Consider the following 232,892-nt stretch of genomic DNA (forward strand, 5'->3'; position numbering starts at 1 on the left):
AGCACCCCCTGGGAAAGCCAGGACAGCTGCCACAGACATGGGGGTCTGCCTTTGAAGAGGGAGAGGATGGGGACCTTTTTATTCCTGAGAGTGATAATAATGATTCTTCCACTTGAGGAGAGCTACCAGCCTGGGTTCCACAGCATGACCCCTCTTCCCTTCAATCTCATCACATGGCAGCTTCTCCTCTCCATCTCTTTTTCTGCTGTTGAAGGGACCTTTCACTCTCGTGGGAGTCAAAGACCACTCAAAACAACTCAGGCTTTCAAGCCAACCCCCAAAACTCTTCACCCTTCTTCTCCTCAGGTAGAGAGGCCTCACTGGAAGGAAGCAGCTGAGTCCTCTGTGACTGGGGGCACCACAGAACTCTCAAGGCAGACCAAGAAAAGACATCTGTGTATTCCAGCTCCTTCCTTCCACTGGTGTTTCCCTGGTCAGGCTGATGCAGTCATGACCTCCCTCTCCTTAGTTATAAACTCTCCTCCTGATATTTCCTTTCACACATTGGTATCCTGCTCTTCCATGGAAACATCTGCAGAGGAAACCATACAGCATGGCCTACCCATTTCTTTTCTACTACATGTCAAGGGGACTAGAAGATACAAGTTAAAATACTGCCCAAACTGTGCTGTAAGATCCCTAATGTGGTCTCAGGCCCAGAGCAAACAGTCTGAAACAAGGCAGGGAGCTCACACTGCAACATAGAAAAAGCAGGGGGAATCTGCTGTTCAAAACCAACATCCAGGCAACTCAACAATTCAAAACTCAATATCCACTGCCTTTTGAGGGCTCTCAGCTGGCTGGAGACAAGGCCCTCATGGGTTTTGATCAGCATCCACTAAGGTGGGAGCTGAGGTGGGAAAGCTCCTGTCACATTTGTTCTACTATAGTCCTAAACCTGAGTTATTTCTTCTGTGCAGCTGCCTACTAAAGAGGATTTGCCTGGAGACTGCTTGTCTGTGCTTTTTCAGGAAGAAGCAAGGAAACCCTTGTGAGCCCATGCTGCAAGAAAAACTACTTCATGGGAAGTGTAGAGGTGAGCTTGAATGGACACAGAATAGCAAGATACAAAAAAAGGGAATTTCCTGTGTGATTATTTCCTTTTTCTCCTCCTTCCTTCTCTTTTCAGGCCTCTATCAAATAAAACTCAGTTTAAAATACTTTCTCCTCTTGTGCTGAAAGGCAAATTAATTGGTCCTTATGAGAGTGAAAGGATTACATAAAACAGAATTAACAATTTGTGGCTATGGAACTGCTACACATGTGCCATAGGTATGAGCATCATGGAATATCCTGAGTTGGTAGGAAGCCACAAGGATCATTGAGTAGCTGGATGCACGGTATTTGTACAGGTGACAGGTACAAGAAAAGCCCTGAGAAGACTGGACACGAGGCTCCATCTGGAGCTGAAGAGAGAGGCTGACTTCTGAAAGACTGTTGGGAATAGCTCCTGGAAAACAGGCTCTCCCTCTAGAGCCTTCCGTTCAGACCGAGATCCCATGGAACATCCCTCCCCATCTCCTTGCTGGTTAACCACCCCCACAGCATCTCTGCCTCATTTTTGGAGTTTTCTCCATCAAATGAGGGACCTCCTAAAAAAGTTAATAAGCTCTCTTAATTAAAGGTTGTGTGCAACACCCAAACATCCTACACGGGCACACGCAGAGCTCCCAGGCCCGCCCGTGTGCCCAGGGCAGCCTGCGGGGCCCGGGCGGTGTCTGGGCTGTCCCCGCCGGAGCCGGGCGGGCGCGGGCGCTGTCCGCGGTGCTGAGCGCCCCGCGGGGCACCGGGGCCGCAGGGACGCGTCTGCTGCTCGGGAGAAGCTGGGGGACAGGGAGAAAAACGGCCAGCCACCGACAAGGAAAAACAAAATTGAAAATCCAAACTGGAATTTGACGTTGGAAGATGAGTTTGACGTATGTCTTTCTCCACTCCCTACCAGTTCAGGGGTACCGTCATCCTCCAATCTCATTGAGCTCTTTACAGCGGCTTTTAGCTGAAGTTATCATCTCTCTTTCATACACAGCTCTTCGTCTATCTAACAAAGTCCATCTAAAGAACTTTTCCCATCTGAAAATGTATTTTTTCTCCACAAAGTTCTTTTCCTATCTGTCGTCCTGAGAATTTTCTCCTGTTGAGATACTAGCTTTTAGAGACACATCACAACATACCAAACCACCAGCAGGAACATTCTGTTTCGTATCCTAAAGGTTCTCATTTGGATATTCCAAAACCAGCTTCCCTGAATGCCTCCTGGCTGAGCCACTCTCAGGTGTGTGGTCACCAGCACAGACTCAAAACTGACTGTTTTTCTAATTTTGGCTCCTAAATGGTTTGGAGTCATTTTCATTTGGAAAGGAAGGAGTCCTCAAAGTTTGTGGGGCTGACAGTAATTTTATGCGACCAAAGATAACTACAGAAAAATGGTTAAGAGCATGGACTGAACCTGCTTTAAAGATGTGAATTGTTCTGTGATATAGCTCTGGCCTCTGAGTCAGACTTTTCCCCTGAACCTCTGCTCCTGCCATGGCAGCAGCACCTCCTGCCACATTCAGACAGGAAAAAAACAAAAGCTAGGACAGATGGGTCACTCAGCTTCACGTGTGAGTGGAAGACAGAAGATGCAAAGTCTCCTTGTCCCTGCAGAAGATGTCTCCACCCTGACCCCTGCAGACCTTTGGCTGAAAGAATCACCAACACCCAGCTTGACACAGAGCAGACTTGAGCAGCCTGCAAGAACGGACCCACGTTGTTATCACAGAGCCACAAGAAAGGGTGACATGCCTCCACTGGGCTTGAAAGAAAATTCCTGGTATGTTTGTCATATTTCTAGCAGTTTGGGATAAGAAGAAATGCTATAAAGGTTAACCAGAGGCCGAGTTCAGGTCCCAGATAACCTGAAGCCAAAGTGCCAACAAGTGGAAAAGCCCCAGACAGGTTTTGCAGACAGACGCTGACACCAGGGGCTGCCTCAACTCACAGTAACCCCCAGCACAGGACACAACACTCTGAAATGCCAAAGCAGCTTATTTTAGGTGGCTGTAAGTCAGGAACCCTCAGCCAAAATAAACCCCTAGGCTTGCCTCAATGCATCTTTTTAAAGAAAAGAATTTATATAAATACTCTTTTGTGAAAGAAAAATATGGTTGTGAGTCTGTGCAATATTTCATGAGGTTTTTTTTATTATTATTATCTTCACTTTGGAGCACAGGAAGTAAAACGTTAGCCTGAATAACAGTCCTACCTACATTTTGCTGTTCTTATCACCTGTGACAGGAATCTCCATGTGATACCCGGAAGCCAGGCTACAACTAGGAGCTACCTGAAGAAAAATGAAAATGGCAATTATTTAATGAAAGTAAGATTTTAGCTCTTTAAAGATATAATAAGTACCTAACAAAATTAAGTAATAAGGGTCCTCTATACCCACTCTTTAAATATTTGTTTACAACATTTACAGAGTGGTTACACCTTGTTTACTCAGTGCTTGTGTTCTCTGCTCACTCAATACTGTGAGAATAAAGATTTGGTTAAAGGCTAGGTAAACTGCCAGCACTCTGGCATGTCTGGATTCTCAAGAATCCATTGCTACGGAAATAAAAAGGAAATTAAACCACTGGAAAAATTAAAAAAGTATGTTAGGTTTCTATGGAGCCTGATTAAATTTGGGGGCAAAGTTTAACTTGCCACTTAATTCACGTCATTTGGAGGTAAGGGTTAATTGACAATTACTTCACATCATTATGCAGTGACTGTGGCAGGGCACTGAAGGCCCCTGTGCTGCTGCCCAGTGCTCAGCAGCACCCCAGGCCCTCTCTAAAATGCCCCATGCACGGAAATCCTCTCTTTAAGAGGCAGTGTGGGCACCACTGCTCTTCAGACAGCTCTGGCCACAGGAACATTAAACACCTTTCTGCAGTTTCTCAGTCCTCTGATACAATTTTTAAAGTAGTGTCAGTTCAATGGAAGTAAAATTCAGCCACTTGGGCTGTCAGACTCTTTCAAGTAGTGCCACGAGCCAGTGCTATTACACTGCAGCCATTTGTGATGTATTGCAATGCAGTATGTATAGAAATGAACCTCATCCTCTGAGATGGTCCCTCTCACAAATTCAACATGGCTTGCAATCTATCAAGCATGCCTGCAACAGCCTGAAGAACAGTCATCATTAAAAAAAAAATTTAAAAAGCAGGGTTAAATTGTTTTTTCTGCAGTTTTTCTCTTATTCGAGTCTAGACCACTATAGTGGATTGTAACAGTACTTTTCCACGAGCTCTGGGATCTGGACATTTTGGCTGTAGTGGACATAAACTCTCTGATGATGATCTGGTATTATAATACTTCCAGTCAGTCAAATGAACCCTGAGGTGAACTAGAAACCCTTTCACTATTCATCTATGCTTTATTAGCAGTAAGTAAAACCAGCAATCAGGCAGCAAGCACATTCAGAGTAAAAGCTGCTGGTTTGGACTTAAAAGTCATAACTTCACAAGCAGTTTTACAGCAAGACACTTATAGTCAAGTATCACATTACTAGTAAATGAGCTCTTATTCATAAAAGAAATTTCCTTTTTTGAAAAAACTAAATGTTCTCACCTTGTACTTCAATTAAAACAAAAATTTTAATCCTGGTCAACTTAAACTCATAACTGTAGTGGCAATTATACCCATACAGAAATCTTTTATTTCTAACAAGTCAACAAAAATCTGGCTGACCATTCTGAAGGCCACAGTTTACACCAGAAGTGCTGAGGAGAGCCACATGTAGCCCATGATAACAGAAGAGCACCTTTACCAGGGTTTATGTTGCAACTGAGTATTGCAAAAATTACAAATTGTGCTTGTAGAGCATCCTAAGCATGGGCATAACACAGCCCCACTGCAAGTTCTGCTGGCGTGCTGCTGCACTTTGAGGTCAGAGCTGCCTGTAAGAAGATGGAACACCTCTCTGTCAGTTTCCTGGTTCATCTTTGTGGGTTTTTTTAAAACCCAAATCCTTCTATTTCATTTCTGAAATGTCCCCAATACCATCCAGCCTCCCTTTCCCTTCCTACCCCATCAACAGGCAGGATTCCCAAAACATCCACTCCTGGCCCTGCCAGCAGGTCCCTCTGTTACCAAAATGTGCTTTTTCCTCTCTTCAGGGCCCATGGTCTGGGAAACAGTGTTAAACAGGAATCCTCCTTCTACCAGAGAAGTGCTGCAAGGAGGAAGGCTAACCACCAACTTGAGGCAAGCACATCTTTAGCTGGAATATTACTCCACATTCAAATTTTCCTCTGCTCCAAAGCAGACGCTGGGGGTATTTTTTCCCTGCGAGCAGCATTTCTCTGGAGTAACTCCATGAATTTGATGCCGGAGGCTGAGCTCCATCTGCATAGTTTGCTCCCACTGTTCAAACAGGGCTGGGGAAACACAGTCCAGTACAGCTGGGCAGCAGGACAGCTGTAACACAGGAGCCCATGTCACTCAGGTCTGCCAGGCTGTTAGCAAATCCCTCACAGCACTGGACAAACTCCCACTGGTGTCCCAGGGAATTTGGACTGTGCCTATGGCAGGCTCTCAGCCCCAAAATAACGTACTTTGTCCCAGCCTCAAGAAAAGCTGCCCAGGAGGACAAAGTGGAAGGGAACTCCTGGGGGTCGAGAGATTTACATCAGTCCTGGCAATTCATCAGGGCTGTGCAGCATTTGAGGAGCCCCTCATGAGCAGCAAGACAAGCAGACTGTGATGAGTTACAGATGTGATGGCAAGAGCAGAAACGCGGAGCTCTTCACTTCAGTTGTGCTAAACCCAAGACCCTTTGACTACTCATCTATTCCTTATTGACAGTAAGTAAAATCAGTAATTAGATAGTAAGCCCAGGAACAGTCATAAGTGCAGAGTTTTAGGTGTGGGGGAGCAGAGGAAAGAACTGAGGAGTCGCTGTTAAGCACTGACAGAATATAAGGTTTCTTTGCCGTCTCTACTCTGTATTTGCAGAACAAATAAAAACTCCCAAAATAACCTGTGTCCAATACCTCTGTGGACTTTGTGCTTACACAGGTTTTAAACCACCTGCAGGTTTCAAAGTGCCCACAACCACATTGTGTACCCTTCAGTGTGCAAGAACAATGCAAAACTGTGAGAACCATGCAACACTGAAGACTGCATGGTAGTGAACAATGCAGAGAGTTACTCTGTCCATCCACTTTGTAAGTATTTCCCCATAGAATTCAGACAAAATGTTTTTGTCATACCCCCAAGTACAAAGTACTACATCTGGAAACCAGGAGCACAGATGTTGGTGATAGCAGATGGCAGAGGCTGCCTCAGAAAGCAGCAGATGGAATTTCAAATCACTATGGATAACTGAGTCAGCACAAGCACTTGGCATGCCAAAATGCCAGGGTAAAAATGGCAGGCAGGGTTTGTGGACACAAACACCAAGAGGTTGAGAAGCAATCTGAGCACCATTTTTTTGGCTAACAGCTGGTGCTGGGTCACAAGAAACAAGAACAACAAAGGTGCAGAAGAAAATGTTTCCAACTCCTGAATCCAATGTATACAACATCAAGCTTCAAGTGCCCGTTTTCTGCAGCTCATCTAAGAACTGAAGAGATTAGTGGACAGCAGGAGACTGTCTGGGACTTCTCAGCCTTGTTGATAAGGATGCAGCAATCCACAGGCCAAAGATGAAGTTCAAAACCCAGTGTGAAAATGCAATTGAAATTTTCGGTAATGACTACAATCAAATATTAGAACAGGTTTTCCCAGTACACAATGAATTGCCAGTATCTTTAGGACAAGCTTAGGGCACTGACTTTCAGGGGGGAACATTCAGATATAGCTTTCAGAGTAAGTTTTCCAGATAAGCAATAGAGAGGGGGGCAGGGAAGGGAATTGTTGCAGGTGGACAGTTCTGAAGCAAGAAGGGCACCCACAAAGGCACCAGTCTGTGAGTGTAATTCACATGCCACACATGGGGCACACTCAGGTTTGCCTTGATGCATGGGGGCAGTGACTAAATTAGAATTCTCACACTTCAGCCCTTCTCTTTCGAGAGGGGGCAATTTTCCCTTTGCTTGAGATGCAAGCAAGCCTTGGGAGTCTCCTGAAGTACGCAGGAGCTTTTACAGAGGTTTCTCAATGACAAAAGGTTATTGACACAGACTAGACGGGGCAGTCCTCTGTCTTGGCCAGATTTCTCCCACAGTTTGCACTACTCCATTCTCCAAGCAGTGGGGTGACATGGATTGTCCTCTCATCTACTTGCCAGTGACAAAAACAGCCCAGCATTTTGCAGCACAGCCTAGGCAACTCGTTCCTGCTGGTTAATTAAACCATTTAGCCAAGGGTCAATGGGATAACACTAACAAACGTATAGGATTCCTTAATGTACACACAAACCACCAGCTTAGGCTCTAGCAGCTGCTTCGCACAGTTTTTGTCAAGACTCACTTTTTCCAGCGTGATGACTCAACCCTTTCCTAGGGGGAAAATCAGTAAGATTTGGCAGGCTAAACACTCCCTTGGCTGGGCAGTCTTGCCTATAGGATGTGGAAGTCGCTGAGATGAAGCAGAACAGACCACAGCACTGCTACTGCAGCAGAACGTGACTGCTATGTTTTACACCCAGATTCAAGTGGTATGTGCTGGACAAATAAAATGCTATTTTACTGCTGAAAATGGCAACTGCAGGTACTTCATGTATTGATGAACTAAAAACATTAATATGTAATAAGCAATATTAAATAAGCAGGAATTAACAATTTTTTTTCTCTCATAGGACCAATTATTCTGTCTCTGTACAGGCACTTTGAATACTCTGATTTCAAAAACATTAGTTATTCCACCACAGAAGGAAGGAGAAGATAAGTGCACCTGACAGAATAATGACAATAATATAGAATACCATGTGCCTAATGCCTCACAGCCTATGACAACACTGAGATCACCTTGCACAGCACGGAGAAGGCAGAGTTGTAGCAAATATACCAGAAGAGGATTCTTATTTTCACTAACAATACAACTGCAATAGAGCAAAACCATCTTTCTTTAGCTCCTCTGAATGTTTACCATTATGTAAGCTCTATATAGAACATACAGAGTACTCTGGCACAACTTGCCTAAGCACAGCTATTTTGTTGTTTCACTATCTGACCCTGCAAAGCTGAGCTTGGTATTCTAGACACATTAGGGTAGTACCCAAAATAACTCAGAAGCTTTGATGGTGTGACAAGTAGGAGTTAAGGTAAGAGAGTTTCAGGTGACAAGCAGATGGTTTGTGTTGCCCAGCTGCATTATCAGTTCTCTAAGTTCATAGGGAAGGAATTAGATCTGGAAAAGGGACTACACAAGGCTCATGATTACTTCCATGGGATTACACTGCCTCTAAATTCCACAGAAGTTTCCACTGCAGGTGTTACAAGGTCCTGGAGATTGGAATTTCTCCAGCAATACTTAACTGAGGCTAGAGTTTGTCTGAGCTCTAGAGGAGATTAGAAGCAAACACAGTTTTTAAGAGCATTTACTATTTATCCTAGAGCAGAAGCAGCAAGTGCCACACAACCCTAGCTTGTACTTAGCTTTGAGCTGCTCAGCTCCCACTGATCATTGGTTAATGGTAGCATCAGCATTCAGGACAGTGTGAATGCAAAGGCTTTCAGCCTCTAAATAACCTGAAGAACAATTGCCGAGTTTGTTTCTCACCCCCCTGGGCTGTGAGTTGAAGTTTGCAGCAGCATATAAGATGGAGTGTGTCACAGAACAGACTGGCAGGCTCTAGTTCAGACCAGACCCTACCTAACTGGTCTAGGTCTGTGTTTCACCATGCCTTAAAGTTGAGACCAGGTGACACTCAGAGAGGGAAAAAGTGGTTCTCTAGAGGCAGTCTCTATAATGAAAGTGAAAGATTAATCATGTCTCACTTAACTGACTAATATTCAATAGGTTGAGACAGCTATAAAAAAATGTACCTTGAACAACATCTAAAGCAAGCTGTACTGTGTATCCCACAGTACTACTCACCTCCCAAGTGCACCTGCACACCCATTGGACAATAAGCTCTACAGATATTTTGTCAGCATTATTTAGATACAAAAACAGCTTGAGGCAAGGGTTGTTTAGCATAAGTTTATTTGCACAAGAATTTCAGCATCATTAAGGTCCAAACCCCAATTTCCAAGGATGACAAGTGAATACCACCGTGCAGAACAGTAGACAAATTTACTGTGACCAATCTCACACTTGGGCTCATCACAAATCCAAATATTTCTAGTTCCCTGTTTTGCCAGCTAAAAGAAAGAGGAGAGAGGGAAAGGAGAGAGAAAGAAAGAAAACAAAAACAAACCCAACAATAAAAAACAAACACCAACAACTCACTTCTTCCAAAGAGATGAGAGACAGGTTTTCCAAGAGATGACTTCTTATAATAGTAAAAAATTATAAGAAACATAGGAAAAAAGGCCATCTAAATTTCAATGGGAAGTGCAGTTTTATTCAGAGAGACAAGCCCAATCCAGACATTTAAGTGAGATCAACCAGAGTGCTTCAACTATTCCCCCCCAAAGTCTCTACTACAGACCAACATCCCACTGTATCTAGCTTCTCTGAAAATAAAGAACATTTATGAAATACACTTAACTGTACTCAAGAAACAATTGAGTAAGACTTTGATGTGAGGGCTAGAAGTTCTATTATTCATTTGGCTCTCCCAATGCCCAAATCAGACCAAGCTGCTGGTGGCTGTGGTCAGCTTACTTCTTATTCCTGTGCCTAACAGTTACAGAATCCTGACAGCTGAGTGAGAGGACTAGGAAACAAGTACCATCAGTACACTGACAGTTTAGAAATGAGGCAATTTGTCCAGGTTCTCTTCTAAGAGGCCTTTTTCCCAACTACTCATATAGTGACAAGCAGAGATCACTACCAACATCAGTGGTTATTCTAGGAATCAGGAATCCACAAAGCCTAGGCACATACCAAATGCTTAACCCCAGAATTCAAGTCCAAAATATGGATCTTTAAGTTTCAATAAAAAGCTTTAGGTATTTGGACTAGATTTCAACACTACCTACTGCTTTGTAAAGGAGGTGATTAATGTGAATGAGGATCTTTTGAAAAATGGTTGCTCAGGAGCAAGCAGTAGTCTTAAAGCCCCAGCTTGGTGATTGACTGACTGAGCTGAGGACAAACACAGCAATAATCAAATCTTGAGCAGAGTAAGCACGAACTATGCTTTAGCTCACAACTTATCACAATGACCATGGATCCACACAGGGGTTTTACCAAAGTGACTAAAACAGTCTTCTATCAGGTCTCCTTGGTAGCATCTCTATCAAATTTAGAAGTCCATCTTACAGTGAGGAAGTCACAACAATAAACTGCAAGTCTAGGGGAACTTGGCAGTAAATATTGTCAGTAGGTGCTTAACCTCAGACCGGCTTTGTCCAGCAGTGACTACAAGCCACATGAAGAACACAGTTATTTTACACCACAGCCAGTTAGTAGAAGCTAGATCCTGAGGAATGATGCACTGAGTGTTACTGCAGCTTTGTTTTAACGCCGCTGCCCAGAGGGAATGTGTCAGGTAAGAGTCTGAAGTACAGTAGTCTCTCTCTAACCTCCACATGAGGCGCAAGAGGTTAGAACAGGTTTGCAGAGGCATTATTAGAGCCGAGGGGTGACTGGATCAGGCAGGCATCCTAGACTTGGCCTAGGGTCATCACTTTTACCTAGTGCTCCTTCTCAAATTATCCCTTGTTATAGGGGTCACCACAAACCTGAACCCAAACCAGCTAACCCACAGCAATTTAAGCCACTGCCACCCGCACCATCAAGCTGCCAGAACAACCCAGAAGAGAAAAGCTTGCAGCACAGTGATAAAAAGCTACCAAGTACACCAGCTTTACTTGCCAAGCCAGGGTTATTTCAAAGGCAATGGGACAAGCAAAGCCCCAGCAATCCCTGGTACTCCAGGGTTGATGCAGCAGGCGGTGTGCAGCTTCAGGATACAATTTAACCATTCGAGAGTTCAGTATCTACCAGCCAGGTTACAAAGCATCAGTATTTCCCACGTGCCAGAGCATCTTAACCAGACAGGGAACACAAGAATCCTGCAAAGCTCAGACCCAGGCACTCAGCTGTTCACAGAGCAGCAATTCAATGTGCAGCTTCCTCAGAGGCCTCAGCATCAAGTTACTTATGGCAGGAAACCTAACTTCTCTACAGCTCTATCTCACTAGGAATCCAACTCAGCCTTTTTTCCATCTCTAGCATTTCCTTTTCCAGGAGATGCACCTGGCCTGATGTTCAGCAGCCAAGGCATTAAAGACTAGTAACAGGTCTGTGTTTCCAGCTTGCGAGGACTCCTCTCAAGCATCTCCCCTGTTCTTCCACGTGAGTCAATGCACAAAAACAGTTCCTAAAGATCAGCCATGACATCACAGATACCCGAGTCTAAGCCTCTCTAGGCGATGGCTCACTTCTGCAATGCATATAGCATGGGTTGGCTTCAAACACATCTATGCAAGAGATGACAGCAATTACAAACTCTCATGTCTTCTTTCTAGTGACACTCTATACTAGGCCAAGCATTGCTTTGCATGCAGGAGTTATTCTTGCCTAGGACTGCATTCCTGCAGTGAGCTTGCACTAAGTTTAACACACACGACAACACTGGCATCACATTAGTCTTTAAAAAGTCAAAGTTTTGGATGACAGATGTCTTGTCTGTAAACCGCACCAAGTCCAAACCACAGTTAATGAAAAAGGCCAGGTTTGCTTTCAAGTTTAGCTCCTTTGGCTGACTAATCAGGAAGCCTTTAATGAAAAAACCCCACAATATAATCCACCAAATTATTTGTCTTTTTGCTACCGAAGTTACTGTCAAAACTGTTCAGGAAATTAAGCTAAAGCCTGCTTGGCTACATACAGTCCACTTTGTAGATTGCATCTCTCCCTGCCTTTCTAAGCTAAATGAAGTCTGAACAGAGAAGTAGCCTCACTGCTCTGTTGAGAATGTCTTTATGAAGCAGTTATGAAAACTGGAAAGAACTTGTTGGTCTTATCAGGAGCAGGCAATTTTTACTGTCATTTCAGCACAGCACTACTGCTGTTTTCCACCTTGAATAACAACCAAACATTGGTGTTCCACCTGCTTTCTGCTTTGCCTTCTAAGCCTTAATCATTTGTTGGATCAGGCACTTTGGTCTTACAAGTTTGCAGAAACAGTAATAAATAGTTATAGAAGTAATAAAAAAGATTCAGTGAACAAGCATTCTTGAACATTGCACCAGCACATAATAAATAGCTCTAAGATTTGCCTTTCTAGTCTACATCTCTGGTTAAACAAAAGGAACCCAAGATCATTGCTATATGTATTTTACTATTTTAATTCAGTGAAAATCATCTGGTTAATAACACCACTATATAAATAAATGAGGAATTTCTAACCTTCCTTATAAAGCCCAGGAGTCTCAAAGCAGCAAGTTCAGCACTCACCATTCAGGAAGATCAGCCCCCTGTACCTCCAGGGGAGTGCATACTCTTCCACAGAGACTATTCTGAACTCAGGCCCAGGCTTTTAACACATACAGCTTTTGTGGAGAGCCCTGCTTAGGGCTTGTACACCTCTTCAAGTGAGGGTTAAGAGCTGTAAAAAGGAAGAATTTCACTCTAACCACTCAAAATGTGATCTCATGCAGTGACCAGGTGATAACAATTACCCAGCAAGCTCAACCCTTCAGTGGTGACAGAAAGGCAAACCTCAGGACCTGCCTGAAGTTGTACAATAAGAAATTCATTTTAGGAGGCACTTTCAGGAGTTGTACAGAAAGTGCACATAATCCTGCAATTTGCAATGGCTTGGGATTTTTGTTGAGGGTTTTTGTTGGTTTTGCTGTGGACCTGTGAGGAAGAAAATCTGGTCAAACCCCAAAGTAAGAGATGTGCTACTTCCCAACTGTGCCAAAATTGTTTTGAAAGACAGTCAGAAAGGCTTTAGCTCGATGCTGGACTCAAGAATATTTTTCCAAGTTAAGTGTTCAATCTGTGGCTCCAATTCTATTTAAAGCTTCGATTCCTCATTTCAAGGGCTTTTCACATTACCAAGTTTTAGACTGTGTTTTGGTGTATTTTTAGAAATGCCACCTTCCAAGTTTTTGTAGTCAAGAAAAATTTAACCAGCTTATGCTTTATGAATAGACTCACTATCTTCAGCTTCCAAGAAATTAATCTTGATCTCAAAGCAGGACCACATATCCATAGGCACTACAGGAAACAACATTTATGTCCTCTACAAGATAGACAGTATCCATACTGTTACCAGCTCTACACAGACACAAAGTCAAAGTGACCCAAGCATAACATGAGCCCAGTCTTGGCATAATTAGTTCAAGAGAAATTTGGCCAGAACTTGGTCTGAGGAAGAGTAATGAGGTTAGGGAATAGAAAGCAGAGTTTTGCTGCTACTCCAGGAGCAGCTTCTGCTTAAGGCATTTTACAGTCAATTAACCAACCCAATTTACTGAATACTGCACTTAGATCACATGCTAACAGCCACTTCCAGAGCTAGTACAAAGTTCCTTAACTGGTCCTCTTAACATCTGGCTGCTGGTTCTCTTCTCCCAATGAAGAGGTAATAAGGCTTTTTGGCATTTTAGAGATACACTAAAGGGTTCATAGCAGGTCACCTGGCTGCATAATCCCACTGCACACCAGGAAATGGACAGTCTGATACAGTCACGTTTCCATTAGAGAACATCCAACTGACAGTCATTACTTGTCTGTATTTACACTCAGCCTGGTGGCTTTCCTCCCTGGAGCACTCGAGGGAAGCGATCAGTTGCAAGGCAACCAAGTGGGGTAGGACTGGCTGTACAGCACAGGGGCACTTGCAAGGTAGTAGTTGCTGAAATTTGCGTCACTGACGTAAGGTGCTGGCTGGTAGTAACAGGTCACATTGGTGGCATTAGGGATGACGTTCTGTTCTGCCAGCACCTTGAGTGCCAGCAGAGAAATCAGATTGAGGGTCTGCCTTCGCTCATGTCCCATGAGGCAGACGGTGCTCTCGTTCACCACCCTGCGCAGAATCATGAGGTAGTCGTACTTGCTCCTCTCTTCTTTGGAGAAGTGGTTCTGGAGGTAGGTCTCCAGCTTGCGCTGCTGATCCAGGATGTCCGGGAAGTCTATGAAGAATCGGGAGCACATGTAGCGCTCCAAAGTTTTGATCTCGTCCTTATCCATGGGCCTGAAGTCTCGTACTAAGAGGTTACTGTATTTCAGTAGCCCACCACCTCGGATCTCTTCAGGATTTTTGGTAGCTATCAGCTTGTTCTGGAGGTGATCAAGAGCTGCTTCAAAGTCTCCATACATGCTCTCTCCAATCACAGTTGGATGGAAGTGCTCCGACATGGGGGTTTTTGAGTAGTCATAGTAAAAGAGCAGGGAGTCCAGAATGATCTGGAACGAGTCCACACTGAACTCAAACTGCCGTCGTATGCAGTCTACAAACTTAAGCTCCACGTTTTTGCCATGCTTGTTGGAAAGCGAGATCAAGCTCCAGCGGTCAGTCTCCGTGTATACTTTGACCAGCTTCTGAATGTAGGCTTCCTTCAGAGTTACGGGACTGATTTTCAGCTTGCTTACTCCTTCCGGAAGGAAATTCAAGAGGGATCGCAGGACCACATCTCGAACTAACTGAAACTCTGCCTCACTGAGCAGAGAAACTTGGAAAATGAGATCCAGGTCTTTGCATCCCAGCCCATTATCCTTGACCAGGACGTGACCGGCTGCAGAACCATTCAGACGGACATCGTGGACCACAATGCCCGCCTCACTCAGCCGGCTCCGGACCGTCTGAACGATGTCCTTCAGAGTTATCTTCAGCGTCGGGAAGTTCCCCCGCCCGTGGATCGGAACCACCTCTGTAAGAACCTCATGCAGACGGCTGACCTGCTCCCAGTTCAGCACACTGCAGGACATGGAGTCTGCTCTGCTGCTTCCTTTGCCTGCCATCTTAGGGCTTCTCTTCTCCAAAGAAACTGTACAGAGGTAGAATATGAAAAGAAAAAGTCAAATCAGAGCTTCTGTTTGTGCTTCCTAGATCTATTCCCAGGCTCTATTCTTCTGTCCATTCACAGAGACACAAACTAGAAAGAAACAACTCTATGTATTAATGATTATCAGCAATCCTTTCACCTGAAATGAGACAGCTTTTCTATTGGTGCAGGCAAAAAAAAAATTAGCTGTCATTGTTCTTTTATTTGGTGAGGTAGAGTTACTCCAGGAAAGTACTTGTGTCAAACAGAAATTACCAAAGATGACACAAGGTTTATCTAAGGCTAAAGTCATCAGCAGCACCAGCTGAATTGAGATGAGCTGCGAAGCACTTCTGAAAGTTAGGCTTTGAAGTGGTTTCATGATGCATATAAAGCTCAAGCTGCTGTTTCCAGCTAACACAACCATAGAAGACCCTCAGGTGTTAGTTTCAGGGCTTAGACATCCAGTCCACTGGTAGCTCTTAAATTATACCAGAGATACAAGATTTCTTTATTTTCATAGAACTCTTTCCTTTCTGAGTGATCCAGCATCTATCTCTCACAGGATATAAAGGCCAAGTACATCTTGCTCCTACAAAACGCTGCAGCTCTTCAACATCCTGGACAGAATTTCAGCTGCAAAGTCAGGTAACAGCATCCAGTGGGCACTACAGTCTTCGTAAGCAACTCTTTACCCTTCTTCAGAGACACTGCCTAACCAGACCACCTTTCTGGAAATATTCATATTTCCCCAAGTTCTGCTCATTTGTGAAAGGCAAACAAGCTTGTAAGATCTGGGATAAAGTCAGATGATGTGCATCAAGTTCATATTACTCTTTTACACCCAGAATCTCACTAACCTTGGTCACAGCCTTGTCTGAACATTTTAAGCACAAGAGAATGATCTGATTAGCTGTGACAAGACTTCTTAAGTCACTTGTCTTTTGTAGCATGCAGATACTTACAGATGTTCTACAGCCATGCAGTTCAAGCTGATGTTAATACCCTTTTCTTTTTTTAAGTGTTCCAGGTTTCTGTGTAGCCAGGTGCTTCCTGACAGCTACAGACTGATTGAGGCCTCACCTTCTTCTGCCCCAAGTACTCCTGAAGACTGCAGCTGCCAAGGTCAGACTAGTCAGACTTAAGCAAATTAACTCTTGCCTACCAAGAATGAAAAAACAAACCCTATAGTTTCCTAGCGTGCAACAGCACAGTGCATGGAACATTTTAAAGCAAATTTCAAAGAACAGTTTTTGTCATCTCAGACCTCTCCTTTTCCAGCTTTTCATTTTTGAGCAACTTATTTGACCTGTCACCTCTTCGGATGAAGAGAGGCAAATCCTAGAGCAAGTACACAGTGAGGTTAAAATGCTTCTGGGGAAGTAGCTTCTGTCCTTGAGCATGAGCTGCTTCATTACAAACTGTGTTGCCATGGATCACATCAGTGCCAGCAGGCACAAAACAAACCTGTGATTTGCAAGATGATTAATCTAGGACAAATCAAGAAGTTCTTCAAGCTCGGTCCTTAATGCTCCAACACAGCATAAACACAAAAGCATCGAGCCTGCCAGCAGTTGCTCTCAGGCAGTTCAAGCACATGAAAGTATATTCCCTTTGTAAACTCACTGTATTTCTATTGAATCCTTCAGATCACTAAAGAAAACAAGACTTCTAACTAAAGCTGCAAGTACTTTCAGCTACTACCTCTGAAACTATTCCCTCTCCTCCTTCCCATTTGTAGCCCTCTCTTGCAGCCAAGACAACACACACAGCTCGCTCACCCAGTGACCAGAAAGGACTTGGACCAGTGCTTCCCACCCCACCACACACACTTGGTTCTGCTTGGTGACCCTCACCTAGGAGAATAATGCACACTGCTGCCCTTGGGGGGGAGGAAGATGAAGTATTTCATTTCCAGTTCAGTGGAGAGTTTACTTCTCAGGCTGTCAACCTCCAAAGCCTCCCACCCCCAAATCACCTGCGTTTGCTTACTCGGCAAGGTTTATGTTAAGGGCAACAGATTCCTAGCGACTCCCGTGCATTTGGGATGCTAACAGCTCACATGCCTCTTGTTCCACTGCCAGCCATTCCCTTCACAAGATCTGTCACCTGAAGATGCTCACTCCTTGGGAAGAAAACCACTACGGAGGCAGAAGCCACTACCTATCTTGAATATTGAGTGTAACGAGAATTGAATACAACACTCAAATCAGAGGCAAAAAAAAAAAAAAAAAAAAAAAAAAAAAAAAAAAAAAAAAAAAAAGCGAGGACTACACATCTTGACCTTGGTCACGACGAGGTGCGCTACCCCGCAGGAGCAACTTTCTCCTATAAGGCACATAATTCGCTATAACACCCAAAAAACTCCACGGGCCTGTCCCCGCGCAGCCCGGCGGCGCTGAGGGCGGGAGGTCCGGCTGCCTTGGCGGGACGCTCATGCCCTCAGCGGGCGCCCCGCCGCCCCGAGCACCCACAGCCGTGAGAGAAGCGCTGCTGCCAGGAGAGCCCGCCCGCCCCGCCCCGGAGAGGGGAGAGGAGCCCCGGCCCCGCCGCTCACCTCAGCCCCGCCGCTCACCCCGAGCAACCGCGCCAGCCCCGCTGCTGTCCGCGGCCGCCCTTTATGGCCCTCGGCGGCCGCCCCGCCCCGGCCCGCCCCGCCCGGCCCTCCCGCCCAGCGGGGGCGGCTCTGGCCGCCGCTGCGGGCCGGGCGCGCTGCCCGCGGAGCCCCGCGGCGCTCGGGGCGGGGGCGCCGCCAGCGCCCGGGAGCCCTCGCCCGCCTCGGGGGCTCGCCCAGAGAACTCCACACACAGAGCCCAGCGGCCGCTTCCCGCTCCCCCCTCCCACATAAATGCCGACTTTTCAAAGGGCCCCTCAGTTCACTGGGGGGCTGGAGCCAAAGGAAGAGCAAACGAAACTCCAAAGAAGAGCAACGAAGCTGGTGATGGATCTGGAGCACAAGTCCCATGATGAGCTGAAGGAGCTGGCGTTGTTTAGTTTGGACAAAAGGAGGCTCAGGGGAGACCTTTACCGCTCTCTACGATTGCCTGAAAGGAGGATGTAGCCGGATGGTGATCGGTCTCCTCTCCCAGGCAACAAGCGACAGGAGACGACACAGTCTTAAGCTGTGACAGGTTCAGGTTGGACATTAGGAAGAAATTCTTCACTGAAAGGAAGATTAGACATTGGAATGGACTGCCCAGGGAGGTGATGGAGTCACCATCTCTGGAGGTGTTTAAAGGAAGGCTGGATGTGGCACTCCGTGCCATTATCTAGTTGACATGGTGGTGTTTGGTCATAGGTTGGACTCGATGATCTCAAAGGTCTTCTCCAACCTAATTGGTTCTGTGGTTCTGTGAGTCTGTGGGCTACGATGAAGAGCTGACTGAAGTACAACAGGGCTTTTCCAAAGGCATCTTGTCCCAGACAGAGCAGCTGTCAGCAGAGATCCCAGACGTCCAGCTCTGCCAAAGAGTTCTCCATGGTGCTCAGCTGGAAACAGCCAAACAGGCTCTCATCCAGAACCTACAAGGACGGGCTCACAAGGGTGTTACAGCAGTGCTGAAACAGCGTGCTACTGGAAACTGTGGCTGATGGGCCGTGGGAGGCTCTGCACACACGGACAAGGATGATGGAATCACTGGACAGGAATCAACTGGGAGATGCAGTGTCATAAAAATCAGCTGGTGGTTAATTGTGCAGGATGTGAGATCCTGCGTTCTGGGGGCAAAAGTTAAAATTTCTGCTGAGAACACGTTTCATCAAATACAGGGGTATCTGCCTTTTGTTAGGGTAATCAGGACTCAGTAGAAGGTGGGGGAAATCGACACAACCTAGGACAGGCCAGCTGACATAATCCTAGTAGAAGTTTAAAAAGTACTTACTAAAGAAAGTACAAAGCACTGGAAAAAAAAAATCACCACTACATCTGTTACACTGTTTGGCCATACACAGTCAAGAAAGATGAACTGAAACCTGCACAAATATGGAGAAGAGCTGGCCTTGAATGAGGAAACTGGAAAGCTCCTTTTTGCCTAGCAAACACAACAGATCTTCCTAGTTTCACCAGCAAAGCCAAAGATGAGCAGGAATGGGGATGGGTTAGATAATTATTTATTTTACTCCAATATTGCCCCACTGGTATAAATAACAGAAATAAAATTACCTATTTAAATTATAGGATAACATTGACACAAGAATCAGATTTGAGGGAAGTTACCAACTTGTTGTCCAATGAGATAATCATGATTTCAGAGCCTTGCAGGAGGGAAGGGAATAAAACTAGGTCTAACACAAATCTAGAACAGAAAATACGTAATATGATTGCCTGTGGTGGTATGGAGCTGGACATGAGGATCCAGATCTCTCTCAACACTTTTTCCCTATGTTTCTAAAATTAGAAAGAGAAATAGGGAACTCACAGAGAAGTAGTAGCACAAATGAGAGAAGCATAACCACTTGTAAGGATTTTTTTCACTTGGAGATTAAAATAGTGAATGATCTCACCTCTTAAGAATATTTCTTCAGCAAGATTTCTGCCTCAAATAATATTGCCTTTTGACAATAACTGATGATTTTAGGCAGTATATTTTCTGTTGCCACATGGGAAGCAATTGAAGTACTTATTAAGAAATATTTTCTATTGGGAATATTTATTAGATACCAATATAGACAAAGATCAGCTGCAGCACATTCTGCTATTACAGATATTAAAGTATTAATCAAAGGTTCATACTTTACATTATTTTGTTTCACAAAAACATTTGTAAACACAAAGAGGTATCTCAACTCTATTTTAGGCTGTTTTCTTTATCCTGACTTGCAGACCTTGAGTATTTGTCAGGGGAACAGTACAGTACAGTACAGTACTCTCTGCAGTGAACTTAGACCTCCTGACAATAAACTTGTTCTTTTTAATTGCTTTGCAGGGGTGCCACACAAAGGATCCTTGGGATGGGATTTGGAAATGCCATTAAAGCTGGCTGGACCAGGCTCCCAAGTAAATTGCAGGAATAATGAGGAATGCATCTTTGAGTAATGAACGGGCCCATTTACCCCCGAAGAGGAGAAGCTGTCTTCTGCTACCCATCCACCCATGTCTGTGCAGTGGATTATGGTGACATGAGGATAGACAACATGGAAATATACACCCCACTGCTGAGACAAGAGATTAAAAAATGTGAGGCACTGCTCAGGTGTTGTGGCTGCTAACATGGCTGATACAGGCCTAGACACAGCTCCAGGGTACAATGTTAATGTCTAGCAGTTACTTAGGACTTTCCTGCTGCCAGCTCTAAGTCTAGGGAGAAGTAATGGGTGACCCCAATTTTTGCAAGACATACTTTCTCCAAGAGTGACTGGGATACAGATAAAATCCTGCCACAAAACAGTGAGTGCTGGCAGCCACCGTGCCCCTCTGCTCTTGGACAATTGTCATCTCCCCCTTCTCCCACAGCTGCTCCATCCCTCATCTCTGCCTGTTGCTCCGTGTTTCCTCCCAGCTTCCTCCCTCCTCCCCTCTCCTGGGGTGTACCCTTCTTCGGGATACACAGCACTGGACAGTTTCAAAGGGTTTTCAGACAGAGGATGGGGAATGAAGAAGGATCAGCTGGCTCCAGGGAAGGCAGTGTAACAGGGAAAAGAGTCTGTGAGCTGCCAAAAGAGCAGCAAATATGGAGTTATATTAAAACAGTGCAAGTTGTTCATTTTTATCCAGTAAATAGGGCAGCAAATCTGGCAGAAGAAACTCAGTTAAAAGCCTGTAAGTCAGCTCAGTGACCTGGCACTGTCAGATTAGTTTCCTTATGTGATGCATTGCTGAATGTAATGTGTCATCATAAATCTTGGTTGCTACAGCTGTTAGAGCCATAAAATGAAGCAGAGTTATTAATACCCAGTAGTAGTAGCTGTCAGGCTCCATTCTGTAATTGAGCATCAGATCTGCAGTTGGAAAACTCTTCTTCTTTGTCTGACATGTGGAGTAACTGCGTGTCTGCAGATGCTGAGAGGGTGGAGACAGGTAGGAACATCCCACCCACGCAGGGCTATGACGAAATTCTCCTGCAGACTATCAAGAGTGAACCTCTTTCTCTGTTTTTCTTTCTAGCTGCCTCTGCAAGTCTGAGGTTTCCTGCTAGGAGATAAAGCAGTTCTTCCTCCTGATACATGGATAAAGGTACACACGTGAATACAGACACACAGAGTGTAGTTATGCAGGGAACAGCAACCTTTCAAAAAGAGTAAGTTAAATTTGCTGCTAGAAGCACTGACTGCTGGAAAGTCCCTGCTCTAAGGGATGGGATACTACCAAGGACATCCCAACTCCCACAGAGTTCTGAGCTCAGCAAAATACCCTTTCTTCAAGAGGCAAAAAATGGTGCCAGGCCCCTTCACCAGCTGGACCTGTGCAAAGTAAGTTCCTGCTGCATTTAGATGTGAGGAAGACACCGAAATCCAGAGCTGCTGTCTCTCACGTACAGCTTTTCGAAAACATCCCCACTACTTTGCTGTGTGCTACCCCTGGCAACCCGAGCTGTGGGCTGCAGACTCTTCTCACATATCCTCTGATGTACAGGCCCCAAACTACCCAAAAGCCTGAAGGAACATAGCCACTATGCTGTGTGATGAAAGATGCAGAGAAATTCTTCTAGGAGGGAAGAGGGTGTTATGCCTCTGCCCAGGCCCCGGTGCTTTTGCTCCCACAGCAGGAAAATCGGTTTTCCCAGTCTGGTTGTGCTGTGAGGATCCAGAGGGGGCAGCCCAGAGAAGCCTGGCATTTTCCTTTCCCTTAGGAAGCAGCAGGGCAGCCACACGCAGAGATGGAATGCACTTGCTGGAGCCAGTGGGCAGCAGCCCATCATCTGACTGGCTTTTTCTTTGCACCTGAGCTCACCCCAACTGCTTAATTAGTCACACGGTTTCCTGGAACCTGGGGGAGAGAGAACACCACAATTTTCGGTGGTAGAGGAGAAGATGATGGGGGGAGACAGAGGTGGGGGGAGAAAAATCAGAAAAATCAGGGGTTTGCAAATCAGGCTGAAAAAAAAATTACTCTAATTTTGGAGTCACGAGTAAATTCAGGACACATTGCCTCAGGCTGCAGGTGGCAAATGCAGCAAAGGGGGGCTGCAGAGAAACGGTGAGGTTTAGAGAGTGCAGTTTCAGTTGTGTGAAGCCATTAGGTACCAAGCTGTCTGTGGGCTGTGCCCCAAGGACTTTGTACTTACCCCCACTACAGCTTTTCAGTTTGAAATCATGTCTTTTTCACATTCCCTCAATATCCACAGCTTTGGAAAGCAATGTGGACGACTGTAATGATAACTCTACCACTAGAACAACCTCTTGGGATCCTGCATCAAGCCCTGTGTGGTTTTAGTTGCAGACAGTACTGTTTGCCCCTGCATATTCACAGATTTGAAGGTTAACAGAGATTATTAACCACCCCTTGATATTCACATAATATCTGGATAATATAATCCTGCTGTAAAACTCATAGCCCCTTCAGTAACTTGCAGCTGTCTGCAGACTTTTTTCAGATCACTCAAGAAATGAATAATCTGGTTTTTCCCAGTGGTAGTTTGCTACAAATGTTATCTGCTTTCACAAGTAAAGGTCCATACATAGTTCAATCTGGTTTTAATTTCTACCTGTCTTTCTTTTCAGTATGCTTTTTTCCCCCCTCCTGTTACTGGAAAGTTGTCTGCATTTTTAAATGCTTTTTCAGTAAACATTTCATTTCTAATTGGTGGCAGTGGCAACTGGAAGAGTACATTTTGCGCATTTATGTATCTTAAAATAATCTAAATGAGAGCTGTCAGAGACTCCCCATACCCAGATACACAGGTATACCCTCTGGGTCACGTTTATCTGATTTAGAACTGATGCATCCAAAGAGGGGATCTGCCTTTCCCCGGAGCAGCTTGCCAGCTGGACTGTTGCACAATCACACAGGCACCAGGGCAAGCAAGGGAGGCGAGGCAGGGTGGCAGCAAACTTTAAGCAGTGGCCTTGCATCCTTGGGGCCCATCTCAGCTACAAAGAGTGGTCTCAGTCTGCTCAGTGGGCCACCAGCAGCACATGGAAGTTGCACAGCTCTGGAAGCTGCTGTCCCGCTGCCCATCTCCCAGCAAGACTGGCAGCTGGTGCATGCTGTCTGCTGGCACTGGTGAGGAAGTGTCTCGTGCTGCATCCTCAGCAGCATCTCTGTGGTGGCCCATCCCTCCTGCAGCACGAGAGCTGCTCCGCGGTGCCCCAGCTCCATCCGCCTCTCCTGCGGGAAAGGGATAACAATCTCCCTGCTTTCAGCCTCGCCTTATCAGGTCTGAGGTGACTGCCGGTCTCACCTCCTCCGTGGCTAGTCAGCATCCTGCAAGGACCCCAGAGGCCCTCGCAGATGTTTTTCCAGTAGTTTTGCCTACAGCTGTCTTGCACGGAGCTGCACTAGAACAATTCCTCCAGTGATGGTAATTAGGGCCTTTAGGCTCTTCTATCCCATATGGTGGAGCAAGCATAAGGTTCTGTGTCCCAGCCATGGAGAGAGCCTTAGCACAGGTCTTTATCATGAAATTTGGCATTTTGCCATGAAAAAAAAAGTGTAGGGGGGGAGGAGAGGGGACCAAGAGGATGGAGCCAGGCTCTTCTCACTGGTGCCAGCCATCAGGACATGGGCAGAAACTGATGCACAGAAAGTTCCTCCTGAACACGAGGAAGAACTTTGCTGTGAGGATGACCATGCACTGGAACAAGTTGTCCAGAGAGGTTGTGGAGTAAGAAAACAGCTGGCAAACAAACTTTCTAACACGATTTAAAGTATTAGAAAGCAGGGATTCTTTATTATGAGCGTGCTGGCCACCCAGAAGATATCTTCTCTAATTTAGGTGTGTCCCGAGTAAAATTCCATCACGACCATACATATTCATTGCAGTGTACTTCCTAGCTAATACAGAAACATCATTTTTCCTAGAACTAATATGCATGCATCCACCTCCTACTGGAAGTCCTTTATAGTCCTAGAGGGTCATCTAAAGGGGTTTCTGGTGGTCATACTGAGTGCCCCTGAGAGGAATGCTAATGTCTTCACGACCAATTTCATGGGTGAAGGTGTGGTGTTAATGTCTTTGAAATGGGTATTAATGTCTCTGCGAACTTTGGGCAGCAGATTTGTTGCAGAGCCCAGACAAGCTCCTGAAATGAACAAGTGGGTCCGCAAGTTCAAGCCTGAATTTCTAAACATTTGGGATAAAATAGTAGGTTTAAGGGGGAATTTTGTGGTAGGCTCGGGAAGGTTGTACCTTCTGAGTACCTTAGCAATGGGGAAAGGAAGAGGGCACCGTGCACCCAGGAGTTAAGGATAAAAGGACGCTGCACTCTCCAAAACCTCGAGAAAGAAAATCTCTGCAGGCATGTGCCCCAATGGACTCTCTCCCTTCATTCGAACAAAGTGGCAGGACTCCTCTGTCTCCTATGTGGACATAAGCCTCTGGCGTTTGTGGATTTTCCTCACACCCCCAGTGTTGCAGATGACCTCGGCTTGAACTTCTCTTACGGCATGCGCTGCTGCTTCCTGTTACATGGCTTTGCCACAAAGCCGCTATATTCCTCATTATCTGTTTATCCACTGGTTGCAGCTACATTTAGCATGCTGTGTGTCTACTTTTATACTCTTTTATCTATTTTGCTAGTGAGTATTTAAGCTCTATTTAGCAGCTTCAAGGGGAGCTGAACATTTCTATTCTCCGTGTTGTCTGTCAGGAGTCTCCCTCACAGGAGGTACTCCAGAACCGTCTGGACACAATCCTGTACCATGTGCTCTTGGACGACCCACCTTGTTCCACTGTGGTCCCTTCCAACCCGACCGATCCAGTGATATTTGTTTTCTGAGCATTTGTAAGGAGACAGAGGGGTGGGGGAAAACCCGACGAGTTAGGACAGACACCCGTGGCCGCAGCGCGGGCAGAGGCGCACGGCGGCGTGCCCGTCCCTGCGGAAATCCCTCCTTCCCCGCTGCCCAGGGAAGCGGAAGGCGCGGCCGTGCCGGGGCGGCGCTTCCCTCCCGCCCGCAGCCATGGCGGCTCCCGGCGGGATGGTGCCGGTGCTGCCGGGGCTCTACGTGGGCGGCGCGGAGTCCTGCTCGTTCCCGGCGGCGCTGGCGGCGGCGGGGGTGGTGGCGGTGCTGACGGTGGACGCGGAGGAGCCGCCGGCCGTGCCGGGGCTGCGGGCCATGCACGTCCGGGCGCTGGACGAGCCCGGCGCGGACCTGCTGAGCCGCCTGGACGAGTGCGCGGCGTTCCTGGGCGCGGCCCGGGCGGGCGGCGGCGCCGCGCTCGTCCGCTGGTGAGCCCGGGGCCGCGGAGGGGCCCGGCGCTCCCCGCGGCGGCGCTGCCGCTGACGGGCCGTCCTTGCCTTGCAGCCACGCCGGGGTGAGCCGCAGCGTGGCCGTGGTCGCCGCCTACCTGATGAAGACGCAGGGGCTGGGCTGGGAGGAGGCGCTGGCCGCCGTGAGGGCCGCCAAGGCGGACGCGCAGTGAGTGCCCGGCCGCGCCCCGCGCCGCGCCCTCAGCGCGGCCGCCCCCTCAGCCGCTGTCCTGTCGCTCCCGCCGCAGGGTGAACCCGGGCTTCCAGCGGCAGCTGAAGCTCTACGAGGCGATGGGCTGCGCCGTGGACACCAGCAGCGTCCTCTACAAGCGGTACCGGCTGGAGATGCTCAGCGAGAGGTTCTCCGGTGAGGGCAGGGAGCATGGCGGGTGCGCGGAGCGAGGCGCGGGGCAGTCTCCCGAGGAGGGGACGGGCTGTCCCGGAATGGACAGAAGGCCCTGGCAGAGGGGGTTGACTTCGAGTGTGGCCCTCAAAGCAGCCGACCTGCACTTGGCCAGGGCAAACATTCACGTTATACCGGCCTTAGAGAATCCCAGCTCATCAGTGGGGGATAAAACGTGCCTTTGAGTGATGCCTGGGAATCCAGATCTGTAAGGCGCTGTGCTCTTTAGCAAAGTGCAAAAAATGGTAAAGGTATGGTTAAAATGGTAGCAATTTGATACTTTCCGTGATTTTTACATCCCTGGCAAAGCAAACGGCATCCTCAGAAAATATGTCAATATGATGAAAAAAATGACATGCAAAACTAGAGATAAAGTTGAAATTCAGGTAATGAAGTAAATCTGCGTACTTTAATTCGCAAAAGATACGTGTGCATTGGTGTAATTTTGTAATAAAATAACAATCTGTAGCTTTTCTTGCAAGATCTCAGTGTTGCATACTCAACGTGACAGTGTTGTTGCCCTTTATGTGTCATTGTCCTTAGCAGTTCCCATTTGCAGGCTGACTTTCTGTGTTTTGGGCCTTAAAACATTGGCACAACTGCTCAGAAACCTCCTCTGCCTTTACTTTCCGTGGAAGTAGGAACATAAAGCAAAAATATCATTATTTTACCATGGTTGAAGCCATAGTCTGGATCCCAGTTCCTTGCATTAAGCAAATCCCAGTCTTAGGCATGGCGGGATGAGGCTCTTTTGTTTTTAGCTCAATCTGTTGGAGCTGGTGAGAGAACAAATGAAAGGAAAGGAGGTGGCTCCTGCAGGCTGGGGCAGAGGCGCAGTCCTGTCTCATTCCCAGGAATGCAGCGTGGCTGAGCTGATCCGATTCACAACATGGTCCTGACCCCTCTGCAGAACCTCAAGACTTGCCCCGAGAAGTCTTTGCAGTTGATCCTACCACTGTATGTCAGACTGTGAGCACAGAGGTTCTCTACAGATGCAGGAAATGCAGGTACTTCATAGATACAAAAAAGATGTATTTTTACATATTTATAAAATACTTTCTATTTCTCCTTAAAACATCATTGTGAAGTCCACTCAAGAGAATAATATCCAGTATAAATCAATGGGCGTGTTGTTGTCAGGTCAGGGATGAGCTGTTGCCTAAATTTCCACACTGTGTTTGCAAAAAAAAAAAAAAAAAAGTGCAAAATACAAAACTTTTCTTCCCTGGAGTGGTGCTTGTGAACCTTCTAGACTAATCAAAAAATGCAGAATTTGTACTCCTCTTTATTTAGAGTCAGGAGACCCATATCCCTATTTTCTGTTGTCTGTAGATTTGCCCAGTTAAACCCCCCCTCGTTTTCCTTCTTTTTTCCCATGTCCCGGGGAGCAGACGCGCTCTGTTCCGCAGCTCCAGCGTTCTGTCCCACACGGAAGGAACGGGACCGACAGCCTTTGCCCACAAGAGGGTAACAGAGTCTGCCCGGCTTTCTGGGAACGGCCAGGAGAAGTGCACCTCCTACTTCATCGAGCCCGTGCAGTGGATGGAGCCAGCATTGCTTGGAGTCATGGAAGGACAGGTGAAGCTTTATTTAAAAGCTCTGCATTTTTGGTTTGGTTATTTTTTTGCAAAGGAACTGTGTTTCTTCCCTGAAAGGAAAACCCCCATGCAGTGTGCTCCCAGCCTTTCTGGCATGAATTTTGCAGCTGCTTAAATGTGAAATAGTCTTTCACAAGGAAAGGAGGTGGTGCTCTGCTTGAGCTGACACCACCAGCCAAGATGTTGGACAGGGCTTATCTGCTGTTTGTTTTTATTATGGGACTTCAGAAGCCTGTTGTGGTCTCAGGCTGACCGAGTCTTTTGGGCCCTGGTAAAACTGTCTTGGAATCCCAGCAGCTGCATTTTCACACCCTCCCTTCTGCCAGCACAGCTGCCTGCTACACTCCAGGCCTGAAGAGCCCTTCCAGTTTAGCTTTTTGTCCCGTTTTTAACTAGATCCACATGAACACGTCTTAGACTGAGTTCTGGGTTTTTCTTGCAGCTTCTGTGCCCCAAATGCACGTCGAAGCTGGGCTCGTTCAGCTGGAGGGGGGACCAGTGCTCCTGTGGCCGCTGGGTGACGCCGGCCTTCCAGATCCACAAAAGCCGAGTGGATGAGGTGAGGACACTGCCAGCTGGGAAATCCCAAACTGCCAAAACCTGAACTCATCGCTTTACTTGATGGATTTCCTAACATCTACTGAGAACTGCTAGACCATGGTTGTCAGGAAATGAGCTTATGACTTCCACCCCTTTGTGAGGTGGTGGAATTACCTGAACATCTTCAGCTTGCTGTATCTCTTAATATATTCTATGAAATATCAGAATGCTTTCTTCGAAGAGGTGTTACAGAGCAGTCAAATCTACAGAATGGGCCAGATGTGATGTTTTTAGTGTATTCTTCATTTATGTGTTGCTGTTTACAGAAGGTCTCGGCTCCTTATTCAGAAGGAGTTGCTGGGGCTGGCAGTGCTGCTCAGCTTCTGACCCAAAGTGCCAAGTGCCCTAAAATGGTACAATTACAGTTGTTTGGCATGCATGGCAGCAGAGGGCAAACTTAGTTACACTTTTGTTGTATTGAAAGTAATCCTAAAAATACCTGCCCTAAGAGCATTTACTACTTTGTAACCTTTTCATGTAATGTGTAAGGAGATTGTACTAGCTGTAATGGAAGGGGGGGGGACTGAAGTAAAGAGTCTATGCCAAATTGCTGCTTACAGTTTTAAAGAAATCCCTAATGTGATGAGGTAATTTTTTTAAAGCAAGCTGTGACCTTTTGTGATGGGCTGCTGTGTTACACCACTGTGGCATAATTTGGTTTGACATAAGAAAATAGGACAGATAAAACCTAATTTAAATCAATTTTATTTTCATTGACTTGAACAATTTTTTTAAATTTATTTTTTTACACAATTTCCAGCAACATACATTATGAAATATACAAGATAAAGTAGTAGGTGGTGGGGTTCTGCCCATGTTGTAATTCCTCCCACAGCTGTGGAAGGAAGACTTGCAGGACACAGTGAACATCAGAATCTCAACACTGAAAACAGACACAAAACAAAAAGGACAAAAATATATATGAAACTTTGAACTGGTCACACTTCAGGGCCAGGTACAGCACAATAAATATTAGAACTGCATTATCTTAGACATCTTCTGTAAAGTTTATAACATCCTCTATTTAAAGAGATAAGAACATCTGGTTTCTAGCATGAAATGCTACATTGTACAGTGGTGAAGGGTACAAACGATGAGCCCAGCAAGGGCTTGGATGGTGACTACTCATTCACACATGCTCATTGATAAAATAAGCAGCATACACCAAAAGTTTAGTGAGCTGTAAACTTAAGCGTTCACTACCAGAATATCAGCTGGAGGAGCAGTTTCTTTTCGGGAGAACCAGAAATAGTCAATCCCTTTAAGCTTCAGCTGGGCTCTCCCCTGACAAACAGTGGGTTGATACCATAATGGAAGTGGCAGCATTTGGTCCGTAGCACAAGATCCCTTTGCATCACTACTATTCAAAGCTGGCGCCGGTGGAAATACTTCAGTGCAGAATTAACGCTCACGTAGGCACGGTGTCACCAACAAGAGGTGCTGTCTCAGGACTAACAAAGCAGTAGATGGCAGCTGGAACCCAGCTGGGCACAGGATGCCACCTGTCACATCAAGAGGGAAAGACTGGAGAGGATGCCAGCATCCCTCTCTCTTGCACTCTGGAGCAATGGGATGAGTGCTGGTCTCAGGGAGTTTGACAGAAAGAAAGGCTGCCTCTGCTCATTCCTCATCTCAGTCTAGTTCTACCAATAAAAAAGCCCAAGAGACAGCAGTTTCAGCTGCTTGACAGTGCTTCCAGAGCACAGAGCATAACACCAGAGCCACTGGTTTCTCTTGCATCGTAATCAACAAGGCAGGAGTGAATACCTTTTGTACTCGCCAACCTTCCCCCATTCATCCCCTGCCCCCAGCTGGACATCATACATTCCTCTTCCACAAGAACTGGGGACCTTCTGTGCCACACCCAACAGGCCACATGAGCACAGGTGGAGGAAGAAGGCTGAGCACGTGCTCTCCTTTCCTTGGCATAACCTGGGCATTGCACTGGGGGCAACTGTACTGGCAGAGCACCACCAAGGAAGGACCACACTGTGGTCAGCATGTGTGGCATCACTGTACCTTGCCAACCGTGCCCTGCAGCACATGGCAGCAGCCACAAGTGTCACAAAGTAAAGCAGCTGAGTGTCAGGAAACTTTACAGGATGAATGGGAGCCAAGAAGGTAAAATTCTGCTGGAAGCTGAGCACCTATGGCTTTGATTTTAGCTGATGCTGAGTCCAACAGTCCTATCTGTATTAAGTAGGAAGATAAAACTGTATTTCTCCAGTGTACAAAATTATACCAGTCACTTGTATATGCTCATCTTCTGAGACGACCAGAACTACCACATTTCAATACCTAAAGACTCAGCTGAGAGACTCAGAAATGGCAAAGTAGTGAAGAATTTTTGGTTGTATCAACATGTCATCAGAATATGGTCAAAAATTCTGTTTGCGACCAGGGAGTTCTACGTCTGATAGTCACTTAGCAAAGTGCCAGGGGTCAATGCCCTTCCCACTGCCAGCTCGCAATGTACCGCATGACTGCATGAAGACCTACACCTCCTCTGCCAGTGCAGCTCCACTGGTTACACCCCGAGGTGAAAGACTCCTTACCAGGAGAGCTGGGAGAGGAAAGGTAAAATCTTTCCCACCCTAGAAGTGTACAACAGCATTTCCTCACTCAGCCAGGCCCATTCACACATCACTCACCACTTCAGACACACAAAGCAATGCCAAATACAAACTAAGAGGAATGTTTTTTGTAAAGACACTCTCTGAGTATGAACAGGGGAAACATACGGTTATTTATCAACTCAAGTACTGTTGCATCATTCTTGTAAGGTAGGGAAGCAGAGGAGCTGAGATGAGGAACTGAGAGGACAAACTGGAGTGGTCACAGAGGTGGAGTCTAGTCTTCCAGACTGCGAAATGCATTCTGCATATCCTCAAACAGCTGAGCATAGTCCGCCTTGATTTTTGCTTCACCATCTTTGACGGGGTCCTGAAAGAACACAGCAAGGAAATGGATGCATCAGGAAAAGCCCATGGGACTTCAGCCAGCCCTTGTTTGCCACTGCTGTAACCTCTTGACCTCGGGATTAACACTTGCCAACTGCAGAGCAGGCGCTGTAGCTCTGTCTTTGCATCCTGTCTGTCTCACCAACAGCCACAGGGTTTAATCTCATTCTCTTCCCACATTAGTGAGCAGGCAGAATGGGTACTGGAAAGAGATTGTTTTTTCATGAGCAGTGGTTACTGCAGTGAAAAGCAACTGATTTGGAAAGCAATCAAAAATACTGAGGGTCTTGGTTAATGCTGTGTGATTTAAGAGCTGCAGTGATTAATACCAGTGCTATCCTGACACCAAATGCAGGGAGAGAGTTACTCTGCCATTACTTAGAAGTTGTTTGGTTCAAATTAAAATGCATTGTGTAATCAGAAAAATCTCAAAAATATATTGGTACAGCTTCATTTTCTCAGAATACTTTTCATGAAAGAAAGGCAAAAAATGCAACTATCAGCTTTGCTCTGAGGCTGCAAGGTTTTCTCTGCAAGAAGCATTAACTGTCAGGCTGTGAAATCTGTTTAAGTGCTAAGATCCTCTGGGTCAGTGCAACTCCTGGTAAACACAGAGGCCTTACATGTGTGGATGCACTGCTTCTTACAGTGTCTTTCCAAAGTACCCAAACTGCAGAATGCAGGGCATCTGAACCCTAACATCTGTCAGACTTATCTGGGGAATACCATTTTGCTTTCATAACTATTAGAGGTCCAGCTCCACGTAACATATATTCACTCTCTGGATTCCCTTTTTCAGCCATGCTGTCCTCTGCTCTGCTGTACTGCAGGTGCCTGCTGGTGGGCCAGGGTTTGTAGGGAGTGTTTTAATTATGCTAGCTCTACATAACCAGCTCTCAAGGAAGCTCATGTCCCCAAGGGCATCTTGTTATGTTCTTGATGCTTTGAGAATATGTACCAGGAACCCACTTACTGCAGGAACAAGCCAGTATCCTGCTGTAACAGAATGCATTGACATGGCAGAACATTTCATTCTAAACATATTTAATCCAATGCTACTTGTTCTCCGAAGATTTGCATGACTGACTTACATGAGTTTTAACACAGGAAGCATTATATTTCCTAGAGGATATCAGTCAGTATCACAAGTTCCTACTGTCCTACCAGTAACTGCTAAACCAGCGTGCTCTGGGTGAGTTTTAGTAAAGCTGTACCCTAAAATAACAGCTGCTGAAGTTACCCAGAACACGTGCTCCAATCCACTTGTTTTGTCTTAAGCCTATGCTAAAGTCACTCCTCCCTTTCTCTCCCCACTTCCAGCAGTCTCTTTTATATTAGAGACAGGTATAAGCAGCCTGAAGTTTAAATCAAGGAAAAACTGAATGATAGAAATGTTAACTGAGCTATTTTATATAGAAGTTAAGGAAAGAAACGCTCCTTTAATAATATATGACATGTCCCATGTTTGACTTCAGGCTGCTTTGCTCTGATAATAGTCTCCTTAGAACATGTTAGAACATGTTATAATGATTTTACAGAATTTCATCACAAAACCCCCAAAGCAAACAGAAAAATGCTTGTACTGTTACCATGACTATATGTAACACAAAAGAGACTGCTGAAGGTGGGGTTGCCAAGGCTGTGCAGTCAGCATCACCTGACTAGATTTCTGCACCGACCCTTCCTGTGCTCACAAACCAATTCTTTACTGTCTTCAAAATGATAGCAAAGAATCTCTGTTGACAGACCTTTATCAAAGGTCTTTGGTCAACACCACTAAGTCAGTCTTCCAGAGGCCCTGGAAGCTCACAGGAAGCAGGACAACCCACTTCCTTACACACATACCTTGAACTTCATGGAGGTAAGTCTGTAGAGGATTTCGCTCATGTTCTCTCGGATGATGGACCACGTGATCTTATTGTCACTCTGAGCTGTGGTTTCAACAGCACGGCGTGCCATGTCATAAAATGCAATCATGTTGGAAAGCATTCCCACTGTTTTATAGAAAGGGCAGAACCTGATGGAATAGAAGATGACCTATCAGGCATCTTGGAACAGTTAACAGCATTCTCCACTGACAGAAAGAGTGCCAGCCTGATTTACTCCAGGGATTTTTAATGTGTACTGCCAAAGGAGAGGGGCTGCCTTAAAGAGGTCCCACATTTTTAAATAGTGAGATTGCAGACCAAGACAATCATCCTGAAGCTGATTGAAGTTGAGGTTTCTGAAGCAGTACCCAAATATTCAGGCAAAACAGGAACAAACAGGAACCACTGCTCTAGAAGTCTCACATTTCAATCTGTGCCAATGCTAACAAGTAAAGGAAAACAAATGAGCAGCCAACAGAATTCCTCCTTCCTGTTTTGTTCATCAAAGGAGCAGGCTTCCTCCTAACAGCCTGAGATGACAGCTCTGCAAGTTTCTTTGCTCACAGGAAAGGGAGTTACTCTATGACAAGAGCATTTCATACAGTTCCATTTTAATGGGTAGGTGAGTGCCATAAAAGGTACCTTATTATTTATGTGCTACTTCCTGGGCTTCCTATAGCACACACACATACCTGCCCAAGTAACCTGATCAAAGGCACACACTGTTACAAAATGAGGGATGTCTACATTTTTAGTGATGAAATACTTGAGACTTCCTCATCTACCTGGGCTGGGGAGAGATGAAGTACAAAAAGGCCCTTTGTCAGGCTGTTAAAACACAAGGATAGCATGGAAAGAAGAAAAGCAGAGTTCACTAAGGAGAAATAGAGAGTAAGGTTGCTTTTGATGGATCAGACTTACTCAAGAATTATGCAATAGTAACTGAAAGCAGATTCCTGCAGTCAGTCCCCTGTGTACTGATGGAATAAACAGGAAGACTTTGAATGTTGTCTGTGAAAATGAAGCAGTTCTGTCCTCCTCCTCAGACATGCTACTGCAGAAACACTGGCTAACAGAACAATAGAGGAGGACCTGGGAACCCTGAAGGGTTCTGCTTTCAGAAGGGGTCTGCATGCCTTGGGTAAGACAATGTGAATGCATTGATTTAGGTAGTCCAATGTTGAATGGGCTACCTAAGCACGGTTCTTCCACTTCTTTTGGGACAGTAACATTAACTTCTGCACTGGTCAGCTTCCATGTAAAATAACTGTATCAATCCAGACTGCTCAGAACTAAGAGGGCAGAGGCCAGTCAGATCTCACCTGTCATAGGGCGTGTAACCATTCTGCTGCAAGAAGTCATCTTTTATCAGCTTGGCAACCTCCAAGGTAATTTTATCTGTTTCTGCCAAGGAAGCCTGAAAAAGTAAGGTAAACAGTTAGTTGAGTACTCAAGTCCATGAAGACAGTATGTCCTGGCCAAGAACAGCTGTCTTTCAATACCTGTCTTCTTCCTACCCTCCTAAGATAGCACCAAGCAGAACTCTGTCTTTTGGGTATTTCTCACTCCCTGCTACAGAACAGCCAATTTAACTGCTTGCCAGATTAAGTTGGGCCAAACAGTAAGTCAGTCTGCTTTAGGTCTATCTGATGATAAAGGGAACTTCCTTCCCACTGTTTAGGACCATGGAAAAGCCAACAGACACTGAAAACACACATGGCTTTTGCTACAAGATACATTGAAATGCCATCTTCCTACATAAAGAGAAATTAATTTTTACCTTCCTCGATCCTTATGGAAGAAAGACTAGATCTCAGCATGCTAGATCAAGAGGCAAGCTAAAGGATTTGGTACTAATCTGCACTGTTACCAGTGTCCTTTTCCCACCTGGCATTCAAGAAAAGAAAAGGAGAAAAGGAGTTGATGAGAATGTCTGTCATACTCCACAGGACAGCCACAACCCTGCTGCACACTGCTGCTCTTGGCACCACAGGTTGCTCTTCTCCACCTTCATCACCCTTTTGCCAAAGGGGCCTGATCGAGCTTTAAGTAGCCCAACTTGCTTTCTAGACAGGAGACTTGCTTTCTTTCATGAGGAGAATTCATGAGACAGAATTCAGAGCTAAAAAGAAAAACATACACTGACTGTACTTCCACAGTTCCCCCTTTCTAAAGGTTTGTTGCAGTTGTTAGCCAAGCCTAGACAGAAAGGAACTGTCAAAGATAACAACTGTGAGGAAAAAAATCACTAGTCCCAGTACTTCTATCATGGAAAACAATGTCTAGTCACAAGTATTGCCTCATCAATATCCCTTCCACACCAAGGAGCCAATCCTACCCTGCTTCACAAGCCAGTCTTTTAGAAGACAGTTTTGTAAATAGAGAACTGCAGAAAGTCCTATGACCCCATTTCCTTTTCTTCAAAGACACATCAAGGGAAGAGAGCTCTACTAGGCAAGATTTGATGAAAGGTCTCCTCTTGGCTGGACTAGAACAATAGTGAAAGACAGAGCACCGTGAGCAAACTTCCTTCAAGTAACTGTATTTAATACACGCTACTACACACTACTACAGCTCTGTAAATCACAATAGCTCATCTGAACATCAAGGAATTAAACTACTGTCAAGTATGTGCCAGGAACCTGCCAATTATCATATTTACAATGCTAAGCTGAAACAGAGTTTTCACTGGGTCCTTTCTGAGAGCTTTCAATGGAAATTTTCCTGTCCAAGTTTAGCTTTCTCTTAAAAACATTGAAGTGAAAAAAGGAAATTAAAGAATGCCTGCAAAACGGAGCCATATGTCACAGGTTTCCAAAGAAAAACCAGATAATCACAATGTTTTTGAAAAGCACACTTCACTTTGTTTCTACAGGCCAACTTATAAATGCCAGCACCTCTATCCTGCAGCTGGCAACATGGTTTCTAATAAACTGTAACCCTTCAGATGACTTCAACAGTAAAGATGGGTTTGCATAATTTCTCTACCAAGAGTGCTTCCAATGGAACAGTACCTTAAGTTGCAGCAAAGGGCATTTCAGCAATACTGGAACACTGAAGCAAATGAACATTAAAGCAAGCAGTAGATGTCCTGCAATCTCATTTACATGAGATAAGTAGCACCAAGCCAAGGTTCAGTAAATCTGAACAATTGTTTGTCATTAGAAGTCAAACAAGATGTAGGAAAGTTGGAATAAAACACAGTTTGAGGTGAGAGTCTGACATCTCCCAGTGATCTTCTGTGTGCAACGCAGTGTCCATCAGGTCTGCTCTAAGACATGGTCAAAAGCCTGCATTAATCATAAGGAACGGGCATGGCTCAATGACACCACATGTGGTCACTCACCTTCCCCACAAGCTGCACAATCTCTGCAAGGTCCTCTTCCTCCTGTAGGATCTCTTTGGCCTTTGTCCTGAGAGGGACAAACTCTGTGAAATGCTTGTCGTAGTACTCATCCAGGGCTCGCGTGTACTTGCTGTAGCTGATCAGCCAGTTCACAGATGGGAAGTGCTTGCGCTGTGCCAGCTTCTTATCCAGGCCCCAGAAAACCTGCCAGAAGCCAGAAAGGTCAATCAGCTCTCCAAATCAAAAGTGAACTAGAATAATTGACAGAGAGCAAGTCAAGCAAGTGGGAGTTAATGCAGCATGGCAAAGGTTTCACAAATGGAAGCCTGTTAACTATAATGGGAGCCTGTTAACTATAGCAGTGACATTCAAATAACACTTCCCAAAAAATGATGCAACTTTTAAGCAGAGTTCAGATTTATTCAGCTTGAGACTGCTCATGAGGGAGCAGTCAGCCATAGCAATGTCAATATTGGAGTCCAAGTAAAGTGGAGACTGAATAGATGTAACAGCTTTTCCAAAAACCACGAACAGTTGCAAGACACTCCCAGTCAGCTTTCTCTGAGGAGTTTTTTGTGGTTTCAATGCACCTATTTTAAGAGTGGTCTGCTTTCCATCTCAGCTGGAACAGATACATTTGCAGTGCAGCTCAATGGGCAGCATGTAGAAAGCACACAGATATCCCTGAGCAGGCAGCGTTGGAAGGAATCGCTGCCTTCACTCCCTCTTCCAAAGGGATCTCAGACACATCAGTTTGAGACCATCTGACAAGGTCACCTTTTACAGTGTTGGAACATTTTCCAAAACACCCTACACTGTCTGTGTCAAAGCTCTATCACCACAGCCACTGGCACAAATGTGCTGAAGTACAACCATCTGGAGTCTAACAAAGTGGACAGAAGAGCTGCAGTTTTGTGGGACGTACCTGAACAATGCCCAGGGTAGCAGATGTGACAGGATCAGAGAAGTCACCACCTGGGGGAGAGACACTGAGCAGGAAGAGATAGAGAAAAGTTATCAGAGTTGCTTTCACAGCTCAAACTGAAGTACTGAACATATGACTGACTGCACAGCTCAGTGCAGAGAAACCAGAAAAGTTAACATGATTTCAAGTTAATAACAGATTGCAATATGTTTGCAGAAAGTGCTCGATGCATACCCACACAGGGGTAATATCAAGCATACCATAAAATAGTTAAATCACTGCCTAACAGTATTAAGGTGTAATTTCAGTCGCATTAGTTAGCTCCAGGTAGTAACTCCAGCTTGGATCATCAAACCTGTCTCAACTGGAACAGATTCAGCAAGAGCGTTGATACAACACCATAAATTGACAGTGCAGTGATTTTACAGGAAACAATGTCCCAATTTGAAATTATTTTTGATATTCACCTATGCAGTAACTACTTCATTTGTACTTGACACTCCAATATACACCTTCCCAGAGAGAAAAAAAGTCTTCCATTTTCAAGAGCAGAAAGCCTTTAATACACATGTTGTGCACAGCAGAGCCAGGCAGAGCAAAAAATCAGCTCTGGGTGTTCTTGCAGATGCCAGAGGCCTTCCTGAAAACACAGGGAATCCACTTTGTCCAGGGTATGATACACAAACCGGTGTCACCTAGGAGAATCCCTGTGGACAACATGCTTTTCACAGCACATCACAGCTTGAGATGTGCTGCTCCGTGGAATTCTACTTTCTTTGAGCATGAGAGTCCTGATTCATTATGCCCCCAAGTGCACACACTGCTGCTCTAACTGCCCCTTCTTCTTTCCTGCTCTAAGCACTGTTTGACATACTTTTCAGAGAGCTCTAATGACATTCTTCCCTGAGCCACTTGATCCGATTGCTGTGCCTGTGATTCCACATTTCACAGAGCTACTTGTCCACGCACAAATTCTGTCCACTTCTGCCCCCACGCACAATTTAGCAGCAGTTCTGGGTGAACAGAGGCTAAGTATCTACCTACTCATTCCCAGATTTTTAAGTTCTGCAGTGCACAGAGCAATGACACCTTTTTGTCTGAAAAAAAAGGTCCTGTGTCATACAAAAACAGCGAGGGAGAATGCAGCCAGTGCAGAGGCAAAGCAGTGCAACACTCACGCTCCAACAATGCTGACGCTGCCTTCCCTCTCAGGATTTCCCAGACACTTCACTCTCCCGGCTCGCTCGTAGAAGGAGGCCAGGCGGGCACCGAGGTAGGCTGGATAACCGCTGTCTGCAAACACCAACACGCAGACACTCCGTCAAAGGCTCACAGCTTGAAGGGCTGCGTTTACAAGACTGCACTGGGGAGAGGCTACTCACCAGCTGGCATTTCAGCCAGTCGCCCTGAGATTTCCCTGAGGGCCTCAGCCCATCGGGAAGTAGAGTCTGCCATCATACTGACATGGTAGCCCATATCCCGGAAATACTCAGACAGGGTGATTCCTGCAACAAAGACAAGAGCCTGCTGCAGGATACAGCTCAGAAAGGAATTCTATGCTTATATGTTGTCAGAAAGATACAAATAAACCCAATTATTTGAGTTTACATTTTGATGGAAACAGACAATGGAAGTTACTCTTTCTTCCTGCTTATGTTCCCACTGTCTTTTTTTTTTTTGCTGTTGGTGTTTATTTCTTCTCACTCTCCTCATTTTTGTTTATGAGCCACTCAGACTCATCTTACATTCACATGTATTTCTTTGAAGAGACACTGCAATGTCACTGATGCTACTCTTTCCCTCACTGAAACCGTGAACAAAGACTCGTTTTACTGTAAAATGTCTCCTTCCCTTTCAACCACCAGAATACAAGAGTGAGAAAAGGTTGTGTTTTATCTGAGTTATCTGACAACTGTTCATAAAAAAGAACTTTAAAAAAGCCTTTAAGAGGCTGCAAAGGAAAGATTAGCCTGCCAACTTGGAGAATACTATTCCTGGCCTTTAAGTGGCTGTACTTGTCAGCAAAAAGCTAATCAAAACCTGAAGTTTACAGAACTAACACATGCAGAAAACCTACACAAGTCCTGGCACAGTAAGTTCATCTTACAAACAAAATTTGCTCAATATTCAGACATGAGAATTATATGCAAGCAAGTCAGAATCAATTAAGATCCTAAGAGGTGGTGCAGACAAGATTTGAAGGGGTTTACTTCCGAAACTAGACAGGCTTCTTGATATGGCCATCTCAGGAACTGAAAATACTAGAGCGTGACAGCTTACTTTATACACATAATTTTCTCTATTCTCTTGTAAATCTTACCAGTATAGATGGAGGCTTCTCTGGCAGCCACAGGCATGTTGGAAGTATTTGCTACCAGAGCTGTTCTCTTCATGATGCTTTCTACCTTGCCATCAACTTCCATTGTTAACTAAAATGCAAGAAAAGAAAAACACCTGAACTATAACAGTAGCAAGTTTTTGTTAATTTTTCGCTGCTTGGGTTTTTTTACTGTTTTACTTGCCTTGTATCAGGATATTCTCCTCACAGCTATTATACCAAGAGCAGAGATGAGATTCAAAATTTTAGGATATGTTGGTTTGTCTTTCAGACTGCACACAGCTTAACTTTTTAATGTACATGCTTCAGCCTCACCTTATCTTCTGCAACTGCCAATCCCTGTTGATCCCATTCAAATAAGTAATGACAAACCCACTGCACAAGGAAGCGCACTGTCCTCTCTCAGATTTACAGGCTGAAAGAGCTAAAAATTCTTAGCCTGCTGTCATAAGTCCAATAGGAATCAGAGAGCTTTTTTCCCCCATCTACAAGAAGCCAAGTTAGTATTTGACAACTGGACATAAAACCACATTTTTAACCTCAGTGAAGCTTTACAAGCACCTGAACAGCAGAATGCACACCCTGACATTTGTGTAGAATTCTGTTTATGAATACCCTGGGATTTATCTTCTTCAAGGCCATCTCAGCTTGACTTTCCCATCTTGTCACCAACACACCCAAGCCTTCTACCTCTTATTTCTGACAGTGAAGTTTCCACCTGACAGTTCATACTATCTGACCTGCCACAACAACTTCACTAAAACACAGTAACAGGTACAAGGATCGGTAAATATGTGGCTTGGTTGTTGTTTTGTTGGGTTTTTTTTTTTTTAATTATCAAGGTATTTTCTACTTCATTCAGAAGGTATTCCAAAGGTTAACATGTCAAACTAACATTTGGTGACTGTATCATCACCCTGCAACTTGTAAATGGATGCTGCATTTTCTATGCATGGTAAAGTCAGAGACATGACCAGTGACAGATAAAATGCTTACAACTGTGCTAAGTTCTTCTCTGACATTCATTCTGGCTTCATTTTAAACAACTTAGAAGGTACATCCATAAACTAGTCCGGATGTTTATTGAGGGGTCACTGAAATAGTTCTTGAACAAACCAAAAGGGATTTTTGCTAGAGCTTCAAGGCGGCCAAGATGATTTTTTCAAGTCACTCTACCAACATGATATTTTACTCGGTTACAATACCAGTAGGATAGCAAATCTTCCCAGGAAGGTTTACTCTCCATGAAATCTCCATACTAACCTCAGGGAAATCTCTCAGTACTTCAGACATTTCATTTCCTCGTTCTCCACAGCCTACATAAATGATGACATCACTGTTGGAGTACTTAGATAGAGACTGTGAGATCACAGTCTTTCCACAACCAAATGCCCCAGGAATCGCTGTTGTACCCCCTTGTACACACCTGAGTAAAGAAAAAGGACTCTGATTTGCAAGGAACTAAAAAACAGCTCTTTCCCATCTTATAATATATTTTCCACTAGAACTCCCTCATCAAAAGCAGAATGACAGGAGTCACATTCAATGTTCTGGGTGAGAAATACAGAGGCATTTCACTAAATCAAGAAATCGAGGGATTAAACCATCCTTTTCTCCTGTCCTTGAAGTATGTGACTTATGCTGACACAACAGCATGAGTTTTGGGCTTGAAACACAGCAGTTTTCACAGCTGGAAGCACTGAAGGGATACAAATGCTAAGAAAAGAACAACTGTACTGAGCTGTGCATTACAGAATAAGCTGCACAATAATTTAGGACCAAAATAACTGAATTCAGTGTCTTAAAACTTAGCTGCTTAAATGAGCAGTTTGTGTTACAGTTAAGTGCAACAGTTTTCCTAAGTGGTTTCAAAATCATTGGAAACTACACATCCTCAAGACCATGGAGAAACATCCTACTCATGCATTCAAATGAAGATAGCAAGCTTGAAAGTTCTAGCCTTTCTGCCAATGTGACATAGTTAACTTTATGCATGTCCAGTCTTTTCTAAATTAATGCACTGGAACAGTTTTGTTTAACTTCCTTTATCCACCAGTGGGTTCACCTGCCAAATAAATATGAGAAGTTCAGCTAAATATTTTTTTAAGATTATGTTGTGGCACATGGTGAAAGCTTACCCTTAAAAAAATCTAAGACTCTAGGGCCTCCTGCCTCTGCTTCCCCCTATGAGAGAGATTTCTTACACAGTAGAAAAGAAAAGGAAGTACTTACGGGAAGAGGGCATCCAGGACTCGTTGGCCAGTTAATAAAGGATGGTTGGCTGGTAACTTCTCAGTAACAGGACGGACTTGACGTACAGGCCACACCTGCACCATAGTGAACTTCTCCTTCACACCTTCAAACTCCAGCTCTAACACAACATCCTAACACAGAGCACCAGACATGTGAGGTAAGCAAACAGCTGCACGCTGCACCAGTACACAAATTCCCATTTTAACTACTCTGCACAGGCCTTTGGTAACACCACAGAGCTCTCAGAACCTCAACATGCAACCATCACCTCCCAAGGGAAGGCTCTTTCCCATATTTACAAGGCCACTAGGGGAAAACAGTGCAAGATGCAGCATACATTAAAACATGCTTTTGAAGAGCAACTGAATTATACATATTCATAAGATACTGTAGATCCCCACAGAGGTCATCAAACATGGCATAGTAAAGTGCCACTGGGAAGCCATATACATAGAAAGTAGCTGCACAAAATAATAATGCAACCCCTGCAGGCAGGGTAGCAGAAGTGATCATTAACTCAGGCACCTTGTTGCATGAAACATTTTAGCTGGCTTCATGCAGAACAGAAAGGTACATCATCCTTATAAAAGAGACATGGAATATACCACAACTGCTGTTTGGGAGACTTACTGAAGTGTCATAGTTTCCTGGAGGAGCAATGTATGTAACTGTGCCCCTATTCCGTGGGGGCAGCATGATTTTGTGCTTGATCAGGGAGTTTTCATTCACCACACCATAAATATCTCCACCAGTGATGTGGCTGCCAACCTAAAATCACAACAGGTCTATTAGTCATAACTTTTAAAACAGAACCTCGACAAACTACAAAAAATACTACAGCTATTAAGTCTAGCACTGTGATTACCCCTTTTAAAAATTCCTTGTTATAGCACAGTAGCTCATCTACATAACTCATTACTCCAACAGCATTGCTAGAAACACTACCTGTGCTCAAGTGCCTTTCAAGGCTCAGACAGGAGCAATTACTGACAGACAAAAGGAATTTTCCTAGTTTCTTTTCCACCTCTCAACCTAATGTGCTAAGAAGAGAAAGGATAGCATATGCTAACCTGCAGGACTGGGAAAAAGATGCTGCAAAGGGCTAAAGCCATGACATTTTCCAGCTCTAAGACTACCTTCACCATTTGCAAAATGTGTGCTGCAGTCATTCTTTTTTGCTCAGGTAACACCTGCTCTTGCTAATGCTTACTGCAATTCCAGAGTTTCTCTGTGGTTTGGTAAATACATTAAAACTCTGTAAATTTCTCATATGCAGCAGCAACACACCATAAGTCATATCAAGTAAGTTTTGGTGATCCCCATGCAGTCTCATACATCACTACCACCTCCTAGCACTCGTTCTTGCAAACTTCAATAAATGCAGCATTAACCACAGGTCCCACACTGCTCCAGGCCTAAACTTTGGGGGTGGAGGAGCAAAAGGGGAACACAGAATTGTCAGAACCTACCCGCAGATTTTTGGAAGGTGTGAAGTCCCATTTGATGTCTCGGCTCAAAGCTGACACATTGACACCTCTAGGGATGTAGATACTTTTGGTCAGAGTGCTGATGTCCGAGAGAGGTCTCTGGATACCATCAAAAATAGCTCCCATAATGCCAGGCCCCAGTTCCACTGACAGGGGCTTCCCAGTGCGGAGCACAGGATCTCCTACAGAGACACCGGCTAAAGATCTGCTGAGGAAAAGTTCATCCAGAACACGGGAAACAAACCAGGCAGAATTCATCAGCTTCCTAACATCATACTCTCAACCCCCTTTTCTGACTTTAAGGTAATACTATTCTTATGTTACACATCACCACCTGAGAAGCATGTAGACTGAATTCTGAATTTGATCAAATAGCAAAGTTCACCATCCTCTAGAGAGGCAAAGTAGTGACAAATATCCTGCTTTATGATCATTTGTTCAAGTCAACTGATGTTGGCAACTACTGTCAACTAATATGGCTGAGTTCACTGGAGTGCCAGGCAGTGGATGACAAAACATCACACATTTCTAACTTCTTCAAACCTAGAAAACAGATTAGGCTGTTTAAGTCAGATAATGTTATGAAATACAGATTTTTTCACTTCAGAATTAGTTTAGAGAGCACACATGTTTTGATCTTGAGCCCTGCCCAGCTTTTTTCAACAGCAGCCTAATTTTAAAAGGAGTTTGCCTAAGACCAGCACTGCTGCCCTCCCATCTTGTATCAAGTTGTCAGGTCTATGCACCACCTAGGCTCCAAAGATGCACAGTGGACTTTTCTCTGCAAAGTGCCAGTACTCAGGCAGAAAGGCCTGCCAGAAGACAAAATAAACCTCCAAAGCTTATATAAAACTCAAGAGATTAAATACAAGTTGACTTCAGAGAGGCCAAAGACTGATTTTCCACTCAACAGAAAAATAAAAGTAAACTATACTCAAACTTGTTCCGTGTACTGATGGAAAGCTACTCGATATTGTAACAATGATGCCATCTAAAATGATAAATTATTAGGCAGAGACAGGACCTAGTCCTCAGTTTACCAGCAAGCTTTGGGACCAAGGTTTGGGAGCCAGCACAGCCTTTTTCCTAGACTCTACAGATACACACAGCCCCCTTAGGAGGCTAGCTTCAACTTTTAGGACTTCTTTTCTGACACTGTCTTTTATATATATATATATATATATATATGTAATAAAATATATATTTCAAGTTGCCTAGGTTTTAGAATATATGCTGCATCTTAGCTGGACCAAGATGGTGGAAGCCCACTGCAGAAGAAAAGTGTGATCTATTATTCTTGGCAAAATACTCTGTCCAGAAGAAGGCATTCTGCCCACCTTACATTTCTTATTTAAGCATTACACAAGCACAGTTATCAAAAGCAAAGAAAAAGATGCCACAAATATTGCTTAGTTTTGCCATTTATGATTGACACTTGTCAACTGCCTTAACAAAGAAGCCTCAAAATGCACTTGAATTCTAAGGTACACTTTGATTTCCAGTTTAAAAAGTCTCCTTGTTCCTTATGTGGCTACATAAGGTAATATTCACCTCAAACCCATCAACATTTACAAAACACAGAACAGACGTCCTGCCCGAACCCAAAGCATGGAGGGCTTCTTTCCATCCCCTTCACCCTGTTCTCCAGGACTCTGGACAGTGTGGCTGGCAGCAGAGGGGGCAGTGCAAAGGATACATGTTTCTTCATACACCTGGACGGTGGCCAGATCCCCCTCCAGGCGGATAATCTCCCCCACCAGCTCACTGTGTCCCACTCGCACCAGCTCGTACATGGCAGCGCCCGCCATGTTGCAGGCCGTGACCACTGCAAAAGACACACGGGAGTTATTTCCTGCAGGAATTCAACCATCACAGGCCAGGGAGAACTGCACAGCACAAGCCTGGTGTTCACCCATATCAGACACACGCTCCTGACTTGGCAAAAGGATGGCAAAACTCCTGGTATTTCTAGTTTAAAAGTCAAAAGAATAAGTCCTCCTCTAGTTTTCACTCTGCTCTTTATCCAGAGTAAGAGGACACTATGAGAATGGAGTAATTCACAGGACAATTCAGGCTGTAATTTCTCTTATCTTTCTTGACAGATTGCAAACGTTGAGGGTGTGAGATGCTGTAAACTTCGACAAACAAGTTCTGTAGGCACTTCTCCCTTGCACTGAGCTGGGCCACATTCTCAGCTGACTAAATTAAAATACATAAGAAAATGGCAAAACTTGCCCAATGCCTGGGAGTTACATAAACCTGTGATTGGGGGCCAGCATTTTCCAGTCACTTAAACTTCTGTTTACCTTGACAGCATCCGGATGCTGCCACAAACATGGACAGATCAAGCCAAGGCACCTGCTAAATACCCTTGCATCCAAAGTGATGCCTAGAAAGCTTTTAAGAAAATGCTATTTTTGCTTTATTTTGTAAAAATAGGGCACTTAAATTAACTTTCAACAGATGAAGACTGTTGTGCAGCATGCTTTGGGCCTGAAACTTCCTGCTGCTTTGAGTTAAGACTTCAGCAGGTCATATATGGAGTACTGGCTGCTTTAGAACAAAATTTATTATGTCTTGTATGTTATGATCACAGTAATGGACACAGGATTCACATATTTACACAAAAATACATTTTCCACTTCTTGGGAAAGACAGCTGTGCCAGTTTAAAATTGTTTCTAAGTACCATTTCTGCAGTTACAGAATTTGCAGTTAAAAAACTTACGCCTATTTAGGTAGGGAACTTCTTATTCATCAAATACGTTGCATTACAAAAAAAACCTTGCTAATCTTCTGTTCTCACATTCCCATTCAGCTCTTGAAGAGAATGCAGGAGGAAGCAGAAAAGCCAGTAGAGTCTGCATGTATTCAAAAGCTCTTGCTATCAGAGCCTAAACTATTCCAGCTGATAAAGATGAAGGACGAATCCTCCTCCTCCTCCCAGCTGTACAATCATCACATTCTATCACCTTCCCTGACTCTTGTGGCTCCTTGCTGAGCTCCCCCAGCCCTTGGTGCAGTAAACAGAACAGCTTGACACTGACAGGGACTGAGGATCTCAGAAAGCACAGGGGTAAACCTCCAGTGAGAACAGACTATATATTTCATACCCTTTTAGAGAGCTTAGCACACTGAGCCCTGCAGATTTCCAACCAAGGGGCTTTATCTCATACAGAAAGCTTACCTTTTGTAATTATTATTGTTGTTTTTATTCAGCTGCCTGCTTCTGCTCATTACATTTTTTAAAAAGGTTAATTAATAGCAACATCCTGTTGGCAGTTTTTTTAATAGTTTATCAGACAGTCAGTAATCCTTCTTGAAGTCCCTCATCCAAAGAAAAAAGATGAAAACCACCACCCAGAGCTCTTTTATACTTCTCTGCTTTCAAGTGAAGATTAACAAGATCCTAGATAAAACAAAATTTATGACCTCCTTTACAAAATAATACCTACCAGGTCCTGAAACTCCATAAACATAGCCAACAAAAGCCTCTCTCTCCTCATCACGGATTTTGGGGAGTTTGGAGAAGTCCATTTTGCCTGTTCAACTGAACAAAAGAAAAAAAAAAAGAGTTAGTCCTGAAGAATACACATATGTAGTAAGTTCCTCCTCCTCCTTCTGCTCTCTTCTTATTTCCAGTTAAAAAGAATTCTGGACTCATACCCTGAAGCACCTTAACCACTATGACTTTAAAACTGTAAAAAGTGAAAAACTGACTTAAACAGAAGATCTGAGATTCCTTATTGCACAAACACAGAGGTAGAACATCACTCCATAATATGCTCCACAGAATGCTTCTGAATGAAAAAGATGCAGTGTAACAATGCCCTAACACTGTTGCACTGTTTTTTAAACTTGGTAATAGGATATTTAAACAACAGAAAATCTCTTTTGTATTCCACATATCCTTGCCCTCCTTCAAAATATGGAGTTTTCCACGATTCTGAGTGAACAAGAGAATATTCTGGGTCTGCTTTACTGCCACCAGTCTCTAAAATGCAATGCTACAAATATTAATTGTGCAAATTCAATTTTTGCTATCTCAAGGTGCTGAATCACAGTATTTAGAGGAAGAAACACAGATTTTCAGAAGCACCAGCACACAAACACATGAGTCCTTTCTATGTGTGTCTCACAGCTACACATCACACAGTCTTTGCTATCAGTGAAACCCACAGAGCATTACAGAAGAATTGTGCTGAATAATGGCCAAAACCCCCAGTCTGCAACAGTTAAACAACAGGCTGTCATCTCTTGCCAGCAGCTGTTTAGTGAATCTAAACAACTGGCACTGGAAAAGCAGTTTTATCAGCAGACTTCCTCCATGCATGTTTGTCCTGTGGCCGGCAGTAGTGCTGTCCTTCTCCTGGTGCTTTGCTTTGCGAGCCCTTATCATGCTGTGTGTTACCTTGGAAACAGATGGGTGTTAGAGAACCGCGAGTCCACACTCTCCCCACTCCTCCTGCACAGACACACCGAGGACACAGCACTGGTGAGCCCCAGCACAGAGCGCTCCTGTGCTCATCAACAGCAAGGCCCCTGGACTGTGACATGAACCGGGAGGCATCTGCTGACACCCACACCCAGTCTTTGAGAAGAGCCTGATCTAACCCAGCATCTTCCACAAGGCAGCAAATACAAAGGCATACTTGGCCTTAAAAACCTGCCCCGTGTACAATAAGCAAGACAACAGCTCCATTGCCACCCTTTCCAGCACAATTAAAGGATACAGTCTTGCCTGTTCTTTGGGAGCAGTAGCTGACTTCTGCTATTCTTGGAATCCTACAGCTGTTTTCCAGCTTTTTAATACAACAATACAAGTCCTCTGCCCCTCAGCCTCTTTACTGATCTAAGGAAGTTTTAAATTGGCGGCACTGCTCTGAAGAAAAAAATCTCCCATGATTCCCAATCCCTGTTCATCCTGAAGGAATAGCTTCTTCCAGGCTCCATGTCTCTGTGGCCTGTACTGTCTATCATGGCTGCCACTGATTTATTCCACAGCAGCCACCACTACAGTGAATCACAGCTCAGTCACCACCAGCTCGGAGCAGACCGACTAATGGGTCTTGAGCCCAAAGGCTAAGGCATGTATCCATTAGATCCCTCTACCCTCCACAGCCATAGGTTACCTTTCACACTTCAAGGTGTTTAGACCCAGGAGACAACTATAATTTCACTGCTTTTTTCTCATTGTCTCCTCCAACAAATGGCAGAGGGGAGGTCCTTGCAAAGCAGTCTGCAGTTCCTGAGCAGCTGGTATGAGCTGGTTCTGATCTGACTAAGACAACTATCTCATCTTTTTTGCTTTTAACAACTAAAACTCGAGCAACCACAATTGCTGTTCATACCAAAAGAAGCAGCTGATCTTAGAAATTGAAATTAAACATTTACTTCAATATACTGGACAGAACAACATCCAATGTCCTACTACCAACATCTTCTCTAAAAGCTCCATAGAGAGTTAAACCACATTCTCATAACTGAATAAGTGACACAGCTTGGCAATTAGATAATATCTATATGAAAGAGTCAAATTACAAACGCAAGGAAGTGCAAGAACACTGGGCTAGTTTCAATTTAAATTAACTTTTCTTTATCATACAAACCTGCTTGAAGAGACTGCTTATCTTTTAGGGAGGCAAGTAAGAACCTCAGAACAGCCATTCTGCACTTAAATGGCAACATCCTGACAGCCAGTGCCTGCCTTTCTTGTTCCTGTGGCTGCTCTGTTCCCCTTTCTTCCTACAGCCACCTTTCCAAATTACTGGCCAAGCCAAGTAAAAGAGCAGGGGATTCCTTCACTAGACCACCTAGCAACACACTAATAAACCCTGTATTTACCACCATCTCTAGCATCTGCACCAATAGCTTTTAAACACATACCTGTTAACTATTTCAAGTGTAAAAGGTGTGAATTCTTTCTCACCTTTGTTTCACCTCCACTATACCCCCAAAGTACAGTCCACACAAGCCCAGTGCCCATCCAGCCAGGCTGACCTCTTTTTTAAGGGCCTACACATCTCTTAACACTGAATACAAATTAGGGAAAGAAAGAAAGAAAAATAGCTGTTATTTATCTCTGCATCATTTTCTTGTGCTTCTCTACCAGCACTACAGATTTTCAATTTATATGGAAAAGTCCTTGGGGGCCAAAATGCTGCCTTACCTTCCTACCTGTTAGATGATTTCATTGCCAGTACTGAAGAAAAAAGAAATTCCCTAAAGCATGCATGCACCCCAGAAGCCATGGCAGCTGACCATTTTACAAATCCATAGAGCCCCTGAGGCCTTTGAATGGCCTCCTGCCAACACGGGGTATTAGACACTACATGCAATTCCTTCCTACAGAAGTCCACTAGCACACCTACATAGGATATTGGCTTAATTTCAATTCCCTTATGAGTAAAGATGCATCTTGTATCCGTTACGATTTATATCTTCTTTATCTAAAACAGCTCACCAATTGATTTCAAACATGCTCCTAAGCTCTAGCAGTCATATTGTGATTAGTAGTGCCAGAAATCAAAGTATTACTTGCAGCAGAACCTTCTCTGACTAAAAGGTGATTTATTACACTGATTTTAAAGTCCTAATTAAACAAGAGCCCATAACCTCAGCTTCTATCGTGGCTTCTCCCCAGCACAGCAATCTGGTTACACAGTAGCCCCAAAAATGTTACATTTCCAACATTTCTCAGTGTTGGAAAAACCCATTTTCCTTCACCATTCCTGGGTTTTGCATCTAACATTTGATCAGATGCAGAATTTACACGATGAACTCCCTTAACACAAAGATCTTTTTGAAATTCAGACTCCAGTGAGATTTTTAGAAGGAGCCCTCTCGCAGCAAGGAGGAAAATCTACGTCAATTTTGTCACATAAACACAGATCCTTACCTTATTTTGCAGAAGCAGGGAGTACCAAAAACCCACAGGCCCAATTCAAAAGCTAGAATTCAGCAGTGGAACATCACCGCTTGCGAAATAATCGTCCTTCTAGTGCCCCTCCACAGAGGGATGAGAAAGCCTGCTGCAGAGGGGAAAGAGATTTCTGACACACAGCAGAGGCACAACCACCTGACTTGATGAGTCATCAGTCTCTCCCTCTCTCTCCCACCAGCACCGAGGAATGCCGCAATAGCAATTCCAGCCACCTCGAGCCCAGCTGAACTCCCATCTGTGCCCTCCCTACTGCACAGGACCCAGCAGAGGAAATTTAAAGGCTTCGGCGTTGGCGTTAAGGGCCTCCTACAAAGCCGGGAATTCCAATGTCCCGAGTGGTGCATACAAGTACTGAAAAATCTTTGCAGGAGGTGCGTGTTTCCTGCTGGAATCCGTTCACCTGCCAGCCCTCCGGTGTAACACAGCCGTGTCAGCGTGTGCCGTGCTCTGGAAGAGCTCAACAGAACAAGTGTTTAACAACAGACTGCACGGGGAGGCACTGAACCCACCGCAACACTGATTGCTTGAGCGTGTTGAACAATATTGATTGCCTCCAGGAGTCTTGTGGGGCTTCCTCCTGCTCAGAAGCCCTTCCCCTGGCCAGCAGAGGCACCAATGCGATTGCACAGCATCCAGCACCTCCACAGAGCAGAGAGCCGTGCCACCCCGAGTGCCAGCTGCTGGAACGTGTTCTGAGATCGACAGCACTGCCCCGTGTGCTGAACAGAACACGAGCAGCTGTGCGATCCCACCCTAAGAACTCGCACCAAGCTGAAGAGTCCCCTGCAGTCTTCACAACTTCTCGAGTCTATCTTCGCAAGTTCTAGGATTACCAACACTTCAAACGTTGTATCAGTAATTTTGAAGCAGCAGCAGCGTTACATCAGTAAGTCACTGGTGCTATGATTCATTCTGCTGGAATAACTTTGAACTTGAAGGTCATAGATTTTAGTACATCTGAAACAAACTAATGTGTTTTGATTTCCAAGGGTAGAAAAATGGGAGTCAGAATATAAGCCCTTACATATGGTATCCAGGAAAGCTTAATAGGCATGAACAGTAAAATGTAGCCAAAGGAAATCTTCCAAAGAAAATCATACCTCCTCCTCTTCTTCTTAGGAAAAACCTGGACCTTACAGGATAGTAAAGATCACCACCCACACTGGACAATCAGCTTAGTGTCACACTGGAGTGATGCTTCAGATTCAAGACATTTACTGTGTTCACCTGAGCAGACTCTGGCACAGTTCATAAATCCCAGTGTCCAGCTGCCTGAAGATCTGTTGCAAGGGCCTCATAAACAACAGGATAATCACTGCTACAGATTTCCTGTAACAAGAACAGTTTATACTTCCCCTTCTAACAGATGATACCTTTAAGAGGAAGTACTAAAAAAAAATACAGTGCCTAAATTACTAGACAAATGCAGAAGTTTGGCACCATTTTTATATCTAGAACTTGGAATATTGTCCCACAAAAACCAACACACTAGAACTCCAGCAGAGGTCACTGGGGAAGGAAGCCCAATAGTATTCTCCGGAAACCTGCTCCTTCCTACTATGCAGCTATGATTTTACTACAACACAGCAGGGAAAATTACTCTAGATTTCTCAGCCACTAAACAACTGAATCACTGAGGTTGGAAGGCACCTCTGGCAATCATCTACTCCCAACACCCTGCTCCACACAAGCTGATGTAGGCTGCTCAGGGCCACAGCCAGATACATTTTGATTACCTCCAAGGCTGAAGACACCACAATGCTCTGGGCTACCTGTTCCAGTGTTCAGACACCCTTGCAGTAGAAGTGTTTTCCTATGTTTAAAGGGAATTCCTTGTATTTCAGTTTGTCCCCATTGCATCATGTTACTTCAGCAGGCAGCACAGAGAAGAGTCTGGCTCCATCCTCTTTGTTCCCACTCATCAGGGAGAGAAGGTTTATGTACTTTACAGTAAGATTCTTAGAGCCTCCTCTTCCTGAAGCTACGTAATCCCAGCTCTCTCATCTGCTTTTCCTACCTCCAAATACTTAACAGTCTTTGTGGCCCTTTTCTGGATGCACACCATTAAGCCACATCTTTCTTCTACTGGAGAACTCAGAACCAGACACAGCACTCTAGATGTGGTTTCCATCAAGTTTAACCAAGGTGAAAAACCACCTTCCTGAACCTGCTGGTGGGATTCTTCCAAATGCAGCCCAGGGTGGTGCTGGCTGCCTCTGCCACAAGGGCACATTGCCAGCTGATGTTCAGCTTGGGGACCTCCAGTTCTTTTCAGCGCTCAGTCAGTGCTCAGCCTGCAGCAGGGTATGTGGTTATTGTGCCTCAGGTGCAGGACTTGGCATTTCCCTTTGTTGAACTTCATGGGATTCCTGTCAGCCAATTTTTCCAGTCTGTCTAATGAAACCAGGCAGGGGTCACATCCTGTGCTTAACACAACCTTGTGGCTCAGCCCTCTCATGACACAGACATTGTGAAGCAAACAGCACCAACCCTCCTGCCATAAGCTCTGAGCCAGAAAGATTATTTCTCAACTCAACAATATGGACATTTTTCCATTTAGTTTTTCATACAATTTCAGTCGTCACATGGCGCTTTGAGGCCACCTCTGCTCTAGGTAAATCCGGAACCTGCTGAAGTGATGCTCAGCTACATACCATGGACCCATGTGCAACCCTACAGGACCAGTTATCTTTCACATAACTTGTCCCTTTCCTCTCACAAGAGGCTTGCTTTGCTCAGCACATGTACATGTAAATCCATGTGTATTCAAGGAAGAGACAGGAAAGAGAATTATGCTGCCACTGTCATCGCAGCACACGATGGCTACAAAGCGAGACCATGCACCACTGAATTCATTAAGTCTCCTACAAGCTCCCACTGTCCTCTTCCTAAAAACAGACGGGGGCTTACCTGTGAGCACGCCAATACATACAAGTCTGATACGTCAAACAAACATCACGCCTTGCATCCAAGCTGAAGACATAACAATATATTTATATTTGATACATCTATACAAAAAGTATATACTCCTCAAGCAAGGGTGTGAAGTCTGTTCATCCAAGATGTACCACCATCACAAGCTGTTACTCAAGCACCCAAGCTTTTTTTCAGCAGCTTGGGAAATTCTTTCAGTTCACCCAGAACAATACTAGAACAAAGCTGTTTGAACATGACCAAGAAGTCAGCAACAAAAATAAAACTAGACAGAAAGGCTGGCAAGGTGTTCATTGCATAACTGCTTTGACCCACTGAATATCTGATCAGCTCAGTAGATAAGCGGCCTTCAAACATCAAACACAGCTATTATGCTAGATCCAGAATTGACAAAGATCCCAGCTAAACCCATTAAAATATTTCTGTTACTAGAGAAAACCACATTGCTCATGTGAAAAAATGTTCAACTGACTCATATGCTACAGTTTTCCATAACAGGGTTTTCTATACCAATTCTTTCCTCTCAGCTGAGGCTTCTCCAGAGGAGGAAACTGATGAGCCTCTCCTTAGTTCTTACTTGCTGCACAGCTTCACAATTTTATTACTGTGAAAAAATTTGACATTCCTTTCAGCCTGCTACACATTCTGCCCTTTCTTTGGCTTTCACACAAAAGAAAGATCTAATGAAACTGAAATCCAACCAATAACACAGAACACTAATACAAAATTCATTTCTGTGTTCTACAGTGACCTTCTTTTCTTATCCTGATCCTGTCATCTAGCTGCTAGGGATGAAAAGTTCTGCAGCCATCTGCTCAGTGCAGTGCTCAGTCATTTGCTCTAGATGAATAGTTTTCATTAACCTCACTAACATTACTGCCAGACTAACACCCACCCTACCTTTTATTAAGTAAAAGTCACTTGATTTTCAGGTGTATTTGGCACTGTTACTTGAAATACTTTTTGTTGCTCTAACCTTTAAGATGACAAACATTAAAATGAAATGAATACACAGCTGTAAGCAACCATACCAGCAAACTTTACTACAGTTCAGCAGAGTCACTAGGTAAGAGCTGAATGAAGATCTTACCTCAACAGACAAAACGTGTACAATGTGACAGAACAAGTGTTGCTTGATTTTTAAGTCAGGCTCAGTTTTACATGCAGAATCACATGAGTTGTTTAGGCTTATTAAAACACATTCTCCCCTCTTTAAGTCATCTCACTACTGCCTAACACCTTCTCCCCAGGTGTAACAGCTAAAAATGACTGAGCATGAGTTTGGAATAAAAATTCCATTGTTACACTCAAGTTTCAGATCACCTTTAAAGTTAGGATATTATGGAATCTTCGGTTTATTATGCAAGGTATTTCACAGCTAGTTTGAAGAGCTGAACCAGGAGTGAGCCTGCATGAAAGTCTTTGAGAAAGATCTGACATCTCTAGCAGACAGAAGTACTATTTTATGGCACCTTTGGTATAATGAAACACCCGGTTGGAACCATAGCACACCTGTTGATACTGGATTCCAGTAAAAGGAAATTGAGGTTAACTTTTCCTGTAATGGAAAACTGCATCTTTGTGTTTTAAAACAAGTTGAGCTACATTTGGAAATCTTACGTTCAATTATCTGAAGTATTTACAGCTTCTTTAGAACAGCCAGAGGCCTTCCAACACATTAAATTTTAACATTGTTTAAACTATATATTGTGGTGGTTGTCTGAATATCTACTAGCTCATGCAAATTTATCTCATGATAACAAAACCCTCAAAATTTCAAGGATCTATGGGCAATTCACGTAATGGAATTGCCTATTTAGACATCTTTATCAACATAGTCTGCAGTTAGTCTGAAAAACCATCTTAGGGTTTTTTCTGAAGGGCTGCTTTTTAAAGTCTTACTTTCAGAGTGGAAATAATGATACAGTGTAACAAGAACAAGTACCAAATGTTTGTCCAGCTAACTGAAATTCTTGGAAAATGCAGTTTCTTTGCTTGGATATTAAAAAAACTGTCAAGTCATTCTTCAGGCTCTTACACAAAACTTGCATACTTGAAAGCTTTTGTCCAGTTATAATAAGTTATTCCCATAAAGGCACAGCTTTCTCTCTCTATGAAGTCCGTGGCTTTTCCCATATCCTTTCTATACCTCCTCACACACAATCATCCCAACCACAGCAGGACTGCTCTTCATGCTTAGGGCACAGAACACAGACCAGCATCACAGACATCCAAACCTCCTCTCTTACAGGAACCACCACAAACCACTTCAGGAAGCAAGCACAGCTTACAGCAGCCTTAAGATGGGACACAGCATCTTCACAGACACATTCTGGCTTTTTCAGGGGATGCTGTCTGGCAGTGTGCTGCTGGCACACTGGTCAGCTCAAACTGACTACAGCACCAACATGTCAATTTGGCTACCAGAATCCTTACAATGAGAGCACTTTCAATTCATTAGGAAGGACAAAGATAAGGCTTTTATATTACAGAGACCCTCTAAGACACCACTTCTCTCACACATTTGTATCTGCAATGGGTCTATTTTCAGCAGGCTTTTTAGTTCATTTACCTGTTCAGCACAATGAGTCTCGGTTAACTGTGGCAGCTTCCCATACTAGTTTTGGTCCTTGCTGATTACTTTTGATTTGAACATAACAGACTCCCCAAAATGTTGTAAACTATGACAAAATTAAAAGAGGGGTCACTGTCAGAAATTATTTGAACACAGTGAGCAGTGACACTAAATTTTACCATTACACAAACTCACAGGAGCAGTGAAGCTGTTGAAGCAAGCAAATAAATTCAGCAGCTAAAACTGGTCTTCATCTGCCATTTGGTTAAGTGATAATAACAAGGTCTGTTAGGCTTTCAGGATCTATCCATATACATCTTACTTGTTTTCAAAGAGAGTGTATCATCTCAGTAAAGCCAGGCCTTGGGAGACAAGGTTTGTTAGGACAGCCATATAATGTATGGCTGTCTAAATAAAGATGTTTCTGAGATATGGGCTGTTGGACTTGAGAACTTGACAAACATAGGAGAAATAAATTCTTGGATGAAATAAAGTAACCAACCAAAAAAATATTTATGAGAGTGCAGTACTTAACACCATGAGAGATGACCAAACCCAAGAATCTGGTATAAGCTGTCCACTCCCAAAGGGAAGAATGGAGTGAGCACATCAAAGACAAGCAAAAAGCTTTTTATACCATAAAAGAAGATACAACAATGACAAACAGAAGATCCAGACAAAACTGGTTTTGCATGTTGGACATTTAGGTGATTATTGGCTTATTCTGTATAGGGAAAAAAAAGGCTGAAAAGTTTAAATTCTTTCTGTTTCTTCAGCTGGAGTAGGACCCTGTTCTCTCTGCTGAGCTGGAAGGCTAAAGAAGTCACATGATTTAAGATGTCGAGTAAGAATGAATGAGCATGATATTCCAGTTGACTACACCGTCTGTTTTCCTTGGTAAAATTCCAGCCCCCCAAAAAAAATCATGTGGACACCATTGGTCAACCATGCCTCAATATTTCCAAGTCTGAAATCCCCCACTTTTTAACCAAGGAAACAAGCACGGGGCAAAGAGTATATTTCTGGTAACGCAGTATTGGGTTGATGCATGGTTTGTGTTTTGTAGGGTTTTTTTACAAAGACAGAATAAAAAAAGAGGGATTACTATTTGGTCATCAGTGGTCATTCAACATTTTATGGTCAACATCAAAGTAACCAAGGATCCCAACTAGGTTATCCTGTAATCCTTTTACTCTTTCTAGAAGAGTAATTAGGAACACAGCCATAGCTCACAATCATGCAATTTAAAAGCATGAGGGAAACCCATCAGTAGGAACTTTCAGAGCTTGAGAACCCAAAGACACCCCATTATGGCATTGAAACACAAGGGGGAATGCACAGTGCCTCTAAAAGGATCTTCAGGGGAATCACCTGATAACCTGCTGGTCTCCAGCAGCTGTGGATGACAATGTGTAACACCAGCACTCATGCAAGTCTGGAAGATACATGCATGAAGTCATACTGGGGAAAAGATTTGGGCAACAGAAGGACAGTTAAGGCCCACAGACTTTGTAAACAAGGGTCAATGAGGCATAAAACAGTTAATATATACTTGGACCAAAATAAAAGCTGAATTTAAGCTAATGCTCTATAAAAATGAAGCTACACTAATCACTCACAGCTCAACTTGTTATTAGCACTACCTATAGAAAATAATTCTTGACTTGGAAAATGCCAAGGCAGCATTTACAGGAAACAGAGATCTTGTGTTACTATTGCAACACAAGACTACAACCCCCCTTTGAAGAGTCAGCTGATGCCAGCAGCCATTTTCCACTGTTGCCTTCATTTCTCCTTCCCCGTTCTCTCAAGCTGATGTCCATGGTGATTTAGTATTTCTGAATGTCAGACTTTGTCACCTGATCACAAAATTAAGACTAATTTTTTCCCCACATAAAAGAATAAAGCTTTCCCAGAGGGCTTCGCGTTACAGACTGACAGGCACAGCAAAAATAATCTGCAGTACTTTTGGTAATTCAAAGACCTGTAGATTCTGATCTCACTTCACATATTCTTATATAGAAAATAATAAAATATAGATAATACTAAATATTTATATTTGCTGGTCATTGAAAAGACCTTTGAAAGCACCATACAGAGATGGCAAACATTCAGCTGCTGCAGACCTGCACAGCGCAGAAGTCAGCACAAATACAGCACAGCTTACAACATCTGAAGACCTGCCTCAGTTACTCAAACTTCCACTTGCAGATGCCAGTTTGTATTTGCCACATTCTTGCTAATAAATCACTTCTAGCAGTCTGTCAGCAGGTTTCCCTATTTTTCCACCCCCTCTCCTCTTCATCAAGCAGAATTAGCATTTTAAATACCATGCTAGATCGAATAGCCAGTGCACTTTGCTGAAGTATTGCATTACAATGAATGAAACTATCACCAAATCGCTTTTAAGCAAATTCTCCGAGGGAAAACAGTAAAATCTTAGGAAGAATAACTTTACTTTCTTCCTAAGAAAGTAAATCACTCTGGGCAACTGCATGAAATGGATGGATCTTGACACATACATGCCACATACTCCAATCTCACAGCTACCTGTAATATGAACAATATCATCCAGAATCCCACCATGCAAGATTTCTTTCTTGCCTTTAAGTGAACGCCAAGGGTGACGATTGGAACACCTCATCTGAATTTTGTCACTGCCTACAGGAATAGGAAGCACATTGATGTGCCACCAGGATATTCAACTGCAAAGCAGCAGGGGGGCTCTTCTGCCACGGAGGGGCTGCAGTGAGAAGCCCGCAGCAGCCTTCCCCTTCCCTAGCCTTGCTGCTCGCTCTCTGCTGGGCTGCGGTCAAGGCACCGAAAGATTCAGATCCACCCACTCAAGATGGTGGGATGACCCGGCACTGCAACCCAGCCGCTATCACCACGTTCCTTCTCTGTAAGGAATTCTGGCACAACCCTAAAGCATCTCATTGGGCGTCTTCGACGAGCGCTCAGCAGGCTTTTCATTCAGGGGCTGCTTCGCTGTCCAGGTCTCTTCTCCCTGCGAAGAGGGGCGAGGAGGCGTATGGCCGCCTGCAGCTGGCTGTCCTGCCGGGACACGGCTCCGTGAAGGTCGGCGGCGCTGCCCGGGGCCCGGCGACACCCGCCCCGCACAGCCGGGGCCGCGCTCCCTCTGGGAGCGGCTCCACGGGGAGACCGCGTCCTTCCCGGGCAGGGTCCGAGCGGGGCGGGGAGCGGCGAGAGCCGACCCCCCTTCACCGCAGAGGAGGGCAACCCCCGGGCGCAGCTCGGGAGAGGCAGAGGCAGCGGCGCAAGACAGGGGGAGAGGGGGCAGAGCGTCTCACCTGGGCCGGCCCGGCGCGCCCCAATCCGCCCGAGTCGCTCCGGCGGCGGCAAAGGCGGCGCTGGATCAGCTGACGCCGGGCCCCGCGCGCACGCGCCGCGTCGCACACCGGAAGCGCCGGGCGCGAGCCGTGCCCAACTCCGGGCGGAGCTTCGCCCGCCCAGCCCGGGCCGCTTCCGCGCAGGAGCGCACCGGGTGCAGCGGGGCGCGCTGATTGGTCGTTTTGTGTCACGTGACGGCACACGGCCCCGCCCCCAGGCACGCGGGGCCTCCCCGTCCTCCCCCGCCCCGCGGGGCGCGGCGCGTGCGCGGCGGGGGCGCGCGGGAGGGGCGGGGCGGGCGGGTCATGGCGGGCGGGGCGGGGGCGCGCGCGCGGCGTGAGGTGAGGGGTCACGGGGCGGGGCGGGGCGGGCGGAGGCCCATGTGGAGCGGGAGTGGGATCAAGATCAAGATCGGGATCAGGACCGGGATCGGGATCAGGAGGAGACTGAGCCGCCCGCGCCGAGCACGGGGAGACCGGAGCCGCACCCGCACCGCCGGGCCCTGGACGCAGGCAGTGCGGACGCCGGGCAGGCCGCGGACGCACCATGAAGGGGTGAGTGCGGGGCTCGGCCCGGGCCGGGGCCGCCCGGGAGTGGAGCGCGGAGCGGGGCGGGCCCGGGCGGCGCGGCGGGCGGGAGGCGGAGAGGGCCGAGCGGTGCCGCCGCCTCTGAGCTCGGGGCGTGTTGCTGCGTCCCTCCCGCCCTCTGGGACAGGCGGGTGGGAGCCGGGGAGTCCCTCTGGGCGAGAAGAGCCGGCGGTGCCGCCGCTGGCGCCCTTTGGGCTGAGCGGGAGCTGCCCGCGGGGCTCCCGCGCCGTCACGATTGTGCCGCCGCCGCCGGAGCGAGGATTCCCCGCTCCGAGCCCCGCGCTGGGGCGGGCGGGACGCGGCGGCTCCTCGTGCTCGGGGGGATCCCGCCCTGCGGGTCTGGGGATCTGCACGGCGGGCGGAGATGCTGGCCGGGCGGTCCTCCCTGTCTGGTCCTTGTCTGGCGGTAGCAGAGAAGCGCCGCTCACTCTGTGCGAAAAATCAGCCAGCCTCGGATGTGTGTGGTTTTGCAGTGCTATTGTGTTTAACATCGTCTCAGCACTTTTGTTGGTTTTTGAAGTCTTTAATTGCTACGTGGAGGCTGAATAGCGTGGATGGATGACAAACGAGCTGTGGTCTGTGTCATGTTTCTGTAGCATACCTGCTGCTTTGGGCCTGACATCGCTTCTCTCTAGCTTCTGAAATCTAGAGATTTCAAATCTGGTTGGCTGCAGACACTGATTTCCTTCTCAGTGGGGCAATAAGGTGCCGTTTTTGTACAGGAGAGCAGAGGCCTTAACACTCACAGTTGTGCTTGGGTGTCAGATGACCTGCCTGACCTTGTCCAGGTCACTTTGGGACAGGTTTTTCAATGTTGGCTAAACCGCCTAATGTTTATTAATTTCAGCATCACTTGTGCTCCACAAACCGTACTTGTTCCACTACTGTGGCTCAGTTTCTTCATAGGCACAAAGGAAGCTTTCCCCAGCTGTTTCTCAAAAGAGCATTAAACCAGTCCCCTTGGAACTGGTGTTATGCAATGATGGGTATTATTATTCCAGTTTGGCAGCTTAAGGCAGGGTGAATGGAAGCTGAATCACTTAAGCTTTTACTAAGGAATGGTAAGGGGTTTAGCTTATTAGCAATAGGGGCGAGGTCACCCAAGACTGCTTGATAACAGACTCTTAGCTGGTTCTTACAGCATGCAAGCAGCTTCAGGCATCGTGAGGGGCTGGCAGGTGTCTGTAGAAAGATGTTCAGGGATGATTGCAAAGGAGCAGACTCAGCTGACATAAAATAGGTGTGCTTGGGGTATTGGACAACCCTTTGTGCACCTGCACCACCCTGCATAAAACAGGGCACCCCCACTCTTAGTCACCTTGTAATGAGGGCGGCGGAGTTTGTGGAAGGAGCAGCAGCACGGATCAGCCAAGATGAGGTGGCAATTGATGAGATCCTTGTTCCCAGCGCTCCCGACAGAACTGGGTTTCCTTTTATCCTTTGTTGACCGCCCTGCTGTCTGCTGCCGCTTAGCCTTGCTTTGGGTGTATGCCAGTCGTGGGACGGGGTTCTGGGATCTGGATGTGTGAGTGGGAAAGCGGCCCAGGGGTGCCGGGCTGGAGCTGTGGAGATCTCCCGGCGGGGCACGGCCAGAGCTGTGCTCAGTGCTACCCGAGGAACTGAGCTGGCTTTGCTTGCACTGGTCAGCAGTTCTCATTTCATGGACTTCTTTATTTCTTGTAACATTTTTTAAAAAATAAAAAGCTATGGGCAAAAACCTGCATACCACTCTTCTGCTTCCAGAGCACCAAATTTCATTTCTGTTCCTTTGCTTTTACTTACAGGCAGCTTTATTTCTGGTTCAACTTCAGGGCTTACTGCTTTGGGTTCTCTACTTGGTATTTCTGCTCTTCTGGTACTCTTTCATCTCTTTGAAGAAGAGCATATTCCTGTCTTGCCAAAACACTGTTAGCACCACACAGCAAGTTCTGGTGCAGAATAAATTCATATTCCTGTGCAGATTCTCATATTGAATCCAGGTGTTCTCTAGAAATTCAGATGGAAGCAAATATGCCAACAGAGTTCAAATTGAAAAATCACCCCATTTAAATACAGTAAGACTCAAAGGACTAGAGAATAGTTCAAAAGGAATATGTAAATTACACAGGAGTGCTTTGGAACAAATCCAAATTGGTTTTTAAGTTACAAAGATCAGTGAAGATCCCTAAAGTACAAGTAGTGTCAAAAGGTGTGTCCAAAAATACATCTAAAGCCTCAGCTCCCAGCATACAGAAACTGATGGGCTTGAAGGGATTTGGTTTGTCTTCAGTATTGAATCCAAAATTGTGGACAAGTCCTTCTAAACAAACTACTCCATCTGACTGTTTTTTTCTAGGAATGTATGCACTGCATTGTAACCCACACCACAAAATGCAGACATGATTTTGGAAGCGCTTAGAGCAGCTGATGTTTTATCAGCTGTCATTATGAAGAGTCTACTTTGGCAGAGAAAGAATTAAAAAAGAAACAATCCAGTTCATTGGCGTGAAATTTCAGATCTAAAAGACTGTATAGTCAACATGTGTTGCTTGCAGCCTTCTTTCTTAGCTCTGAATTCGAAATAGCTCATAAATGTGTGTTAATAATGCATAGCAGGTTGTAGTGTCTCTATCATCTGGGTGTTTGATGTTAGATGGCCTCTTCTATTTAATACTTCTGGTTTCAGAAATAGCAGAAGATTTTTGTGCTTTCTCAGTTGCTTACAATGTGGGTTATCTCTTATTTGATGAGTTAAACACCATCTTCTGAACTGGGAAGTGTTATTAGCTTCTATCTGGTTTTGTGAGACTTGGCTTTATGTTCACTCTATCCTCACCTTCTGAATAATTTTAATAGATTAGAGTCTCATTATGTTTTCCTTTTTTTCTTAAATGTGACTTGAAAAACTGAGGTAATTCCCTGTTCTAGTAGTGAACCTTGTGATTCTCTAGAGAATATTTTTTCATTTATTGTATATTATTATGGTTGTTAGTTCTTGAATTTGAAAATCTATTTTAGAACTGTGTTTGCATGAGGAAAAATACCAGTGGAAGGGACTCAGGTTCCACTGTCTAATAATCTGACTGTTTTATAGAGCAGATGTAAATAATACTCCCTGCACTTTGCTGTTTTCATGGAGTTAATTCACTTGTTGCTCAGTGGTTTTGTGTTTTCATTACAGTTGTTATGCTGCTGGTTTTAAGGAGAAAAAACTGAAAGTCTTGCATTGATTCTTGAGCATTTGCTGATTGCTGTCTGTGACATTTGATATCTTAAAGTAAGGGTGCATTTCTGACTTATTTCAGTTCAGGTGGAACCTGTGAAAATAAGGCATCCAGCCTTTCTCTGATGGCCTTCCCTAAAAATCACATTACAGGAGGCTGCTGCATGCTCCGCTGCGTGCATGTACCTGCTGTGTGACCAGGATTGTCACACACAGGGAGCCGGTGGTGCATGGTACAAGCAGGGCCCAGTGCCTGTGATCCTGTGCCTGTGTTATTTTGTCACATTGACCAAATCCCTCTCCAGTTTTGATGGGAAACTCCTGGGGGATTGTCATGCAGCAGCACAGCTTGAGCTGTGTGATGGAAAACTGACTGAAACAGGGAGTAAGTAGGGTGCTGTGTGTTAAGCCAGCCTTAAAAGAAGTGTGCACTTTTGGGTAAGACACTCCTAGGAGATTGCCCCTCAACTGTGTCATGTTTGTAGCTAAGTCTCAGGATTTGTAGTTCCTGAGGGTCCTCTTGACTTGCTGTGGAAGAGTCTTACAGGCTACGCCCTCTGCAACAGGTACTTTGAGAACTGCCTCAGAGAACTCCCCATCCCTGAGACTTTGCAGGTTTGTGCTGCTCTGGCTGCCTTTGTAAGAGAGACATCATAGCTGGGCAGTACTGAACACAACAGAAAAATAACTATATTGTTTTTGAAGTGTGGGGAGTCATTATGGGTGAGCTCTGATACCTCTGCTTGTTTTCTGCTTGCCCAGATTCAAGGAGTAAACCTTTCAAGGTCCTGAAGATGATTGTGTTTCTGAGGAGAGCAGGGAGGGATTTTTCTCTCCTGAGTTAGCAGGACAGAGTTTGTGCCGAGCTGCTGAATTGTTTCCGTTTGCTCGGCACAGTGCTAAGCTTAACATATATGGGAGGAAGTTCCAAGTTTATGAGAAAACTGCTGAATGGTCATATGCACTGGAGGCAGGACAAAAAAGGTAATTGAGCTTGAAAATCACTTTCTTTTTAGGCTTTTTCTGAACCTGGAAATAGCTCCAAGTGTGAGCTATAGTCTGCATTTATTTTCATGCACAGTGAATTTAGATCTTGCCTATATGAAAGCTTACAAATGGCTTAACAGCTTCTAAATGAGTTTATAAAAAACTCAGTGCAGTTTATTATAGGTAATTTAACCTGATTTATAACTCTGACCACTAGGAGTTTAATTCCATAACCAGATTAAGACATTCCACAAAGTAGGAAGGATTGGGAGAGTAGGAAGGCAGCAGAGGGCTTGTAGCCATTTTACTGAAGCACTTTAGAACCCAGTCTTGTGTTTTGAGTACTGTTTAACCATTCAGTTCTTTCTGCATGTATATGTGGCTTGGTAGTTTGGGACGTTTCTGTGAATAATTTGGTGACATTAGTTAATCACCAAATGCCACAGACTCTGCTGCCATCTCCTGAGGACAAGAAATGATGCATCTTCCTTTGCCACACGAAATCTCTTCTAGAATGGGGAATAATGGGTGATGGTTGAGCCAGAAAAATACTTTCATCCAAGTGCAAATCATTCAGAACTTGAAGAGCCTGCCCATTTGGCAAGCATTAGAAGTGCTCAGACCAATAATCTGAGAAGGCACTAGATTTTTTTATCCAGAACATAAAAAGTTGGATCTTTATATTTGTTTGGGAATTGATAAGAGAGAAGTGCAGTATTTCCATGCATCCCTCTTGCTCTAAGTGAGGCAGGCAATGTCAGGATTACTTTCTACTCCTGTCTGGAAAAGGGAAAGGGAAGAAGTGACCCATATAGGAGTTGGTTTTAAAGCAGCAAAATTTGTCAGGAGGGAGTTTGAGGCAGGGAAGCCAGGGGTAAGAGAGAGTCTGTGCACAGAAGAATACCTGCTTGGTTGGAGAATCTTGGCCTTGAAGACTTGAGAGTGGAGAAGCACAGCACTGGAATGGGGTAACTGTGTATTTGTGTCAAGGAGTATTGAATTAATTCATTGTGGAAAGGAAATTATACTTTAGGCTGTATTGAAAATAGAGCCAAAACCATTTCCAACAACACTGTCACTGGGTAACTAAGATTAAGATATTTGACTTCTCCTGGAGGCAGAGTATTTCTTTCTTTAATTAATTGAAAATGCTGTGCTTAATAGTGGGATCTTCATGCATTCAGTACTTCCTGAGCTCACTTGGCCTTTCTTCTCCCTCTCCCTTTTCCTTTCCAGGCTCCATGTGATTTTTGGCCCTTAGCAGACTAGAATCAATAACCCTGAAAAAAATCTGATTTCCACCATCTGAGCATTGTATTTATGTTCTCTTGAGAGTATGCGATGAGACCCAGGCAGCAGCTGAAGGCTTGTTGAAGTTTTTTCTACATGGCACTTGGAATTGTCAGCAAAGATCACAAATTAGGTTGAAAATTGCAGTTAAAGGAGATTTATTTGGTTTTAGATCTTTGGCACAAATTTTTATTTGAGAACAATTCATTCTTAGTGAAAATTAGGAAAAGGATGGGGGGTGAAAATTACTGTTGCCTTAGAAGTGTTTTTAAGGTAGGTACATAAAACCGATAACACATTCAGTTATTTTTGCACAGTATGTTATTAATACAATGTGTGATTTTAGCACCTTGCAAAACCCAGCTCTGGGACTGAATCCAAAGTATAGGTAGGAAACCCCACGATGAACTGACTTTTTTTTCCACTATTCTAATGGACAAAGGCATTTGTAAAGAAATATATTTTCAGTGATCTACAGAAATAGTTTGTGTGGAGCAGAAAAATTATTTTCTCCTGATATGTCAGTTCTGTAGTTCATTACCTGTGTACATACAAGAAGTGCCCTCAAGCTGTATTTATGTAAATAAGGTACTTTGTAAGCATAACTTCTGTTTTGAATTTGAGGGTAAGCCTCTGTTCTTACCTGATGATTGTCAGGTACTTCATGAACATTAATTAGCAAAGGGTCATGATCTTCTGGGAGGCAAGTAATTGTTAGATCTGGGGACGCTGAGGGTGTGGAAAGGAGCAGCTATCTGTGAGGTGTCTCAGGATATAATTAGTGGAGGCACAATACTAATTTTGAGGGAGGCTGTTTCAAAATAGTGAAGTACTTCTGTGTAGCAATCATGGATTAAAATCAATGTTCTTGTAAGCTTACTTGACCAATAAGGAGAAGTGGTTAGAGCAGCAGCAGAGTTGGGATTTCTGGCAGCTCTTATCTGCTGTATGATTGCAGACGAGTTGTTTCCTCTCTCATCTGGTATTGATGTACCTGGGATAGGCTGATGAAATATTTAGGCCTCACCCTTGTGAGGTGCTCTGGAGCAGCAGAATTTTGTGGACTGCTAAGTGATGTACGTGTGTCTGCTTTTCTGTTCTAGACCAGCTACATCTATTTTTGCTATTTTAGAGTTTTAAAATTCTGTCAGCTGGACATAGTGACTCCTGCTCTTTGTATCCATCTGCAGCATAGGATAGCTTATCATTTTCTTGGGAAAGTTTATTTTTCACTTGAAGATTTGAGACCTAGACATGTTTCAGCTGGAAGAACTGCGAGGCTATTATAGCATAACTTTGCTTCTTGCATGTGAAGATTGGCCAGTCTTTTGTAAATGGTCAGGTTTTCTAGGTTGAAGCAGAGTAAATTATATGATATCCAGATATAATGAAGAAACACGTCTGTAATGTGCTGTGATTTTTTTTCCTTTTTCTGTGATAAAGGGAGAGGCAGCTGGGGTCTGATGTATGTCTTGGGGAGTTGTGATGCAAGAAACCTTTTCACAGCGAGATCCAGTAGACTTGCAGGTCTTGAATGAAGAATCTTGTTAATTCTGATTCTAAAATTGCTTTGTTTTCTTCTGTACATCACTGTGCCCTTCTGCAGGCCAGAACAGGGGGTAACCTCCAGCAGGGTATCAGGTGTCATGCAATACATGTTTTCAGTAGTAAGCAGGACTAGAGAGGATCAGGGGTCTCAGAGCAGGTTTGTAGGACTTTTTGCATGGTAGGTTTTATCCTTCTGGTTTTCTGACAAGTGAAGCAGAGTAGATATGCAGCCCACAGATCTTTGAGATAATTGAAAACATTCTGGTCTGCCCACAAGAGCTAGACTAACTTGTGTGTGTGGCAAGGCAGCTTGTCTATTAAAAAAAACTAAACAAAAACAAACCGATTGAAAAAACCCCCCACAAAAATCCCTACAACCCCAGACCCCAAAACACGAGGAGAGGTTCTTTTGGACTTGGAGTAAAATCTAAGCACAGCCACACCCTTCAGGTCTATAGCCTTCGTAGTTCTGGTTTGGTTTTATTTTATGAGTGGATTATCCTGTCTAGACTCCTGCTTTGACTTGGAAGCCAAAATAGAAGCAATAAAGCTAGCTGGCCGCTTAGCAGGTGACAAACCTTCTCTGAAGTCCTCCTAATTTGTTAGGGCCCATTTCTCCGTGCTGCCTCTCCTGACTTACTCCTCAGTAAGTTTTGCAAGTTTCAGATACAGCTCTGCTAAATTTAGCCTGCCAGATGCCTTCAATAAGCCTGAGCCCAGCTATCAGTTACACGGAGATCTGTTTCAGTCAGGCACATCCCTCTGGGGAGAGACTTGCACTATTTAAAGTTGAATGAGACTGAGATTCTTACAGCTTTAAGAAACTCGAAATTCGCCCTTTTTCTCCCTGATGTTGGTTCTAAACCAGTGTTCGGCACTTGGTATTGCCAGGGAGTGAATTTGTGTTTCCTCTTGAACTGTAGCTGGAAATTGGCTGCCTCTTGAGCTGTCATTCTGTATAGCAGGTCTCCTTTGGGATATGTTGAGCAGCAAAAGGCAGTCCTAGCATAAGTAACATAATGTCTCATGTAGCCTCTGTAACTTCCACCAGTACCAATGTGAGGAATTGTAGGAAAAATGGACTGTTCCAATCAGGGCCCAGTATGCTGCAGGCAGAGCAATGCAACTGCAGCAGGACTAACTAGATTGCATTTGGTCCTACAAAACGTGTGAGGCTTTTTCTAGGCAGCACCTGGAGGTTCTTAGGACACTGGCATGCAAGAGCAGGAGTGTTAATTCCAATGTTCTGGGCACGCATCCAGTTTCAGGAAGTGGTGCCTGTCACCTCACTTCTGTCCAGATTTGGTGGATCACTCTTCACTTCCGCTCTTGCATCGCTGGGCAGTGTTGCTGTGCACTTTTAACAGATAGCAGCCTATTCACCAGGAACCAATTCCCTTTACTAGTGAATTCTTCAAGTGTGTTTTTCCCTCACTGACCAAGCCATGGAATGTAGCAGTTGTGAAAAAGGCAAACATAGTTCTAGGATATGTCAGGAAAGCGTTTCCAGTAGTGACAGGAAAAACTTAGTGCCATTGGACAAGACAATAGTGTTTGAGCTGCTGTAAGCAGTTTTGGTTAGCCATGTTTAAGGAAAATCAACTTTAATCAGAAGGAATGTAAGGAAGAGCTAGTATGACAATAGTAGGAATGAAGAGATAGTCTTACAGGAAGAGGCTTCAGTTAGAAGAAAGGTATGAAGAGATCATGATAAGGCTCTGAAAAGGCCTGTGCCCAAGTGGTACCCATCATCTCCAGGCAGCGCACAGCTACGTTTGAGTACATTGGAAAAACTGACGGAGAATAGTGGTAGCTTGGGAACAGCCTTACAATGGGAGATGTTTAGGGGGCTTCAGAAGGCTGGTATTTCATTGAGGGGAGTGTGTGGATCTGTAAGAGGCCTGACCTGCTAAGCTGGAAGTCCCTCATTGCTCAGTGCTAAAAACAATTGCTTGGGACGGGGTGAGTGGCTTGTCCCAGAAGCTTTGGCACCTAGGATGGAGTCCAGCTGGCTATGGCATCCTCCATGGGGTGCCTTTTGAGCTGTAGGGTGCCAGTAGTAAGTGCGGATCTTCTTAGGAATATTAGTGGCATCATGGAGTCGAATAATTTGTTATGGAAGGGGATGTCCCTTCTGGGCACTTGAGATTCTTTACACATCTTTATGTTCTCTCATATGCTAATTTGAGCTTGTAATTTAATTTTTTTCTTTGCAACAGCAGAGGATAAGTGTTTCTGGTACACCTTCTACTAAGCTGGAATGCACAGGACCGGCCTAGCTGGACCTTAGCTGACATAGTAAACTTATTTAAGTTACTGATTTGCTTGAGACTTCACTTGAAGAAGTAAGTCTAGTTGTAAACAGCCGTTAAAAACAAACAAACAACAACAGAAAAGACTCCACAAAACTGCTTGCTTTACTCTGGTGAAAAGATGGGAGTGATAATTTTGAGTCCTTTGTTACGGGTGCTTTGTCTTGGCTATTTGGAATAGTTTTTTTAGGTTCTTAGGGTCAAAGTGCACATTTTTCCATTCATCCATTCACAGATGAACTGGATAATCTACATCCCTGTCCTCCTCTTGAACAGTACTTCCAGTGTAAACCGGGGTGAGCTGGCACTTCTGCTCAAGAACCAATTAGTTCTGCCTAGGACAACCTCTTTTCTTTATGGTGGCAGAGGACTTGTGTGGTGAACCCAGTCAGGGGACTGATGTGGGTTAAAACTAAACTTTTCTTTTTTTGTCCAGGTTAGTTTTAATGGTGTTGATTCACCACATTGTTGCACAAACATTTGTGCCAGCAAGAGGATGGAAATGAGTGGCTTGGAGACAGCAAGACTGCTGCTGAAAGTTTTCCTATGCTTTTACTCAAGACCCCAGTGACACTTTTGCCACACTGTCCTCAGGCAAAATGATGAATTCTCATTCTGTGGATCTTCCTTTCGATGTTATTTAATTTACCTATTAAGTGGTTTTGTGCATAATAGTTGTGGTGCTGATTTAATCAGCCAGTGCTATACATTGAAGTGCTTTATGGTCTGAGTAGATGCTAGTTAAACGGATACATTTAGCACATTGATTGATGCTTTCTGCAGTGTTTCTCAAACCTCTTTCATATTATTCTCCAGGAGAAGATACTGTCCCTGGTGCAATTCTTGCAAGGACAAACCAGATAGTGACAGAGCACAGGAGACAAGCAGCAGGAGATGGCAGGAGGCAGCAGTGAATGTGGCAAGTGGTGAGAGATAGAGAGGGGGAAGTCGAGGGGCTTGAGGAAATGTGTCAGCAAGTGGCTTTCAGCCATCTACTAACAGAGCTCCTTTCTCTGGCCTGATGCCAGCCTCAGAGGTGATGTCTTGGCTCAGCAGCTCCCAACCTTAGACTCTGCTTCTGCATTTATTTATTTGTTCTCTGAAACCTTCTTGGTGAAGATCCATTTTCTGGCCATGTTCCCTTTCTTAGCCATCTTGTCCTGTCTGCCTGTGGTAGTATATCTTTGCCCTGTGTCATTGCCATCATAAATATTTCATAGTTAATGTCTTCTAATGCCTGGTTTGTTTGATTAGTAACTAATTAATCTTAAAATAATATTAGAAAACACTACCTGGTGAAGGTCTGTGTTAGGGATTTGTGCTCAAAAGGAGAGGTGATGTATAGCAACTTTGTTGTGAGTTCATCCTGCTAGCATTGCTGATCTACTGCAGCTTGGAACTACTGATGCTTTTTGTATCACCAAGGTCAATAAATACAGTTTTATTTGGAGAAGAGGTCTGGGCTTTCAGTGGCTGAGTATGAATGTGAGGTTTCTTCCCTCACTGACCTCCTGCACTGCAGCTCATCTGACCTAGCTGGGCAGTTGAGACCCGCTCCCTTTGGTTTCTGCTCTGATGCAGACTGCAGCAAAAGGGGTCTCCAGTCTTCTCTTCCCTCCTAGTATGAGATTACTGAGGTGCCATACTCTAGCAAAACTCTTTCACAGTCACAAATATACCCAGGAACCCACATGCCACGGTTTTACTCCTGCCCTTTGTGAGGAAAAGGCAGCAGCACTGCTGGCTGGAATCAGAACTTGCCTTCTGTCAGCCTGAAGAAGCCCTGCTGTGCTAGGCTGAGCAGTTGTGCCAAGCTAGGCACAAAAAAAGTGCCGCAGTTTCTCCACCATCTAATAACTTTGATTGTGTACTTGTTTACACTGGGAGTAGTGTGAGAACATCATTCTTATTAGCTGGGGACTTACTTTGTGTTGGAATATAATTCTCAAAGGGACTTGTGCAAATGGCTGTACATGAAGAAAGGAATCTTGAGAGCAAACAGTGTCTCTACTGCTGTTTGGGCAGCAAACAATCTGGTTGCCCATATCTATTCAGTAAAACAGGGCTGATATGAACCTAGAATTGTATGCGTTTCTAATTCCATGTGCACTGGCTTTGTACCTGCCTATATATTCTGGTGACCATTTAGGAAAAGATTTTGAGTATCTTGGTCTTTTTATTTTTCATTCTTGTAATCTTTGTTAATGCTGCTTGCACTCACCCAGGGGTAACTAATCTCTTTATTTTTTAATTTACTTTTCTTATTTTTTAAATTTTCTTGTGTGTGTATAGTGTTTCTGTCAGGAAGTTAGTCTTAAAAAAGAGAGAAGCTTGGTCTGTTTCTTCTCAGTATAATTCAGTGTATATTAAAGTTATGGTTCTGCTCTCAGTAGGAAGAAAGATTTCAGTGATGATCAAAGTAGATGCAGGTATCACCTTGAGAAGGGCACACTTGCATATTAACAGTCTTAATACATTTGTTCTATAAAGTACTGTTGGTTTTTAGAGACAGATGTCTAGTACTGACTTTGTCTAAGCATAAGCTCTATATTGGTAGGTGGCAAAATTGAGGCTGTCTTTGAAGCATGGATAAGGACTTAATTTCCTTGGTCTCTGTTCTAGCTTCCTGTTTCTCCTATATTTTCATTGGGGTTTTTCATTTTTTTCTTATGATCTTGATGATTAGAGGGGAAATGAGTGGGATAATGTTAAAGTTAATACTTCTACAGAGATCCGTGTTCTCCTGTCTCCCACCAGTAACCACACATATACAAATGGTACATTAGTGTTTGGTGTGGCCTGAGAAACTTCTGACTGTATAGAAGTGACTGAAACGAGGATTGGGACTTAAATCAGCCACCAGCACAGGGACTTGCTTGTATGGGTTGGACGTGGCAGTTCAAATATGAATTGAGCCGACTGTTATGTGGGACAGTTCTCTGAACATAACCAAATAATTAATCTTGGGTGTCCTTAACACTGTTGCAGTATGTCAGATGTTAAGCATGTTTTGATTTGTTCCAGTAGCCGGATCGAGCTGGGAGATGTGACGCCACACAACATTAAGCAGCTGAAGAGGCTAAACCAGGTCATTTTTCCTGTCAGCTACAATGACAAGTTCTACAAGGATGTACTGGAGGTTGGCGAACTTGCCAAACTAGGTACAGATGTTCTTGCCAGTAATTGTGGGCTGTGGTGGCAGAAGTGGTCATCATTGCTACCCATAACGGTTTTGAATAGCAGCTCCTTCTATTTAGTTGTTTTACATCATGAAAAGTAACTGTTTCGGAACCTCAGAGAAGCCACAGAGGGTCTCTGTTCCAAGTGGATGACATCCCACTGGGAATAGGCATGTTTCCTGTTCCAGAAGAGAACAGCTGTGCATTGCCAGTTCACCTCCTGATGTCATTGCTGGCTGGTGTGAACAGTAATAAGCAACCACTGTGTCAAAGCAGCACTGGTGACTTCATTTCCAGTGTGGGTCTGCAATGTATGTTATCTTACCTGGATAGGAGAATTAGTAAGAGGGGAGGGAGGGAAGAAGGAAGATACAGGATGTAAGTGAAAGAGCTGTCAGTATGTGTAATTTGAGACTTGTTACTGATGAGCCTTTGTTTCTCTCCCTGGCAGCCTATTTCAATGATATTGCAGTGGGAGCAGTGTGCTGTAGGGTGGATCACTCCCAGAACCAGAAGAGACTGTACATCATGACACTTGGATGCCTGGCACCCTACCGAAGGCTAGGAATAGGTAAGGAGGGCCTTCTTTTGAGTCTGTGGCATCAGAGAAACCAGATTGCTGCCCAGCTTTCTAAATGCTCTTTCAGATTTTTAACCAAGTTAGTGCACTTGGCACTACAGATTTCTTTGGAAGGGACTTGGGGGAAAGAGTGTGATTTATCGTGTGCTCATTCTTCCCTGCCTTTCAGAAGTGAACCTTTTGTAGAAAATTTAAATTTAGAATTTCAGATTACTTTAATCTTAATCATATTATCATACTGTGATGTGAATGCTCTGCTTCTATGAATGTGAAAATTGCTGCAGAGAGAGATGAAATAATGTGTCAGAGATATGTAGCCAGTATGCAAGTCATATGTAAGTAGAACACAGCATTCCTTCTTTGGCTTCTCTCTTCACTGTTCTAAATGTAGGGGCTTTCTGTTTGTTTTGTCTCTATCACTACTGATTATTGCTGCTCAGGAGTAGCACCTGCTTTTTGTCTATACTTCATTTAGTTCTCTGTTCCACATTGCAAACCCATAGGACAGATTAATCAACACCTACAGTAACCTGTTTGCTTTGACAAACTGGATTGAAAAGATAACTTTATCTTAAATTATTTCAGTGCCCTCACTGCTTTATGCAATGTTTTGGCTACATTTTGAGCTGAGTTTGAGACCTTGAAACTGGTATTAAAATAAGCTGATTTATACATATGCTTCTGGGCTGTTGTGATTTTTATTTCTTCTTCAAAGAAACAATGAATTAAGGTTTATGAGCAGTCAGAGAGTGAAATGCACATCATGTTTTATTTGCTTTTCCTAGTTTTCACACTCTATCATTTTAGTCTACCTACAGTTAACCTACCTCTCCTCGGGGAAGCACCTAGCCAAGTACAGACTTCATTGGACCCTTCTAGTTTCCTTAAGTATCTCTTTATCTCTTGACAGGAACTAAAATGTTGAATCATGTCTTAAACATCTGTGAAAAAGATGGCACTTTTGACAACATCTATCTGTAAGTATATGAGTTACATTCATGCATTTTTTTGAGAGATGAGAGAGGTAGATATGGGAGCAAAGGGATGGAGATGTAAGTGTGGGTTTAGTGTATATTTTAGTGGGATCATGGAACGTCTTGTAAGTACCAGCAGGAAAGCCAGGGGTCATGTTCTGGGTTGTGTAATGCTGAGACAACTAAAAGTGTGCTTGCTTTAGAAAGGGTTCTGCAAATTTGCTGAATTTAAAAATAGTTTAGTTACAAATTATGTTCTGGAACAAAATTCCACCATAAGAAAAAGAAACCTTTTTAGAAAGGGTTTTATTTTTATTATATAAGGTCGTCTTCAGAATGGAAAATACTGCAAGTTTAGATGCATTTGCTTTCTGTCTTTTATGGCCTCACTCTGTGGGTTAGAATAACAGAGATGTTTGCAAACACTCAAAGTTTACGTTCAGCAATAAGACCCAACTGCTCTTCCCGTGCTTGCACACTGCCAGGTCAGCTATTTGTGCAGCAACACAATAAACTAGATCAGTGCCCTGACCCAGCTGGGAAAGCTCTTTTCAGTTTTTTTTCTGGGTGTTGTTTTATCGTTTTAGTGTGTTTTTTGGTTTTGGGAGTGGTTTTCTTCTGCTTTGATTTGTTGTTTGTTTTTTTAAATCAACTGCCTGTCTGTGTAAGCACTTGGCATGATGCAGACAAGAGCACAAGCACTGGGGTAGAGGACAGTCACCCCAATAGTCTCCCTGGAAACTGAGTGTGAAATCCATAAATGCCCAAACGATGCTTTTCCTTTGCTGCTGGTTCTACACTGATGCTTTCTCCTGTGCATTGGTGTCTGTGTAGTTACCAAGTGAGCTGATGCAGTTTTTGGCCTGATCGCTTCTCTGAAACTCCTCCTTGTCCGTCACTGCCTTGGCCATCACACCATGCAGGCACCATGCACTGCTAGGGATAGGCCCACAGCAGGCACAGCTCGGATGAGCTTACAGGGCCACAGAACTACACCCTGAGTGCTTGCCAGGCCTGTGGAAGATGCTTTGTGAGGGGTGTTTCGTATCACTGTAAATGGAGTGACTTTCTCCTCAAACTTAGCCCACTTCTGGCACGGAGGTGCGGACTTTTCCACGTCCTCTACTGTTGTTGCTTTGTGCCGTCTCTGTAAGAGGAAAGTGTTTTAAAGAGGTGTCTGAGTAAAACTGCTTTTGTCTCGTTATTCCTCCTCTCCTGCCTCAGAGCAAGTGGTAATGAACTCTCTGAGATGCCTGCTAATGAGACAGAGGCTTTCCTTTTTACTTTTGCACATTACTGTGTGCACAGTGAAGGAACTGCTTGCTGGTTCTAATGCAAAAAAAGCCCCCAAATCCTTCATTATCCTTCTTTACACTTCACAGACTAAGGATTCTGGCATAACAATAAATAGCCCCCAAAACTGGGCTGAAGTTCTTTCAGTGGCCCATTGATTTTATTACTGTGTCTATTGCTTGTGCATCTTCTCTCTGAATGTATTATACAGTTTAGCACCAAATTTGATATCTGCGCCTAAATTTGTCATTATAATAAAGTTCCCTTTTAGCTTTTTGGTGTTTCTTTGGCTTAACACTAAGGTGTTTTATTTTGTTCTGCTGTTGCTTCCACAGTTACTTTGGTTCTATGATTATGCAGTGTGTTGTCACGACAAAGTGATTTATGAACTCGTGCAGTATCCATTGATTTTTGGGAGTGTTTAATGAATGCCTTTTGTTGATCCAAACAGTTTTTTTATTTTTCTCTTTCTTATTTTGCTTTTTTTTTTAAACGAAACTTGTGCAAATAAATGTCCTTGTCACTTAGGATAAAGAACTGACAGCTGTTTGTTTTGGAGACCTTGGAACACACTAGCAAAATCTGTAAAACTCTAGGTGAAGTAAATACAAGGGAAAAGGACTTTGTAAATCCATAGGACTTTTTTTGTATTACAGCTTTTTGTAAGGAGAGAGGAGTAGTTAGAGTAGAGCAAGGTGTTTTACCAAACACCACTGCCAGTTGTACGTTACAGTGTGTTGGGATCATCCCTGAGACAACCCCTCTGGTCACCTGCAGTGTTACTACAGTTAAAGTTGGTTTTACAGTGAAACTCGGTTGCATTTTTCCACTAAATATCTGCCATATTGCTTTATTGAGATGAAGAAAAATTGAAATTACTGAGGTAGTAATGCTTCAGAATCTCTCTGTTATTTTGTTCTCCTTGAAAGAGTTTTACTGAGGGGAAACATTTACTACTACTGACAACCGTGGGCCATTCAGGAGGTGAGTGTTAGCCCAGAACTGAATTGGGAAGACCAACATTTCCAGTCTTGGATTTACACCGCTGTTCCTGTTTCTGTCTAGACAGATAGCTGTTTTTCTTGTCTTTGCCCATTCTGAGTATGGAGGCAGAACACTGACCCCTGTCTCTCTGTGCCCTTTTCTGTCCCAGGCATGTCCAGATCAGCAACGAATCTGCAATTGACTTCTACAGAAAGTTTGGCTTTGAGATCATCGAGACGAAGAAGAACTACTACAAGAGGATAGAGCCTGCAGATGCTCACGTGCTGCAGAAAAACCTCAAAGCCCCTTGTCTTGGCCAGAACGCAGATGTGCAAAAGACCGACAACTGAACAAAACCCCAGCGGACACTTTCTTGCACTTGCTTGTCGCCAAATAAGGAAAGAGAGGCCTCTTTTTTTTTTCTTTTTTTTTTTTTTTTTTTTTTTTTTGATTGGTTGGTTGATTTTTTTTGTTTGTTTTGGTTTGGTTTTGTTTTTTTATACTACACCCCTTCATCTTAATTTTTTTTCTTGACCTCTCTCCAACAAAATGTAATGCTTCTTCCAAGGATTGTCCAGTCACGTTTGGGGTTGGGTTTTGGTTGGTTTTGGAATTTTTTTTATTTTTTTGAGCTCTCCTTTCTGGTAGTTTTTTTGTTTGATTGATTTTTGGGGTTTGTTTTGTTTTGTTTTTTGAGGGTAGGGGGGCTGGTTTTTTGGGTTTTTTTCTGTTGGGGTGGGAAAAGGTGTGCAGGTCTCTTTTAAGTTCGAGGTGTGGAGGGCTTGAGCAGGTTATCCTGATGACAAGTTTCCTTCAGAAGTATTCTTTCAGTAAGCAGAATGTAAACCCAATGCGGGGGGAAAAGGCAAAGCAATATCTTGTCCTTTGACTCCTACATTATTGTGTTTTTTATAACCTACAGGGTACTTTACTCTTCCCCAACCTTTGAATGTTACTTCAGTACTTCCCACTTTTCCTCTTAATCCCCCCACCTCAAAAAAGTATATTTAGTTCTTCCCAATATTTTTGAGTATGGCTTTTTCCTTCATCTTTTGCTGAGAAGGTTGGGCTACCTTACCATACCTTTTCACTCTGCCTGGGCTGATCTTTTTGAATGCTTTTTTTAAATACTCCTCACCCAAGCTGGTGCTACACTTCTTAACTGACTGAGAGGAGGATTTAGAGTGGTCTTAGTTTTCTCTTATTTTCATTTACTCAACTCCCAGCAGACTTTTGCCAGAGTAAGAGCTAGATCTGGTGTTGGCAAGAACAACCTTGTGAACATGAATCCTGACGCAACACCCTTGCTTTAAAAACGGGTGAAATTCTGCAGGGCTCATTGAAAGTGAGTTTTATCTATGTTGTTGGGATGGAAAAAGTGATTGTGACCACCTGACCAGCTTTGATGACATAAGGCAAGCACCTGTCTCCAGATAACTTAGTTACAGCTACTGAATCTGTGGTGACAGATGTAAGGGTTGAGGAAACCAGGCAGAAAGGCTAAGAAGGCAGACATGAATCTGACCCTAATCACGTAGCTTTGCAGGGTCTCCTGGATTTGCTTGGGATCGGCTTGACTTGCTGTGTTTATGAGCTCCTTTGGAAGGAGGTGGTGAAGAACTGCGCGGTTTTGCTCCTTTGAAGATTATTTCCCCCTTCCCCTGTTCAGTAGTAATAATGCAGTTCTCCTCTGGTGAGAAGGTGTTCGTGGAGCACCGGAGAAAGCAGCGTATATTAGAGCATTTTATGGGTTCGGAAAATAGGCTGGCTGGCTTCTTCCTAGTACTGTAACTTTGAGGCTACAGTAAACTGTACTAAGCTCTGCTTTGCATCCTTTCATGCTTTGTTTGCGTGAATACCAGTGCTCCTTTCTAGGCACTGTTGCCAGCAATTTTATGTATGCCAATATAAATACCAACTTGAGCTTGGACTCTTCTCCAAGCACCTGGGAAAGTGCACTGAGCTGAGACAACACCAACCTGCCCCATTCCCCATGTAGATGCTGAACTGTATTCTTTTCCTGTTTGTTTTTTAAAGTTTAGATCTGCATCCTGAATTCTTCCGCTCTGAAAGCCTCCAACCTGTAGAGTGCATTGCAGCATACATCTGGTTAGTAGGTGCTGTCCAGTCATTAGAGGATGACTTGGGAACCAAGGATTCCAAAACGGGAATTGTGGTGAGGCAAGGGATGGCACCCCTCGCTGCATGTTATGTGGTCTTTGATACCCCAGGGGTGACTGTAGGAGCTGCCACACAATTGCTCCTTCTTTGACAGAGGCGTGTAGCGTTTGTTGGAGTGCATCTTGACAGAGCTGCTCTGGAGAACGGCTGCTTCATTTGCTGAGTTTGCACTGAAGGAGTCTCGGAGATGGGCAGGCGGCCATCACCAGCCCGTGTGCACAGCCCGAGCACCTGTGTGTGCAGCACTCGGTGCAGGCTCTGCCTGGAAAGATGCAAACGGTTCCCTTGGCCAGAGGCAGCCTAGTTTTGACAAAAGCTTGTTTTCAGTACAGCTAGGACCTGCTTGTGGTGGTTATGTTGGCAGTCCGGCATCTCTCTAGAAAGGGATGTATCAAAGCACAATTAGCTTGTCACATGCCAATGTAGTTTCCCTGGCCATCTGTAGACCAAACGAAGAGAAGTATGCGGAGGGAGAGAAAGAGATAGTGTTGTATTTGAGGATGTTCGTGCAGCACAGCTGTAACTCAGACCATAGCTGCCTCTGGTGCCAAGCAAAGTGCTCTTCATTCTTCTAGAACTAAGTGGTAAGTGTTTGGGTTGGGTAGATGGGTGTGGGGATATGAACTCTTAGGATTTGCTGTTGTCATAGGCTTCCACAAATCAGTGTGTTTCACAGACAGTTTTTCTTCAGGTTTAAAAGTACAAGTCTGATGTCTGAACTTACTTGGATTAACCTTTGTTTCTGTCTCTTTTTGCTTTGGGCTGCCATCATTCTATGAATGTATCCATGAGAACAATTCTTAAAGCTCCTATTCCACAGCAGACCTGCCTCATTGTAACTTCTAATAAAATGTTTTGTAGAGCTGGAAGAGAGAATAAATCTAAGACTCCTTTTCCCAGGCTATTAATCCTGGAAGACAGTTGTTGAATCTTGAATACAAGGTTTAATCTGAATCTTAAGAAAACTGTGTTCCCTGTACCTGGATAAGGGCAAGTGAAGCTCAGTAGTTCTGGATGACAAACAGTTGTATTTTGTTAGTCTAACAGTTGTATTGAGTGAGGGAGGAGAGTGCTGCATCTTAGTGCTGTTACCCAGAGACACTGAAATTGTGTGAAGTATGGGCTTACTGCAGAGAACTTCAGTTACTTTGATTGTTGCTGCAGGAGGGACATCCTTCTAGCTTGAGAATAACAGCTTATGAACAACTAAAATCTTCCAAAGTTGGGAGTTTCAGTGGGGAAAAACAAACCACCAGCACCTCCTGTTCTGGATGAAGATCTAGCAAGAAAAATGTGTGTGACTAACAGCTTTAGCGTGTAAATTGTGTATATACAAGTTATTCCTGAATCTCTGCAACTGGCTTTGTCATACATCGGTTGAAGTATGAAGATATTACCTACAAAAAGACTCCTGCTTGAGGAAACCATGGTACAGGAGAAAAAGAATCATCCAGAAGAGAGATCCCTCATTTTTGGGAGGGGGAAGGGAGAAGAATGTATTTAGTGTATACAGGCTGAGTTTACATGATGCAGCTAATGGTTAAACCTGCCAATTAAATATGACATACTGTTACAATTGAAACAAACTTATGTGATATTCTGTTAAATCTTGATGGTGCCCTGTGTCTAGTAAAAATCTGATCTCCTAAATTGTTTTATTCTCCCCCATGTTGTAATCCAGAGTCAGCTGCTATGCACAATGTCTGTGTTTTGTAAAGTGTTTGCTGACTTGGATATTTCTTTTGAATCTGCAACTGCTTCCTGATTAATTTGGCTAAGACCACCCCTGGTCTCTTGAGTTAAGATTTAGTGAAAGGTATGCTGTATGCAGTTTACAGATGCATTCTCAATGTTACAAGTTAAGTTGCAGGGGGAGCAAATTCTTTACAATAAGATGGTCCATTTTTAATCTATATCATTGCCCTTGTTGTACATCAGGAGCATGTTTTTGTTTTTCTCAAACTCTTTAGAAATACCGTTCAGAATAAACGTGCACTATTTGAGTTATGTCATTTACAACTTGTCATGTGCATTTTTTTTTGCTGTCCAGCTGCTTCCTTCTGAAATCAGATATAGACCGTTCCTCAGAAGTTTCATGAACTGTGTAAGTCAGAAGATTTCTAACATGAACAGTGTGTTGGGCTGCACTGATGAATGCCGAGGGTGTCTGACAGCTGGGCAGAGTGAGGTCTGGTTGTTTGTTTTCCCTGAAGTTATGACCTTTCCTCAGAAATCCTCTGTCTCGTGGGGTAGGAGGGACGAGAGGAAGAGGAACTGTTCTGTAATATTTTTGCATTGATTAATGAGCAGGTCTCAAAACAAACAAACCAGGTGTCAAGAACTCTGGTTTGGGCTTTAGAGGTTAAAAAGTTTAAAGTATTCAAATTAGCTGCTAGTTATTGCAAATCTTGACCACAATCTTTGAAAAACTATGCTTCATACTTGTAAAAGTAACTGGTCTTAACATGCAGCACATACTCTTCCATACAGACTTTTCTCAGAAAGGTATTTAAGTAAAACTCAACTCCCTTAACAATTCCCGTCTCTTCTGTTAAAGCCATTTTTGTCTTTAATTTCCCTGTGCTCCTCTTCTGCTTCAAAGTGCCATTTATGAAGTGATGAAGTTGCACTCTGGCCCAGGTTCTGGAGGAAAAGAGGTGTTTCCCTAAATAGTCTATAGTGTCTTCTATTCACTTATTTAAGTTACTCTGGAAACTGCTTTATCAACAGATGGAGTTGCTGCATTCATTAGAATAACAAAAGTAAAAGCAAAGCTCAGGCTCTGGAACGTGTCTGTAGTCTTGAGTGGCTGCTTCCAGCTGTCTTCCCTGACCTCTGCTGGAGGGCCTGGAAGGCACAGCTGGAAGTGAACTGCTACCAGAAGTGCCGCCTTCATCACTCCAGCCTAACCAGCAGCTGCACAGGCTGGAAAACCTTTGCTGGATTTAAACTGCTGCAGCTGTTCTCCAAAACCATTCAGCTTCTCTTGTTCTGTGTTTCTTTCCTTCTCCTTCCCCATTCCAGTTGCCTGTACAATACTAGACAACTGAGTTGTCCTGTACAGGGAAATTAGCAGGTACTCCTGATCGTTTATGTTGCCCTTTCCCAAATCTACTGGTTCTACAGGCACTCCCATTCCCCTCGCTGCATTCAAAACTTAGGGATTTATGGTGCCTCTGGAATCACTCAAGGTGTGCTGTTCTCTCTTATTTGTTACTGGTACAACAGCTTAAAGAACAGTTACTGCACCAGGACCTAGTGAGTGAGTGATCAGTCATTTACTTCATGTGGAATATTGGGATTGCTCTGTCTTTTGATCACTTCTCTGCCCCTGTGAGGACATTTTCCTCTGATCCTGCAGTATCTTACATTACTTTTAAAAATCCCTGTCTAAAAGCTCTTATGTGAAGTGCTTCTGACAATCTACCAAACCAATCTTGTTAGGTGAGCATTGGGATCTGTTTCTGGCAGTATTACTTTCCTTTCCATAGGTGTTCTCTAAATCTATTCAGCCCATCTAATCAAGATATTTTGAAAGGGACGAATGACTTGCCTTATGTTCTTTTCTCTTGCCCTTAAAGAGACATCAATTCAAACAGATAATGGAAAGGTTACTCTATCCCTCTCTCTGCATTCTGCCTTCTTTCCTCCTGCCCAGTGCTTTAACACTGTAAAAGCATTCAGCTTTGCTACCATTGTGCCTGAAGGCATTGTGACACCACCAGCTGAAGCTCTCTAAACTGCTGACTTGCCAGCTTTCTTTCACTCCCTTCAATGTACATGACCCACAGCCCAAGAAACTCCTGCGCTGGGAAAGAGGCACTGACCTGTGTTCTGATTGCCTGTCAGCTGCTCTAGGACATCGCACAGACTTAGGCCAGTACTGTTCACTGAATTATTGAACCCAAACCTGCAATATAGCCAAGAATTTAAAAAAAAAAAAAGTTCAAAACATGGCATTCAACTTCTTGGTTAAGACTATCTGCAATAAAGCTGCAAAACTTCTTCACTTGTCAAAAGAACAGCAAATTATCTATTCAATGTAAAGCTTTTCTTCCAAGTATTTGTACAAAAGCTGTTTTTCTTTTAACCATCTTGCCATATAATTGTAAATTTATATTCTCCAAGAGAAACAGGCTACTGATATATAGCAGGTTCCTGTTGTATATGATTTCACCTGTGGATTTTTGTCTGCTGCTGGATTTTTGCCACAGTATTTCAGATATTTTAACCCTGCACTGGTATTGACTATGACTCAAACACTCTATAGAGCACAACAAAAGTGTCAGAAGGTAAACTTAGGTTTGCTGCTTTGGATGGGGGGCACCTATTTAGTGAAAACCACCACCACCAAAAAAAAAAAAAAAAAGCAAACTACCCTTTAGAATTAAAACCTCCTCCCTCAGTTTATACTGGAGTAAATTGATGGAGCAATGGTATTTCAGATTTTGCTTGCCTTCCAGTTTGGTTGTGTCATATCAGAACCAAAGATGATGAAAAGCAAAAAAGTGCCATTTACATTCCCACTTTACACTTTCAAGCTGGTATTTTTAGTAATGTTAGAATTCCTCTGCAAAAACAGCTAAGGCCACAATTTTCTTCACAGCTTGCAAATGGGCTTTTCACTTAATGTCTGCTGCAAGGTTATTTTGCAAGTGGCAGCTATTCAAAATAAAGTGGCTTGGGTTATTTAACATCTGATTGCTGCTATGACTCATTTCAGCAGCAGAAGAGTTCTTGGACACTGCTTCAGAAACTTGTCCCTGCTGCTTTATATTGTGAGAAGGCATGTGGATACAAGATGTTTTCTCGGGGAAGTAGCTGAGGCTGGAACTGGGAAGCTGCCTTACTATGGATGATAATTGAATTAGGGATTAGCAGGAAGTAAAAAGTGAGGTAGTGGGGAGTTCTCCAGGATCCACAGCCCCTCATTTCGTGGATAAAACAACACTTCTCCTAAACTCTGTTTAACTCATGAGGAAGATGGATGGAGTGTCTTCATCCCCAGAACTAGGCGTGAGCAGAGCGTGTGACAAAGTTAAGGAGAAATGTCTATTAAACGTCAGTCACAGCACAGAACAGTCACAGGACGTGGTTGGGCTCCTGGTGAGCAGCTCCATGCGGCAAACCTTTAGCCAGCCTTTATCTTTGCTCTCCATTCCATTCCAGAGCGCTGCCTGCCGAGGACGCGGCAGCAGCTCAGTGCATCAGCGCTGCTTTACACCGCTGAGGTCCCTCACATGCTCCGCGGCTGAGGTCGGCCAAGGGCAGCGCTCGGGTGATTCTCGCCCTGGCAGGACGGCGTGGTTTCATCTGACAGCAGCACACACAAAACACCACCAGGTCCTTTCTTACACTCGGTCCTTTGCCCATCACGGTGCTGACACTGCCGCGCAGAACCGACCCAACATCTCACCCCTGCCCGTTCCAGCGCGGCCGCTGCCTCTTTAAGAGCTGCCGCCCGCCCCCCCGCGCGCCTCTTCCCGCCGCGCTCATTGGCCGCCCCAGACGCCGCTCCCCTCCAGTTCCTGTTTCGGCCACCTTACCTTGTTGACGCCAGTCTCTGCCTCCCTGGCCTCTGATTGGTCCGCTCAGCCAATGTTTGAGGCGGCGATTGGCTCGCGCCCGCCCCGCCCCGCCCAGTTGAGGGCGAGTGCCGCCCTCTCCGGCCCGGCCCTTGTTGATTGGCCGCGAGGGCGCGCCCCGCGCGCGGCGATTGGCTGCGGCGCGAGCAGCAGGGTGGGCTGCGCGGGCGGGCAGTGGCGCGGAGGCGGCGGCGGGGCTGGCGCGGGGTGTCCGCCCGGCGGAGGATGGTCCCGGCGCTGGGGCCGCCGCGCAGCGCGCCCGGCCCGACCGTGAGTGCCGGCGGCGGGACCGGGGACGGGAGCGGCAGCGGGAGGAGAGGGGCGCAGGGCGGCCGCGGCAGCGGGGCCGGGGCGTCGCGCCGGGCCGGGGCCGCGCTCCTCCCGGGATGCCGGTGGGGCCGGTGCCCCTTTGTCCGGCCCAGGTGTGCCCGGGCCGGGCAGGGGCTGCGGGGCCGGGACAGGTCGGGGCGCAGCTGCAGAAGGCGGGCGGCCCTTGGCGGTGCGGCCCGCGGGCGGTCGGGGCTCGGTGGCGGTGCCCGGGCTCTGCTCCCCGGGAGCTGCGGGGCTGCCCTGCCGGGCTGGGGTGAGGCAAAGTCGGGGGCAGCAGCGGTGCGGGTTTGGAGAGCGGCGTGCTTGGAGCGCTTTGCGGACCCGGTGCTGGGAGACAATTGAGCGTGAGGCGCCGTGCGGCGAGTTTGCTCCGGAGGCAGCGAGAGGTGGGCGCTGCGCCTCAGCCCAGCACCTTCCCGGCGTGGTGCGGGTGCTGTGCGCACCTTGGCGGTGTGCTCGTGTGGAGGGACAGCCCGCGGGGAGCGAGCCCGCCGCAGGGCATGGTGTGCGTACAGGGCAGCTCTTCACCGAGAATTCGGTCATTCGTAGCTAACGTTTCTCGTTGGGCGGGTTATAAGCTTGATCTCCTAAGGAAGTCTGGTGGATGTGTCTGTCTATTTCTTCTCTGCCTGCTAATTTTAGCTCTCTGGCCAATTTCAGTCAAATTTGCCAGCAGCAGAGGCTTTAAAGGGTTGGAAGGCATCAGTTTCATGGAACTCAACATTGACGAACACAGAAGTGTTTGTAACTCACAGTTAGTGCTCACACCGAGGGCAGGGCATCTAAAGGGCAGCTCCCTGTGACAGCACAAATGAACTGAGTCCAGTGACATAGCTATGGGTACACACAGCTGTGGCACATGGGCCAGGGAAGTTTGTAGGGAAAAATTGGAAGTAAGGGAAAGGAAAAGGGAATAGTGTTGAATTTCTGTCCATAAGTACAAAAATCACACAACTGTATTTTTGCTTTTCACATAATAGCTTGGACTTCTATTAGACTTCATCTAGACATGCAATTGTTAAGTACTTCTGGCAGAGATAATGGTGGCACAGTTAAGTATACAGAAGTCAGGTAATGTAGCAGTTTATTTCAGAGGCATGATTTTTAGCTTTACTTTTAATATACATGTCATTGGGACCATCTTATTGATATGATTGTGTTACGTAGCACTTTAACCAACTGCAGAGCCTTGTTTGTTGCTCGTGAATTGTGGGCAATTAATCAGACAAATGGAAAGGAAGAAACTTCCTATGAGTAAATAGTTATTATTATAAAGATTTAGAACTTTTAATTTTTGATTTTCAGTTACTGCCATAATAATAACTCATAGGTACATTTTGGGGTTAAATACATTTGACAACTGAAAATTTGTTTGCCACTGAATGGGAAATAAGCTTAGAAAAATGATTGTGTAATGAGCATGATTTTTAAGGTGCTTGTATTCAAAATATCATGCCAGGTATATGAAACAGTACAAGAACATTGCAAATTTTGAAGTGTTTGGAAATTACTTATTCCCTTAGAGACTTACTTATTCCCTTAGGTTATGGATACATGGGAAGATTTTAACGGAGTAGATGAAAAATGGTGGTGGATCCTGGAGGAGTCTGACAGCCGCAAAGAGATAATTAGGATGTAAGTTTTTGCTAGTGGCTTTGCTGCTTTGGTGCCTGGTGTTTCCAGCAGTGTTCTGAGGAGCTGGCCAGGGGCAGACCGAAGTGGCTGTCACTCGAGTGGCCCTGTGACATGTGCCTGGCCCACGCCGGCTGTGTGCGTTCTGGACTCCCGTTTGTAGCTCTGTTAGCTCTGTCTAAGTTTAGCTCTATTGTGAAATGTCAAAGACATCTTGGGAGCAAGAAGGCAAAGATTCTGTGAATATATTCTGCTGGCTGAGCTGCTCCAGCTGTTTTTCACCTCAGCTCTTCTTAGGTGAGTGCAGGGGATGCTCCTGACTCTCTTTAGGCAGCAGAGTTACAGAGGTACTTTTTTGAGCATCATTTGGTTGTTGATGGTTTCTCCCCATCTGCTAAAGTTGTAAGAACATCTTTGGCTTCCACATATTGAAGTATGAATTGGGCTACAGAGATATGGGGGATGGTGCCTTCCAAATATTTAAGCACCCTGTTAATTTGCAAAATGCCTTGATACAAAGTGTGACATTGAAACCAGCATGTTCCTCATGGATCTGAATTAAATGCAATGTGTGAGCTGAAGCTGGATGCTGTACAAAGAAATAGACACGCGAGGAAGTCAAGGGCTGGGACAGGCTGGATTTGACAAGAGACGTTCTGTAGTTTAATTTTTGTACAGTAGTGCTTTTTAAGGTCTTAAAAATAACTTTGTGAGTGACATCTGGCTGGGGGGAGGTATAAGAAGCATAACATTTGATATGAAGGGTTTCCCAATGAATCATGGTTGATTGTGTTGTGAGAACTTGTGAAAAGTACCACAAAGTCTGTGCCACTTTGAAGGACAGTGATACCTTTCAAAATAGGAAAACATGTACCTGAGGGATTTAATTTGATTAAAGGAATCACAAACACAACTGAGATGAAGAATTATAAAATGACTGGCAGTACTGTGGATGGACAATCCATCAGGCTGGAGGCAAGTACAGTTCTTTAGAGCCCTGAGATTTGTAACTGGAGTTGTTATGAAAAGATCAAGAACGTTAAAGCTGTTAGATGGTGTGCATGGACACATTTACACATCCATTTTCATTTAAAAACCTGGGTTGTATGTACAGCTTCACTGGCATTTTCATCAGAGACATGGCTCAGTAGTGTTATTTAATTGAAAACTGTCTCATCTGAAACTCTGGGCTGTGATATGTATTCAGTTTAGTGGGATGGGGAGTGTTCATGCAGTGTTCAAGTTATTTCAGATTACAGTATAACATGTAAAGGTCTCAACTCCTTGATTAGGAAGTGTTGTGCAGAGCCCAGTTTATGTAATGCTGACCTAACCTGCTGTTTAAAACACAGTTCCAGCTTTTATGTGTGGATATAATGTTTCCAAAGTGTACTTTGTTTTGCTACCTTACCAGCCTAGTTCTGTTGTCATGCTTAGAGTAAGCACTACGCTGGTAAGGTAGCAAACCAAAGTACAAAGACAAAACAAAGCACTTAGAGTAAGAGGTTCTGCTGTGTGCACAAGATTGACAAATTGTGTGTAAACTGGGTTTGTTTCCTGTATGAGAAGCTATGGCTTCAGTCCTCTAAGGTGAATGAATTACTTTTGCAACCATGACTTGCGATAGCAATCTCTTACCTCAGCCATGCTGGCTGCCATTGTGATTCAGATAAGAAGAAAGTACTAGGCTGCTAAAAATGTTTCATGCTTTCTGGTAATAAGTGCTTTTCTTACTGAGTTACCTGAACTTCTGTCAGGTTAACTGACCAACATGAAAACCATGAATTGAAATCAGCTCCATCTAAAAGCACATCTCAGTCATTCTACTATTCTGATACCTGAATGGGTTTTTTGTGGTCCATCTCTAGTGAGGCTGAAATGATCCAAGTATGGAGTTATTAACTTTTAGGTCTAAATCCAGGTTCCTCAGAACCTATAATCCATTTTTCCAGCTTTTGGTGTGGAAGGCAGTGCCATGAAAAGATTATAGAAAACATTGTCCTTTAGCCTTCTGACACGCTTAATAGCAATGTAAGGGTTTTAGGGTGAGAGGAGAGCTTAAAGATTTGTTTAGTCTTCAAGTAATTGAAGTTTAAGTGAAAATAGTATTGTCCATTAGGGGTGTCTGCCTGCATCTGTAGTCTGTAATGTGCTTGGCTTCAGGGACTCTTAATTCAGGCCAGCCTTCAACCTTTGAAGCTGGACTCTGCTTTGCTTTCATGCACCAATGAAGCTGTTAGCTAGAAATCACACACAGTTCTTGTACAAAGCTTCATGCTACAGCTTTTCTTGCTCATTTACTCCAGTAGTAAAATGGTGCTCCAAATCAGCCACAAGGAACATAATTTTTTCAGTGTTGGAGTATCCCTAATATTCAGAGATGCTTTAATTCAGAAATGTTTAAATATTATGCATCTATAGCTTAAATCCCTCCTTCGTCCATGTAAGTCTCTCACCTGCTGGAAATTCTGAGACTTTTTGTGTAATTGGAGAAACTTAACTAGTTTTGGCATCATCTTGGGTCATAGTTTCACAAGTATTAAGCCAGCACTGCCACCATGAGAAGTAATCTTGTTTCAGTGTACTTATTTGGGAGTGTGGGGCGTCTCTGTGATCCATTTGCAAAGTAAATTTTAAGTTGGATTAGTATTCCCATCTGGCCTCCTGGGTGAGCAGTGCCAGTGAACCAGGGGAGAGGCTACGTCTCTCAGCATTATTTTGAAGGAGTTGGGACAGTAGGGGAAGATAACCATCTCAAGGACTTTCCCATTATTGCTAGGAGAAATGGGCTGACAGGAATATAACGCAGTTCAACAAGGGCAAAATCCTGCACTTGGGGAAGAACAAATCAGTCCACCAATATATAGTGGGGGCCCTGCAGTGGAAAACACCTTGGCAGAAAAGGACCTGGTGGACACCCAGTTGAACATGAACCAGCAAAGTGCCCTTGTGGCAAAGGTAGCCAAGGGGCTCCATTTGATACAGGAGTGTCAGCCAGCTGAGGGAGGTGTCCTTCCACTGCACTTGGCACTGGTGAGGCCACTCCTGCATCTTGTGTGGAGTTTCAGGTTCCCCAGTACAAGAAAGACACGGATGTTACATAGAGAGCCCACTGAAAGGCCACAAAGACAATTCAGGTACAGGAGCATCTCTCATCTTGAGAGGCCATGGGAGCTGTGATTGTTCAGCCTGGAGAGGAGAAGGCTCAGGAAGAATCCCACCTGTAAATTGTCTCAAGAGGCTTTAGAGTCCATCTCTGTGGTTTTTCTCTTTTATTCTGGGTAGGAATTGGAAGACCCTCTGTTTCCTAGCATGGAAATATTAAGTGTGTGAGCTATCCCTTGCTAAGGACTGCAATGGAGTTCTCCCACTCCTGATTTCACTTCAAGGTATTTTTGCCAAGTCATAGGTGGCAATAGGGAGATGATTTCACACGGTTATAGAAGAAGAAGATAGATTAGAGGTAAGGCATTTTCATTTTATTGAATGATTTTTTAATTAAATAAAACTTGCAGGACCATGGTATCAGTCTGTCCCCTTTATCTACTCCTTTCAGACCTATGCAAAGTAGTAACTTGGAAATATGGTTTTAGTTTCTTCTCCATTGTCAGCGCTAAATTTCTGCTGTAGTCTTATTTGCTTTTCCTAGTGCTTTCAGAACTACTTATTCACCCCAGATAGCTCATGTACAGTGATTCTCCTAAGCTAAATAAGTAGTTCCTAAAGTGGTGGAATTATTGAATTCAGGTTTTCTATGGATTTGCACCTAGTAGTTGCATTTTCTTGTGTCTAATGTTGATTTTAATTTTAAATTTCCTCTTTGAAAGTGTCAACAAAGTGTGCTTGCTTTCTCTGGTCATCTGGGCTCAGATAACTCTAGTTTGGACCTCTCTGTTAAATATAATTAAAATAATGTGCAGGTTTATCCCCGCCAGTATTATTCAAAACTGTCAAACATCGAGACTGCAAGATGAGTCCTTTATTCGTGGAACTGAAGCAATTGCCCAGTGCACCCACTTCATGGGTCCAAGAAAAAAAACCTCTGAAAAGCAAAGGTGTAATTGCATTGAGGTTGTGAAGGAGAATGAGCTGCCTTCTGTCCACTGAAACCTTTTTTGAGTAGTCTGCCTATTAAATGTAAGTTGCAAAGCTGTGGAGGTTTTGTTTGGTTTTCTTGGGTTTGGGGGCAGAGTGTGTGTGTGCTTGTTTTTGAAAGCACATTGAAGTGTAATTAGTGAGTTTGTTTGATGAGCTTACACATTAAAGCTGGAGTTCTGTTTTATGGTACCTTCTACATCAGCCATTCTTGCCTTTGGCCCCATTCAGATTCATAGAGAAATCCCTTAGCTCTGGAAGGGGAGTGTTTGTAACAGAATCTCAGGTTTGATGTCTTTCTGCGTGTTGTAGGGGAACTTTCTAGTGTAGGCCCATAGAATATTGCTTCCTATATTATGAACCCTTGATGAGCTCTTAGTTTGTGTCAGATTTCTCAAACCCCAAGCCTATAAAATATTTAAGAACTTGTCTGTGTAATCCTTTGTACTGAATGACTCATATCTGCAAAGATGAATTAAAAAATTTGACACATAAACTCTCTGGATGCCCTGAACATTTTGGTTCTAGGAAATTTTGCGCTGCTCATTAGTTAGGGTCCTCAGGAGAGAGCAGCAAAGCAGTTTGGCACGTGTCAGAAAATGCCTTGATACCTCCTCAGGACTGTATGTGGTTTTATAAACAGACTGTGTGAGAATCCTTTGTAGTTGCAGAACAAAAAGAGCACAGCTTAAAACCAAAGCAGTGAAGCAAAGAATACTGCTCTGGCTAAATCACTGTAGGCAAAATGGATGTTTTTGTGTTGTGATTCTAAATTGGTTATCAGGCTGTGTGACGAGTTACTGCTCTTTGGACAGAGATTTCATTTGGAGATAAGGTCACATGAGACAGCAGAATTGGACTGGCTCTCGCTGGAACAGGTTGCCCAGGGAAGCTGCAGATGCCCTGTGCTTGGAAGTGTTCAAGGCCAGGCTGGATGAGGTTCTCAGCAACCAGGGAGGTGTCCCTGCCCATGGCAGGGGGATTGGAATGAGATGATTTTTAAGGTTTCTTCCAACCCAAACCATTTTGTGATTCTGTGACTTACGGCTTCTACGTTTGTCCAGTCAGTCTTCAGTGTTTCAAGTATAGCTTTCATCTATGGCTGGCTTCCCGAGTTATAAATAACCATCTTGGTCACAGTATTTGGAGACCATGATGCCTTGTGTGTTTCAGCTTTTTTCAGGAAAAGAATCACTTGTTCTTTAGGCAACGTGCTGCTGCTGCAAGGCTGGGCTCACCATCGGCTGCTCTTGCACGGGAGTGAGTGGGAGAGCGCTCCCAGCCTCAGCCTGGTGCAGGCAATCTTTGCCATCTGATACAGGTAACTTAACCCTCACCCACACAGAGGTGATGACCTGTGCTAGGAGGAACTTGCCTGCAATTCACTTTGTATCCACTTAGCTTTCACCATCAAAACACACTTGTGGCTCTTTTGCCAAGCGCAGCATAATTAGATGTCTGTCTTTTCTTTGAAAACCATTTTCTGTTTTGAAGTGCACCACAGATCATTGTGCACTGGAAGCCAGGGAGAGGAGCACTGTCTTGCAGCATAGAGATGTTTCTCACAATTCCTCACTTCCTTACTGAAATTGGTATGTGGTAACCTGTGAATCTCAGCACAATACATGGAGAACAGGGGAACAGGAGGATTTCCCTGGTCATTCCTTTTTGATTTCCTAAAGAAAAGAGTGAAGTTCCCCTTATTTTGATATAAAGTAGCTGAAGACATGCTTTAAGGTTAGAGTCTTCGTGATTCTGGCTTGTGCACTGGTTGCATAATTACAGCTCTTTAGCTCCCAAATGCCTGCTCCAGACCACAGGAGATAGTTCCCATAGGCATCCTCCTTTACTTCACTGTGTGCACTTCAGTTTGTCTGCAGTACCAAGATCAGCTGCACAATGGTGAGGGTGTCAGCAGCCCTCATCTGGGTGCAAAATGTCCAGAGATGCCTCTCCTAAAGATTTTGCAGTGAGTAAGAGGCTTGTTTCTGTGGACATGAGCTCTCTCTCTGCCCCTCCTCTAAGTTGTAAAAAGAAATGATGCTGTACTTAGGTAAACTTGAGAAGGAACAACAGTAGACAAAGAAAAATAAATATGAGAGTTGGATCTTCAGGTAATTAACAGGAAAGTTTTTCTTTTTTCTTATGAAGTTTTCTTAAGCAGATCTAGTCAGGATTTCTCAGAATGACCCTATACCTATGCTGTCCTGAAACTGCATGTTACTAAATGGTCAGAGCAATTGCCTTTGATATTTTGAAAATTACAAATGAAAACAAAACTAATGTAGATATGAGGGAATATCACTTGAGTAATTACCCTTCCTCTTCCTCCAATGCTATTACAAAAAAAACCCTTTTTCTTTCTAGTTTCTCTAGTTCTCTATGTTCTTATATGAGAGTCTTACTAAAACTTTATTGCTTTACGTCAGCAGGAGGAAAAATGTTAATTTATTTGAGTTTAGACAATACAAACAAAGAAGGCAGAGTAAAAATATCTAAAAGCAGTGGAGTTTTCTTTCTATCTATTATTTGCAAGCACCTTAAAAAAAAAGTTGCCCTATGTAACAAGTTTTAGCTTATTGGCTTTGGTTTTCTTTCCTTAACTTTTGCAGAAGCTCTGAGAACAGTTTGGTTAGCCTGGGAGACTCTCAACTGGTTTTCATCAGGAATGTGTTCCTCAGCACAAGGTGGCAGTGCCCACTCTTGAGCCAGCACACCCAGGCTGCAGAGCTGCTCACAGACCCGGCCGTGTCCAGCCCTTACCTGACCTCACTCCTCCTCTGCTCACTGCCAGGTTTTTGCAAACCTCTGCAAACTGCATCTCTTTGAGAGGCTGCAGTTAGGTCAGTCAGTGGGCCTAGCTGTTGTGAGGGAGTGAATTAAGGGGCACAGTAACAGGGAAATCTCAATTTCTTCTGAAACCAAACTGATAGATTTTTTTTTTCCTCCTATCAAGAATAATAACATTTTTCATTTTCCTATATGATGGTCTTGCCAGGTTGCTTTGATAGGCCATAGTAGTTAATACACACAGGTAACAATCACAAAGGTAAGTTTTGAATTATGTTTCCTGCAGTCATTTTATTAGGTAAATACAAAATTAGAATAGAAACATTCCAAGGGGGAATAAAGAAAGGGCAGTAAATTGTGTCTCTTGATCTCAAGGGCACCTTGCTTGTCATTAAAAGCTTGGATTAAGTCCCTGATTAAAGCTAGCCTTTTTCTAAAATGTCCATGGAAGATTGGAGAAGATGAAGAAAACACTCTGTCTCAGGAAAAAAGCATTTGAGTAGTTCTTATCTATGCCTTGGAATTTATCTTAGCTTTACATTAAGACTAACTACGTGAGGTATAAAAAACACAGTAAGAACTGTGAGATTGCAGCAGTGTAACAACATAAGCTTGCTGAAGGACATTAAGAGGAAGAAAGATTTGGACTGCTGGTAGATTTGCAGAATATGTGTAGTTGCATATAAAAAGATTCTTTATGCCTGATGCAGAAGAATGGAATGGCTTTACTAATTTGAGGAAGATTGTCTTGTACAGTCAAAGATAACAGATTGGAATAATTATTTTCTTTTTTAAAATGAATAATAAGTTTGGAAACAATTCCTAAATAAGGCGTGAAAAAATAATGCCAAATAAAATAATCTAAATGAACTTCTTATATTTGCTGGGTGCATGTTTTGAAGAAGATATTTCATAAAATTTGCTGAATAATACCTGGAAAGATAGGTGGTAGACAAGAAGATGTTTAAATAAATTTATTTTAAGTTTTATACCCTATGTTTCAGACCTATATACAAGATTAAATGATGCAAAATTTTCAGAACACAAAGTATCCTTTAATTTCTGAGGATGACACTGCATTAAATCAAAATCAGTATTTTAGGTTGACATTGTGAAAGCTGGGAGCTACATAAAGCTTGAGGGAAGCTTGGTACTAAATAAATATAAATGATGAGTTGCTACTTCTTCATCTGCTTTAAGAATTTGGATTTTGCTACATTTTCTCTGCAGATGACATTCAGCTGAGTTAAGTGAGCATATTTCACGAGTGAACTTAAAATACATTTTTCTCTGAGCTTATGAGGCAAATAAATGTCTTCTGCTTTAGAGAATCTGTGAAGGGATCTTGCCATGAAGAACCAATACCTGATGTGGAAGAAGCAAAGGGAAACCAACTGTCAAAGCTCTGGTCATGCAACAACTGAGGGGGAGAAATGGAGACAGTGTAAACTTTCATCAACCCTCAGAAATCTTCACCTAGGCAGTAATTTTATTTCCTTTTTAATTGACATAGCTCATACTTCCAGCAGCCCTTGAGAAAACCTCCTCCCTGGTATTGCCAGCTTGAGCTGTTTCGTGGAGTATCAAGTAAAATGCAAAGGTTTCTGTTCTTACAGAATACGAATGGGAAAAAACAACTTCAATTCACTGTATTCCTTGTGGTGCAATCTATCAGTAGAAAGCCTAGAGTTTTATACAAGTGTTGTTTGAGAAATGTAACCACCTCTTTTCAGTGGAGCTAAAAATAAACTAATTGGTTAATTAGATAGTGTACAGCCTTGCTTTTTCTTATTGGGACCATGAAAGTGTTTTGGTTGAGTGGTAAACTGATAAACTTCACCTGAAGTAATTCCACAGTAAAGTGAAATTAGAGTAACAGTCATGGCATTCCTGTGCCATGTCTCCCATATGAAATGGGCTGCAGGTCCCAGTGGAACTGAAGCATATCAAATACAGACTTTAAGTTTACATTTGTGAGGCTTATACTCAGTGTGGCAGCAAATGGCTTGAAATATGCAGGGAACAGCATCACTTGGAAGAAGCTTACTGACATTTTTAAAAAAGGGCAGAGGAGGAAGAAAGAAATGGAATCTTTGACATGTAGTAAAGATCTTCTATTCCTTTTCCAGGATCAAAAAGTGGTTAGAAACTGTATTAATAAATTACAGCACAAATTTTCACTAAGGCCTTGTCCATCTGTCTTCCAGAATGCTATATATTATGAATTGCTGAATCATTTCAGCATTTGCTCAGCAGGAAGAAATAAGGCAATTGGAATATTGTGTGTATCATGACTTTGGGAGATAGGGATGGCTGCTGTTAAGAAAAAGAACTTTGTTGAATGGACACAGAAGAAGCCAAAATATGGGAGTATGGAGAGCTGATGTCAGGAGGGAGAAGTGGGTGCTGTGACTTAAGGCAGGGGGAGGCTGGGGTTGTGAGTGTGTTCTGGACTGTGCAGCTGGAGTCAGAGCAGCCGTGTGTCTCTTCTGGGGAAGGGGATTTGTGGGTGGCTGCTTTTTTACACCCTTACCTTCACACAGTTGTGCTTTATCTGCAGGCCTGCATGGCAGCTGGCCATGTAAAAACACATTAATGCTCTCTATGTTAAATACACTGCAATACAGAAATAGCCCTTTGGTTCTCAAGGTGTATAAATTTGCAAGGTTAAAAAAATATGGTTTTTTGGTGAATACGTTAGTCTTTGAAAAATGCTAAGTTCACCGAAACTAAGATCTCTTTCATCTTTTTGCTCTTTGATTTCCTGCATATTTGCTATGGTCTCATAATGCCCAATAACAGACACATCAGCTGTGTCCCTATGAGTGGTGCAGAAATCAAGAAACAGGGTCCACGACTGCCACACAATACAATCCAGCATCTTCCTTTCACTAAGCATGTTTGAGAGCTTTGCTTTACCAGAACTATGCCCGTGGGCTCACATCCTCACTTAACAGAAACAGTACTGTACTAAATTACTGTACACTAAATTAAATGACCCCTTTGCCCCCTTGAGTAGTTATTTCACCTGCTCCACAAGGTGCTGCCTCAGGGATGGACATACAAGTGTAGTGTCACCAGGCAGCTGCTGTGCTTCTCCTGTCTCTGCTGGTAGCCTTAATGGATACACATTCTGCTGGGCTGCTTTGGCACACTGGAAACTCTGCTGAAAGGAGGTGTGCTGGCCTCAGTCACTCCGTGTACACCTGAACACCTCTCTGGTTGCCATCAGCGTCCAAGATGGCTGGGCTCTAACCAGGTTTTTGGGGTTTTTCATAATCAGAATTGCTTATCTGCTGAAGTCTCCCAGCTACCCCTTCAGCATCACTTGGTACAGCGAATGCAGCTACAATCAGTGAGTACTACTGACCCTCTCCAGCTGTACACAGGAGGGATAAGTTATGGATGCCTTGGGTGCAAAACTGGCTTTCCTGGCTTTCAGACTTGTGAGTTTTTACTTGGACAACCTGGGATAACAACTGGATTAATTGTAGTACATATAAACTCAAATAAATTTGTTAGTAAAGTAAGCTAATTGGATTCAAAGGAGAAGAAATCTTGTTTTAAAGATGAGATAACAATTTATAAGAGCGTGCATGGAAGTGCTAAAGTTGCACCACTGCTTCCTCCCACAGAAAAAGACTGTTAACTCTGTCAGGTGTTTTCCTAATTTATGCAGAGCATGGTCAGTGAGCACGGAGAAAGCAAAGTCTGTGGAGGGATACAAATAGAAAGTGATGTGCTCCCATGGCTGGGCTGCAGAGGGCTGTGGTGGCTGTGTGTAGCACCCTGTGAGGCAGTGGCATGCTGTAACTCATCTCAAGAGAGGATTGTGTCCAGTTTTGTGGTAGTGTGAACACTGTTGTGTAGGTGGAGTTGAATTATGTTCCTGAAATCTTCAGGCACTTTGAGTTCCCTGAGTTAGATCTATTCTTAGGTTGTTTCTTGTTTGCTTTATTTTATGGTTTGCCAACACCTCTCAAGTCTTCCCTGGAACCGAGAAGGTACTTCAAGATTAGAGTGATAAACACCATGAGCCCTAATGTTTCTCCTCCTCTGATCTTTACTGAATGCACTACATTCACTTAACTTCTAAAGTATAAATGCTGAAAAGCGGTATTGAATTCAGTTCTGGTACAATACAGATTATTTCTGTTGGTTTAACACACACACACATACACACAGGTGTGTGCACAAAGCACTTTGTGAAGTGTATCCTCTGGTGCTTTGGGGGCTCCATAGGTGTCTGGCTTTCTGGTTTGTAAGGACATTATTTTGGAGGTTTGTTTTTGATGTCAGTGCCAGTAGTGGTAGACTCAGTTTACATTAAAAACTGCTCTGTGTTTAAAGTTATGTTATAAACCATCCCCACTTCCTTGCAGTCCAAACAAACAGACAAAAAAATACCCTAAAGGCATGAAGCCTGTTAAAAGAGGCCAGTGAGCTTTCCAGGAGGAGCCAGGGAAGGGTGAAGCCACAAGCAGTTTTGAGGGCCCGTGAGAAGAGTTGCAATAACAGGTTGGTTGGTGAGAGAGTGAATGGAACTGTGAAAGTAAATATGGAGCTCAGATGTATCAAAAACCAGATCTATCTTTTCCTTTTGTCATCTACAGTATACTTATGTCACTTGCTCTCTAAAATTCATTTCTCTGGTAGATACATGTTCAACCGTCATTGACTTAATCTCATCTTTTGTGTATTTTTATGTTTTTGTTTATCTAAACACAGGCTACCAATCTGTTCAAGATGAGCACAAGTTAGGTGCAATTATTTAGGCTGTTATTTATAACTTAATTTCATAACTTTAATTTTGACTGAATTTTACATATCTGAGAATGTAGGGGTGTCATTTTGGGTCATTTTAATTCTGTACAGCAATTTAATAGCAAGTAAGTTTTGTAATCTGCTGCATTAAGAGCGCTCTGAATTTGTAGTTAATGAAATGTCTTAATTGTAGCTTGTTCTTTGCTTAGCATTCATGCTTTATTTCAAACTGGGAATTGAGTGCAGATTCAGTGAGGAAGGGCTGGTGAGAGAGAATTCAGCTGTTCCTCTTCCCATTTGAAAAGCAGTCATATTCTCTTCTCGTTTGCTTAAAGTGGTTGGGACTGTAATAGTTTTTATATTTAAAGTAATCAAGGAAATGGAAACCAGTTCATTACAGACAGGTTTTGCAAAACATCCTGTAATGTGCTTAATGTACCAAAATCAACTGCTCTGAGTCAAGGGAATGGACTTGTGCCTGCACTGCAGTAGGGCCCTGTCCTTGTGGTCCAAGGCAAAGCTATGTAAATGTCATGGGCTAAGAAGTCAGAAAAGTCCAGGAGCTGTTAATTCCTTCCATGATTTTTCCTCAGGCTCTCTTCTCCGAAACCATGCCAGAGATGACAGAGAATGAGACACCTACTAAGAAGCAACATCGGTGAGTTTCTGTGGGAAAATGATCATTTAGTAGCTCCAAGGTCTGCGGTCATGTTGCAGTTACGAAAATTCTAGCTGGAAGTTTGGCATTAAGGGTATGGACAAGAAGTTCTGTGTGTTATCAGGATTGATCCAAAAGTTTCTCTCTTGCCTTGTCTATACCAACCTATTTGTTAAAGATGTATCTACTGGGGTCACTTAGGCAAAAGAGGTTCTTTAATTACTTCACTATTCTGATGTGTGTAGAACTGCGTTGCTGCCTTGGTTAGAGCACAGCCTCTATTTTTGTGTAGGCTGCTTGTAGATCTCAGGGGGTAACTATAGTAATTTTCACAGGGTAATTTACATCTCTTCCTCAGCTCCCAGTGGAATCTGAATCATACATCTCAAATCTCTGCTGGAACTCAAAGTACACCTTGAGGTTGTACAGCAACACTATGACGAAAATTTGTAACAAAGTGACTTAGCACTCACTAGAACTTTTCCACAGTTTTGTTCCTCTGCATTAACATGAGTGATCTAATACCTGATTGGTAGGGGAGTTCTTCAGTCCTTAGTTAAATGCAGCATTCATCTTATACTAGGTAACCATGTAGACTATGATTTATGATCAAGAAAAGCTCAGAGAGAACACTGATTTGTCCTACAGAAAGTTTTTCAGTCTTTGCAAGATTTCGCAACTCTTTCTTACCTGAATAATAGAGTGTTTTGTGTTCTGTAATGGCAGAACAGGACAGCTGGGTCTCTCCAGTCCTTATATTCTTGTGCATATTTAGTATTAATGATCATAATCAAGCATTATTTCTTAGCAGATGTCTCTAGGTCTGACCTGTAACAGTAATATCACTGTCTCCTAATCCTTGTCTAGGCTGTTCTAAGTGCACACTGTCTTTAGTGAGTTACCAGAAATAAGTATCAACTCAAAGCATAAAGGATATACTGTGCTTCAGAGTAATCACACCTCTTCCACATGTATCATGCATTCTTACCTCAGATTCCTTGTTACTTTTGGAGTGTTCTGTAGCAGTCAAAAAGGACAGCAGAAGATGCTACTCTGCTGTTTGCATACCCTAGCAGACATCTAGACTGAGAGTGTGCTGCTGGACAGAAATTTTTTGAAATAGTTTTTTTTTCTGTAATTTTGCTTTTTTTTCAGAAAACACATGCTTTGCTTTACTGTACTTCCTGGAAGTATTTGTCAGTGCATGTGTATAGTGCATCTTATTTATATATGTAGAGTATATATTTGAAATGTATTGCCTGCCAATAAAGCAGTTTGGGGCATTGCACAATGACTGTTGCCATCAGTCCAGTAGTCCCAGGTGAAAATCTGAAACCAAACACAACCCTCACATGCCCAAATCACACCTATTCAGAATTTTGAGACAGTAAAGAACAGCAGCTGCAGAGGATCAGTATTTTTGGTTTCTCTCACAAAGGAAGCCTCTTTTACACCAGAAGCCTATGATGTTTGAAGGCAATGTGGCTGGAAAATCAACTGGAATGGTAAAGTTTTTTCCTGTTTCAGTGATCCAGTGAATGTGAAAGCAACATTTCAGACAAATACCTAACTGTCTTGTTCCTCAGAAACAAAACTATTTTTTAAAAATCTTTGGCCTTTTTGAACACTGCACAGTATAACAGGAACTTAAAAACTCTTCTGTCCATAATAAATATGTACCAATAATCAAGTGGAATATTACACTGTGCCTTGTTATATTGCAATTGATTTAAGTCTGAACATGAACAAATTTTTGTTAGAAACTGTGTAATACCAATGTCTAAGAACATCTGATTGTGACTTCTGCTGTTCCAGTTCACAGAGCAGACTATAATATTGAGTACTTTTAGCTGTAATAGAAAGAATAAAAGAAGTATTTGTTTGTATGCAGATCTTTAACCTTCAGTTTCACATGAGTCTTTTCCCTCTGTGTTTCACAGAAAGAAAAACCGGGAGACACATAATGCAGGTAGGAGCATCATGCTTTGCTGTTTGGTCTGGAAATAAGCACAGATACTTTGGAGTGAGGTAAAACTTGGCATGGAGAAGGTTCCTCCACAGGAGTCTGGTACACTGCAAAAGCCTCATCCTGTCAAACACCTTTCTGTGTCCTTGCAAAAAATAGCTGTGCAGATTGTTTCTAGTTTGCTGTTTTCCACAGTACAAAGTCAAAGTATGAAGGAGCACCATGCCCCTGCCTTTCCAAAGCTAGTAAATTAAGAAGTAAAGAATTGCTGCTGTGTTCAATTCCAAAGGAAAACAACTGCAAAGACATTCACATGCAACTAATATCCACCTCTGTCAAAACAGAGACAAATTTCCTACCTTAGAGCTTTAGAGGCTCTCTGGATTTAGAAGTATTCCTCTAGCCTTTTCCTAAGTCACCCAGTTGGATGCTGAGAGCTCAGAAATTCTGGCAAATGTTGGCTGTACGTTGCAGGAGTCGCATCCCTTGGGCAGCACCCAGTCAGTGTCTAGTGCCAATGGCATCTTCTACAAGTAGGAACAGAAAGATGGACTGGGGAATAGTCTGGCAGGCTTTGGCCTGGTTTATCCAAAGAAATTGATTGCAGTTCTTCTGTTACTGAACAGCAGTATCACATGGTCTTCACTAATTCAGCTGGAAAAACCACTGAGCAGTTTCCATGTGAAGCCTGTGCAGTGTTGTGCTTGAGTGCGCTCAGGGTGTGGCCAATTCCTTGAGAATTGAGAAGAATCGGGAAACAGGCGTATCAAGTTTACTTCTAAGATTGCTGACCTTATTGGAATTCCCAGTTCCTGTTTCACTTGTTGATAGCTTTCCAAAATCTTTATCACCTGGGCTGAACTCTGCAGTATGGGGGGACCAGCTCCTTCCAAGCCTGTACTTTCTTAGTCATTAATATCTGGGAAAGCTGAGGGAAGTGTTGCAAATATTACCAAAACAAAAGAGTAGCACTTCACAAACACTGTGATATCTGTATGTATTAGTAAGATATATAAAGACTAAGTCCCAGGTATCCTGTGTTTTAATTTTTACAGGGGTGCTGTAATTTATATGGTTAATTTCTTGCACAAGACACTTTGTCTTGCTGCATTTAGTGTATTTAGGCCTGTATCTGTCAATGCCAGCAGTCTCTCCTGAAATACAAAAAAAAAAAGTTTGAGAAAGGTAAATTGAAGTGACAGGCTGCTGAAATAAGACTGTTTAGATTAAATTAGTGAGTCTTTCGTAAAGGAGTAAAATGAAATACACTCACCTGCAGGTCACAGTTTGTTTCTGTGTTCCACCAAAAGCAGAGCAACTGCACAAATTAAAAAGTTCATTCAGCACCCTGAATGAACAACACAAGGGTTTGAGTCCTGACAAAGCCATGATAGGACTTTTTCCATCTAATAGTTTTGTCTAGAACATGAAAATATTTCCATTAAAAAAAAAAAAAAAAAGCTACATGAGAGTTAACTCTATTTGAAAGAGGCTGACTGTGGTGGATGGAAAACAGAGATACTGTCTGTAAAAAACATACCCAGAAGTATTTACACTCCTAGACTCACAGTACAGATCCTTTCTGCCAATATTCAGACCTATTGAAGAAGTAAATGGTATCAATAGAAGACTATAAATGAAGCATTTAATGACCTTCTCCAAAATAGATAATTCACTGGAACTACTCTCCATTCAATATTTTCTTAACTCCCAGTCAGGTGGACCTTATGGAACAGTTAAACCTTTGGACATAGAAAAGAGTAGCTGATAGTCCACATACCTAGAGCTTCAACTGTGTTCAGTGTTGGCTGGCTGCTCTGTTAATATAAATTTAAAATTAGGTCTGAAGACAGATAAATTCCACATTATTTCTCTTCTGGTGCTAAATTTGACATTAGAATTTAAGAGACATGAGTTTGCTTCCCAAATCTGAAATTGATTCTTTCCATAATCTTTGTTCATTTGCATTCTGTATGCCTAAACTTAATCAGTCTGTCTTATGAAGAGAGTGTCATAAAACTGTGTTGGAAAGCAGTTTCAAAACCTGAATTTTGAGTTGGAGGAACTTTACTTTTTCATGAAGGAGTCCAAAATATCCTCACCTTTTAAAGGTATAGCTACTTGCGTTACGGCTCTTTGATTCCACTGAGTGTTAATTTGATAACTGAAGTTTACTTTAGACGAACTTTCTTCCTCACTCATGTTACTCCAGGTTCCAATGTGTAATGAAATAATGTATTTGCAAGCTGTTACATTGTCCTAGTTGTGCTGCTGTTGTGCTAACTTGCCCAACCAGATGACACAGTACGTATTATTTTTGCTTAAGTGGAGAGACATCGAAAGAAGAAGATTAATGCTGGGATAAACAGAATTGGAGAACTTATTCCCTGCTCTCCAGCACTTAAGCAGGTGAGTGTCCATCCAGAGGTGCATACAAGTTTCCTGTCAAACATTCAAATGTTTCTTTGTCTGTAGAAGTATAAATAGTTATTTTACTATTTGTATTAGCAAGAAGGCAAAACTGTGTGAATTAATATACTCAAAAATATCACTAGTTGTTAGTATTTTAAAAACTACTTGTAATAGAATCCTTTTTGGAAGTGCAGGGTCACATGAATGTAGTTACACAGATTTTGAGCATTTTATCTGAAATTGTTGCATATAACTGCTTATTTTTGTCATCCTTCATATAGTGGCTTGAAAGCAATTCAGAAACTGAAATGATAATAACAGTAATTTAAGATGGTCTCCTTGCAAAAGATGGAGAAAGACAAATGCTCTGAGGCTGATGCACAGAAGCATCTTTTTCAAGATAGAGGAATCCCCAGCAGAGACTGTTCCTACTGAACAGTAGAAGAAATTAAGAAGTGAACAAAGGTTTTGCAGGCAGAATAAGCATAGTTTCATAAAAAGATGATTGTGGATGGGTTATTTTCTCTTCCCATATTCCCTAGCATACTGCTTTCAAAGTTATGCATATATCTCCCTGGACAGTTGTTCCATGTTTGTTTCCTTTCTAATAAAATATTTACAAGGCAGTATCCTGGAAATTTCATGAGATGTGTATGTTTATTAGTGAACATGAATTTTAGGCTGATCAGCAAGAAAGGATGCTGGCTGTTCAGGATCTGTGATCTTAGTTATCTAGCTCTGGGCATCATAAAGTGTCAGCTCCAGCACTGAAAATGTTATTCTCTAAAGTCTCACAGGGTTTTAGGGTCAGTATCACTCACAAAACCTGTACTTTCATCTTACAAAAGCAACCAAACCAAAAGACAACCTCCAAAAAACCCAACCCAAACCAAACCAAAAGAAAACAAACCCTACCCAGTGATATTCAGAGCATATTTTTAACATAAAGACCTCTTGGAATAAGTGCAGCCTCATCACTAATGGATTTACAAATTCTAGACCTTTCTCCTAATTTTATGTGTGTTTTCTTTTACAGAGCAAGAACATGATCCTGGATCAGGCTTTTAAGTATATAACAGAAATGAAAAGACAGAATGATGAGCTTCTGTTAAATGGAGGGAACAACGAGCAGGGTAAGTACAGATGCTACTGGGGGCTCTGGGGTTTCTCTCCCTCACTTCTGCTGTGTCTCTGTACTGACTAACAACAAAGCCTGGAACCACAAATGGGGATCCCAGGAATCATGCACATATAGGAAAAATACAGCTGCTTAGATTATCTTGAACCAAAAAGCCAACATGATGCCCAAGTGAGTGTTCTGGCACGTAGCTATGAGATAATAAAGCAATTGCATTTTGATGTAAACTGATTACAGAGCTCATAGGTGATGTGGCCTCATCTGGTACATACTGCCCCAGTTTATTCTGCTATAGGGACCAGAATGATTTCTGACAAACTTCAGTTAGATTTTTTTTTCATCGAAAAGATGAAGTTTTCTTCATTCATAAAGCTTTTTTCTTCCTTTGAAAAGCTGTAAAAGTTGTAACAGCTCATTTTATAAAAATATAATGCATCATATAAAATTTACTTAAATAGATGTATAAAAGCACAGTGATGGAGGTATGACAGAAATAATCTCAGAGCTAATGTTGTGGTTTGTGATTTTTATTTCTGCTTTATTGTGATTTTCCCAGTTTAGTGAGCCATCTCCCAAGTGCATTGCCAGTTTTGGTGGCTTTACATGAGTGCTTTGTATTTCATTTTCCCTGTAATTTTTAGATGTGATGAAATTTAATTCTTCTGGAAAGCTGTAAGATTATCAATTAAAACAGTTTTGGTGTTTGCAAAAGAGCAGGGAAAAGAAAAAGATTAATGTTCTTTCCTTCAGGAATTAAACTGTTTTTATTAATTCAGTTTCATCTGAGTTAGTCCTAATGTTTTTTCCTAAGTAATTTGATATATCCTGCTATGGGTAATGGAGTAGTCTGTGAAACTCATACACTTTGCCATTCAGTAGAGACTTATCAGGATAAGAGCACATAGGTTGTGCTAACCATTTGAAAAGAACATACCTTATCAACAATTTATTCAATTTATGTCTACAAATTATCTCGTTACTACACAGTGTTTACTCTCTAAATCACGTGGTAGCATTATTTCATTATTTGCTCTGGTGCTGATGTAATGGAGTGCTCTCACTTTTTGTAGCTGAAGAGATAAAAAAACTCCGGAAACAGCTGGACGAACTGCAAAAGGAAAACGGGAGATACATCGAGCTACTGAAAGCAAATGACATTTGCTTGTATGATGACCCTACAATCCACTGGAAAGGAAACCTCAAAAACGCCAAGGTCTCAGTTGTTATTCCCAGTGATCAGGTTCAAAAGAACATCATTGTCTATTCAAATGGGACTCAACCCAATGGAAATAACCAGGGAGCATCTGTGCAGGGAATAACATTTAATGTTGGTCATAATTTACAAAAGCAAACAGCCAATGTTGTGCCAGTTCAGAGAACTTGCAACCTAGTGACTCCTGTGACTATTGCTGGTATTTATCCCACAGAAAATAAGCCATGGTCACAACCTACAGTTTCTCCACTGGCATCCGCACAGACGGCTCCAGCAGGGAACGTTCTGGAGCTCACCACCACGGAGAACGAGCGAGGTGTGCCCACCGCTGCTCCTGCCAGCTCACAGAGCACACCTCGACCTGCAGCAGAACAGGAACTACAGTGCTCTTCAAATAATGCATCTCAGAATGAGCAAAATCCACCCAAAAGTAAAAACAATGAGGAGGGCGCCAAATCAACAAAGAAAACACTCCCACAGGGAACCAGCCTTCCTTCCAGTGCCTCTGTGGAAACCTCCCAAGTTCAACAGGTGAATGCGACTTGCTCAAACACACAGAATTCCAGGAGTGACCTCCAGGAGAGCTGTGCCATTTCAACCACAGACACAGCTTGTGTGCCACCTGAGAGACTGTCTGCTGCAGAGAGCTGCTCTTCTGCAAATGTGCTCAAAAGTACGGACGTGGTCAGCAGTGCTGGGACGCCTGCGACGTCTGCAGCAGAAGGAGTTAAGGCTGTGACAGCAATAAGCACTCTGGCTGCCAGTCCCCTGGAGAACTGCTGGTCTTTTTCAGGCTCTTCAGGTGTTGGCACTTCAGAGTTGAAAAACATGAGTAGCCTTACCCGGATGCCTTCAGCTGGGAACACACAGACCACGTGGACGACTTTGCAGCTGGCAGGAAACACTGTTCAGCCGCTGAGCCAGACACCCTCTGGGATAATGACTGCCCTCCTCAACGAGCCAGTCAATGGTGCTGGGACTGTGTCTTCTGCCCACAGCAGGCCTTTGACTACAAGTATCAGTTTGCATGCTTCTCTGCCTGGGGATGGCCAGGCAGCTGAACAGATTGTAGTTACCTTGCCCTCGTGCCCACCTGTACCTATACAGCCTTTAATCAGCCAGCCACAGGTTAAAGCTCAGGCTGCAGGAAGTATCCTTCCATTAAACTCAGCTATGCAGGTGATTCAGATGGCTCAGCCAGTTGCCTCAGCTGTGACAGGAGCACCAGCTAACCAGAATGTCATCATTCTCCAGCCTCCAAACCCTGCTCCCTGCCCACCCATTGTGAGAGCAGAAGTTCCCAGCCAAAATGTTAGTCAGCAAATTGTAATTATACAAGCTGCAAATCAGAATCCTCTTCCTCTCCTCTCTGCTCAGCCTTCTGCTTCTGTAAGAGTTCCCGTGAATGGGCCGACTGCAGTCACCAACTCCAGCGGCTCCATGCAAAATGCCTCTCTTCCACAGACTTTTGGAGGGAAACACCTTGTCCATATATTACCAAGGCCATCTTCTTTGCCATCTTCTAGCTCTACACAGACATTTTCAGTGACCATGTCCAGTCAACAGCACCCTCAGACTATCTCATTAAATGGGCAGCTTTTTGCATTGCAGCCTGTGATGTCTTCATCTGGAGCTTCAAACCAAGCCCCTATGCAAATTATTCAGCCCACCACCAGCGAAGATCCAAATACCAATGTTGCCCTCAATACGTTTGGTGCTTTAGCTAACCTCAATCAAAGCATATCGCAAATGGCTGGACAGAGCTGCTTGCACTTGTCTCTCAGCCACCCCACCAATCCTGCAACTGTCAATAACCAGATTGCCACAGTCAACTGCGTGTCATTGCCAACTTCTGTGGCATCTTCAGTGCCTGCAGAGGTTTCGGTATTAACCAGTGCATCTAATTCCATAAATGCTTCCCCACAAAAAGCGGCTGCTGGCTTGCCATCCGGTGCAAAATCAAAAAGGACAAACAAAAAGCCAAGCACAAAGAAACACCAAGCAGTCAATAATAAAGTGTCCTGCCCAGCAGTTCCCTGCAAAGATGCAGGGAAGGTGGACTGTGCTCCTGCAGAAGCAGTGGCAAAGCCTTCAAATGGCGAAGGGCTGCCGGAAAACGCCCCAGCAGCGTCACAGGCTGTCACCACATCGCAGGCGGGCGGCACGGCTGCACCGGGCGGGGTCAGCATTTCTGACTCTCCTTCCAAAGAGACTGCGAGCTCCAAACAGGCAGTGAAAACCCCCTCTGCTCCAGAGCTGAGCTCGGCAGAGGTGCCTGCTTCCTCACCGCTGCAGTCTGTAGTGTCAGAGCAGCTGCTGCTCGCTCCACCACCAGCCAAAGATGCTGCCCCTCGCCAGCAGGCCCAGGGATCTCAGAGCCACCCACCGACTGCCTCTGTCTTGTCAGGGTCTCCCAAACCCTGCGAACCCCCCAACACCTTAACATCCTCCCGTAAAGAAGGACAGGTGACACATTTGCAGGTTGCAAATGGGGCTTCAGCAGTACAGAGCAACACAGCAGGTCATACTTCCAAGGCAGGAATGATTTCAGAGTCCTGCAACATTGCGCAGGATTCCTCAGTGGTAATGCAAGATGCAGACTTGTTAGAAGGACAGGGTCTAACAAAAATGCTGTCTGATCTCACAAAGGAAAGAACAGCTGTGGAAAAAAACTCTTCATTTACTGTTCAGGGGGAGCATTCTAATTTTCCTATGGAAAACTCTAAATCAGCAGAATCAAATGTTGATTTGCCTGAGAAGCAGGAACTCTTGCTGATGAATACGGAAAGTGACACTCTCTCCCAGTCTCACTCCTGCATCTCTGATCAGGAAGTAGTCAGTGCTTCCCTTATCACTAGCAGGCAGGCAGACTCCCCCATGTCAACCAGCTCTGGCAGCAGTCGAGGCTTCTCAGTGGCATCTATGTTGCCAGATTCCACCAGAGAAGACGTCACAAGCAGCACCTCAACCAGTACCTGTAACAGCTGCACATTTTCAGAACAGACTGACATTGTAGCTCTTGCAGCGAGAGCTATTTTTGACCAGGAAAGCCTTGAGAAAGGTGGAGGGGGAATTCAGGTTAACACGAGGGATGTCATCTCTAAGTCTGAGGTTGCACCTTTGGAGAGAGAGCAACAGCCTTTTAAACCTCAGTCAGTGAAAGAAAACAACACAGGGCCTCTGGAAGCAGCACCGAACAAATTCAGTGCTCGTGAAACAGTACAGACAAATGTCGACAGGCAGGCTGAGAAGCCAAGTTGCTCTGTAGGAGGTGTGGAAACATCAAACACTCCTTTGCAGATTTCCACTTCCCAGACACCCAGCATAACCAGTCTAAGTGTGAATAATCTGATACACCAGAGCCGCATTGTCCATCCCCTGGTGAGTTGCTCGGGTTTATCCCAGTCTTCAGAGCCTGCAAGTGTCCCTGCAACTGTGAGCCTCTCCCTTCCATCTAGCACATACATCAATCCGTCTCCAGGACCTGTTCTGATGAGTGAATATTCTCAGGAACAACTGAATGCTATCAGGGCAAGCACCATGCAGGCTCCCCAGCTGCAGGAATCACACTTAAAGCAGCAAAACCATGAAGGTCGCAAAGACTCTGCCAAGAGGGCCGTTCAGGATGACCTTCTGCTTTCCACAGCAAAGAGGCAAAAGCAGTGCCAGACAGCACCCATAAGGCTTGAGGGGATGGCCCTGATGAACCGAACACCAGAGGGTATTGCTGATCAGACACAGATGCTGGTTGGACAGATTCCTCCTAATTCATCCAATTCAGTGGCACCAGTGAGCAATCAAGGGCACGCTGATGGCCTCAATAGGTTATTCCCACCTAACAGCAATTTCGTAACGCCGGCTTTGAGACAAACTGAAGTTCAGTGTGGTTCTCAGCCACCACTTTCCGAGCAGCCAGGCCAGGCAGGGCAGCACTTGCAGCCAATTCAACATGTCCCTGGCCAAGGCATCTCTCACCTTCACAGTAATCACCCGTACCTGAAGCAGCAGCAGGCGGGGCAGTTGAGAGACAGGCACCACTTGTACCAGCTGCAGCACCACGTCACTCACGGGGAAAACTCAGTCCACTCTCAACCCCACAGTGTTCACCAACAGCGAACGATACAGCAGGAGGTGCAGATGCAAAAGAAACGAAATCTCATCCAGGGAACGCAAGCCACACAGCTTTCTCTGCAGCAAAAACACCATGGAAGTGATCAAACACGGCAGAAAGGTGGTCAGCCCCATCCTCACCACCAACAAATGCAGCAGCAGATGCAGCAGCACTTTGGAGCTTCTCAGCCTGAAAAGAACTGTGAAAATCCTGCTACAAGCAGAAACCACCATAACCACCCTCAGAGCCATATCAATCAGGATATTATGCATCAACAGCAACAGGATGTTGGCAGCAGACAGCAAGGTTCCACTTCAGAACACGTGTCAGGGCACAATCAGATGCAAAGACTTATGACTTCAAGGGGCTTAGAGCAGCAAATGGTGTCCCAGGCCAGTATCGTAACCAGACCATCAGATATGACATGCACCCCTCACAGGCAGGAAAGAAACAGAGTTTCCAGCTACTCTGCTGAGGCTCTCATTGGGAAGACACCCTCTAATTCGGAGCAGAGAATAGGGATATCTCTCCAAGGCCCTAGGGTTTCTGACCAGCTTGAAATGAGAAGCTATCTAGATGTTTCTAGAAGTAAAGGGTTGGCGATTCATAATATGCAGGGCCGCTTGTCGGTCGACCATACAGTTGGCTCAGATGTGCAGCGTCTTTCTGACTGCCAGACATTTAAGCCCTCTGGACCCAATCAACAACCGACAGGCAATTTCGATGTGCAGGCTTCAAGAAACAGTGAAATTGGCAATTCTGTGTCATCCCTCCGGGGCATGCAGTCACAAGCGTTCCGAATCGGTCAGAATGCTGCGCCATCCATAGAGAGGCAGAAGAGACTGCCCTACCAGCCACTACAGGGTATTCCAACCGGGAATACCCTGCCATCAAGGGAAAATGAGAACACGTGCCACCAAAGTTTCATGCAGAGTTTGCTCGCCCCTCACCTTGGAGATCAAGTCAGTGGAAGCCAAAGGTCAATCCCAGAACATCAAAGGAACACGCAGTGTGGTGCCTCCTCCACAATCGAGTACAACTGTCCCCCAGCACGGGAGAGTGTCCACATCCGAAGGGATGGTGATGGCCAGAGCAGGGAAAGCTGTGACATGTCCATTGGAGCAATTAACACAAGGAACACTTCACTGACTATTCCTTTTTCGAGTTCTTCTTCCTCAGGAGACATTCAGGGTCGCAATACAAGCCCAAACATCTCTGTGCAGAAGTCCAACCCCATGAGGATGTCGGACAGTCATGGAACTAAGAACCATATGAATACACCCGTTTCCAGCAATATGCATGGAGTTGTGAGGCCAACTCACCCTCACCCTGCAGTGTCTCATGGGAATGGCGAGCAAGGGCAGCCTTCTGTTCGTCAGCCCAATTCTTCGGTCACTCAGCGCTCGAGGCATCCTCTGCAAGACAATGGAGGTTCTAAAATACGTCAGCCCGAAAGGAATCGATCAGGAAATCAGAGACATGGAAATGTCTTTGACCCTAGTCTTCCCCATCTTCCTCTGTCCACCAGTGGCAGCATGATCCTTGGGCGCCAACAGTCCACGATAGAAAAAAGAGGAAGCATTGTCCGATTTATGTCTGATGGCCCTCAAGTGTCCAACGATAATGCGGCCCCTGACCAACATACTCTCTCCCAGAATTTTGGATTCCCTTTTATTCCGGAGGGTGGCATGAATCCACCAATAAATGCTAATGCTTCTTTCATCCCACCAGTCACTCAGCCTAGTGCCACTCGGACACCAGCTCTAATCCCAGTTGATCCTCAGAATACACTGCCATCCTTCTATCCACCTTACTCTCCTGCCCACCCTACCCTCTCCAATGACATTTCTATCCCTTACTTTCCCAATCAAATGTTTCCAAACCCAAGCGCGGAGAAGCCGAGCAGTGGAGGTTTAAACAATCGATTTGGATCCATTTTGTCTCCTCCCAGGCCTGTTGGTTTTGCTCAGCCAAGTTTTCCTTTGCTTCCAGATATGCCACCAATGCACATGACTAACACATCTCACTTATCCAATTTTAACTTAACTTCTTTGTTTCCAGAAATAGCCACAGCTCTTCCTCCAGATGGCTCAGCAATGTCGCCTTTGCTTTCCATTGCAAACACATCTGCTTCAGACTCTTCCAAGCAGCCCTCAAACCGCCCTGCCCACAATATAAGCCATATTTTAGGTCATGACTGCAGCTCAGCTGTATGAAAACCGGCAGACTGACTTCTGGTCTGATGTGTTGTTTATATATTTAAGAAGAAGGAAGCAGATCTTACCTGGAGACACCATTCATCGCATCACTGTTTATTTGCCTAAATGTATGTATGTGGTACTTTCCATATTTAAATACACATCATATTTCCACCCACCTTACTAACTCTAAAGCACCAGTGCCTATAGCAATGCTTACTTACTAGGAAATGGTAAGGATGCAATATTGAGAGCTGTGCAAATATTGGTTGTTGATTTTCCAACAATCAAGTTTGATGTCCAGTTGTCCCAAGGTGAGGGCCGCCTTCAGTAATTCATGGAGTGAGAGCATCTGTATGGGACATAGGAAACAAGTGCTACAGGTGGTGGTTTGTTCCTGATGTGTTTACCTGAAACTGCATAGGAGCTTGGAATGGTTTGGGTTTCTCTTTTTCCTTTGTAAAATATCTTCAGGAGCTCCAACACAAGTCAAGTCTGTGTTAACCCAGTGCTGATTGGAAAAGACCTTTGTTGTGCAGCTTTTGTCTGTCAAGCTTGTCACATGCACTTGACTTAAGGCTGACTTTACCTGGTGAAAATTACTGTGTGCTCCCATGGTAAGCAATTAAAAATACTGTTTTAGAAAATTTAGATTTCTTTAACCCATGACTTTCTGTTTCCTAGAATCGTGTTTGGATCTGTTTCAACAGTGGCTTCAGTTACTGCTGAACTCAGTCAGTGTTTCAGTGTAGCTCACAACTCCTGGTGCAGTCAGCAGAGACAGCAGCAATGTTTGTTGCCATTTCATTGTTGATTGCTGCAAGTTACCTCAGGGTGGGTTTTGTACTTTGTTTAGCACCTTCTGAATGTCTTTTCCCCCCCCCCCCCCTACTTTCTTTGGCCCATGCTCTAACACCAGCTTTCTGCTTTCTGTGAGTGACGGTCCTTTGTTGTACCAGGCAGCACATAGGAAGAGGACTGAGCCTGTCACATCCCACAAAATGAGTGGAGATTTCTGGGGGCACAGTTTTTACTTGATATTGCTAATAGGATTGAGCCTGAGTTAATATCAGTACTCTGCACTTGAATGCACCTTTTATCTAAACCTGTGTGATTGCGGCTGAAGGAGGAATATGGATGAACATGGATGGGTTGAAGGTGAAATACACAGGAAGACATTGGAATTTGAAGAAGGATGATGTGTTTGTAGATGCATGAGAGATGGAGTGAATGTGTGTGTGCTGGCTGAGTTTCCAGTACTTTCACAAATTTGGTTCTAATTCTTTTGAAAGAAAGGGAAGAATTAGGTAAATTTTATTTATTTAATGTCTCTGCAGTGTGCTTTTTCTTCAAACAGGGCAGAAATATTTGTCTTTTATGTGTTTGGATGTACCATTCTGGGTTTGATTCTTCAAACACCATAATAACTTTAGGTTCCCTGGCATGCAGTCATCCTCTGCTTGTGCATTGCTCACCAGTGCATCATCTTGTTGCTCCTGGGACCTGTCAGAAGCTTCTGGTGAGGACAGGGACAGGAGCAGGCTCCCTGCGATATTTAATTTTGTTTCTTTTTCTGTGAAAGAGGGAAAGATGTTCCTCCATGTCCACGAACAGGACCCACAAAGAGGTACCTAGAACAGTTTTCCACAGCTTGACTGCCCAGACTTTAGTTTTGCTAAGCCCTTTTACACTGATCCAGGAAAGTAAGGAGGCTTTAACATCAAAAATAATTGGGCTGTGTCTGTAGTTTGTCCTCACAATGTCTCTGCTCTTGTAACCTGTGGTCTGGTGTTGTCCTGCAGGTGAAGTAAAACAGTTCTGATCCTGGTTGGGATTCATAGAATGAACTAGGTTGGAAAATACCTTTGAGATCATCAAGTCCACCTATGATCTAACCTAACACCTCCTCATCAACTAAACCATGACACTGAATGCCATGTCCAGTCTTTTTTTAAACATGTCCAGGGATGGTGACTCCAACCACCTCCCTGGGCAGACAGTTCCATTGCCAAATCAATCTTTCAGTGAATAATTTTTTTCTGACATCTAACCTGAACTTCCCCTGGTGTAGCTTGAGGTTGTGTCCTCTCATTCTGTCAGTGGTTGCCTGGGAGAAGAGACTGACCCCACCTGACTACAGCCACCTTTCAGGAAGTTGTAGAGAGTCATAATGCTTCCCCTGAGCCTTCTTTTCTCCAGGCTAAACAACCCCAGCTCCCTCAGTCATTCCTCACAGGGCTTGTATTCCAAGCCCCTCTCCAGCCTCGTTGCCTCCTCTGGATGTGCTCAAGGGTCTCAGCGTCCTTCCTAAACTGAGGGGCCCAGAACTGGACACAGCAGTCGAGGTGTGGCCTCAGCAGATACAGGCCAGGATGTCATTTGCCTTCTTGGCCACCAGGGCACACTGCTGGCTCATGTTCAGTCAGCTGTCAAACAGTACCCCCAGGTGTCTTTCTGCCTGGAATCATGATTTAATTCAGGTGGAGCTTATCTTAAGACACTAAGTGGTGCATCAGTTCTCTGTTTCTTATAAGTAATTGAGTATTTCAGTTCACAGCAAGGCAGTTTCTCTCTGCCACAGTGCAGTCACCACATGCAGGAGTCAGGAATGGGTCAGTTCTCAACCTCAAACTAGCTAAGCCAACTGCAGGTCTGGGTGTGCCCTGGTGAGACTCGAACAAAGGCGTGTCTGTAGTGCAGGAGGTGTCAAAGGGTCTGCCTCAGGTGGTGCGTTCCATGACAATGACTGTTCCATGGGTTCTGGATGGTAAGGATGGGGATTGAAGCAGCAAAAACTCTGTGTATGACACACTTGTCTGGCCTTTGAGGAGGGAAGTAAACGCCCCCATTCTTGTTCTCTTTAAATGGGATTGTGCGTGCAGCAATGGGTTTGGCTTTCCAGACAAACTAATAAAAAATTAAGCCCTGGCTTCTAGGACTTTATATAAGGATGCTAATCCTGCTCATCATTCCAGACATTCACAGAAAACCGTTCCCTCTGCTGGGAAAACTATACTACTTTATGATGTCTATGAAAACTGGAGAGAGCATATAAACTTAAAGCTGTTGCAATGCTTGAATGTCCACAGATCCACTTGACCAGATAGGATTCATCCCAGAGTACTGATGGAGCAAGCAGGACATACAGCAGGATCCTGCTCGATCATCTACAAAAGGCCTAGGATCTGGACAGGTCCCTGCTGACAGGAAGGTAGCCAGTGTTGTTCCAGTCTACAGAAAGGGCATGAGGGAAGAATACAGAGAACTACAGACTGTGAGAGTCTTGAGTTCCTGGAAAAATTGTGAATATTATACTGGGTACTGTTGAAAGGAGTTTAAGGAGTAATGCAGCCATCAGACACAGGCAGCATGAGATCACAAAGCTGAAGTGCTGTCTAGGTAATTTGATACTCTTCTGTGATAAGGTCACCCACCTAGTGGGTGAAGGGAAGGCAGTAGATGTAATTTTTCTGCATTTTAGTAATGCTTTGGATACTGTCCCTTACAGCATCTGGACAAGCTGCTCAGCTGGGGGATTAATAAGTTCATGGTGTGCTGGGTGAAGAACTGGCTGAAGGGCAGAGCTCAAAGGACTTAGAGTCAATGGGGCTGAGTCTGGCTGGCACCTGGTGACCAGCAGTGTTGCTTTGGGCTCAGTTCCAGGGCCAGTTCTATCCAGTATATTTATCACTGATCTGGATACAGGAGTTGAACACATTGGCAAGCTTGCTGATGATACCAAATTTGGAGGTGCTGTTGACATGTGCTTTGGAGAGGGATCTGGATAGCCAGTCTCCTCGCTCTCTGCAGCTCCCTGACAGGGGAAGTGCAGAGGGAGGTGCTGATCTCTTCTCCCTGGGGTCCACTGGCAGGACACATGGGAATGGCTCAAAGGGGCACTAAAGGAGGTTCAGACTGGACATTGGAAAGCATTTCTTTACCAGGAGGATGGTCAGACACTGGAACAGGCTTGCTAGAAGGGTAGTTGATGCCTCAAGCATGTTTAAGAGGCATTTGGACAACATGCTCAGTCCTGAAGTGGACGGAGGCACTCCAGGCAGCTGGAGTGGATGATCATTATAGGTCCCTTTCAACTGAAATACCTGTTTTCTTATTCCTCCGTATTTACTGCTGTTGTCTCAAAGTTAAATGCAGTCCTGAGTCGTCACAATAGAATATGTCAACTGTGATTTTATTTGGGATTTTTTATGCTGCACATCATTTTCTGAAGAGGCAGTAACTGTCAGTAACTTTCACAACTCCCCTTTCTGTTACAAAGACAACCAAAACCAGCTCCTTCTCGCTCACAGGATGCCTGCAGTGCAGGGAATCACAGCACAGGCATTTCAGCCATACAAAGACTGTTGGGATTTCACAGGACCTGCACAATTTTGCAGGACCTGCACAATTTTGCAGTGTGTGGCTGAGAATTACTTACTGTGTGAGCTCTGGTCTTTGGAGGATTGTATTTTGTTGTGACAGGGCACTTTGTCATCCTTCTCAGGCCTCTTTCTGAAACCTGATGAGACCAGGATGGAGAAATATCATTTCATTCCCCTCCCTGAATGTGGCAATTTCTGTTGAAGTTCTGAGTCTCTTTACATGCTGTAAGTGATGCTAAATGGTCCCATGGCGTCGGTGTGGGATCAGGAGACTGCTGTGACAAGAAAGGTAGGCAGACCTCTCTGTGAGGGCCTCGTATCAAGACATTCATCCAAATTCTGATATTTACACTGCTGACTGTCCTCTAGATAACTTTAATTACTTTCAACTTTAATTGGATCTGTTGTGTAGCCTTTTGGTGTAACTGACTGCCCAAGATGGGCTTTCAGTGTTGAACCTGGCCTGGTCCTGTGGTCTGAGAGCAGCTTGTGGGTTTCAGCTTCTCTCATGTTCATGCTTTTTTGCCTTTAGGAGGAACAGTGAGGGACGGGATATTTCACATCAAAAGAGAGGAAATTAGATGTTAAATTTCTGTTAGTTTTTAATTATTAAATTGTTTGGTGGTTTCCTTGTCACTGTAAACTAATCCCACCTGCCATTCCCTATCCACCAGGCTTCTTGCACTTAGTCTTGTATGTCAGTTTGTGGCACTGACATGTCGGTGTCTCAGTCCTGCCCCAGGAAGGACTTTCCCCAGGCTCTGCTCACAGGAAGAGGAGCAAATGCAACATCTTACAAGTCCTTTTCAGTTTTCCTTTCCTCTCCCATTGAACCTGTTGTACTTAGCTGTCAGGTTGATAAGGCTCACCTTACCTTGATCTGTGCTTGGAGAGGGCAGTTTGAAAAAGGAGCTTCTGCAGATGGAATGATTCTGCTTTACTTATTATGAAAACCACTTGACAAATACATTTTCTTCAGCAAGCATTGATGACATTGCTTGTCAAAACATGACAGTTTTCTTTTCCTCCTGAGGACTACCCAGCAATTAACAGTTCCTTTGTTTTTCAATATATACTTGGGAAAGATTTTAAGGTTTAGCTGCAGTTTGTTAGCCTGAGAATGGCATTTTCTCTTTCATAATACTTTTTCTGAAGATTGCTTACACAGGTCTTTTTGCTTTGATGGAAGGAAAAATACCCAGTACTGCTTAATTTAGAAAAACCAGCAGTGTAAGGGAAAGGCTGGGCACAGCTGGGGTGGGACTGCCACAGCAGACAGGCATTTCAGCTTGGCCTAAATGACTTCAACAAACACTAGTAAGTAATATTGGGCTGGATTGCATGTATGTCAGTGTAGTCCATATTAATCTCTTAAACAGCCTAGAAGATTAAGAGCAGAGACAGCCTAATATGAAAGCAGGCAATAAAACAGGAATGTGTTAATATTTATATACATTTTTCTTGAAAGGACCCCATTTAGGAACAGTTAAAGAAAACAAGAACTGAAGTGATTTGAGCTGGGGGCTGAGCCTTACTGGAATGGGTTTTCCAGCTCATGCTTCCATCTTGTCACTGTGCTGCTGCCCAGCTGGGAGAGCACCTCCCTGAAAAAAAAAGCACGGTGCTAGTCTCAGCCTCCAGAACTTTGCACAGATTTCCTACTGCACTTTAAAGCTGTGCTGCTGCTGCTGCTACTGTGGTTGGTGTCTGTAGTGCTGTTGCAGGAAACAAGTCATGTGGCAGGGCAACTTGCAGAGAGCATGGCTGGAGAAGAAGGGCCATTTAATTATTTCTGGTCTCCTGTTGTCTTTTCACCTTTTCTGAGGTACTTGTGCAGTCCTGGCTTAAGGACTCAGTCAGACTCCCGCTGTTTGTGGATGACTGATTGTGCTAAGAGCTGTCATCTTTTGCTGTTCCCTTCGTAAGTTTGATGCTCATCACTTTAATAATGATCCCATTTCCCTGGCAAAACAGAGTAGCATTGAATCTGTCTATACCAGGTCATTCATAGTTGTTTTGTTTTCTGATACAGTGCTATAAGGAGATCCATTCTTTGCTATCACCTGACCTGTTACCACCTACTGCTGTTCCCTTCTCCCACTGCCATGATCCAGCATGGGTTGCAGACACAGGTTTGTGTGAGGGTGTTTTCAATTTCCTACTGCCTCTGTAATCTGTAAATTGGAAACCTCAGAGCACCAAGGCTTTATTCCCACTGAGAGGAGGTTGCTCTGTGAACTGGTGAGATTTAGCAGAGGTTTTTTGTCCTGACAACACAAATTCATACTCTCTGCGAGCAAGCCCTGCTTAGTTACACAGACACCATTTATTATTTGCTGATACCAGTTTTTATGAGATAATTTTTTTAAAAAAAGGCGCCTTTTTTTCTGCCTCACCAGAAGTATCTTTATGAGAAGGTTTCCAAGTCTGCAATATGTGCTGCTGTTCTGGCAGTCACAAATGTGAAACAACAGAGCTCGTGAGGGTTTGCACCCTGTTCCTGCCTGCTCACTGTGAGAAGGGAAGCAAGTATGGATTTTGCCACAGGAGATTAATCAAAGATGCTGTTGCCCTCCACAATGTAAATTATTTATATTCAGTCCAGAGTATTCTGCTGTGCTTCTGTTTTATACAGCTGTAAATGACTTGGATACAGTCCCAGTGGAAAGTCCTTACTATTTTGTAATGGAAAATAGGAACTCTGCAGTAGAAATCTATAATGAATGAACAGGAACATCATCTTCCAATTGTAAATAAGATCTTGCTCTGTTTATTTTGACATCTTTTTACAAACGTGTTGCATTCAGGTGTAAATATCCCAAACCATGATCTTGTTCAGAGTTCTGAGATTTCTATTGTTAAATGTAATACTTTGTTTAATAGTTGTAATAATTATTTGTATAGATATGAACATGATAGTATTTTATTAAAAAAAGAGAAAAACACTCCTTGAATATTGTGTTCTTGTTGGTACAGCTTCTTTCCCCACAGAAAGCTATGCTGTTCACTCTTAAGTAGAGGTAAAAATAAAAGCTTTGCAGTCAGAGTTTCCCCCTGATGTACATTCTCTGCATATACCAGAGTAATGCACTGTGTTAGTTGGAAATATAAAACTACATAATTCAGAAGAAATAAATACTGATTGTGTAGTATCTAAAAAATTCACGGCAGGTGCTGTCCCTGCCCTGGTGACAGCGATCACTGTTGAGATACAACTTCATTTTCTAAAATGCTTCTCATCACAGTGCCCTTGCATTGGTTTGGAAGTGGTCTGAGACAGTTATTTTGTCACAGTTTGAAGCTAAAGGATGCGGTTTGGATGAGAGCAGTACAAAGACCCTGCAAGGTAAGTAAAGGCTTTTTTGGGAGATTGCACAGTACTGAAGTTGACAGAGTTACTAGGAAACAATTCTTTTCAGGGGCTCCAGAAAACCTGGCTTGTAAACCTCAACATTCTTGCAGGCATGGAAGTTGCCTTTAGGGAAAGTCTTAATTTAAAAAAAGGCTGAAGTTTAGTATTAAGACAGAGAGGCTTTTGTTCCGTCAGTGACGGCCAGTGTACAGTTCAGTCACAGCAGAGGGGAGGGGAAACAGGACACAAGGGAGCTGCCTTGCTCTTTCTCACTGCAGTGCATTCCCCCTGCCTTGGCTGCTCTTCTGCCAGGCCAGAGGCTCGAGGGGGAGCTGTAACAGCTCACGACTGGTAGTTTTCCTAACCTGTGAGGGGATATTAGCATTGTACAGCAGCTGCTTCCTTCTCCTTTCAGTTGTACTGGCAAACAACATTACCTACATTTCCTGAGAAAACAGGGAATATATTGAATGTAAGAGAGACGTTTTTTACTATGAGAGTGGTAAAACACTAGAACAGATTGTCCAGAGTGGTGGTGGATGCACCATCTCTAGAAAGGCCTGATTGGATGCAACTTGTTCTAGTAGGAGGTGTCCCTGCCTGTGGCACAGTTTGTTTCCCTTTCAGGAACTGTGACAGCAGTTTATCCCAAGCGTGGGCACAGCAGGAGGAAGCAGGGACTCCACTACCAAACCATGGGCAGCAAAAAAGCCCCCTCACCTCCCAACACAATTCCATGGTGCTGCTCTGCTTTTACCCCTACATCTCTCTCCCTCTGTGAGCAGGGAAAGGAGAGAAAAGAACAGCATGACCCCTGCAGATCAGGGACTGAGGGTCCCCCATGTCCCCATGTGCTGCTCCTCCTGCCCGAGGGAAGAGGCCGGAGAAGGAGAGCAGCACTGGAGACAAGCTGCATTTCTGGGGCAGGGGCTGTAGAGCCAAGTGTGCCTAGGACAGCTGGGAGCACAGAGTGCCCGGGTGTCCAGGCAGACCCCCCAGCAGCCACAGACGTGGAGGAGGCCACCAGGTGGGAGAGCTGAAGCACAAACTGAGCTCACCAGGCAGGGCAAGGCTAAGAGGAAATTTTTTAAATGGATGCAGCAAGCTGGAAGCAGAGAAGCAGCAGGGAGACGGTTCCAACACCTCCTCCCGTCTCTCAGGCTTGAGGTGCCTTTCCTTGTATTTAATTGAATTCTGTCATGGTTTTCCGTTCATTCTGTGCTGTTCTCCAGCCCCCCTCTCCCTCCCTGCTACCACCTTACCATTGCATGCTGTGCTCATCTCTGCTCAGCTCAGCGAGCCCATATGCTGTTCCACCTCCTACGCTGAGCCTTCCAACTGCTGTTCAACATTATTTTTTCCTCACTTTTCAATTTAGATAAGATAACCAGCTTCCTGTCTAGAAACAAACATGAGCTTGGAACAAGGTCTGAGACTACAGATTATGAAAACACAGGGAGAAAGTATATTATATAAAAATGTGCCCCCAGAACTGGACAAATTTGGGGGCACAGAGGTCCTCCTTCAGCCTGGCACAGCTACCCCAACACCCTCCAGAGCAGCACAGCTCTGCTCAGGAAGATAAAAGTTGGCAGCCTCTTGTGTCATTCCTCCTCCAGCCCTCTCCTCACCCTGCCCAAGGGACAACAGTGACAACAGTGTCTGTTCTTTACTCTGTGTAGCCTCACAAAGGCAATTTGGTTAAGAGAACAAGCAGGTCATCCACACCTACACTCTGGAAAGGCCTGTGACAGTCCCAAGGATGGCAGCAGCTGTGTGACACCCCTGGGCACCTCTCTGCCCTAATTGCTGTCTCTGCTGCTGCTGAGAGCAGGAGCAAGATGAATTCAGATCAACCTGCAGGGCAGGGAACCAGGAACATCCATTTTATTGACCATCTCAACAAACTCCAACTTGGAAAAAACTAAAAACCAGCTGCTGCAAAACTCCTCAAGGAGATACAGACCCTTGGAGTAAAACATCACCAGTCACCGGCTTTAGTAAGCAGAAGTGGAATGAAACCTTTGCATCACTGGCTCCATTCACATACACTGAAGTAAAAATGCTCAGGCAGACAAGAATAAGGACAGCAGGCCTCAAAGAACACTTTTTAATTGCAAATTAGCAAAACAGGTCTCACTTTGGATGTGAGGCCTGAAATAATTCACACCTTATTCTTGGTTTTTTTAAATAACTAAGAAACTGGAAAGAATGCAGAAGCCATTAAAAAACTCATTTCAGATTCCGACAAGTTGGAGAAGAAAATTTGGTCCACATCTCAACAACAACTGCCCCAAAAATCTCCTTCACCCTCCAGCCCATAAGGGAACCTGCTTTGCCAAGGTTGTCCAAGGCAAGCTCATGAGAGGAGAAAGTCTGAGGCTTTGGAAAACCTCCCTGTTCCACCCTGTCCCTTTAGCAAGGCACACAGCAGGAGCCAAGGGCTGCCACACAAGGCTGTGGCTTTGCTGTGTGGGCTCTCTCAGGGTCGTTTGAGGAGAGCGCTTGTGGTGCTGCACAGAGAGCAGCACTGCCAAGTGCCAGCACCAGAGCTGCCAGAGGAGTGTGGCTGTTCCACAGGAGCGACAGAGAGGCTGCAGCAGAGCGAGGCAGGAGACTGAGCCTGGCAGAGCCCTCAGAGGCAGCTCTAGTTCACCACCTCCCACCAACGCTGCAGCCTTGGTACCATGGCTCCCCACCAGCTACCGAAGGAGTCTCTCCAATGAAAAGAGGAAAAAAGAAAACACAGTCCCCCCACTGCCACCTCATTTTGGAGTCCTTTGCTCCCTCGGCTGCTGCAGTACAGGAACCAAATGCTCTCCTTGTGCTGCTGAAGGGACTCGCCGAGGGCAGCAGACTGCAGGGTGCAGGCATTAGCTCCCTGTGCAGGAAGATTTGCATGGCACTTCTCAAGCCTGCTCACCAGAGAGGAAGTGGAGCACATCAGCAGGAAGGAAGGGAAGCAAAGGTCTCTAACATGCCTCCCTCCTGTTTCCTCCCTCCTCACTGGCTCCAGCACCCACTGCACCCACAAGCAAGAGGGCTGTGCACTGGCCTGGGCCTCTGGATCAAGCCTGCCCCAGACGATGGGGTGGGAAAGGAGTAACATCATCTTCCCTCCTGGTCCCACCTCAGCTGCCACAGCACCCTTCATGCCTGCCGCGGGATCCGGTTCCCCTGCTCCCCTGGGCTGCTGGCCATGGAAGCAGGCTCATTCTCCACAGACACCAGTGGCCCAGTGCCTTTGGCTGAGTGCTTTGGGACACCTCTGCCCCGTCCCTGGGGACTCAGAACACTGGGATCTTGTCCCTGCGCACCGTATCCAGGTCATCATCCAGCGTCAGCAGGACCTGAGGAGGAAAGTGCAAGCCGGATTCAGGTCTTGCTGGCCAGGGAGGTCTTCCTTTCAGACCTTCAGGCCTTGCCTTTATGGGAGGTATTCACAAATCCATGAATCACTGGTCACAGCAGCTTCCCCACAACAGCTGTGTGACCCACAGCCCCAGAGGGAATTAGAGGCCAGGAGGCACTGGGAGAGAAATAAGGTAAAGGGGAAAGCCTGATTCCTGATCCCACTGACAAGGAGCATCCCACTGTGAAGGATGTCTGGAGGTAGAGCCAAGCAGAGGAGCTGGGGCACTTCTGTGGAGTTCTGGAGCAGTCACAGCTCCATGTGGATAGAGGGCAGCAAGGTGAAAGGAGAGGGTGAGGCCATCCAGCAGAGTGGGAGGCTCAGCAGGACTCACCAGGAAGGAGAAGAACAAGGCAGCTGCGGAGAGGAAGTGCCAGACATCGTGGTCATCAAAGAATCCCAGCAGGATGCACGGCCGGTTCTTTTCCCGGGACTCTGCTGGAGTCTCCTAGTAAGGCAGGCAGAGGGTGAGGACCTGAGGTCCACCACCCCTGCTGGGCCCTTGCTGGCCACGCTACATCCCATAGGGATCATCCTGTCTTAACCTTCCAAGCAGGATCCAAGCCAGAAATGGCAAGGGCAGGCCAGAAACAACACAACATTACACTTCAACCTAAAAATGGAGCTCAGGCCACACCCACATGGAAGGGGAACCCTCTGGTCTCCACATGTGAGGTCCTGCACAGTGCAAGCTGCACAGCCTCCACCCTGCAGCAAGCCCCTCATTTATTTCCATGGAGATGGATGTGACATCCTGTTAGAAGGCTCTCAGTCAGGATTAATGGCCTCCCAGGTCACCAAGAGCCGTAACAACCCCAGGGCAGATTGACCTGGTTGACCCCAGGTGGCCATCTGTTCCAGGGATGTCTTCCACCAGCACTAGTCAGGATTTTCCCGGTTTTCCTTCCAGATTCCCAGCTCCTCCTTTGTCCCCTAGGAAGGATGAGTTGCCTCCAGATCACCTGGTTATAAACAGCCTCTACATAGCTGCATTTTTGGCTCAGTACAGCTTCCCATGCCCCCTTCACAAGTCTGCACAAGTTGAACCCTTTCAGCTCCCCATGAGCAGCCCAAGACTCTTCTCCAGAGCAGTTTTTGTGCAAAACAAACACCAGGAAGGAAAGATGATGAGAAAGAGATGGACAAAAAAACAGTAAAATGGAAATTTACCTCCCAGCTGCTAAGGGTCTGGAAGAAGAAGTAGAGGGCAGCTGCCCACACCACTGCTGTGGCCACGATGCAGAACATGGGGATGGGCAGGAGCTTCTCAGAGCTGCGGAGCTGCAGACAGGGACACATCCTGAGCTCTTCCCAGGGCACAGAGCCATGCACAGGGCTCACACACCAACCTGTACCATCTGCACCTGTGAAGGGCAGCCCCCCCCAAGACACTGCCCAGCCACCCCTGAAATGGCCACACACCATCCCTCCCCAGCACCCTGTCCCACCCAGAGCCCCACAAAGGTCCCTCCACATCCCTCTGCAGCACCACAGGAAGCCAAACTGCAGCCAGACAAAAGGCCCATACCTTCCCCTTCCAAGACAGGGGCCCCAAGGACAGCTACAGCTGCCTCTCATTACCTTCATGATGATGTAGAAGGCCAGATACAGCAGCAGGTTACAGATGAAGATTCCCAGTATGTAGGAGGCAAAGTCCCTGGGCCGATACACCAGCCCAAAGATAGCACTGAGACAGGACAGAAGGGACATCAGGCAGCTTCTTTCACTGGGGACAGGGTACATCCCCAAACTGACAGCCACACATTGTTCTACCCCCCACCAGGACTGCAGGACACAGCACCAGTACACCAGTTTCCCAGTTCCCTGGAGGAAATTCACTGTTTGCCTCTGCTCCCAGCCAAGGAAATTTAGCCATGGCCACCTGCTGAAGCAACTGGAGACGCTAGAGGACAGGCAAGGGCCCTGGATTGCTTCCACACCATGGCTAAACACATCTTACTTGGTAGATTCTGGCCCTAGACTTACACATTTGGTAGAAGGCATCTCCCTGAGAAGCAGCTTTAGTGAAAAGCAAGAGCCTGGAGCAATGATTTTAGGTCTCATCCAAGAGCTGATCCCTCCCCTGCAGTTACTGCTCAGCCAGGCTCTGTGCCTGAGTGTCTGCCAGGTCTCCCAGCTCTGTGGGAAGCACAACACAGCAGCACAGTACCAGGCCACCCTGCACAAGCTCCCTCAAACATGAGCCATGAGACACCTCCAGCTGAAATGCTCAGGGGATGCTCCCTGTAGCTCTAGTGCTGCACTGCATCCCATGGATCTGCCTACCACCCTCAGATCAGCCTGCCTGCCAGAACAGGTCAGAAGGGCCCCACAATTATGGGGATTATTGCACAGACACTGCTGCATCTCCCCATCACTCCAGGCCACCCGTGTCCCAGTACTGAATCCTGCTGCCCACATGCACAAATACACAAGGCACCAACATGCCAGTACTTACAAGGACCAGTTGACCAGGTTCCCGACAATGAGCAGGACCATCCTGTCCTGGAGAAAAGACACTGATGATCATATGAAATTAAAAGGGTATGCAAGAAGGCCTTTGCCTCAAACATTCAGGAGAGCATTATGTGAGGATTCTGAATCCACTTCCTGCAAACACACATGCACCTGGCTCAATGGGAGCTTTTACCAGGTGGAAACTGCCCTGACCCTCAATTTTAAGGAAGTGTTGCAGGGAGACTAAACATCTAAAAAAAGGACAAGCTCAGCACTTAAGGGATCAGCCTCAGGAGGTTCTGCGAATCCTTTGCTTCTACTGTTTTTCTAGTTAGATTCCTTCCCTCCCACTGTTTTACAAAAGAATTACTGCAGAGAGCAAGGATGTGTTTGAAAGAGGTAACAGGGGAAGCTTTGGACAGTATCCTGCATATATTCAGGGGGCCTTTTTTTTTCTTGCCATCTCACCATTAGCTGGGGAAGCACTGAAACAACAGCAGGCAGACAGATTATATCTGTGGGACATGTGCATTTATGCTTACAGCTGCTTTCATGATGCAGCTGTTTCAGGCTGGCCAGGTTTACTTCATGAGTGGACCAAGTTTGCTTATTCAGAGATGGGAGAACAAATAAAAAGTAAGAAGGATGTTCATGGATAAAAATTTTGTGTAGCTTCAAGCCCTAATTAGCACTCTTCCCTAAGGAGAAAGCAATCAGTGGGACACAAGGTAACAGGCATCTTTTCTTAACTTTCTGCTATTTGCCCTGAGGTGCTGCAGAAATGGCAGGTGCTTTGGTTTAGGCCACAGACCCAAAACAGCTGCAGCCTTCCCCAGAGAGGCTGCACTGCACAGAGCCTCATACCTGTTCCTCTAAATGGATGCTCCCAGAGAGCAAGTGCAAAGGCAAACCCTGTCACGTTTGTATCACCTTTGCCCTGACGTTTTATTCACCAAGGCTGAGATCAGGGGAGGTTGGGAAAACCTCTCCAGCAGACACCAACACTTACCCAGCCATTTTGGGGGAAGGAGAACAAGGGAAGCAAAGACCATCACTTTTTCAAACAGCCCCACCTCTTTCCTCTGCACATTGCCTAAAGAAGTGAGGAATTGCTGAGAGGTGCTGGGATGAGAAGTCCCTTACCATGTACATTGGTCGGCTGCACTGCTGGATGCAGTCTGTGTACAGCACCATCAATGCTCGCCGAAACATGCCCACGTCTGTCAAAGGAAGGGATAAAAAGCCAGAACAGCCAGCACTGTGAGCTCTGTGAGGAAGAAGCTGGCACCCACCAGCTGACAACAGAGAACTCAAAGTGTCAGTGGATTCCTGTCTTGCCCTTTAGAAGCAGCCTGTGCTGAGCAGAAGGGCACCCACCACAGGATGTAGATGGCAGTTGGCCAGAACAACAGGTTACAACAAAAATAAATTTTAAAATCTCCTCTACAACAGCACTGCCCGGAAGTCACACAGGCCCTGCCTGTGTGTGTAGAGAGGCTGGCTTTGCAACCCCATCTCTGGAAGAGAGGAGTGTGTATGCAGGAAGGGGGAAAAGCACATTCCATGGAAAAAGCTGCCAGAGCAGGGAAACAGCAGCAACAGGTCCCACAGGCTTTAGAGGGTCCTAGGGGGCAGAGCACACTCAAGATACTCCTGCTCTCAAAATCATTGCAGAAGCTTCACTGCAGAGCCCTCAGTGGCAGTGGGGATGGACAAACATGCATGAATACATGAATGTTCTCCTTTAGCCACAACACACAGCTTGAAAAGGCTCCTGCACCAAGATCTGAGCTTTCCTGTGCTGGATCACTCCCTTCCTTCCAAGGAACAGGACTGCCAGTGCTGCTGGCAAACTGGTTTCACTTCCTAAGAGCTAGCCCCAGGTGGCACACGATCCTGCCTCCCCACACACATCCATGCAATCCCTGGCTGCTACACCTCAGCACAATCAGTTTAAAAGGGAAAAAGGAAAGCAGTGGACAGTTACCTGAGTCAGGGCCCTCTGAGGCAGACAGGGGCAGAAGAGGAAGAAGAAATAGGTTTATAAGCAGAGCACAGGAGCCAGGCTCCCCAGCAGACCCTCTCCCCCCTCAGCCCATGACAGACAGGGTGTAGGTCACCCCCTAGAGCACAGCACCAGGGAGAATTGCAGCTTCAGGGCAGCTCCCTCAGAGCCCAGCAGTCCTGCCACCACACAGCACACAGCTCCTGCTGATCCCACTGCTCTGGCAGGCCAGGAAAGCATCAGAGGGACGAGAGGACAGGGTAGCCCAGAAGAGGGGCCACAGGACTGTGCTGCACAGACAGGTGAGGACAGGAGGCACCCCCACACCCGAGAGGAGACGGCTCTGTCACAGCACTCACCGATCTTGAAGCGACCCATGTAGTAGATCTGGGTGCTGAGAGCCAGCGAGGCCAAAACGTGGATCATGGAGAAAATAACCCAGAACCACATGTCATTTTTCCCAAACACCTGAAAACAAAGACATTTTAAAAGTAAACTGAGCCCTCTTTCAGCAGGGCAATCCTTTCCTGTCCTGTATCACCACGGGACATTAACCTCAATGAACACAGAAAAAAACCCCTAAATCTTCCAATCAGAAAACAGATCTCTAAATTCAAAACAAAGTCCAGAGAAGCAAGAGGAGCTCAGCATCCTGGAGAGGAGACCATTCTCTCTGAATGTTCCTTTAGACAAGACTGGATGGACAGCAGCTGGCCCAGGGAGCAGAAATGCAGGGAAGAATTTGCCTCCAAGGCCAGGCAAGCTCCCTCTGAGCTCTCTGGCCAGGAGGTGGATTTTTACAAAGGCAGTCAGGGAACCAACCATTACTTTAACTGTACTGAAGTAGACCAAAATGGACAGAACTGCTCTGTAGGCAATTGCTCCTACTGTGCATTTTCATTTTATTTAAGGACTGGAAATAACCTGCAAGCACAGGTTAATGCTGCATTAGAATCCTGATTTTTCATTCATACAATAAGGAGTCCAGAAACTCTGATCTGGTATCAGGTTGTGACAACTTCCCTACCCTGGGGCAAAGCACTTGCCTGAAATTTTCACTTTATGTGGACAGAGAAAAAAAACCACACACCAAAAAGGTGGAAAAGCCACCTCTCCATGAATGGAACAAGGGAGACATGCTGCTTTCAAGCTCCACTGAACAGCTTCAAAGCATCTCAAAAGAAGACAGAGCAATCCATAATAAAGTCTCAGTGTTTTGAACCTTGTCAAGATCTACCACACCTACTAAGAGATTCTTGGGAAGTCCCAAGGTCACCAGCTCCTCCTGCATGCCTTATCCCACAGACAGTCTTGTAAACAGAGACCTCTGCATTATGTGGGAGTGAGGAGCTAACAGCCTACTGGGATCTAGCTGCTAGTTCAAAGCAAGAACTCCATGGATTTTGCCTGGTTACTGATGAATGAAAATGAGACCTTCAAAAGAAGAGAAGCAGAGACCTCCAAGGTAGCTTGTTGCTTCTGCTCCAGTGCCTTTCCATAGGCAGGTACACCAGGAACACCCTTGGTGTATCACTCCAGACAGTACCCCAGCCCTGCTCCTCTCCAAAGATAGAAAAATCAACTGCAAGAGCTATGACGAACAACATGGAGCATTCCAAAGGGGAGAAACAGGCACAAGCAACTAGGTACAAGATACCTATCTTGAAAGCCCAGCCAGCCTCACCCCTCTTTCCTCAAATGTCAAGATCATCTGTGCGTTTGGACATGTACCTCTGGATCCATGAATTTCTCCTCTTGAGAAGGACACCATGTGGTAGGCAAAGCCCAAAAAAAGAACCCACCTTGTTCTGCTCTTCTCCTACCTGAAAGCTCAGGGGAAGGAAGGAGGAAAGCCCAGCAGAACTGAGAATGCAAATGCTAACAGCTGCTAAACACACTCTTATCCTACTCTGCTGCTTTCCCCAGTCATTTTCACAGCTAAACCATGTTCCCAGCCGTGCCACCTCCTTCCCAGAGAAGCAGCCGAGTAAGAGGGAGCCATACCACTCCAAGGACAGCCAGGGAGATCACCACAGCAAACGAGGCATAGGCGGAGTAGGCGCTGGCATTGATGTCTGGGTGCCGGGTCTGGTAGAGCTTGAGCATGCACAGTCCCGCGATCATGTACATGAACGAGGTGTCTGTGGAGGGACACAACAAACAGCGCAAACAGCTACTGCCAGGGGCCCCAGAAAGCTGCTCCAAGGGCACACAAAGCATCAGGGATCCGTGCCTGCCAGCCTGGGGTTTGGCCCTGCTGCTGCACTACACTGTACGGCACTTTGTGCTTTGCCACCTTGCAGCAGCACATCTTCCACGCTCTGGGGCAACAAAAACTAAAGGGGATCAGAAAATAGGTGCCCATGGGGCAACACAACCTCCTGACTGAGCTTTGAAACAGGCAGGCTCCAGGGAGACTTCCAAGGGTAGAGAGATGGGAAACATCAGCAACTCAGCAAGAGAGAATATGGCAAATCCTAGCCCCAGCTCAAAAGGAGAAAGGACACTCAGCTTACCAAACTGGAAATTGGAGTAATTAGGGCACACGTGGTAACAGGCACTGAGCACCCCTTCCATCATCAGAGCAATGCCCATAGCATAAAAGAGACCAAAATGCTTTGGGATCCCATAGTCCTGGAAGAGAGCAGAGCTGTACAGTGAGTGCCCTCAGTGTCCTGATCACAGGCAAGCTTCCATTCTCCATCACTTCATCCCTCCTAACTCCTAGATAAGTCCTCCAGTCACCTGTGCAGCACAGAGTCCTGTGTGCAACCACAGGCTCTGGATTTAGACACGTGCCATAGCCAGGTGAGTCCACAGGCAGCAAACCTAAGCTAATCACACTGGAAGTTCTGATCTGAAGACCTCACTGTCTTGGTACTGATATCATAAGACTGCAGATCTCTGTCCTGTACCTCATGCTATGCTACATCCTACCCAAAACTGAGAGAGGACTGACCAGGATTGCTCTTGTGGTCAGTAGGGTCTTAGAAGCACCTGAACAGAGCACATCAGCCAATGTGAGAAGGCATTTCCATCACAATTTGGCCAAGGTTTCACCTGAAAACCACAAGCAGCAGACCCTTACAACTGCTAATGCCTTTACTTGCTACCAAGTCTGTGAGAACAGAGCTGTTTGTCCAGGAACCACCAGCACCTCTGCCCACAGGGCTGCAGATTTCTCCATCCTTTCCACGGGAGACTGCAGAAGCTCTGGCTACAAGGAACTCTGCTTCAGAGACTGAGGCAGCCAAATTCCTCTGAGTTAGCATAAGCAGCTCTTGTGTAAGACAAATCAAACTTCACTATAAAGAGAAGCATCTTGGGACACTCCTACTGCCCCAGTTCCTCCACAGCAAGCACTGCAGGAACAGCCAGAGCCATGGGAGTCCTTCCTCTATTAATCTCCTTGCCTTCCCAGGCCCAGGCTGGATCACCATCACAGCAGTACGGACATACTGTAAGCAGTAAAGCCCTGGGGTGTGCAGGAACATAAGCATCCCACCCAGACCCTTCTGCACAGGAGGGAAAAAAAGGAGGATTCAACCCTCCAGCAAGGAAAACAAGTGGAAACCCTTGGTGTATCACTCTGTTTTTTGAGTTCACTCCATCTTCCCTGCCTCCACTCAGCCCCAGGCACTCATGGTTCCTACCAGGGTGTAGATATCTTTCATCTCCATGGCCCGACGGTGGAGGATGTCCCTTCGCAAAACAATGAGGAGGAAAAGAAAGCCCAGCATCATGTGGCCCACGTTGCTGAGGATGTTGTTGAAGGCACTGCAGGAAAGAAGGAGGTTTAAGACAAAGGCAGCACAGCAGCAGGAAGCTGAACCCTGCATTGTGAACTGAATCTATTTTGCTCTGCCCTCCACCTCAGCAGCTGCAGAACTGCAATTTTATATTCCAGATGACAATTCCAGTTTGAATAGTTCACCTGTCCCGGTTAATTTAACATTTCTGCGAGATTCCCAACTCTGGGCTTTCTTTGCACTCACACACAAATTTAGAGAAATGCTACCCTGGAAGGACTGATCTGAACTTCTCTGCAGAGCTGTTGCTCCGTGGATACAAGTGTCCAATAGAGCAGGGGAGCACCTCGCTGCTGTGCCAATGATTTGCAAGGGGCACCCAGGTGCCACAAGGTCCAGGTTGTGCGTGTCTCACTGCAATGGAGCAGAACTCACCACTGCTGAGCAGAACACGAAGATCAAAGTCCTAAACGCCCAGTGGTTTTATCAACATTGCTACTGTGAGCCTGGCAAGCATAAAATCCTGACCTGGGCACAGCACAAACACTCAGGAGGCACAAGACAAATAGGCAGTGATGAAAGGGCTCACTCACCTCAGCACCCCAAGGGGATGAGCACACAGGAAGTTGTAGTAGCAGATGTCCTGATTGCCCGTCACATTCACCACCTAGACACAGAACAGTCAGGGGGCCTGGCATCAGCAAATCTTCCCTGCTCTGGGGGGTTTGCCCCATGCAAACACAGCACAAACACAGGGTGTGCCAGGACACAGCCTAGCTCTAGCACTGCCACAGGGGAGTAATGACATCTGGGACAAGATGTTGTCACGGGCCACAAACCTGATAACAGTCCTCAGAGGAAACACTGTGTGCTCTCAACCCCCCACTAATAGACCTGCCTGCAGATATCTGCCTAACAGCAGGACAGCAAAGGCTGGGAGAAGGGAGGAGAAATCACAGCAAACACTATTTGCTCTTAGAGATAACATCAAATTCCTCCTGTCTCTAAAATGAAACAGGACCCAAATGAGACATCACTTGAGCAGGAAAACAGCAGCACTCCCACTTCCCAAGCAGGAATAGCAGAAGTGAAAGCCCAACGAGCCAAGCTCATTGTAACATCAACACAGTGCAGCAAGAGCAGCTAAGGTAAACTGCTCCTCACACAGAGCAGAACTCCTGGGTGATCCCATTCCACTGTGACTGTCATCCTTGCACAACACAACCACAGGGCAAGGTTAAAGCGAGAGGGGCCAAACGCACCGTCTGGTAAGTGATGACGAGCTGGATGACCGGCAGGGCGTAGAACACCGCTATGGTGATGATGTTCCTGCATAGGGGAGACAGCAGCAGCTCTTACACACACACCAAAATCAGGGCTGCACAGCCAGAAGAGAGCCCCACGGTGCTCGTGGAGGAATGTGCACACCTCACTGCTCTGGGGTTATGATCTCATTGTGACCCCCTGGAGCAGAGGAGCACATGTGCTCATGAACCCAGGTGGCCAACAAGAGACAAATGCTAAGGGCACAGGAAAAGCCAGGATTATTGGCCACAAGCTCATGTGTTTGAGTGCCAGTTTCTTTCCTTTCCCATTATGTTCCAGTGCACTGGTTGTTACCAGGCTTAAAAGCAATGATGCAAAACAGAATCCATTGCCAGGATCATGTGTGCTCTGGTACACAAATATCCTTACTTGAGGTATGTGGGATCAGCAGTTACTGATTGGAATAGGGATAGAATGCATAACAGGATAGTTCAGAAGAAGGGCATACCACAGACTCTGGGTCCAGAGTTTGGGCCTTACCAGTTTGCCTTCTCCTTACCAGAAATAGATTTTGTATTTTTTGCTGACAATCCTTCGGTCTTTCCTGGACAAGTCTGATAGATAGAGGAACACCTAAAACATTAATGGGCGGGGAAAGAGGGAAGAAAATACAAAAGAACCATTGTAGATTACAGATGCCAGCAGAAGATCTTGATACATTTGCAGCTTGGTGGTATCTGGACTGGTTTTACACAGTGAACTCACTGTGTCCCTTGAATCTACGAAAGTGAGTTCTGAAAAATCCTCTGACCTCCAGGAATGGCTCCAACCATACAGAGCAGTGCAGAAGACAAAAGGAGGCAGTTTGAGAGCTGCTAGCTTAAAGCCCCTCTGTATATACACAGTGATCACACTACTGGTACTAAATAGCCACAGACTGTTGCAGATTATTTTCTCCCTATCTTCACACCTCCTTGAACTTTCTGGGACACTCTCTGGGCATTTTCCTCCTTTCTCACTAATCCCCGATACATTTTGATTTTCCATATTACAGCACTCACTTCAGCAGCACACTTATCACAGCGGGAAACCTTTCAGTGACTGAAAAGAGACTAAGAAGCCCACTGGGCTGTATTAGGTGAAATCCATCCCGAAAGGGAACAGGATTTTGGCGATTTCCCTGAAGTGAGCAGTTCTGTGGCCCAGCGCGAGGGCCACAGCTGCAGCAGCAGCCGCCCTACCTTCGTGCGGATGATGTTCTTGTCGCTCTCGATTTCCGGCATGGTGTCGAAGTCGCTCTCCTCCTCCACGGAGCTGTCCGTGTCCGAGCCGCCGGGGGCCCTGCGCTCCGGGGAGGGCGGCTGCCGCCCGCCGCTGGAGCTGGACTCGTCTGCGCCGCAGCGGGGAGAAGGAGACAGCAGGGGGAAGGCTAAACCCCTCCGTGCACAGCAAGAACAAAGGTGCCCCAGGTGCTCTGACGCTTTGACAAGTTGATATGGCCAGTTCAGGGAAAAAATCTTTCCATGATCCCAAAACTTCCTAAAAGTTTTAGGTGATCAGCTAAGAGCAGTTTGAAGGACCATTATCTTCCCCTCTCTGCGGGATTTTAGTTTTCACTCTGCTTTTATTCTATTACTTTTCATCTCTTAACATTTTCTACTGTCTACTAGCCCGGGCTCTGAAATCTGCAATTCTGAGATAAGACAAATACCTCTAGAGAAAGAAGCAGACTGCTAGGGGTCAAAAACATACTCACCTAGCTAACCTTCAGATTTTATGTAAGCTTTATATATCTCTAAGCTTTTCTAAAAATACCATAGAATAAAAAACAAAGAAGAAAGATGATTTTTCAAGGCAGGCAAAGAACCAGGTTTGTTCCCTTTGCATCCCTGGTACTGGTCAGCAGGACCTGCCTGCACTTCCCATAGGATGGGCAACTCCCAGCTCATTGCCCACATCGACATGGGCACAACACAGGCTTCTTCCTCATTTCCCAAATGCTTTCAAAAGATTTCTCTGGAAAAAGGGGAATGAGAGGTAAAGTGGTCATTAAGCCCTCAGGAAGATTTCTTTTCTCCTCTGCTGCCAGGGCATGATTTGCCTGTTGGCAATGTGACATTATTTCCTCCCTAGTGAAAGCCCTGGAGGCAAGAAACCCCGATTGTGTCTTGCTTTATGGCACACAACCCTTCAGCCTCCCAGGGACAGGCATGCTTTGGTTTAAAGGCAGGCTGTGAGCTAGTAACAGGCTCCTAGAAGCTTGCTTGCAAGGGACCTTTGTCAGTCACTAGTAAATGTCCTGTCTGAAGCAGCATTGTCACCCACAGCTCTCAGGTGACTGTAGCTTTGTGTAAGAAACATTTCCAGTGACAGTCTCTTGGGGCACCTCTTTCTGATTTGCCACTTTTATTATGTAGATGCTTTTCCCTAAAGTGCAACCTGAACCTCACAAACTGCAATTTGGTTGGTTGGGTTTGTTTTTTTTAATCGTGGCAAGATGCTCCTAAAGAAACTTTTAACTTTACTCTCCTCTGGTGTTAAATCACCCTGAAAGTGCCTTCCTCCACCCCAGGGAGAAGCCTCCCTGTGCCCCAGTTCTGGAATATACTGTACCAATAGCACCGTAGCTGCTTCCCTCAGGAGTGCTGGCTGAGATGGGGTGTGAAGAAGTCATCATCCCAGATCCTGCAATGGAAACAGACCCAGGAGGGACAGTTAGTTTCATGTCAGTGCTTCAAAACATCTCTGAGGTGAATCCAAACAGCTTGAAGAGCTGGAGGGGCTTGGGAAAAGGAACGTTTCTCTAAACAGATGGCAGTCTCCCTCTAGAGCATACTGTGCTAAAGGGAAACCCTTGTTTTGCAGTGTGAAGGAAACCCAATCCCTTCAGCCTCCCCACACAGGGTGCCAGTGAGACTGGCAGCATGAGCCCCCCTCCAGCACCCTGTACAGATCACACTCTGGGGCTGCAGGACTTGCTAAATTTTAGAGCAAGTCTCATGATGTTCTTAACAGCCTTCTAATTTCTGCTTCTTCTCTTTCCTCATCTCATGCAACGCCTCAAATCTATTCAAATACTACTTATCCCTGGAAGAGTCACAGACTTTGGCAGGACAGCTGCTACATAATTTTAACCAATCAAGAAAAAAATGCTTTATACAAAAGGTGTAAATGATCTCGTGCTGATGACAAGAAGGACAAGCCTTTGAGGGCTAGGCACATCCTGCCTCCTGCCCACATATATGAAGCAAGGAGTGATCTCCTGCCTCCCCATTCCCTCCTTTTGCTTCCAATGGTGGAGCTCAGCAGCTGACCTGCGTGGCAGGACACAAAGCCAGCTGAATCCCTTCACTGAGAGGTCAGTCACAAAAGGGAGGGAAGGAAGGGCAGCAGGAGCAGGACCATGATTTCCAGTAGTGACAAACAGTTGCTAGAGACAGTTAAGTTGCTTTAAAGCTTCACCCCTGCAACCATGTGTTCAGTCAGCAGCAAAGCAGAGCAGAACGTGGCACAGTATTGAAAGCCTTACTGCAGCCTGGCAATGGCCTGGCTTCCCAAGCTGCATCTCTGGCTTCCCAATGCATGACTGGTCCCAAACTGACAGGCACAGGCAGAGTGCTCTGTCCAGCTGGAAATTCTGGGCATTTCCCTAACACCTTGCATAGGTTTTTATACCATTTTCATTAGCCACAATGTAGAGAGATCTAAGACTTGTCCTTGACTGACCCCAAGTCAGCAATGATATTTGATACTTCAAGTACCAAATACTGCTTTTCTTTGGCATGTCTGCTGTGCTTGTTGGGCTGGGGGCTAAGGCTTGGTCTCAAATTTTGGCTTCGTTACGCTTCTGCCCCATCCCTCTAACAGAGACAACAAACAGCTCAGGGGAGCACCAGAGCATGGATTGAGCACCAGAGGGAGGGCTCTGGCACACTGCAGCCCCCAGGTGACAGCCCTTGAGGCCTGAGCTGAGATTGGCACAATGTTGCTGTAGGCTGCTGCAGGAGCACGATGCAGCTTCTACTCATCACTTCATATCCAATCTCCCTCTCTCCTGGAAGCTTTTCCTGTTGCTTTAAAAGTCATTTGGAAATCCAGATCACTGGGAAGAGGGCAAAAACATTTAGCTATGTTCACAGCAGCAAGGCACAAGCACAAGGTCTGTCGGTCCTGTTCCACAAGGATACTCCCTCCTAATTTTAGACCAGGCTTTATTCTCTCAACCAGTGACCTCTCAACCTTCTCTCCCAAGTAACCAAAGATTTAAATCTGGACAAAGCAGGCAAGCCAAGAAGGAAAAGCACTCTGCCCTGTCTCTAACAGCCACTTTGGACCCAGCTCACCCACTAATTTCCATCCCAGTTCCCACTGTGAGAAGTGAGTCAGCAAAGTAAATGTACCACACCAGGCGTGGTTCTTCCAGCTATTGCCTCCACCAGATAGTGAGGATGTGGAAGGGAAGGTGTGCCACGGGATTAAAACAAAAAAGTGAACCACAGAAGCCAGAAATGAGATGGACAACAAGAGCAAAGAGGCACATGGAGTGGCAGGACATTCCAAGACCAATGGCAAAGACACATTGCTCAGCACTTCCATCCAACTCCTTGGTGGGGGAAAGGAATGGGGAGTAATAAAGAAAGCAAGATCTAGGGGTACTTGGGAGGGAAAGAAATTCCAAAGGGTGGGAAGGGGAGGAAAAAAAAAACAAACAAAAACACAGAGAAAGCCAGTGTGTCCACTGATCTGGAAGACAGGGAAGATGCTAATTACCATTTTATAAGCATCAGTCAGACACACCCTTAAAGAGACAATAGATGAAGAAACAGCGCGTAGGTAGGACGTGATTCCTCCCCAGAGGAAAGGACGTGGCTGCAATATGCAGTGCCAGGTATGTGAAAGTGGCAATGGATTGCAAGGGAGAGGACAGGTCACAGAAGCAGTAGGTGCCTCTGGGAGGAAAGCTGTAAGCTATGAAGGAACTGTGCTCCTCTCTCCCTTCACAGGGATGCTGTTCAGCAGTCCTCCCTGTTCAGCAACCCAGTTCTCTTCTCTCCAGGTCCATACTAAGTCCAGCCCTGCAGCTTATTTGGGAACTTTCCAAACACCAGAATTTTACTTCCACCTCTCAGCAGGGCAGTTTAGAAGGCAGCTTCTAAGCTGCCCTGCTGAGAGGTGGAAGGCAGCTTCTAAGCTGGCTTCAGCACATTAAACCTCAGCTGCAGCATCAGCAGCACTCACTGGGACTTCTGGTCTCACCTGGCTGAGACTGTGCCTCCTTGTCTTAGACAGGGACTCCTTTCAGCACCCTGGAGCTCTTCCACAGCCTTGGACAGGTCCCTTCAGCTTACCCAAACTCCCCAACACACAGGCCTTTCCCATTTCTCCAGTGCTTAAAACCTGCTCTTTTTTTACAGCAGGATCCATCCCAAATGATATAAAATGAGAATATATTTATGGACATTTTCACAGTTTCCCTGTTCAAAAAAAACCCCTTTCACATGTATTCCAAATACAGGGATACATGTGGATCTTAGTGGCTGACAAAGCAAGTCTAAGAATTCCAATGCCCCCAGGTCCTCAGCAGAAACATTTAGCCAATTAATGCCAGTCAGAGTGAAGTTTCACTGCTGATCCTTTAAAACACAGCTCAGTTATACTACCATGCTTATCTGATGGTATGTAGCACACCGGAGAGACTGAAAACACTCGGCATCAAAAAAGGAATAACATCAAGAGGCTTTTGATGCTGCCAAAACAATGTCCTCCCTTCCTCCAGGAGAGAGGTACAAGTGACCTCAGCACCACCACTTTGAACTACTTTGCAGGCACTAAATATTTAATCAAAATGAAAAGCCTCCCACACTTCACCAGAAAGCAAGAACTCCCAGTGCCCCCATCCACATGACAAGAACTTCCATCTTTCACTGGTAGCTCCTTAGATGCAGCTCTGTTTTTATAAGGCAGAAGGCTGCAGTCTGTGGAAATGTGGGTGCAGCACAAAGTAAACTGAATCCAATGCCAACACAAATATCATAAACACCACTACCTAACTCTGTTAGTCATTCATCCACCTGGCTTCCAGTGAAAAACAATCTTTTGTTTTTCAAGCATTTAAATTCAATTAAGACATTAAAAGACCCCCTGCTTAAACCAGACAGAGGAATTCTTAAAGCATAAGAGCTGACATACTCAAAAGTGCCTTGTTTAAAGATCAACAGACCTGGCATCAGGAACATTAGCCTGTAGCCAGGTCTAGGCAAGGCTTGGCCTTCCTCCACCTTTTTAAAAGGCAGCTCCTAGGGGTAGGAGTCAAGACTAGGTTCAGAACACCTGGCTTCAAAGGCCCTCTCTTGTGAGGGCAGAGAGGAAGCTCTAACATCTTTCCCCAGCACCAGAGACCGTGTGAGCTACCAGGGAAGATAGCTCCAGGTCAGAAAGTACTCGACTGAGAGCCTGGCCTTTGCCTGGCCTGGGGCCAGTGCTGTTCACTCAAAGCTGTCACACAACAGAGAAGAGACCTTACCATGCTCAGGACTCAATCTCCCAGCTGAAGCCTTCCTCTGAACCCTGCAAAGCAACAGACAGCACTCATGAGACAGCCAACAAATGTCATCACCTGCCAGCCATGGCAGGAGTATCTAGGACACCACTAGGTAAATATGGTGCAAGCTCTAAAAGACCAAATAAAACCAACAAAAATAAGCACAGAAGAAATAAACACACATAAAGGCAAAAAAGAAAAAAATACTGTTTGGAGACACAATTCAGCCATGACTGTTTGCTGTCCGCATCTCTTAACTTCCAAAGCAATAGAGGGGTTTTTTACCCCCTCAGCTATCCACCAGAGGCAGGACAACCATTTCCATGACTTATCTAACCCTTCATTGCTCAGTATGTTGGGAGAGACCCTCACACCACCTTTTCAAACCCATCTTCACTGCTCAGGGGACCAAGCATGTATGAATCTACTACAGGGACAGGGGGATCTAGAGGCACTCATTAGCACAATGCTTAAGAAGCCTGTATCACCTCTGTCAATGCAGATGTCAAGCAGAAGATGGTAAAAAAAACAAAACCCAAACCAAAGAACTCCAAAAAACCAAACCCTCACCAACATATTCTCACAACATAGGAAAATACCAGCAAATAAGAGCACACACTTAAGTAATTTCATTGAATTGTTCCAATGAAATATATTTTCACTCATGTGTCTTGAAGTTAAGCCATGCCCATGCAGACATTTTTCAACATTCTTTTTCAACACAAGCCCAGACACCAATGTTTGGAGCAAGGGAGGCAGGTAAGGAAGGAAACCAGCACTCTTGGGACTCCAAGGCCCTGTTTGTGTCACTGCCACTTACTGCAATACTCAGTCCAGCATGCTCTCACACTCCATATCCCAGACTGGTCTCTCCAAAATTCCCACCTGCTGCCCAGTGTCCTTACATAAGAAAACACAGGGTTGGGGCCCTACAAGATCTAGAGGGCAGACCCTTAGATTTTTATCCTTCCCATAGTCCCCACAGCAGAGGAAGAAGTATTTTCTGGCTGGTGGTCAGTAGCAGCCCACTGAGTAGTCATGGACTTCTTCAGCTGCTCTGTTTAGATGCTTGCCACGCCCCTCATGCCAAATTTTCTGCAGGGTGTGGTGTCCCTGATGATAAGAAACAGGAAGGCTGTTCTTTTACAACCTCTAGACTCACCTAATGTAGTGCACAAAAGCAACAATCACCGAGCCCAGGTAAAAGGAGAGGAAACCCAGGAAGCTGAAGAACATGGCCTGGACATAAACAGACTCTGAGGAAAGAGAACGGATCAGTCAGCTCACAGAGCAGGAACAGCACCTCTCAGAGTCAGCACTCTTCCCAATATCACCTTGTGAAAATGCCCAGCCCCAAACAGCCCTTCCAAACCCATTTGCTTTCTTCAAAAGGAATTGACAGAATTCAGCACCATCTCCCCCCCTTTCTTTACCCCCAGTAAAGAAAGCTGGTGTGCCACAAAGCCCTCCCTGGAAAGGAGCAGGCACCAAGTGGTTTTATCCCCTTTGCTGGTGCTTTCTGCACCATTCCTTCAGAGGCTGCTGGCCCAGTCACACCCCTCTATTCAGAAGTGCCAAGTCCCCCTGTCAAGTTGCACTGCCCTGCCCAAAGACACTGACTTTTGATGGAGGGCACAATGGTCACTTGGAGGTTCTTTGTCCGCTGCAGGTTCCAGGTACGGTTGACATTCCCTGTGAGATGCACGGTGTACAGCAAATATAAAACAACCAACATTAATGATTTCTGCCACTGATCTTGGTTCTCTGAACTTGCAAAAACAACAGGGTCTGCCTTTTCACTAAAATGTTCTCTGATCTGTCAATATACAGCCTTTCCCAAATGTTTCCCCCTTCCTCCCTGTTCACCTGTTTTTTAGACTAGAAATCCCTGATTCAGCCTTCCATATATTGCTTAAGTCTGGATGTCTGAATCCCAAAGGCATCTCATCTCCTACTCATTTAATCCCCAACGGAGAGATTCTCTCATTACAGGTAGTGGGAGTCGACTTTTGCCTTTGGCCAAATCTCTGTGAGTAAAACACTTCTGTGCCGGATGCCACTCCAGAAACTCGCTCTGTTTCTGCAGGGCTTAGCACACCTGGGCTGTACAGCTCTGCTGACAGCAGATGAGAGGTCATCTGATGACAGATCAGGATGAGAGAATGACACCCTAAAGGGCACAGTTCTTTTGTTGTTGTGGGAAAATTGGGGCAGAAAGGTGGCAGGGGAGTAGTAAAAAGCTATTGAGGGAGCCCAATATGTCTGTTAGTTGCAGTCTTGCTTCTTCTTCAGGGAGGAAACTTTGAGTCTTTGAGAACAGGAATGTTCCCACTCCAGTTACAGCCATCACATGACTGGTGGAGACCTTGCTTTTACCACTGCCCAGCAAGTGGACACAGTGTCTTCTGATTGGAGAAGACGCTAGAAAAAGTCTTTTGTAAAATTACTCTCCCAAAGTTACCAATTTTTCCTGTTTCCCCAAGTTCAGAGCTGTCACACATCCCAAGACAGCAGTAGGAGGAGATGCTCTCTGCAGGAACTGAGACTCCATGGAGCCAAGGGGGTAATACAGCAGCAGGGAGCAGAGGTGAGAACCAAACAGAAGGCTGTAAGCAGCATTGCCTGGATGTCTCCAGTGTCTCCCAAGGCACCAGTGGTCTGCTGAAAAGCACATAACCCCAGCAAGCCAGGCACTGCACTAGCCAGCCACCTCCTACATTTACCAAGACTTTCAGCCTGCCCAGCAACATCAAACTGATACTTCACTCTTCCTCACACCTACCTCTCTGGATAAGACAGATCCACCAAATCACCCTGTGGCATCCCACAAGAAGGTCCCAAAAGACACCCACTGCTCCATCACTCAGATGCAGCAATCAAATCCACCTCCCAGAACAACTTACCACGAATTGAAGAAGGCACAGAACCCCCACAGGCGTAATCCTCTGGCTTGATGACAAACACAACGAAGAACTGCTCACCTGGGAAATCTTTTCTCTGCACAGAAGGATGGAAGAGGACAGAAAATCCATGAGACAAAGCCTCTCCACTCCAATAGGCCAGAGATCAGGTTTTAATTGCTACACAGATACCAGAAAACACTGGGACACAAATCAGCATCTCACCTGCACTGTTATGGCTGCCTGCTTTGTCATAGACTGATAAACTCCATTGAACTCCACGTTATGGTCCAGGTCATACACTGGGCACTACAACAGACAACTAAGGGTTAAACCAGGGACAATATCCACATTATTTTCAAAATAAGCCAGCTGGAAAACACAACACTGAACAGCAAAAAAAGGCCCCAGTTGGAGTATCCAAGGGAACAGAACATCTTGCATCTCTGTCTGCTCCTACACTGCAGGACCCTGCATCATTCAGGGAGGTGGGAAAAGAGAGTGAGTATGGGGCTATTTCCCAGCTGCAACAGCCAGCCTCCATGACAGGGAACATCCCAGGAAAGGGGATGAAATATATGGAAAGGAAATCGAACTGGAAAGAAGAAAGACATCAGTGTCTGAAAATCAGAAGCCCCCAAGCTGCCTTGAGCCAGGGGAGAGTCAAGTGAGCCCTCTCTGAGCCCCCAGCATTCCACTCAACACCCTCCACAGAGAGACAGACCCACATCACAGGGAAGCAGGGAACCTCACAAGGGAGACGTAAATTCCCTGTGTGGAATGTGTTCCCTATGGATAAGCTAGAAAGGAAGAGCTTGTTCACCTATTTACAACAAAAGTCTGTATGAGCTGCTTGAACTCAGCATCTCTGTCTTGGCCTCTCTCCCAAAGAATTTTAGTTCCTCTTTCAGGGCTCCCTTCACCACCAGCACCAGGGCAAAGCCCTGCCTTGGACTTTTCCCCCTGCAGGGCACAGACCCCTCACAGCTGGACACAGCTCCAGCAGGCAGCTCCTCACCCTTCTCTGCTTGGACTTACCACAATATCCTGGACAGAGACAACTGAGCATGGGTAGGCTGCATCAGACACCACATTAATAATGACTGAATCGACATCCTGAGGAAATTTGTACAGAAAATACTGCAGAGAAAGCAGAGGACAGGAGTAATGATCCAGAAATCACACTTGGCAGTATCTTCAACACCTTCCTAAGCTACCTGAACAGCCCTAGATGGGTTTTGGGGTTAGATGTGGATGGCTTTCATAAAAAATCAGATTTCAAATATTAACACCTTACACTACAGAAGAGCAGATTAAATATATACAGGCAACTGTCCCCCTTGCACAGCATGCTATTAGACACAAACATCTTCAACATGCAAAATACAGCATAGCTTTTGCTCCCTCAAGCTTTTTTCCACCTGATGAAGCTGAAGTGACTTAATTTTACACCCCATTCCATTTTATGTTGATATGAGCAATTTCCAGATGCTTCCATGCTGCTGGCTGTACTTTTATATAAGGAAAACATCACAGAGCTTTCTCAAATGGGTTGCCTCAAAGACAGACAGTGAACAGTATTAGGTCAAATGCCTGAAACTCTGTCAAGAGTTTCATAAATAAATGATTGATATTATTTGTAGGATTTAGGTTTGTTTGTTTGCTTTGATGGCAAGGGCCAGTTGTTTCCTATTTCTCTTCACCCATGTCATTCCCAGGAATTACAGCTCCCAAGTGGGAGGGCAGGGATAAGGAGGAAATCACCCAAACCTTTTCCAAGTTGCCCATTTCTACTAAAGCATTTATTCCCATCACCCCTCTCCAAGCAGGGTCCCTTCCCTGCTGAAGGAGTGCTGGCTCCAACCACGAGTCCCTACGAGGGGCAAACTCACCGAGCCAGTTTCCTTAGCAGAGCACGTTTTGTCTGCAGTAAGCAAGGACACGTGCAGACTGAGCTCCTCAGTTTCCCAGGGGCACTTTTTCCCCTTGGAAAGTTTTAGGTGCATGAGAACCACCTTTTAGCTCATGAGGACTCTTCTATAATTTCCTCTAAGCCTTGCTTGTATCAAGGTACAGAATTAACACAAGGGCATTGAGGCCAGCAGTTCTCTGCTGCACACACTGCAAGTTTTATAAACATATCCAGCCAACACTTCTCACCTCAAGCATATCCAATTTCTGCTTCTGCCCTCAGGCACAAGCTGGGTTCCAGACAACATCTCCTTCAGTTGTTATGTCTTTGTACAACACCCATCTAGATTTTAAATAATCTTTTTTTTTCTTCCCTATGCAGACTGCTTAATACTTTGATTTACAAAAACCTCAGCATTATGCCAATTAAGAAGCAGTCTTCTGCTCCATACACCTGGTTATTAATTAAAAGTTGTAAGATTCACATTATTGTGACAAAAAAAAAAATCAGACCACAGTCACAAAGTTCATTTCATATCCTAAACACTCTATATTCAAATTACAAAATCCAAGTAATGAGTGCTTATTAAGAGTCACCATCATTCCCTATGCTTCTACAGTATAAAACACTGCATGAATCTGCAAACCAGATTAAGACATTTGACAGCAAAAAGGATTAGCTAGGATGCCTGGAAATACAAAACCTAAAATGAAATGGTGTTATTAACAGTGAAAGCAACAACAAAAACAGAGTCCCCAGACAGCCAGGGTAAATCACACACCCTCCTAGCTCTACAAGTGCCTTTATCTCTACAGTTGCTGCCAACAGCATTCTCATTCAAGAGAGGATTTGTATCTGCAGGGCTCTAAGCAAAGCTGTTCTGCTGGAGGTGCTGCTCATACATGCTTCCTTCTGAACAAACAGACATTTTAATGCCTTAGGTTTTAGCTTTCACATTTTCCAGATTCTGTACTGCATTAGTATGTAACTCTGAACTTCATATAAAGTCTTAGCAAGTTCTCCTCAGTGTAGTTAGACAAAACAATCCTTTTCCAGCCCGAGAACCAAGGACACTGTTACAGCCTCAGGCCCAAGAAGTACAAACAGCAGCAAATTGAGGAGAGCAAACTGGGAGGATGGGACTTCATAACTGAAGCTGTAATTGGACAGTCAACCCCAATACATAAATGGACCAAAACTTATAAAGTGTGAAAACTTGTGATCTGTCATCTATCTTGGGTGGAGCCACAGATGGGCTCTTGTACTGCCCAAGGTGTGTCCTGTAAAGGCCTTTTAATAGAGACCTACTTTACTCCTTTATCACTGTCCAGCCTCTGTTCCAGGTAGCCTCTCAAGGCATCAATATCAGGCATTTCATTTATCACCTTCCACGCTGACCTGCTGCCCCAAGCAAGGAATAGCAGTCTGAGTTCTGCTGCACCTTTACAGCTTTACTTCTGTGTTTATTTTTTCCAGTAAAGACTGCATCATGACAAGTTATGCTCAGGCAAGTAAGCCAGAATTGACAGGAACACAACACTTACGTGTATCCCCTCACAGAAGTGCAGCAGTCCAATGGCCTCTGGACTTGTGGACATTTCTGGGGTTTCCTGAAGTGCCAGAACCATTCATTTCCTCTGCTCATGGGTATTGGGAGGACCCAAATGTTTCCCTAGAATGACTGAAGCACTGTTACCTCTTCAGTCTACCCACAGAAAATTCCACAGGAAGGAAGTTTCCCTGCATCCTAAGAGGAAACTACCTAGTCATAAAAGACTTGCTATCTCTAACAAAAGATCACATCAATCACTTGGATGTGGTAAGACATACAAGCAATCTAGTCAGGATTCCTCCTTACCTGGGGCTGGGAAGGGCTGGCAGTGAAATTAAAGGCTTTGTTGGTCCTAGAAAACAAATGCCAGAATGTTGAAGTCTAAAACTTTCAGAGCTGGAATACACACAAAGTACTCTCAGACTAAATGAAAGAATTTTTTTTTTCCTAGGAAGGAAAAACAAGGGAAGAGTAGACAGATGGACCAAGTCCCTTAAGTGATGTTCAAGTGATACATGATGAAATTGCATTTGTATTCTCACATCCCAGCTTACTCAAGTTGGAAGTTCTCCAGCCTGGTGACTAGCAGCTCATATGCAATATTGAACGGTGCCATGGAAGCGACGTCCACGAATATAACCTGCTCAGAGGGTCTTGTTTCAGGTGTTGGCTCGGTGGGACAGAGGGTCCGACTCACTTCTTGGTAATTATAGGTCCTCTGATAGCTACAACAGCCAGGGGAAGGAGAGAAGAGAAAGTTGGATGAGAAAGAAAGAGAAAGAGAGCAGTTAAAAAGTTTCTCGGCACTATTAAGAATGGTATCCTTTTTCCCCTGCTTGCATAACTGAAATTCTCATCTGAAAGGCCAGAAGCATTCACTCTTTTATTCTGCACTCAAGCTCCACCTCTGTTGCCTCTCAAAATCTGCACAAGGGACTGGCCATCCTCAACATTTCACTTCCCTCGGGGAAGCCTGCGACAGCTGTGGATCCCAAACATCTGCCATTTAGTGGAGGCAGAGAGAGCACTGACAGCCACTGCTGTACCCATCAGGCAAAACACTGCAGGACATCTGCTGCTGGCACCAGGATTCAGCCACAGGATGAAGCTTCACATCTTAAATCGTCTAAGGTGCCTGAAATTTCTCTATTTGCAGCCCAACAGGCTCTGGGGTTAATGAACATACAATGCAGCCTTGCTTTCATAAAGAAGCACGCCTAGAATAAACTTAACTTAGATGTTCCTGTAGTGAGAAACAGAAGTTCTTTTTGCCCAAATGCACTGTTTCACAGAAGTTACAGTGCTCTTTCAAGAGCCTGCTCAAACCCTGCCCCAAAGCAGAGCCCAGGAACTCCCTGCACACACGGAAGGCAACTGTGGAACGACAGCAGTGCTGTGTGGTGGATTCGGTGACTGGTGCCACAGGCAGATCCCCCACAGACAAGCCTCCTGGTACCCTGTGCATTTATCTGAGAAGCTAAGAGCCAAGAGCAGGCTGTCAAGTAAGAGGTTACCTATCAAATCCTGGTCTTCCTACACCCAGCTGGCAGTAAGCAAGAATGCTCTGCAACCAACCCCACAGTCTACACAGGCCACAAGATGTAGCACATGAGGGAGGCTGCTGATGAATACAGCTGGTAGAGGAGTGTGTCACAAAGAAGAGACTCCAGTACTTACAGGCCTCGAAAAATCAGTGGGACCTGCCACGAGAGCACTCCCTTCTGCTGGCGAACTACAAACAGGACGGGGTACTGGAGGTTCTCAGAGCTGCTGTTCACGTACACCCGCACCGCATCCACCTGGGGAAAAGAGAGGATAAGCTGAAGGCAGAGAACAAGGCAGCTCCAAATGCAGCTGGGAGAAGCCTTTCCCCCTTCCTCAGTCTGACCTAGGTGCTGACAACATGCACAGGGAGATCAGCAGTGTTTATCACTGGACTAATTATTCAGATCCAGAAGGCATTCACAGAAGTGCCTCTCTGCTAATGCTGCAGTCCAGAATCACAGCCCTGTGCCCAGGTCAGAAGTGACTGTCAGTCAAGACACAGTGGACAAATGCAGAATACATAAGAGAGTTCAGCAGCTTCTGTTGGGAGCAACCTACATAACTTATCTTACAAAAATTAAGCAAACAGATGCAGACACACAAGACAAAGACTCAATGCTACAACTAAGAATTTTCTTGCCAGGACTCTTATGTACCCAACTCAATCAACATTACTGGTAAAGTCACAAAGATGATATCAATAGGATGAAAAAGCATATTAGCAGCTGGCTCTCATGTAAGCAATTCCAATATAACCATAATCCCACCTAACAAAACAGAAATACACTGCTGACTGCCCTCAAGTTGACAAGAAAGGCTGCTTGTGAGAAAGGGGTTTAATGCAGCCCACTGCACCAGCAACTGAAATTTCTCCGTACATTATCATTGGCCACCACATGGTTGCAGAGGTAGGACAGTCTAGTGTAGAACACCCTCAGTTCACTGAAAAGCAAGAAGTTTGTCTGCACCACGTGGAACTGTCACCATTTTCACTTGAAAACAGCAACCCTTCAGCTCCCTCTCAGAACTGTAGACACTGAACAAGAATACAAAATACAAGAGTGCATAACTCATCATATGATAAAACAGTCCATCTTGATTAGAGGCCTTGAAATAATGAAAGTATATTAAGTAGATAATATATACACATTTTAAACCTGCCACATCCTGAAAGATTATAATGGACTCTCACTAGATCAGTAAAAGACTTCTCACAGATATTCTGACTTTATACTCTCCAAGAAGAGTAAAGGTACAAGGAAGTAGCACCTTCTAAAAACATACAGAATTAGCAAGGTAGAATATGGAGTTACTAGAAATGGCAGCTTATTCTTACCCTGAGGACACTGGTTTCAAAGAAATTACTTACATCTGCAATTCCAAGTCAAAGAAAATTTCCTATTTATTCTTGTTAGGCTCACATAGGAGTTGAGTCTAGTAGAACAAAACACCTTCCTGAAAGCCATAATCATTATCAGTTTTCCTGACATTGTCACCATACTACAGAGGTATACTACAGTCACCAATTCCTAAAAAATTAGGTCTTCAACAAAAAAAAAAAAAAAAAAAACCACCCAAATAATTTAATTACAAACCCCCTTGAAATAGAAGGGCAGAAATTAGAGTCTTTTCCCATTGCCTTCTGGCTTCTAAACCTTTGCAAAGCTCTTCTGGCCTGCTCCCCAGCTTTTCCTTCCAGTCACAAAAACTACATATGCAATTTTGTTTCCACGTATATTTCACCATAAGGTGCTAAAACAAAGGTAAGAAACACAGCACCACAAAGTAAAACACAGGAAGGGTGGAGCCTGAAGGGTGTCACCGCAGGCAGCACTGGAAGGTGCCTCGGTGGCTGCCTCAGTCCCTGCAGCTGCCCCGAGGCAGAGCCAGCACACATCGGTGTAACTTGGAAACACCGGGACTGGGCTGAACAAGCTCCTGCTTGTTTGGTGTGTTTGCTGTGACAAGGAACGAGGACACGAAGGAAGCGACTGGAACCGAACAAGAAAACAAATCTAAGGAGCATGCAGACACAATGGTCAAGCCAGTCTCCTGCAAGGACACGGAAGAATTCTCCACCCGTGGGGAAAACAACAATCACTGCAGAAAGGGCACATTGCAGCTTTTTGACCATGAAACGGTTCAAGCAAGGCCACCTCCACAGAGGAAGTGATTCTCGCTTCCCTCAGGTTGGATATGGATCTGTGAACCATCAGAACATCAGCTCAATGCAATGGGGAGCTCACACCAAACTCATAGCAAATAGCACTATTGGCTTATGCATCCTCAACTATCCATAAATACCAGCCAGAGACTGGGAAATTCTCTTCTCCATTGACTTCACGAATGCAGACCATAACCCAGGACATGAGTTATGCATATATTACAGGTTTTCTTAATTGTACATGAGTATGTGTACATTAAATGAGTACAATTCATTCCCAGCCCTCCCAGCCTCTCCTTATAGGAGAGGTATTCCAGTGCCTTCAACGGCCTTGTGGGGCTCTGCACTGGAGTCACTCCAGTAGGTCCATACCTTCCTTATACTGGGGAGACCAGAACTGGACACAAGCAGGATCACCTAGAGCCAGCTGACCATGGATGGAAACCCCACAACCTTTCTGGGAGACCTGTTATGATGAGTGACCATCCTCAGTAAGAAAAGAAAGTTTCCCATCTGTCCTAGGGAAGAGTAAGGGAAGGGAAACAAAAGCATTGGTGATGAATGCTCTGACAGAGAAAAGCCTGCGACGTGGGAAAAAGCCCCTTCCCTCTGCTGTGACAGAGCACCCAGACCCCTCATTTGGTTTCCCTCTCTCCACAAAACTAAGCTGATTATACACCACCTACATTTATTCAGCCTTGCTGCTGATTCCATTATCTTACAATACATGTAGGAAATAGGAATATCAGGAGAGGAAGGTAAGAGTCTCAAGCCTCAATACTCTTTTAAATCTGAGCACTTACCCACATGAAAATTGGTATATGCCATATTACTGCCATAATGACTTCTCTACATCCTTACTGTGCTCAGCACTCTGTATTTGCTCTCTGTAATAGCTGGTTATAGCTCCTTTGCCCTGCTTCCCTAAAAGTCCATATTCAGGTGCCTTGAGTTCTTTTTGGTCTGATAATACCTGGGGCAACATCCAGCTGCATCAAGGCAGGATCACCTACGGCCACAGATGGGATCCCACTACACTCCTTTCCCTCCCTCTCACCTTTCTCTCTGCACTCTACACAGGCAAAGCTGCTTCCCAGACCACATTCAAACAGGGTGCCTCAAACAGAGAGGAACATCAGAAAATCAGAAGCAACACTCATTAAGAAGATCCCAGCACACTTTAAATTTCACCTCAATATACCAACAGCTCACTCGCAATGAATACCTCTGTTCCCCCTACATTTGCACATACCCAGATCAATCCAGAGCATCACACTGCCTAACCCCATCAACATCTTTATTATAAACCCCAGGAAACAAACAGGGCGATTAAGAAGCAGGACAGATGGCAACTGAGGTTCCAGTCCATCTAGTTATTTACCCTGCTGCCATCACCACAGCAACACAGGGCCTCTTGTGGGCAGATCCTGCACTTCCAGTGGAGGGGCCAAATCCCAATCCCAAGGTGCAGCTCTGCTCTCCCCTCACAGCATCTCAGGGATACAGAGCAGCTCCCAACAGCTTTGGCTGATGGGCACCTTTCTTAGACTACAGCTGTTTCTGCCAAACACTGCAATAAAACAGGTGGGATTTGCCTGCTGGCCAAACCTGCACAAGAAGTTCCCAATTAATGGCTGAAGACTTGGAAATAAGCTTGAGCATAAGTCCAGCAACATGTAAGTGCAATTATGAGGAAGCTTGGAAAAGTGCAGAAAGAATTACCATGTAACTGCAACCAGGGCTTCTCTTCCTCTGTTGTCACTCACTCTCCAATTTACTGCTACAGATCAGAAGGAACCCTAATTAGTGTCTTGGAGAAAGACATTTTCCCTGGCAGGATGAACTGTCTAGCAGGAACATCACAAGGGACAGGGATAAAGATGTAACACTTATGAATGGATGTTTACATTTTTTTAGGCCTTCTTCTATCTGACCTACCTTAAACTTTTAATCCATGCTTTGCTTCTAGACTCTCTTGCCTTGATATAGACAACATATACATTTTCATGCTACAGATTTAATTAATTCACTATTGAGCCAATGCTAGCAGTCCCATCTTTCACTTTGAAAGTCAGCATTTGGCATTTGCCTTCAGCAAAATATTTTTAGAAGAGTGGAAAAAAGCAGGAGGTGAAGAAAAAAAAAGGTGATTTATTTACTTCAAACATGCTTCTCCCTCCACACCTTCCAAAGGTTATGTCATTTTAAAAACAAGCAGTTCTGACTCAAGAACCCTTCCCTGCTACAGAACCACTGCTCCCCATCACACATACTTCTCCCTTCCAACACAAAACTTTACATAGAGACAAGAGGAACTCCAGTGAAAAAGCAGTGTTCTAATTTAAAATTAAAATCATCATGAAGACTTTGAGCCTTCTCTGCATCCATCCCCACTCACTTAGCACTGGTGAGATGAGGAAGAAATTTTGCCTGGGCAGTAACAGGGTCAACCAGGCTGCTTTCACTCCTGCATTGCCAGCACTGCTGAGGGACTTCATTTTGAAGCAGATCATCACCAGCCCCACAGAAAACTAGTTGCACCTTCCCCTTCCTTGTACACTCACAGTAGGAGGCTGCCTATATTGGCATTATAATATACTGCTAGATTTCATCTGTGCCCTCCAAGCCGAAACCCTCATCTTGGGAAACAACCTTGCGCACCAAACGCTCCCTTTGACAAGGCAGGCCCTGCACAAATATTTGTCAGCAATAACCTTACTGCTGCCTTTTGTGCTGCGGGGCTGAGGCAGGGGCAGGACTGCTGCAGAGACCTCTGCTCCTCCCAGTCCTTCCCAGAGCCAAGGCTCCGCCGTGTGCAGGGGCTCTCCACCAGCCACGCTCGTGATAGTTTTGTTTCTCAGATGACTGACCTTGAAGTTTCTCCTGTGTTTCAAGGTGGACAGAGCAATAGGACAGCTGAATAAAGAGAGAGCTCTCAGCTCTGTATAAAAACGTGTTAGACCAGGAAAGACAAATATTTGTACTTCAGTTGCACCAATACCATGGAGATAGGGGGAGGGAAGAAAAGGAAGGAAAAAAGTACAACTGAACTCCATTCTCTAGATGGGAACAGGCAGAAGGAGCTGGCCTCAAATTCGCACAGCTGAACAGAACCAACACGGCTGCAAACATTAAGCAAAATAAACCAGGCTCTTGTTGACATGAAAGAATCCTTGGACTGATTATTCAATCTGCATTTCCCACAGAGATTAGACATCATCTTAAAACCGTGGGGATGTGAATTTAAGGGCAAGGCAGGAGGTTGCAACAACAGTTTGTGCTGCAAGCAGAGGTTTTCAAGGGCTTTGCCGTGGATTCCTTTCCAAAAGCTCTTGCTAAGCAAAGCCTTTGAGTCGCAGCAGGGCTGCCCCACGCTCTGGCCGCACCCCCGGCCGCTCCCTGCCAGCCTGTCGGGATTACGGGCCCGCCCTGCGACAGCGCTGGGCCGTGGGGCTGCCAGGGCAGCGGGCCAAGCCCGGGGGCAGGGAACACATCCGGCCGGCAAACACACACTGCTGCTCACAAGGAAAGGTCTCAGCACAGGACACGTGTCCAAAAGCCAGGGAACTGCTGCTGCCAGCTGTTGCACGAGAAAGAGGTGCTTCATTTTTATATAAACCCTGAAATTAAGTGAAGCAGGATTGAGCCAGGCGGCCTAGAGCAATCGAGGCAGTGAATGAACATCCCATCAGCACCAAACTCTGCTGATCTTCCCACTGACAAGGCAACAGGGGAAGCTGAGACCCAGAAGAAAAATAGCTGAGACAGTGACAGGTTTTAGAGAACCTCTCTTCTGCCGTCTCATGAGATGTGAGCACGGCTCCTGCCTGACAGCAAAACAAGTGGAGCTCAGAGGATCATTCCCTTTCCGCCTTTTTCTGTCTCTGTGCTCCAGTGTCAGTCTTAGTTGGCAAAAGCAATCTGTCAAATAACCTTGGCCCACAGTTTTCTTCCAGCAGTATTAAATACCCAAAGCAGCATGAATGAAGAGACAGAGTCTGAGTATGTCAAGCACAACCTTGGACACATTAATGTAATTGCTCCAGGATTAGTATTTTTCATTTTAATTGTTTCACTCTGTGCAAATGTGCTGTGTGGACTTACAGTCTGCCATGGACTTTCCCATGAGTTCACTTGTTTGCAACAGTGTCTGTGAAGCATAAATGGAAGTAAGACAAATATAAAACGTGATAACATTTATCTTTTTCCGTTTTTGACATTTTGTCCTCTAACCAATGTCACTAGGGAGTCTCGAGGACAGCCAGGAGAAGAAACTGGGAGTTGCCATGCTGGATGAAGTAGGTACCTGTTTCTGAACACCCTCAGACTTTATGAAGATGTTAAAAATAAAAAATCCTATTTTGAACAGTCAGTTAAGGGACAAACAACTCTCCAATAACTGCATCTTCCTAAACCACAGCAGCTGGAACTCCAGGCCAGGCCACTCCTTGAAACAAAAAGGTTTATAACCTCTCCAAATTGTAACTCCAAGCTCCTGGCAGTAACTCCAGTGATTGCTGTCAGAACATAGATACCTCGTTCTTTCTTGGCTCCCAAGTTCTTCACTTCAGTAACACTTCAGATGTGGATTGAATTATATCTTGTAATGCATGATGTGTTTTTTTAAAACCATTTTCCATTTATTTTAAACTACACTGAAGTAGCTATTTCTATGCTCGAAGAAAAACATCAGTGTAAAAAAGTAAGGAAGGCTGTTTCTGAAATCTTCTGCGGTTCTCCAAGTATACACAGCATGAAATTATGTTTGCTTATGCAAATGTACTAAACTACATTTTCAAACTGAGCAGATGGCACACCCTTGCTATATACCTTTTACAGTCTGCACTTAGATTCCTTAAATATTCCCTGAAACAGCAGATGAGGTCCATACAGAAAAAGCTTACCTCCCTACCACAACTTCTGCACAAGTTATTTGAGGACATTTCAGCCTCTACTTACAATGCAAATGTATAATAAATTGCTGCACTGTTCTTGGAAAGAGTTCAAATTGAGGAGAGGCATTTTGATGAAGTTCCTCTTATTCAGAATTTGTTTTCTTTTTTAATTTAAACATCTTGGGGCTGGGAAGGGAACAACAAAACCTGATCAGCTTTGACTTTAAACATGACAGCCCAACAAGAAGAGAATGACTAAGATTTAGAACAACATTCGAATTCAAAAGAGATGCTTTAGTTCAAGGACAAGTTATCGAGCTTGACAGCATTAGCTTACACATTAGAAATAAAACTAAAATTCTTGCCAGCACTGCAGTTACCGTCTAAAGTTCCGTGGCTACCCTGCAAGAAACCAGAGCAGCTTTCAGTTTTTTTCTCTAAAGCCTGCAAACTGATAGCCTCTGTCAAGACACACTGTCTTTTTGCCTCCTAGGTAGGGAAACCCACGAGATGCAAAATCCTAGACAGATAAATAATAATTTAAGTTTGAGGGGATCTCAGTTGCTTCTATCCCCAGCCCAAAGCTAAGCCACATCCCACACCATTCTTTCACCTAAGATACCCCACTTTTGTCAGAGTTTTCAAGAATGTACTTTCTGATGCAAAAAAAAAAACCCAAACCAACCATCAAGTTTGAGGTTTTAGTAGATCCCCATCCAATTTCTCTCATAGTTTACTTTTGTTGTCCCCTGTAAGCAAAAGCTTTTTGTGTGACCCTAGGCAGGGTAAGGAGTGTTCAAGAGAACCCACTGAGAAGCAGCAAGCACATTCCAAATGCTGTGTGCTCTACACTGCCTACGCTGTCACCTCCCAGGGCTGGCTGTTTTCTTTAAGAAATATAAATTATATACACAAGTTACTCCAAAGCGATTCTGTTGAACTCTGCTGGCTTCAGATATCATATACTATAATTTGCTTTGATTTTTTTTTGGATTTGACATTGTGCCTACATTCCTGTCACATAAGGCATTTACTATTAGGTTCCAGAAATGGTGTGCTGAGGCTCTTCCACTGCCCTGTGGTGAACAGACTAGAGACAGCAACCAAAGAGCAACAGTGTTCAGGCCCTGGAGATCCTGCAATAACAGCAGCTCTACTGACAACAGCAGATGTTCTCATGCAAGCATTTGTAATCTTCCCAATCTCTTTGAGTTTTACCTGCATGTTTGTGGCTGAACTGGTGGGCTTCCACTCAGCATTAAGGAAAGACAGAACTTAACCTGCTGTCCTCGCTATAGCTCAGGCTCAGCCTTCTCCAAAGAGTAGACTAAAGTTTTATTGCATGCATGGTGTAGCTGTGGACTGAAAGCTGGGCTGGAGCCAAGACTAACATTATGGAGAACATGTGCAGGACATCATGGGAATACTTTGAGGTAGTTTAGTTCCAGCCTGAAGCGTTCTACATGTGAAACCCAAAGCCAGCTCAGAAGCAAGAGGTGAAAAAATGCTCTTAGAGTTGTTATAATACAAATGGGTGCTGCCAGAATGAGACACACACTAGCATGTCAAACCCCAGAGAACAGCAAACACAGATTTGATCACTGCCACTTACTAAACCTACACTATTAAACCTATTACTACAGGTTGTCCTGTGTAGCAGATCAAGGAGTTTCCCTGCAGCTAGGACAGATGGCTTTGGTCTGAGCAAGTGACTCACCACGCAATTCCAGAGGAACATATGGGTGAATGAATTCCCATTTTGGCTGCTTGCCTAAAGGAAAGCAAGTGCAACTACCATCCACACCTAAGAAATGAGACCCATTCACCAGAGGTCAGAGGAACACTGAGGAATGCATCATGCTCTTTGGCTGGAAAAGGCACTTGGTCACAAAATTTAAGGCATGTCATTGGAAGATTTCTGATCTTGCTAGTGTTGATACTGCTCTTTCTTTAGGACAGTCAACTTTTCCCTATCTGCAGCTCTGAAAAAATGAAGGGTAATGATGGTAACCCTCCCTGGTAGTACACAGCCTCTCATAGACTGATGGTAATTTTTTACCCATCACTCCTCAGACAGACTTCACAGACAAGACACTCATTGCAGGGCTACACATCCTCACACTGCACAACTGCTCAGCAGAGAAGGCACAGCTTAATCAACTGTCAGTCTCAATTTATGGTGAGTTGGGCCATATGGGAACTGAGACTGGGGCTCTGTTCCTAGTCCTGGCAAGGGAGGAGGAGGGAAATAGCACCCACTCTTTCTCTTAAAATAGGTGCAGCCCACTGCTCAGCTTTGGAGCTCATTGCAACCAACATGTACTGCATGAATGTCCAAGAACTGTGTTTGGATTGCAGCAGTTTTGCCTACGAATGGAAAGTTGGAAACTTGTTCTCTTTAGAGATACTTGGTTTTCTAAATATAGTCCAAGTATTTCCCAAATCATATATTCAGCTGACCTGAGCTGCCGTGAGGAAAAAGAACTTCTGTTGTCTTCCTCATGATATTCTCCTGGATTGCTTACAATTTGCTACAGGACACACCAACCTGCACAATATGAGTGTAATTTGTACTTTCAGCAAATTAACCATTAGCAGCTGCCAGATCTTACAGTGGTGGAAAGTCTCATTGAATTCCATCAGTACTCACACACATACTATTCTTATTGAAAAACCTGGTATTACTGCAAACATAGAACTAAGCAGGTTCTCTTACTTGTCACATAAAGCCTTCTCCAGTCAGTGGTAAATCCAGCAGAAACATTCCACAGCACTTTTTCAGTCTTCTGAGCAGGAACACACTGCACATGCAGCTCCAGTGAATCAGCAAAGATGTCCTTCCTTTGTCCCTCCCGAGTAGCAACACACTGAACATGTGGAATGAGCGTGCTTTTTTTTTTTTTTTACCCCTATCCTGGATGTCTCCAGTGTAAATAATCCTAAAATAAAATAACCCTGTTTGCCCAACTAATTGTTCACCAGACTTCTAACAGTGCACATCTGCCTTTGCTGTTAGAGCAAGAGGGCATAGCAACAAGTGACCCAGCTGGATTTACTACTATATTTCTTTATACTCAGAGTTAAAAATAAAACAAACAGCTGCACGGGGGGAAATTTCAAAGAGCAGCTAAAAGGAAGAAAAGGGAATTCAAGAAACAGTAAGACTACTCCACTACAAATCAAGAGTTTCCACCATGAGGAAGGAGTTTGTCATGTGCCTTTGTTCATAGGCCAACTCTTGAAGACCTTTGCAGCAGAGGTGGCTGTGCTTCTCCTCAGCACAGCTTTACTTTCACAGTTCTACCTCAGCAATTAAGGCCTAAATCCTGGTACATAAAAGACTGTCAGATTTCTGCCTCCAGACAAGTGTTTCTGCACAGCACATAGGAAGGTTTTTCCCCCTCCCCAGAGAGAAGAGACCTGGCAATGTATTTACACAAAGGAAGTTTCAGCTAGGTGATTTGGTCCACATATAAGTATCATCATTTTTATTTTACCCACAAGTTGTACAGAAAGGAAGCCACATGTCTCAGAGCAGCTCTGCTGCAGAGCCCTGAATTGTGGTTTCTTCACCTTGTATATATCTGCTTGTGAATACTCCCATGTGACTCATTTTCCCTCCTGTCTTGCGTTCCTGTACCCCAAGGAGTAAAGATGATGATGTGGATGAAGAACATCCTCTGAGATCAGGCCAGCACAACACTTTTCAGAAAGCAGCAGGTCTCTAAAGCACCAAACAGGAGAAAAGTTCTTGTTCTCTCCTTTCTGTCATCCACCATCCATCCATTCAAGCACTGCTCTATTCAGCTGCATTTTCAGATGTGCCTGTGCAGCCATAGCACATCAGTAACCAGAAAATTTACAGAGGGTTCATAGATCACAAGCCAGCCTTCACATTTTGTCCTTGTCTCCAAGTTTTCCCTTCCTTTGTAGGCCTGACCTAATGAGAAAGAGCAGCAGAGGGGAAAACAGCAGAATTTACAGCACTGTGAAAATAAATTCCTGTTTTCAGAGCCAGATCACTCCAGACCTGACTTTGTTTCAGAGGGGAAAGCAATTAAACTCATCCACTGCAGCCTTTCCATATGGGGAATGCTCTTTTTATTCAATTAACTTTTCTGTAACTAAGGTTAATCGCCTATGTGGTATCTGCTTTGAGTTATCAGAGGCTTCTGGCTAAACTGCCAACAGGAGAGAGACAGGAAGAGACCAAAAAGACCAGGAAGAGCAGAGAGCTCACAGGTGGCAGGCAACCGGCAAACACTGGCTGGTATTCCCTCACTAGGAGTTCAAGGCTTAAGACTGTAGCAAAAAGCAATGACTAATACACTGAGTTTTTGCAGGACTTGCATTCCTTCACAAGCCCCAACACCATGACAGCATATCCCTAAACAACTTCCCAACTTTTGCATAAGAAAACCCTGCCCACAAGAACTTGGTGATTAAAGCCAAGATTTCCACTACCAAGCTTCTAAATCTTGAGCAATTCTCAACAACAGGGGGACACAGGAACACCAAGACAGCTCAACCCTTGACCATGTCAGCAAGAGGAGATCCAGTCACGTTTGTGTCTCATGGGTTCAGGGCTGCAGCTGGGAAAGGGGCTGCACACAGCCACAGCCAAACATGCCAGCTAGGTCAGCCACCTTCTTGCCAGCTTCCACTGCTTCGTCTCAGAAATGGCACCTGTAGAGCTCAGTGAAGCATCAGAGAATTGGAAGATCATCTTCAGAGATCATCTAGTCCAAACACCCTGCCATGGGCAAGGAGATATCTTCACCTAGATCAGGTTGCTCAAAGCTCTATCCAGCTTGACTATGAACACTCCCACTAATGTGTATCCACAACTTCTCTGGACAACATGTTCCAGTGCCTCACCATAAAAAAAATTTCTTCCTTATGTCCTAACCAAATCTCTTTCAGTTCAGAACTGTTTCCTCATGTCCTCTCATTACACTGTAGAAAGCTTTCTCAATCATTTTATAAGCTTCTTTATACTGAAAGGCCATCCAGTCTCTCTGGAGCCTTCTTTACCATCAGAACCTGTTCTAGGCATCCCTCATCAGAAAACTTCCTATGGAAGTCCATCTTTATTTAAAGATTTTTTTGTCTTCCAAACATTTTCCTAGCAGGAGTTGGTTGCATGGCCCTCTAAGCATATTTATGACACTGCTTGGTGAGTTCTGCATCGGAAAAAAAATTAAATCTCAAACCTGAATTTTCCCTTCTTAGATATACGCCTTGACCCAAACTCTGCAGAGACTTCATGTTCCAGCATACAGGCCCATGGAGATTAGTCCATTAAACCTCCTGCTTAGGTAAGGCAGTAGTCTGTACTGAGCAGTCTGTACTTCACAGCACAGGAACACCTCAGTGTCTAGAAGCAGCTTAGAAGCTGCATTTAGGTACCTGCAAACACCACTGAGCAGCCATGTGCTTCCTCCCTGCCTACTCCCACTGTGCTTTCACTAACTCTCCAGGAGAGAAAGCTTTATTTTTCAGGTGTCCAGCAAAAACCACACAGCTTCAAAGAGCACATTAAATTGAAGGAATCAGATTAATTTTAACTGAAGTCAGTATTCGTGCTGTCTCTGCTAGGAAGACACCGACAACACCTGGACTGCCAACAGACCCTCATCATAATACCCAATACTTGTGACACCCAAAGAAACCTTACACCTCAACCAGCTTCCAAAAGGAGGCTCAAGCCCAAAGTGTGCTTTTGACCTCCTGAGATCCTTGGTGACACCCAACACTTAAGTAAGGCTGGGCTCAGTTGCATCATAGCCCAGATACCCAACTGCTGGCCCATAAATACCAGGTGCATTTTATTACATAGTATACAGTGTGGGAAAAAGCCACGGTTTCCATTTTCTATTGTTCTGTGCAGCTGAGGACAGGAGGGAAGATTCATCCACCCAGTTCACCATCTTTTGGTACATCAGATCGTCTTACTCAGCAATTAACGCCCAATCCAAACAACGGGGGCAGAGTTTCCAAGGTACCACTTAGCTACCTGAGATAAATACGACACAAAAAGTGAGGACGGGGGAACCCTCAATAACTGGGTACACATCAATGACAGGTTTCTTTTCACCATCAAACAGCCATGGATGGCCTGGCCACACTGCTCTGCAGCCTCCTCACCACAAACCCCACTTGCACAGCCCTGCCTCACCACCCGGGCTACCAGGGGAGAGCACCCTGATCCTAAGGAAATGCACAGTGGGGAAAATGGCATTTAAAAACGCTTATTAAATGCACGCACGCTCTTTTTTTTTTTTTTTTTTTTTTTTTTTTTTTTTTTTTTTTTTTTGTAGTTTGGCTTTTTTTTTGTGGATTTTGTGTTGTTTTCTTAAAATTATTTTTCATGTAGTACTATTATCCTCTCAACTCCTTTCTAGGCTTTAGACGCATTCTGCGCTAGAACAGCTGGACATCCCCTTTGGGAGTGGGGGGCACCAAACCACCTGCCCACCCCGCAGCTCCTGGGACACCGGCACCTCCCAGCCCGCAGCCCCGGGAGCCCTGTCCGCGCCGGGGAAGGTGCAGAGGATCCCGCAGGTGCACTGCGGCTCCCGCCCACCGCGGCGGCGGGAGGATGCGGGCAGGACAGAGGGACAGCCCGGCCCGCTCCCGCACAGCGGCACCTCTCCGGCACACGCTCCCCACCCGAGAGGGTGAGGGGGACGCGGTGCTCGCCCCGCCGCGGGGAACCCGGAGCTCGCTCCTACCTGCCCGGGCTCGCTGCGGTAGGCGAAGGCGTAGACCCGCTCCGCGCTGATGTTCACGGCGCCCCGGTAGACGTGGCCGAAGGCGCCGGGAGCGGGGTTGTCCCCGGGGCCGCCCCCCGCTGCCGCCGCTGCCCAGAGCAGGGCGCAGAGCAGAGCCCCGGGGCCCGGGGCTGCCCGCCCGGCCATGGGCTCCTTCCTGCCCACCCCGCAGGAGCCCGCACCGCGTGTCCCCGGCAGGGCGGGCGGCGAGGCGCCCTCTCTGCGATTGGAATAAAGAGCTCGGCGACACGGACGAGAGGCAGCGGGGGCAGCGCCGCACGCCCCCGCCCCGCGCCCGGGGGACGCCGAGCAACTTTCCCCGGGGAAGGACCCTCCGCCGCCGGCGGGGCGGGGCGGGGAGGGGACGGGAGGCCGGCCGGCGCGCTGGCCAGCCCAGGGGAGGAGGGTCTCCTCTCTACGACCGGCCCCAAAGTCTGAGACCGGCTTAGCGGCCGATTGTCGGGGGGCTTTTCCCCTCGGCTGGCCGTGCTGTGAGCGCAGGGACACGCTGTCATCGTCAGGCACGTGGGGATCAGCATCTGCAGGGCTTCAACACTCCCTGCCCACCGCGTTAGGGGCGTCCTCGCTCCATGTTCTGCCCGCTTGCTGGAGCTGCAGCTCGCACCTGCAATCCTCTATGGGGCGCTCCCTAACCTTTATTTTTTGTCTTCTCATAACTTTGGGATAAATGCTCTCATCCTTTAGTTCAGCCCAAATGTGCAAAAAGCAGCAGCAAATGGAATTTCATTAATCTGAAAATGGCTTGGTGCATCTCTTTGAGTCATCCATGGAACTGGCTACAAACCATACTGTTGATACTCAACCTTTTCAGTAAGATGAGAGCGATATCGTTGGGCTGTGAAAAGGCAAGGGATCTCTCTCTCTCTCTCAGCTTAACCTTCCTGTGGTCTTCTGTTGAAAATACACCTAGGAAATGTGTCAGATTCCATGGTGTAGGGATGCACTTTTAAGTCAGAGGAAATAGAGTGTTACTTATAAAGCAATCAGAAAGGTTTTTCAGGCTGAGGATAAACTTTCAGGAGACACAGTTTTATAAAGTCAGCCTGCAGCCTCCAACTGCAGTGACTCTGGCCCCAGAAGCTTTCCGCAAGTTATGGGTTTTGTTTTCGAGGCTGAGAGATTTCCTGCGGGATCACTTGTTGTCTTTGGAGGAAAAGTTGCAAAGCTCAGCAAAACGAGCCAGCATGCCTTGTGCTGCCATTTTGATCTCCAGGCCCTTGTGTAATTTCTGCCAAGAGAAAAAACTAGATTGTCAGTCAGTTCTGTTCATCTTGAAGCAGAGTTCAAGTCACCCTGCCTTTTGTCAGAGTCTCAAGAAATATCATTAAGGGTAAAATAAACCACTTGTGATCTGCTGGAAGATGGAGAATTCAACACAAAGATTTTGCCCTTCAGCCTGGAATATCATGCTCTGAAGACCAGGAGACTCTATGACTCTATCTTGTCTCTTACCAGGACATGGTGTGACCTGTCCTGGGGGACTTCAAACAGAGGCAGCACTGGGACACTTGTGGCTTCCCCTCCCTACGCTGTAGAGCCCAAGGCTCCTGAATCCTACAGCTCCTTTCTCACCCACTGCTCTCTGTAGATGTACAGGTCCCTCTACCACGGCCAGTAGCCCTCTAGCACGTGCTGGAGGGAGGACACTAGAAAACTTATCTTTGCCCAGAGAGGAAACTTCAGGCAAGAGGAAGAGGGAAAGCAGGTAAGGGTCATGCCTGTTCCTCAGGGCAATGTGACTGATGGCACAAACATGGTGTTCTGCAACCCAAGGTAGCTGTGGCAGCTGCAAACAATTTTTTGCATCATTTGGTGTTGCGCATATTTCAGATTGAAATATCAGCGCATTATCCCTCTCTAGTTGTGTTGGTTTCATGGCAAAAAAGTGGCTCTTCCTATAGTCCACATTTTCCATAGATAGTACATAGATGTCTTACCAAAGACTACACACTTTCTCTCATTTTTAATTTGAGAATTCAAGTTTTCTAAGTGTCATACATTGTTACTATCTTAATTTCATCTCACTATTTTGAGGCTCTTTCTGTGATTTAGCAATGGTAAACCTTTGTTCAAATCTTTGCCTCCAAGGTGTGGTACTGACTGACGTGGTGTTATTTACAGAAGTTTGAAGTCAAAGGCCAACTCCACCATTCAAGTTGCCAATGAAAGTAAACAATTCCAGCAGGCAGATCAGGTCTCTTCATTTGATATACCTTCCTTCTGACGAGAAAATATCCACTGCACCAGTTTGGGAATTGCTTTTAAATCACACACTCCTCTCATGTTAATACCATTTGAGACCAATTTGACTTTATGAGAGTGGTGTTCAAGCTGATGTCAAAAGCCCGACGGAGTCAAAACACGTTTCACCTATTCCTTTCAGCACTTACTAAGTCAGTTATCTTTGCAAAGAAATAAATTAGGTTAGTTTGACATTACATTTGTTCTGGACAAATGCAGAGTGCCTGCTGCTCATCACTTTACTGTTATTTAGTTGCCTGCACACTGATTGCCGAACAGTTTTGTTTCATTACTTTTCCAGATAACAAATGGAGGTTGCCTGACTTATAACACTTCACTCAGACCCCTTTGATAAAGATGAATAGCTCATTTTCCCTTTTCATTACACCTGGATCTTGTTCTTGAAGGGCAGCATGTACTTTGGAAGAAAGAACCAATCCCTCTAAGAGACAGTATTCTCATGCAGATACACCATGGGTCTGAGTCAGTGGAAGTGATCTTTTCTTGTATTAGCCACAGTACTGTGGCATCAGGAGCCAGCAAGAGTCAGATGCTCCCTAAAGGACAGGGATCCGAGTGCCACAACACAGAAAGGGAAAAGAGGGGCAGAGCAGGGACCTCACCAGCCAGGGCTCCATCCCACAGGATCTGGGCAAGACAAGCAGGACGGGCCTGGATATGGAATTAACAGAGTCCAGACTGGTGGACAAGTCAGTGGCAGTGGGATAGGTCTGGGGTCAGCATGAGTTAGTGACAGGTCTGGTGATGGCAGTCAGGGACAGACACAGCCGCATCAGTGAGGCACATCTGAGGTCTGGGCCAAAGGGACACAGACAGGGCTGCCACACAGCTGTGGCTCCAGCTCAAGCAGAGTCAAGGACCAGAGCCTCACCTGAAATGCAGCTGCCTTGTGAGGGGGAAGGGAGCCCTCACTGAAGCCTCCACACAGCCCTGATGCCAAAGTCACTGGAGGGAAGAGGGCCAGCCCTGAGCTGTGCTGTTTCCAGGCTGCCCATGAGCCTAGAGTGCCAAACCTCCAGAGAAGGGGATGATGCTCTTGGGGCCCTTGTCTCTGGCTGTGTGGAGGGCATGTATTTTGTAAAAGGACACATTTTTCCAGTATAAATAAAGCCCAGGGTTGTGAGTGTCTCAAGGGAAGGAGGAACTGTGCTGGATGAGAGGCTCACAAAACCGTGGGTTTGAGGTTTTTTGTTGATTTCTTTTTTCTGTAGCAGAAAATCTCATTGCTGTTGGGAACAAAACAACAACAACAACAAAAACCCCAAACCAGTAAAGAAACTACATTTCCCCTGGTAACCATGGCTGCAAAAATATCCAGGATACAGGATATTACAAAGGAATTCCCTAAATCATACTAACTTAGAAAGGGAAATAGTATAAATGTATAACAAACCAAATTGTTTGGAAACCTGATGATTTAAAATTACTGTTTGCATATATAGTCTCTGTCTTATGTAAGCTCCTCTGCAAGTTAATAGGTGCTGTAGATGCTCAGCTGGCTTCTGCAGAGATAATGCCACATTTTCAGACTGCTGAAAATGCAGCGTGAAGAATAACAAGAAGTGAAATGTAGACAGGCTCTAAAGATTTCTGATAGAACCTGCTCCGACTTTTCTTACAGGTGGGCAAAGTGTTTGAGAATACACTGCTTGAATGAGAATTGTCTTTGGCTTGTATCATGTTTGGTTGTATTAGGTATTTAACATTTATATTTGATTGTAATTAATAACAGCAAAGAGGTTTAAGAGGTTAAGAGGTTTATGTATCAAAATAGATGATGTAATGACATAATTACACCTTGATTGCTTTTTTCTTCAATAGGCCTTATTCTTCAAAACAATTTAAAGCCATGTTAAGACAGAATTCCAGATGTGCACTTGATTCATACTTTTGGCTTCCAAGTTTTCAGACCAACACAAACTAATGAACTGCCTCGCATGGATTTCTCTTCCCACAGGCTGAACTCTGATGATCACTTTCAGGTGCATATGGTACCTGTGTTGAGTGTCTAGATGGAAACTGAAGTCAAGGTGCAACCTCCACATTTGCAGCACTTCATTAGAGGCAACTGCTGAGAGTATTTCTTTAATGCTTTTTTCTCCCTTCGTGCTTTCCATCTTCTCCTTTTGTTACATGCAAAACAATTCCTTCCCTCAATACATTAACCATTACCATCTGCATGAATCTTTTTACAGTGATGCTGGTAAAGCCAGAATTACATTAATGGGTCCCTAAGCACCACGAAGTCTTGGTGAACTGGAAAAAGTTCTGAATGAAAAGCTGATAAACCTTATGCCTTCGCTTTTCAGCTGCCACAGACAAATGTTATGCTCACACTGTAAGACAAAATGTTAACTATAACATTTTGGAGTAATTACATCATGTCTTGACCTGTGTGGCAGGGAAGTGGAGGATCTGTGGCACATTCTGGGCTAAGTCTGTAGGGAATATATTGTACCCATGTGGAAGCTAAATGACTCATTTCAGAACCACCAGTTGATTTATAGAAACCAGAAATTTCTTATGGCTACGGAGGTCCATCCTTCCTCGGTAGCACAGCTAACGAGATCTGTTTGTTAAATTTAAATTTAAACGAGGGTCACTCCTTAATTTCGTATCACCCCAATTTCACGGTTTGTGTGACATTTTGCCCTGAACCATCTATAACAGCCATCTGAAATACATCTTCGCACGGGGAAATTTCTAAGGCTTCCTCAGAAGGGACACTGAGAGATATCTTTGGAAGGTATTTGCAGCGAGGAGGGATGACAGCGAAGAGAACGAGTAGAAAAATTAAGGCGAGGTGAGATGGAAGACGAGTGACAACGCCGGGAGCAGCTCCCACGGAGCGGGCTGGGTCGGCCAAGGCACTGCTCTGTGAAAGGAGGCGGTGGAGCAGCGTCCCCTGCAGCCCTGAGGGAGGGTGGGAGCACAGGCTGCTCCCTCACAGAGAGCCCGACGGGGAAACGACCCGCGTTGCCACCCTGTGCGGGAAAGGCGGCAGCAGGAGGAGGAGGAGACGGGCGGAGGAGGAGGAGGAGGCGGAGGAGGCGGGCGGAGGAGGCCGCGCTCCGCCCCTCCCCTCAGGGCGGGCCGAACAAACGCGGCCCCGGCGGCGGCGTCGCTCCCGCCCCTTCCTGCGGCCGCGATGTCGCTGCTCCGCGGGCCGCGGCCCCGCACCGCCGGCAGGAAGGGCCCCAGGAAGGCGGCGGCGGCCAAGCGGGACTGGGATGTAAGTGCTCCCCGCTGCCGGGCGGCCTCCGCTGGGAAGAAGGCCCGGGAGGCTCCGTGCCCACGGCTGGGGGAGCCGCCGCCCTCCGAGGGGCTGCGCCGTGGAAGCCCCGGGTTGCGTGTGGGTTCGGGCGGGCCACACGCGGTGTGCGAGGGGGACACGGCCCCTCTGGTGTCCCTGGGCCGGGTGGAGGCCGGGCCAGGCCTCCCGCGTCTCCCGGGGAAGGAGCGCGCCCCGCTCTGGTGGAGCTGTCCTCTCCGGCGGCTGCCTCGCCGAGGGTGCCGTGAAAGTGCCCAGCAGTATAGCGTTCGGCTAATTATACCGCAATTTAAAAGTTGTTTGGTTCTTTTTAAAATAAAACTTTTTAAAAAAAGAGTTTGTCCTCAGTTATGACTTTTGACACGTTCCCTGGTTCCTGTTCGCAGAGTACCGTCCATGATTTGACAGTGCACCGTGCAACTCCGGAGGATATTGTAAGTTTAATAGCAGTCACTGCTCTGCCCCGCTGGCAAGGATGTTTAGCTGGTTGTCTGACATTAAAAGTGCTTAGCATGCTTACGGGGGTATTTTCTGCCAATGTTTAATCTCTTTTTCAAGCTTCTGAAACGTGTTGGCTCTTCAGGGCTAGTTTTTTGTTTATGATATCGAGCAGCCCCAGGTCTGGCAGTTGGTGTTTTTCAGTTTCTTGTTCCCACTGGGAAGCGGTAGCTGCAGTTTTTATTTGAATAAAAGCCATTATATTAGCATAAAAATGTAAATACATGAAATGTCAGTGGATTAGTTAAAGGTCCTATCTCTACTGGGAAGGACTGAAAGATGTGCTTTATCTGCGAAGCCTCTCTAATTCCGAAAATACTCAATTTTTTTTAAACAGTTTAACACAATTTCTTTATACTGAATGGTCTGTTTGTTGCAAAGAATTCAGACACTGTGCAGGTGCTTCACAGATACACTGTGCAAAATACTTTTTACATGCTTTGCAAAGTATGTGAATTTTTTCCAATAAGCAGATCATGTGTATTTACATTTATTTAATTACATTATATTTACATGTATTTAAATGTCTATTTACATTTTCTTGATGGCACCAATTACCAGTATGGAAGAGGCAGTATGAGCTATTATAAGTTTTGACAGGTTTATCAGGCCAGATGGTCACAGCAGCAGATAAAGACTCGATTCTACAAGTGTTTGGCTTGATTGCTTCTAGAGACTTTAGCAAGCACCTCTCACATTTAATTTCTTTAATTTGTATTTAAACAATATTTTTATACATTATCTAATTGTTAGAAGAAGGGGGACACTGTGTCTAGTGACTGACAATGTTAAATCAGAAAAATGCATCATTATCTTTTTAGGCACCTTACAGGTGCTGGTGTTTGGGTTTTGCCTCCCTTTACAGCCGAGAAAACTCCTGCTGAGCCAGTGGTGTAGGGCAGGCAGAAATTGAGACTTTTCCCATTCTCCTTTGGAGCTGCTTTAAATTTGGCTGGTAGTGATGGCATTTGACACTCATGGATGTTTATGAGATTGTCATTGGCACTACTGTGAAGTTAACATAAATAATTTTCAGTGCGTGAACAATAAAATCAAGAAGAGCTCGTTAGCTTTGCCTTGCAAATTTTGCATAAGACTGATTTTTGAGATGATTTCTTTTATGTTTCTGTAGCTGCGTCGCCGTGAAATACACAAGTCAAAAAACAAAGCATTGGCACATCTGGAGATCCAAGAAAAAGCACTGAACAGAAAATGGAAGAAGCAAAAGCAACTGGGTGCAGATTCCTTGGAGAAAAGGAAATTAGCTCTGATGCGTGAGGTGAGAGCTCAACTTGCACTTGCAGCCTGCTGCAGGTGATCTACTGGAAAACTGCTCTTGCACATGGAAGCCACAGGTGCTCCTCTTGTTGGATAACTTAATTTCTTATGTGCTCTGTGTGCAGCATGCATGCAGTGATTGGAGCAGACTGTCTGACAAACCAGCTGTTACAGAGTTGCACATTTGACCCAGGTTGCCTGACTGTGCCCTCTGTAATTCTGCAGCCTCTTTTCATCTCAACAGGATCTGTTTGCAGAGTTCAACTGTTGTAAAAAGTATGTGTGTTCTTTGGGTTCTTACTGCCAGCTTGCCTTTTCTTCCTCATGTCTAGCATATTTCTTTGATGCAGACATGAACATTTCTCTAACATTTCAGGGAGGGACACTGCTTATTTAAACAGAGAAAATGCAGTCAAGGAGGCTGAAAGGGTGAGGCAAGAAGTCGTTAAGGGAGGAAAATTGACACAACAAAGATTGATGAGCTGTGGCTGGGAAGCTTGTCATCTGAGGACTGAAAAACCTTGTTCTCTCAGCATTCTAACAGACTGAGATTTGTTCATGCTGGTAAGGAATGATGCTGAACAATGTTCACTTAGCAGGTAAAATAGACATGATCTGGTAGTTCTGTAAATGTGCAGGGGACTAACCATCACAAACTTAATTGTTTTGTATTTTGTAATTTTTCAGAAGTCTTTCTGATCTCTGAGAACATCCAAACATAGTCAAACAAGTGGAAGTACTTAGAATTGAAGATCACCACCTAGGTTTCTATTTGACCCCGGTTTCTCTCCAATTAGAATTTTTGTGTTACAGATATTTCGCTAATCAGGCCTTAGACTTGGACTTTTGTTACTTTGATGCTTTTCTGCCAGGCATATTTCAGCAGAGTATTCAGAAAACACTGTGAACCTCTACATGACTTTCCCTGATGCAGCCTAGTTTCAATAATACTTTCATGCAGAAATAAGTTACGTGTCACAAAAGGTAGATTAGACCATCTTTTCTAAGATTTGGCTGGGCTACCTGTTATGTGACTTAATTCTTTTGCTCATGTGAAACTCATGTTTAGGAAACAGTCTTCTATATTTGTTGCTGTTTCTAATGAAATTGCACAAATCTCGATTCCTCCTGAGTGGTTTTCCCCTTTATAGTTAAGAGATTACTTTATTCAGTTTACTCTATCTACTTCTGAGTCAGTGAAAAGGAAGATGATGGAAAATGAAATGGAAGATGATGAAAAGGAAATGATGCCAGGCAAGATGAAACAGATCTGGCTGTTGCTGTTTCAAACATGGGAGTCTTCTTGTGTGTAGAGAAAAACAGAATAGATATAGGAGAGTTACCATTTTCACCTCTCCCTAACTTAAATCTTGTTAACTGCCAGGTCCTGTTGTTCAGAGTAACTGTGGGAGACTCTGTGTCTCCCAGTAGAGCACAAAGACTGAGAATTGTTTCCTTGTCTCTGTTACCTTGGTGATCTTTTTCCTTTAGTGCTGTGAGTGTAACTTTGTAAGCCTCTTGAATCCTGCTCAACTGCAGAAGACTCGGAGACAAAAGCTGAGAAGGTGCTGCTATTAATGTTGTTTCTCATGTAGTTGTGTGTTGAACAGAAAGACATTACAAAGGAGTTACAAAATGGATAAGCAAAATTTTAATATTTTGGGGATTTGTCTGCCTAAAAATCTGAATGAAAAGATAATGAGTTCACTCTGAAATTTAGGGCTGTGAATGTGTAGACACCACACTGAATGGCCCTGTAATAACTTATTTTTAAAATAATGGTAGTGCATTGCACCGAAGAGTAGAGGTGTATGAATTATTGTAGTGGAGAGATTTTAGGATGAGTCCATTTTATTTTGCTTTGATGACATCTGAAACAGGAGGGAAGGTGATTTTTAATGAAATTCGTAGGTGATACTAACCTGGGACAAAGCACACTGCTCAGTGAATTTGTCCAGGGCATGTAAATGGGCCTAAAGGGGTTACAAGATGATAACACCTTTTGTTCTCATCACAAGCAAATGTGAGCTAATCTACCTTGGGAGCAGTGCTCTAAAAATGTTCATAATGTGTTCAGCAGGAGGGTAGAGCTTAGGAACCTGCTGATCCCAAAGAAGATCTAGTGAGGAGGGTAAAAACAAACTAATCAGGATAATTTTTATCTGATTATACACATCACTCTAATTTTAATTACCTTCAGGAAATGAGCCATATAAGCTTTTTTTACTTTTTTCTTTCTATATTTTTTTCTTCTTCTGATATGAGATAATAACTTTATGTACAAACCCGCATTGTTTTGATGTCAGATGGTTAAGTGGAAAGACTAGATTTAGTTTGTATAAGGTGTGAAAATTGAATAGTGGTCTGGAAAAGGAGATGTGTGAAGTGATGATGTGAAAGTGATCTTGAAAGATGAATACTCACTGATTTGCTAAATTACTATGAGAAGTCTAATTTACTGCAGTGTAATGCAAGCTCAAAAGAGTAGAAAAACATGGAAACTCAGATATGTAGGGATACTTCGTAACATAACAAAGCTTGTAGTAAAATAGAGGGTTGGGGAGAAACAAGTGAAATGCCATTGCCTAGAATTTTTTGTATGAGGCTAAATGTAAGCCAGCAAACTTACCAATGACATGGAAAAGAACTCTGAAGATAGCAGCACAGAGTACTGTGAAACCATTTCAAAACAGTTTCTTATTCCTGGCGGAGCAAAAATTGTCAGTGAGTTTTCAGATTTTGAGTAGGAGGGCATACATGAGCCTTTTCTGTGAGGTCTTCTAAAGTACTCACAGTCTCTGGATCAATTTGATGAACCATGATCAAGTGGAGGTCACTTACATACCTCCTCTCAGGAGTTTAAGGTTCTCCCCAGACTGTGGGATATGATTTTACTAGTTTTCAATTTCCAGCTTTTGAATGAAGCCAGGAGTCAGTGAGGAGCTTTAATTTGTGTTCTGCTCTCAAAGCCCCATCCCCAGTTAGCTCCGTTTGGCTCATGGTAGCTGGAGGCCTCTTGTTTTGCACTTCAGGACATCTTCCTTAGGAGGTACCTGTTGTGATGGATTTCAAATACTAGAGAGAGAATTTGAATACAGAAGCTGCATCTTCTGGGGATTCCAAAAATGTCTTCTGGTGCCAGACGTAGTCAGCTGTGTTTACCTCTGCTGGGACTTTTGGTGGTATGTGGCCTAATTTTAGGTAGGATTTTCTGGAGGCAAGACTGAGTGAAACAGGTCTGCTTGAATTGGTTTGAATCTCATCAAACAGTACATGTTTTGGGTGTCAGAGGTAGGTAAGAGTTCTGTGGCTTAACACTGAGATCAAATGATTTGAGGGTGCCCTTTTTTTAATTGCTAGATATGTCTTTGTTTTGATGAGCATGTCATAAATGCCCAGCTTCTTGTGTCAGGCTGGGAGGAGAAGAGGGACTGTAAGGATTTGTTCTAAAGAGTCAGTGCTGATGGACACCTAAGAACTAGTAACTCTTTAATTTTTCAGAAAAACAGTAGGAGTTCTGGTTATTTAGAATGAAGTATGGTGTTCTGATCTGTCTTATTTATGGTCTAATTGCACAATACTAACTTTGCAAATGTTCTCTTGTTGCCTGTTCTCTTAGTAATTGTTTTCAGGAACAATACCAGAAAAAAACAAGGAAAGAATCAGTCTGCTCAGTGTAAAGTTTCCTTATACCCTGTAATTTCAGATCCTGTCTGATCAGTACCATTTGCAAGATGTATTGGAGCAGTCTGGTCAGGTCATGGCTGTGGCAAAAGACTTGCTTGGGGATGCTCCTCGCACGCGAACAGGTAGAACATCTCATCTGTATGTGGTGGCACATGTGAGGTTCTCTCCTTGCTTTCCATGAATAGTCTTGCTTTGCAAAGCGTTCTTTTTAACTCTTTCATCTCACAGTCTAACACAGTACGATTGATCCTGTTCATGCTGGATGAAACACGGGTGAGGCTGTCACCTCCCATGTCAGAGGAGAGCGACACATGGCTGGGTATTCTTGTGTTGGTCCACTGTGGAATTTCACATCATGTGCTCTGAAACACCTCATGCTCGCCATTCCACAGCCAAGCTGCTGCCCTGTGCAGAGCAGCAGTTTGAGCTGCTGCAGTAGTTCTGATTCTCGTTACTGCATGGGCTGACTCTTTGCTCTTAGATGTGGTTGAAGATTTATCATCAGTTGCTGAACAAGGCTTTGCCTTTTCTTAATTTGGCCTGGAGATCATTGTGCTGCTGGAGGGCAGGATTGGCTGTCTGTATATGAAATCTTAAACCTGGGGTTTTTTCTCTGTAGGCTGCCATTCTGTTTTGTTCCTAGTTTGATCCTTCAAGCTGGTTCTGCACAAGTTTATTTATGCAGGTGGGAAGGACAAAAGCTGGGTATGTGGCCAGTGTATTAAATGAACCCTATGGTTGGTCTTTAGTTGTTGTTTAAAGTGACATTCCTGTGACCCTTTTTTTAATGTGAAGTACAGGAGCTTTATTTTCAGTACAAAGTGTTGTTCCCTGTGTTGTTTAATTCCTATAGGTTTTCCTAATGTAACAATGGCTCCTAACTGTGACCTAGAATCATCTCAAGGACCCATTGTACAAAAAAGTCATCCTCCCAGTCAGCTTTCCATCCGTAGTGAATCTGTCATGGAGTCCCAGGTAATGTAGATCTTGTTCCATGCGTGCGTGTCCTGTGGCTTTTTTGTTTGCACAAAATAAGACTATTCAAAGATAAGAGTTTCCAAGCAGAACTAAATTGGGTTTTGTTGATAACATTCACAAAAGACAAGGTTAAACAGAGGTGAGACTGAGAATCATGCTTTTTGATTTAACCCTCGGATATGAGAAACAAACATCATTGCATATTGTAGAAGCTCTCCCACATTAGCAGGCCCTCTCTTTTAAATTCTGGAATTCTCAGGAAGAGTACAATGTGATTACAGTCTAAGAGAAGAACAACTGTGTTACTTAACTAATTGCTGCATTTCAGAATAGGTCTCTGATTTACCAATTACATCCGCATATATGGGGACACAGCCATTTGTATCCCAGTTCACTCCACAGCCTTGATGAGTTTAACTACAAGTTTAACTTTTAATATTTTGCATTTTACATTTATTCAGATTTGTTGTAAACAATTTTTAAATTGTTTAAAATTTAATTTAGTTTGCCTTTGTGCTTCTGTTTTCTTTTAATAACATATTGTACCAGGAATGCTCACTGGGGTTTGAGAACAGGCATGTGATGCTCCCAGAAAAATTCCCTCTGATGAAGACCAAACAGGCTGTTGGGAGCAAAAGTGATAGTGTCATATTCCCATGGTTCTCTACTCCCACTTCCTACTATATGGCAACAATATCTGTCATTTGAGTTGTGGTACTTCTATGTTAGGTATTTTGGTGTGGCATTTGTTTTTCTTTATTTTTTTTTAATACGAGGAGTGAACTGCAGCACTTTTGTAAGCTGTGTCACTGGATGTATGCTGCAGGATAAGCTGAAATTTTTAAAAGACACATGTACTGATTGTCTGCCGAGCTTCTGTGAGTTCTTACGTGCCTATGAAAATCACAGTTAAAGACTATCTGGTAAAACCTACCCAGAAGCTCAGAATCTTTGTAGTTTGAGGAACCCTAATTCCAAATTTGGTTGTTTGTATTTAGCTATAAATGCAGTACATAGGATTGTATTTTGTTCTGGTTGCATTTTACACACAGACTGTAAATGCAGTTTTGCTGGTCTCATTATGAAGTTGTTTAGCTTGTAATGTCAAATGACTGAAATTTTACAAATGCTATGGATTCATGTTGCTTTTTTGCCCGCTGTATCTGTGTTTTGGTACAGCCTTAACAGCTTTTATTTAATCCTCTAGTTTGGATGGGTTTTCATATTTAATATAAATCTTACAAAGAAAATATTGGTTCTTGAATTAGTCGCTTGCTGTGTTATTTTCAGAAACAATTGTCAGTGTCAGTATTTCTTGGGTACTCAAGTCTCCCAGAACTTCTTGCAAAGGGGTGTGGGTTTGGAGGATTTTTCTGCATGGTATTTTTATTTTAAGTTTTCTAGGGGAAGACTAAAACCAATGTTTTTTGTTTTTTTCTTGAAGCAATCTATAAAATTGGTCTCTAATTTCTTCTGAATTCTGTTTTGTGTTCATTGTTGTCTCTTGAAAAGGCTCTCAATGAAGAGGAGGAGGAAGCATTATCAGAAGATGGGCATCATGATGTTTTGGGTTTCAAATCCAGAATCAGTTCTGACAGGTGAGTACAAATACATCCACTCAGGTTTCCACTTGCTTGACACTGGAAACAGGTGGAGTTAAAATTAAGGGTGTTGAATGGGTATAGTTAATTCTTCTGTTTACCTTTGCCCTCCTTTCCTGATCTCAGACTTCCAGGGAAAGGCCTTGTAATATTGAAACTGGGAATGAAAGTGAGATGGGAACTCACCCGAGCAATTGCAGATAATTGTAGGAGCTCTGTCAAGACAGGTAATCTGGAATCATGCCATTGTCCTGTTACAACTCTCTGTTATTCTTGTTTTGAATGCAGGCTACTTCGGTTGTTGAGAGAAGGAAATTCCTTGGTGAATTCTCAGTTGTGGGTTGAAAAGGATACGAGACAAACCACCTTACCACAGGAATCAAATGTGCCTTGCACTCCAACAACTGCTTCTCCTTCATTGGATCAGTCAGGTGGGATTTACCAAACCACAGCAGGCTTGTTGGGCTGTTCATAGGATCCTGTCAGGAGTTCCTTTCCTGGATGGGGGTGAGAGACAGAAATGTATGCTAACTTGGCTCAGATGTATTTCCAGACTAAAAAGCTCTTATCATAAAATTACTCTAGAACATGTTACTATTAAGAACATGCCTGAAGTATTTCACATGTGCTTTTTTTTTGTTTGTTTTGTGTTTAAATCAGCCCTTAATGGTACCAGTGTAATCAAGAGAACCCATTCAAGACTTCGAAATGAAGATGAAGAGTCTGTAGACTCCAGTGACACTGTGAGACAAGTGCTAAACCCAAACTCAAGGAAACAAAAGCAAAATGCAGCAAAGAGTTCAGTACTTTTAAAAATAAAATACCCTTTGTCCGAGGTCATTAATGTTGTAAGAAAATGTGGGTGGGAAGGGATCTTTGGGAGTCCTTGCAGGACTAGTAACAAAGTTTGATGATGGGGTCCATGAGTCTTGAGCATAGCTAAGGCTGGAGGTTCCACAGCTCCTTGTTCAGTGTATTTTCCCTGTGTTCTGCACGTTCATTGGCAAAGCCAAGTCCACAGGAATCTGGGAACCACAAAAGAGGCCCTTTGATGCTGCCCATTCCCTTGCTGGCCATGGAATTCTTTCCTGTGCAGGACTTTTCTAGTTCTGATCCAGCTTTGTGTTCTGTGCTTGTCAGATTAGGGATACATTTCAGTCCCCATATTTTACACATTTGTATGAGGGGACTGACATCAGTTACAAGCTGTAACATGAGAGGAGATTTGCTTACTGAGTATGAGACAGCAGCTGATGTTTTGCATTAGCAGACTATATCCATGCATTTAACTGGAAAGGAGAAAAGTACAAACAGGTGTATCCAAGATAAAAGCACCTAACAGTTGTGCTTGAGAGGTACTACCGTGGCAGCAAAAAATGGAGCTTTTGAGGATCTGAAAATAGCCAGAATGACTGGGGAACATTCTTTGATGGTCTGTTTCATCTTATGGTAAGAGAGGGCATTTCCTTTGATTTACTTCAATAAGCAATGCAATTTCATTGGTACTGCCAAGATCTTGATACAAATTGAAATTCCAATGACCTTTTTTTTCTTCCCCTTCAGTGAAAAGAAAGCAAGCTGCACAGAACTCTGCAAGACAGAAGAGAGGTGATTCTCCAGCTAACTTAATCCAGGCTGACCTTCAGAGGGACAGCAAACCCAGCCTAGATGTTCTCAACCACATGATCCGGGAAGTAGAGCATGAACTGGAGGAGTATGAACGATGTACAGGTCGTGAGGTCCAAAAAAAAGAGAGAAGTGAAGGCTTGTCTGGCTTCACTCTGTCACTGGTGAACGCTCTGTGTCGTTTGATGCGCTACCTCAAAGAGGTGAGAGACTTAGGGCTCCTCCTGGAGAGTGAATGAAGAAGGGTGCAAAGTTATTTTACAGATGAGAACTTTGGTCTTTTCTGGTTTCCAATCATTTTACACTGAACTCTCATTATCATTGTTTATTACTAGGTTTGCATGCAGTTAGGAGTTAAAACTTCTGGTTTGTCTGGAACTGGTTTGTTAGGAATTGGTATCCCTAGTGAAGATGGAGGAGTTGACTGCAGTGAAAGTCTCTCAGTCTCTAACAGTAGGAAATACTATTTGAAATAATTTAATGTTTGTTATTTACATATACTCAGAGTTGTAGCAGGGTAATAACTACAGCATTGTTTACAAATTCATTTTCTTCCTTTGCCTCCCAAAGATGATGCTGTTGTCAGCAGAGCAGTGGACCCAAATCCCCTATTTTCCTTGAGGGATTCCTTAGTCCTCTTTTACTATCCATGACAGAAACTTTACCTTAAGCAAGAATGACCTGAAGTGCTCACTGTAACAGTGCACAACTGGGAATGGATGGAATTCCATGAAGAAGACCACCTGTGTGCCACGTAGAAGCTTTTTTTTAAAGAAGGGGAGGGAAAAGTGTGTTCTAGTTCATCTGTATCCCAGAGCTATCAAGAGGCACAAGTGCCTCACAGATTCGTTTGGTCTATGTGAAGTTTTAAACCAGATCGTGACAGTTCCTGCACTCTCAATAGGTGCAACAGAGTAGATTATCTAAATGCTAATGCTCTATTTCATAGCAAAGGTGATAGATCTCTAGAGAATGTGCAACTGTCTTATTTTGGTTCCTTTTCAGAGTGTATAATAATTGAAAGGGGGAAACCCATTTCATTTTGAAATTCTAATTTTTTTCTTACCAGATATATAATAACTTTAATCTTTCTATTACTCTGTATTTAATCTATATGGAAGAACTTTGATTAAGTCATGGAAGCAAATAGTAAATAATCCAAGAGTGCAAAGCGACTGCCATCAGAAGATGACTTCAGCTGAGAAAATCTTATGTTTTAAAACAAGTTAAAAATGCTTGATCTTTGTTGAAATTGTAATACCAAAGAAAGGAATTAAATTTGGTTTTTCTGCAGTTATAAGGAAGGATCTTAGAATTTCAGCAGAACATTTTCTGTTTATTAGGCATACATCAATTTAGTAGCATCCAATTCATGTTATAAATGTAATTGCAGTTAGATTGTCTTTAATTTTGCTGTAGAAATGAGTTATTCCTGAGCCGCAGACTTCTTCCAAAGCTGCTCTGACAATTGTTCTTGTGCTTCCATTCCATTCTTCCAGAAGTTGATTATTGCTTGCAGAATTATCTGGCACACTCATAAATTTACTACCTAAATTCTTAAGCAGCAATATGAAGAGGTGACTCAAGCTGCATAATGTGGTTAATTGTATTCAGGCTTGCTTGAGATACTTGAGATAGATACTGCATTCATCACCTAAAGTGACTTTTCTCCTTTTCAGGGAGGTTTAATTACAATTAGAATTTGAGAATTTGCTGGGAAGAAGCCCAGCTTGTCTTGAGTGTTTCATAAAACCTGGTGCCTGTGATGCCAGACATAAATCAAGCACTTGTGTGGACCACCTGTCTTGCTTAGCCAGCAGAGTTAGCAGAATTCCAATGCCTGAATTATAACTGGCAGTGCTTTTTAAGAAAATGACTTTGCATGGGATATTTAGAAAGCCCCTGATTTTAGTTAAACAGTCAGTTAGACAGTCAGTCTTCATGAGGTTTCAAAGCTTTTAGAGAGATTCCCGTTCTCTCCTTCCAGTTTTGCTACAGAAAACCAGAAGGATTGCAATAAAGGATGTTGCCTTATTTATTCTCAAAATTGTATCTAAAAATTAGGAAGAGAAACTTGAATTCGGGAATCTTCCATGAAAGTGTTTTTATGAGGTGATTAACAAACCAACACCCGTAAGAAGGAAGTAGTGAATACAGAAGAGGCTAGAGAAAAGGAGGAAAAGAAATTCCTGAAATGTTTGCAAAACCATACGAAATTCTTAAAGGGAAATGGATAAATCTGACTTGGTTTCTAAACTAGTTTTTAGATCATCTTCCAAATGTTAGAATTAATCATTCCCTCCTCACCCCCATTCTGCTGAGAAAGCTGTTTCTTTGCCAGACCCACATGAATAAGAAGAGTTTGGGCATATTCCCTGAATCTGTGCTGCTGTTCTCCCTGTCTGCTGCATGCTCTGGTGCAGTGTTAAAGCTCACGTGTTTAGAGAAGTGAGCTGGGGTGAAAATACTTCTTTCAGGGTATACCAGACCTAAATCTGACCCAGGGATAGGAATGGATGTTAACCCTGATGCTTTCCCTGTGCATAAATGTAAGACAGAGCTGCTTGGAAGCTTTTCCTCCAAGACTAGGTTAGTGCTGTGTAGAATTTAGTAGATACAGTGGCTCATCCAGATGATCTAAGGCATCAAAAGCTTCATCACTGCTATCAGGGTAGAAGCTTCTTTTGTGCTGTCTAATTTCTGAAAAGAGAGGACCAGGTACAGGGTATTTTTTCCATTTTCTGAACCAGCATGCTTCACTTGGATCAATACAAAAAACCCCTGTTCTCTCTAGCTGGAAGGGAAACAGAAAATGGAGGGTTTGCCTCTCATATACTTAAGGGAGGTGTATCTACCTGTCTTTGTGTCTAGTGACAGTATCTGTGAGTTAGTCTCAAAAATATTCATTTATTCATTTTGTGTGGATGCAAGACCTGTTTGGTCATCATACTTTTGAAACCCTCTAGAACTTTTTCTGTCTGATGGAAAACATTAAAAAGCAAGGACTTTCTCCTTTACTTAGTCCAGTTTGTCTTCATTAATGAATTATGGAAACTAAAAATTAGGCACAAGTAGCATGGGATACTGACAAACATCAGCGCTCCTGAAATTATCTGATTCCTGCATGAAAATTCAGTGACTTAAGAAACTCTGTGCAGAGAGAAGATGCTTTTAGTTACATCCTGTAAAGCTGTAAATGCAGAAGAACAAGGGTGTTTAGGATTCCCTACAGTGTCCTGGAGGAACAAAAACAGTAAGCTCTCTGACAGTTCTCAAGGCCAGATAATTTAATTTTGTCATGAAAGTAAAGAAGTTTAGCAATAGTGGGAAGAGCTGTTACATTATGATGTCATAATGACTCATTGCTGTTTTCAAATATGAGTCTGTATTACTTTATAGTAATTTTTCAGATTTTTCTCCCTCTTTAGACTGAAGTGCAGCTGCATGAGAAGGAGGTACTGAGGCAGCAGCAGGAGGAGATGTTGAATGAACACAGAGAACTGATTGATGCTCTGACTGCTGAAGTTCTTCAAGTAAGGGAAGAAAACATCACCATGCAGGTACTCAGCCCCCCTTGCTTCTTACCCATCAGGATTACATGTTAGAATTCTGAGTTCTGTTGCAAATATGGGCTGAGAGGAGGCTTTGTCTCATGTTCTGGAGATTTTGGCAATAAACAGAAAGAAAATGATAAAACTGAATGAGGAGCCTGAGAATTGCAGTAGCAGGTATGGGTATGAAATGTTTGGAAAGTTGTTTGTTTATCTTTATTTAACTTCTGTGAAACTGAGGTTTACTTTATCCATCTAAAAGTTTAGGCATCTTCCTTCAGACTTCTATACTGTTAACACTACTGGAGCAATGAGTAGATGTAATACTACAGGTTCCTTGGTTTAGTTTTCAGCGGAGGTAGATTTGATCAATGGCTGCATTTGGGAATGGTGCAAGTAAGAAACCTTAGAGAGGAAGTGATGTCATGAGTAAGAAAAGGCAAAACAAATCATTTATAAATAAGAAACATGGAGACAATAATATTTAATCCTCACTGGAATCCTACAGAATCATGCATTAGTATTAAGAGGCCACATTTTTTTCAGGACTGCTTGTATATAGTTTTCTAATTTATGTTGGTAGAACACAAATTTCTGTAATTCTGTGTATGGGTGTTTTTTTCCTCTTTTAGAAGAAGCTTCAGCAATACATGACAGTAACAGATCAAAAGCTGATGTGTCTCACACAAGCATTTAAAGGCCTCCCTTTGGTAGAACCTGAAAGAGAACAAAGTCCAAAACACTTTGGAATTGCAAGCAAAGGCCCAGAGAACAGCCAAGGTGTGTACAATGAATGTGTGAAGGGTGAAAGAGGAGCTGTTAGTTTATCCCTGTAGTGGAGAGTCTGGTATTTAATGGATGTCTGCTTGCACAAGGACCTCTTGGATGAGCGTGAGTGTCACTTCTGTAAGTTCACATGCCATGTGTTCTGCTGGGAGCACAAAGAAAGGAGAGCAGCTTTCCCCCGTTAAGATGGCTTCCAAAGTCAGTTTCATTCTGAGGGTCCTAAAAACCCCCCAGAAACCCAAGAAAATCAAACCCAACAGAATTAGGATCTCAGCTGCCTGCTGCTGAGCAGCCCGACAGTCAGAGATCGGCTCTTCCGTGAGACACTGGAGGTCGCTGCTGGCCAGAACAGCAGCAGCTGAGGCCTGGAACAGCCAGTCAGGGAGCTCTGTCACCACCTGGTGTTTGTGACTCTGTGTGAGAGGGGAGTGACCAGCTGAGTGATGTCTGACACAGAGACAGGCTAAGCTGAGCCAGTAGATTGGTGGCCAGACTAGCCAAACATAATTCACCTTGGACTGTTACCCACCTTTCACCACTGAGTTTTCTTCCAACTGTCTTTCCTGGTCAGTTGTTTAAATGCATTGCTTTTGTTCTCAAGGTCAGTAACTTCTTGTGAATCCCAAGGTTTCTCAGAGTTACTTGTATTCCATAGTTAAATGTTGGCTTTCTGTAGCTAATTTCTTCCTGGAAGAATTTTCTTTTTGGGAAGAAGCCACATACCAGATCTTTGCTTTTGTGATTGACCCAGGCCTTGTAAAAGCAAACAAAAGAAAACCACCCCCCAAAATATAAAATCCAAACAGTCAGAAAAGCACCCCTCAAAGAAACTCCAACGTAACATCCAAACCTTCACATTCAACAATTCTGCAGCACTAGAATTTTCAAATCTTCTTTCTTTACTTTCTCTAGTTAAAGAATAACTACTTTTTTTTATATACTGAAGAGATGTCTCATTTGAATTAAATGACAGTAAGATCAGCAGAGCTCAAAAAAGCCTTGTTTTCTTTCAGCATTGTTGCCATCAAATTTATAATATGGGGCACTAGGACAAGTGCATAAGTCTGATTTTTCTCAAGAGAACGTTACCAAATGCAGCTCAAATACCTGTTCAAGTCACATATCTGTAAGTCTTGTGCATGAGCTGCAAACAGATCTCAAACTACTGTCCTGAAATTGTGAGGTTATGTGTAAGAGTTCTTCTTGCACTTATGGCCAGTAAAGATCTATAATTTGCTTAAGTGAAAGAATTCTGCACCTGGACATCAGAAGAATGGTAGGGGAGTGTGTGTGGAACATACTGTACTCCAGTCTGTCTTTTCAGGTATTTGAACATAGAGTTGTTATTGATCTTTTTCCTGAATTGCTATTTCACTGTAAGTAATTTTTGTTCCTTTGTTTGTTTTCTTCATTTGTTTAACTTTTATCCTGGCTTTATCTTTTTCTTCAGAAAAACCTGATTTCACCTACTCTGAGCCCAGGGTTGATGCAGGCAATAGGGAGAATACACTGAAATTTCCACAGGAAGAACTTCCTTTCATGTTTTGCCCAGGGCCAGGTGCCTCAGCTGATCTGAGACCTGGTAGAAGCTTTCCAGCTCACACCTTCCAGCCAGCTGTGCTGTTGTCACCACCACAGCAGAAGAGCAGTCAGGCATTATCTTCCCTCCAGAATGGTGAGATCTCTCTGACTGCAGTAGACCTAGGAGTCTGTGTTTTGTGTTACTGTTTCAATCTCGCACTACCTCTGAAGATGTGTTTTCCATGGAAAATTTTTAATGTGTATGCCTAGACATATTGGCCCTATGGCTGGAGTCTGCCACTGCTGCACCCAGATATGCATTTCCTTTGTTACTGTGCCTGTTGCTAGACAGCCTTTACACCTCCTGTTTTCCATCTCCTGGCAGCTGTCCTGTCAGTGGCAATCCAGACTGGCATTTTTATTCTGTCCTCCTTTTGATTATCCTATCTGTGTGATTGCTGAAGCTCTTTGTCGATAACCTACAGCAGATTTCAGATTTCCATCTGCTGATGGTGTAATCCAGCCTCCATCACCTTTAATGGTGGGACCCCTGAAGCCTGGAACTCCTCTGTTTCTGCAGTGCGTGTCGCAGACACATCAGGGTGTCTGTAGGCTGTGTGCTCCTGCTTTGAGCCAGTCTTCTAGCAAAAAGGCTTTGGAAGCTGTGGAAGCCAGGTTCCCATTGGGTTTCATTTAATACAGAGGAATGGTTGAGGAAATTAGGTGCAATTATGTGGTGCCAGATGACCAGGTAGCTCAGTCTTGTCTCAGTATCCTTAGGCTTTATGAGTTTTTTAGATTTGTAGCTCAGTTCAGGTTCACAGAAGGAAGAAAGTTCATCAGGGTGATTAGGGAAGGTGTTTCTCATTTATCCTTAGTGAAGTGAGGGAAGGAAGATTCTGTGATTCTAAAACTGAGCTGTTTCCTGCTGCAGTTGTCCCTGTAAGCACATACATCCCACTGGACATGCCAGGGCCCTGGGTAACACCCTTGTTGAGAGGCAGATAATTATATCCATGGCCAGATTGATGGATGTTAACAAGGAGAGTACAGAAGCAGTATTGTGGGTTTCCTCATTTTTCCTCCCTTCCAGCTGTGTTGTTTTGTAAGCATTTTCCAAATCAGAAAAATAACCTTTTGATTTTAGTGAGTTTGCTGGGCAATTGGAAGTTTATACCTAATTTGCCACTTGGTGGGCTGCTGTGAGAATATACATAAATAATCTGGAGGAAATGAACTGAAGGTCTTGTTCTATAAAGAGCAATGTCTGGTTTCAGTCCTGTGGAGAACTGTCAGATGTCTTCTGTCATTTGGAACAACAATGCTGAACTGTATTCCAAGGTTTCTCTAAAATATATTGTTACTCTCTTAAGAGAGTGATGCTAAATGGCCCAACAAATGTAAAACTTAATGAATGTTTCTTTATGCTCAAAGATTCATAAAACACACCTGAGTGTAAATTTTTAAGTGTTCATCTCTGCTCAAGAGGCAAAACTAAAGCTTGTGAAGGAGTGGGCTGTTTGGTGTATGAGGCATAGAAAATCTGGTTTTGGTCACAGAAGTCAAGTTGGAGTTAGCATGTAGCAGCAGACAGGGCTGTCACTGTAGTCATGTCTCTGTGGTGTGTTATCTCTTTGCTGGTGGTGACCACAAAAAAATACCTGACTACTTCTGTTGGCCACAGTGCTTCCTCTTTAGGGACTAAGTAGTTCATTTATTATCATGCCAAAAGTCTTGTATTTCTTTGTTTTAGTATCCTAAAAGTTTTGTTAGTAACCCAATATAAATATCAGAACTGAGCAAAAACTTAGTTTATCAGGTAAGGTATCTGGATTTTGGAAAGTGGAGGACTAACTAAGAAGTATTATCTGATCTGTCAGCTAAGAAATTCAGAAAAATTTATCTTTTTAGTGACTTCTCTGTGAATCTCTAATTAACTCATTTAAATGTAAGACTGTTTGCAATAGGAAATACTCACCTGGTGAGTGAGTATACCACTCCGATACAGCAGGATATTGCACAGAGTGGTTTTGATCAGTACCAAGACACCATTCAGGCCAGATGTTACAGTTCAAACTCCTGCTTGATTCTTAGTAACCTGATGCAATAAAGTCACTATTAGTTTCCTCAGTGAGGATCACGTCACTGTCCTTACTGTTCCTTTATTTCGTGTTTGTAGTGTTTGCAGCCGTTTCCCAGTCTACTGAAAGAGAGCCATGCAAGGAAAGGAGCTTATCTGCCTCCCTGAGGACACAGAGCACAGCTGAGGAAAACTGCCCCATCTCTCGAAGGCAGCTAATTCCTCCAGCAGACAAAGACTCGGAGAGTTCCCATGAGAAAATCAATCTTTCCTGCCCAGGTGACACTGGAAAAATCAGCACAGCTGAGGAGTTCCTTCAAAATGGTGATCTGCTGGGACAGATAGCAGAGCTCACACGGCAGAATGCTCTAATTAAAGCTCAACTGAGCAAATTCAGAGGTGTCCCTGGAGACAAAAGTGATTATCTACATCAGCCAGCCCTGACACAAAATGCAGATCCTAGTCCAGACTCTTCACAAGGACAGGTCAGAATTTAACAGAAGGGGAAGGCTGGATCTCCTTGCTGCTGGTCTGCTTTCCCATTGTTTACTGGTGCTTTTTTGTCCTTCATGTTGTCAGTTAGCATTTGTTTGCTTGGAGACTTGTGATATTTTATTTTTATTATCCCCTAAGCAGATCAGCAGTAGTTTCTCATATTGGGCCTATGTGGTACGTGGGTTCTGAAGAGTGTGCAGCACATTTATAAGGTCATGCTGCAAAAAGAGGTGGTGTTGCAATGCAATCCAAGCTCTTGTAGTTTGGATACTATTAGCCATGAGAGCACTGCACCAACCCACAGCTTCTTGTCAAGCGTGTAAAATGCATAAAGCCATAGCCTCTTCTGCTACTCGGACTCAAAAGCAGATGAGATTCAAGTTAACGCAAGTACATCTTTTGCAAATGTTTGCTCATAGTGTATGTGCTTGTTGGATCTGTCTTGTCAGTCCTTTTCTGTGAAAGTCTCAAAGATTTTGGCAAAGAGACACCTTGAAGGCTTCAGCTTAAGTGGGAAAAAATTAACCTACAACTAAGCAGTTACTCAGTAACATCCCAGTGAGTGAAGTTAACATCACAAAAACATCCCTGCCCTTGCTCTTGTCTTTTATTCTATCACAGTGGCTGATTGACTGTTATTTAAGGGTCCTGAAGATTCTTAATTGCTTCATTGAAATGTAGGCTGAGAGTGTTGTCACTGTCCACGTTGGGTTATGTTGTTTAATGTTTAGTCATTTGGTTGTACAAGGTGATGCAGACTCCTGGAAAGTGTTGTTTTTGTGGAAGCAATTAGCGAGAGGGAGGGGAAAAGGTCAAAGCAATCAAAACCTGGCTTAAGGATGAGTTCCTGGACACTTCTGCAAGAAACCTGCTTTTGTTTCCCCACATGCTCCTTAATATCTGTCTCTCTAGTTAGGTGTATTCTTAATTGTAGTTAATTGTTGGGTTTTTATTGGGTTTGGTTTGGTGGTTTGTTAGCTTTTGGGGGATTTTTTTTTGTTTTTTCGTTGTTGTTGAGGGTTGTTTGTTTGTTTGGGGGGTTTCTTTCTCAAAATATGTGGACAACAGCTGTATTTTTCCTGTTTGAGAGAAGACCAGTATAAAATATTGTAATGTTTAATCAGCTGAGGACTTAGATAGAGTAAAAGGGCTAAAGTCAAAATTTTCACGGAAGTGCTACATAATTATATACACTTTCATTTTGAAAACCAAATGCATAGAAGTACTTGAAATATATTGTATGCCCTCCCTGAGGGTGAAAATGGTAAATGTTTCATTGGAAGTAATGATGCCATTATCCAAGTAGGGTCATCTTATGGTGTCAAGGAGCTTGGAGGAAAGAATAGCGGAGCTGAATCGCCAGAGCACAGAAGCACGGGATAAACTGTTGCAGTTGATAGACCAGCAGAAATCAGCTGCTGCTGCTGACATGGTCCCTCCTATGCTATCTCCTGTTCCATCCCCATCCCTGAATTACACTGGTAGGTACCCAGCTTCAGGAGAGACAAAAACGAGTAAGACAGTGTTTTTCTCCTTTGGAGAGTCATCCTTACTGGATCAGTGGTTGTGGTCAGCAGCACGCTTGCTGTTAATGACTGTGTGGTACAAAGGCTTCTTACTTCAGAGAGCTAAGAATGTATCAGCTAAACCTCTGCTGAAGTTATCTTCTTAGTAATCAGTCTGCTGCAAGTACTGAGCTTTGCGTTAAACCTGTTACTTGCTACCTTCTTGTTTGAAGAACACATGCTACATTTGGAAATTAGTAGGAACTTCTTCTCAGAAAGTGTGTGTGAGGTTGATATTTACCTGATGCTTTATTTCTGGTCTGTATATTTGTGCAATTGGGAAGAGGTTGTGATGCCTCTGAAAAAATGGTAAAACAAAATGAATGTTGTGCAATGTTGCTGTGTTCTCATCAGAATCAAGCAATTATTTATTGCCTAGAAAATGCACGGAGGACAGTTGAAGTGTCTGTTCCTGTGGCAGTGGACAGCTCCAAGGATGACAGTGTTCCCCATGCCAGTATGACCAGTATAAGAAGGTAAAAGTTCACCCTTTACTACTTCGTATTTGTAGTATCTTAATTATCCATGCAGCAGACATTGAACACAGTGGAGAAATTGCCACGTGGTTTTTTTGGCTTTGTGGATTTTCCCTTACTTTCTCACATTAAACTCTGCAAGTGGGACAAAGGTCTAATAGCTTTTTCACAACTTCCTTTGTCTGTTTTTAAAGTATCTGCAATCTGACAAAAGATAGATGACATGCTGTTGAAGACTGCTGATAAGGGGTCATAACTCAGGATCAGAGACAATATTCTAGTAGAAACTTACATTTTCCCCTTTTTCAATCTTATTTTGAATATTTCCAGGTCTGTAGGAGACTCCAGCAAACCTTGTTCATCTTTAAGTGCCATGTCAGAAAGTGCCAAATTAACTTCTGTCAGCCAAAGACCAAAGGTGAGACTGAAAAATCTTCAGCCAGAAAATTTTAATGTTGCCATAAAAGGGAAAAGATAATCACAAGATGGATGAAGGGAGGAGAGCTCTGTCCTGTTTAAAATATCCCAAGGCTATTATTAATCAATTTGTGACAGGTTGGATTACAGACAATTTGTAAGAAGAGATCTGAGAACTAGTGATGTTATTTTCTGCCACAGAGTTGTTGTTTACCAGCAGGCAACCCTTTTCTCCTCTGGCATCTTTGTGTTTTAGAACTGGAAACCTTTGGAAGACTTTTCCTGGTGGCTGCAGAGAATCTCAGGCCTTGATTATGATGTACTGGTAGAGCCACAGTCAGGAGGCAAACAAGCTCTTACCTAGCTGTTGCACAAGTCAGTTGCTGAGGGATGAATAAATCCAAATGTAAAGAGAGAGCCCCAATCTAGATTTCTGACTGCTGATGTGCAGAGAAATGGATAGCCTGCAGTGAGACACTTTCACAGAGAGTTCTGCAGTGGTACAGTCTGATAAACCAGCTGTAAGAGCTGTTTGTAGGCTTGAAAGCAACCATGAGGACACACTAATAATCTGTTTCCTGGTGTTCAAAATAACCTAAATAAGGACTGATAAGAGAACAGAGTTAGGGCCCAGAACTTCCTATCCTGACAGCAAACTATACATCCCTAGGAGGGAAATTTGAAATTACTAAGGTAGATGTGGCTTGAAGTAGGTGGTGTGACTCCCTCCATGATGCCAGTGGCAGACAACAGTCCTAACTCAGGAGTCTATGGGAAATCTACTGTATACAAATCTCAACTGGTTTCTTCTTTTACAGGTAGAAAAGCAAAAAGAAGAAGGATGGTTTGCATTGTCAATGCACGTTATGTAAAGGAAGCTGAGCTCAAGTCCTGTATTTTTAAAATATTTTTTAATGAACTACAAATAAATCACAATCTGTCTCTACAGGTGTACAGTTTAACTCTGAAGTGGGTTCATGTCAGTGCCATTAGTATGGAAAGAGCCACGTGCTTATTGTATTTGTGCCCTACAGAGCACTCTGGGAAGCCCTGGGAATGAGTTTCTGAGCTGGACACACTGCTGTGACCTTACACCTTTTCACCCAAAAAACCACCTTCATTAGGTGGGAAACTCAGGCTGCTGGAGCTTTACAAGTGAGCACCTTGATACCTCTGTTGGGTATGCTGAAGGCAGGAGGTTTTAGGAATTGCCTGTGAAACTTTCTGGAGGATTGATTGATCTGCACAAGATACGGGAATAAAATGTCAGGAAGAACTGAGATGAGGGAAGGGACCTGTGTTGAAAAGGAACCTGGAGATCAGGAAGCCAGTCTGTTTCTGGTGGATAAGGATTTGCATCAGAAGGAATTTGTTCCTTCTGTGTTTTACAGTTCTCCACAAAGTTGTGTTTTCTGTGCAGTTAACATATTAGAGATTGCATCTGGACCTGGAGGATTGCTTTTCAAAAGTCTCATTTAATATTTTTATAGTAAGTATAAAGTGACTATTTGAAGTTGCAGTCAGAGTCTTTGCTATGTACTCAAGTGTGTGTTCTTCGATAGAGCAGAAGACTGATACATATAATTGTATGAAGCTGGTTTGCTATGTGTTTATGTAATAGTCTATTGACCATGGTTCTTATATTGTTTTTATTTGACTTTTTAAAGTAGTCAAAAAGTAGTATTATTTTATTAGTAATGATTACCTATAAAATTTAAGACAGTGAGGAAATGCTTCATTATCTGTTCCTTATCTTGTAGTAAACCTTGCCAAAAACATTTATGATGGAGAGCTAGAAAAGAATTTGCAATTTCCCCCCACCTCCTCCGCAGCCTGTGACTTCCTGTGGTTCAGGCTGGGGTCACGCAGTGTTCTGTGGCTGGAGATGAGCTGTCCCTGGGATGTTGTGGAAGTGTGTTTGCTGGAATGCTGAAGGCTAGTAAAGCTCAGGGCAGTGTCTGAGAAACTGCTAGTGCAGGGAGTTTTATGGCGAGGGGGAGTTGGTTTTTTCTTTTCTGTTCTAGACCAAGAAACAAACTGCAGCTCTTGCTGGAATTTGACTCACCAACTCAAACTTTGCTGCCTGATGAGCAGGCTGGCCTGTACCTGTCTGAAGCAAAATGCTGACTCTCATTAGATTGACATCTGCTCCTGCAGGGATCTAGTCTTCCTGCGCACCTGTTGCAGGCAATCAGATTTTGTATTTCTTTGTGTGGACATACATGCATAAAAGTATGTTTGGTCAGGCCTCATACTGACCACAAGTCTCATCTAAGTGAATTCCTTGCTCTTGCTGCCCTGCAGCCAGGCCAGGTTTTTGTTCCTAGCTGTATCTCAGTGAAATATCCCACTGTAATATCCTTCTGTCTCATGGTCCCAGCAGTGAAGGGAAAGAAAAAAACCAACTCTATTTGTCTTCTCAGCATCAGTTTTAAGTGGGCACAGCACCAACTCTGACAGAGTTCAAGAAGTGATTGGGCAATACTCTTGGATACATGCTGTGGTTCTTAGGGCTGTCCTGTGCAGGAATTCAGTCATCCTTGTGGGTCCCTTCCAACTCCAAGTATTCAATGATTCTGTGATCTTCTGCATGTAGAAACTTAGAGCCTTTCAGATCACTTCCCTCTCTCAAATATGGCTGAAGGGAAGCTAAGAAAGATTAATAGCCTGACATCACAAAGAACTTGCTTCCTTAGAAAAGCCTCCTTGGAAAGAATCCAGTTTCATCTTCCCTTCAGAAAAGGCAGGCAGTATTCAGGAGATTAAAAAGAATATATATAGCAGCAGAAAGCTGAAAGTGGCAGCAGGTGGCTGGAAAGCTGCAGGGAGGAGGGGAAAGCAGGAATGCCTGGTCAGGAGCCACAGCAAGGGCAAGTCTGCACAAAGCCTGTGTCACTGGGTGGTTTGGCTGCAGCTGCTCTGGTCTTCAGAGAGCTGCTGCCAGCTGAAAGGGATAATGCTTGACCTCTTCAAATTCTGTGTTTCCTGTCACAAATCTGGAGGACAAGAGAGATCCACACATGTCTTTTGCTGCTTTCTTTTCTGTTTCAAGTGTTTTCCCATCTCCATTCCCTATCCACTTCTTGTTTGCTGTTTCAGGGTTAAGCCAAGCCCACGTGTGATGACTGTGTGCCTTCCATTAGTCAGTGAGTGGCAGAGGTTCAGGCTGCCAGGTGTGCTGTTGGGCTGCCTTCCTCTGTCACCTCTCTCAGGTCACACTGCAGCGGCTGAAGTCCTGCAGGAGCACAGGTTTGGTGTGTGACAGCAGCAGCTCACAGAAATGGACTTTGGAGTCCAGCATGAAAATGAAGATGCATGGGCTTATGTTAAATGAGGTAACCTGAGATTCTGTTTTGTCTCCAAAGCTCTACACAAGCCTGAAGAGAAAAAGCTACTGGCAAATTTAAAAGAAAGAGTGTATAAATGCAGAGGGCGATGTTTGATAGTGAAGGTGTTTCTCTGAAGAGTGAGTTCCCCTAGGGATACTTTGTAGAAAATCTGTGAGAAGTCCCAGGACAGACGTCCTTTCTCTGTGTCCCAAGTGGTGTTCCAAGCAGGAGATCACATTCCCCCATGTGCCATCAGCTTGCAGAAATTCTGTCATGTGAGGCTTGGGCTTGGGGCAGTTTCCTTTTGTGTGTGTTTGAGGCCCAGCACAAATAAAAGTTAAATTGCACCTCCTTTTAAAAAAATCCACGGTTTTAAACTAACAAAGGAGAGATTTAGGTTAGATGTTAGGAACAAATTCTTTACTCAGAGTGTGGTGAGTCCGTGGGTGTCATGCTGGATGCAGAATGTGAGGGCTGGGGATGACACCAGCCTTTGTGCCTTACAGAAATGCTCCTTTCACCAGTCAAATGCCTCATAATTTCAAATGTGTAATTTGAAATTTCATAATTTAGCTGAATGAGGGAGAGATTCTGCCTAAATTGGCAGATGTTTGTAAATCCTTCATTGGATTTTCTGGAGGAGGTTGATGTAAAGGAGAAGAGCTGTCAGCTGGGTAGCTGGAAACAGTTTGCATGGAAACAAGTAAGGATGCATCAAGTACTCCCAGACCAAGCCTGGCAGCTCTGCCACCCTCAGAGAAGTCTCTGAAACACAGTAGCTCCCAGAGCTGACGAATTCACAGCAAAACTGGACTTGCTGGTCAACAGGAAAGAAGCCAACAGTATGTTCTACTTGTCTTTTCTTTGTCAATTCCCCAAATAAGTAATTTTCCACACTCCTCTGGCTGCCATTAAGCTAAGCTCTGGCAGTTAGGCAAGTTCTCAGGTTTCTGTCAACAAGTCACTTTGGACTTTTCTGCAGTCCTGTTCGCTAATGATTTCTGTTTCACCACTTTTTCAGTTTGTGTGTTTCTTATGGCAGGATATCCAGAAACAACTCCCTGAAATTATCAGAGTAAATAGGAACAGGAAAGCATGAGGCATCCAGTTCCAAATTTAATGAATGGGTTATACCCACACCAGTCACAGAGTCTAGGAAGGAAATTAGGCTTTAAAGATTTTTTTGAACATGATATAAAAAGTTTTACCAATATTCCTTCAGAAAAATATAAACGGGAAAGCAGCATAAAGCTTTCCCCCGAGGAGGCTAATTAGGAGATACAATAGAAATATTAGTCAGAAGTCCTTAATGTGAAGGGAGAAGGAAACAAATCTTTCATATCTCTGTAATGATCTAGTGCTTAATGATAGGAAATGAGAAGCAGATAAACAGGAAAAAGAAGGAGCTGGCAGTGAAAGTAAGGTGGGGAAAGAACAGATCATGCAAAGCAGCTACTCTGGGAGGCTCTGATAAGACATCATTGACAACGGGCAGGAAAACAAGTTTGAAGAGGACTTCATTTCGAGTAAATTTTGGGTCAAATGAGAATAATTTGCCATCCATCAACTCTTGTAGCAAAAGGAAAACATTGACTTAATTTAAATGACATTTTTATTGCTTCATTTATGTGCTGTACTCCTTTATTGCCCTCCAGTGTACGTAAATCAATACATTGTTTTTTTCATCCATAGATTTTGATCAGTTACAAAGCAAACTCTGAATAAGCCAAGATGGGAGAGGGTCTCTCCGTCAAGTTCTTGCTGTGCTTTGCAGACCAATGTGCTTAACTGAAGATATTCACAGAGCTCCAGTTTACATGTCCATTGAGTTGCCTTCCATTATTTGGGATGTAGTGGCACAGGGGCTTCCTCCACTGACTGACAGTACCCAAGAAAGCAATATTACAGAGAAAGTGACCAAAGTGAATCATGAGTTTGTACTAATGCAGCTCCTGTTTTGTGGGTCACTGGGTTGGGTTTTTGGGGTTTTTTTTCCTGCATTTCTGCTTTTCCTTTCTTTCCCCAATTCTCACAGGGCTCTCTTGATGATTCTCTCCAGCCCATTTCACTACAACTCCCTCTAATCATCCTGAGAGTGCTCGTGCTTTGTGCTGGTAATTCATAAATACATCACTCAGCAGCGATCTGTGCTCCAATCTGATCAGTGGCAGCGCAGGTGATCAGATCAGCTGGGCTGGATCCTCAGATTTCCTCTTCCACTGCCAGTCATGGCTTATTCCACCTCCAGTGGAATTCCATTCCATCTCTGCAGTGATGGAAGATGCTGCTGTTCTCCAGGTAACTCACCTTTTCTGCACAAAGGTGACATGACTCTCCTCTGTTTTCTTCCCACACCCACATCTACAGGGCCATTTCCTATTCTTTCCTCCAGCATGATTATAAGAACCAGTCTTTCTTTGTGAAAGTACTGAATATTGTTATCAACTCATCTTGTCTCACAAGTACTGCGGCTTTTATCCTCTCTCACCTCTGCAACCACTGCACTTGCTAGTAGGTAATCTGAAGAAGGCTGTTGGAACATCTTTCTTCTTGTGATTGGTTTTGAGGTTGTAAACATCTCATTATGACCTAAAACTTTGATCTTGTATTACAACATAAAAGACACAGAAATGTTTGAGTGTATTAGAAGAAGATGATGATTTCTGTGTTAAGGCACTGGGCAGCAGAGTGGCATTAACATCTATTACAGAGGAAATATTTGTGTTATATACAGATACTAAGTATTTATCTACTGCTCTGTAAGTGGACTGTCTGGTTCTACAAACAAAAAAACCTAACTGGAGATCTTCCTGGTTGTTGATTTTTGACTTAGGGAACTGAAACTCCAGAAGTCTCAAATGCTCTTCACACTACATTGGTATTCAAAAGGGCCAGCAGGAAGGGACAGGTAAGATACTGAATGTCCTGGGCAAACTAATGGAGACGCTGGTAAAAAGTTCAATTATTAAGGGCTAAATGTGGTTCACTAGAGGACACTGAAAAGAGCTTTTTCAAGACAAGGAAAATTGCTTTCAGTCTTTGAAGAGCTTGCACATCAGACTGATAAAGGCAACGGTGTAGATGCCATCGAAGTCCAAGGGGCATCATGCAGGGCTTCACTGACGCTGGCTTTCCAAGCCTGCCTTTTGCAGTATTTGTTCCTAATTGCCAGGTGCGGTGACTGGAGCCAGCCCGCTCCCGGCGGGCGGGCGCGGCGAAGCGCGGCCGCCTTGCACCGCCTCAGTTAAAGTTTCACCGCTCTCGCTCAGCCGGGCGGCGAGTTCTCTCTCCAGTGATCCGAAGGAGAACCTGCCAAGGCCTGAAGGCATCCAGCAGACCGATAAAGAGGCCAGTCAGGCGGTAAACCTGGAAGTTTTGAACTGGAAGAAGAGGAAACATGATCTGCCGGCGCTGGGGTGGGAAGGGGCCGTTTCCCACACAGGCGGCGGCGACAAACAACCCCGCAGGTGCCCGAGGAGCGAAGCCGCTCGGTGAGGGCATCGAGGACAAAGGCGGCTGCCGGATCCCCTCCGGCCGCCTTCGCCGGAGGAGGAGCGGCGGGGTGGGCAGCAGCAGGGTCCCGCCGCAGCCCCCGCCCCTCACGGCGCGGCCCCCGCGGTGCTCACGGCGCGGGCGGCGCCGGGGCGGGGAACGAGCCCGTGCCGTGGGGCGGCGCGAGGCGCTCCCGGCGGGAATGCTCGGCGGAGTCCGTGAGGGGCCGCGCGGGCTGCCGGCATGTCGGGACCGCGCTGCCCGCAGTGCGCCCGGCCCTGCGCCTCGCCGCGGCTGCTGCCCTGCCTGCACTCGCTGTGCGAGCCCTGCCTGCGGCGGCTCGGGCCGCCCGACGCAGCGCCGGGCGCCGCCCGCCCCGTCCTGTGCCCGGTGTGCGACGCCGAGCTGTCGCTGCCGCCCGGCGGCCTGGAGCAGCTCCCCCCCGACTGCCTGGCCGGGAGCCGCGCCGGGGCCGCGGCCGGCTGCGACCTCTGCGCCGACGGGGCGGCGGCCGGGCGGTGCCTGACGTGCGGCGTCCGCCTCTGCCGCTTCTGCTGCCGGGCGCACAGGTGAGGGGCGGCCCGGGCGGGGACACCGGGACACCGCGGCTGGAGGCGGGCAGGGACTGGCGTGTGTCCCAGATTTTAGCCACCGCTCACCACCCCTGCCTGGAGAAGGCCTGCAGGATGCTCTGTACTCAGGTGGGGACAAGCGAGCTGCTAGCATAGAATCGTAGAATATCTGGAGTTGGAAGGGACTCACAAGGACCATGGAGCCCAAGTCCTGGCCCAGGACAGCCCCGGGAATCCCCCTGTGCCTGTGGCTGTTGTCCAAACTCTTCTTGAACTTCCCGGGAATAGGTCCATCAGCCTTCGCATTGGCCATTAAGTTAGAATCATCACCCTTTGCCTGTAGTGGTGTCCACATGCTGGTTTGTATCTCAGTTTAGTATCACTGGGCAACAGGCATGGGTATGGGCAGGTGCTAGGTGCTAGTGACAAGAGCCTCACATGCTCTACTGTCCACTTTGGAAAAAACATCTCATAAAGGAAAATGAGGACGTTAAGGTGCTACTCTGCCTCTCTCCACCTCCAGCACCATTTACTGTGTGTATGTGTAAAGGCACCCTTAGGCAAAGTGAAAGGAGATTTGTGGAAGTCTTGCCTAGTGTGGTTGCTATGTGCTGATGATCAACCCATGTGCTTGCCTGCTACATGTTGTAGAATTATTGAGGTAACTGCAACAGTTAGGAGGTGAAGAAGAGAGGGCTGCAGTGACCTGTAAGCCAGGCAGAGGTCAGTCAGCACTAGAGAAGAAAAGTGATGTAAAGCCTGAATGGCCTCCTGAAGCAAGGAGGTGACAGGCAGGGTCAGACAAACACCCAGCAGCACAAGCCAGGGAAGCCACAGCCTGGGTTAAGCAACTCACCCTATTCCCTCCACGTTTGCTGCTCCCTTCTGCTTGATTAGCACATTCTTTCCTGAGAAAGAACTGAGACATATTCCTCCCTGCCCTGCCCCCCTACATATACTGGTGCCTGCAGGGAAAATGGCTTAGGCTCTTAGTTACCTTTCCACTCCGGGTGTAATTTTCAGCATACCATTCCGATTAGCTAATGCCTTGTACCCCATGGAGCTGCTGAAGAGTGATAAGAGACCTGGAACAGCAGCCTGCTGCTCTGCCAGGAATAACTGCAGAAGGGAGAAAGCAGTAGAAAATGTGTCCCTGTGACCCACTTCCTATAGTATTTACTGCTATCATTTTTGCACCCCACTGGCATCTACAGGCTCTCACTTGATATAGTTGGTGTCAGAGCAGAACAAGGACTAAGGAAAAACATTTTGAAAAGATTTCCTGCTGTGTAGGGAAGGTTTCTATGGTTCTGAGTGGCATAGTTGTGCTCCTTGGAACAAGTGAGAGAGATCTTATGCTGAAGTCATGCAACAGTGGAAGGCTTTAAAAATGCAGTGGATCCAAGGGAGGTTTAGTGGGAAGCAAAAGGAGGAGCGTAAGAGCCTGTGGTGAGGTTGCTTTGTGTTAACAGAACAACTCTGCAGAGCTTGGTCCTTGGAATTCGTCTTGGCTTATGGCTTGGGGCTCCCATTGCAACTGCCACAAGTCATTAGTGCAGGAGATAAGTAAGGAGAGGGGATTTTACATCCTTCTCAATAACTAACTCCCAGTGTCCAAAATAGCAGAGAATGGAAACAGTCTAGTGCTGCCCTGTGACATGGTAGATATCTGGGTTTATAACAGGTTCTTCATGTCCCATCTTTGGTCTCTTCTGAGCAGGACCTAACCTGGCAACCAGAAGGAAGCCCAGTTTGACTGTCTTCTAGCAGTGGCCTGAACTAGATTTTCCTCTAAGGGATATTAGAGCTCACTTGCCTTGTGTCTGAGATCAGTGGTGTCCGTGCAGTCAGGGAGGCTCGGGGAGCCTGAGAGCAGGCCCTAAGGAGGGGCTCCACACAAAGGAAGAGCTCGCTCCTCCTTTGTATGGAGCTTAGTTCTCAAGAGAGCACAAGTCCTTTCAGGGAATTTCAGTGGAGACAGGAGGGAGCAGTGCACACCAGGACTTGCAGCCTGTTGCAAATAGGCATTTGCAAAGGGTCTCAGTTTTTGCATTTTGTAGCCAACATGGATAAAGTGATTGGTGTTTGCTCCTGCGTAGGAGACAGAAGAAAACGGCCTCCCATGCTGTGACAGAGCTGGAGAACAGCAAGGATTGCAGCCAGGCCGGGAAGCCTCTCCTGTGCCCCTCCCATCCCACCGAGGAGCTCCAGCTGTTCTGCGAGCAGTGTGACCAGCCCGTGTGCCGGGACTGCGCGCTGGGCAGGCACCGGCAGCACCACTGTGACTTCACGGGCAATGTCATCCACAGGCACGGGGACGCCCTGCGGGAGCTGCTCAAGGGCAGCCAGCAGCACGTGGACGCCCTGGAGGACGTGCTGAGCCGGGTGGATGCGATGGGCAGCGCCGTCCGCAGTCGCGCAGAGGCCGTGGCCTCAGAGATCTGCCTGTTTGCCAGGGGCTACGTGAAAGCGATCGAAGAGCACCGGGACCGGCTGCTGAAGCAGCTGGAGGACTTGAAGGTGCAGAAGGAAAACCTGCTGCACTTGCAGAAGGCCCAGCTGCAGCAGCTGCTGCTGGACATGAGGACGGGCGTGGAGTTCACAGAGCACTTGCTGATGAGCGGCTCAGATGTGGAGATCCTCATCACCAAAGGGCTGGTGTCCAGCCGTCTGACAAAGCTCAACAGCGTTGCTTACAGCACCCAGCCCAGCGTGGATGACAGGATCCAGTTCTCCCCCCACGAGAGGGCAGGGCAGTGTTGCGGCTATGAAGTTTTTGGGGCCATTCTCAATAAAGCGGTTGATCCAGCCAGGTGTACCCTGCATGGGGAAGGTAATGGGGTGCTGTACAGCGGCTCAGTGGGAGTGCACTGCTCCCTGAAGTCACCTCTCTGCTCTCTGTACCCACGTGGTGTGCAGCTTCTGGCACAGGTGGCTCCCTGCTATCCAGGCCTTGACCAGGGGCAGAGGTGGAGCCCCAGCAGAGGCTGTATTGCCTGCCTGTGGGAGCTGTGCTGGGCAAGGAGCCAGACAGCTTTTCTCATCCAGATGTGCAGAGCATATGGCACTGCCCTCCCCAACACCACCAACCTCAGAGTGGGGCTGGGGCACAAGGAGGGCTCACTCAGGGGATAGGAATGGACCTGCAATAGCAGGACAGGATGAATAGCTGGTGGTCCAAGCTGTTCTGCAGCATGAGCCCAGGCAGATCCCCTTTGTGGCTGAGTAAGTTTTTCCCACTACAGATTCTGCTGAGATTGCTATAGGAATACCTGGTAATACCTTGATGGTTTTATGGATATTTGCTCATTAAGGACTTGGAGCTGGACCAGCAAACAGATAATGTTCAGATATCCCACAGATCGCAAGCAGCTCTGGTCAGTAATGGTCTGTGCAGGGCAAATGAGACAGACCCAGGGCTTGTTCTGTCCCTTCCGTGCCAAACTGTATGTGTTGAGTTCTCTGGGGCACAGTGGGGTGCTGTTCCTTCTTCCTCTGTGTTGCATGGTGCATCTTGAGGCCTTCTGGGAAGGTGCCAGCTGGGCTTGGAGTGACAGGCAAAAAGACCCCCATGGTCTGTACAGATCTCTGGCCAGACATCTCTCAGAACCTATGGCTGTATGTTGCCTTTTCCCTGTGAGTGGAAGGAGCTGTACACCCCTCAAGAGAAACAAAATCCTGTCTGTGCTCTGATGGGGCTGCAAAATAGGTGGGAGGTCACAGTCATGGCTTGACCTGAACCCTTTGTAGTTCTGTTTCTTTCTGGTTTGGTGGTTTTGTTTTGTTTTTGCAGATCTCCAGAGTGCCCGTCAGAGCCAGCTGAGTGGCTTTACCCTGCTGTGCAAGGACACCACAGGGGAGCCCATGGGGCGGGGAGGAGACGCTGTGCGGGTCACCATCACCCACAAGGACAAGAGGGACTGGTTAGTATTTCACCCAAGAAATCCTGGGCACTGGCTTAGCCTTTCTGCCTGCCCTGCCCTGGCTCCCTGCTTGCTTAGGCAGGTGGGAGGATGTGCTTCAGCATGTGGGTCAGAACCTGTAGAGGAAAAGGCACTGCTCTTTTTCCTGCAGTGCTTCCTACTGCTTGTGTTTGCTGGACAGTGATTGCTGAGATTTGTATTAAGTCTTTGAGTGATTTGGGCTTCTTAAAGGATTCAACTCCTTGTCTGTGTTGCTGGGCACAGTCAGAGGGAGCTGTTGTTCTTTCTCACTCCTTCCAGCAGACACCTGGGGCTCCTGCTTTTGTTGACACCTAATAACCATTGCAACCCCTGTATGACAGTCACAAGTCAGACAGAGAGTTCACCAACCCCACGAGCCTCTGACAGCTGATGGAAGTGCCTTCTTCATGTTCTGAAGAAGGAATCTGTATTGTGCTTTTGTCCTTTTATCTGTAGTTGCAAGCATTGAGTGCTTTAACACATTTGAAGGTTTCCTAACAAAACCAGGAAAGGCTGCACTTGACCTCCTCAGTGTTTGAGGAAAATGACCAACCAGGAAAAATTATAACTGTTTCCAGACCACACTTGTCACGAAAGAGCAGCCAGGCACAAAAGCAGACCCAGTTGGGGATTAGTTCTTAAGAAAAAAATCTATTGTTTTATATTAGCTGGAACTGGATGCCAGCATTAATTTGTTCCAGGAGCACTCAAGATGAGATGACCTGATGCAAAAAAAAGGGACAGGATGCTAAAACCCTTTGCTATGTTGACAAAGCACACAGAAATAGTGCTGGCTGCCTTCCAGTGTGCCTTCCTTCCATAAGTGCACCCGAGATGTCGGGAGATGTGTGCCTGAGGGGTTTCTGGGTTTCTGTTGGTGGGCTAGAGGTCGCTGTGGCCACATGAACTCAGTTTCTTGCTCTTGCCTGTACGCAGTTGCTACACGGGTTGCTGAAAGCTGTCTGGCTTTGCTTTGAGGCACAACAGCTGCAGGAGAGCATGAAGCATCACCACAGTTCATGGCAGGAAATTATGTAGGCAGCTGTATTGATGTGAAGTGTTGGGGGTGGAGAATACAGATTAGAAACTGTCATGTCACAGGGCCCAGGAGACTAATTAGTGGGGATTAGCAAGAAACTTTCTCTATGCAGAACTGCCTGATAATTGTCTGTGAAAAGCTTTCCATCTTCCTGTGGAGCAGGCAATTTATCCTCGAGTAACCAGCTGAGGCTTTCTTTCTAGCACTCAGTTCACCAGGGTTCCCTGTGAAACACAGACCTTCACTACGAAAAGGGAGAGTTTACCAGCAGGGACCTAGAACTCCTCAGCGTTGAAGGGAAGAGTTGGGGTCAGTGCAGTTAGGTCAGTGGTTAAAGTGATTCAAACCTAGCCTATTACATCCTGTCTTCTTAATGGGTTTCTCTGGAGGTAACTGCTTGCTGAAGCTGTGAATTTACCCCATTTCTGTGGGCTCTTATCTGATGGGATAATCTGACTTGTAAGTGTGCTGTGTGTCATCTTCTGCCTTTTTGGTGTGCGGGTTGCTACAAATCCTTGCAGTGCAGCTGGCTTTGTGAGACTTCCTTTGTATGGTAATTGTAGCTTCCAGCAGCAGGGGTGTGTGAAAGCCACTCTAGGCCAAACTCTGGTTTACATTTAAAGCGATTTTCTACCAGTCACTGACCTCTTGGATTTCACTGTTCACAGTGCAGTCAAGCCAACAGTGTGTGATAATGGTGATGGGACCTACTGTATTTCCTACATCCCCGAGGAGCCAGGCTTGTATGCTGTCTGCGTCTGTGTGAAAGGGCAACATGTGCAGGTAGCATTTCTTGTTCCTCTTGAACTGCTTCTTCTTCACCTACTTTTCTTTTCCTAGGTATTTGTTTTAAATCTGTCTAAGGATTACTTCCACCACGTAGCAGTTTAAGGCTGGGCTTAGTGATCTGTGACCAACAGGGTCTCCCAGGTGGTGTCTGAGAACACAGACACATCTGCCAGCACCCGCTGCAGCAGCCTCTCTGTTTGCTTGTCCTCTGCAGGGCTCTCCCTTCACTGTGATGGTGAAGCACAAGTTCCGTGAGCACCGGGGGGTGTTTCACTGCTGCACCTTCTGCTCCAGCGGAGGCCAGAAGGCCGCTCGCTGTGCCTGTGGGGGGACCATGCCAGGTTGGTGCTCAGCTCTCCCCACGTTGCTGGGATCAGGGGCATTTGTAGCACTAGCTCCTCCCTAGTGGATAGAGGTGGGAGGAGATCCTCTCACCCAGCTCCCACCTTGGACATGCACCAGGAATGTGGTAAACTGTGTGCACACATGTTCTGGTGGGGTGACTGCTGCAGGGAGAAAGGCAGCAGGACACAGGAAGGGTCTTTGTGGCACATCCCATGGACAGAGACCTGAGCCAGCTGTGCAGGAGGTGGGAAAGGGCACCTCAGCTTTTCAGCCCTTCTGAATGAGGCTGAGCAGCATTGCACCTCCAGTGTTCCTGTTCCAGTGCTGGCATGTTGGGAGCTTGTGGGCTGTGTCACACTGTGACCAACTCTGGAGAAGCCTCACTCCATGGTTAGGACAGGAGCTCAACTCCCTTGCTTGTTTAATCCCAACCATCTTTGCTGTCCTTCACCTGCATGTATCATCGTGTGTTTTGTGTGTTTTTAGGATAGAACTGACCTCTTGCTTTTTCTGTGCTTGATCTATCTCTTTGGCCATAGCCACAAGCAGCTGGCTTGTGTCCCATGTATTGCTTTACTCAGCAGGCAAGGGGATGGAAATCTTCTACTTTCTCCAGCTGTTGAGATGAGTTATTCTTTCTTTATGGAGCCCTGGCAGTTTTGGTTTTGAATATGCTGTGTTCTCATCAGTACATTTTAGAGAAGTCCTGGGGCCAAAGCCTGTAACACACTGGGATTTCCTGGCCCAGTTTGGGTTGAGCTGCTGGCACCTCTTCTCTTGCAGGTGGGTACCAAGGCTGTGGCCACGGACACAAAGGTCACCCTGGCTGCCACCACTGGTCATGCTGTGGACAAGTGAAGGAGAGCTCAGAGTGTTTGTGTGGGCCACCCAGTGACACCTCACAGAGGAGTTTGCTCAGGACAGTGGCACTCTGAGCAGCCAGGTGAGCTCCTGGGTGTCCAGGGCACTGCTGCTGGCTGCTCCAGGAGCACAGATGATCCATGAGGATCCATATGATTGATCCCTGCATAGCCTTGCTGCCATTAAACAGTGTGATGGGTGTGAGTTGAGGGTGGGGGGGGGGTGAGGGAAAATAAAACCATGCCTTATGTTCCACCCAGGGGTGTGTATGCAAAGTTATTTTGTGCTCAAACAGGAGCAAATTCTGGGAATTGTACTGCTGCCTACACTTCTGAGGACTTGTAGCCCATGGGGACATGCTCTAAGGAGACACTGAGTCTGAGCAGTTACCTCACAGGAGGGTCAAGATGTGTCCTATTCTGCAGGGTCAACAGCCTCTGCTGTCCTTCTTGAGGAGGGTAAAGCTGCTCATTGGGGCACATTCCAAAAGGTTTGTGGTCATGCCTTGGAAAGGCTTGGCAACCTGAATATGACTTCTACCTCCCTGTCAGATATGCATCTGGATTCCAGCCTTGGATGTGTGCACACAGCACAGTCATGCTTTTGGGAGCTGCTCTTTGTTTGCAACTCCTACACTTCCTCCAGGTAAATTGTAGTCTCATTATACCCCTTATGCAGAGTAGGGGCAAGGTGAGTCAGTAACGTGTCTGCAGGAAGGCCCAGAAAACCTTATGGTGCTGATAGGAACAGGAATTGGAGTGTCATTCACCTCATCTGTATGTTCTCCAAGGAGATGATGTGGGACACAGTGCTGCTGGGGGTGATGTGGCGGCAAAGGGGGTGCCCAGCTCACCAAGGGAGAATCTGGGGGCAGTTTGAGCATCAGTAGGAGTCACAGACACAAGTTTCCAATTGTCTGTCCAGAACTGAAGCACAGGAGATGGAACACAGCAAAACTCTTGGATCTGTCTTGTGCAACCTTGGCAAGGCACTTCTCAACCCATAGTTGGGGAAATGGCATATGTGATGAGGAAGAAGAGGCACTTCCCTGGAAGGGCAGTTTTCACCCTGCTGGCTGCTGCCAGCTGCTTGCCTGGTGAAGCTGACACCCTGAATACTTTCCTCTACAAAACACCTTTGTGTGCTGGGAACACCACTGCCCTGAGGGTAACCTTGCCAGTAGGTGTGTGTGACTAGGGGCTCCTAATTCTGCCTGAGGAGCTGGGAGCAAAGGTCCCACTGTTGGTCACTCAGGGAGAGGAATGCTGCTCCACTGTCAACAGCAAGGACTGGGTCTTGCTTTCTGCATTATGACAGCTGGCTTGTAAATAGAAGAAACCTTCACTTTCTGTTTGCTTGCTCAGCCTTAGAAGTCTCTCATTTGTAGTTTGTTCCTCTTACAAAGCCAGTTTTGGAACTTCTTCCCAGCAAAGAAGATAGATATCCTTATGCAAATTCTGGTTATAGGTTTCCATTAATCATCCAGAAAGCTTCCCTGTCAAACAATCAGGGAAGGCTAGGCGGTGTAAATCTCCAAGTTGCTGAGTCTGAAATTTCAAAGTGAAACTTTAGTTTGTGTTAACCTCTAATGGAACAAATAGTAGCTCATTCTCATCCTTGCTATGTACAGAGCCAATGCTCAGTGCAGAATGTGTTGTAAACCAAAATGCCTAATTTTTTGTGTCTTTCTAATTCTTGCTCCCCACCCCACTAGGTCTGTTGTTTTTTCTCAGAGCCTTCATGGTGTCTTGCAGAGGGAACACATAAGGACAGCACCACCTTCTAGGCACATAATTTCTGACTGAACACATCTTAGTCCTCTCAGAGAGAGGAATGTGTTTTCTCTTTGTATTAGGTATCCCTTACACACCCTGTTGCTGACGTTTTCCAAGAAGCTGTTTGTCAGAATTACAGCAATGAAATTTAAACCCTTCGGGGAACTGCAGCTCTCAATTTGACATGGGCAGAGCAGTTTTTGGACAGCTTGGGTCAGACCCTGGTATTGATTTTTTCTTTTTGTTAGACTTGAAGGCCCAGTTGGTTCCAGGGATTAGGACGTATTGGCCAGCTACCACTGTGTGCTTGGTGTTTGTTGTGTGTGAGGATATCTAGAAGAACCACCTTGATAAAAGACATTTAATGACCTCAGTCACTTTCTGGGGAGGGGGCTAGATCAGAGTGTCCTCCCATTATTTGCCAGCAGCCTTTGCCCTCAGTCTTTCATAATGCAGAGTACTTTGCAAATGAGTACATCCTTCTGATCTGCTGGAATCTGACATTGGGCCCATGGCAACCATTCCCAAGATATGCTTCCAGTGCTCTGTCTGGTAAACAGCTGGGTCAGGGGGTGCATTATGAACTGTAGTTAGTCTGCTGGGCTATATGATGTTATTTTTGTCCAGCTGGTCCTTGAAATGCCCTGCAGCATTCCAGTGACACTGAAATAAGGTGTGAACTTTCCCCTAAGCAGGGGAACTCTTCTGTAGGGTACCAGCTGCTAGGCCCAGCAAAGCTGGTAGCCCTTTGTGCCTGCTGTTCCCTTCTCGTCAGTGAAGGCAGCTGATGTGTCCCAGGTGTTCACCAGCTCTCACAGACCATGTGGAACCAGATCCTGCTGTCACATTGGGTTGGATTTGCTAATAAATTCAAGATTGGTAAGAGCTGAGCTGACCCTTGGTCACTGACCCTTGGTTTCTTTGGGAAGCATCCTGAGCACCTCTTGGGGTTTTCCTGCAGTATGAGCATACAGACAGCAGTAGGCTCCAGCATGAGCTCTCAGAAATGAATGTGGCAGAAATGAATGTGGTGTTGCCCTGGGGAGTGGGACTTGCCCTGGTCCTGCAGGGGCTGCCTGTGCCCGAGAAGCAGACGTGTTTTTCCAACATGGACGTAACCTGATGGTTGACTCTGCAATGGGGTGTGGCCTGGAGTTAACTGGAGCAGAAAGGGGACACCTTGTCTGCCCACTGCACACGCAGCTGTAAATCATGTGTCACCACAGCCATTAATCAAGTGTCACTGAGGACAACAGGATATTTCTTAATGTGCATTCCCCACCAGGCCACTGTGGCCTAGAGCTATTTTTAACTTCTTGTACTGTACTGCTAAATTATGAGAGGCATAATAATCAGCAGAATGCTGACAAATAATTACATTTTTTTTCCCACATTATCATCTGACCAGTGTTGACTGGTCTTGATTTTAACCTCTGGTTATTGCAGAGAAAGTAGTTTGTTTTTTTCAAGTGCTGGACTGTTCCCAGTTCCTCTGGGCATCTTCAACTCTGCATGGGAAAGCTGTTCACTCCCACTAACCATCCAAACTTGCTGGAGATACAGACTGTCAAAAATCCTCTTTTTCCCCTCCTCCCTGGAACACAGTCCAGATGTAGAACTTCAGGATATGCAGGAAACTGAACATGGTGCAAGCTCCCTTCCCTTTTCTACTCTTTCACAGCCTCTCTGCCCTTCTCAACCATTTTATGCCCAAGAGCTTTTCATCCTGCCCCCAGCTTCATCTGAGACCAAGCCCAGAGGGCAAGACCTGCAGGGTCTTGCAGGTGCCAGTTTCTTTCCTTTACACGCTCCAAAGTTCCCACCACCCTGGCAGACCTGAGAGCAGCAGGAGCTGGCCTCGAGGGGCAGAGGTGGTTTGGACTGGAGGAGTTCAGTGGGGTTAAACAGCAGTCAGAAAAGGGGCTGCTGCCAAACCTGTGTGCCTCTGGGAGGACTGCTGAGCTCATAGGAGCCTCTTAGCACAGCACAGAGAGGCAGGGGAGACTCAAGGTGCGAATGGGGCCAGGAGTGGGACCTGCAGGTGGGACCTCTGCCCAGTGCCCAGAAAATGTTAGGAGATTTTTGAAGGGAGACATGAGCTAGTCCTGGTTATGACACAGCCCCTCAGTGGTGGGTAAGCTGCAGATCTCCTGGGGTTCTTGTGCACTCTAACCCAAGGATTAACTAGCTATCAAACCACAAGCTGTGCTATTTTTTGTCTTAAATAAGATATGTTTCTTAAATGGATGAGTAGGAGGTCTCTCCTGTTGCCCCATAAGCCCTCCCTGCTTATGACTGCCCTGGGTGGGGGGGAGTTGAGATGCTCAGTGTTTCCTCATTCCTGAGAGTTCAGTGCTTAGGCTCACCACTCCTTAGCTACATTCAGTTATTTAAGCAGGACAGCTTGGGAGGATATATCATGCAATGGACAGGGGCTGTGCTGAACTGTGTGGGACCTTCAGGCACCTGGTGTTTGGCTTGTCTCCGTAGATGCTGTGTCCATGGCATCCCAAGGCCAGGTCATTTTCTGGAGGTATGGTACTATCTGCACTTGCCTTGGCTGAGGGGAGGGGGGTATTTGCATTTTTCAGACTCTTGGGATGTATCACCCTGCTGCCAGGAGCTCTCAAGCTGTACTGCACTCACTTAAGCTACTGAAATACCAGTACAACTTGTTTTATACAATTTGTAAGGCCATATATGTATCAGACACCCATGTGCAGGTCATCAGCTGTAGTCAAGATGGAGATGCATGTCCAAGAATTCTGCATTTGCTAGAATTTGCTATCCCAGGGTTGAATGCTTTGATAGATTGGGGTAGCAATGCTTGAGGAAGGGTGTATTCCTCCTGTTGTATTTTGGGGGTTCAATGGCTTGAGGAAGGCACGCTGGTCCTCAAACAGCTGCTTGTGTTTCCATCACATCAGCTTGCTGTGGGGAGAAAGAAACTGTCCTCCAGAAATTTCCTTGCAGGAGTAAGAGCTGGGAAAACATTCTCAAAGTGTTTTGTGCCTCTCATTTCAATTACCCCATTTTCTTTTGAGCTATTGACCAAGTGCTGGTGAACTACAGTTGGAAAAAGAAGTAACAAAAATATCTACCTCATATCCTTATCTCCTGATTAATTGAAAGTAATTCCCATCAAATGGATAAAAAGGCAAATTTTTCATCATCTAATGAACGTGGACTGAGCTTTCATCCAAACCTCACTGTTTGAAGAGAGGCAGCAACAAGCTGTGTCTTTCCATCCCAGGTGTGGACTTTCCAGGCTGGATGGAGACAGGTTCCAGTGGTGCGTGAGACAGTCCTGCTGGCATTTATTCTGTGAAAAAGATTTCAGCTGTTACCAGTATCTGTCCCCCCAGTGGACAGCAGTGGGAGAAGGACAGGCTGTGCGTGAACAGAAGAGACCTCACACATGAGCTTTGTCACATGGAGCATCAAGGAAAAACTAAAGACAAACATTATCTGCAGCTTTTCACTGACAGAAGTGAGAATGCCTATAGACACAATGTCAGAATGTGAATATTCCCTGGGAACTGTATTCCTCGTGTTGGAATGCATGCAATAACCAGCTCTATTATTCTCAAGAGGCAGCCCAGCCAGCTTTTGGCAGGGAAATGAAATAACTGATGGCTGTGAAAAAATGCACATCTATCCCTTGCTGCTCTGAAAATCTTCCTCCTGCCAGTGCCTCTGCTCTGCCAGGCAGCAGCGGGTTACTGGGAGAAGCAGGCTTCCTTCAGGGACATTTGCTCTTCAGACTAATTCTGAAATGCAGAAACACACCCGAGAGAGGGGTGAATTTTCCAGGAAGTTTCTGAGAAGCAGTAGGAGGCTTCTGCTGATTTCAGGAAAAAGCCAAAACAAACTAAGGAAACAAAACCAAAACGTCCCCAACAAAACCAACAAAAGTCCCTGGAGTACTGAAGACAGTTGGGCTCTGCACTCATCAGCTGCATATTGGAATAGAAACCCTGCTGTCTTGCACTACCACTGCCGTTTCTTTCCCACTGTAAACTTTGATAAAAGGAGGAAGGCAAGGGATTTTCAATATCTTAATCTTCCAGTTCTTTTGACCCTCTGAGCCCATTCCTGAGGGAAAGCTTAGTCTAAGTGGAGCTAGAGATCTGGAGGATTAGGACTGCTGCCTATCACAGCCAGACTGCGAGCCTGTCCCTGGGCTGTGGTCGGCATCATTCAGGCAGGGAATGAATGGATGAATTTTGTAGAAGAGAATACAGGTGACCTCATCCCAATAAGTAACAGCTGTGTTAATTACCCAAATACAGCCTCACCCCTGATGAATCACAGCTCTGTCCAATAAAGATAAGTGTGATAAAAGGGAGTGGGTTAGCTGGTGAAGAAAATAATCATGAGGGAGAAGGATCCTGGGGAGAGAGAATCACTGCTGTGAGCTCAGTCTGGGTCTGCAGTCAGAGCCTTTTGTTGGAACCTGCAGTTGTAGTCTAGCTAGGTAAAAACTGCATTCAGAGTCTGCAAACTAATACATGCAGTCATAAAAAGCAGGAAATAACCAGCAGCCAGAGGCTGCAAGGGAAACCTACAGAAGGAGCTTGCTGCAGCCAGTCAGTGAAGAGTTGGAGTCAGGATGGCTGAGCTGTAATGAGGAATAAACCAGGACCCTTTTCATGCTGTGATGAACAATTAGTCTGTGTCTTGGCTCATTTCTACCCTCTAACATGTGGGCTGCTGGAAGAGAATTTAATGCCAAATCTGATTCCAGATTGATTCCAAGTTTGGCTAATGTGGAACAAGACAATGGAAAATAGGGTAGGAGGCACAGGGCAGCCATCCACAGGCTGCCAAATCAGCACTGGGAACTGAGGATGGTGTCAGGGCTCCAACTGGTGCAGCCCCAGCTGTATCAGTCTGTTTCTGTGCCTGGTACCTGGACGTACCAGGAGTGCTGACGCACAGAAAATTGCTTTTTGCTTGACATGCTTGATCTGGACTGCTGCAAGACGCAGCTACCACCAGCATGTGGCTAGGATGCCAGATTCCCCTCATTCACTCCGCCCTCCAGATCTACTTGTTACACACGATGGGCACACAGCAAATATTTGTGAGGATCTTGTGATTCCTGGATCTTACAGTTTCTGCGGAGGAAACTCCAGAGGGAGTAATTTCTCCTTGTCCCTTACAAGGGATGTTGAAATGGGCAGTGGCATCTGTATACCCATAATTGCTGTTTCCCCTGTGACGAATGAACAGCTTTTTCAATCACCCCTGCTGGAGCAGGGGTGGATAGCCACTCTCTGGATGCAAAGCTAGCAATGTTTTGCAGCCATGGGGAAAGCTGGCACCAGCACAGGACAAAAACATTGGTGAGGCATGTTTGTCTGTGAGTAGGTTGAGGGCGGTTTTGAACAGAAGAGTGAGGGCAGAGCTGGTATTCAGACCGGAGAGTCCTTTCAAGGACCAGAGGTAAGTGTAGTGGCACTTGAAGCATTCAGGGACTGCACAGGAGGGCATCCTGGCTGCTTGTTGCCCTGCCATACCTCCCGGCATTTACTGTAACCCTCTGGCAGCATCCCTTGACTCTGAACAATTTCTTCCCTGCCTGTCCTTGGGAAGAAGGATTGTAAGATACATGGGATAAAGGTGAGTCACAACTGTTGTGTGGCTGCTGCTTGCTTTGTGCTTCCCAGGCTTGAGAGCTGAGGCTTGTCATGACAACCTTGGCTGAGTTTATAGCAACTATCTTGCTCTGGGATCAACTCCCAGAGTGGAAATTGGTTCATCTCCTCAAGGAGATGGATATTATTCAACCTACATGAGACACTTGGCATCTTCCCCAGAACAGGAAAGCACAGGCTGTCCCATGGTGAGCCTGGCTGAGACCTTGAGTGACTCGGGATTGAGCCCTGTGGGACATGGCAAGGCTTTGCTGGAAGCTCTCATGCTGCAGGATCCACAGGAGCCATCAAAGTCCTCATCCTGCAGGCCCCCGGGGGAGGCAGTGGCTGGGTCTCCAGCTGCCTGGTGCCCATGGCTGGATGATATCCATGGCTTTTCTCCCAGCAGGGTCAGCTGTGATCCACCATGGGGGATTAGGTGGAGAACTGCTGTCCATCCCAGCCATGACTGAAAGCTGGTGACGATGGGGAAGAAGCCAAACATGACATCTCCCAGGTCTGAGGGCATCTAGGCAGAGCTTGCTACGGATGTGAATGGGTATATGGATTTGTATGAACCCTTATCTGGAGGTACCTCATATTTTGGTGAAATACGGAGTTCTCATCCCTTCTGAGTGTGTGCAAACAGGGCTTCCTCAGACAACTTCCCACTGGATTTAAGGATGAAGATGCAAGGGAGACAGTGGGAGGGCAAACAAGTCTGCAACATCTCCCCTTTTCTCTATTCCCTCTTTCAGCCCACCTTCCCTTTCTCCCTTCCCCACTGTTCCCTGCAGGAGAGGCTTGTTCCCATGGTGCGATTCTCTAGAGTTCCATATCAGCCCTGTGATCGTGGCATCCGTGGAAATTGAGCAAGTCTCAGATTCAGGCACACATCAGTGATGGGAGGAGCCCAGGGTTGTAGGGACACTGAGGGACTCTCCTGTGGGAGGCTGCCCAGTGTGTTGGCAAAGTGTGCTGCAAACCAGTAAATGCTGCTGAAGCAGAGCAGCTGGTTTTGTGTGGGAGGCAGAGCCATGACCTCTCACAGCCTGCAGCTCCCTGGGCTTCTCCTCTGTGGGGAGTCTCTGTGAGACTGCTGGGCATGAACCCCAGGATGTACCTGTGGGTTTTGTGGGGAGCAGCTTCAGGGCTTGCTCTGGTTGGGAGCTGAGTTTGCTGCCACAAGCCCTCAGTCCACAGGAAAACGTGCCTCTGACCACATGACAGCTCTACTGGCTCCCAGCTGTGCTTCTGGGTCTGTCCAAACTGGGCTGTGCTGGAGAGGTTGTGTTTGGCAAGGCTGGAGCTGTGCTGATCCATGACATGCTGCCTTTCTTCTCCTCTGGCATGACTGCTCCACCTATGTGGCTTGGCAAATGGTCCTCTCCTCCTCAGTCTCTCATTCAACAGCCCATTATCCACCTCCACATGGAGCATCCCAAATCTAAGCAGCTCAAGAAAATGGCCCTGTTTCCAGACCCCTCCTGCACATTCCCTGCCTTGTACCTGGTGTCTCCTGAGGTCAGGGGCTTTGCTCACTCCCTGGTCACTCACAAGTGCCAGCAGAGACTGTCTGATTTGCTTATGCCCCAGGGAATGCGGAGAGAAGCATCCTGCACTGGGGTCAGCTGCCTGCTCTCCCAGGCAAAGCCTGGCTCTCCTGCCACATGGTTCCCCACTGCTGATGACAAGTGCTGCTCACCTGCATGTTCATCATTATTGTGGTCATGTGCTTCACCCATCTGCCTCATTCTGGGTCTGTGGCTCACCTGCCTCCACCTCCTTTCTGCAGATGGATGATACAGGCATGGGCTGTGAAGGAGGCGGGCTCTGCACTAATGTTGTCCTTTCCTTTTCCCCCCATAGCCTGACTACAGTCATTGTCATTCTGGCTGCAGCGATCACCCTGATCATTGGTTTTGGTGTCTCAGGTATGTGACTGCTCAGATTTCTTGCAGTTACTGGTGGGGTGAGGAACTGCTCTGCCTCCGTGTGTCCATCCCATGCATGGGCTGAGGTGTGGTCATGTGTGGAAGTGCCACCTGCCACCCCTCAACAAAGGCTACGTAGGTGCTGCTGGAGGTGTAGTAGTGTGTCAGCTGAAATTTCTTTGGTCTTGGAGCCCCAAACCTGCACATAAAGTCCTGCACATGCTCTCCTCCTTCTCCCAGATAGGGTGAGATGATGGGATGGTATTTATTGTGAAATCAGAGACCATCTACCAGGATGGGGCACCTTTCCCAGGTCCCTCACAGACAACAAAAATGTGTTGCTTTGGTGTTGGCCAAAATGCAGCTTCCTTGGAATGTGCTGAGTGAGGATGGGTAGGAAAGGGCTACATGGGGAAGAGAACATGGCTCTAGGAATTCTCAGGCTCACAGCTTAGGATTTGAGATGCTGACTTTTCTTAAATGAAAGAAAAATATTTGGATTTCAGTGAAGGGGAAAGAGCTGCTATTTCTCTGCCAGCATGATGCCTTCCAATCACATTTATATTGCATGAAGGGAGGTTCTGACTAAGAAAAGACATAAAAACCAGCCCTTTCTGGCAACTGCAAAGAGAAAAATCCCTGAAGCGTGTAAGTAAACAAGAAAATACCACATGAATTCTTCTCAAACAAATAAGAAGAGCTACTTCTTGAAGCACTCTTTTGCTAAAAAAATACTCCTGTGCTTTATCTTGGCATACAATCCCCTGGAGCTGACCTCTGCTAGCAGCACTGGTAGCTGCCACTGGTGGCCCTGCTGTGTGCCAATGCCTGTTCAGCCTCAGGCTTGGTCCATGACAGCCACAGGGCAGTCTGGCCTTTCTCCAGGCGTGATGCCTCACCTTTCCCCAGCTTCCTTGCTCTGTCCTTGCAGGAAAACACTCCATCAGTGTGACGGCACTGACGTCTCCAGGGAACATTGGCCAGCGCAGCATCCTGGGCTGCACTTTCGAGCCCGACATCCGGATGGACAGCATAGCAATCCAGTGGGCCAAGGAGGGGGTAGCTGGGCTGGTTCACGAGTTTAAGGCTGGGAAGGACCACCTGCAAGAGCAACATCCGTCATTTCGGGGCCGCACGGCCGTGTTTGTGGACCAGGTGATTGGCGGGAATGCTTCCCTGGAGCTGAGGGATGTGCGGCTCTCCGATGCTGGCACCTACCGCTGCTCCGTCACCACAGCCAGAGGCAGCGGGGCAGCGGTGCTGCGGTACAGGACAGGAGGTGAGGGCTACAAGGAGCAAAATCCTGCTGCAAAACACGAACTAGTGTGTCTTGGTTGGACCTACATGTGCTTATCATGGCGCTGCATCCATGAGCAGGGTATTTTTCTGGCTTTTACAGGGATATTTAAGGCCTGACCCCATCTTTTGGCATCCTTGTTCCAGAAAAGGTTATAATCTTGATAATGTGGTGGCATTTTCTCTCTAGAATTAGGATATATCTCCAGCCAGAAAGGCTGCATAGTAAAAATTGTAGCATATTTAATATATTTTTCTCAGTTTTTCCAAAGTATTCAGTTTTTTAAAATAACTACCAAAGCAACAAATCTGATATCATAGTTATCTGAAACATCACATATTTACAAGAGTCAGTCTTCCAGGAGCAATCTGGAAACTACCAGGTCTTCAGCCTCTTCCAGTGAGATGAATATAGCTGTGATAACAAGTCACCTCCCAAGTGGTCACCTGGTCTTGAGCCTGATGGATGAACCCCTTGAGGGTCTCCTCCAGACTGCAGTCTTTGCATCCTCCCTCTCATCACTGTGGCCAGAATTGCTGCCCTATAGCTCAGATTGGGTGAGGAAAAGCCCTCAGGCCTCTCCAAGTGAAAGAGGGTTTTGACTCAAGCCTGAGGGTTGCAAATGTTCCACAGGGAGTTTGTCCCCTATCCCTCCATGAAACCTTAAGGATCTGCCTGCCTTTGTGTTGCTTGAGTAATCCACACAGAAAAGGCATTAGAAAGAACATGTGAAATGTTGTAATGGGTTTCATTTCCAACATAGCTGTAATACCTGTTCTGTGTGCAAAGACAGACATGTTCCTTTTAGCTGATTTTCTTTAGCTCATGCTTTTACCAGTCCAGGTCCCACCACCCAAAGCCAAAGCTGATGAATACTAAAGGCAGCTGTGCTGTGCTTTGGCTGTGTACAGCACTTCTTATTCCAAGGCTGCAGTGGGATTGCTCAGGGAGAGAAAATGGCCTCAAGTTGCACCAGGGAAGGTTTAGATTTAATATTAAGAAAAATCTGCTCATGGAAAGGGTTATAAAGCCCTGGGACAGGCTGCCCTGGGAAGTAGTGGAGTCACCTAGTGTCCCTAGAGATTTAAAATATGTGCATTTATGGTTATGGTATAGTGGTGGACTTAATGCTGGGTTAACAGCTGGACTTGATCTTAAAGGTCTCTTCCAGCCTTAACAATTCTGCAACTGTGAAGCTGTAGGTGTTGGTCAGGCCCTCTTCTCAGTGAGTGAAGAGGATGAATCATCTTTCCTCCATTATTAAGAATAACTAAAAGACACTAAAGCTATGTCACAACCTCAGCAGATCCTGTCAAGCCAGACTGCCATGTCCTAGGAGTCCTTAGATCCCTTGTAGTCATCCTTCCATGGCCCAACCTGTACTGAGCTCTGTCTGAGCCTGTTTTTGGCTTGGCTACAGGCAGTGCTGTGCTGCTAAGCAGCAAGCAGCCTAGAAATACCTGGGACTGATAGGTGCAGTTGGGTGTTTCATGCCCAGTTCTTATCACTTGCTGACTCTGTCCCTGTTTTCCCTCCCAAAGCCTTCAGCATCCCCGTGGTGCAGGTGGAGAGCAGCAGCCGTGGGGACACGCTGCAGTGCCAGGCCCCGCGCTGGTTCCCTTGCCCTGCCGTGCGCTGGATGGCCCACAGTGACACTGGGGAGCACCTGCCCCACGCTGCCAACACCAGCTACGAGCTGAACCCCGAAAACATCACTGTGAAGGTGGTTTCCCTCCTGCACAACATCACTGCCAATGCCACCTACGCCTGCGTGATTGAGAACAGCATTGCCAAGGCTGTGGTCAACATCAGAGTGACAGGTAGGGGTCAACACCACCCAGGGACCACAGGCATAGGGGAGAGGAGAGTTTCAGCATTGTTCCTGGTGCACCAGGGGGTTCAGACAGCAGCTGTGTCCATCAAGGAAGGGACTGAAAGCATGGCTAATCCAAACACTTCTCTCTGTCCCTGGGATGAATGAAAGGGTCTGTGTTTGCTTCTGCTATTTCATATGCTTCTCATGGTATTGATTGTCACCTTGGCATGGGGACAAGAAAGAGGGACACACTTCAAAGGCATGTATTGCCTGGAATGTTAACCCAAACCAAACCAACCAGCCAACCAAAGCCCCCATCTTCTGACACTTTCTTTAGCCAGTTCAGCTTAGATCCCATTCATGTACCAAACCAACAGCCCCTTTAGGAGTTATTGATGACAATAGCCCAATCCCTTAATTTAAAAGGCCATTTTACTCACAGAAAATCAAACTTTCCAAAGGTCTTGAGTATCTTCTCCTGTTCTACATGAGAAGGGCCATAATGCTTCTACATCCAGGGCTCCATTGCAATTGGTCTCCAGTACAAGAGGCAGGGTCTATCTTCATCCATATTCAGAAAAATAGTTAGGATTAAATACACACACTTTATTTGCCTTCTCTGCTGTGTTCCTCTTCTGGTAGCCTCTCACTATTCTTCTGCTACAGATTTCAGCATTACAAAGGTGACAAACTGGCAGCTGGTGAGCCTGAATGCAGAGTCAGTGCCATCCTCCTTTCCAGCCTGTCCCTGGATGCTTCTGCTTCCCTTGTACCTGCTGTCAATATAAAGCCTGTATAAAGCAATTGGAAACTCTGCTGGACCTGGAGGTAAGCTTGGAAAGAGAAACTTATGTATGTACAATATATGGAGACCCTCTTAGGGAGTTTGGCTGCAGCAGCAGACTATCTCAAGCCTGCCAGAATGGGGGAATGTATCTTTCCCCTCTGCCCATCCTTTCTCCATCCACACCTTGAGGTGGGACACATGGCTTGTCCCTCCCACAGGCTCCCTGATGGCTTCTCCCATCCTTTTCTGCAACCACGGAGATCCTTCTCTTGCACCATCAACTATCAGCTTTTACTTACCCCCTTGTTCTCTTTCCTGTGCACCCTCTGGACCTGGGCTGCAGTTTATGGATGCAAGGCAGCACAGCTTTTTTCCTCTCTCCCTGCTCACAGGACCTGCTACAGTACAAGCCTTGCTTGCTCCTACTTTACTCACACCACTCCACAGTGCAGTGTGCTGTCTGCAGTAAATATTACAGACACCTTGAACATGGCCAGAGGGAGCTGCCAGCCTGAGCATCCCCTGCAGACCTGGAACAGGAGGGCTGAACACAGGCCAAGCACAGGACAGCTGCCTTCAGTATTTGCTGGCTTTGGGTGGTGGGACCTGGAAGTGAACTGGTGAAAGGGTGAGCTAAAAGGAATGCCTGTCTTTCCACACAGAATGGGAATTACAGCTATGTTGATGGCAGGACTCACTTCAGGCTTTCCTCCCTCCGGGACAGAGGACTTCAGGAGTTCCTGCTGGTTCCAGAGCACACAGTAGCACAAACGTGAAATTATCTGATTTTTCTTGTGTTACTATTTCTTACCCACACCAACAACAGGATACTTTGGCTTCACAAAGAGAGCAAGGAACGTGATAAGGAGAATTGCATAAAGGAAAAGTTCTGACTGCAGGACAATATATGTTCCCTTGTCTGACCTAACACAGTGACCAGAACTCTGATCATGGGCAGAAGTTCAGACACAAACAGGAAAAGGGTTTCCTGTAATACAGCTGAGAACAGCTCCTTTAGAATGCTAAAAGCAAGCACATCTTAACTCCCCCCAAACAGATTCGATTCACCCATCTCTTGGCTTGTAATTCTCTGACTGTACTCATAAAACTGTAAATAAGAGAGCCAGTTAATCTCCTCCATCTTCTTGGAATACTAAAATCAAACCCCCCCTTCTGAAAAAGAGGTGAATGGCAGAACAGTGATGGGTTAGAAAACTGCCAGCAGGCTTGGAATATCCTGGCAAAGACAAACCACATCTACAGTCCTGTATGAGGAGTGATGATTGCATTTGTAATGTGAAATAAAAGAGGAACAGATAAGTAGACACCAGACAGAAAACTAACATACAATAGGAGGAGGAAAAGGAGACTAGTAAGACACTACTGGAAGGTTCAAATTCAGAAGCAAAGTTATTAAACTGAGATACAGTCAAATTTTCCTTTTTAATTTTTTAAATAAGTGTTATCTGGCACTTCCTATCTATTTCTGTTTGTTACTGTGTTATTCATATTACAGGACTACTTTCAGTTGCACTTTTAAACCAGATTTGATCTTTGTCTTATCGCTTATGGTCAACGTCTTCCTCAGGCTGAGACAGTTTATTTTGAGTTTGTTTTGTTTTGTTTTCTTTCTGGAGGGTGGAGTGTAAGCTTTAGTAAAATTGTTTCTGTTTTGCAGGAAGCACCCACAGAAAATAAGGGTGTCACAGCAACCTTTGCAGACTTCTGCTTTAGGTTATTTTGGCAACTTTTTAGGATGGAGTCTCAGAACTTCACTGAATGGTGGCATCTATCAGGTCTTGTGCCACTCACACTTTGGTCTCAGAAGTGGACAGCAGGCCTTGAGAGGGAAGATACTCCACTCATACTCAATAAACCCACTGCCTGTATCAGTCCCTGCCTCTTCTTACCAGCCCCACCTAATGCTCAGGCTGCTGTTCATAAACTGTAAAACAATGCCCAAATAATCCTGACCTTTAGTACTGTGATTTAGTCTCCAAACAGCAGCTTACTCACTTCCCTTCTCTTCTTGAACGAGATGCTTTGAAAGTGTAATTTTAATAATTTCAATTAGGTTAAAAAGACCATACCCTGTGGGAATGGTAGTTTTGTTAATGGTCACCATATCGTAAGTAAACCTGAATACTAAAACAGATACCATAACAGATACAATGTTCTTAAGTAATATTTTCATAGCTTTATTTAGTAGATACTACCACATAAAATGCACACACTGTGTGCCCTAGCCCAAGGCAAGAGCTGTCACATAAGGAAGCACAAAAATGTAGCCCAGTATCGCTGGTTGACAATGGCCCAGAGTGACCATTCAGGAATTCCACAAGTCACAGCAGCTGCTCGACTCCGTGCTTCCCCCTGTGCTCACAGGCTCGTGCTCCCACTGGAAAGGAGATTAAAAAAGCTCCCGCTTCCGTAATTCCTCTCCCACTAGGAGAGATATGAAGCAGTGGCTCCCACTCAGCAGGAACTGGATGTCCTGCTCCTCCTCTGGCTGTTCAGGTAGCGTAAAGCATCTTGTCCCACCTCCTCCACCTTCAGACACAGCAGGCTCGGACGAGGCCCCACTCGTGACACGAACTCCACCTCGCCACAGCGAAAATTCCGCAGCTGCGGGGGAGCTGCAGGGAAGGATGCAACGGGTGACAATGGGTGCAGGGCTCTGGCTTGGCTCTAGCACACAGAAACTGCTGGGGGAGGCAAGCTCTTGCAGCAGCTGCTTGGCATCTGCTAAACCTCAAAGGACAGCATGATGAACAAATCCAGGATATAGGCAAGTGAACTGCATGTTGTCAGTGTCCCTCCAAACTTGGAGGAAACAGGCATTCTACACCGTGAAATGCTGTGAACTATGTGCTGACAGAGGCGATGCACTGAGCTTTGTATCCTCTATCAGTATCACCAACCTGCCCTTAGGGATAGTGTATATGACAGCCAGAAACAGTTTCCGCTGCAGAGCATCCTCTGGTGAGCTTAGCACATCAACCCCTGCAGCACCTGCACTCAAACTTTAGCTCTAGGTATGTGTGCAAACAGCATGAAGAATTGGTGTGAAGAATGTCCCCTTAACACAGCAACTGCACCGCTATGGCAGCATGAGCTCAGACCTCAGCACTCATGAACTCAGAACACTTCAGTGTTGATTTCCAGGTGAGGACTTCCAGGCCTACTATTGACCCTACAAGTCAAAACTCGTGTGATTTGAGAGGTCTGCACAATAACTCTGATCTGGTTGATCAGATTCCTATCCCAGACAAGGACTGGGAATCTTCCTCAAAAACAGTTTTAGCTTTCTGTGTGAAGTAGAGAAATTAATGCATCTTGTTATACATTCGTATATTTTTTCTCTATTTTTGTAGCCATGGATCTACCAAGACACAACTTAGTTCTACACTACAGAAATCAAAATTCCAGGAAAACCCTTCAAAGATCTTGCGTTGTGGGCAGTGAGGGCACCTCTCCTTCCCCAGCCTGGTGAGATGCCTCTTCCTTCCCACACTAAGTATTAGGAAAGCCAGCAGTACTTGCTTACCAGGCTGCAGGATCTTGGAGGGCTTCCTGTCTAGGCTGAAATCCAACAGGATAGGGCGACATATGAGAGGACTCCTGCACAGACTCCTTAGGTAACAAACAACGAGATCCTCAGATTCCTCTAGACACTGAGGAAGGAAAGAGTGTGTTGCCAGGGAGTGTTCAGAGGGAGGCAGGGAGGCTCTGGAACACCCAGAGAAAAGGGAAATCCTGTCCAGCCGAGACTTGAGCCCAGAAGGCTGCAACTGCTGCTGGAATACCCCACTCACCCCTGTTCCAGGAGCTTCCCCGTGCTGAATGCACACACTGCCCCTGCTCTGCACGCAGTTCTGCACAGCTTCCCACTCGAGAAGGCTCAGGCCCAGCACTGCTGCCACATGTTCATTCCTGCACAGCACCACAGCTTCCCCTGTTCCATCCTCCACCAGCACCCTGTGCAGAGAATAGGCAGGCTGGAATCAGAAGGAGGCCAGGACAATCCCAGCTCCCTCACAAGGGTCACACCCCAGACAACAGATCGCAGTAGAGAGTTTGTTCACATCTCAGAAGATGTGATAACTCCATGTTTACTGTTCTGTCCACATCCCATCCTTGATATGATTTTCCCTCTCCTGTTCCCTCCTCCCCACCTCTTCCCACACTCAATCCCTACAGCACTTACCGTGCACTGGCTTGCCTCACTCCTGTCTGTGATGGACATGGAGGATTGTGTCGGGTGCACCTCCCCTGAAGGAAGAACAAACCTACAGCTATGTATGGGTGGTGTAAGTGAGAAAGGGAAGGGCCACTGCTCATTTTAACACTTCCCTAATGCAGTATGCAAAGGTGTAAAGAATTTCACTGCAATTTCACAAGAATTTCCAATGAGTGTTCTGGGAAAAGTTTATGTGGGGAAAAAAATCACCAGCTGCAAGGTGCTGATCCCAAACAGCAGTGAACATGGGAAGAGCAGAGCATTAACAGAGTAGGATTGTCCTCTTCAGTGTCCTCACTTCAGCCCCAGTCCTAGCTGCCAGCCTGCCAGATACATGCTTCTAATCAGTTATCACTTTGGTCCCTTTCTAATATGCAAGTCCTTCTCAGACACTGGAAAGAGGGTTTGCAATTGAGATAGGAACTCTCACTTCTTCTACATGGCAGCAAAGGATGTGTGAGAGTAAAAAATCTGCAAGGCCTCTCACAAATTATGTTTGTGGAAGCTTGAATACCTCTTTGAAGATGCAGCTGCAAAGTGAGCAAATCCATTGCAGGCACACAGTCAGTACACAGGACAAGTGGCACAAAATCCGGGCCTGGGATAGCTGAGGTCTCAAGTTGCATAGAAACACTAGTGAGGGGGATGAGGCTTCTCCTGCAGGACTAGAAGAAATAGGAATTGGAGAAGCTTGGAACATAGAAGCCTTTCCTGGGACACTGTACCATGAGAACAGACCCAGCACTTACCCAGAAGGAAAAGGTAGGTGAGAAGCTGGCAGAGATACGATGCTCACACAGCTGGAGGCAATGTATGTGCAGTAAACATTATGGAATCTGCAATACAAAAGAGCAGATGTCAGAAAGAGCTCACAGAAACCAAACACTCAAGTTTTCTTGGGATGGCTGGGCTGATCTTAATTTGTAACATGGTAGGAAAATAATTTATGGTAAGGGATTGGGAGACATGAAGGTTTAGACAAGGGATGAGGAAAGTCCACATGGGAGGTCAGATTAAGAGATGGTTTCAAAGACAGTAAGAGAGATCAGGGCTCTAAAGACAGGAGCACCTTGAGATCTTGCGCTCCAAGTTGTGGAACAGGATCTTGGCTCCCGGTAGCAAGCCCCGGAGGTGCTGCAGGTAGGTGGCAGTAATGTAAACGTCCAGGACAACAGGGGAGCTGGAAGCAGCTGAGATGCTGAGCTTTACACTGTGATCCGTGGAGAGCAGTGTGAAGTGCTGGGGAGTCCCTGAGGAGGCACAGAACCACACAGATCATGAGCTCAGTCACACAGGCAGCATGGCCTGTCACTGAGCTGGGCCTGCTACAGGGGTTTTTCCTCCGCATCACAATGAGGCTGTCACTGTTCCCCTCCAAGGTTTCCTGGGTACTGCATTCCCATCTCCACATACACAGTGTGCAGTTTCCTTTGACATGCAACAGGATGAAACATCCTGGCATACTTCCACTATTCCCAGCCACAGCAGCACACTTAGCCAAGTGCATTGGCTCTCTGAAAGAGAAAGAACCAATCTGTTGCTTCCCAACAGGCTGCCACAATCTTACCTTTCTTCTTTGGAACGCCAGTCATCACAGGTGGCTTCTCATTCTTGGGAGAGGCACACAAGGTCCTCTCCACGATCTCACCACAGAAAGAAACAAGGGAACCTGTGAAACTGAGAGCAGACCAGGATTTTTGTCCTGCCTGAAGACAAAGGGAGTGGAAGAAGGCCTGACTTCAAGATTGCCACGAAGAAGAGCACTGTTGGTTAAGCCCAGTTTCTGGGGAACCTGCCCTTGAGCACCTGAGCTACTGGATTGAGGGCAGCTTGCTGCAGCCTACCCCTCCCAGGGACAAGAGACCCCTTCACCTTGCTTTCTGCTGCTTCAGGCTCAGCAGTGCAGATGAAGGGGAGGCATTACAGCCTTCCTATCTGCTAAAGTCCTAATTGTTTTTCTAAATTAGAGGAAGGAGCCAAGCAAAGAAAACACAGTTTTTCATAAAGCACTGGTGAAAAATCCAGTGTATATGCATATCACCCCAGATTAGACATGCTTTGAACAGAAAAGCTGACCTTGCATTTGTTTGAGCAAGGTACGTTAAAAAAATATAAAGCAAAGCAAAACAAAAGAAACAAAACCACCACCAACAACAAACCCCAAAGAAACAAAAACCCAACCAAACATACATTCAGTCTGATTTTCCCCACTGTGCTTGTTTCCATTTCTGACAGGAATTTGGCAGACACCTTTGGGACTTAGTCCACACCAGCAGTAGTTGAACCATCTTCTAAATACCATTTTGCAGCTTTGTCACCTACAATCCCTTTAGCTTCAATAACCAGAATGGGAGAAGTCTGAACTACCTGCACACAAGTTTTCCAAACCCTATTCTTAGGGTAGATGTTTAATATAGCACTTCCCAGTAAAAATTACCGTTGAGCCATTCCCTAAGACACAGCTGCTTATGATTTGGGGCAGACCAACATACCTGCTGCTAAGCACTTCTGGAATGGAGGCAGCTCTCTGCTCCACGCCTGTCTGCATGGACATGGCTGTCAGCTAGAAGTGAGGGAGACACAGCCTCAGATGGGTTGCAGTTTACAGACATCCCCATTCAGAGCAGAAAAGACAAGCTCTGCATGCTCAGAGCTAAGTCAAGCAACTCATGCTTCCTCTCCAGATGAATTCTGAAGCAGAAAAAATGTGAAGCCCAGCAGCAGCCTCTGATGGAACTTAGAGCAGAACAGTCTCACCAACAAGATACCCTGTAGTGATAATTTTTTAGCTAGCTCTGGAGAGATCTACAAGTAGCCTGTGAGAGCCCTGTGCAATAAGGCACTGCATACCTGGTGCTCAGGCAGACAGGAGATCCAGGTCTCATGCTCTAAGTGCCAGCTATCCTGGACAGGCAGGCACAGCAGGCAGGATGGCACAGGTGGAAAATAAAGCTTGTCAAACACTTCCAAGTCCTGAGATAAAAGTGATAAGGCAAGACAGAAGACTATTAGAAGGAAGGTGATTATATAGGGAAAAAGTAAAGAACAATGGTTTACAGAACAACAAAAAAATTCCACTGAACTCAGAGCTCTGAGAATTTTAATCAAACACAGAAACAAAAGCAGTTTCTTGGAAAGACAGGAGGAAATTCCAAACCTTGAAAACAGCTTAGTCACCCTCTGACTCCTCAACTCCCACATGCAGTTCAGCAAAAGTGTCCAAGAGAGAGCAGCACAACAACTTCTCTCTTACCGAGCAGCCGGGCACGATGCAGCGGTAGAGCCCCTCCACGTGCAGGAACGGGAACCAGCGCAGAGACCTTCCCACAAAGAGCAGCAGTGCCTGGTCGGAAAGGACGAGAGGGAGGAGGGAAGGTGAGGAGAACTGTTGGGTATGGAATGAAAAACACAGTAAGAGGAGAGCAGGCCCAGCCCAGAGGATGTCTTGATTGAGAAGTAAGGTTAGCACCATCAAGAGTAAGAGAAGGCAGATGCATTTACAGGAAGGTGACAGAGGAGATGGAACTTGCCTGGAGTGCAAGAAGGAATTTGCCAGCACAAACACCCAACTGTACCCAACACAAAAATCGCTTTCCCATTGATACTAAATTACCACACAGGCTCGCTGAGGAGCCAGCTCCCAGACTTATCAAACCACACCCCAAAGCTGCCTCACCTCTTTCTGCATCACACCCTCTTTTCCATCACAGCCTGTCTCCTCCAGCTCTGACAGATCCCCAATTTCTCTGGGGTGGCTCCAGAGCCGTGGTCTGCCCAGCCACAGCACTGTGGCTTGGAAACTGCGCTGCAGCTCCTGTGCCTCCTTAGCTTCCTCTGCGGGCAGCTGGTAATTGCGCAGCATGAGACTCTCCTTCTGGATAACCAGGAACAGCTGAGACACACAGCTTGTGCTGCTGCTCTGGCCCCCCTGGCAGTTCTCATCTCTGCCATCATCTGCCCTGGGATCCTCTGATTTCAGCATTTTTGCCTCTGGGGTTTCCAGCTCAGATGCTGTGCTGCCATCTTTGCTCTTCCTCAAAGAGGAGCAGTTTCCACTCCTAAGGCTTTTCTGGATTCGTCCTTCAGCAGCATGGAGAACCCGAACATCCTCTAAGTAGAACTGGACATAGACACTGAAATGACAAATGGTAACAGTGAAACTCCCTGTTCCTGACATGTGGTTGTCCAAAACAAACAGTTATCTGGGAAAAACCACATCTAGTGAGTGCCCCACAGGTACTCAGCAGGAGCAGTGGCAAAGAGTGGAGGGCAGCTCCCAGGCTGCAGGTACTCTGAACAAAAGGGAGATGGTGGCTTTGCTGCTGAGAAAGAGCTCATTTTATGCAAATAGCAAAGAACAGTTGCTTTGGCACTGAAATGCTATGTTGGTAAGAAGGCTTACCATAGTCCAAAATACTCATGGAACTGGAAGGTGATGGTTTTACCTGCACACTGAATAAAGGGACTCACCTAGTTTTTTTCTCTCTCACATGCTCCAAATTTTCCAGGTGTTCCCAGGAGGGAAAATCAGTCTTAAGGAATCTCTCCACTACAAGCTGGTAGTTTTCCACCAGCAAGAGTGATCCTGCAAACACATCAGAGAAAAGAGCTGAGCTAAATAAAAAGAGAACACAAAACCAGTAAGGTCAATATCCTCATTTTAAAATCACGAGGTCAGGCAGTGACAGTTCAGAATCCCCACACAATGTCTCTTCTTCCTTGTTTTGCAGTTGGCAGAAAAACAGAAGCTCAGCATTCAAATACAGTTTAGTGGGACACACCTATGAGAGCAGTCTGGGCAAAGGGGCTACCATCCTTATGGGAGATCACACAGGGAAGCTTGCTGCTCTTGTCCTGCAACTGGAGGGAACTGCTCCTGGAGGAGACCCTCAGCACACCCAGGAGTATCTACAACAGAAAGGAAGCTGCAAAGAGCATCAAACAATTCCTATCTTTGAAAGCCACAAATTCAAAGCACATGTAGCAGCAGCTCAAATTCAATCTGTTCTCAACATGCCACAGTGAGAGAAGCAGTGTCATTCCCTACCAGGAGGAAGAGGACACTAGACAGGCTGCTGGAAGGCATGGTGAGAACCAGGAGCTCTCAAGGCACAGACAGGAAAGAGAACAAGGCACTCACGAGCTGGGGCTGGAAACTTTCTGCTGAGAATGTGCAGTAGGACCAGGCCAGTCTGCGGTTCAGCTCCTGGGTGCCCATATGCTGTGCCTCCAAGGGGGAAAGCAACTGTGATGGGCTGAAGCCTTCCCAGCTCCTCTGTTCTGCCACACGGCGAACTTCAGACAGAGATGGGGCCTGGCATGGAGGGGTCAGAGTCAAATACTTTGAACAAAAGAGAGAAAGAATGAATCAGCAGAGTTTCTTCCCATCAGACAAACAGGAAACAGCTCAAAGAACATTTACTCACTTTCTGCAGGGGACACTGGTGTATTTTTGATAGAATTTCATTATAAATATCTCTTGCTTCTTGTCTGTCTGGCACCATAGCTTGCAGAAGGGGGACAAGGAACTTTGCAGCAGCTCCAGGGTTTTGGTGAGTAGAGCTCAGCAGTCGAGAGCGCCCAAAGAAACAAGAAAACCTGAAAAAAAGCTATCATCATTGAAAGCACAAGCAGTCCTTGCATTTTAGTGAGTCTTGCATCTAAGTCAGGGACTCCTTCTGCTTGTTTTGAGTGAATATGCTGTATAGGACAAGAACTAAAAAGATCACAAAAAACATGAAGTGATTAAAAAATGGAGTATTTAAGGCCAGTGCAAATTACGTTGGGCAGCCAAGGAACAGGAAAATCCACAGAAATGGACAGAATGGCAAAATCTCAAAACTCAAATTGCCAGAAAAACAAATGACATGAACACAGTCTCCCTCTAAGCCACACAAACGGATCTCCATGCCTTTTAGTTGGCCTGATACGATTATTCATGTTAGGTACTCTTGGCTTTCTTTCACAGGATGCAAAAAAATCACAAGTCAGAAACAACCACAGACTATTCTTATTCTAATATTTCTCTCATGTAGAATTAATTTTGTAAGTTTAGCTTACTGCTTTTGAATGACTAGAAGTGATCACATTGCCAGCCAAAATATGACAGAAAATGAACTCAAATGAAAAAAGACAGCACTCACTGGAACATTTTTTAAGCAGTACCAGGACTGAGCAACCACATTTTAAAAAAGTGGAAAAGATAATAAAACCTGAAACTTATAGTTACCATAATTCCCAAGGCAAAACTGAAGCTGTTTTATTGGTAGCATGTCAAAATTCCAGAGCCAATAAAGCACAGGAACACTGGGCATTCTATAAAGTGCTACTTGACAGAGTAAAATTTATTTAAAGTCCAAGGCAGCAGTGACAGTGATCCATCATAACTGCTTCAGAACAAACACAAATATTTTCACTAACAGAAGCCAGAAGTAAACCCAGAAACTGGCCCACAGATGTCCTGTGAACAGAGTCAGTGTCAGGGAGGGCAGGAAGCCATCTGGAAGACTCAGAGGTAAGCATGGGTGGGAAAATCTGCCAAGACAGAGACTCTCCAACAAATGATCACACTCCTGGCAATACTCAGAATATCTCAAAGTGATATGCTGAGCAGCTGCTGCTGCTTCTGGGCACAGTCAGGACACAAGAGCCTTTATATCAGTCGTGTTCTATTTGTAGCACCAGTTTCCAGCTTTAGCCTCAGTGTCCACTTTGATCTGCCAAGAAAACCACATTGGCAGGCAGACACCTTTATGGTGCTTCTGTATTTCAGGACAAAGCACTCCAGGCAGGATTATGTGAGCACAATGCTCTGAAGCACTGCAGCTTCCCAAGACCTTTACCTCACCTGCACATGAAAAATGCACCGGCTCTTCTCATCAGAGCAACTGTGAGGCAACAAGCAACTGGACACAATGTGAAGTCTGGATAAATGGCTTACTTAGGCCAAAAAACCAGAAGCAATTGCTGCTTGTAGTATCCAAGCACAGTAATTTTGTGGTCCTTTGGTCTAGAAGACACCCCAGGTAACCTCCAAAGCACATTTAGGCACAGCGTGACTTCAGGAGAATTGTCCTCACCTCTCCTCGAAGGTCTCCAGGAGGCTCACCAGCCACAGGTACAGCGGCATGCCCAGATTGAAGCGGAGGAGCAGCTGCAAGCAGAGACTTCTCGAAGAGCCCACGGGCTGGTAGGGCGTGCTGAGCCTTGAAAAACTCTTCAGCACAACCATGCTGCTCAGGCAAGCACCGAGCACAGCGAAAGGGAAGGACGCCAGAGGCTTCTGCAGCAGGTGGACGTCGATGAGCTGGGACACACAGACACAGTGTAAGAGAAGAGACAGCCAGTCTGCCACCACTCCCCAAAACTGCTACCCCACCTTAAATCCCTTCTCGCTCTACTGGATTGTGTATCATCAGGCCTGAGGCACCGAGCACAGCTAAGGGAGGAACCAGATAATAATCATATCAACTCTCATGACTGAGTCTATGCAGTAACATCTCCAGTTTTGTTCCAGACACTTGCTGAAATAATTTCCATGTTCCCATAGCCTTCTGTTGACCTCCACCCTCACAAGCCATCCCCAGGGCCTGAGCCTTTTCCACTGAGTGGTTCATGACCTTGCAAATGCCAGCTTACCTCCACACAGGCTCCGGGCCGCAGTCCCCGTGCAGAGCTCAGCAGCGGCTGGTAGGCAAGGCACAAGCAGACTTGGTTATCCAGCAAAAAGAGACCAGCCTGGGCATTGAGGACTTTGGTGACAAATCCCTACAGAAAGCAAACAGAAAGTAAGAGGACTGTAGAGAGTCCCAAAATATAAGAGACTCACGTGCCTGAGCAGTACGAAAATAAAATTATGAAAATAATGCTCCTTGCAGGCCAGGAGCTGAAACCCCAGTGCATGAGTGGGAGAAGGCTAAGCCTATGAATCCTTACCACATAGGAGATGATCCTGGACTCTTTGGTTGGTCCTGACTTCTCCTCTTCAGCCCCCAGCTGCAAGGAGCAGCTGAGCTGCTCAGCAGTCTCAAGGCAAGAAGACTGAGTGGATTCTCCTCGCCAAGCACTGTTCAGTGGCTGCTCCCTCTCCTGCTCTGCACAGTAGGGCAGAAGGCAGGAAGAAGCACTGGTGACCAAGATCGTTTGTCCAGATTTCTTCATGCTGGACATACTCAGGCCTGTGACTGTGTACCTGTGCCCCAGCTGGAAGACACGATGCCACAGCATCTGGCTGGGTTTCTAGAGCAGAGAAACCAAAAGCAACATCAGCATCAACTCCAGTGAAAAAAAATTCTTCCCAACCCAAATAATCCCACCCAAAAAACCCTTTTCCACCCAGAGGATTGCCTCACACTCTTAGCAAAAGGGTTGTAACTGCAAGGCATTCAGGGACACTGCAACTGCATGAGGGAGAAGGACTGTATTTCTGCAGGGCACAGAACTAGACCTCTTATGTACCAAGACAATTGTACACTGTGTGCAATTAAAAAGATATCACTAGTAAAAGGAAGAGTAAATCAGACTGGGAAATCAATGGCAAGCTTCAAAGAAATAATCAGCTAGCACATACACAGATCCAGACATTGAATTTGTGAGCAAAATTCCAAGGACTTACTTGCACCAGCACAGGGACACAAACAGCAGAGGCAAAGCACTTCAGAAACAGAAAGAAGAATGTCTTGTGGTGAATGCGAAGGAGAGGCCCAAGTCTGGTCAATTCACCCGCTACAGTAAGCTTTGATCTTTTCTTATATGGAATCCTAGAGGGCAAATGAAGAGGCAACTGAAATCAGAGATGAAAGAGGGCTCAAAAGTATCCCAAATGCAAAATAAACAAATATGCAGCATGTACTTTCTGGGAATAACAGATCCAACAAAGTTATATGGTCAGTCTCTCAGAGAGGTTTTCAAAACAGTAGCTGGCTACAACATTTGTACTTTAACTCTTCTACACTAAATCCCTTTGACATTTTAGTATTTGAAGACAGAAGGAACAGAAGAACAAATTCATACACTCCATGATAATAGCCAGGTTATAAAAAGCTTTACCACAAACAAGAAACTAACTGTTGGTCTAAGGGAGAAAAAAAAAGTCACAAACAATTCTTCTGCAGAAAACAGAACTGGGATTTGTAGGTCCATGGAACACATCACTGTGGAACCCCTAAGCCTATAAACAAGAGGCCTGAAAGCAACAATGGTGTCTTTCTAACAAACTTGACACAGAGTGAAAGAGCAGCAAAACTGAAAGCAGATGAGAGGCGAGAGAGATATTTCTTGAATCAATCCTGTTTGTCGTCTCAAACCTATGTTTCAAAAGATTTTAAAAAAGAGTAATTTCAAAAAAATTTATGTTTGTAATTTTCACGTCAGCTACTGGACTTAAATATAACCATCCCACTTACTCTGAACAAAACCATTCTTGATTCTAAAACATCTAAACAATTATCTAACTTCAAGACTTTAAAAAAACCCCAACCAGCAGCAGACACACAGCAGTACCAGCACTTCACTGTAACATTTTTGTTGTAACATGGAAAATCGGTCAGATATCAGTCAATAACAAAGCAGCTTCATGTCAAAAGCCTGAGAACATATATTGAAATATGGGAATAGTTTTCTTGTTTAGAAAGGTCCCTTGAGCTAAATCAAACACTTAAGCTTAAAATTACTTTCTTAGAAGCAGATAAACCAAATAAAAACAAAATATAACTAAAAAGAAACTAAAGCAGCATGACTAGGGACATGTTACTGTAATTAAATTACACCAAGAATTCTCTACTCAAGAATATAAAACATGATCTAGTATGACTTGAAATTATCAACCTAGTAAGATTTGCAATTCCACTGGCTCATTTTCACAAACTGTAAACTAAAGCACAGTTACTCCTACCAGCTGACATTTCACTGGCACTTTTATCTCAGTAATCTGATAAGAACCAGTGGCACATAACATCATAACATAATACAGGATTACTTTCAATTATACTTTTGGTTCACTGGAGGTTCAAAAAAACCCAAACAAACGTTGTACTAATCAAAAGAGTGAATTTTAGCCTCAAAGACAGTTGAATCAACATTATTCTAATATTCCTTCTATAATTTGAAATTACATCTAGAAATACTTAAAATTTGTCTTATTTTTTTCAATTAAAGAATAAAAACTTCCAATAAACTCCTGGGATACAGATGATTTAAAGAAAAGTGGCTTTGTTGTATAACTTTTACTTCCACCACTCACTACTATGCTTTCACATGTGGAAGAAATAGAATTTGTCTCTTTCTAAGCCAAGTGCTCTTCATGTTACCTGCCAAGCCAGAGCAACAGTGCCAGGATGGGGTTGGGCACAGAGGTGTTTACCTGGAGGTAAGCAGTGGCTCAGCTGACACTGCCGAGGTGACTGGAATGCTGTGAAGGACTTCCTTGGGGCCATTTACTGGCACTGGATCCACCAGGATTTCCAAGTACCCTGCTGCACTCTGGTCTCTCTGTGGTATATATGACCAGCTTGGGAAGACTAGCAATGACTCCAGCCACTCCAGTTTGAAGTGCAAGAGCTAGACCAAAAGATAAGGAGATTGACACTTGAGATGAGTTTCAGTTTGTTTCCTCAGTACTACTTACAGTGTTCATTACTAACACACCCTTGCATGTGCATCACAAACTCCAGTCCTACTGCAGGGCTTCCTCACTAAATGAGAACAGTGCCTTCTGCCCTCTCTCTTACCTTGCACGCAGAACTTCTGTCCTTCCAGGTGCAAATCTGGAACAGACCTGCTGAGCTTTACAGCTAGCACTTCCTGGTTATAGTCACATTCTCACAGAAAGGTCCTAATTAATTCACTGCAAGGCTTGGTTATTTTCAGACTGTTTTTCTGAAATTCTTGCCCGCTTTCTTTTGCCCCTGCGTTCCAGTTACAAGTTCTTACCAATACAGCTTTTTCCTAGACTTTGTTTCCTTGGAAAGCACAACTTGAGTGCTCTGACATCACCACTCTAGGGGTGATTTATTATCCGACTCCACTTGCAATTTCCTTCAGGAGGCTTTAAAGTCAACTCTCATGCAAGCTGTTATTTCCTGAAAGTGTGTCATCAGTGCATCACTGAACACTCTGTAAGTAACTAAGAACTTTCTCCAGAAAGTTATTTCTGCTCCACTAGCTGGAATTCAGCAAAGAATGGGAAGGTCTTCCAGGTCACCTTGTACTGTGGTGAATTTAACAGAACTGTCTCCTTTTTCCATGCCATTACATTCAATATTTCTTCTCGTAGCAAAGGCACACTTCATATGTTCTATCCTCTGCCCAGGACGTGAGCTTGCTGTTTTCCTGCCTGTTACAGAGACTTGTTATTTCCTTCACTAGACTCAGCCCTGGTGGTTTGTGACATTGGCCCAGAAGTGGGAATAAAAACAGAACCCATCAGACCGAGGTCATACCTCACACAGAATTATCCCAGTCTTGTCCTTCACGTATAAGCAACCATCTACCAGCTTTTCTTTGTTTTCTTGCCTTCCATCTGCTAAATAGCCAACCAGGATCAGGTAAGTCCTTGGCAAAGTGCTCTGCATGGGTAAAGCACCCTGTCCTTGACGAGACCATTCCTTAAATTCATTAGTGCTCCAGCTCAGGTGGCTGCAGCATGGTATGTGCTGCTGATGCTGCAGGTCAGAAATGGAGATGAAACTGGAGAAAAAGAAAGGAAGAAAAAACAAGCAAGAATATAGCAGGATGTACAAAGAGCTCAGATTGCAAAGTACCCTCATATCAACAGTGAAAAAGCCAACACAAACTGTTCTCCAGCCTGTGATTTTGGTACTGGTTTCCAGTGAGCTTTGCTGACAATTTCAGGTTGTGAAACTGGAGCTCTACTCACAATACCCACTTGCTCAGTAGCAGGACATAATCAAACTCAAAGGGTGTGAATTTGAAGAGTTTCACTTGATTAGTCAGGGATCAAAAGTTCAAGGCAAGAAACTAGTCCAGATGAGTGATGGGTCTGAATCAGCAATAAATATTTATTAGATATAGAAAAATTAATCAGATTACATAAATCTATGCAGGTACTTATGCTGTGCATTTTGCAGGAAAATGAACAAGGGATTAGATGAAAATTCCATTAGCTGAAACTGCTCCATCTTCAGAGACAGAGCATCACCAGGAATAATACTGGTACCTGTGATCCACAAAAGCACAGTGCTGCTCGTGTTTTTGTCAAATGTGCTGAGTGCTTTCTGGGAGAAACCAGAACTACAGCAGGACACTGGCTTGTGGTTATCACCTAAAGAGGCAAACAGACTCTCCTTGTGCTCCAGAGCTTGGAGCTGTGGATGTAGCACATTGCTCACAAACAGATCACTGGCCTCACAAGAGATAAATACCCAGTACCTTCAACTCTTCTTTATAGATTCTCCTGAAGGTTAACTGAAGTCTGCTTTAAATGTCATTAAATACACAGGAAAAAAATATGGCTTAAGTGAGATAGGTTTTGCTGGTATGAAAGATCAACCACCCACATTTATTAACTATTTGTTAAATAATCAATTAATCAATTACTAATCAACTAAATAATCAACTAATCAATTCCAGTTGACCTTTACTCCCAAAACTGGATGTGCCAGATACTTTAATTCTTCCACAACTCGGAGCAAGAAACAGATCCGGACAAGCCAAACTTTCCAACACGGGTATCTCTCAACAAGCCGCATGTTTTCCATGACGGTGAGCACCCAAAAGCCTTCTATCAACTAAAATACGGCCATGTTATCCTAGGTTCCCACTTTTAAGAGCGCACACTCGAACGCTGAGCTCAGCCGGCCAGCACGTTCGGATGCTCAGGAACATCCCCCTGCGCGGGCCAGCAGGGTCCGGCCGGGAAGCCGCCGTGCACAGTGCGCAGCTCGCCCGGCGAGATGCGCGCTTTGGTTTCGCGCTCTGCCTACCCAGGCGCGGCGGATCCGCTGCTCAATCACACCGCAGCGGCGGCGGGGCCACAGGAACGCGCGCGGTTACCCCTGCTCGACAGATCCCTCCCACAGCCGGCATCCGGGGCGGGCACCGCGCACGGACGAGCCGTGCCGAGCCCCGGGAGCGCCGCGTGTCTGCACCGGGCCCCCCCGGCCCGCCCGGCTCCGTCCTCTCCGTCCCGCTGTCACCTGTAGCCGAGCGGCAGCGTCCCGCCGCCCGCGCTCCGCAGGCACCGCAGCACCGCCTCCAGCGCCGCTGCCTCCTGCCCGTCCGGCCCCGGGAGCGCCCGGAGAAAGAAGTCCCGAGCCGCCCCTAGCCAGCGCTGCTCCTGCGGGGGGAAAGGAGAGAAGAAGGGTCTCGGCGCCGGGGAGGGCGTGGGGCCACCCAAGCCCCTCACTCACTGCCGCGGTGGGCGCCGCCATGACGGGCCGCGCCGGGCTCCGCCCCCCGCGCCCTCCGTCCAATCGCCGCCGCCGCCGCTCCCGGGCCGCTCCCGCCCTTTCCGCGCGGGACGGCGGCGTGTGGGACGGGCCCGTGTGGGACGGCGGCGTGTGGGACGGCGGCGTGTGGGACGGGCCCGTGTGGGACGGGCCCGTGTGGGACGGGCCCGTGTGGGACGGGCCCGTGTGGGACGGCGGCGTGTGGGACTGGCCGGGCGCGCACCGGCTCCGCTCCAGCTCTGCTCCAGCTCTGCTCCAGCTCTGCTCCAGCTCTGCTTCACCGCCGCTTCAGCACCGCTCCACCGCTCCCTTCCGCGAGTGGGCAGGGGAGAGAGAACGAAACGAAAGGAGACAGGGAGCGGGGGAGATCACAAAATCGATTATCGTCACCGCCAAAGCAGGCTGAACTTGGGGATAATAATTGGATTTACTGCGAACAAAATCAGAGCAAGATAATGAGGGGTAAAATAAATCTTAAAAACACCTTTCCCCATCCGAGCCTCCCGTCCCGCAGCGGCGCAGGGAGAGGGGGGATGGAGATGACGGTCACTTCATCCCACGTTGTTTGTGCTGCTGCTCATGGATAGAAGGGACCTTGCCCCTGCTCCCGCAGGTCCCTCCCACGGACTTCTCCAGTGTGAACATTACCAGGGCAGCAGCTCTTCAGAGCTGCTCCGGCATGAGCCACTCTTCCACAGGGTGCAGTCCTTCAGGAACAGACCGCTCCAGCGTGAGTCCCCCACAGGGTCACAAGTCCTACCAGGAAACTGCTCCGACGTGGGCTCCTCTCCACGGGTCTGCAGGTCCCTGGCAGGAGCCTGCTCCAGCACAGGCTGCCCACCTTTGAGGCATCCACCTGTTCCAGCGTGGGGCTTCTCCATGGGTTACAAGTGGATCTCTGCATCCCCATGGACCTCCATGGGCTGCAGGGGGGATATCCTGCCTCACCATGGTCTTCATCATGACCACAGGGGAATCTCAGCTCTGGTGCCTCGAGCACCTTCTCCCCCTCCATCTCCACTGACCTTGGTGTCTGTGAAGTTGTTTGTCTCACATATTCTCATTCTGCTCTTCTCTGGCCGCAATTACATCTGCGCAATATATATATTATTTTTTCCTTCTTAAATACGTGATCACAGAGGCATTGCCACCATTTCTCATGGGCTCAGCCTTGACCAGTGGTGCACCCATCCTGGAGCCAGCTGGCAGTGGCTCTGCCAGACATGTGAGGAGTTCTGGCAGTTTCTCACAGAAGCCACCCCTGTAGTCCCCCCGTGACCAAAACCTGGCTGTGCAAACCCAGTACAGCTCTGCAGGCTGGGAGTAAAGCGGCAGGGGTGTCAGACCAGCTGCAAGCCACTGGTTGTGTGACAGGAGGGTGGGCTCAGTCCCTCCAGGCTTAGCCCGCAGCCACAGGACCTCAGGAAGTGCTGGAGATCCGGCAGGCTGCAGGGAGGTGGCAGGGATGGAGGGAAGCCTGGGCCTGGAGTTCTGGGGAAAGCTGGGGCAGGGATGTGCATTGATGCATTTGACATTGGGGTAAATGTCAAACGTGCAGTGGGCTGTGAGGTGTGCCACCCCGAACTTGGGTGGAGTCAAATGTGAAGATTTACAGGGATTTTTCTGACATTTATGTGATTCTAGAGAAAT

The 232,892-nt window shown here is 45.2% G+C and overlaps 10 protein-coding genes and 1 pseudogene across 22 annotated transcripts; 6 read left to right on the plus strand and 5 right to left on the minus strand.

Annotated features, from left to right (window-relative positions):
- Positions 1-1,959, minus strand: part of LOC134548523 (uncharacterized) — a 19,222-nt pseudogene extending 17,263 nt beyond the window's left edge.
- Positions 1,960-9,100: 7,141 nt separating this feature from the next.
- LOC134548853 (terminal nucleotidyltransferase 5C) lies at positions 9,101-17,662 on the minus strand. The gene is made up of 2 exons (XM_063394002.1): positions 17,578-17,662; positions 9,101-15,023 (listed from the first exon to the last, which is right to left on the minus strand). Exon 2 carries the CDS (start codon positions 14,995-14,997, stop codon positions 13,822-13,824), a length of 1,176 nt encoding a protein of 391 aa, XP_063250072.1. The 5' UTR covers positions 14,998-15,023; positions 17,578-17,662; the 3' UTR covers positions 9,101-13,821.
- A 7,290-nt stretch (positions 17,663-24,952) lies between these two features.
- Positions 24,953-28,688, plus strand: DUSP12 (dual specificity phosphatase 12). Its single transcript, XM_063394004.1, has 6 exons — positions 24,953-25,349; positions 25,426-25,539; positions 25,619-25,737; positions 26,684-26,780; positions 27,165-27,351; positions 27,814-28,688. Exons 1-6 carry the CDS (start codon positions 25,081-25,083, stop codon positions 27,973-27,975), a joined length of 948 nt encoding a protein of 315 aa, XP_063250074.1. The 5' UTR covers positions 24,953-25,080; the 3' UTR covers positions 27,976-28,688.
- Positions 28,659-59,062, minus strand: ATP6V1A (ATPase H+ transporting V1 subunit A). Its single transcript, XM_063394003.1, has 15 exons — positions 58,911-59,062; positions 46,603-46,697; positions 44,845-44,973; positions 43,131-43,345; positions 42,292-42,429; positions 41,641-41,792; positions 40,672-40,834; positions 39,391-39,499; positions 38,453-38,575; positions 38,249-38,363; positions 37,071-37,134; positions 36,146-36,349; positions 34,122-34,216; positions 32,777-32,948; positions 28,659-30,914 (listed from the first exon to the last, which is right to left on the minus strand). The coding sequence occupies exons 2-15, from the start codon at positions 46,682-46,684 to the stop codon at positions 30,822-30,824; spliced, it is 1,854 nt and encodes a 617-aa protein (XP_063250073.1). The 5' UTR covers positions 46,685-46,697; positions 58,911-59,062; the 3' UTR covers positions 28,659-30,821.
- A 223-nt stretch (positions 59,063-59,285) lies between these two features.
- NAA50 (N-alpha-acetyltransferase 50, NatE catalytic subunit) lies at positions 59,286-80,086 on the plus strand. Of its 3 annotated transcripts, none has more exons than XM_063394015.1 (5): positions 59,286-59,504; positions 71,901-72,037; positions 72,507-72,626; positions 73,546-73,612; positions 76,056-80,086. In XM_063394015.1, the coding sequence occupies exons 1-5, from the start codon at positions 59,497-59,499 to the stop codon at positions 76,234-76,236; spliced, it is 513 nt and encodes a 170-aa protein (XP_063250085.1). In that variant the 5' UTR covers positions 59,286-59,496; the 3' UTR covers positions 76,237-80,086. The 3 variants fall into 3 exon arrangements, with proteins under 3 accessions (XP_063250085.1, XP_063250086.1, XP_063250084.1); XM_063394016.1 differs by having other exon boundaries at positions 71,904-72,037; XM_063394014.1 differs by lacking the exon at positions 59,286-59,504 and having other exon boundaries at positions 71,851-72,037.
- Positions 80,087-82,579: 2,493 nt separating this feature from the next.
- USF3 (upstream transcription factor family member 3) lies at positions 82,580-118,286 on the plus strand. Of its 2 annotated transcripts, XM_063394006.1 has the most exons (7): positions 82,580-83,922; positions 85,526-85,617; positions 97,857-97,921; positions 99,862-99,890; positions 102,214-102,296; positions 103,336-103,432; positions 104,508-118,286. In XM_063394006.1, exons 3-7 carry the CDS (start codon positions 97,875-97,877, stop codon positions 110,975-110,977), a joined length of 6,726 nt encoding a protein of 2,241 aa, XP_063250076.1. In that variant the 5' UTR covers positions 82,580-83,922; positions 85,526-85,617; positions 97,857-97,874; the 3' UTR covers positions 110,978-118,286. The 2 variants fall into 2 exon arrangements, with proteins under 2 accessions (XP_063250076.1, XP_063250075.1); XM_063394005.1 differs by lacking the exon at positions 85,526-85,617.
- SIDT1 (SID1 transmembrane family member 1) lies at positions 118,083-160,467 on the minus strand. 2 transcript variants are annotated; one of them, XM_063394007.1, is made up of 25 exons: positions 159,826-160,467; positions 146,165-146,286; positions 145,042-145,212; positions 144,794-144,839; positions 142,062-142,163; positions 141,249-141,332; positions 141,027-141,120; positions 139,744-139,815; positions 139,286-139,379; positions 138,106-138,149; positions 134,196-134,267; positions 132,824-133,062; positions 132,142-132,215; positions 131,579-131,645; positions 130,910-130,983; positions 130,221-130,344; positions 129,084-129,201; positions 128,572-128,708; positions 126,927-127,035; positions 125,706-125,782; positions 124,564-124,610; positions 123,687-123,792; positions 123,276-123,386; positions 122,440-122,553; positions 118,083-122,043 (listed from the first exon to the last, which is right to left on the minus strand). In XM_063394007.1, the coding sequence occupies exons 1-25, from the start codon at positions 160,009-160,011 to the stop codon at positions 121,981-121,983; spliced, it is 2,547 nt and encodes an 848-aa protein (XP_063250077.1). In that variant the 5' UTR covers positions 160,012-160,467; the 3' UTR covers positions 118,083-121,980. The 2 variants fall into 2 exon arrangements, with proteins under 2 accessions (XP_063250077.1, XP_063250078.1); XM_063394008.1 differs by having other exon boundaries at positions 132,824-132,972; positions 159,826-160,461.
- Positions 160,468-165,221: 4,754 nt separating this feature from the next.
- SPICE1 (spindle and centriole associated protein 1) lies at positions 165,222-186,923 on the plus strand. Of its 3 annotated transcripts, none has more exons than XM_063394009.1 (17): positions 165,222-165,379; positions 165,805-165,852; positions 167,049-167,195; positions 170,901-171,003; positions 171,735-171,856; positions 173,372-173,457; positions 173,749-173,891; positions 174,121-174,258; positions 175,024-175,289; positions 178,515-178,646; positions 179,270-179,417; positions 180,874-181,098; positions 183,124-183,509; positions 184,826-185,000; positions 185,464-185,560; positions 185,891-185,978; positions 186,796-186,923. In XM_063394009.1, the coding sequence occupies exons 1-17, from the start codon at positions 165,296-165,298 to the stop codon at positions 186,847-186,849; spliced, it is 2,442 nt and encodes an 813-aa protein (XP_063250079.1). In that variant the 5' UTR covers positions 165,222-165,295; the 3' UTR covers positions 186,850-186,923. The 3 variants fall into 3 exon arrangements, with proteins under 3 accessions (XP_063250079.1, XP_063250081.1, XP_063250082.1); XM_063394011.1 differs by having other exon boundaries at positions 180,976-181,098; XM_063394012.1 differs by lacking the exon at positions 180,874-181,098.
- A 5,626-nt stretch (positions 186,924-192,549) lies between these two features.
- TRIM45 (tripartite motif containing 45) lies at positions 192,550-200,572 on the plus strand. Its single transcript, XM_063394013.1, has 6 exons — positions 192,550-193,367; positions 195,470-196,203; positions 197,164-197,293; positions 199,022-199,136; positions 199,357-199,483; positions 200,271-200,572. Exons 1-6 carry the CDS (start codon positions 193,042-193,044, stop codon positions 200,420-200,422), a joined length of 1,584 nt encoding a protein of 527 aa, XP_063250083.1. The 5' UTR covers positions 192,550-193,041; the 3' UTR covers positions 200,423-200,572.
- A 3,892-nt stretch (positions 200,573-204,464) lies between these two features.
- Positions 204,465-215,659, plus strand: LOC134548862 (V-set domain-containing T-cell activation inhibitor 1-like). 3 transcript variants are annotated; one of them, XM_063394019.1, is made up of 6 exons: positions 204,465-204,656; positions 209,632-209,696; positions 210,628-210,975; positions 212,535-212,813; positions 213,476-213,637; positions 214,259-215,137. In XM_063394019.1, the coding sequence occupies exons 1-5, from the start codon at positions 204,625-204,627 to the stop codon at positions 213,595-213,597; spliced, it is 846 nt and encodes a 281-aa protein (XP_063250089.1). In that variant the 5' UTR covers positions 204,465-204,624; the 3' UTR covers positions 213,598-213,637; positions 214,259-215,137. The 3 variants fall into 3 exon arrangements, with proteins under 3 accessions (XP_063250089.1, XP_063250088.1, XP_063250087.1); XM_063394018.1 differs by lacking the exons at positions 204,465-204,656; positions 214,259-215,137 and adding an exon at positions 215,275-215,659 and having other exon boundaries at positions 208,332-209,696; XM_063394017.1 differs by lacking the exon at positions 204,465-204,656 and having other exon boundaries at positions 208,332-209,696.
- A 111-nt stretch (positions 215,660-215,770) lies between these two features.
- CTC1 (CST telomere replication complex component 1) lies at positions 215,771-231,374 on the minus strand. 5 transcript variants are annotated; one of them, XM_063394022.1, is made up of 24 exons: positions 231,204-231,311; positions 230,991-231,130; positions 229,275-229,521; positions 228,197-228,393; positions 226,451-226,595; positions 225,772-226,074; positions 225,475-225,603; positions 224,916-225,142; positions 223,263-223,434; positions 222,977-223,150; positions 222,618-222,744; positions 222,307-222,421; positions 221,513-221,969; positions 221,090-221,179; positions 220,687-220,809; positions 220,329-220,399; positions 219,404-219,513; positions 218,906-219,086; positions 218,586-218,672; positions 218,351-218,501; positions 217,804-217,868; positions 217,412-217,574; positions 217,144-217,270; positions 215,771-216,232 (listed from the first exon to the last, which is right to left on the minus strand). In XM_063394022.1, exons 1-24 carry the CDS (start codon positions 231,222-231,224, stop codon positions 216,072-216,074), a joined length of 3,783 nt encoding a protein of 1,260 aa, XP_063250092.1. In that variant the 5' UTR covers positions 231,225-231,311; the 3' UTR covers positions 215,771-216,071. The 5 variants fall into 5 exon arrangements, with proteins under 5 accessions (XP_063250092.1, XP_063250091.1, XP_063250093.1 ...); XM_063394021.1 differs by having other exon boundaries at positions 222,977-223,177; XM_063394023.1 differs by lacking the exon at positions 220,687-220,809 and having other exon boundaries at positions 222,977-223,177.
- Between the last annotated feature and the right edge of the window lie 1,518 nt (positions 231,375-232,892).

This window comes from Prinia subflava, chromosome 3 (genome assembly GCF_021018805.1).
Source record: "Prinia subflava isolate CZ2003 ecotype Zambia chromosome 3, Cam_Psub_1.2, whole genome shotgun sequence".
Taxonomy (NCBI): Eukaryota; Metazoa; Chordata; class Aves; order Passeriformes; family Cisticolidae; genus Prinia; species Prinia subflava.

What these genes read in the sequence shown, in the direction of transcription:
- LOC134548853 (XM_063394002.1), bottom strand. Translation starts at nt 14,997, where the DNA reads ATGGCAGGCAAAGGAAGCAGCAGAGCAGACTCCATGTCCTGCAGTGTG.
- DUSP12 (XM_063394004.1), top strand. Translation starts at nt 25,081, where the DNA reads ATGGCGGCTCCCGGCGGGATGGTGCCGGTGCTGCCGGGGCTCTACGTG. An exon ending in GCCGCCAAGGCGGACGCGCA is followed by an intron (nt 25,540 to 25,618) that starts GTGAGTGCCCGG and finishes CTCCCGCCGCAG; the next exon opens with GGTGAACCCGGGCTTCCAGC. An exon ending in TTGGAGTCATGGAAGGACAG is followed by an intron (nt 27,352 to 27,813) that starts GTGAAGCTTTAT and finishes TTTTTCTTGCAG; the next exon opens with CTTCTGTGCCCCAAATGCAC.
- ATP6V1A (XM_063394003.1), bottom strand. Translation starts at nt 46,684, where the DNA reads ATGGACTTCTCCAAACTCCCCAAAATCCGTGATGAGGAGAGAGAGGCT. An exon ending in AGAAGCCTCCATCTATACTG is followed by an intron (nt 38,576 to 39,390) that starts GTAAGATTTACA and finishes TCTTTGTTGCAG; the next exon opens with GAATCACCCTGTCTGAGTAT. An exon ending in TTACCTCCATGAAGTTCAAG is followed by an intron (nt 30,915 to 32,776) that starts GTATGTGTGTAA and finishes GTGTTCTTTCAG; the next exon opens with GACCCCGTCAAAGATGGTGA.
- NAA50 (XM_063394014.1), top strand. Translation starts at nt 71,866, where the DNA reads ATGTCAGATGTTAAGCATGTTTTGATTTGTTCCAGTAGCCGGATCGAG. An exon ending in TGGCGAACTTGCCAAACTAG is followed by an intron (nt 72,038 to 72,506) that starts GTACAGATGTTC and finishes TCTCCCTGGCAG; the next exon opens with CCTATTTCAATGATATTGCA. An exon ending in ACTTTTGACAACATCTATCT is followed by an intron (nt 73,613 to 76,055) that starts GTAAGTATATGA and finishes TTTCTGTCCCAG; the next exon opens with GCATGTCCAGATCAGCAACG.
- USF3 (XM_063394005.1), top strand. Translation starts at nt 83,878, where the DNA reads ATGGTCCCGGCGCTGGGGCCGCCGCGCAGCGCGCCCGGCCCGACC. An exon ending in GCAGCGCGCCCGGCCCGACC is followed by an intron (nt 83,923 to 97,856) that starts GTGAGTGCCGGC and finishes ATTTTTCCTCAG; the next exon opens with GCTCTCTTCTCCGAAACCAT. An exon ending in GCTCTCCAGCACTTAAGCAG is followed by an intron (nt 102,297 to 103,335) that starts GTGAGTGTCCAT and finishes TTTCTTTTACAG; the next exon opens with AGCAAGAACATGATCCTGGA.
- SIDT1 (XM_063394007.1), bottom strand. Translation starts at nt 160,011, where the DNA reads ATGGCCGGGCGGGCAGCCCCGGGCCCCGGGGCTCTGCTCTGCGCCCTG. An exon ending in TGAAAGATATCTACACCCTG is followed by an intron (nt 129,202 to 130,220) that starts GTAGGAACCATG and finishes GCTCTCTTCCAG; the next exon opens with GACTATGGGATCCCAAAGCA. An exon ending in CCTTCTACATCATCATGAAG is followed by an intron (nt 123,387 to 123,686) that starts GTAATGAGAGGC and finishes CCCTGTCTGCAG; the next exon opens with CTCCGCAGCTCTGAGAAGCT.
- SPICE1 (XM_063394009.1), top strand. Translation starts at nt 165,296, where the DNA reads ATGTCGCTGCTCCGCGGGCCGCGGCCCCGCACCGCCGGCAGGAAGGGC. An exon ending in AAGAAAACATCACCATGCAG is followed by an intron (nt 178,647 to 179,269) that starts GTACTCAGCCCC and finishes TTCCTCTTTTAG; the next exon opens with AAGAAGCTTCAGCAATACAT. An exon ending in ATTATCTTCCCTCCAGAATG is followed by an intron (nt 181,099 to 183,123) that starts GTGAGATCTCTC and finishes TCGTGTTTGTAG; the next exon opens with TGTTTGCAGCCGTTTCCCAG.
- TRIM45 (XM_063394013.1), top strand. Translation starts at nt 193,042, where the DNA reads ATGTCGGGACCGCGCTGCCCGCAGTGCGCCCGGCCCTGCGCCTCGCCG. An exon ending in TTCTGCTGCCGGGCGCACAG is followed by an intron (nt 193,368 to 195,469) that starts GTGAGGGGCGGC and finishes GCTCCTGCGTAG; the next exon opens with GAGACAGAAGAAAACGGCCT. An exon ending in CACAAGGACAAGAGGGACTG is followed by an intron (nt 197,294 to 199,021) that starts GTTAGTATTTCA and finishes CACTGTTCACAG; the next exon opens with TGCAGTCAAGCCAACAGTGT.
- LOC134548862 (XM_063394018.1), top strand. Translation starts at nt 209,450, where the DNA reads ATGACAAGTGCTGCTCACCTGCATGTTCATCATTATTGTGGTCATGTG. An exon ending in CATTGGTTTTGGTGTCTCAG is followed by an intron (nt 209,697 to 210,627) that starts GTATGTGACTGC and finishes CTGTCCTTGCAG; the next exon opens with GAAAACACTCCATCAGTGTG. An exon ending in GCTGCGGTACAGGACAGGAG is followed by an intron (nt 210,976 to 212,534) that starts GTGAGGGCTACA and finishes TCCCTCCCAAAG; the next exon opens with CCTTCAGCATCCCCGTGGTG.
- CTC1 (XM_063394021.1), bottom strand. Translation starts at nt 231,224, where the DNA reads ATGGCGGCGCCCACCGCGGCA. An exon ending in GTGTCCCTGTGCTGGTGCAA is followed by an intron (nt 226,075 to 226,450) that starts GTAAGTCCTTGG and finishes TCTCTGCTCTAG; the next exon opens with AAACCCAGCCAGATGCTGTG. An exon ending in GCATCGTGCCCGGCTGCTCG is followed by an intron (nt 220,810 to 221,089) that starts GTAAGAGAGAAG and finishes CTTTTATCTCAG; the next exon opens with GACTTGGAAGTGTTTGACAA.